This window comes from Mixophyes fleayi, chromosome 2, assembly GCF_038048845.1.
Source record: "Mixophyes fleayi isolate aMixFle1 chromosome 2, aMixFle1.hap1, whole genome shotgun sequence".
Taxonomy (NCBI): Eukaryota; Metazoa; Chordata; class Amphibia; order Anura; family Limnodynastidae; genus Mixophyes; species Mixophyes fleayi.
The window spans coordinates 24,396,962-24,685,319 of record NC_134403.1 but is presented as its reverse complement, the minus strand read 5'-3'; the positions used below and the strand labels follow the sequence as shown (position 1 = coordinate 24,685,319).

Sequence of the window (288,358 nt, the reverse complement as noted above, 5' to 3'; positions counted from 1 at the left end):
ATTTCATCACTATTCCTCTACATTTATGTTATATGTACTAGAACGCTGAGTGAACTATATTCTCTTATTCCTTGTCTGCTGCCTGTCTTGTTGGACCTTTCTTGCTTTCTGTCTGCCCTGACCTTCTGAATTGACCTTGGTATTTCTGTTTGCTGCCTGCCCTTGAGCATTGGCATCTGTACTTGTTTTCTTCTGTATATCACCTGGTGTACTATTCCCCGAGTCTCTATAGCTCATCGCTACCTGGTGCCTGAGATAAACTGTTACTACTCTGAGTTTGGGCCCTGGGGGCATCTGAGTACCTGTGAGAATATCGCCCACTACAGCAAAAGCTACTTGCTATAGGTGAAGACCTCTCTAATGTCTTGTTCTAAAAGTTTATCCAGGTTTCCAGTGGGAACTGTGACACATAATTTCTAGATTATTATTACCATTTATTTATATAGCGCCACTAATTCCGCAGCACTGTACAGAAAACCAGGGCCTGATCAACCACTAGGCTGATCAGGCTGCAGCCTGGGGCGCTGAGTCCTGGGGGGCGCAGCGCGGAACACTGACAAGCTGTTTTTTTTTTTTGGTTTTTTTTCTTCAAGTGCCGGTGATCGGCTTCTTTCTCCTCTAATGGGGCCGCCCCTGGTCTCAAAGGGTCGGTCCCGCATGTTCCTGTGCCCAATCACGCAGCTAACAGCATCCGACGCTGTTAGCTGCCCTATCAGTTTATTGCTTAGTGTGGTCACGTGAGATCTCACATCTCACGTGACCACACTAATCACACAGAGCGCGCCCGCAGCTAACAGCGTCGGATGCTGTTAGCTGCGTGTGAAGGCGACAGAAGCGCCGGCGTCTGGTCAGAGGAGAACAGAAGACAGCAAGGTAAGTGCTTGGTAAATGTCAGGGGGGTGACACATCGGATGTGGAGAGGGGGGAGATGACTGGGGGGGATCTTATAAATTGGATATGGGGGGATTAATGATGTGCTAGTATGGATTGGATAGGGGGGATTAATGGAATGAAAATGGTGAGGTAATGAACTGGCTGGAGGGGGGGGGTTTATGAATTGGATGGGGGGGATTAATGAAATGGCTAGAGGGGGGATTAATGAAGTGAAAATGGGGATTAATGAGCTGGCTAGAGGGGGGGTTTAATGAAGTGAAAATGGGGATTAAGGAACTGGCTAGAGGGGGGGCTTATGAATTGGATAGAGGGGGCATATGAATTGGATGGGGGAGTTAATGAAATGGCTAGAGGGGGGGATTAATGAAGTGAAAATGGGGATTAATGTACTGGCTAGAGGGGGGCTTATGAATTGGATAGAGGGGCATATCAATTGGATGGGGGGTGTTAATGAAATGGCTAGAGGGGGGGGATTAATGAAGTGAAAATGGGGAGGTAATGAACTGGCTAGAGGGGGGGTTAATGAATTGGATAGGGGAGATTAATGAAAAAGCAATGGGGAGGTAAGGAACTGGCTACGGGGGGGGGGGGGGTTAGTGAATTGGATAGGTGGGGTCATAAACTGTCTGGTGCGGGTTGATAATAATGACAGGGGGGATGAATTGGTGGGGAGGTGATGAAATAGCTTGTAGGGGGCAGGATTTCTGTATTGTGTGGCAGTGATGTTGATGCTGACTGTGGTTTCAGCGGTCACTAGAATACTAAATACTAGATAGACAGGGCTGGTAGATGTTACTATAGGAGTGTAAATAATTTTCATATATTTTATTGTCTGCCTGTACTAGGGGGTTGTTTTGTATCATTCAGGGTTTGTTAAAATTTTGCACTATAATACAATTTTTGCAATATTTTTTGCAATTTTTTTTAAAATACAGGACTCCCAAGTTTCCAGAAGCCAACGGACAACACTCCAAGAACAAGCAAAAGAGAACACCAGGTAGTCTACGCTGCAAGATCACGTAAGAGAGGAAGTGCATAATGAAGTGTGTTTTATATATTAATGTTTTACAATTTTATTTACAGATATATATCTATATATATATATATATATATAAAACAAATTTATTTACAAACACACACTGGGGGGGCAACTAGTGTAGTAGCCTGGGGCGGCTGTGACCCTTAATCAGGCCCTGCAGAAAACTCACTCACATCAGTCCCTGCCCCATTGGGGCTTACAGTCTAAATTACCTAATATACATACACATACAGACTAGGGTCAATTTGTTAGCAGCCAATTAACCTACCAGTATGTTTTTGGAGTGTAGGAGGAAACCGGAGCACCCAGAGGAAACCCACGCAAACACAGGTAGAACATACAAACTCAAACTATGGTATATCTATGGTAAGTATTTTATTAAGACTATTGGTCTTCTAAGGATGTACAAGTTACTTGAAATATTAACCTTTATAAAATATACACTCTAAACCTGTGTCAAAATTTAAGAATTGTGTCATGTCTGCCTTTAAAACAAAAGGTAAAATTATCCGTTATATCAGCAAATACCGGTTGCTGATTGCCTCTTGCAGTTGATACAAATTGATTATATTAAGATTTTTTCCAGTGGCAAAAGGAGATTATAAATATGCTTTAAATTTTTTATGATTTTTCTTTTCTATATAGATTTTACAAATTTACTGTAGGTCAGTTGCTATGGTAATATGTGTTTCCAGACTAGTGAGCTCTTAAAATGAATATGTCCGATTATGGTACCTATATGCAGAGCTGCTTTAGATGTGGTTTAAAACAAACGCACAATGCGCCCAGTATGCGTGCCTTAATGACTCAAGCCCCATATGTCATTTTACAGACCATAAGTAACACTATAACAATAATACAGTGAACGGGAAACAAAACAGGCATTTATTCCAAAATTGTATATATTGTTTAATGTAGACAGATAACAATGTGTTTTGTGTGGTAAGACTTGACACTACTATTTGTTCTTGCAGCATGGGTTGATAAAGTCTTATGGGAAAGAGTGTGCTAATTGAACAATTGAACTCAGGTGTCCCAGAATGTCAGGTGGCACAAAGTAAAGCTGCAAATTAGTTTATTAGTTTGCACATAAGATAAATACTGGTTGTTTTTCATGTAGCACACAAATACTTGATATCGTTAATTGAATGTAGCACACAAATATCAACTTTAAATTTCAATGTACAAATAAGCTATCAAGTATTTGTGTGCTACATGAAAAAAACAGTCAGTATTTAACTTATGTGCAAAACAGAATACTAATTTGCACCCCTTGTATTGTAACATGGTTTTGTCCAGGAGACTGAATTAAGAAGTTTCTTAAGTTAAGATGCTTAATGAATCAGGCCCATAGTCATTGATGACAAAACATTAAAAAATAACAAAATGCCCCCCCCCTAAAATTCATTTATTAGGGTGTAATCATGGCACTTATTGGCATTTACGTTCCTTAATGAATCAGGTCCACAATTTACAGATAGTAGCTTATCCAATCATAACACACCACAATTATTTTGTAGATTGCATAAAGTTACATTTATTTTAAAATGTATAAGAAACTAGCAGGATGCTGTTGTTGATGTTCATTCCTTCAACCAATTCATACGCTGGCTTCGTGCTGATTTAATTGCCTGTTGTCATCTGCTGTTGCTGTGGCTTAAAATATTTTTTTTTTAATTCAATTTAAGTTTCAATACAGTTTAAGTTTCGAATGGACAACATGCTTTTAATGAAACAATAGAGACATTGACACAGATTGTAATTAAGGCACATGATAAAGCTATACAACAGAAATATTAGTAATTGGGAAATTAAGAAATGTACCATGGGATTTTGTGTGCAAGTTTATGCAATCTAAATTATTAACTTATTTTAAATTTTTTAGCAACTAGGAAAAATGAATAATTAGATCTGCAAAACACAGATTTACGGGTCAATAAATGACAAGAACAACATTTGTGAAGCAATTTCTCTAGTTCCAATTAGTGGTATCCAGAAGTTATGATATTTCCATTAGGTCATGGTAGAGTGTGTTTTGTTTCAGATACTGGATGAAGCATAAATGGGTTTTAAAATATGTAATTCAAAATAGAAATATGTTAAGGTATATATTGTGTAGTGTGAAATCCTGTACACATTATTTAAAATTTCCAGTGCCACAAATGACTGTTACAAATAGAACTTTGGACCTTCGGAATCAGAACCTATAATATTGGACCATACTTTTTGGCAAAAAGGTTTAAGAAATCTAAAAAAATCAATCATGTTGCGGGAACAACAAGAACTACACGATCAAACATTACAGAAATCATCTTGGGTCTTAGCAATGGGAAATTTTATGTTGAATCCATTATTGTTATTTTATTACTTGCTTTATTCTGTATTATAATTATGACATAATGTGTATATCATTTGTGTTATAGTATACACAGGCAAAGAAAAATATTCAAGTCGTATGAACACACATAGCAGAGTTATGATTTTTTTTATTTGATTTATATATAATTGTTTTAGCTCATTGAGCATTGAAATATAAATGACTGTGAAACTGGCCTACTCCTACAGGTAAATGTATCAAGCTGAGAGTTTTCCAGCGGGTTTGAAAAGTGGAGATGTTGCCTATAGCAACCAATCAGATTCTAGATGTCATTTTGTAGAAGGTACTAAATAAATGATAGCTAGAATCTGATTGGTTTTTCAAACTTGCCTGAAAACTCTCAGCTTGATACATTTACCCTCTTGTGTTTGCATCTGTGCTTATAAGATGTCATTATCACCAGGGTCATGGTCATACACTATGCAGACGACACATAATTCCCAGTCCTCACCTACAGACTGACACTTGCACAGTCACAATGCCAACATAAGCGCAGTTCCATTTGGCAGGCCACTGTAACACAGGTTGGAGCCTATTGGATGATACCATCATTCGTGCGTCTACGTAGAGTGTGTCCACGTATGATGATGACATCACACACATATGATCTCACAGGATGCTGGAAGTGATCGGCTGGGCTTATCAAACCCAAGCACACTGATCTCTCTCTCATATCCCCTAGACCAGGCTTGGCTAACCTGTGGCACTCCAGGTGTTGTGAAACTACAAGTCTTAGCACACCCTTCCAGCAATAAGCCGCTATATATTGGCAAAGCATGCTGGGTGTTGTAGTTTCACAACAACCGGAGTGCCACAGGTTGGCCAAGCCTGCCCTAGACAATGAGCAACTCTCTCTTTCCCTCGATCCTTTTCAAATTGCGATGGTTTATAACAATAATTTGACTTCAGGTTACGATCATATTCCATACACTGTAATAATATTGTGCTCCTTTTTCAATTACTAATGCTTGGCCACAGAGGTATTTGATAAATCAATAATTGGCATAATATGGGAGACTGATAATGAGCACTTAAAATACTATAAAAAGAGTAAAATAATATAGACAGCACAGATTTTACAGTAACTTGATCTTCTGAAAGACTATGGAGGTCATTTTTGAAATTCAAAAATGCTAAGTGCAAAATTGTGTTGGATGACGCTATGTGCTTCAATGTGCGCTGATCCTGCTAGATTTCAAGAATTGTGCATGGGTTTGTGGAGAAAAATGGTGGCATTTATAGGGGAAGTCACAGTTTGCACCAGCCAACGGGAGGAATAGAGTGGGAAAGTGTTGCTGAGCAGTGCAAAGACGACATTTCATTTTGTGGAGTGAGATTATTGAAGTGAGTTATAGGGGTGGCGTTGGGAGGTCCCTTATATCACGGAGAACTCACAAATATTTTTACTTCTCGGAGGCAGTAGATGTTTGCATCAGCTCAGAGTTGGAAATCGTGTCTCATCCGATAATAGGGTGCACTTTCCAGGAGAACATCAGAGGAAAAACATATTCCTAGGCACACTTCGACTAATGAACAACAAAAAAAGCCTACAGCTCACAAACATGTAATAGAAGAAGACCCAACGTGCGCACCAAAGCATATTAAAACGATATGTGGAGTGCATCCTGTGTGCTTCACAAATTATTTTGAATTTGGAAATATATCCTAAAAAGGCATTTGAAATTCTTCCTTCTTCACATGCTCAGAAAAGGTCCCTTATCTTGGAAAGGAAACAGATATGACACATAGTAGGTATGTACAACAAGGTACCCTTTACCAAGGTGGTAAGTCTACTGTTGCTGCGTGCTAAGCTAGAATGCTGTGGGAGTTAACCGGGGAAGAGGTAGCTAGAATGTTTTAATGCTAATTCAGGTGGTTGTTGCATATGTGCTATGCAATTATTTACTAATGTATTCATGTGCTATAGTGTTCTGTTTACGCTACAATCTGCCAAACTAAAGAAATATTTCTTTGCAGAAAGTAAACAGTGTGAAAAGTTTCGCCTTCTAAATATCTTAGCAGAAGTATAGCAACTATCAGACTATTAGGAATTTATTCATGGAATTGTTACATAAGTCTCACTTTTAGTCCCTGTAGATGTGAAATGGGAGTAAGTTATTGTATGACAAAACATCACTAGAGGAGATATAAAAATAAAAAAATAAATAGTTTCTCAAAAAAACATAAAAACTCTAAAACACAGACTGTAGCAGAAGCATTCATAACTAACAGTTGTAAGCAAAAGTTTGGTCACCCCTTATCAATTTGTATGTTTTTATGAATTTCTAAGTGAAACGAAGTAAACCCAACTGAACGATGACAAGTTTTTATATGTAAATATATGGTAATATGCTAAAAAAAATTAAAATAAATGTTTCTCTTTACAAGATAGAACGTTTATAATGAGACATATTAGTAAACATAGTCTCTAATAATATCTGGGCTTAATTTGCAACGGAACATTGCGAAACAGCATCTGACAATTATTGACAACACAATAATTAGGTGCTGACCCCAGCTTCATATCCAATAATTAGTATTCATGAATCTCTAAATTCAAACAAAATTGATGGCAAGAGTATATTAAGAGATACAGCGTGTTAAAAATGAGATGGATTGATATATTTTTACAGAATTTGGGCAATAGATTAATGCACCGATACATAATACTGATTGTATTGGGCAGAAACCTATTGTCAGGGCACTTCTGCTTTTATATATAATAGGTGTCAGCGGCGTTGGTAGTAGATGTTAAACCACAAGAAACTTTTAGAGTTAGCCAATTTGTTGGCTTTATATCAGATCTTCTGGCAACAGATGATATATACATATATACAGTTGCTCACAGTTCATACTAACTGCAACATACATACAGTATGTGACAAAATGTAGTACATCTAATGACTGATTGTATTTTCTGTTGAATTTATGTATAACACTCTGAATATATTATGTAACCTTTCCAAGTGTATTTTGTTAACTGACCTGAGTCTGACCTAGGCAAGTGTCAATGGTCTTGTGAAATAGCCAGACCAAGGAGAAATAGGATCTTAGGGGAGTTTGAAGCCCAAAGTTGTAAACTACTTAAGCAGAAGAGCAGAGGTGAGAAATCCAGGTCCAGTGAAAATGCTAGGTCTCAGAACATCCATGGTTGACTTTGAAGCCCTGTGTCATTCTGGGCATCGATCTAACTTAGAAGATAGAAATTTAAATTCCTAAGGTGGGGGTGAAGAGCCTGTAAGAAGGGTTTAAAATCTTCAGCCTTAGACAATAATTTTGTGCATTTCATGAGGGGTCTATCAAGAATGAAATGTCCCATCCTTTTCTTTGTGTTTCCTCACACACAGCAAGACTACCTCGTAAGTAGTACTCTCATTTTATTTCCTATTTTATTTTTTTTTGAAACGTATGTGCAACCTAATGTATGTCTGTTTATTACCTTTTTGTACCTTTTTAAGATTAAATATATGTAATCTAGCCTATTTCTCCATGATTCTTTGTGAATTTACAACGCCCAGGGAGGCTCACGCTACAGGTGTATGTGATTTAAGTGTGAAATATTAATAAGTGGTTCTGGTGAACGTAAGGACACTATAATAAATCCTTTGTGGTGACAGAAAAGATGTATTCATTGTTAATTAACTAAGGTAACGCCAGTCATGGCCAGCTGTTCAGATTGCTTTATCTGGGACAAGCTAGGCATTCGTGACACAGTATGACAACCTTATGAAGTCAATGTACTTAACACTATTATAGTACATTATTATATGCAGATGGCAAGCTTACATTGTGGGCAATTTTAGAGAACAGGTTGCTCATATATATTATTTGCCTCTGATCACTAGTAAGAGAACACAAAAAGGATGCAGCTCCAGTTATCATATCTTTATAGTTCAACTGTCACCTGGAGGAGGGATATTTTAATGAATATGTTATAGATCCTACCTTTATATCACTTTTTTGTTACAGTACTACCCTATGTATGTTTCTGTATTTTTTACAGTATCTTTATCCATTTGATGGATTTTGTCAATGTGGGATCCTCTCAGCGCTGTGAGGTATACAATTTTTCTGTTTTGATTGTGTTCTCTGGGAAGTTGGTGGTCTCCTTTCCTGTATTCTTCTGGCAGCTTTGGGGTTGCATTAGCGCCCATACCTGATATACATTGCTAACTAGATTTTAACAGAAACTTACCCAGTGGGAGACGATTAGAGGTACTTAAAACCGCCTTTGGACTTGGTTCCCCAATGTATTAATAAAGACATACTTGTTGAAATTGATAGGCTGAGCATCCTCTGCCTGAGCTGTGGATCACTTGATTGTCCAGAGGAAGATCTTCGACACCTTTTGATGTTCGTTCCATTCAATTCAGAAGAAGACTTGCTACACCATTGGGGAAAAAGTGATCTTTAGTTATTTTAAGCTTGGACATTTCATTTGGTGGAACCATGAAATAAAGGAAATTACGTGGATAAAAGTGTCAAGAAGAGGTGAACTGATTTGTGGAAGGCAATATCCTATGGGTGTGAATGGATTTTCTCTTATATTAAAAAAAAAATCAGTGTATGAGAAATATTAAAACATTTTTTTCTCCTCAAATCTTATGTTTGAGGAAAAATCAGTACAACTGAAAAGTACATGCAAGAGGTTTTTATCTTGGTGTGAGTGAGTACCCTTTTGCATGAATTGAGTGTTTTTCTCACAGCATCACTGCATGAGATATGTGCTGACATAACTGTTTATTGGGAAAAGATTAACAAGGACACTAATTCATTTGTGAACATTTAGATACATTCAAGGTTTGCTTAGGAACAATAACAAGGACAATTATTTATTTTACTGTTCAGAAACATTTCGTGTTTATGGTGTAAAATGAATAATCTGGAACAGAGCTAAGTAGGTAATAGGTTGCAATATAAATTATATCACAAAATGTTTTACATTGTAAGGTCAAATCAGTTACTAAAATCAAAGTGTTGATTTTATTCGTATCCTCCATTATTTATTTGCTGTCTATATACTGTATATTATATGTATATACTTTATTGTTTGGTTTAAATATTCATGAACCATTTTATATATATATTACCATATATTGATGGGCACTTATAGTCTGACACCCTAATTGTATGAGCCATATACATTTGGAGGTCACTTATTTGATACACCTGCTCACAAATGCAAATGACTAATCAGCCAATTACATACCAGAATCTCACTGCAAAAAAAGCATGTAGGTTCAAGATTTTCAGTTGTTCATGCCGAACACCAAAATGTGGAAAAAATGTGATCTAAGTGATATTGGAATGATTGTTGAATTCATGGATCCATCCTGCCTTGTGTCAACTGGGTGCACTGGTGGGGTTTGGTTTCATGATATGGGGAACCTACCTGAGTATTGTTACTGACTGTAAAAGATCCCATCTTTACCCCATAATTGCGCACGCTATCGTCTTATTCTATTTCTGGATACTCTTGTTACATTACCATACGCATTTACACTTTCCCTCTTATGACATGCCTACCTCAGTTCTTTAAACCTAATTTACTGTATCATACAGATTTCTATATGTAATATCTCCTGTATCAAGACATTATAAATTCATAAACACAACGCAGAGATGTATGAAATAGAATCTATACTTGTACAATAATGTAATAATATAATTTCAATAAACATAATCTTACACACGGTACATATAATAGATGACATTCTGTGAGTCGGTACAATATCTTATTAATTTATTGCTAATTGTGTATATATGCCTGCGTGTATGTGTATGCATGTATCTCAGAATTGGCTGCATTATCTCCATCTTAATCCTAATTGTACCAAATGTATGTATATACATATACTCTGGTACTCATAATGCAATTTCTTCTTACAATGCAAGGTCACCAGCCAAAATGGCCGACCTCGCTCCATGTTACGAGTATATGCTAGCAGCTGGGAGGCCCTTAACTTATTACAACCAGTATTATCCAGTCCTCCACAAATATTTTTCTATTCATGAGTCTTGTTCAAAATGATACCTGAACCCTATTATAGGGTTAATGTATACTTTACTGTTTTTTGGCGTTCAAATGGGGAGAGAAATCCAGGATATGTGTCTGCTTCTAAGTCCAGTTAACATGAGACTTTAGTCTTCACAAAGGTTAATTACAGAACTTCTGTGGGAGGGGTTGATGTACTTGATTTGAAGCCATTGTTTTGAAATGTAAATGTGCCTCATAGAGACAAATGCTAGTATAGTGGGGGGTGGAAAGAATCCAGCTCTCTTGTAAACTATTTTGTGTGTAAAGGAAAATGTGATATATCATATTCTTTCTCACTGACCATGTGAATCCCTTTATGGCCACAGTCTACCCATCTTCTAATGACTACTTCCAGCACTATAACTCCTCATGTCACAAAGCATACATCATCTCAAGCTGGTTCCATGAACATGACAATGATTTCATTGTGCTCCAATGGCCTCCACAGTCACCAGATCTACATCCAATAGAGCACCTCTGGGATGTGGTGAAACGGGAGATTCACAGTATGACTGTGCAGCTGACAAATATGCAGCAACAGCGTAATATCAAGTCAACGGAGACCATAATCTCTAATTAATGTTTCCAGCAACTTTTTGAATCCATGACACAAAACATTCAGGCTGCTCAGGGAGCAAATGGGTTCTTTCCCAAAGCTAGGTGTACGTAATAAAGTGGCCACTGAGTATATGTATGGAAAGGAATGATTTAGTTGTCCTGTGTGTACATACAGATATATATATATATATATATATATATATATATATATATATATATATACACACAACACAGTCATGGGCAAAAGTTTTGAGGGGTATATACAATCATCTGAATATGTCTGGTCACTGCTAAAACTTTAGAGGTTTTGAAAAGTCAGGTATTGTCATAATGTTAGCCATACATTCCATTGCTCAGGAATGGAAGCACAGGCAGGTGTGAGTGCATCTGCACAGTAAGGCGAAGACTTTTGGAGGATGGCCTGGTGTCAAGAAGGCCAGCAAAGAAGCCACTTCTCTCCAGGAAAAACATCAGGGACAGACTGATGTTCTGCAAAAAGTACAGGGATTGGACTGCTGAGGACTGGGGTAAAGTCATTTTCTCTGATGAATCCACTTCAGATTGTTTGCGGCATCTGGAAAAACGCTTGTCCAGAGAAGGAAAGGTGAGAGCTACCATCAGTCCTGTGTCATGCCAACAGTAGAGCATCCTGAGACCATTCATGTGTGGGGTTGCGTCTCAGACAAAGGAGTGGGCCCATTCACAATTTTTCCCAAGAACACAGCCATGAATAAAGAATGATGCCAAAACATCCTCCAAAAGCAACATCTCACAACCATCCAAGAACAGTTTAGTGATAAACAATGCCTTTGCCATAAGGCAAAAGTGATAACTAAGTGGCTTGGTGATCCAAAAATCAAAATTTTGGGTCCATGGCCAGGAAACTCCCCAGACCTTAATCCCATTAATAACTTGTGGTCAATCCTCAAGAGGCAGGTGGACAAACAAAAACCCACAAATTCTGACAAACCCCAAGCATTGATTAGGAAAGAATAGGTGACCATCAGTCAGTATGTGGCCCAGAAGTTGATTGAAAGCATGCCAGGGCGAATTGCAGAGGTCTTCAAAAAGAAGGGTCAACACTGCGAATATGGACTCTTTGCATAAACTTAATGTAATTGTCAATAAAAGCCTTTGACACTTACGAAATGCTTGTAATTTTCCTTCAGTATACCACAGCAACATCTGACAAAAAAGGTTTAAAAACACTGAAGCAGCAAACTTTGTGAAAACCAATACTTGTGTCATTCTCAAAACTTTTGGTCATGGAGAGACGGAGAGAGACGGGGAGAGAGAGAGATAGAGAGATCAGGTGAATCCCTAGGTGTTCCATGGCTGCTATTGCTTGGGAAAGACTTGCCCTTAAAAGCTGCATGCAGGCAAGCTTCAGCCCAGATAAAAAACATAGCAATTGAACATGTTAGGACTGGCCAGAAGGGAAGACTATGGCATGAGTTGGTCATCTTAATAAATACTGCAATACGTGGAACTAACATTCCCTATTTTTAGTATAGAAAAGTAGTTAGAAGGGCATTAATATATATATATATATATATATATATATATATATATATATATATAGAGAGAGAGAGAGAGAGAGAGAGAGAGAGAGAGAGAGAGAGGAGGTGTGTACTGACCCTCATGTTTCTGTTTAGAAACTGGTGACGGTTCTAAACTAACTTCGTATTTTGGCTTTTCTACCAGTTTTGCCAAACAAACACGAAAGGTTTTAGTTTTGGGTCTGTATGTAATTAAAAATTGTGTAACATAGGTAAAATAATGCAATTTTGAGCTGTTTTTGCTCCAATATTATTATTTATAGCCTTAACATAATTTTGACCAAAGCATGCAGGGAGCTGGCTGGCTAAATTAGTGACAGAGCAGTGGCACAATTGTATGGCACAAATACATGGCAGTTTAATAAAATATACACTCCCTAGACACTAGGGGACACAACAGATGACATGGCAGCCATGAAAAAAAGAACTTTAAAGATCAGTACCTTCCTTAATATTCCAATGTGCGATTCAGGAAAGAAGGAACATGCATTATATTTTTTAGAAATCAACTAGGCAAACGTTGATTTCATTAAGACCTTTGAGACTATGCAACTATCAGATTTTGACATTGAGCACTTACTCTTTGATGCAGCTAAAATTATGTTTTACATGGAAAGAAAAAAATTATGGCAGCCATAAAAAGATTACTCTGACAAAGGAATTCATGGCTCCACAAAACAGCGAAATACTTTTTTTTATTATAAATCAACCCAATTAGGTCTCTATTGTTTGTGTTAGAATACTGGAAACCCGAAATAAATGGTGACCATATAAAAAACACTCTATAAGAATCATAGGAAAAATATATGAGAATACCCATACAATTTAAGAATTATCTATCTATCAGTCCTGGCTGCTAAACATCTGAGAAATAGCATCCCCTGGGAGCCGGGGCGCACAATTTGGGAACCGCCTGTCTATACTGACATATTATAGTGACATACTCACCTTATACCTCATTTGTGCAAACCACACGTGACTGTATGATCTTCATGTCCATATGATGGAAATAAAATACACTTACTTTATATGATCACCATTCATGAATTGTTGGTATTTTCAAGACCCCATCACAAGACATCTGTATAATATAACTACCATAGATAGAGACTCCCGGTATATATTTACGGAACCAAATAAAGTGTATTGATCTTCTGAATATACGTACCCGACCAAGACTCCGAAATTTTAATATTTCGCTTTTTAACCATACAGTTTTATTTGCATGACTAATAAATAGTAGATTTATAGTGTAGTGTCAATTTATTTATTTGTTCATTTCTATCCACTTTTGTTATCCACAATGAAGAGTCCCTTCAACAACACAGGATTTTCTCCATGAGTGTGCCTTCCATATAAGTAGTACTTCTCCTTCTCTCCTATTATATACAATACATTACTACTGGAAGCAGCACCTCATACTATCAGACTAACATATTAAATCATGTCTTGAGAATATACATCAATTGAAAAGATTTTTTCTTGTGCGAGAAATTATATATATTACTTATATTGATTAAACTTAATAGATGAAGTTGGACTGCATCCATAATAAACAAGTAAACGACTATGCACACTAGTAGAGATTTAGAGAAGTAATTAGAAACCCAATTGTAATATGTAATATAATTTGATGGCGCTATATATATAAATTTAGATGATGATCGATGAAAGTGGAGTGCACCCATAAAAAAAAACTTCAAAGACTAGGCATACAATAAATTTGGAATGTAACAGAGCATCCATCATAGAAACTCATGGTATAGAAAAAGCAGTGTTCATTGGATGGACAGTGGTGCAATTAACACATTAGACATTGATAAAACTAAATAGACAAAGGTGGCCTGCACCTTCATCTGTTTATTTACTATGCACTTATCGTTGGGTATAGTATACACCAGAAGCAAAGATTAGAGCTTTCAAACACCTTGTTTTACTATTAGTGCTTTTTATGGTAAGAGTAAGGTGGATCTGGCTGAATAGAAATTAATATGTACCATAATGCAGCCCTTGTAAATCAACAAGGGGAATCATCACTCGTATATATTTTCAAGTATAGGAAGTAAGTCATTTTTAAAATATGTCATGTATATCAATATGGAATGTATAAATAATACATATATGTTATATTAGTGAAGTGGAAAATATTTTATATTAGTGAAGTGTAAAAAATATGTAAGCCAGACAGTTCAGATTGGGCAATTGCTGGCCTTCCGATAGTATGTAAAACTCACATTGATACAGATTTTGCTGCCAGACATCTGTCTTGACAAGACAATGCAATAGAATTTGAAAGTCCACATTCTCAGAAATTAAAAGACAGAATTTGGCATATTGGTTACCCAATAGCAGACAGTTGGCAGCACTAGTAACATGCTGAAAACAGGCATTGCAATGAGTTACAAAAAGCCCCCCAAAAAGGGAATTTTGGTGCAAAAACATACTACAACAAAGGCTTTAAAAGATTCTTGGGGAAAAAGTGGAATAGCTAAAATCGTGAATATGTTGAAAAGTACATGAACATAGGTTAACAAACCAAGCACTCTAGAGACAGGCACTGTCCCTTTTGTGGTTTAAGTGCTTAATTTGTTTGGGCTCCCAGAAAAGCCAACATTTTGGATGTTGGTTGTTCGACTGGACATTAAATAGGGATGTTAATAAATGAATCACAGACATTTGGATAGAAGTTGACATCTTCCACAATGGTAGCCAATCATCACTTTCATCATTATCCTCATTGAAGATGTCTATATCAATTACATTTTCCTTTTGTCACACGCCGGTCCCATAGCTAGGTGCTAGCGTGTGACTTGCCCTTTAAAGAACTATGTTGGTGCTTGTCTTCTGCTTCAGAGTCTCTACCTTTTCATGGCTGTTTTATGTTATCCTAATTGGGACCTCCTTCTGAAGCTTATTGGTTCTTGACTATTTCAACTTCCTGTGATCAGGGACTCATTGCCTGATCTTCATGTTACTCACACTGCCGTGGGTTCTGGCTGCATCCCTGACTCTTTGACTTCTCCTGGATGTTATCGGTTACCGAGATTGCTTGTCATTACTGCTCTCATCGGCTCCGCTGTATACCAGTTCGTGGTCATCTACAAGCTGAAATTATCCGTTGATTTCCATCTGCACACTGAACTGTCTCGTGAGTTGCCTATTACATCTGCGCTCATATTTGGCTCAACTACCTCTCTGCTCGGCTGCCTATATTCTTTATTGAACTACAATCAAGTTATCTTGTCATCTGTGGTTCTATGTCTGGCACGGCTATATTACTACTCTGCTGATTATTAAGTTGCTGGACTGTTCTCAAGAAAATAGTGCCGAGCTAGTAGCCATTTCCGTTATTCAAGTTGTGTGCGTTATCAGCTGTATCTTGTTAGTAATGAACTCACGCCTCTTGGTGAAGTTGAATTATATGTGACTCCTAGTGTTACGCACGGTTGGACTGTTATTTCCACGCTGTACTACTAAGCAACATTCCATTGCATGTTTCCAGATTACTCAAGTTCTTGGACGGCATTAACATCTCCTGTTCCGCTGTTTGAACCATTACGTTACCTATAAACCATCTGCTAAAGTGAATCATATTCCATCTGGATCAGCCAAGTCTATCTACTATTCATATTGGACTTTTAGCTGTGTCAGTGATTCTCCTTTATTGCTGTGTGTGGTGTGAAGGTTTCAAGTGTTCTATATTACCATCTCAGCGTTGAACTGTTACTGCCTATCTTCATGCCGTTGCTAATGGTTACCATCTGAAGTACTTCCGTGATTGTATTGTATTATGAACTGCCGTGTACTCAGCCCAGCTGAATTTTATATATACATCTGTTATCTACTGTTGCTGCATCATCAAATTAATATACTAAATTGCAACACTATATCATCCTCTGTGTATTCTTCCTTTGTGCTGCTCCCAAGTTGAACTATCAACCCTAGCGGGTTCTGTCTCCACCATCCTCTGCTTTTATCATCTTGGTAGAGGTTGGGGATCCATAAAATATCCATAGCCGTGACACCTTTGTATATAGAAGATACACTAAGTAGGTACCGGTTCGGCAGCATGTGCGACACATTAGAGAGCAACAAATACATTGGAGAGGGTCTGCACTGCAGCAAATACATTAGAGGGTCAACACCCAGGTGTGATACATACATGTGTTCAACAGGTACAGAAATGAGATAATATGACTGGTGGGCAGCAGAATAGATGGGGTTATAAAGTCGACAATATAATGACATCCACAGTACTATTAGGGCAACAATTGGAATGTAGACAGCATTAGGTTGACAATTCAAATGTAGACAGTATTATGCCTAACTGTATCCCTGTCCCTATCCCTAACCCTGTCCCTAGCTCTGTCCCTAACCTGAACCCTGTCCCTATCCCTGTCCTTACTCATATCCCTATCTCTGTAATAATACTGTCGACATTTGACTTGTCTACCTAATCATATTGTCCCCTATGTGAATTGGCAAGCTAATAATACTGTTGACACCTGAATTGTCGACTGTTACACATGCTGATAGACAAAGGCCAAAATGTAAAATAGTACAAGATGTAATTGTCCTTGGGACCACCCACCCCCCCAAAACAAACTTTAGCAACAGGGGCTGCTACTTTTGTGGCTGAAATGCTTGATTTGTTTGGGCCCCCACAAAAGGGAACATTTTGGTTGTTTAAAGATGAACTGGACAGAATAGTTAGCAGTTTAATTTTTCTTTTACAAATTACTAATGGTCATTTGGCTATTAGTGGTAATCTTCCTCTATGTTGATAACAATCTCATCACCCTCATCATGATGGTCATCATCACACAATATTAATTCAGTCCCACTGGAATCTACACATTCTGTTGGTGATTGGCAACAAGAATGATATTCTTCTTATAGGATGCTGACTGTGTTACTTGTTTCCTCTTGCAAGCGCTTGCTTCACAGACAATCGTGTAAAATTATGCTTTGTCGTCTTGCTTCCCTTCTGTGTCAATGTATCACCCCCAGCACCAGCAGTTGTAGTGTGCAAGGATGTTTCTTTGGAATCATGAATTGCATTAGGGGAGTCATTTGTAATGTGAAAATTGGATGCAGGACTACATAGTAATAATGAGGAGGTTGGTGATGAATGCGCTGAAGCCAGTGAGGTTCACGACTGTCTGTCCATTCGACTGCTAGCTGATCCTGGGCTGCTTGCAACTATACACAATATGCTACTTTTGGAAACATGACTTGAATGAACTTGCTGCAAATGATGTATGAGAGGGGAGGTGCCTAGATTATCAACATTCATACCTCTACTTATTTTGAATTTACAAAGGCTACAGATGGCTTGTAAAATGTAGTCTGGGTTTAGATAAAAATATTTCCAAACAAAAGAGGACCTTTTTTCGTCTTCTGCCATGGCATGGTAATGCTCTTATCATGGGCATCTGCAGGTGGTAACACTGGTGGCTGCCTCACTTCAACACAATCATCATTATCCTCCTCATTATCTCATTCATGTACAACACATTCATTTTCAGATCCACAATTATTCCCCTCATCTTCTTGCACATTTACAACTTCAATAGTATCCTCTTCAATTTCTCTGGGTAAATCATCATAAACACAAATGCTACTACTACCCATCCTCACATTTCCAAATGGTTGAGGACTTTTCAAAGGAGAATGCTCTATTATTACAGTGTCTGAATCTGAATCCTCAGACTCACATGTAGCACTCATGAATTCCCTCCTTAGTCTCTCCTCAGGATTCTGTGAGTGCCCAAGTAGTTCTTCAACCTCAGTGTTATCCTCAGACACTGATTTGTCTGTTTTGGAGGTGTCAGTAACAGACGTACTCTGAGGGACAAGGTGGTGCATGTGATGTTGAGAAAGATGCACGACTGCATTGGGTACGGTTCTGGAATGGCTATTTTAGTACATATACCAGTACCAGCAGTAGCAGGAACCCTATTAGCAAAAAGTGGACATAGTCTGAGCCTTGTCTTGCCACTGCTGGTGGTGTATGGAATGTTAGCTATTTTTCTTTTTTTGGACAAATCACCACATTCATCAGAAAATTGTAACAGCAGTACTACTGTCAGTACTGGTACTGGGCTGCTCCTGATTTGTACAGTGATCCATGGTTGCCAAGAGGAGTAATGCTAATTAAACAGATTAGAGCTACTTGTAGATGCTGCCACCACACCAGGGGAATACCCATTGAGATGGAAGGAATGTTATCTTACAATTCTTATGACACTGCTCCACAATATACGTCTAACAAACAAACAATATTTTATGGGGGCATTGTGCTGCTCTGATTTAGAGACAAAAACACCCTGTTTACTTTTTTGACGTGTTTGGCTGCTGCTGACCCTCCTCCGCAAACACCATCTTTTAATATAGATGTCCCTGAATGACCCTTCCAAGCACAGCGGCCTAGTGGTTAGCACTTCTGCCTCACAGCGCTGGGGTCATGAGTTCGATTCCCGACCGTGGCCTTATCTGTGTGGAGTTTGTATGCTCTCCTTGTGTTTGCGGGGGTTTCCTCCGGGTGCTCCGGTTTCCTCCCACACTCCAAAAACATACTAGTAGGTTAATTGGCTGCAATCAAAATTGACCCTAGTCTCTCCCACTCTATCTGTCTGTCTCCCTCTCTGTATGAGTGTGTGTCTATAGTAGGGAATTTAGACTGTAAGCTCCAATGTGGGCAGGGACTGATGTGAATGAGTTCTCTGTACAGCGCTGCGGAATTAGTGGCGCTATATAAATTGATGATGATGATGATGATGATGAAAATGGACAAGTTTTGAAAAATAGAAAAGATTAGAATATATAGCGTTTTTTGGGGTGTGCAGCTGCTTGCTGACCCTCACACAAAAACTCCTTTTTTAAATATAGTTTTCACTGAATGACCCTTCCAAAATTTACAAATATTGAAATATAGGAAAGATTACAAAATAATAATATATATATAGCCTTTTATATGTGGTTTGCAACTGCTGTTGAATCTCACATGCAAACACCCAGTTGTTTTTAAAATTATTTCAGTTGTTACTTTCAATTTTAAAAGAAAAAAATCTGTTTGTTTTTGGATTCTGCTGCTAATAGTCTGACAGCAAAAGCACACTGATATACTCTAAAAAATAAATATACTAGTTAGATCAGAATAATATCTATATATCTCAGTCTGTTTATACTGTCTAGTACTATTATATATATGCAATGCATTAACAATTAATAGCCACTAGTCTGTGTAAAGTCTATTTAAGATTGAAATGAAAAGCAATTGATGAGCAAACTATTGTAGCTGTCTATTCTCTACAGAACTGCTTTACAATAATGACAGGATTCTATTGCATTCCTATGTCCCTGGTTCACCCTGAATGGTTATTTTTGAGCAGAGCACCGCAGCTAACCTCCTCTTTACCCACTGCTGTTCTAAAATGACAGTGACGAAAACGAGGGAGGACTATATATATATAAAAATATGGCAATCCAAAACTCGTAAGAGTTTTGCAAAAAGAAATTGCTGGAAATTACGTTTTGCGAGTTTGGCGGTAGTAACCGTGTCACGACTCGGTTTCACATGGATACCCAGCGTCCGATTTTGTCAGATTTCACATAATCCTAATCACTGATCTCAAATATATAGTAACATTCCTGACACCCCTAGTGGCTGTCACGGTTCAATGCAAAATACAGCTCAGAAGCCAGGAATGAGGTGATAACACACAATGTTTATTGCTGGAAATACAACCTGATGGTGTAATAATGAGCATACAGGTAAATGCAGACATAAATACCGGGTAGATGGCCGATGCAGGTAAGCGGTGATATAGAGAGATCCCAGGTAGCAGGTAAACCACAAGTACAGCAGCATGTAACAACAGGAAGTGACAAGAGAGTGTAACAACAATAACCAGCGATGTGTGCTGGGAGTGACAGGTATAAATAGGGAAAACACCCAGGTGCAAGGAATAATTAGTGCAGCAAGGTTAACTCCTAAAAGACATGAAGCGGCTACAGTAGCAGCACCTCTGGTGATCAGAGGTACTGCTGCAAACACACAATAATAAAGTCTAATAGTCCTGGAGGCAGGAGCTGCCAATACAAAGCAGCAAGCTGCAGGCAGATCGTGAGAGTACCCCCTCCCTTAAGGGTAGATTCCAGACACCCAATTACCAAAAATGTCTGAATTCATCGGAATCATAGTCCAGAATGTGGGGCCCAGCAGAAAAGTCCTCGTCCATGGGCGGAGAGGCAAAGGAGACCATGCCAGATGGAAGTTGAAGCACTGCAGAACCACCTTTCTTTTTACGTCAATAAATGTAACAATAAATTTGTTAACAGTGTTACCCAGCATGCTTCATATCATCACAAGACACTTTCAGGACCTAAAATAGCTGCTGCCATTAATTATGGGGTACGGTGTGCTGTAATTATTTTAAGAGCAGTATAATAAGTGTCGGATGCTGGGTTTTAAAACAGAATATATAAAGAGAGACAGAAATGTGACACCCTGTGACGTCTGCAAGTGCAATTCTTTTTGAGCATAATTTTTGCACTACATAATAGGTATTGTATATGATCGGGAATAAGTTCCCGGAGGAGTATATCCATCATCTCCTTCATTCCAGGCAGTTATGTGCTGTGACACAAAACTGTCTCTCTCTTATTGCAAAAGCTGAGAAAAATGAGCTATAAAAATACTGTTCTAGAGAAAAGACAGAATTAGGTTTGTTGAAGCATTCTTTTCACCTCGGTAATCACTCCAGTTAGTGAATCAAACTTGAAGCGTTTCTCTCATAAAATTCAAGGATTTACATCTGTCCTAAATAGCAAAATACATGCATGTATGCATTATGCATGTCAAATCTAAAATTATTTTAAGAGGGTGATTATCAAATGTGTCAAGTCCTCATATTTCTTCTGGTCCAATAGTATGTGCACAATAATTCCCAACAGTTCCAATTAGCCGGTGGGCACTGTAATCTATCATCATCATCACCATTTATTTATATAGCGCCACTAATTCCGCAGCGCTGTACAGAGAGCTCACTCACATCAGTCCCTACCCCATTGGAGCTTACAGTCTAAATTCCCTAACACACACACAGACAATCTATATGCAAAATACTTTATTCTAAGTGGGCAAACCTAATTATAATGCTGTTTAATATAGTAAATGTGTAGCATTGAGATCCATGTATCCAATTAGCCGCATTGCATGTTAACTTTTCCTATAAATGATTAAAGCTGATGGAATTATATAGCCAATAAGGAGCTCCCCTTTATAGCATGCAAATATACAGAACTCAAAGGAATTACACTGTGTACACAAATGAAGAATACAGAAAAACAGTCTAAGCTACGATTACTGAAAATCTCTGTACTAATTATATGGACTATTACAACGGCATTTACAATAAAAGCCCAAAGAACTATGTAGACAATAAAAAGTTTTGATGGCAGCACCGCCCACCTCCACAAAAATGAAAAATCAGAATTCTAGAGGAGGGGTATTTCAACTTACACGCTGACCCAACATACTCCTAATCATTTTCCCTGAGGAAGTCTCTGAGATTGAGGTGAAATGCATTGAAAAACACAGACAAAGAGGGCGATATCAGCCTGAGAGACATTGTGAGCTCACGATACCCCTTACTAGAACACACGCTACGGAACTGTTTCGACAGCAGCAAGAATTGTATGCCTGCACTGAACACACGCCAAATCTTTCAGAGCAGCACTCCCAGACACCTGCAGTCAGCGCCCCCCGTTCTAATAGGGGAGGTAGAAGGAACAATCCAGGAGGGAGATTGCGTTGCAACTCTGCTATAATCTGCATAGAGTCAGTCAACCCCAGTATCAACATGATGTATTTACACTACAAAGCGGATCATGTGGACTAATATGTATGTTGATATTACTACTTTTCCTTAAAGCATTACCACGTATTACCATTTATATGAACTTGCATTAAGAATAACTATATTGTCGAAGTCAAATAATTGGATGAAAGAAACTATATTGATTAATATTGTTTTACCGTGCGATTGCGATCAGTACGCCACGCGTTATGACACAATCGCACGATAAACAACACACGCATACACTTACACATTCACTTATACCTAGTTAATTTTTATAATAGTTCCAACCCACAGTTGTTTTTGAACAAATGTTATTGAATTTATAGTTAAATATGATAATCTTAGAAGCACTTTATTGAGATCTAAGGTTCAGGTTACAGAAAACATATCATGTTTGGTGTCATTCTAATCCCCTATTTAGCCTTAGTGATTCGGTTCCATCAGCTATGAGAGTGCACCTCCCGTATGCTAGTTATGGATTATAGGGAATTAGTGATCAGAATGGTATTGTGTGTATAATGTAAATAGACCAGTATGAACTAGCTTTCGGCGGGAAGATTAATGTGCAGCTGTTGGAGAGCTGACCCCCACCCTTGGAGGGTGTCATTTCATCTGACCTATGAGCTACACTATACTTGCCTGTCCTCGAGCCTGAACCTATGGAAACATGCCAAGTCATCTGTGTTGTATTTACTGTAACACCAAATGTATATATATTGCTCTCTGGAACCAGCATTAAGTCTCTTTGACCACAGACTTCAGGATAGAATTTCTGTAAGCTGGATCCAGCAGAGCGCGGCGTATGTATCAGCTGTACTTATTTATTTAATTGTTATTCTTTTGCTTTTGCTAATAAATGGCTTTGTGAGTTGGAACCACATAAATCGCAGCAGATTTGGATGCAGCCTGAGCCTGAGTAGTTCAGGGGGTAATGTGTGTACAAGAATTACTCTGAAAAGCTAATTAGATGATTCATGTTGGTTCCTGGTTGCTTTGGACAAGTCACTGACTCTCTGCCTAACTAAAATTAAATTGTAAGAAAGGCAGAGAAATTTAGTGGACAGAATATAGACAAAATTGCAATAATTAGCTTGGGAGACTAAAAGCAATTAGTGCTACTCAGGAGATAATAGAGGGGATAAGACTTTATTTTAAAGTAAGGCTCTGCAATAGGATTGACCCAACCTTTTTGATGTTTGTTACAGTAGCTGTCGCTAAAGCAGAGATGAAACATTGCTTATAGACTAAATTACCTATAAATGAGTATATAAGTAGCCTATCCTCAAGCACCACATATTATCAAACGTGAAATAGAAAAGGTTATGTGGTAGATAATAGTGCAATAATTCAAAGTTCCAGAGGAACTGTCCATTTCCAACCTCTGTTTTCCCAAAACATGAACTTTTATGCAATTATTACATCTCTTTCAAGATTTTTTTTCTACCCCATTAGTCAAACAATTTTCCCCATTAATTTGCTCAGTTCTGGCTTATAGTAATGCTGCTTAATAGTGTACAACATACAGCACAAAATAAAAACATGTTTTGTTACCTTTTGTTATATAACAGTTGCTTGGTAACATTCTGAAAGCATTGTTTTGAAAATTTGAAAGAGTTTCTCTCTTAAAATCAGGAAGGGCTCATCCGCGAACAGAAGTTTTTACGATACTTTTTTTGTCGTAACCTATCATTCTATTTCAGCAGTAAAAGCCTTATTTTGTTTTAAAGTATTGTTAAATATGAATTTTTGTTAAGCCCTCATGAAGCCTTTGTTCAGGCATTTTTGTAACTCTCATAGATATATTAGTTAAATTTAAGAGGTTACTCAGTTTCTGCTGAAATACGGTTTTGCAAGATGTAGGCCCACGGCCTTGAGGTTAAGCTGACATAGAGAATTCCTGTGAGAATGTAGCAAGGTTTGTGTAAAGGAAACATGCACGACAGGTGGGTTCATTATCAGCTTGTAGTGTGTAGGGAGCCCATGACTTTGGATATGGCAGACAGTAGATAAACCTCCAGCCCCACTTGCGATAAGAATAATTGGCACATTTGGCCTGAGAAGGGGGAGAAAGTTAAACACCTTAAGAATACGTGAGATAGTTAATCCTCAGCGCATCCCATAGACTAGTGTATGCTTATGATGACGTATAACTCACATATATTCGGAAGGCTATCTTGTACCTTTGAATCAATAAACAGTGAATATTTCATGCATACAGAACCTTGGTCTGTGCCTATTCTCTCCAGCTGATTGAAGCGCTTCCAGATATACTTGACACCACAAGGCAAACTCAGAACAGATTTTCAGATCTAACAACTTGGAGGTCACCACAGAGATTCGCTGTCTATCGCTACAAGACAGACAAGCTGAGGTTTCCCCGGAAATTGAACCCCCAACATCCATGGTCAGTAGATTTCTACTCGTTGGTCGTCCTATTCTGGGTCACCTCATGTCTGTCTGAGGCACCGGACACGCAAATTTGTGAGTCTCAAGTATCATCTGATTAATATAATACAGTACTAATCTAACTTGTTTACTGTATGTTACGAAACTGGTAGTTACAAGTCTGATAGTCAGGGCAGGCCTGTACACGATCTGATGCTGAGACTAACTAGGTTCACAATAAGGAGACACAGATGTACTTCTTCAATACTTCGATGAGTTGATAATAAACATATATATAAATATGCACAGAAGATATCATGCAGGTGTCAGTAAGCCGCAACGGAGCGTGCCAAGATGATAAACACAATAACAGTCTTGTAATATGCACATGCAGATATTGCAGCAGGCTGATAGCAATCTATTCACAGAACATTTGAGAGAAAACAAGTCTAGTAATATGCACATGCAGATCCTTGCAGCAGGCTGAGTCCCAGGAGAAGTGCTCCAGCACTAGGTAGAGAAATGGAACTCTTACACAAGGAAGACACAGGGCCAGGATACACACGAGTCCAAGGAGTCAGGCTAGCAACAAGTTGCACTGACAGTGAGCAGGTGTCAGTGCTGAGATTAAATAGAGCAGGTTAGAGTGACCCGCCCTGAGGGCAAGTTATGTGATCCACAGGAAAAACAGAGCAGACAGGGAAAGTAACAAAACCTGGTCAGGATTGTTACACTGTAATTGTATCGTTAATTAGATTTTTGAACGATGAGTGAATTTTGAGTGCATATGTTTGTGCCTAATGTATGATGTATAAAGGATAAAAAGTGAAATAAGACGTTGATCAAAGACCAGAGGCCGGAGGGCTGTCTTTGTTGAACAATAACTTGTTGACAGTTAGTTCTCCGATATCTATACTAATACTAATAAAGCAGATGGACATAGAATTCCTATTTTTTTGTAATAGTGACTGTTTTGGTTGTTTTGTTGATAATATACATCTTTTGGAAAGCACGTAATGGAATACAGGGAATTAAGCGAGTTACTGTTTTGAACATTAAGAGAACATTTTAGACACCATCCCCAGAGATACATCAAAGAAGGGAGATTCTGTAATCTGCCCAAAATTTAGAAGAATTCCAAAGACCTTCATCCCAGATACTGTCAAAGAAGCTATTTCGCACGGACACCCACTATAAGGAGTTCACAGAACGGGAGGTCCACTACAAGGACAACCCACAAACTAGATAAGAGTCTCTATTTGGACTCAACAGAATACTGTCAATATGGGAAATATAGATAGTAAACAGATAAATGACAGCAGCTCCCCTAAAGACATGATGCACAAAGAATTTAGGAAATTGGGGAGTAGAAGGTCCGCCTGAATTTTCCAAGAAAGCGGGGATAGCCAAAGAAGCAATTGATATATGTGGATGGAGAAACCAGATTGTTGCAGGTAGAGATGCTCAGGCTTGGTTCACCAAGAACCGAGCACACCCAAACCTCTCCGATCTGAGTACCGAGTCGAGCCGAGCCGTCTCCGTAATTCGCGCCCCCTCGTTATTGAAAACTAGGCAAAACGTCATTGTTACGTCGTTGGATCTCGGAAGTTTTGGATTCTAAAAGTACCGCCCCCGGTGATCCAGTGCCATTTCACAGAGGGACACAGAAGGGGTAGCACAGTTGTTGGCAGTCTCTAGTGCAGTTGGGCAGCGTCATAGCTAGAAAAGAAAGAGGAGGGGTAGCAGTGTTCTTCAAAGACTCCAGTGACATTCAGGAGAGCTCTATTGCTCAATTGCTAATTGCCATTGCTGAAATAGAAATAACAGGGCTGATAGTCTTGGTTTTCTAAATTTGCAGACAAATTGTACTTTGTTATATAGCTCACACACAAACAGGAGAGCTCCATTGCTAATTGTCATTGCTGAAATAGAAATAACAGGGCTGACAGTCTTGGTCTTCTAAATCTGCAGACACATTGTGCTGTGTTATATAGCTCACACACAAACAGGGGGGCTCCATTGCTAATTGTCATTGCTGAAATAGAAATAATAGGGCTGATATTCTTGGTCTAAATCTGCGGTCACATTGTACTGTGTTATATAGGTCCCACACAAAAAGGAGAGCTCCATTGCTAATTGTCATTGCTAAAAGAGAAATTCTAGAGCTGACAGTGTTGTTCTTAATCTGTAGTCATATTGTACTGTGTTATCAAAATGGATTTATAGCAGTACACAGAAGACCAGGAGAACCAAGCAGCTGCTGGCACCAGTCATGATGAGTAATCCCACTACGCCATCTGCTAAAGCCTATGTTAAAGTGCATAGTGTTTTTAAGTCAGTGAAACAAAAATGTAAAAAAACACCTTTCACCTGGGTCAAGAAAAAAAGACCTGTAATCCAGGCAAAGTTATCTACAGAAAAAAATAAAATTGCCAACATGTCATTCTACACACGCAGTGGCAAGGAAAGAATGAGGCCTTCGCCTTTCTCTATGAGTGCTAGTTCTGCAACTGTCACTGAGGCATCTTCATATAAGGTCAGTCATGACCAAGCAAGACCTTGCAATTCTGACTCCAAAAGTGGTGTCCAAATACTTTTACTTATAAATGCCGAGCTGGAAGAAAACAGTAAGGCATTAGAGGAAAAATGTATGTTCAGATTCCCAAATGACACAAATCCCTGAGGAGAGTCTATCCACAAGTGTTATGTGTAAGTCTGACCTTTCTGACAGTGTACATATAAAGAAGGCCCCTTTCAGTCAATGAAGTGTAGCCGGTGATACACAAATTGAGGATGTTACTCTGAAATTGAAACAGGATGAGGGGGATATTTGTGTAGCTGACGAGGGCGCTAAAGAAGATGTTGATGATTATGATGTTGTTTGTGTAAGTCCTGCATCAGTGAAAGCAGTTCTTGCATGTGATAAGAAGAAGGCCATTGTCATCCCTGGGCATAAGACCAAAAACTCCACCTCTTATGTGTGGAATTATTTTTACCCAAATCCTGACAACAGTTGTCTTGTCAATTGTAGCGTTTGTAAAGCCACAGTCAGTAGAGGTAGGGACCTTAACCATCTAGGAACCTCATCCATGTTATGCCATTTGAAGCGAGCTCATGGCAAGCTGTTGGGAAAATCGGAAACATATGCTAAAAAAATAACAGCAAGCAGTCCAACATCAGCTAGGTCCTCACACCTGCAATATACACCCACCACACCATCCTGATCAATATCCTCAGTAGCGATTGGCGTTAGTCCTGCATCCAAATTGCTACGGCTAGATGACTATCCTGGATTCCTCAGAAGAATTCTTGAGCGTTAGTTCCACTGCTTCTGCTACTGGGGGTTGGATCTTCATTCCAGAAGCAGACCAAGAAGAAGACTAATAGTAGTTTACAACAATTGACTGTTAAACAATCCTTTGCAAGAGGAAGCAAGTATGAAAGCTGTCACCCAGTCGCAAAGCAGATCACAGACGCCATGGCGACTATGCTTGTATTAGATCTGCGTCCAATATCCACTATCAATGCAGCTGGTTTTAGACAGTTACTTGAGGTCTTGTGTCCACATTACCAAATGCCATCACAACACCATTTTACTAGTAAATCTATTCTTCACCTCTACCAGAAGGTTCATAAAAAACCCACTGTACACTTAACCACAGATATGTGGACAAGCGGAACTGGGCAAACTAAAGATTATATGACCGTGACAGTGTCACGGTTGTCTGAATTTCTTGATCCGATTCGGGACCCTTGGGACTAGCTGGAGCAGGAGTGAAACAGAACTTAGCAGCCTGGATGAACTTCTTGCTCATGTTCTTGCTGATTGTAAAATATAGCAGGGGAATTAGCAGTCTGGAAATGTAGACAGGAACACTGCACTTGTAATGCAGTCAGGAACACTGCACTTGTAATGCAGTCAGGAACACTGCACTTAGGAGTGCAGACAGGATTACTGCACTTGTAATGCAGTCAGGAACACTGCACTTAGGAATGCAGACAGGAACACTGGAGCCAAGAACTATCCTCTGGAGAGAAGTGTGTTGTTCTGGCCATGAACAGATCACAGCAGCAGGTTTAAATAGGGTGTCCCAAACAACTATTGGCTGATCAGTTCATGTGATCACAGCTGCAGAATCTGGTTGGTCTGGAATGATCACCTGACTGCATCCAAGATGGCCGCGCCCATGCAGCAGAACAAACAGTATGTGTTTGTTTACAAACGGAGGTGTGGAGGATGGGAATGCTGCAGACGGCCAGAAGGGACCCAGGTAGCCGTGATATGACAGCGGCGGATGAGGTAAGTGCGGCTAAGATCCCGATTTGTGACAGTACCCCCTCCCTTACGAGTGGCCACTGGACACTTAGATTGGGGTTTAGTTGGAAACTTGCAGTGAAATTTTCTGATGAGAGCATGGACATCAGAAGCTTTGATCCAGGCTCTCTCTTCTGGACCATAGCCCTTCCAGTCGACTAGATATTGTAAGGTCTTATGTCGAAACCGAGAGTCCAAGATCTCTTTAATTTCATATTCATCACCATGTTCAGTCTGCACTTCAGGAGAAACCAGTTTGGGTGTATAAAACCGATTTAGCACCAGTGGTTTTAAGAGAGAAATATGGAAGGAGTTGGGTACCTTGAGGTAAGATGGTAAATGTAATTTGTAGGACACTGGATTGATGACCCGGGAGATGTTAAACGGTCCAATAAAGCGGGGAGCGAATTTCATAGATGGAACTCTGAGGCGTAGATTGCGAGTAGACAGCCATACTCTGTCTCCCGGTTTCAAGCTTGGAATGGCTCGTCGCTTTTTGTCGGCCTGAATTTTGTAGCGTTGGGACGCTTTAAGTAGAGATTCCCGTACTTGGCGCCAGTGGCCTGCAAAATTCTTTAGGAAAACTTCAGAGGCAGGTACTGAGGTTGTAGGAAGTGGAGTAAACAAGGGTACCCTGGGGTGTAGGCCATAGACCGTATGAAATGGAGTGGAAGCAGAAGATTCGTGATAATGATTATTATGAGCAAATTCTGCCCAAGGAAGCAGATCTACCCAGTCGTCTTGAGAAGAAGATATGTACAAATGGAGAAATGTTTCTAGGTCCTGATTGACTCTTTCAGTTTGCCCGTTGGACTGTGGATGATAGGCCGAAGAGAAGTTTAGTTTGATCTGTAGTGCTTGGCATAAGGATCTCTAAAATTTTGCCACAAACTGAACTCCTCTATCTGAGACGATTTCTTCAGGACACCCATGCAAACGGAAGATCTCCTTTATAAATTGCTGAGCCAGTATAGGTGCTGATGGGAGGCCACGGAGAGGAACAAAATGCGCCATTTTAGAGAATCGGTCAACGATGACCCAGATGGTATTGAAATTATTAGAATTTGGCAAATCAGAAACAAAGTCCATAGAAATATGGGTCCAGGGTTTGGTGGGAATAGGCAGAGGCAAAAGTTGACCAGCTGAAGATTGTCTTGAACTTTTATGTTGGGCACAGCTGCCACATGCGGAAACAAATTGCTGAACATCCTGATGAAGAGTAGGCCACCAGTAGCTTCTCGATATGAAAGATTGAGTTTTGCGGATGCCCGCATGACCGGCAAATCTAGAACAATGTGCCCATTGGAGCAATTTTTTACGCAGATTCTCAGAAACAAAAGTTTTTCCCTGGGGAGGTGTATTGTCGGGTCTACTGACTGCGATGCTGAGTGGGCTGATAATAGGCCGTGGATCCACAGTGATGGAATCTTCCTCTTTCACCATAGAACGTGACAGAGCATCGGCCTTGCGATTTTTGGAACCGGGACGGAAGGTGACATGGATATCAAATCGAGAAAAGAATAGTGCCCATCGGGCCTGTCGTGGATTCATGCACTGTGCAGTTTTAAGGTAGAGCAGATTCTTGTGATCCGTGTATATTGTGACAGGATAACGAGCTCCCTCAAGTAAATGCCTCCACTCTTCAAGCGCCAATTTGATGGCAAGCAGTTCTTTGTCCCCTATGGCATAATTTCGTTCAGCTGGTAAAAATTTCCTGGAGAAGAACCCGCAGGGATGCCATTGCTCATCAGCTGGTTTTTGGGAAAGAACTGCCCCTACTCCGACAGATGAGGCATCAACTTCCAAGTAGAATGGACAGGTTAAATCTGGTTGCCTGAGTATGGGAGCAGAAATAAATGCTTGTTTCAGAAGTTGAAAAGCTGTTTGGGCTTCTTCAGACCACTTGGCAGGATTAGCTCCTTTTCTGGTGAGGGCGGTGAGTGGTGCTACTACAGTAGAGTAGCCACGAATAAATTTTCGATAATAGTTCGCGAATCCCAGAAATCGCTGTACTGCCTTTAGTGTAGATGGTTGAGGCCAGTTAAGAATAACTTGCACCTTCTCTGGGTCCATACGGAGACCAGTACCTGAGATGATATACCCCAAGAATGGGATGGATTCAACTTCGAAGGTGCATTTTTCAAGCTTGCAATACAGTTTATTCCTTCTGAGACGGCTGAGGACCTCTTTAACATGTCTGCGATGGGACTGGATATCAGAGGAGAAAACGAGGATATCGTCCAAATATACCACAATAGTATGGTACAGTAAGTCCCGAAAGATTTCATTTATGAAATTCTGAAAAACTGCTGGGGCATTGCTCAGACCGAATGGCATGACTAGATATTCGTAGTGCCCATCCCTGGTGTTAAAGGCGGTTTTCCATTCGTCGCCACGCCTAATGCGAATCAAATTGTAGGCCCCGCGGAGATCCAACTTTGTGAATATTTGGGCACCTTTGACTCTGTCAAATAACTCTGTGATTAGGGGCAGAGGATACCGGTTCTTGATGGTAATGTCATTGAGACCTCTGTAATCGATGCAGGGATGTAATCCACCATCCCTTTTCTTTACAAAAAAGAACCCGGCTCCTGCTGGTGAAGAGGATGGACGAATGAAACCCCTTTTCAAGTTCTCTTTTATATATTCAGACATAGAGTTTGTCTCAGGGATAGAAAGAGGGTAGACTCTGCCACGTGGTGCGGTTTTACCTGGAACTAGATCAATGGGACAGTCCCAATCCCGATGAGGTGGTAGAGTTTCAGCAGCCTGCTTACTGAAAACGTCTGTGAACTCTTGGTAGGCAGAAGGAACTGTCAAAACTTCTTAATCAGAGGTGGAGCAATGTGGAAGAACACATTGTAAACAGGACTCGAAACAAGTTGGAGCCCACGCCAAGATTTGTGGAGTCGACCAGTCGATATGGGGGTTATGCAATTGAAGCCATGGAAACCCGAGAACCACAGGACTAGTGGCTTCTGGGATGACCAAAAAGGTAAGGGATTCAGAATGCAGAACTCCTATTTGGAGAGTCACTGGAGAAGTCTGATGCGTAATGGTACCCCCTGGAATACGGCTACCATCAACCGCAGAGAGAAAGATGGTCACTGGAATCTTCACTAGTGGAATGGCTAGTTCAGCAGCTAATTTGGCAGACATGAAATTCCCAGCTGCTCCTGAATCCAGCAGGGCTGAAATGTATTGGGAGTCTTGAGCGTGTTTCAGGGTGACTGGGATAATACAGTCCTTGCCTTGTGGGGAGCGAAGGGCCACTCCTAGGCTCACCTCCTCATAGTCAGCTAGGAGGGTATGTTTACCCGGTTTGCGAGGACAATAATGTAGCAGATGTCCGGAACTGGCACAGTATAAGCAAAGTTTCTCTCTAACTCGCCGTTGTCGCTCGGTGGGTGAAAGACGTGCTTTGCCTAGTTGCATGGGTCCTTCAGGGAAAGGAGATAATGCGCAGACCCGTTGAATAGGGAGGAACTTGAGGTGTTTCAGCCTCCTCTTTTCTAGAGCTCTCTCTCTGAACCGAATATCAACCCGATTGCAGATGGTAATCAATTGGTCTAGCATTGTAGGTAAATCCCGAGATGCTAATACATCTTTAATGTGGTCAGACAGGCCCTGCCAGAAGACCGCAACAAGAGCATCGTTATTCCAAGACAGCTCAGAGGAAAGTGTTTGAAATTGAACGGCATACTGGCCCACGGTCTGCTGCCCTTGCCGAAGCCGCAGAATATCTAAAGCGGCTGACGCTGTTCTTCCAGGCTCGTCGAATATTCTGCGGAAGGTAGACAGGAAGCTATCAATATCAGATAAAATTGGGTCAGATTTTTCCCAGAGCGGTGATGCCCATGCCAGAGCTTGCCCTGATAGTAGCGAAACAATATAAGCAGTTTTGGTACGTGCAGTAGGGAAATTCCCGGGTTGTAATTCAAAGTGTATGCTACACTGGTTGAGAAACCCGCGGCAATTCTTCGGATCGCCATTGTATTTAGCTGGCGTGGGAAGATGGAGTCCGGATGAAGTGGGTAGTGAAGCAGGTATTACTGGCTCAGGCGGAGTATGGGATGGTTGACTGCGGAATAACTGCAAGGTATCCATACGTGTAGAAACATCCTGCAGCAATCTCAAAATTTGCCCCTGGTTAGTTTCTTGTCTCTCAATGCGTCCAGCTAATATTTGGACAGAGTCCTCCCTCGGGGTATGTTCCCCTAGCGGATCCATTGGGCCAGAACAAACTGTCACGGTCGTCTGAATTTCTTGATCCGATTCGGGACCCTTGGGACTAGCTGGAGCAGGAGTGAAACAGAACTTAGCAGCCTGGATGAACTTCTTGCTCATGTTCTTGCTGATTGTAGAATATAGCAGGGGAATTAGCAGTCTGGAAATGTAGACAGGAACACTGCACTTGTAATGCAGTCAGGAACACTGCACTTGTAATGCAGTCAGGAACACTGCACTTAGGAGTGCAGACAGGATTACTGCACTTGTAATGCAGTCAGGAACACTGCACTTAGGAATGCAGACAGGAACACTGGAGCCAAGAACTATCCTCTGGAGAGAAGTGTGTTGTTCTGGCCATGAACAGATCACAGCAGCAGGTTTAAATAGGGTGTCCCAAACAACTATTGGCTGATCAGTTCATGTGATCACAGCTGCAGAATCTGGTTGGTCTGGAATGATCACCTGACTGCATCCAAGATGGCCGCGCCCATGCAGCAGAACAAACAGTATGTGTTTGTTTACAAATGGAGGTGTGGAGGATGGGAATGCTGCAGACGGCCAGAAGGGACCCAGGTAGCCGTGATATGACAGCGGCGGATGAGGTAAGTGCTAAGATCCCGATTTGTGACAGACAGTCCACATGGGTTGGTGACTCGCCTCCACCAGCAGGAACAGCAGCAGGATGTACAGAAGTACGTCACATTTTTCAGACGGAGGCTATTCTGTGTATCACCGGCTTCACTAAGAGTCATACAGCTGACAATCTGTTACAAAAACTAAGGGATGTCATTGCAACATGGCTTATCCCGCTTGGACTCTCCTCAGGATATGTCATTTCTGATAACGCCACCAATATTGTGAGAGCATTATAGCTGGGTGAAATCCATCACATTCCATGTTTTGCTCACACAATCAACTTGGTGGTGCAGATCTTTTTGAAAAATGACAGGGACGTGCAGGAGATGGTGTCTGTAACCCATAAAATATCTGGGCATTCCGGCATTCGGCAACAGCATGTAGGAGAATGCAGCAGCTACATGAGCAATTTAATTTGCCCTGCCACCAACTGAAGCAAGAGGATGGAGGAACAGCGAAAAGCCATACACGCTTACTCTACAAGCCATGTCATTGGGAAAGTAGGGGGGATGTATTTAACTGAAGCGCAGTGAAGAATACTTTTCGTGTTGTGCAAGGTGCTGAAGCCATTCGAAGTAGTCACCGGTGAAGTGAGTTCAGACACTGCTAGCTTGAGCCAAGTGATTCCCTTAATTAGACTTTTGGAAAAGAAGCTTGAGAAACTGAAGGAGATGAAACATAGCAATTACGCTAAGTATATCAGACTTGTAGTTCAAGTACTTTATTCACTTCGCCAGGATCCAAGAGTTATCAAAATCTTGAAATCGGATCACTACATTTTGGCGACTGTGCTTGATCCTCGGTTTAAGAGCTATGTCTTCTCTTTGTTTCCAACTGACCCAGATCTCAAAAGATGCAAGGAGCTCCTGGTGAGCAAGATGACAGCTCAAGTGTTACGTGACAGGACGGCGTCTCCTCCTTCAGTTTCTCATTCAACTGCTGCTAGGAAAAAACTTTTTTTTCCCAAGAGACCCAGGGATGATGCAGATGACTCAGCACAACATTTTGGCATCTGATCTGGTCTAAAAGAATTGACCAAAAAACGTGACACCTCTGCCGTAACTCCACCTGATCCTACAATCAACATCCAAGGGATGGTGGAGGATTATTTTAACGTCAGCAAAGAAATAGACACATCAGAATGTCCCTTTACATACAGGGGGGAAAGAAAATGGAACTTGGAGACCCATGTACCAACTCGCTTTGCACTGCCTAAGCTGCCCGGGAACCTTGTCAGCGATCAGCGTAGGAGGCTACTTCTTCAAAATGTGGAAAAGATGATGTTCCTAAAAATGAACTTCAATTTCCATGATAAAGGCCTTTCCCGCCAATTACATCAAAATACTGAGACTTCTGTAATGGTGGATTCCAGCGGTGATGAATTAATAATGTGTGAGGATGATGTACAAACTAATGAGGGTGAGGATGAGGCTGATGACAAAAACATCTTACCACAGTAGAGTTTATTAACATCACTATTACCTTAGGTGCCTTAAGCCCATTTTTAGCTTGTTTTGTGGGTGGCCCAAAAGTGGCACACCTTGTCGCTGAAGTGCTTCGTTTGTTAAAGTGTGCATGTTCTTTTTAAGATCCAACATAAGGGTGGGTGGGTGGGCCCAAGGACAATTCCATCTTGCACCACTTTTTTTTCAGCTACCGCTGTGTGCCAATGTCAGCTACATGTGCTATATACTGTTGTATGCTTTGCAAATATCTTAGACACCCATTGATGATGCAGATGACTCAGCACAACATTTTGACATCTGGGGGTAAATTTATCAAGCTGAGAGTTTTCCGGCGGGTTTGAAAAACCAATCAAATTCTAGCTATCATTTATTTAGTACATTCTACAAAATGACAGCTAGAATCTGATTGGTTGCTATAGGCAACATCTCCACTTTTCAAACCCGTCGGAAATGTCTCAGCTTGATACATTTACCCCCTGGTCTTGTCCACTCTAAAATAATTGACCAAAATTAGTGACACCTCTGCTGTAACTCCACCTGATCCTACTATCAACTATCAACATCCAAAGAATGGTGGAGGACTATTTTTATTGTTTTTGAACGTATAAAGACAAGTTTTATTAACAAAGAACAGCTTTGCTTGCAGAAGTAATGTAAGCATGGATGTCTAAACAGACGTGTGTATGTATTACTCAAACCTTCCACTTTGCTGCTCTTTCATCAGTATTACACAAAATGTTTGTAATCTGCACTTTACGTCAAAGGTACCTTACTATATTATAATTTTTTGGGAATTGGGGCTGATTCGAATCTCAGTGATGAACTTGCTTTTTGCTGTGAATTTCAATGGCTCTTTTTAGTGCATTGTCTCGCACCCTGGATTGGTCTTGGTCTGATAAAAGCACTCACCCCGAAGGGGGTCAGCGCTCGTCGCCATGTATTAGCTGTAGATTTATCACAGTTATTAAAGGAATGGGTGGAGCGATCAAATGAACCATAACTGATTTCATGATTCATTCTCAGTTGCACTGTACCGGCCATGTGCTCAGGGTGACAGCGATCTCCTCGTCTTCATCTTCCAAAGCTTAGTCTGCAGGAGCCAGTGACACACCATTTGTTTTCTCAGGTCTCTTAGCTGTTCTTTAAATTGGACATATTTATTATCCTCCTCAGGGCCTCCTCAGTATTAATCTTTTGAAGCGCAGTGTATCTCTCGTGTACAAGCTCTCTTAAATCCGGGATCTCATCCGGTGGGTCACCTTTTAACTTAAATACGGCCTCCTCAATTGCGTCTATATATTGGTTTAAATCTCTGTTCAATGCAGCGTATTCCAACATGACAGATTCCATGCTGCCCACATGTTCCGTGTCACAGTCTGTCTGAAGAAGATCTAATGCCACTCCAGTTGTAATATCCATTCCTGTGTCTACATAAGTTTGGCAGTTCTTCAGGAATGAGATGGAGGTATCCACAGAGGAGAAGGAGATTAAAGATGCAGCACGAGCAGACATGGTTTAATAATGTAGAGTTCATTCACAGTACTGCTAGGCTTAAGGCAGCTAAGCTATTGGTAGCTTGTTTTGTGGGGGCCCAAACAAACCAAGCACTTCAGCCACAAAAGTGGCACTGCTTGTCGCTGGTGTGCTTGCTTTGTTAAACTGTACATGTCCTTTTCAATATTTTACATAAGGGACGGTGAGAGGGCCCAAGGACAATTCCATCTTGCACCATTTTTCTTTTCTGCCACTGCTGTGTGGCAATGTTTCCTCTGTTGCTTAGCATCCAGCCAGGTCGCTGCAGTATTTGTTTAAAAGTGTATGAAAATAATATTATGACCTGTGAGGTGGTCAAAATTGACTGCAAATGACTTGACATTAGTGTTATTGAGGTTAATAAGAATGACCTCCCTCGCTCCATCCGCCTCTCTCCCACTCTGTGCTCCTTCAAACGTGCACTCAAAACTCACCTCTTTCTCAAAGCCTACCACCCATCCACTTAACCCCTATCTCCTCCGCTCATTCTCCCCTCTCTCCCATTGCCTCAACCGGCTCCTCTTGTGCCTGGTCTGTCAACCCCCCCTTAGGATGTAAGCTCGAATGAGCAGGGCCCTCTTCCCTCCGGTCTCCTTACCCGTTCTTCTGCTCCGTGTCTATTGCATCTGCCTGCCTGGAGTTTCTGAAGTACTGGTACTTTTTGTTTATTGTTCTGTACTGTTATACCCTGTATAGTCTACTGTTTGTACTATGTGCGGCGCTGCGGAAACCTTGTGGCGCCTAACTAATAAATGATAATAATAATAATAATAATGTAGAAAAAAAAGAGCAAAATTATGTGGTTTTAGAAAAAAATGGGGATTTTAGAAAAAAATAGGGATCCAAAACCAAAACACGCAAAGGCGATTTTGCCAAAACCAAAACACGATGTTAATCCAGATCCAAAACCATAACCAAAACCAGAACACGGGGGTCAATGAAAATCTCTAGTTGCAAGTGGTAATGTGACAAGAACAAAAAAGGTATTGAGACCAAACCCCAAGAGATTGTTTGAGGTGGTACAGGAAAGTTAAGAGATCTGGAAAGTCAAAATATATGTGGATATGCTAAATGCATCAGAAGCTGAATGATCAATGATGAATCAACTGTACAAAAACTGATCCAAATGATACGTGTGAGATGTAGAGAATTTGTGTAAAAGACTTTAGTGTGAAAGAAATCTTGGAGAAGGACTCTGTTTTTATTATGTTGATTAGTGTTTAGTTTAATACTGGGACTTGTAGTTCCTCAGCAGTAGGCTGGAAGAAAACAGTTAATTTTTCTTCCTCTATAATTAAGTTTTTGTTCTCCGTCTTACTGCATGTGAGGGAGATCCGTGATAAGTTCACGCTGTTTGTTCTCTGTCTCAGCGCTCTGTAAGGGAGAGGTGTGATTTAGTTTAGACCACACTGTTTGTCTGTCTTGTCCATTTTACAAGAGGCATGTTTCGAGGTCGAAAAAGTTGTACATTTGTAAATGTAATGCTTGCATTGCTTGATTGTAAACTTTTGAAGAGATGCAAAACAAGTTTTAAAATCTTTGATTGAAAACCAGGAAGACACATCATAGTCATTCAAGGGGGCTGTACTAGGTGGTGATGAGAAAGGAGTGGCTTTGAACACACGACCAGGTCACGTCACTTTGACATTCCCTTTTAGTGAGATTAGGGACTGCCCCTTTGAGGAAATCATATTTTCATAACATGGAACACATTGTGTCACAGTTAATCTACGCAGAGATACACGTAAAAAAGTGTCTAATTAGCAGCTGTTCACTGCACAAAAATGTTCACTAGTTACCTGATAATGGTGTACTGATACTGACAAGCATGTTACATGCAGCAACACACACTGTTTGGGAAATATGAATTAATGACAGTTACTGTAATCCCTAATGAATAAATGTTAATCACTATGCAAAACTTTTTTTTCTTCGCAGAAGGTCTCCAGCTACAGAGAAAGACCCTTTAGGTAATCCAGTTTGAATTTATCCAACTCCCAATGAATAGAAATTTGCAATATGTTTTGGTCCACAGCCACAACAAACATAAGCAGACACTAATGCAGGATTTAAATAACGTAAACTTTGCTGAGTAATGACTACTGTGTTTTGGAAAGAGATATTAGACTTCAAGGGCTATTCGCATAGCAAATGCATGAATAGGTGTTTTTTCTGTATGTCGTAGAAGGGGGTGGGGTACGGAAGATCGGTGGTAACTACACCGACAACACTTATCACAACATCTGGAGTCCGGCTGGCTGCTTCCACGACGAGGATCCATCACGGCTCTTCACTTTAGAGACTTCAATCAATCCCGAAGACAGAAGACGCCGGCTGCACTGGATGACGACACTGACCTTGTTGACGCTGTTCACGCTGCTCTTAAGTGGTTAATGTAACTATAGGGCCATGTACAATGTGAAGTATATTGTACATGGCATCGATATGCTGACTACCACCGGTAGAAGGTATGTTTTTGAAAAGAAAAGGAGAAATAGACTAACATAGTTGAATATGAAATGGTGTTTTGTTTTGTTTTTTATTTCCAACCAAATTTTATATTAGATGGTTTGAAAGAAAGTAATGCAATGCTGTAATGAAATGTAATGAAATGTAATGAAAGTAATCAAACTGTGGTAGACAACAAAAAGTTTTTATTTTTATCCTCATAATAGTTTTGAGTCAATTGGTGTTGTAAACACATTCACTGCCCTTATTTACTGTACTGTAATCGTCACATAATGTAAATACTTCTTTGTATCTTGTATTAAAGTAATTTTATCGTTTTCAAATAAGCATTGCCCAATCAATTGTATGTGTTTCCAAATCACAAAGTTATTTATTTTAGCAGATGTAAATAGTCAACAATTCAATACATTATTATATTGTAATAAAGTACAGTACAGCCAATACCAAAAGTTACATACATACATACATACCACGCTCTTATCGCATTGCGCTCGCTGCGCAACCACGGGACCCAGTGGACAGTATATCTGCTTAGAATACTGTGTCAGAAGTGACTGAGGCTGGTGGGGGATGCAGCTATTATATATACAGTCAGTGTTTCATTGTGAACAATAGAGATGACGTAGCTTGCTTCTATAGGTCCAGACGTTGGGTGGGTTCAGGGTAAACAGATCATAGGCTGATTCAATCTAAGGAATCCAAAGGAGGGGGTCGTCTCTCCAGGGGGTCTGCTCCTTTCATAGCCAGCATCATACAAAGGTTTATTCTCTAATATCAATAACTAAAGTATGCAATGTGCGATCTCTTCGCCGACTGCCCAGGACAGCTGCTGATGAATAGGGCTTTAATATGACACCAGGCGTGGTACCTTTCCTATAACCTGAACCTTGAATATCACTGAAGTGTACATATAATCACTATATATATATAAACCGGATTTCAGCTCGCAGCTCCCTGAAAGGCGGCATTAAAGGTACCGTAATAACGGTAATTACGCGCACTATTACAGTAATGACGGTACGCACGCCGCGTTACTTTTCTGAGTAACGCGGACAATTGAATATGCCCCAAAGAGCTATTATCCATTCTCCTGCATTAACACTTCTGGATGATATCAAGCCATTTACACTCTCCTCTGAGCAGAACCAAATGTCTAACCAATTTTAAGATGAAGTAACTTCAGCGCCAGCACTGTCTTTGCTAGATTATGACAAGCCTTTCACATAATATTGTCAAGAAGTCAGTGCAAGTGGTACTGACACAGATACATGGTCACAAACAAAAGCGGAGGAGATAAGGCAGAAAATTGAATAAAAGATGGGAAATGTTAAATATGATTTTTTTTGTTGAGACCTCAGGAATCCTTTGTTCAGCCATTTTTGTAACTCGCATAGATATATTAGTTAAATTTAAGAGGTTATTCATTTTCTGATAAAATGCAGTTTTGCAAGATGTAAGTCCACGGCCTTGAGGTTAAGATGACATAGAGAATTCCTGTGAGAATGTAGCAAGGTTTGTGTAAAGGAAACATGCACAACAGGTGGGTTCATTATCAGCTTGTAGTGTGTAGGGAGCTCATGACTTTGGATATGGCTGACAGGAGATAAACCTCCAGCCCCACTTGGGATAAGAATAATTGGCACATCTGGCCTGAGAAGGGGGAGAAAGTTAAACACCTTAAGAATACGTGAGATAGTTAATCCGCAGTGTATCCCATAGACCAGGGGTCAGGGAACTTTTTTACCTTTTACCTCCAAATATATTTAGATACGCCAATGTCACCCCCTTGATTTTAAAGGAAGGAAATCATATATTATTAATTATTGGAATTCAAAATTTCTTTGAAAGCTTCAACTTCAAAGCTTCATGCTTTGGAGAACTGATGTTGCTTCATTTTTGATACGAGAGCATCAATATTGGGGCATTTTGATGTGAGAGCAATTTGGATACAGTCTTCAGCGTCCAATCGATTTCTCTGCTTTGTTTTTATGTTCATTAGAGTGGAAACTCCTTGTTCGCAAAGGTAGGTTGTTGCAAAAGGCAGCAACTTTTTGACTGCCTCCTCATGTGCAATTTTGATGCCTTTGCAGCTGTTGACATCCAAAAATATGACAGATCTGCTCAGGGCCCTCTTAAGAACATCTTGGGCCCTCGGGCACAGCAGTGCACCAGGGCCCCTATATATACAAAAAAAAAATGATTATATATATGGTCCCTGCAGCCCAGAGGGGCCCATCGGAGGCAGCAAAAAAAAACAAAAACCTGAAAAAAAGAAGACAATACTTACCTTGTGGTCAGCTGGCGATCCGGCTCCCTCCATGGTCTCCTCCTCCGTCGCACTCCGCAATGGATGTCGGGCGGGCGTGATGACGTCATGCCCGACATGCACTGCCAGCGCGACGGAGGAGAAGACCATGGAGGGAGCCGGATCGCCAGCTGACCGCAAGTTATTTTCTTATCTATTTTTCAGGTTTTTGGTTTTTTTGCTGCCTCCGACGGGCCCCCCTGGGCTGCAGGGCCCCCGGGCACCTGCCCATTGTGCCCAATGGGAAAGACGGCCCTGGATCTGCTTTATTTTCAAATGCATTACGTGCTTCATTATTGCATCGAAGCTCAAGAAGTGCCTCTGCCAACCCTTGAGGCTCTTCTGGTACAACAGCAATTTCACATTTAAAGGGGTCTACAATCCAACTGACAGCATGTGAATCAGCGGCATTACCCCCAGGAATTTCATTTTTTAACCCCATTTGGGATAATTTACCCCTGTTCCCTGACCACTGCCATAGACTATTGTATGCTCATGATGACGTATAACTCACATATATTCTGAAGGCTATAAAATCTTGTATCTTTGTATCAATAACAGAGAATATTTCATGCATACAGAACCTTGGTCTGTGCCTATTTTCTCCAGCTGATTGAAGCGCTTCCAGATATACTTGACACCACAAGGCAAACTCAGAACAGATTTTCAGATCCAAAAGTATTATTGCTATAGTATTATAATTAGGCTAGAATTTGACCAATGTTTGCAGTAAATACATCATCTTTAGAAATACGTAAAATAAAAATAAAACAATTTGAAATGTCCATTATTTGTAAGGTCCATTATGACATAAGGACGTATGTCCAAACAAATCGAATGAAATTCCTCCATGACTATCTTATGAAAACTTTCTGTATAGTTACTTTTATGCTGCAGAGGATAACAATTGAATTGTGTCTTGAATTCCGGTAACATATAGTTATGAGTTGTTAGATTAATCCCAGTCAATGCCCAAGATTGTCATCTATTATTATAATATGTTTTTTTTCAGGGAATGTCCAGTGGAGACATTGCTCACATCCCACAAAGGTTTCAGAATTTCAAGACACTCCAAATTTCCAACATATTACAAGATAGGGGTAGCACTCATATTCCTGCTTTTATGAGTCTTTTTAGCAAAACAACATTTAAGACACAATTTTCTGATAGACTGATTAAGTTCCACAGGTAATTCAAAGAGATTCGGTTTTGATGTAGGCTCAAAGGAATAATCCTTTTTTGAGTAACAATAATGGAGTAGTAATAAGTTTCTTAGAGCATAAATTACAAATTTAGTTAATATTTAATTCTACTTTCCTTTTAAAATTTCACTTTTCACCTCTTCTGTCTTTCTGTGTATGTTTCTTTCTCTTTTTGATGTTTGTATGTTTAGGTCTTTGAATAGTATCCTCTTGTGAGTTGAGTCAACCACAATAATTTGTAGTATTTGTTCCTAAATGAAGAAGAAAGAAGAAAGAAGAAGAAGAAGGAAGTTGTTGACTAGATTTTGTAATAAACGTAACACACCTCAAAGACGGCATAAATTTCATAGGCTTGTCAGAGCTGGTTTGTCAGTGGGTATCGTGTAACACAATGTTTTGGGGGTGTTCTTCCCACTTACTTCAGCAATATTTTTTATCATTAGATAAATATTTGGGAACTGGAGGATCCCACTGAACATTTTCATAGCACCATCGCTTCAGTAAAAGATGGAGACCCAAGTATAAGACTTTGTGTTACTAGATTTAGGTCTAGCTTCCATACTAAAAATAGATTTGTTAAAAACTATCTCTGTACTGATAGGTGTTTCTTCTTTTACAATAAAAAAATACATTGTTCTTTTATAAGTATGATTTCATCTTCTAGTATCCTTCAAAATAGCTGTCACGGTTGGCTATAGGAAATTGATCTCTAGGCTCTGCTGAACATGGCTTAGCCCACCCCAGGCGCGGAGTCTAACAGGCAGGTGGTTTTCACCAGGAACCCCCGCAAGGAGGTATGAACTTAGCGGCACCAAACCTGCAGGTCGCGGTCCTGTGAGGCGGGTGCACAGCAGAACGGTGAGGAGGATCCAGGTAACACAGGAGACTCTGGAGCAACTGGAATACACTAGAATAGTGCTGAATACACAGGGAAGCAAAGGTAGCTGGAGAGAACATGCAAAGAGTCACCAAAGCAGTTGCGGTTCACAGTGGTAGCGTTCAGAGAACTGGAGCTGTCACGATGAAGTACATAAAATACAGTATAGTGGTACTGGAGCAGCAAAAGTTCAATACAGCAGGATACTGAGAACAAACTGAAATGGTGAAGGTAACTCGTAGCAACCACTGATGAGACACAGTAGTAGTAGCGGCTCTGAGTGATCGCGGTGAGAGAACTGAGGCTGTCGCGATGTACTACAGATGAGATGGTGGTAGTAGTACTGGGTCAGCAAAAGTTCAACACAGCCAGAGACTGAGAGCAGACTGAGGTAGCGGAGGTTACTCGTGGTAACAGCTGATGAGTCACAGTAATGGTAGGGGCTCTGAGTGGTAGCGAAGAGAGAACCGGAGCTGTCACGATGAAGTACACGGAAGATGGTAATAGTAGTACTGGAGCAGCGATGGTTCAACGACAGCCACAAACTGAGAGCAGGCTGGAATAGCGGAGATCCACACGGAAGACAGGAACCAGAAACACAGGCTGCAGGAAGTGAGCTTGAAGATCAGGCATCAGACAGGTAAATCCAGGAGGTTTAAATAGTGCTCCAGAAATGCTCAGCCAATGACAAGAGGAGGGAGGTCCAGAAGTGCAATAGCCTAGCACCTGTGCCGAACTGAGTATAGCTGAATGAATGCATGAATGAATGAATGAATGAAGTTGTCTGACGCTGAAACATGGCAGTTTCCAGATAAATGAAATTTAGGTAACGAGATAGGTACTACTTGCGGGACCGAAGCGTTACAATAGTATTCTTATCCTTAATAGAGTGTCTTGATCTATTTTTGTTAGTTCTAATATTTCTCAGATATATATTGAATCTTTTCTCTATCTCACTCTATTTAAATCAATCCTTGCATTACAATCGGTATATAACAGTGAATTCACATTCTTAGAACATTCATCCCACAACCGATTATAACACCTATATTGTCCACTTTCATCATCTCTTTTGTCGCTGGAAAAGTCTTTCATTTTAATCTCTATGAGCCTGATTCATTAAGGATCTTAACTTAAGAGACTTCTTATTTAAGTCTCCTGGACAAAACCATGTTACAATGCAAGGGGTGCATACTACTCATTTGCACCCCTTGCATTGTAACATGGTTTTGTGCAGGAGACTTAAATAAGAAGTTACTTAAGTTAAGATCCTTAATGAATTAGGGCCTAGAGGGTAAATATAGCTTCAAACTAGTCTGCTCTTTCATTCACCCACATGTTTTGTTCTTTGCATAGGGGTAAATCTTTGAAGGGTTCTAATCCCTTCAATTCCTCAATTTCCTCATTTATTCATATTTGCTTTTCTCAGTAATTTCATGACGATTGATGAACAAGGGTTATTGAATTCAATGTTTGATTCCATTGGTCTATTCTTTCTTCACTGTGTACAAAATAGTTTTAAATAACTGCAAGATGTTACCCAATGTAAATGTATTTTTGAAGGGAAATAATTTCTTACCAGTTAGACAGATCTTCCAACTTATTGAAAGAATTATATTTTCTTTTGAGTGATGCTTCGTAATCCAAATACCCTGTAAAAAATGTTTTTGAACAGTAATGAAAAAAGCAGCTACTGTAAGGCAAGACAACTTAAAATAGAAAAAAAAAAACAACCAATTCACCTTTGGTGCTAGTTATTATAGTATAACTATAATATAGTTTTTCCCGGTATATAGTTACACAGGAAAATGAGCAACTGCAATTATCCAAAAGCAGCTCATACAAGGGATAGCTTGCATTACCCTCAACCAAGAAACATAAAAAGAGACTATAGAACTTGATCCGAAGTGTTACGTCTCACTGGTTACTGCTACCAGCCGGTATTGGCACTGGCCTTCCCAGGGCACGGAGTCTAACGAACCCCCCGTTCTTCTCCAAGAACCGCCGCAAGGCGGGATGGTGTTAGCTGCCGGAAGCCTGCAGGTCGCGGCCCTTAGGTTAGCTCACCGGTGTGGTAGAGAGGTAGCTGGAGGATGAATGGTTCCGAGAACACAGTAAAAGGCAACGTCAAGCAAGGTAATAGTGGATTATCTGTATAGAGGTGGAAGCCGGACGTACCTTGCTGTCCAGTACGGAAGGACGAGGAAGCAAACACAAGAGGAGTCAGGAATGGCAGCCGGGTCAGTGCACAGAAGATCAGCCAGTACGTGTTGCCAGGGATTCAGCAGGTGCAGGGTTAATCAGACAAGCCGGGTTGGTACACACAAGAACAGCAGGATTCCACAAGGAGAGGTTCACAGAGAAAACACAGGATCAGAAGCAGCCAGACACTAAGCACACTTGTTGCTCTGACACAGGAGAGTGTCCAGCGGCGGGCCGGGCCAGGGGGCAGGGGGGCATTAGACCCCCGTGCCGCTCAGTCTAACCCCTGTTAGGGCCGACCGCCACCCCCCCCCCGGTTGCAATATTACCCATATATAACCAGGCGGCCGCATCACTTTCCAGGCGATGCGGCCGCGTCAGTGCACAGGCGGCCGCATCACATGACACGCGATGCGGCCGCCTGTGCACCCCCCGGGCTGCATGTTGCCAGCCCGCCTTCTGAGAGTGTCAGACTGAAGCCTAAGTAGCGGGGAGGTTTGAATTCCCCGCCTCTCAGGTCACATGATGCGTCAGCGCTACTCGAAAGTATAGCGCCGGGCGATCGCCGTGACAAGAGGAAACCCTGACACTAAGATATGAATGACATGAAAGTATGACAGAATACACCTACTGAATAATGACCAGTAATTAAAATATATGTTTTGAAAGATAGTTTATGGTAGGTCTTTACCGCAAGGATATTATTCCAGTCCTTCAGTGTTTGTGTCCTCGTAGCACAGTCCAGTCCTCGAGACATAAAGTGGAATTTGGGTCATCATATACCATACTCCATCCACTATAAAGTATGAATTGTACATTTGGAAATGCTACTTTCTGCACATATTGCTCGCTGACTGATTGCATCTTGTCTGCTAACTGGAACAAGTCATGTTGGTCTCTGTTGGCCATTAACTGTTTATAACCACAGAACCACCATTGGCTGGATGTTCATTGAGTGGTGACCCAGTTTCAATACACCCATGATCGTTTAGTACATATAAACCCCATCAGTTTGCTGTTCCCGATACATTCATTATGCTGCTACCGCTAATATGTGATGGTCAAAGTGACTTAAATCTTTCATCTTGCCCATTATTGATTCTCTGTTCATATAGCACTGGCAAATAAGATGCTGCAACTGATCGAGCTATCAATGACTTGGTACCCAGTGTATATGTGTGAAAGGAGGCATGAGGGTAGGTGCTAAAGAGTTTTTGAGGAGCTACAAAAAGGTGGCCAGAATCGTAGCAATAGTCTAAAGTCACATGATTGGACTGCTGAGATGTAGGGTGTCGGTAGAACCAGATGCCACCTACTCCCAGAAGAGAAAGTCATCATCCATAATTCTGGGCCTGTGCTGAGATGCATCTGCATGTTCAAGAGATTAACAATTTGAGTGTGTAAGGTTCCACCACCACTAATAAAAATTCTGCATTTATTTTTTTTAAGTCTGCCGTAATTATACATTAAACATTGTCCGGCACCTTTGCAGTCTGTCCTTCAAGTATATTTGCCTGCCGTCTGATATCTCCCAACAACTTGGTACATCAAAAATGAAATATTTTCTGTTTCCACAATGCTGAAACCTATCTGTACACAATTGATGGTGATTTCCCACAGAAACAGTGTTCTTATTTTTACAGCAGTACAACCAGGATTTAAGGCATTTTTAAAACAATTGCGATACAATTTTACGACAATTGGAGAGACACCCCTCCAACCCCACTGTATGCATTGCAATGTTAGCTACTTTTATGCCGATCAAAACTATGCTAAGTGTTAGTTTATGGATATGTCGGAAAATCCATATAATTATTAAATCACTTTACTTAAAGTGCTCTGAAACACGAACAGCCAATAGCGCTGTAAATCTGCCTGTGCATATCAACGCGAAGAAGAGCTTTAGAATGGTTCTTAATTTTGTAAACCTGAACTTACGAGTAAATATTTAATACGAAACAACAGACTGTATCATCATGCTCAAGCACTACAAGCAACAGACACTTTTAATGAGTTTCTGTAGGTATAGGGAAAACATAGACAGACCCTTCAGATTTAGCTTGGGGATTAGACATTGTCTCTCACATTGCTATCCTTCTATAATTTAATCGCTGCGTCTCAGTGCTCTCTCGAAACAGCTTTAATAAAATAAACCAACGGTCATCAGATTTAAACGGTTTCACCGAAGCTCAGCTAGGTATTTGCTTTCCATGTGTTTCTGATTTAATATATTAAAATACATTTCCCAGACATGAAAATGGGAATTGGCTAAAACTATTAAAGTTAACAGCGCAACTTTGAAAGCAGTGCTCTGTAGTGTGTCCGATGGTGAAGGAGCCTGGAAGAAAACCCTTAATAGTTTTAGATTGAATATGTAATAACATTTCCCAATTAAATGTTGCCCCCCTGCTTATAAAGTAACAGCAGACACAGTGGGAGGAGGGGAGGGGATGAAAGGCAGCACAACTAGCTCCAGAAGCTTGCCAGTGATTGGCTCCCTGCAGCCATGCTTTAACATGCAGTGCATTCTGGGAACAAGTAGCATAAATACCAAAGTTGAGCTGCTATCATGCTCATATCTGGTGAGACCTGGAGTGTATTTTGCGATGAGATCAGAGATGAATGTAGAGGAGGGGTTAGTGAAGGCTTTGTAGGTGAGAGTGAGCAGCTTGAATAGAATTATCATCATCATCACCATTTATTTATATAGCGCCACTAATTCTGCAGCGCTTTACAGAGAACTCACTCACATCAGTCCCTGCCCCATTGAGGCTTACAGTCTAAATTCCATAACACACAGACAGAATTATGAAGGAAATGGGGACTTCGCAGAGGATGTGGTGTGACACCTTTGTTTGTCCACATTAACTTTGATAGGGATGTGAGGAGCGAAGGAAGAGGAGTCAGGGTACTTTGTGAGTTTTTAGAGATGGTTTGGAGAAGTTGTCTTTCAATTTATCTGCTTGTTGTCTGAGTAGTCTTGTGATGTTATATTCTGTCCTGTTTGTTTATTGTCTGTTTGCATTTCAGTCTTGTGATTTTGTTTTATAGTCCTATCTGTGTATTTATTGTGTGTGAGTGTGTGTGGTATAAGTGCCTTTAGTGTTAGTATATTTATTTATTTGTACTTTCTTGTTTACTGTTTGTGCCTATGTAGAGATAGAGGAGGGGCAGAGGCTCTGGAGAAGGAGAGGGAGATTGAACAGGAGGGGGTAGTCCATACTTGCCTACTTTCGGCAAGTGTAGTCCGGGAGAGGGGAGTGACTAGAGGGCGAGAGTGGGCAGAGCGCGGGCAAACGCATATTCTTGGCCCCGCCCCCACGATGGAAATGTCATTTTGTTGCAGGGGCGGGCCAAAATGACGCGTTTGGCCGCGAATTACGTCATTTTGGCCAGGCAGTTGCGGGATGTGGGAGACTTGCCTGCTCTCCCGGGAGTCCGTGAGACCGACCCGAATTTTGGGAGTCTCCCGGACATTCTGGGACAGTTGGCAAGTATGGGGTAGTCAGGATAGGAAGGCCAAGGTGGGGTAAATATTAGATTGTCTTATGATGAGAATTGTGTTTTAGTGCATAATAATCTTATTTTGGGGAGCCAGGTGGCTTGGACTCCTCGAAGACAGAGATGCCAATTATGCGGACAAATAAGAGATGCAGTCAGTTGTCTGTGGGCTACTGTATTGCACAAATTAATGTTTTTGTTCTTTTTTTGTTTTTTATACATTGCAATTTAACACTAAGGAAAGTTCTCCTCAGTCAGTCATACCGCCCAGACAGACCAAGCTGGTGAGTGTATCCAGTTTGTTATAATGTTTAGGATGTGTAGACCATTCATTTTATCAATAAACAGGGAACCAAGCAAATGGAAAGTTTTCCTATCCAAATAATAATTTGTTGTATATGGTTGCCCTCCAGAGAAAATAACATCATGTTGGCACATGTCCACTCTCTCCACCCTCCGGCCAATATGTTTTTGTTACACTAAAAATTTGCTCCTGTTTCCGTATGTTGTTGTCAATGTGTGACATACAAATATGTATTTTTGGCACATTTATCTCCTCTTATAAGGGAAAAAGTGTAGTACGTAGCAATTAATATGATTTACATTACAACTGTACTATGATATGTCAAGTCATGAACTAATACACTTGTAAATGTTCTATGGCGATAGGAAAAATAGTGTTTGCCGTTTCAATTAGGAAACCTATTATTATTTAAGATATAAAATACTTACAGTTTTCATTTCTCTACAGAAACATCACAGCACCAACATGATGTTCAGCCTGAACCGGCACCAATGACATTTCCCGGAGAGCAAGAGGAGAACGCATTTGTGACCCTAAACCTTTTTGAGTTACAATCCAATCTCTAAGCCTTCAGCAACAAACCACTTAATCCAGGATCCAGGAATAGAAATGGTATAGTCAATAGCCCATTTATAGCAACAGTCTAAGTTTATGGAGACACAAGCTAGACCCATGTCACAAACAGAGACACATTTGAAGCGTAGCTATCGCAGCACACTCATCATCATCATTATTTAGTTATATAGGGCCAGCAAATTCCGTAGCGCTTTTGCATTTGGGATTAAACAGTAATAAAACAATACTGGGTAATACATACATAGAGGTAAGTAGACCCTGCTCGCAAGCTTACAATTTACACAATCTACACTCAAACCAACGCTGCCTTAAATAGAATAGCCTCAGCAATAGGACAAACCAAATTGATACATATCCAAATGACTGGTGCAGTAGATGTATTACACACCTCGGTGAGGGAGATCAATGCAAATGTACTATACCAAGTTACCTGCTCCATGCTCCTCAGTAGACACAAGTATAGCAGATATGCCTGTTAGTTCGCCACCAAATAATCCAACAAGGCGAGGTGCTCCCACCAGGAGTGCCCTAGGAAGAGGAGAGTCTTCACAAAGACTCCAGCATACAGCAGCTAAAAAATAAAAAGTCACTAGATAAGTGTATGACAGCAGGTATAGTTCACCTAGGTTCCTAACCTACTTGTTTTAAAAGCCCAGGGAAATGTTATTGTGTGTTAGCTACTAAAGGCCTATAGGCCTATTGAAAAGCCGGAAAAGGCTCCTGGGGTTTATGGATGGAGAGTGAGGGCGGGCTCCATCCATAGGCCCATAAAACAGGTCTTCCAGGCTACCTGTGATCCTGCTGGTAATCAGGAGCTGCACCTGAGTGGTGCTAATAAAAGGCTGCAGCTCAGCTCAGTCAGTCTCTCACTGCCTGGGGACAGGGGCTGCAGAGTCTCTGTGAGAGAGAGCCTGATATCTACCTGTAAGTTACTAAAACTTCTATTTCTCTTGTCTTAGTTTATTATTCACTTAATGTTGCATTTGTAGTCATGAACTTATAAGTAAATATTTAATATGAAGCAAGAGACTGTATCATTATGCTAAAGCACTACAACTAACAGACACTTTTAATGAGTTCCTGGGATAGCAAAAATATGGAAAAGCATTTCAGATGTAGCTTGGGGATTAGACAGCGCCTCTCACATTTCTACCTCTGTATAATGTAATCACTACGTCTCAGTGATCTGAAATGCCCTCTCGTTACAGCTGTAATGAAATGAACACATTCTCATCGGATTTTAGAGGTTGCATGTCTGCTGTTAGAAAAGTGTTGTAAGCAGCAGACCGTTTGCTTTTCATGGGTTGCTGAATTAAGAAGCTCATTTTACAGGTTTCTATTATATTAATATACAAATTCCATGCATGAAAACGTAACTGTAAAAATGATCAGTCTTACTTTCAAAGCAGTGCTCTGTAGTGTGACAATGGTGAATGAGCCTGGAAGAAAATCCTCAATGATTTTAAATTGAATATGTGACATTTCCCATTATAATGTAGTCCCGGCTGCCTATGAAGTAACAGCAGTCACAGTGGGACTTGGGGAGGGGGCACATAGAGTGTTCAACATTCTCTGCTAGTGATCGGCTCCCTGCTGTCTAGATTTGCAGTATATTCTGGGAATAAGTGGCATAAATACCATTGCTGAGCCGCTAGTGTTCTCTTGTTAGGTGACGGCAGCAACGTGGGAGGATGCCGATGTAAAGAGAGCCTGCTCTGCTGGAAAAGAGACCAATCAAACCACATCTGGCTGTAATACATTATACTGCACTACCCTGGACCAGAATCAACAGGTCTATACTGCAAGAGGGAGACTTTATTATAGTGAATGCCAGGATGACCCAAAGTGTACAGCTGCATAACATCTCTTTCTGCCTGAAGAACATGATGGGGAGGAGGGGGGTGCCCTAATTTAGGTAACACACTAAGGGCATGATATAGGAATTGGGAAGGGATTCAGACTGGCCCGTTGTTGCAGATCCGCCTGAAAAAACGGCCAAGGCATGTGTAAGCAGCAGAGACTGATAATGAAGAACACAGGAAGTAGCAAACCGCTTGTAATTAGAGGTTTCTGAATTTCTCAGACACTTATGATGCTACTCATTCAGAGCAGGACGCATCTTCAGCTCTGAATGCAACGAACATACGCATACACTTGCATATGACTTTTCAATAGCAAGTTACATATATACTTGCGTTACACTCTGGACCTAAAGTGTTAACATTCATAATACCGCTTTCATACTGCAGCCCAGGCAATATTCTGGGAATATGAACCTGGGATATTGCCGGGGGACAGAGGCGGGCAGAGGCTCCTCCGGAATCAAAATCCCTGGTAGAGCGCATTCATACTGAACACTGGTCTGCCCGGGGTCTCCATGGCAACATCACAAGAGGAGCTCTGATTGGCTCCTCTTGTGATGTTTTTTTTTTTTTTTACTTTATCATTGTGGGCAGCATGGTGGCTAAGTGGGCAGCACGGTGGTCATGAGTTCAATTCCCGACCATGGCCTTATCTGTGAGGAGTTTGTATGTTCTCCCCATGTTTGCGTGGGTTTCCTCTGGGTGCTCCGGTTTCCTCCCACACTCCAAAAATATACTGGTAGGTTAATTGGCCTCTAACAAATTGCCCTAGTCTCTCTCTCTGTTTGTTTGTGTGTTCGGGAATTTAGACTGTAAGCCCCAATGGGGCAGGGACTGATGTGAGCGAGGTCTCTGTACAGCGCTGCGGAATTAGTGGCGCTTTATAAATAAATGGTGATGATGATGTCTGGTGAGACCATGGTTGAAAAAACCAGGTCACACCATTCATAGTGCAGGCTTCCCGGGGCGGACCCGGGAATTACCCCACCAGAAGACCCGGGTCTAATTCCCGGGAAATCTGAGACCATTCATAGTGCACCTCGACCCAGGTCGTCTGGGCTTGCCCTGGCAAAAACCCGGATTTTTGGTGCAGTATGAATGGGGTATAGTTGACTGAGCTGCACCAATTCATGCTCTGATTTTAACACAGTGCATCAAGGTAGGAAGATGGCCACACACCATCCTAATCAGTGAGGATATTTTCAAGAGAGTGAGGGTGTTAATTGAATAATAGCAATGCAAATAAAAGCCTGGTCCAGACGGATTCCTCTTTTTAAAGGACTTAACCTGGACTGGATATAGGGACAAGGGACCGGATTACCCCTTGCCAGAATGTGTGCGTTTCCTCCCACACTCCAAAGTTGTACATTGTAAGTTTTCTGACGACGTGTTTCTATGTGATAGGGAATATAGATTCTGAGCGCCCCTGGGCAGGGACTGATGTGAGTGATTTGTTTCAAAAGCTCCCTCAAAACTCACCTTTTCACACTTGCCTCCTCATGCTTCACCTGCCCCTTTCACTCCACCTCTATCATCTCCATTTACTACCCTAATCCTCTTAAAGCTATCCCTCACGCGTTTCGCCCTCTCTGCCTCCTATCTCCTCATCCTCTTTGTAATGTTTCCTTTGTTCTAGTTGTATCTCCTTATGTAATCGCTTTCTCTACAGTCTCTTGTATTGACTGATTACTTGTTTACTGATTCTGTTGTTTCTCTTGTTCCTTACTTATCTGTATTTTTGTGCGGTGCTGCGGATTCTGTGGCGCCATAGATATAAAGATAATGTACATGAGGAGTGAGTGAATATTCTCTGTAAAGCACTGCGTAATATGTAGATGCTATTGAAAAAAAAACCTGTTAACAAATAAGACTGGATGGCGGCATTGCAATGTCATTGTTGAGCGAGACATCAATCTATGTTTGCAAACCTGGAGTAGGCCTGCAATTGAAGTTAGGGGGGGAGGGGAATTACAAAATGATGTCACTTTTCAACAAATTATTTCTCAGCTTAAGAGTGTTGTTGCTTTCTTCAAGAAGAAAAGCTTTGTGAGAACAAGGCAGCCCGAGCACTATTACTATTACTACGGTAATAGTGTGCATTATTATCATCATCATCATCAACAACAACATTTATTTATATAGCGCCAGCGAATTCCGTAGCACTTTTTATTATTGATTTTTGCTTGCGAGCCGCGAGCAAAAATCTGCGTTAAAATTACCGTACCTACGGTAATAGTGTGCGGGCCGCGTTGTGTCAGATGAATTCACCCCTTAGTATAATGTACCTTTACTCCCTTGAGTGTTAAGGACGAGCCCCACTTAGCCTCTACATTTAAGGTGCTAAGAAAACTCACAGATCACGTTCTACTGTGATCTGTGTTTTTTTTTTATAGTGCTAAAGATAAGAAATTCGCACACACCAGCATGTATGTACACACTCACGGCTTATTAAAACCTATAGAAATGCCACGGAAAGGGGGAGACTCATTCAGCGCCCCTATCTTCCTATCCCTGAGACTTAGAAAGCTATGGTACCCTTGTTCGAAAGATAGGAGTCCCTTGTTTATTTATTGAATGATGATCATTTTTGATCAGCAGGCGATAAGTAAACATGCGAGGAGACCAGACAGACCTATAGCGGGGAGGGGGGTGGGGACCCTCAGCACTCAAGGGGTTAAAGTGGAAATATAAAAATTCATGTCACAGATAAGGGGGAAAAGTACCAGCAACTCTTTCTCTGATTGTCAAAAAAGACTATTCATCCAGAAAAACATTCATAAATAAAGCTCCAGTCCACATCACAGTCACAGCACGATAAACACATCTTGTACAGAGTAATGATTAGAATTAATTAATGTCCATGGTAAATGCAATGGCAGTGCAGACAGACATTGAGCGTCTGTTTTTTGGCCTGCAAGCGGGCTGGTGCAAAATATGCGTTGATAATGAGGATGACATCAAACTGGTGCATATGTATTTGATGCAAATCTGGGCACATCTTCAGATGCGTCTGTCTAGACATACTGCGCAAATTGCGTCTTATTGGACGCAATTTAAGTCAAATTTTTTTTTAGTAAATTGCATCCAGATCTATATTAAGCCTTCAGTGTCCTGAAATCTCACATTAGGCTCCAATAAGCTCAAAGGGCCAGACTAAGAGTTGCATGACTTGCGGCTTGCATTTTGAGTTGAATGTCATATTTGAGACTCATTGACCTTGGAGAGGTCGCAAGTCAACCACGACCATTTAAAATGCATCAGATTTTGACTTAGACATCATTAAGATGCAACATTTAAGAAGTGTATCTTTGTGCATCGCATAAGACCAGCGCAAGATTCCAAGTTGATGATGATGATGATGTCTGCGTCTTTGTGCCGAGTGTATCTATGCACTAGATTGGAAGTTGCATGTATCTTGCATAAGGTTCAGAATACAGCTGTAAAAATGTAAGTGTATAACAGTCAAATCTTTACTATCAACTCTAAGCGACATATTAAATTAGTATCCAAGTGCTGCCGGACATCACCTACACGCCTTGCAGGCTAATATGGTACAGAAATCTCCGCTCATTTTCTGTTGCATCTCTATAAAGGAAAATGAGCAGAGATTTCTGTAAAAACTCCAACATGATGTGTCTCCGTGGACTGTTCTAGAGACACATCGCTGTCGCGGTCAACGGGTATCTCTGGGATCCTTAGAGTCTGCTAGGTTCAGCCCCACCTACAGGGAGGCCAAGCCAGGGAGTTTGGCCTTAGCAGCTTCTGCCCCACAGGTTGCGGCCCTCCAAGTAGGCACCCAGCGAGGCCCTGTGGAGAGTGCAGGATGGAAGATCTGCGGCAAGTATACATGGAGGTCTGGGTAGCAGCAAGCAGGAAACTTGATATGGATGGTGGATAGACAATCTGCAGCAGGTATACACCAGGATCCAAATAGCTTGGGAGCAGAAGACTGGATCACAAGGTGCGATGTTCTGCAGCAGGTATACACCAGGGTCCAGGTAGCGGCAGCAGGAAACTCGATTAAATGGTGCGATGTTCTGTGGAAGGTGTAGATTAGGGTCCAGGTAGAAAGCAGGTAACGGTAACACGATCTGGCAGAGAAAGAGAGCAGCCAGGTATAATAAATATCCTGCCCATTAGAGGGCACTGCCCAATGGGAAGGAATGGGAACAGATAAAAGATGGATCTGCACATGTGCAGACCCAAATCAAGGATGGGAACCACAAGCGGCTGCAGCAGGAGACTGGATCAGAAGATGATCTGCAGCAGGTGTACACCAGGGTCCAGGTAGCAAGCAGGAGACTAGATCGGAAGGCGCGAAGTTCTGCAGAAGGTATACACCAGGGTCCAGGTAGCAAGCAGGTCATGGAAACAGGAGCCAGGGAAAGTTACATCTACACAGGGTAAAATAGACACAAGGGGGTATATTTACTAAACTGTGGGTTTGAAAAAGTGGAGATGTTGCATAAAGCAACCAATCAGATTCTAGCTGTCATTTTGTAGAATGTACTAAATAAATGATAACTAGAATATGATTGGTTGTCATAGGCAACATTTACACATTTTCAAACCCGCAGTTTAGTAAATATACCCCAAGATCTGGCAGAGAAAGAGAGCAGCCAGGTGTAATATAAATCCTGCCCATTAGAGGGCACTGTCCAATGGGAAGGAATGGCAACAGATAAAAGATGGCTGTGCACATGTGCAGACCCAAATCAAAGATGGTGAAAGCAAGAGGCTGCACCAGGAGAATGGGCAGGGGAAGACCCAGGCAAGTGTACCAGGACCCGGACAAATAATCGGTGGGTCCAGTGAGTGATAATTGCACCCCCTCGCGCCAAATTGAATCTTCCCCTAAGTCAGGTCCTAATGCTCTTTATTAAATTATTCTATAAAAATTAGACAAGGATTGGAAAATTGGAATTAGTTGCGCTATATAAATAAATGGTAATAATAACAAAATGTAAAAATACTATATATATAAGTACCCATCTATAGATATCATCATCAACCTTTATTTATATAGCACCAGCAAATTCCGTAGCGCTTTACAATTAGGGATATATAAATATCCAAGCATCCAACAAATTATTCAAGGTTTATCGATAGACAGACACGTCGCAATTCTTAAAATAATTATCAGAAATTTCATATGCTAATATAAGTAAATAAAGATATTTTCCATTTGATAAAATATCCAAAATGTTTCTGGTTAAATCCTCGGAACAGCGACCAATAAATACTTGATGAACAATCTACCAAATTGTGAGTGAGATAGCCAATAAAATATTGTACAAACGGAAAAAATAAAGATTTGACCAACGCATGTACCAAATGAATATATATTCCTCATTTCAACAGATATATTTTGTAACATATTTCAATACTTCGGCTTTTATTTATGTCAGTGTTCTACAAATTGGCTCCACTTGTGCATACAGAAAGAAAAAGACAGCCCTACTTAATATGGTATTAAATAAAGTGAATTTACTTCTAAATTGGGGCTTTAGGGATTTACATTTTGACCAGAAAGTAATTAAGCCTGCCCGTCTCCTTACGCCACTCCAGAATTGCGCAGGTTCCTAATAGGAACTTAAGCAGTATTGGAAGATTAAGTCTTTGAAGAGAAATACATAGAGTAGGATTTAATCCGTTTTAGGCATGAGAGTGTACAAAAATCTAGCAAACGATTTGGTAGATAAAAAAATATATGGAAGAATGGGAAGGAGGTTTTATACAACCATTTTTTGAATATGCTAAAGCTGAGTGTGAGAACGAGAGGAACGATTAGTAAAGATTTGGAGCTGCAAATTCAGATAGAGGAGAAAGTTGAAAACTATTATACGCTCTTTAAAACTGCTGTTCATAAGGAAATAGTAAAGTCGGACGAAGGGATCGCAATTATGAAAAAAGAGAGTAAATTTAGAAGGGATGTGGAGAGTAAGAAAGGAAGATGCCAGTTTGGTGTTATTTGAAAATGAATAGTCTATGATTTGGAAAAAAATAAAGACCTTATCACGTGGTAATACTCCCACTACAATAATTCAGATGATTATTCTACTTCTACCTATCCAACATGAGATAATAACCACTCCAGTAACTGCTGGTCACTTGCATGCTGTCCTTACATAGGGACGTCATTGAAAGAGGAACATCACTTAAATATAACCATCATTGGAATAAGAACATCTCTTAAATAGGAACATCATTGAAATAAGAACACTACTTATTATGTACAGACATACAAATATTATGTCACTAGACCTAACAAGCATTCTGATAACACAGGTCTGCAAAATTTAAGGTATTGAAAGCTTTTTTAATGATACTTTTATATTCTTAATTATACTCCTGTGTACATCAAGAAATAGGATCTAAAAAAATTCCCACATCACATTTACCTATAAGGGGGTTACATACATTTTTAAGATAAAATAAGAAGTTTAATTGTTCTTGACATATTTATTGTGAAATACGAAGAAGTGTAGATGATATCACTGTGTTTTTGTCTTAATTACATAATAAAATAACAAGAAAATCAAACCATTATAAAAACAAAAGCATAATTATTGGAAAAAACATTAATATCTTGTTTTTTTTATCTTCAATCTTCGTTTTGTCGCTTTTCGCTTATAAGTTTTTTCTGTGTCGTCTCTGTGTATCATCCAGCAGTAGTCAGTCATCACGCTGACGTCCCAACGACCCTGGTATCTTCTTTCTACATCTTTAACGTCTTGGTGGAACCGTTCACCCTGTTCTTCACTGTAGTCTCTGAGATTATTCGGGAAATGCTTTGGGCAAATTATTTGGGCAGCACGGTGGCTCAGTGGTTAGCACTTCAGCCTCACAGCCCCGGGGTCATGAGTTCAATTCCCAACCATGGCCTTATTTGTGTGGAGTTTCTTCTCCCCGTATTAGCGTGGGTTTCCTCCAGGTGCTCCGGTTTCCTCCCACACTCCAAAAATATACTGGTAGGTTAATTGGCTGCTATTAAAATTGACCCTAGACTCTGTGTGTGTATGTTAGGGAATTTAGACTGTAAGCTCCAATGGGGCAGGGACTGATGTGAATGAGTTCTCTGTACAGCGCTGTGTGAATGAGTTCTCTGTACGGAGCTGCGGAACTAGTGGCGCTATATAAATAAATGATGATGATGATGATGAAATGCTCAATATGGGAATTCAAAAAATTTAATTTTAAACTCATATTGCAGCCAAGGATTCTGTAACTATTAAGTATTTCCCTGACAATTTCTTTGTAGTTTGGATCCTTGACATTGTCTAAAAAAATTTAAATCAATTATTCATTATACGCCCGAAATGTTCATCTTTTAATAACTTTCTAATGTCAGGACCTGTAAAAATGCCTTCCTTCAGTTTAGCATCGGATATGTTAGGGAATTTGGTGCAAAGATATTTGAAAGTTTCTCCATCTTTAGGCTGTGCTTTTACAAGTTGTTTCATCAGTCCTAATTTTATATGTAGAGGTGGAAGTAAAACTTTATTTGGATCTACTAAACTGGATTTGATGACATTACTTTTTCCAATTTCTAAACTTTTTCGAGCTGTCCAATTGTTTTTTTGCCAATGTAAATTTTAAGCTCTGCTATCCCATTCACAGAGAAAACATGGGAATTTGGTGTAACCTTGTTGCTGGCCAAGTACCATGCATAACATTTTAAGATCTCCACATATTAACCAGTTGTGTTTTGCATATCCAATCAGTTCCAAAAAAGTTTTCAAACTTTCATATGTTTCTTTAGGATAGACTGAATGTGCTAATGGTATTGATGCGTATGTGTTGCCATTGTGCAATAAAACAGCTTTTAAACTTTGTTTTGAAGAATCTATGAATGTATATGCACTGTGTGTGTAGTGTGTACTGTGTGTGTGTGTGTGTGTGTGTGTGTGTGTGTGTGTGTGTGTGTGTGTGTGTGTGTGTGTGTATGTGGTGGTAGGCAGGGGTTAAAATGAGCCAGCACAGGGCAAAACTGTGTTGCATCTGTTGTATTTGGTTCCACCTTCGCCAGCTCACCTTGTAGTTGTAGCTGTTGTGTGTGTGTGCAATGTTCCTTTAGACAGTATGGGGTTTAGACCCTTTGTAAATTTCAGCTTCAGGCCCATGTGGACCTTAATCTGTCACTGGGCAGGGGGGAAGTTTAATGACGAGAAGTAAATTGCAACGTTCTCTACTACCGACTGAATTCATTTAAGACAATGTTTTATAATAAATGTAGGCAGAATACATTTATTATTTTAAAGAATATGAAAAAATGACTTATTCATAAATTCACGTTTTGCAGAAAAACGTGATGTGATATGCAAAATCAGGAGTCATTTTCGTGTTCAGAAGCCAAAAATCTATAAGTCTCACATACATTCGTTAAAAATGTTTTTTCATCGCAGACCTGTGTAATCATAGTTGAGAAGCATAGTCTCGCAATAAATAGGATTACACTTAAAGTGAAAGGGATCACGCATATATATTCTCAGAATCAAAGAGTTATTGCACACAATTATCCACACACCCGGAATCATATCTATGCCCAGCTATTAGATGCTCACTGTGGATTCCCCACGGAACACTTACTTCAACATACTCTGGACATGAGTAATTAAGGAAAGTAAGGCACAAAAAAAGGAGTCAATGTACTCTGGGACAAACCATGTTAAAATGCAAGGGGTGCAAATTAGTTTATTATTTTGCACATAAGGAAAATACTGGCTGTTTTTTCATGTAGCACACAAATACTTGCTAGCTTTATTTTTACACTAAAACTTAAAGTTCATCCAGGAGATGCCCTATCCCAACTATTAATCTGTCCCCACATTTTAAACTTACCTCCCTCCAATGCAACATGGTTTTACCAAGGTGCAAATTTACTTCTTTTTTATGCTTTGCTCTCCTTAATGACTCAGGCTCTCTGACATTGTTTTAACAAAACAAATTGTCACTATTCCCCATACAAACACCAAAGTCAAAAATCCCATCAATTTCGAAAAAAGACAACGTTAAACTGCACGATATGTCATTGGGACAATTAGGCCTCGTACAATTTAAAAGAAAAGAAAAGTTAAGCATAGACAGGGGAAGAAGGGAGGAAGATCCACAAAAAACAAAACAGTACATGGAATTTAGTTTCACTGATTAGTATTTTTAATCTGAGTTCATACACCCTAAGGTTACATGAAACATCTGTTTTGAAAAAAGGCATTTCATTTGCTCCCAAAAATACTCTTGACATATCTGACACTTGTATTGGTATTAAAACATTTCTGGGTCACTTATATCTGAAGTAAACTAATGTATGGATCTTGATAAAGAAAATTAAAAACCTAGGCCATATATGTTTCTTGAAAATGAATTTTGTTAACACCCTCCAGGGTTTGGGTTGAGATTGAGGCTGAAAGTCTGGGTATGCTATCTCTATCCACTCTCCCATGGCTCCCACGGGCTCGTCGACCAAAACGTGTCTCACTTCATCCGATCATTACACATTCCCTGGTGGTCTGGGACTCATCCTCTCAGAAATTTGGCCTTTCCCCCATCCCTCTCCCCTAATTCCTTTATTTAACTCCTCTGACTTCACCCCAGGCCTTAATCCTAAAGTATTCTCCTCGTGGACCTCACAAGGGGTCCGTTTCTTAAACGATCTCACCTCCACGGTAGTGTTCCCCTCGTTTACTGACATCCAATCGCGCATGGATATCCCCTATAAATTTTTCTACCAATTTCTTCAGCTTCGTCATTTTCACCACACAGCTAAAACTCGTCTCTCTTCCCGTCCCCTTACCACGTTCGAAAATCTCTGTCTCCGCCAGTCCTCTATGAAAGGCCTTATTTCAACACTATACTTTGAACTCGCCCCACCTTCTTCAGACCTTAGAGATTCGCATGAACTGGCCTGGGAACGTGACTTTGGTGAAACCCTTTTGAGCGATGAATGGTCGGAAATATATGAGAACGCTGCCTCCAGCTCAATCTGCGTTAAAATAAAGGAGAACGTCTATAAGGTATTGTACCGTTGGTACTACGTTCCCTCCCGGATTCATAAAATTCTCCCAGACTCTTCTGATCGCTGTTGGCGGGGGTGCTCCCATGAGGGTAACTTAATCCACATATGGTGGACTTGTCCCAAATTAACAAATTTCTGGGCAGAGATTAAACACCTGATCCAATCAATATTCCAGGTAACGATACCATTAGAGCCTAAATTTTTTCTCTTGCCCTTGGGGGCGCCCACAGCGACTTGACACAAGAATAAGTTGGCTTGGCATAACCTGTCGGCAGCTACCTGCCAAATTGCAGCAGACTGGAGGCAGCAATCTCCACCATCACTCCAGGCCGTTATTAACAGAGTTTGGCAGGTCCAGCGCCTGGAATACATGACCAGTATTATCAATAAGACATCAAGATCATTCACTAAGGTTTGGAACCCATGGCTCTCGTTTTGTCAGGCTTATTCCCCTTGCACTTGACTTTATATCTACATATGTCCGTCCTCTTCTTTTTAATTCCTTTCTTCCTTTCCTTTCCTGCTCCAATCTAGTCTCTCTCTTCCCCTCTCTTTGTGTCATGCCCTTCTCTCTCGTGGCATTTCGCCCTTTCCCTCACATCTTTAAAAAAAAAAATCTGGTCAATATTTATACACGTAATTTGACCCCTTTGCATTGTTTCTTTTGTTTTTTTCACGATTTTATGTTGACTGTATATCATGCTTTCAGTGAGGTGTATACGTTCACTTTCACTGTATGTTGGTTATGCTTGTTATTTGACCTTCCAAAAATAAAAGTTTAAAAAAAAAAAGAAAAAAAAAGAGAATTAATTTTGTGAAAGTGGGGCTTATTTAGCAAAATGTAAATAAATGCTCTCTTGTGACTTCAGGTGGCTACTTTTGCACAAGTGCAGCTCATGGATCTGCAGACAGCATCCAGAGGGATGTAAAAGTTTGCAATTCCAAATGGGAGGAGTTGGCGCATTGCAAATTGCTGGTTAAGTGGACAATTGAACCTTGTTCTGGACTGAATAGGAAAATATAGATTTCCTTTGGTAGGACACATTATTTACCCTAGTGCTACTGTTGATCACGCATTGACTCTCACTGCAACGGCCCTCCATCACCTACAGGGGTTACGTCCATTGACAGGTGTATATGCTTCCGTGTCCAGGTCTACTTCAGTCACAGTTACTTGTACACACCCTTACTGTACTCGGCCTACGCTGGCCTTTTCCCTTTCCAAGGCTAAGGAATGGTAAGTGTAAAATCGACATACGGACTTACGCATGCGCAGTATGGAAGAAACAAGCCCAACTCCACGAGTTTGTTTGTAAAGACACCTGTTTTATGTGTGGGTGCAATTCTCAGTAACTATTCTTATTCTATCTATAAGGACAACTACGTACAGTTTATCACAGGTCTGATTGGCCATCCTGTCGTTTGCCTGAAGGGCTGGTCCGCCTAAGAGTTCAGTGGGCGAATCAGCCTTAGGCAGCCTCCTAGCTCTGCTTTTAATTCGTCAAGACACTGCAGGCTCTGAACTCGGCCTCCAATAATGTACTTGGTCAACGTGGTGCCAATCGTTAGTCAACCATTGGGGAATTATTGGGTAACATCATTAGATTGAGCAAAATTTTCTTTTACTTGAGTAGATGTAAATGGATATGGGCTAGACTGCTTTTAATGCCAAAGCTGCAGCATTTTTAGCTGCAGTCTAGCCCTGTATTTTCTCTTACTCATTATCCTGGATGCAACTCTCAGTACTGGTTCTTATGTTGTATATACAGTCATCTGTACTGTACCACTTCTCAAGCTTTGTGTCTTGGATGTTTATTCCCAATATCTGTTCTGTAAGTGTATTATACAAAGGCCTGTCATGAAATAATCTGCCCCTCCCTAATGCTGATAACTGGCTGGACAATTGATAGAGGCATTATGAGTCAGAGAATGGACGATAGTATAATATATTAGAGCTTTATTAATATAACATTCAGAAACTCCAAACAAAATATTGTACAAACAGAAAAAAAATAAAGATTTGCCCAACCCATGTACCAAGTCAATATATACTCCTTATTTCAACATAAATATTTCTAACATATTTCAATAGTATATGGGTCTATAGTGAAAGAGAAATAGCCGCGGTTCTTTAAATGAATGAAATGTGTACAAGTGAATAAAATCCTTTGAGACGGCAGCCAAGGACAAATAAAACTAACGTGCAAGTGCAAATAAAAGAAAAATGTTGTCCGGTGCTCAGAAACAAACAATATATAAAATTCCCTGTGTCAGTATTTACATAGAGCAGAATTGTGTGCACAATAGAGCTATATTGGGGTTAAGCTCACATGCCAGTATCAAGGCATCTCCTGTAGTATAGGTCTGGACTGATGGAACCTGTATTGTATGCTGGTCATTGTGGCTGTCTTATATTCGGGATAATTGACTAACTATATGATACTGTTAACAATTGCCGTGGTATTATTTTAATAATTATAAGTTGGTCATTATGTTAAAGCTGGAGCCTATTTGGCCTAGGTGCCTAGGGGAGGTCTAAGACAAGTACAAGTGACGTGACATAGAGAATTTGCTTCATGACGGCCCAACCCCGTTGCGCAATGATAGACTTTTTATCGAATTACGTCATCAAGGCCGCTGTCTACTTCCAAAGAAAGGGATGAGGGATCCTGGAGGGCGGCCTACTAAACCACGGGAGTCTGGGAGAACTCCCTGACTTTCGGGAGTTTCCTGGATATTCCGTAGGAGAAGGCGAGTGAGATGTTGAGAGGAGTATAGACATAGCATTCATTTTCACTCACAGGAGCAGCATGATGACAGTTTGCATTCTGACGATCCCTGGACTGCCATAACCACACCACTACTTACTGCACAGACGTCGCACCTCATTCAAAAAATACTAGGGGTAATCATTTTTTTTCAAATGGGACTAAATTTCTATGGAAACTGCCGTGTAAAAAGCCCTTTATCAATCTCATTTACCAAATTGTGATACATTTATATTTGAAGTCAAGTCAGAAAATGCAGTTATCTTTTCATCCCGTGACAGATGTTAGTGTTGGAAAGGCACTTAGTAAAAACAGCTATTTATGCTAAACAGTTTGTTCTGTTCTCTGTGCACATTTTTTCTAATGCAACACATTATGATAAATGCTGCTCTTTCTCCTTTTACAAACGGTATTGTAATTGCTTACAACATTATCAACAGTGTCTGACAGTGCTGTGAGCAACTTATTCTGAAGTTAACGGTAACTTGTAGAAGAAGTCAAAACATGTTCATAAGAAATTGTCAAAATGTTGAAAATGAGAATGTTGAAATTAGGCTGTACCAGCAGCCCCCGCACCCCAATAGTCCAGTGTCTCAGTGATGTTATTAGTGCCTACTGAATTAGTAGGCTGCATTATTATGAATACTGGCTGAGCCCACAAAACAGCTTTAGGTCATGGGTAAACTTTAATACTTGCACTTCAATATCTATCCTATAGAGGCATCGCAAAGTGATAACTTGCATTCACCCCATTATTGATAACTTGTATTCAATCATCTTATTTTGCCCAGGCTATTGTGCTTCTCGCCATTTTGAGTCAGTTTTCTTCGAACTAGGATATTTCCACTCATAAATTATTTCAATCACCACCCAGATTATTACCTTCTAGCAATTTATTCACCCTTCCTTCATTTCAATTGCTATTTGTGTCAATTTCAAGGCATTCATCTTGGAGAGTGGAGATTGGAACAATTGTGAAGGTGAACCAGTGTGCGTAGTATAGGTAGGAATAACAGAACCGTCTCTCTCTTCCAAGGCACTGAGTTAGTGTCCTGGGTGAGAGACACCACTGACGCCCCCACCCAATCTTGGTGGGAGCAGTTGTTGCCTCCTGTCAGCAATAGACTGTACTGCAACTGTGAGCTGCTCTTGCCTAACTGCATATCTCCCCCCTACCAGCCCTGACATTAAATTATTAGCATTCATGTTTCATAAATAGGCCTTCTTCTACCTCAACTCTGTTCCACACTCAATTAATAAAACACAAACCTCCCCAAATATTAAAATAATAGTCCTATCACCCAACCTTAAATAGGCGCCACCATGACCCCACCATGAATCAGCCCGCACCACCACGATCATTCTACAATTAAATGAATAGCACCCACCAATAAATGAATAGGCCCTACCCCCATTACATTAATAGCCCTCACCAATATATTAATAGACCCTACCCCCATTACATTAATAGCCCTCACCAATATATTGATAGGCCCTACCCACATTACATTAATAGCCAGAGAGGATGAAGGCAGACAGGGTGGTAAGGAGAGACTGTGGAGACAGAGGGAGAAACTCACATGCTGAGGGTATTACTTACCTAAAAAGCTGGAGTACAGGCAGCTCTAAATTGGAGGAGAAGCTGGCGGGTTGTTCAGGAGGGTGGACAGCACAAAGCAGAAGGGCAGCAGTCTGGCCTCAGGAAGGAGCATCCTGTGCTGTACTGCACAGATGCTCTTTAGTCCACCCTCAGTCATGGTGTATGGTGGACAGAACGCATCTGCAGCATGGAACCCCCCCCCCCTGCAGCTCATATATCATTCCGTTGGCCCTTGCTCTGTAGCACCCAGATGTATTTCTGGGGGTGTGCTTGGTGTAATAGTGAGCGGCCATGGGGCTCCCTCACCTTGGGCAGTGGTACCAGCACTGGGGAATAGACCTGGTGTGAAGGTGCCCCTGTGTGAGTAGTATAGGTGGGAATAGTACAGGCGTGAGGGTATACCAGTGTCTCTCAGCTAGCCTCTGACCATTTTTCCAGCCAGTGAGAGACTGGGGGAACAGCCTCACAGCCTTTTATCTACACCTCACAGGTGCAACTCTTAATTAGTCAGCAACCGGCTAGCAGGTTTTAAGCTCGGAAAAAAGGTCTAAGGAATGGAGCCTGCTCTTCTTTCTCCATTAATAACCCCAGGGAACCTTACACTGACTTACTGAAGCCGGGCAATTGCTTGGAAACCTTCTTTCCAAATACACACATGCTCCTTGGGGTTTTAAAATACATATGACAGAAACCTGGAGCACATATATCTCTCACTATCAACTTCCCCAGTGCTTCTATCAAATATCCCGACCTCTTGTTTCGACCTATGGGGTGGAACACATGTAGTCCTTAAACAAAAAACAAAGGACAACACTTCGGCATTGACCAGTTGGCTTCCTGGCCTATGCTCTACCGAAAACTTACATTTTTGCAAAGCCAAGAAGCACCTAGTTATTCCTTTGGTCTCTTTATTCTCAGCAATCCATTTCAATGACACAGGATCCGTAAAAAACCTAATTTTTTCCCCCAAAAGTAATACCTTATTGTTTCCAATGCTCATTTAGATGCCAATACTTCTTTTTCAACAGTGGCATAATTTCTCTCATGCACATTCAACTGCCTACATAAATAAATAAGAGGATGCTCCTCACCATCTTTACTTTGAGACAATACAGAACCTTTTCCCACATCCGACTCATCTGTCTGCACAACAAATTCATTTTTTAAATAAGAAGTCATTAAAACTGGTTGAGTGCACAACGCTACCTTCAGTGCCTGAAAAGCCTTTTCTGCCTCAGGAGTCCACTTAACCATAACTGATTGTTTACCCTTGGTCAGTCAAAGGGACAACAATAGGGTCAAAATTGGGTATAGAACTTTTATAATGCTCTGTGATTCCAAGGAAACCTCTAATCTGCTTCTTGTTTAGGGGACATGGCCATTTTTGTATTGCTTCAATCTAATTAAGTTGGGGCTTTATCAAACCTCTGCCTATGTTTTACCCAAGATATTTCACCTCTTCCAAGCAACACTTTATGGGTTGGCTATTAATTCTGTCTCACGGATGGAGTCAAACACTGCTTGTACCCTGGGTAATTGAGATTGTCAATCGGGACTATAGATGGCTACATCATTGAGATACTGTCCATAGGGCCTTAGAATTTTGTCCATCATCATCTGAAAGATTGTGGGTTCCCCATAAAACCCAAATGACAACCTCTTTTATTGATACAGAACCTCTGGAGCAGAAAAATCTGTTTTTTCTTTTGCATTGTCTCTCAAAGGCATTTATCAGTACATATGTTTAAATCTAGAATTGGTTAAGCACCATGCTGTTCCCAGCCTCTCAATGAGCTCATCCACACAAGGTATTGGGTAGGAATCAAACTTAGATACACTATTCGGTGTATGGAAAACATTGCAGAAACGTAAGCTTCCATCAGGTTTCGTAATGAGTACAATGGGACATGACCACTCATTATGTGACTCTTTAATTATATCTAACTACAACAATTTTTTAAATTTCTTTAGTCACCGATTCCCTGTTGGGCTTCTAGTATTTTACAGGGCTTTACGTTATCCTTAACCCCTGGTTCAGTGATTATGTCAAGTTTAATGACTGTTATTTTACCCAGTATGTTCAAAAACAAAACTCTATTTCTTATGAGAAACTCTTTAGCCGCATACTGTTGAATAGTTGAGAGGGTTTTGGCTACTGTTGCTTCCAGCACCAAAGGTATAGCGTTTAACAGAGGGACCAGGGTAGCTGACCGAGCTACTCTATCCTTCCAAGGATTTATAAGATTTACATGGTAGATCTTTTCCGGCTTTCTTTTCCCCGGCTGGTACACCTTATAATTATTTTACTCTACCAAATATGTACTTTCTTGCATGGGAACCAAAATAAGCACTCTATCCCCAGGAACAAAAGTGTGTTATTGAGCAATACGATTGCACACCCTTTGTTGTGCCTGTTCCAAGTGTTTCTCACTATTGGCACCACTGCAGTTATTCTTTCCTGCATTTAAGAAACATGTTCAATAACAGTTTTATAGGTACTGGGTTAACTCTTCCATGTTTCATTTGCAATATTCAGCTATCCCTTTGGTAAATCAAATCAAAAGATGAGAACCCTGTGGTGCTCCAGTTTCCTCCCACACTCCAAAAACATATTGGTAGGTTAATTGGCTGCTAACAAATTGACCGTAGTCTGTCTGTGTCTGTGTGTGTTTTAGGGAATTTAGACTGTAAGCCCCAATGGGGCAGGGACTGATGTGAGGGAGTTCTCTGTACAGCGCTGCGGAATTAGTGGCGCTATATAAATAAATGGTAATAATAATAAATAATAATGATAATAATAATAAGAAGAAGACATGTGGAACCTCTCTAATGGCCAGCAATGAATAAGGTAACAAATAATGAGCGGCTGTCTTGAAAGTTGAAGGGCCGCACAGGTAGCCCTTGTATTATATCAGGTTGCCCATCATTGATGTAACAGCTTTGAGGCATAAACCACTAAGCATCATAGCTTTATAAATGGAAGCCTGCAGCGCATGCTTAATTGTGAATGTCATGTACAAAGTTAATTAACTGATCATATGCATTTTTTATACTATGTAATTAAATGTAATTGGCGTGGACCTGGAAATATTGTGAGTAGATAAAGACAGGACAGGAAATCTCTGATTGAGTCTCATGCTGGACATTCATCATATCCCTCGCTTCCTTGGGTGTCCAATAACAGATTATGGGACTTCCCCGAAAGTTAAAAGCCAGGTTTGCACTTTACAACTTTTTGTAAAATCAACATAACTGAAATTAACTAAAATCTTTGTTTTCTCAACTTGCTGAGTTCTCTGACAGATGCTGTGTGAGAGCATGTTTGCACATATGATCCCTCTTTAGCTCTGCCAGGTTTGCTTCCAATAATTGACTTACACTTGGCAAGAATCGCACCAAACTCACTTTTAATCTTTGTTATTAGAGTGAGACTTCTTTGTCCGTGTCTTGTGTCTTATGTTAGTGACTACTTCTGTCCAAATCCTGGTAAAGAAAGCTCAGCTGTCAAAGATCTGATAAAGATTAGTGCAACAGTTTCTTAACAGTCTCTGATTGAACTGAATCAATAAATAGTGAGTGTATAAACGAATATATACACAATTTACGAGCAGAGTATATTGTACATTAAGTAGAGTAAAACATAAAGTTGGATATGGACTGTCCTGTGTTTTATCCACCTTTTTTAAATGTATATGATTCTATGGAAGCAGCCATATTAGAAAGAGATCTGGCTCATTGTAGACAATATGGCTTTTTTATGAACTGATTAAAATCAGGATGTTGGAACAGCCATTGTTACATGTTTTACTATTGTACATTTAATGTTTCTTATTACATTAGTAACATTTAGTCTATATATGCCTTTCAAGACACTGCCTATATGAGTTCCGTTGCATACCCTAAAACAATATATCCAGAAGAGAATCTCGAAATTTATTTGATCAGGGAGGAGACCCAGAGTTCGTTTCCACCCTCTGCGGAGACACCCCAAAAATACTACATAATAGTCTACCTCGCTCCAGCTGTACTCTCCCAGGTACATGCTCACCCCAGGCTGTGAGCTGACATAGAAGCAGACCAGTTGGGTATCCTATCCCATTATTTGCTGTTCTGGATTAAGCACAAATGCCTCCAGCCACCCCCCTCCCACACACACATTTAAGGTCACATTTCCATATGGAACCCTCGGGTGCGCACATACAGGTTGGTGAACCACCCAGTTAAAATGACCCATTTGTGCAAAAATCCAGCTATTTCTCCTGGACAAGACCATAAAACATTCAAGTGGTGGACAAATGTAATGTAATATAGCAGACATTGCAACACTGCTGTCTTTCCCAGAATTTGCTGAAACACAATCACTGGACAGGCATGTTTCAGGGCTGTGGTTTGTAACTCTGGTGTTGCAATGCCTCAGGACAGCAGGTAACAGATGAGGACTTCACCAACTAAGGGTCAACCTGGGAGAACAGACAGTAGCTGAATATCTACAGTATCAATAATCATGGCCAGTAAGACCAATTGAATCTAACCGTGACAATTTAATTAATCGGTGTTCAATCCACAAATGGCAAACTCACACTTGTAACAATGAATCTGCTACTAATCAGAAAATATGGGCTTCATTTAGAGTTGAATGTTAAGATGCACCAAGAAATGACATGCAAAACTGTGTCAGCATAATTGCATTTTTAGAGCTGTATGCTTTGTGACTAACTTTAAGTTCCCTGCTAGATATGGTACACATACCGGTGCACAATATTATGCGTATGACACATATTCCCTACATACTGGACAATTTAGTAGATTTATCTTATAAATATTACACAATTGCCCTACCTATCTGAGTGTAGCACAGTATTGCTATGCCTATGATGCATTTTCCATACACATATCTGACTGTAGCACAGTATTGTTATGCTTATGATGCATTTTCCATACCTATCGCAATTTGTGTCTCTCGTTTCTCTTCGTGACCCTGTGTATGAGAAGAAGAATCAAAGTTATTAGTATTTTCTTAAAACAACATAGCTTAAACCCACCACTCTTCCAGCACTGTTTTAAAAGTGTCTGTATGTGTGAATCCATAATATCATCAATAATGTTTTGTTCTCTACATCATATGCATTTATGCTCTGTCTTGCAGCATTGCAAATTTATATGCTTATTTATAAAAGGTGCAAAATTACAAAACCACAACATGTCTGCTTCCAAGGGCCTACAGCACTCAAGGTTGTAAGTAGAAAAAGTTTTTTCTCCCATTACATTTATTATATCTCCCAACATTGGAGGATTTCAAAGCGGGACAGTCAACTACTAAAAGGGGCGAGGGGCGTGCCTGCATTATCACATGGTCATATCTATGGGACCATGGGGCGTGTCTGCGTCATCACAAGGTCACGTCTATGGCACCATGGGGCGTGTCTTTGTCATCACGGGGGTGTGGTCATCCTATTCGGGAAATTGTCAATACTTATAGTCGGGCATACCCAGCACTTCTGAAGTGCCGGATCATTTTACTATTACTGTCACAAGATAATTATTTGGGGCCTGATTCATTAAGGATCGTAAATGAATAAGTATCTTATTTCAGTCTCCTGGACAAAACCATGTTGCAATGAAAGGGGTGCAAACTAGATTTCTGTTTTGCATATAAGTTAAATACTGACTTTTTTTTCATGTAGCACACAAATACTTGATAGCTTATTTGTACACTGAAATTTAAAGTTGATATTTGTGTGTTACATGAAAAAACAGTCAGTATTTAACGTATGTGCAAAACAGAAATCTAGTTTGCACCCCTTTCATTGTAACATGGTTTTGTCCAGGAGACTGAAATAAGATACTTCTTCATTTAAGATCCTTAATGAATCAGGCCCTTGGTTATCAAAGTAAATTAAGTTTAGATATCCCATTATTCCTAATCCATGGACACAACAGGCACAGAGGGTAATATACATAATCTTCCACAGTATGCATGGTGTTGGATTAATTTAGGATTTCATGATCACTGTGATTTATGTCACTTAAACTAAGATAATATTAAAAAACATTTTATTATATTATATTATAAAATACATTTTATTATATTTTTACTATTTAAAAATTACTCTGCCACCGACTCCAACTGTCCAAAAAATGTGCACAGTAATAAACTGTGTGGTTGATTAGAGGCTTATTTTGCTTTGTTACTATTATATTTATACTATACTATATATTATATACAAACTCCACACAGATAGTGCCCTGGTCAGGAATCGAACTCAAGAGGCAGAAATGCTAACCACTGAGCCACCGTGCTGTTCCTGCCATTTGCTGCAGTCCTGTATACCTCACATAATTCCTATATTATAAAACATGGCCCAGAGTGCTATGTCTTTGCACACCACCATTGGAGCATATGTGAGCGCTTTCAACAATCCAAATGTCCTCTTTATGGGCTCTATTTATCAAAATGAGTAAAGGTGTTTTCACTAGAGATAGAGCTTCTACCTATCAAGGGGTTAACACCGGGAGGTAACCCCTGTCGGCGATAAGATTTGCAGGCTTTCTCAAGCAATAGGTTCCCCATACAAACCATGGAGAAGCCTATTTTATAAGGATTATGATGGATGGTGATAGCAAGAGATATTCAAAGAAAAAATGCTTTTATTTTAAATAAAAATGTGGGACTCTAAATAATTTAGATTTTTCTATCTATTTTTAAACATGTATTTTTATACAAGTGGGAAATAAAGTGTGAATCAGCTAGCCAGGTTACACATGCACTTATTCATGACATCAGCTATAATATATATTTTATGGACTCATCTGCTATAGTTGCACCTGACCATACCATGTTATGCTAGAAGCGGGCACATGTTGTTTGTATTACTATTTATTTATGTACGGTTGGGAGGTGATCTGTACATCAAAGTTTAAAAATAGAGGCTGCCAGTGTTTGTGTGCAGCATGCAAAACCATCAATTATGTTCCTTGAATGGCCATGAAGTCTTCGCATTTGCACCCCTTGCAAATCAACATGGGTTGGTCAGGTGCCATTGCGACACATGGCCCAAATTAGCTCCTATCTCTATATCAGTCCCAATCTGTATAATACTCTCAGCAGCTGTAAAGTACCAGCGCAAAAACACTACCAGGAAAAATATAAAAAATAATAATATAAAAAAAAAAAATGGGTGACACCCAATCAGTGCAAAAAATTACATAATTTATTATAAGTACCAATAACCATGCAACCTAAAACATGCAATGATAAAGATAAAAAATAAAATGCGTGATGAAATATAAAATAAACGTAAAATGAGTATCAGACAATTGACAATGAGTATATGAATGTAAATATATCTAATTATATAGATTAGACTCGCAAAAGTGAATCCCATGAATTTTTTTAAACATGAGTATAATGTCAAATAAAACATATCATTGTGGTAAACACAACACTGAATAATTTTTATAATGTGATACTGTTAACTACATATTTCCCCTACTGTGGCAAAGAGGCTTATTTATCACACCTCACCTATAGGGAAATAGGTAAAAACCCAGCTAGTCTGCAGGAGCAGGCTGCAGACAGGGTTAAAGTTTCCCTGGGCTCCTCATCATCATCATCACCATTTATTTATATAGCGCCACTGATTCCGCAGCGCTGTACAGAGAACTCACTCACATCAGTCCCTGCCCCATTGGAGCTTACAGTCTAAATTCCCTAACATACACACAGACACAGACAGAGAGGAGAATTTTGATAGTAGCCAATTAACCTACCAGTATGTTTTTGGAGTGTGGGAGGAAACCAGAGCACCCAGCGGAAACCCACACAAACATGGGGAGAACATACAAACTCCACACAGATAAGGCCATGGTTGGGAATTGAACTCATGACCCCAGTGCTGTGAGGCAGAAGTGCTAACCACTTAGCCATCGTGCTACCCATGTTAAAGACAGTTCTTCCACATGGGTGTAATCGCTGAAACTGTTTAAGCCATCCTGACAACTGCCAGTGAATGCCGTGCTTTATCACACTACATAAAGGTCATATTTACTGGAAATAAATTATACATACAGCATGAGCAATTATGTTAGACTAATATGTAGTGCTGACAACAACTGTTTTTTTGTTTTATATACGCGCTTATACTGCCATGCAGCTGGTATCACATATAATATGGAATCTACGGAGTGCAAGCTTATTTCTTCTCTGATGTTGTCTCAAAATATTGATTTATGTTGTCTTAGCAGCTGTCCTCCAAGCCTATTTCAGGCTTATTTGGGTGTGGTTCACAAAACAGCCTTTGCTAGATGTAAACCCCTGTACCTGGGAGGTGAGTGCATCTGATTTTAACTGCATTTTAATGGTGTATGAAGTATATAGGTCAGTGTAGGACCTGCATATAATGAGGTGCCCTTGGCGCTGGGATGCAGGTTTAAATGTTTTGATCAAAATATGAACCAATACCTCATGTTTTCATTTGACTTAATACACACAGATAGGCAATGTTAAGGATAAGCGCTGACAACAACTGTCTTTCTGTTTTATATACATATAGGGTGTTTATACTGTCATGCAGCTGGTACCATATATAATACGGATTAACCGAGTGCAGGCTTATTTCTTCTCTGGTAATATGTAGAGTTATGTCATAAGATACTTCCCTACTCACGTGCGCCTTGCCTCTATTGTTATCCATAAGTGCTCTCTGGAGGTGCTAGATTACACATAAGGAGGGAGGCTTTACGTATAGCCTGGGAATTGAAGGGTTGGTAATGTTTCCTGTTTCTAAACATTTATCTAGTGCTGTGCAGGGGACATGAGGGCTATCCTTTTATGAAATTGGAAAAAAGGTGAGGGTGAAATGCTGATCTGTGACATAATGCTGTGAGGGGTGGGGAGTGCAAAGATTGCACCAACTAATAGGAAGAGTTGGGTGGACTAGGGTTGTTCCCTTTGATGATTTGGTGGGACTGGATTATTTAAATAAGCTGGTGGGGGTACTGGCAGGGCATTTAGGGAAGTAATCTCAGTATTAAACTTTCTACCCACTGGTATTTGTTTTACATTAAAATAATGCAAGTTTACAGCCAGTGTAGTCACGTCAAGAGGAAAGTCAATTGTTAATACGGTTTTTACTCATGTTTGGGAGGTCGTTGGAAGTCGCCTAGGCTTCCCAAAAAACCAAAGAAAAACAAGCCCGCGCTCGGTATATCCCACATTATATATGGTACCAGCTGCTTGGCAATAAGCCCACGCTCGGTATATCTCATATTGTATACAAAACAAAAAGACAGTTGTCAGCGCTTATCCTTTACACTACATATCTGTGTGTGTGTCTAGCAAAATAAAAACATGAGGTATTAGTTCATATTTTGATCAAAACATTTAAGCCTGCATCCCAGCGCCAAGGGCACCTCATTATATGCAGGTCCTACACTGACCTATATGCTTCAAACACCATTAAAATGCAGTTAAAATCAGATGCACTCACCTCCCTGGTATAGGGGTTTACATCTAGCAAGGGCTGGCTTGTGAACCACACCCAAATGTGCCTTACATAGGCTTAATGGACAGCTGCTATGATAAAAAGACAATATTTTAAAACAGAACCAAAGAAAAACAAGCCCGCTCTCGGTATATCCCACATTATATATGGTACCAGCTGCTTGGCAATATAAATGCCCATATATGTATACAAATCCAAATGAATTCACTTGGTAAGAACAAGTGAATAGAGCAGACAGCATTTGGAAAAACACAATGTTACTGCAATGCTATTGAAAGCGAGTAGCACGGAGACTGGGTACAGGGTCATTTTAAAACAGTTTCTATTTTCAGATATGCGTTCATTTGTTGTACTAGTGTTAAAAATGCTATACAATGTACAACACTGACACAAATGTGTACACACACAGTTTCTATAAATGTATGACAGAAGCACTGGGTAAGTTGTTGATCATAGATACATATGTCGCAGGTTTCTGTTGTATGTGTTTTAAAACCCCAGGGAATGTCTGTGTATTTCGAGAGAAGGTTTCCAAACAATGGTCCAGCTTCAGTAAGTACAACCTGCGAGCCCGTTGCTGGCTAATTAAGAGCTGCACCTGTGAGGTGTAGATTAAAGGCTTTGAGGCTATTCTCTCAGGCTCTCACTGCATGGGGAACAGGCCAGAGGCCTGCTGAGAGACAATGCCATTGTTACCTGGTAGTTTTGCTTTTCTGTGTGTGGGGGGCATTAGGTACTTCCACCTTAGAGAGGGAATGATTGTGTTAGTTAGGATTTATGTCATGTTTATTTTACGCTGCTAAATAAAACTAGCTGCGGCTACTTGTACCAATGCACTGGACTGGTGTCTTATTACTTGGTTGCTGCATGGGAAGTATTGCCGTGCACCCCTAACCTGATCTTGCAACACATGGTCTAGATTGCGAGCAGTGCCCTTCAATTGCAGCCGTAAAAAAAATTGTGTGAAAATTTAAAGTGACAGACACCCATTTGTTTTTTTTGGGAAAAGAATGTGGGTTATCATCAGCAGCTTACAGAAGCAAGATTCTGCCCTCCCCTGCTTCAGGAGGTAACATGGAGGATGTAACTAAGACGTTGCTACAGGCTACTACAGCTCAGCAAGAAGCTACCAGGGTGCAGCAGTTAGCCATTGAAGATTCCCAGAGGCAACAGCAAGACCGCAAAACCCTAAAACAGATAGTGCAGTGTCTCGCAGCGTTGTCTGGAAATGCTTCCCAGAGGTCAAAACTAGCTCCAGCATTCTACGAGTTAATAATTTTCTGCAAAAGATGCCACAAGTGATAATGTTGAAGCCTATTAAACGACTTTTGAAAGAAACGCTGAAGAAAAAGTTGACCTAAAAGTCTACGGGTATGCCTATTGGCTCCCTTCCTGTTTGGGGAAATCGCAAAAGGCATATTTTGATTTAAGCCTTACAGATGCCAGGGACTATGATACACTAAAAGCTGAAATTCTGACTCGTTTGGGTGTCATGATGTCTGTTAAAGCACAACAAGTGCATCGCTGAGGATACCAGGTGGATAAACCTCTGTGCTCTCAAATGCATGACCTCATCCATCTCACCAAGAAGTGGCTACAACCAGAGACTTTGACCAGGCCACAAATCGTGGAAAGGGTTGCTAGGGACCAATATCTACGTTCCCTGCCTGCGTTTCTGTAAAAGTGGGTAAGCCATGGAGTCCCTAAAACAGCAAACCAGAAATGGTAGAGAGGTATGTGACGGCCGTGGAACAACGGTGATCTCCAGTGACTTCTGGTAAGACTATTCCAGAAGGAAAACATGCTGGGCAGTGGAATTAACTGAAACATCCAGAGACTGTAGGCTTGGAACCTGGAGAGTGGCCAGTTGTGCCAAGAAAGTTCCAGCTTCATATAAGACTTGCTAAAAATGTGGTCAGATGTTTTAGATGTGGTGGCTTGCTCCATGTTGCTGCTAATTGTACAGGTAAATGGGTAAAGGCTCTGCTAGATACTGGTAGCCTGGTTACTCTTATAAAAGCCAAGTTGGTGAGCCCCTTAAGGTATCAGGGGAAATATATTGGGGTAATCTGTATACATGGGGATACTCTGTATTTAATGTTACCGCTGAAGTGAACATAGAAACACAGTGTGGTCCCTTGCTAGTCACTGTGGGATTAGTTCCTTATTTGATGGTTCATGCTACACCATATGGACAAAAGTATTCAGACGCGTGACCATTACACCAACAGGGACTGTAATGACAATGTATTCAAATACATATACTTTAATATGGAGTTGGTTCCCCCTTTTGCAGTGATAACAGCTTATACTCTTCTTGGAAGGCTTTACACAAGATGTTAGGATTGTTTCTCTGTGAACTTATGCCTATTCAGTCTGTAAAGCATTTATGAGGTCAGGCACTACTATTGGACGAGAAGGCCTGGCTCCCAATCACTGTTCCAGTTCATCCCAAAGGTATTCGATGGGGTTGAGTTCAGGGCTCTGTGCAGGCTAGCCAAGTTCTTCCACACCAAACTCAACAAACCATGGCTTTGTAGTCCTTGCTTTGTGCACTGGGGCACAGTCACATTGGAATAGAAAAGGGCCTTCCCCAAACTGTTGCCACAAATTTGGAAGCATAACATTGTCCAAAATGACTTGGTATGCTGAAGCATTAAGATTTAGTTTCACTGGAGATAAGAGGCCTATCCCAAACCCTGAAAAACAGCCACATACCATTATCCCTCCTCCAACAAACTTCAGAGTTGGCATAATGCAGTCAGGCAGGTAATGTTCTCCCGGCATCAGCCAAATCCAGACTTGCCCATCTGACTGCCAAACAGAGAAGCGTGAATCATCACTCCACAGATCACGTTTCCACTGCTTCATAGTCCAGTGTCTGTGTGTTTTACACCACTCCATCCAACGCTTAGCATTGGTCTAGGTGATGTGAGGCTTGTATGCAGCTGCTCCGCCATGGAAACCCATTCCATTAAGCTCCCGTCGCATAGTTTTTTATGAATACATTAATGCCAGTGGAAGTTCGAAACTCTTCAGCTATGGAATCAGCAGAGCATTGGCGACTTTTACGCACATTCTGCCTTAGCAGCTGTTGACCCCGCTCTGTGATTTTACATGGTCTTCCACTTCGTGGCTGAGTTGCTGTTGTTCCTAAACGCTTCCACTTTCTAATAATATCACTTACAGTTGACCGTGGATTATCCAGCAGGGATGATATTTCACAAATCGTCTTATTGGAAAGGTGGCATCCTATCACAGTACCATGTTTATAGTCACTGAGCTCTTCAGAACAACCCATTTTGTATCATGATTGTTTACAAATGGAGACTGCATGGCTAGGTGCTTGGTTTTATACACCTCTGGCAACGGGTCTCATTGAAACACCTCAATTCAATAATTAACAAGTGTGGCCAAAAACTTTTGTCCATATAGTGTATTTCTTGGTTAAGTACTTTTATGTCCTACACATAAACCATTGTAAGTTCATCTATTTGCACATGATACCACTGTAAATGTGGTACTTTTTTACCAAAATGTCATACAAGAAAATGATTCCCTTGCCATATGATTAAACTGGTTTGTATGTAATACAAAAATAAAGCATATCTAAGAATTTTCTAAAACTTTAAATCACTGAAGAATTCAATTATTAATGTATATGTTTCTTTACCATTTTCAATTTCTTTATTTTCAAATGGTGACCGCAGTTTTTTTGTTTTATTTTTTTTTTAAGTATTTTGACGTACATCCATAATTTAGTTAGAGACGTTTCAATGAATCAGCCCTGTTTACTGAAACGTATGTATGTGGGATAATATCAGTTCATTATAGGTTATTCTAAAAGACCAATTCTGATTTGTTTCATCTCTCCAGCATGAATCATGTTTATGTGGTACAGAAATGAGGCGATAATAAGCTGATAATACATTATTAGTTCTGTACAAATTAAATTGTAATTATTTCTCTTAAGTGCTGCTGTCCAAATTGTAATTATCTTTCAACAAGTAAAAGATAGTCCTGTACCATTAACAAGCTTAAAGCTAATGTTGAAGGGTCATCAAAGCAAAGAACTCTCACCCAGTGTGACTCACTAAGCCATTAAAGGAGTAAATAATAAATATAAAACAGTGGGCAGCACGGTGGCATAGTGGTTAGCACTTCTCCCTTACAGCATTGGGTTCATGAGTTCAATTCCCGACCATGGTCTTATCTGTGAGTTTGTATGTTCTCCCCATGTTTCCGTGGGTTTCCTCCCACACTCCAAAAGCATACTGGTAGGTTAATTGGCAGCTAACAAAATTGACCTTAGTGTGTGTGTGTGTGTGTGTGTGTGTGTGTGTTAGGGAATTTAGACTGTAAGCCCCAATGGTGCAGGGACTGATGTGAGTGAGTTCTCTGTACAGCGCTGTGGAATTAGTGGCGCTATATAAATAAATGATGATGATGATGATGAAAACACAGGTTGGTTAGTTGGTTGAAAAATATCTTATCCTTTCATAGCACATGTCAAATTGTCTTCTAACACCAGGTGATTTAGTTAATCTGTATGCTGTCACTTTACGAAAACAAATTGTGTGTTTTCAAAAGTGTTGTACTGAAATTCCCTGCAATACATTTTCTGCCGCTGGTCCTTATAATTATACTGTGCATGTAAGAGGCATGAATAATATGCAGCGCATGTTTAAAGTGATCACAGTGTTTGTGGTCTGAGTCAGTCATTTGCAGAAAAACAGACATAAGGGAGAATAATAGAGGACTTGGGAGCATGGTGGCATAGTGGTTAGCACTTCTGCCTTACAGCACTGGGGTCATGACTTCAATTCCCGACCATAGCCTTATATGTGAAGAGTTTGTATGTTCTCCCCGTGTTTGCGTGGGTTTCCTCCGGGTGCTCTGGTTTCCTCCCACACTCCAAAAACACACTGGTAGGTTAATTGGCTGCAAACAAATTGACCCTAGTTTGTCTGTCTGTGTGTGTGTGTGTGTGTGTGTGTGTGTGTGTGTGTATGTTAGGGAATTTAGACTGTAAGCCCCAATGGGGCAGGGACTGATGTGAGTGAGGTCTCTGTACAGCTGTGTGGAATTAGTGGCGCTATATAAATAAATGGTGATTGCAAGTGATCCACTCAAATCAAACATGCCGCATTGCCTAATTTCCACTATAATAGCAAGATCACATGTGTGGGGTCCCCTTGTTATAGAGAAAATCAGCCCGGCCGAAAACTTTATAAAGCAGAGGATCGCAAAAACAGTGTGCCCCCGCTCCTAGGGGTTACTAGCTAATGCGTACTGGGGCTCATCCTGAGCCACCTACACTGTAGAGGCCCCACTACAATGGACAGTTGTCCAAAAGACCCCTATCCATTATACCAAGAGTAAAATATAATATAGACATAGTGCCTGATTCATCATAGTACGTATCTGCCGATTTTGAGCATATCCTAATCAAAATCACTTTGTGCATGCCGAAAACCAGGAGATACATCCATGAAAGCAGCCCTGTCTGCTGGGTCCACTCAGGCAAAGGATACATAATATTTCGGGGACTGAACAGGGCAGGGAAGGGGCTTTTTGCCATAGTCAATGTACAGTAAGGACGTGCCAAACTCAAGCACACGCAGCCATGTCCAAATCAAGCTCTGAGTGTCTGAAAGTTACTTGTTTTTCTGCCGGATCTCTTGCTCCAGTTACAGGGCTAGTCTATGTCCTGAGTACTAGTGATGACAGGCTCATATGCATGCTATAACATGTGTTTGCAATCAGGAGCAACTGTAAAAATTTATTTTATGCTCAGTAGACATTAACAAGATTCTAATAAATGTATTTCATGGAAAAAGATAAATTACTTTTTTAAAAACAAAAAACAAAACCTGTTTTATCATTAATGTCTGTATTAAACAGGTGACATTAATTCAATAACTTTTTTTCCTGAGTGTTCTTTTGCAAATTTTTAATCCACATAGACTTTGAACATATTGTGCAGTGTCTTGTGCAGTAAAACACCGCAGGCCTACACCCAAATTTAACGGTGCATGTATCTTGAGACCAGTGCCTTGATGAATTTGGGAGTACCCAAAGCCTAAATACGTGCATATATTACTAAAAGCGGTTTATGCTCCGAATACAGGAATACACCTTGATAATTCAGGCCCACAATTTTTTAATTGAACAACAAAAAACACTCCTCAAAATCCTTGTTCAATACTTTCTTAAACATAACATAAATTCTTCTTTGTTCCTTCCTAAATTCTTTCACCTCTTTCCTCCTTTCTTGATTCATCACAGTCCAAATGTATCTTATAATATTTTCTTCCTTCTATTTACTAGATCCTTTGGATCCTCAAGGATCTGACTATCATATGCATCACCGGTTTCCAATGTTTCACTGGAATGCTGGGACCAATGAAGAGCCAAATACCTGCATTCAAACTACAGTCATTACAGACTAACATTTATCATTTCCATACTTATTCAATATATTTATATTGCTCATCCTATTTATCAATTCAGTCTTGCAGTGTTTGCTTCTCTGGATCCACCTTCTCTCCGCTATATCAGTTGGAGTACCACAACGCTCAGTCCTAGGTCCTCAGCTCTCCTCTATTTACACCACTACTCTTGGAAAACTAATAAACTTTGAATTTCAGTATCATCTCTATGCGGATGATACCCAAATTTATGTATCCTCTCCAGATCTTTCACCATCTGTGTTGGCCCGCATTACTGAACGTCTTCTGCCATTTCATCTTTGATGTCTTCTCATAACCTCAAACTTTATATTTAAAAAACTGAGCAAATAATTTTCTTAGCAGCCAAAAAATATCTACCTACCTGACATTTCTATTACTGAACATTGAGTACAATAAATCCTGTTCATCAAGCACGTTTGCTAAGTGTTATCCTTGACTCAGAACTGTCATTTGTTCCCCCACAACCAATCTGTATCCAGATCTTGTTATGTACATATAAGAAAATATTTACAGGATATGCCATATGTCAACTTTAATTTGTGCATTTATAATCTCCCACATTGACTAGTATAAGTCCTTCTTTACCGGCCTTCTACTAACCAGACTCTCAACCCTACAATCTATTTTGAATGCAGCAGCTAGACCAGTTCCACATGAACCTGGTGCTAAAAATGATGAAGGGCCCATTGTTAGCAGTGCGTGCCGCTAGAGGGTTTGTCTCCAGTTCTGTAGGATAGTGGCCAGCACGATGAAGGGCTTAGCTAGCACCTCTTTTCAACCATCTCCATCTGCCTCCCTTCTTCCCTTATATGAAGCACAAACCACTGGTCTGATCACTTTGCGCTTGGGTCAGACTAATTCTAGATGTGAAGAAGAACCTTGTTCGGAACAATCAGTACAAAATCTTGTTATTTGAACATGATGTCCTATTGAACCTGACCTCAACTTCTCATTCCAATTTATGGAACTTGATAAGTATGGTACACTATCAGGGTATAAATTAAATAACTCTAAATCTGAATTACTTGCTCTTCACCTCCCCCCACAGACTGAAAAACTGTTGGGAGGTAAGTTTGACATCCAGTGTGCACCCTACGATATTTAGACACCCCTCTTACCAAAGACTACAATCAACTCTTTCATGCCAATTATTCTCCTCTATTCTCTGCCATTAAACGATTTAACCAACTGGGGTCTACTAACATCTCATAGTTTGGAAGGATCAATACAGGAAAAAAAAATGTTCTGCCCAGATTGTTATATTTGTTATATTTGTTTCAAACCCTACCAGTAAAAGTCTCGACCCCCTTCTTTGCTCCCTCCAGTAATTATGTGATGCATTTATCTGGAACAATAAAAAGCCCAGAAACAAAAGAGCAAGCCTTCCAATTTTTGAAAAATACTATCACGCTAATATCCTTTCCTGGCAACTTGGTCTGGTCGTTATAAAGTGGGTCCATGTGGAGGACTCCTTGTCTGAAGAGCAGTGAGTTTGCTTCTTATCCTGGCTTCCTAGGAGTCTAGGGGATAAATGTATGAAGCATTGGTTTCTGCAACTTGACGGAAATTGGTAACCTTACAGGGGAAATTTAAAGCAGTGATGGCTTTCCCCTGCAAAGTCACCGATTTCTGACGACTTGCAGAAACCGATGCTTCATTCATTTACCCCTAGGAGTCTACACTATCACATCAGGTTATTTTGACACTGTCCCACATCGCAGACTGTTAAATAAACATGAAAGCTTGGAATTGGATTCTAGGATGGTTGAATGGATAAAATATTGGTTGCAGGAAAACAAAGAATTATAGTAAATGGAGTCCATTCACAGGAGGGAAAGGTTACCAGTGGAGTACCCCAAGGATCTGTACTTGGACCAGTGCTTTGTAATATCTTATAGGTGACATTGCAAATGGTATGGAAGAGAAAGTATGCATTTTAGCAAATCACACAGAGATATTGTCAAACGCCGATCCCATAGCTAGGTGCTAGCATGTGACTTGCCCTTTAAGGAACTATGTTGGTGCTTGTCTTTTGCTTCAGAGTCTCTACCTTTCCATGGCTGTTTTATGTTATCCTGATTGGGACCTCCTTTTGAAGCTTATTGGTTCCTGAAGACTATTTCAACCTTCTGTGATCAGGGACTCATTGCCTGATCTTCATGTTACTCACACTGCCGTGGGTTCTGGCTGCATATCTGACTTCGTGACTATCTCCTGGATGTTATCTGTTGCCGAGTTCTGCTGGTCATGACCGCTCTCATCGGCTCCGCTGTTTACCACTTCGTGATCATTTACAAGCTGATATTATTCGTTGATCTCCATCTGCACACCGAACTGTCTCGTGAGTTGCCTACTACATCTGCACTCCTATTTGGCTCAACTATCTCTTGGCCCGGCTGACTGTATTCTTCATTGAGCTACAATCAAGTTCTTGTCATCTGTGGTTCTGTCTGGCACGGCTGTATTACTACTCTGCTGATTATTAGTTGCTGGACTGTTTACTGAATATATATTGCCGAGCTAGTAGCCAGTTCCGTTATTCAAGTTGTGTGCATTATCAGCTGTATCCTGTTTAATGATGAACTCTTGCCTCTTGGTGAACTGGGATTGTATGTGACTCCTAGTGTTACGCACGGTTGGACTATTATTGCCACGCTGTACTTCTAAGCAACATTCAATTGCATGTTTCCTGATTGCCCAAGTTCTTGGACTGCATTAACATCTCCTGTTCTGCTATTTGAACCATTATGTTACCTATAAACCATCTGCTAAAGTGAATCATATTTCATTTGGATCAGCCAAGTCTATTTACTACTCATATTAGACTTTCAGCTGTGTCAGTGATTCTCCTTTACTGCTAAGTGTGTTCTGAAGGTTCAAGTGTTCTATATCATTATCTCAGCGTTGAACTGTTTCTGCCAATACATGCCGTTGCTAATGGTTACCATCTGAAGTACTGCTGTAATTGTATTGTTTTATGAACTGCCGTGTACTCAGCCCAACTGAGTTGTATTTATATATATTTTACATCTGTCATCTACGGTTGCTGAATCATCTATCAATATACTAATTGCAACACTATATCATCGTCTGTGTATCCTTCCTTGTGCTTCTCTCAAGTTGAACTATCAACCCCAGCGGGTTCTGTCTCCACCATCCTCTGCTTTTACCACCTTGGTAGAGGTTGGGGATCCTCAAAATATCCATAGCCGGGACAGATATGCAACGGGGTAGACACTCAAGGAGTGGTAAAACAAATGATCGATGATCTAGGTAGCCCAGAGGAATGGTCAAGAGAGGAGAAACTACAGTTTAATGCAAAACAAAATGCAAATCATGTACTTGTGTCTCAAAAACCCAAAGGCTAAATATAGTATTAACGGCTCTATAATGGAAATTACTCAGCAGGAAAGGGATCTAGGAGTCACTGTTTCAGGTGACTTAAAGGCAGATAAGCAATGTAACAATGCAATGAGCAAGGCAAGTCAGATGCTTGGTTGTATAGGGAGAGGAATCAGTAGAAAAAAAAAGAAGTAATAATACCACCTTATAGGTCATTGGTACGGCCTCATCTAGAATACTATGTTCAGTTCTGGAGGCCATATCTCCAGAAGGATATAAATACATTAGAGACTGTACAAAGAAGGGCAACTAAAATGGTTCTTAATCTTAATACGTATAGTTTGGAGCAGAGAAGGGAAATGGGTACATGATTTTCAAATATATCAAGGGTTTTAACAAGGTGCAGGAGGGAAACATTCTACAAAGGAAGAGAAGTATTAGAACACAAGGACATGTACTGACACTGGAGGGAAGTAGGTTCAGAGGACATGTGAGGAAAAACTACTTCACAGCAAGGGTAGTGGATAAGTGGAATAGCCTCCCATCAGAGGTGGTAGAGGATAATACAGTAGAGCAGTTTAAACATGCTTGGGATAGACATAAGGATATCCTTACAAAGAACTAAGGACCAAATAGGGTTGAGGTTACTATAGGTTAGAAAATGGGCAGACTAGATGGGCCGAGTAGTTCTTATCTGCCGTCACATTCTATGGGGGGTATTCAATTGTTAGCGAGATCCCCGGAAAAACGAGCGCTCAAAATATATTAGCGTTAATACGGTAATATGCGCGTAAATACCGTTAATACGGTAGTTTATTCGCTGAATTTCATGCAAGATGAAATTTAGCGAGTAATTACCGTATTAACGCTAATATTTTTAGAGCGCTCGTTTTCCGGGGATCTCGCTAACAATTGAATACCCCCCTATTATGTTTCTATGTTAACTCACTTTCATTTTTTTAAATCTGTTCCTTATCCTCATTTCACAGTGACATTATTTTATTACATCATTCACAGAGGTGTCATCACAGGATTTTTCCAAATGCAATTGATTGCCACTCTAATGAGTAATTTAGGAGTGCAGCCTCTACGGGCCCTGGGGCCCGATGGTATCAATGCTGTATCCCTGAAGCCCCCTGTTCTGAGGCTGTGCTCTTTTGAGAGCGGAGGATTCTATTGAGTCAAAACATGCGAACAAACTTTTAGGAGGCTTTTTTTTTCTTCTCTTTTCTTTAACTTCAGCATGCTGACCCTGAGGTTCTCTATCTCTGTACTTGCTATATATTCTGTATACTTTGTTATGATCTGCTCTTAACCGTATTCTTCTGGTATAAATAAAATGATCTTAAAAATAATAGCGCACGGAGGCCCAGAATATACTTACCATACAGCACATTTAATGGGTTTTAAAAGTGTGACAAGTGAGATGTTTGAGGCTTGCTGGGTTTCTACAGCATGCTGAAGGATTGAGAGGTAGTAAGATGATCGTTAGAATGGAAAGGTCTTCTTTTGTGCTGTCTGGTTGAGTATAGTGTGTTTAAGGATGAAGATATGAAAAACCCAGTGTTAGAGGGGAGTTGAGTTGTGAGGAGACAATATGGATAAAAGGGTTTGATGCAGGTGTTACAGGTTTCTTATCAGCATCTGTTATAGAAAGTTGTAGAGAACACATATAGATAGATGTCAGTTTTCAAGACTTCTGGGGGTAAATATATGAAAGAGAGATTTCTGAAGGTAGAAGGAAATCGGCAACTTTGCAGGGAAAATTTAAAGTGGCAATGCCTTGTAAAGGCAAATATGCCTTTGAGAAATGTGATTTTGCTAAGCTGACGCCATCTTGTTGTCTTATAGCCATTTTGTTCTCTTATAGCTTAACGACAGATTAGATACAGCTAGCTTGTAGGAGTAATTTATTATTTGCAATAAACTATGCCCATGACCTTGAATATGGCAGAACAGGAGATAAACCAACTCCCCCCTGGGGAGTATTCCTGTGTGAAAATGTGAGAATGCAGCAAGATCTGTGTAGGGGAAGCATGAGTGGTTAAAACCTTTTTGGGCATAGTTTTCTGTAATATTTGATTTTGTGCTCTATAAATATGGACTTGTAACTAATAAAGCAGAGCTAATTGTACACGCAAAACATGCAGTGTATTTAATTCTCTCCAGCTGATGAGCTCATAAACTGATAAACTGATACTTACAGGTGAACAATTTGATTTAGATTCGACACCTTTACCCCCTGGTTTGTTATCATCTTATCTGACATTTTAGCACAAAATACCAACATTTATATTGTTAAAGTATACTCTTTAACAGTATATCCAGGTAAATCAACCATTACTGTTCAGAAATATCATCACATTAACAATGAAAACATATATTTACCTGTCAAAAATACAATCTAATAGAACCACTTTCACAATTACTGTCTTTCAACAACAATCTCCAGTAACTATTCTTATGCAGAATATACTAACATTTCATTTCAAAACAGTTTTCAATTACTCATTTACCACTCTGCAATGTATCGTACTTCATGCAGAACACACGTTTATCAGGAAATACCTTGCTTACACCATAATCCCAGTTATTGCTTATCAGCCAATAATGCAGCCAGGGCTGGTGTAAGGGTTCTCAGCGCCCTAGGCAAAATTTCAGAATACCACCTCCCCTCGTAAACACACCAAATACCTGCCTCACAGACCCTTACCTACTCGACTTTGTACATTTGTGTTTAAAAAAAATGAAATAAAAAATAGCCTTACCTCCTCCAGCAGTCCAGATGCCGTGAAGTTTGATGCAGAACGCTGTCCAGACTCCACTGCAGACACAGGATTTCTAGAGGGGAGGTATCCAGGTGTTAGATTTTGGAACAAAAAACTTGACACAATAAGCCTATGAATTATCCATTTGTTACAGGCAATGGACGGCCCTAACATGTCCCTTCAGCACACATATGTTCCTTCATCTCAAGACTGAACCCCCCTGCATCACTGGCAAACTATGGTGTGGAAATTGCACCCCATAGTTTGCAAGTCAAATATAGAGCAGGAGGTGCCAATCAAATAGTGGTTTTCTCCACCATAGTTTGAAAATCAAATATAGAGCAGGAGGTGCCAATCAAATAGTGGTTTTCTCCACCATAGTTTGAAAATCAAATATAGAGCAGGAGGTGCCAATCAAATAGTGGTTTTCTCCACCATAGTTTGCAAATCAAATATAGAGCATGAGGTGGAAAATAGTCATTTTTCTATGGTATAAAAATGACTATTTTCCACCTCATGCTCTATATCTGATTTTCAAACTAAGATAGAGAACATGATTATTTTATTGACACCTCCTGCTCTATTTTTGACTTGCTGCAAGTCAAATATAGAGCAGAAAGTGCCAATAAAATAATTATTTTAGCCACCATAGTTTTTAAATCAAAAATAGAGCATGAAGTGCCAAATAATAGTCATTTTCCCACCGCATAGTTTGCAAACCAAATATAGAGTATGACGTGGCAAATAGTCATTTTTATACCATAGAAAAATTACTATTTGCCACCTCATGCTCTATATTTGATTTTCAAGCTATGTGGGAGAAAAATGACTATTATTTTGCACTTCATGCACTATCTTTGATTTAAAAACTATAGTGGATAAAATAATTTAATTATTTTATCCACCATAGTTTTTAAATCAAAGATAGAGCATGAAGTGCAAAATAATAATCAACCCCCACCCCACCCCCAACATTTTTTTCCCCTCCACACTTTATGGATTGGCCTTTGGGTACCCCTTTTTTTAATTTTTTTTTTTAATAATAATACAAAAAAATTTAAAATTATATATACTCCCCGTTATTGCTCCTGAAGGCTGGTCAGCAGATGCAGGGGGGCTCTTCAGATTTCTTTAATGGCTGCCCACCACTCCTCGGCTTCGTCACAACAAAGGAGAAGGGTGGAGCAGCCGAGCAGACCGATGCATGCTGGAAGGGGAGGGGGGAGTCGGGAAAGAATTTTATTCACACTGTCTGTCACTGACAGACAGTGTGATACTTACTACACCGAGGCGCTGCCGGACAGAGACTGTCACATGATCACTGACTGATGCCAGTGATCATGTGTGAGATGCGCCGGGCGGCCCGGGCGCATCGGAATGAAGAGGACGGGGGAGGATTTTGTCCAAGTCAGCAAATTGGATAAAGTCATTTCAATTAAAGTCTAGCAAACTTGGTTGTCTTTGTCTGAAAAGATGCGTACGGTACGCTACGACGTACAAGGTCACGCTACGGCGTGAAAGGGCGTACGCATCCACTACACGTGGCAGCAACAGTAATCGGTCTTTTACCATACATTCGCACAAACACGCATACTTATAAAATAGTACACATTAATGGTAGTTGCAACACATAGTCAGTTATGTCGAAATATAGTAGTATTTATATGTTATATCAGAGTTACATGTATATTAATGAAATACACTGAACAGGTTGAAGGAATCACATCATGAGTGGTATCATAATGAACCTCGTTACATATCCTACTGTTTGGTTCACTCTGCGAGGGAATCGCAGAGTGCATACACAAGTTATGAATGATAGGGAATTATGAACTACTTAAGACTAAGGAATCTTGGCGGGAAGAGCAGAGCATACCCCCTGCAGAGATGACCCCCTCCTTTGGATTCCTTTGTATGAACTGGCCAATGATGACGACCCCTTGGACCTTCCTGAGACCTGGACCAATAGATGCAAGCTATTCCATCTTCATTGTATTACTGTATTTGATTGTGTATATAAGCAGCAGCTTGTGATCCAGAGTGCAGACATCTTGTCCCCAGACTTCAGGATTGAATGACTGCACTGGATCCAGAGCGCCTGCGATAAGTAACGGCTGTATTTACTATTACTTCGCTTGAGCATATTATTCTACTTATTGCGAATAAATCTTTGTGCTTTGGAAACACAAATTGAGGTTCGACAATCGTTATTGGTTAGCGACAATACGCACATAACAATTTGGGGGCTCGTGAGCTTTGGAGGTTTCGTTGCCGATGATACGCAAGACCAACGGATTTCGATTCCTCAACAAAGGGTGGAGACGCGTCATAAACGGGTAAGAACGCATGGTGTTCAAAACCTGAATTTTACTCTGTGTTGTGAAACCGAATGTCCGTTTTGCATTATCTAGGGCACGCTAACTAGAACCTAGGGACAAAAGAGAAAACTGTTTCTTTTTACTGTCATTGTGCGTTTTAACTGTATTGCATTGCATAGCGTATGTGTAATTCCTGCTTAGCGTATGTGAACTTCCGGTAGATTTGCCACGTGGTTAAACAATCGTTTTGATAGTTATTATACATGCATAGTATAATTACTTGTAAAAAAGCCTCTGAGACATTATTACTATTGTTGGGAACTTTTGATTTTCTGCGCAGAAAGGTGTATAGTGTGTGATGTTGTAACGTAGATACACTGTTTATTATTCATTGGTTCTCAGTTGCTGTCTGACGAGGCGGATTGCCCAACTGAAGGACGGTATACAGGGCAGGTATACCGAATGCGAAAACGTGTTTTTCGCAAAGCTCTACCAATAGATCGCAAGGTTTGCTAATAATTAGTATTGGTAGGCAGTGCGATCCGATCGCACCGTTAGTGCGAATTGGTGAAGCAGCTAGGAGGAATTATACTGGAAAGGCAGGTTGATTGTATCGACTTTGCGCTCCCAGCGATAATAAACTCAGCAGATTTTTATGGTTGAGCCAGGGTATCGAGGAGCTGATAGCCCTTGGGGCCCACAGTGATATTTCTGTATTAGGGATCCTCGCCTGGTGCGAGAAAAGCGAGTGAACGCGGCTAAAGGAAATACGTTCACCGAGCATTATAGACCTCTAGCGGTGAATATAGCAACAGAGTTGAAATTATTAGGTGGAAAGAACAGAGCATTGCGGTGTGTCTGTATTTCACATTTGGCCGGGAGGAACAGAGCATTGCGGTGTGTCTGTGTTCCGGGTAGAAGGTATATTGTTCAACATGGGTGCTAAGCATACGCTAGAGATGGTCAGTGTACTGCCTAAGGAAGGCCCTATTGGTTCAGCGAGGTTTCTCATGTGTAAGAAATATGGTGCATACGCAACTGTGTATTGTGACACGTGGGTCGGGATGACCAAAGCTTGTGATAGGCCTTTCCCAACAATAGGAAGTTTTAATGCAGAGGTACTAAATACTGTAAAAGATAAAGTATGGTTGATCAAGTCAACGAAAAAGAGAAATAGACATAATGATTGTTTAAAATTGTGGCAAATGGAAGGTAACACGTGGCAGAGCAGCGAATGCAAACCGGAAGTAGGCGTAGCGAAAAGCGCGCGCAAGGCGGATGTAACCGTTGAGAGGCGTGGCGAACTCAGCGCAAGCGCGCCCCCGCTACCTTATGTGGTGGGAGGGGTAAGTACAGCCGTTGTTAAAACTGAAAATAGAAAAATTGCTAAATCGTACCCTGTTTTAAGTCAGTTTCAATCAAGTGTATCTGAAAATGAAGATGAACCCACTGTGATTTCGGCCATTGCCCATGCCGTTAGTGTACTAGAGGCGCAGCGCAAGTATGAGAAAATGGCTGAGATAGGTGAGAGTAGCGTGATCACTAGGAGTGAAAGCATTCTAAATCTAGGGCCAGTAAATCCTGTAGTGTCCCCTGAAGTCAGTGTACCAGAGGGTGCGTTCCCGGTCCGCACAATATTGGTTCCCAATGGGAAACCGGATAAGGATGGTGTAGTTCCTTTAAGAAATGTTACAATGCATTGTCCCTGGACTAGATCAGAATTACATTCCATTATGACTGAATTCCCAGACCCTAGAAAGGAGTTAGCTAAATGTCAGAAATTTGTTAAAGACTTAGGGAATGCTCACGAACCAACCAGTAAGGATTGGCGGGTAGTGTTGAGGGCGTGTCTTCCTCCCAATACTAACATACAAAAATTTATTGAAGATTGTTTGTTGGAGGAAGATGACACCTTGACTGATGAGATTAACCAATGGAATATAGAACAAATTGTCAAACACTTAGCCATCTGTTTTCCAGTAGTAGTAAATTGGAGTAAGATTTTCACCATTAAACAAAAGGATAGTGAAACTGCCTCAGACTACTTTGCTAGAGCTATAACAGCGATCGCACGATTTACTGCGATATCCAACATAAGTGAGGATCCACATTACAGGAGAGATTGTAAAAAGGAAAGACTCAATACACATAAGGATGGGTCACATAGATATCCTCCAAGGAAGGATTCACATAGACTAGAAGACTCACATCTACCCGCGCATATTACGGCAGCAAATGCTGCGTGGGAAATCAATAGTCAGCGCTAGGGGTCAGGTCATACCTGTAGTCTACAGCCAGTGAGGTTAACTGAGAGTCAGAGTGAAGAACCAACAATGATAGTTGACATAGCTGGTAGGAAACAAACTTTTCTTGTAGATACAGGGGCGGCCCGATCTGTGATAACCTCTCCTTTCAATCTACAGGTGACCAGTAAAACTATTCCAGCTGTGGGGGTAACGGGAAAAGTGTTACATTATCCTCTAACTAAACCCGCTGAAGTTACTATTGGCCCTCTGCATACTAAGCATTCGTTTCTCTTAGCTGCAGCGGCTCCTACTAACTTGCTATGGAGAGACTTGTTATGTAAAATGGGATGTGTCATATACTGCACTTCAGATGGTGTGTTCCTAGATATACCCGAGAAGGTTGCACATGAGGTACAGAACATATTGGACACCCCTCAAAGGTTAATGTTACACTCTCCTGTTATAGAACAAAGTCCATCTCAAGTAAAGGGGATGTTGCTGGAAATACCAGGTTCCCTATGGACCAGAGATGGACAGGACACTGGACTGATGGCAAACGTAGCCCTTGTCATGGTCAATCTAATAAGTGGTAGGGTAGCTCCAAAAATCCCACAGTATCCATTAAAACCGGAGGTGGAACTAGGGGTATATCCTGTTATTGAGAGGCTGTTACAACAAGGGATTTTAATCCGTACAGCCAGTACAGCAAATAGTCCCATTTTCCCTGTGAAGAAGAGTGGGGGGAGGGGCTATAGATTAGTCCAGGACTTAAGGGGAATTAACAAAGTTGTTGAGAGCCAATTCCCCGTAGTGCCGAATCCAGCTGTCATCCTTATGCAGATTCCACCATCTGCCAGTCATTTTACTGTCATCGATCTATGTTCTGCTTTCTTTTCAGTCCCTCTTCACCCTGACTGCCAATACCTTTTTGCATTCTCCTACAGGGGAGTGCAATACACATGGACCAGACTACCCCAGGGGTTCATTGACAGCCCCAGTATTTTCTCCCAAGCCTTATATGACTGTTTGCAATCCTCTCAACCCCACAATGGGTCTGTTCTAATTCAATATGAGGACGATTTGTTGTTGTGCTCTGATTCTTTTATGTCATGTTTACATGATACTAAATTGTTGTTGCTTCACCTTTCACAAACAGGGCACAAGGTGGCAAAGGATAAATTACAGCCATGTCAGACTAAGGTCAAATACTTAGGACACTGCCTCACTAAGGGGCTAAGACACCTGACAACCGACAGAATTGAGGCCATACAACACATGACCCTGCCGCAGAGCCAGAAGCAGAATCGTACTTTCTTGGGGATGTGTGGATACTGTAGGTCCTGGATCCCAGGTTTTTCTATTCTGCCATTACCATTGCAGGAGCTAGTCTCTTCCTCAAAACCAGAACGTGTTGTACACACAGAAGAGTCAGAGCAAGCGTTCTTCAACCTTAAAGATAGTCTGACAAAAGCACCTGCATTGGGAATACCTGATTATGAAAAGCCTTTTGAGCTATTTTGTACAGAAGCTGATGGCTGTGCAGCAGGTGTCCTCACACAGAAACATGGTGACGCTAGCAGACCGGTAGCATACTACAGTGCACAATTAGACAATGTGGCAAGATCACTCCCAACATGTCTCAGAAGTATAGCAGCAACGACTCTTCTGGTGAGTAAGAGCGAGGACGTAGTATTAGGACATAATTCAACCATCTATACACCCCATGCTGTATCAGCTCTGTTAAATTCAGCCCAAACCAGACATGTTTCTTCAGCTAGATTCACAAAATGGGAACTAGCCCTGATGGCACCCTCAAACATCACCATCAAATGATGTAGCACCTTAAATCCAGCTACATACCTTCCGTATGTGTCTCTAGAGACACAAAGGGTGGGAGGTGAGGAGACCCTGGTTGATGATGAGTTAGGCAAGAATACTGACACGCATGACTGTATGGAACACCTGAATCAGACCTTTACTGCAAGGCCCGACATACGTGACACCCCCTTAGAAAATGTAGATTTTACGTTTTATACAGACGGAAGTTGCCATAGACAGACAGAGACAGGAGAGCTATGTACTGGTTACGCTGTCGTAGACGACCAGGATGTGGTAGAAGCTGAACCCCTTGGTCCACCTCACTCAGCCCAGGTGGCGGAACTAGTAGCACTAAGGAGAGCATGTGAATTGGCAGAGGGTAAATCAGCCAATATATATACTGACTCTAGGTACGCCTTCGGGGTAGTGCACGATTTTGGGGCCCTTTGGCATCTTAGAAACTTTACGACAGCAGCAGGTACACCAGTAGCGCACTCACAACACATAAAAACAAGTCTGACAGCGATACAGTTACCCAGAACAGTAGCCGTCATAAAGTGCAAAGCCCATACCTTTGAAGAAGACCCAGTGTCATTGGGCAACAACAGGGCAGACGAAGCTGCTAAATGGGCAGCAGGGCAACCTATGACTGTATCGACCGAGACTATGATGGTTTTTCAGACTTTAGACATGCAGAAATTAATTGAAATGCAAGATTTGTGTTCCCTGCAGGAAAAGGCGGTCTGGAAGGCGAAGGGATGTGGTCAAGAGTCCTCAGGACTCTGGAGGGATGGACAAGGTAAGCCTGTAGCTCCCCGAACATACTATCCAAGCCTGGCTGAAGCAGCACACGGCCTGACTCACCTGGGTAAAGAAGGTATGTGCAAACTGGTGAGAGCATACTGGTGTGCTCCCGGATTTTCCTCTCAAGCTGGTAAGAAAGCAATGTCATGTCTTACTTGTTTGAGGAAAAATGTTGGGAAAACTATTCCAACTGAGCCATCCCACATCCCTCCTACAGACGGACCTTTTCAGGTAATACAAATTGACTATATCCAATTACCACCGTGCAGGAATCTAAAGTATGTGTTAGTGTGTATTGATGTGTTTTCTGGTTGGGTAGAAGCATATCCGGCAGCCACTAATACTGCTGTGTTCACTGCAAAGAAAATTGTACAAGACTTTGTGTGTAGGTTCGGTATCCCTAGAATCATTGAAAGTGATAGGGGTACCCATTTTACTGGTGATATCTTCCAAAATATGTGTAAACTCATGGGAATCAGTAGCAGACTTCACACCCCTTACCGACCACAAGCCAGTGGTAAGGTGGAGAGAGTAAACGGTACTATCAAGAACAAACTGGGTAAGATAATGGCTGAAACTGGGTTGGCATGGCCTGAGGCTTTGCCGTTGGTCCTCAATAGCATTCGAACCACTCCTAGACCTCCTCTTAATCTGTACCCCTTTGAGATACTGTTCGGACGACAACCTCATTTGATCGTGAGTCCACAAGACGACTTAAAGTGTAATAATGAAGTGACTGTACAATATCTTATAGGAATGAGTAGACAGCTGAAACAACAACAACAAAAACTAAAAATGCTGTCACCTGGTATGCCAGAGACGAACTGTCATGATGTTGAACCTGGAGACTATGTTATAATCTGCAATTTCTTACGTTCAGGTTGTTTAACAGACCGTTGGGAAGGCCAGTACCAAGTACTGCTGACCAGTACTACATCACTGAAGGTTGCAGAGAGAGACACTTGGGTCCATTCCACCCACTGCAGGAGGGTCCATAATCCGGAGAAAGTGCAAGACAAAACTCAGACCGACGACATAGAGCTGTCACTTGTGAGCCTGTTCTGGGAGACCTAAAGCCTGCAGTTGAGACACCTGAACCAGAGACGTTGCCTCAGAACTACCTTTCCAGCGATGGAGTGGCGGTTTTTGTTTTTCTTTTGTTCCAGGATTTTCCTTGTTTTTACTTTTTCTAGGACATTCTATTTTTGTGAAGGAGGATGGAGGACGGAGGAGAGTTCTAGGAGTGATACGGATGAAATGGAGGCCGAAGAAAAGTTAATAGGATACTCTGAGCAGCCCATTATCAAACTTGGTCCAGGGGTTATGAAAAGGTCTGCTAGCTCAGCAACTCGGAGGCAGTGTGAGGGGCTATTGTCTGATGAGTATTGTATCTGCAAGTTCTGCGACTCCCTAGTTGAAGAGAGATGCATCCAACGATGCCAGTCCCCCAGTACTCTGAATATAGGCGGGCATCCTTTGGAGGATTATCACTCCCTGGTGGGTAAGGTGCTAAACCAAACCGAGTGTTGGGTGTGCTCTCACGTGCCTCAAGGGCAGCATAACATAGGACTAGTGCCATTCCCCCTAAACATATCCGAAGTACTCGAATTGAGGGGTGGGAGGCCCATAGAAGTGAGGTACAATAACACTAGGTCCCCTAGTCTGACGCTTCGACAATACTCCATAGGCAGATCTTTGCTGTGCCTAAACATATCTCATGCAAAGCGCCTGGAGAATTGGGAGGCTGACCTATCAGATCAGACAATGGCTCGCCACACTCATTTTAGAGGAAGACTCACAAGGTCACTACTAGGCAGGAATGTTGATGGAAGTCACAAGTTAGGGCGTATAACCAAACATAAGAAGGTATCCATTGGAAAAGTCTCTACAGATAAATGTGAAAATGTCATTAATGCCGACACGTGTCTAGAGCAGATGGAGACACTAGGCATGGGTAGTTTTATCAAAACTCTGTGTGATATAATTCATGGGCATACTGTTCCTTATGTTCTCCCTGAGGATGTGTATTTTGTTTGTGGAAGAAAAGCTTATTCCTGGGTGACTCCGAGTTCCAAGGGCTTGTGTTTCCTAGCTAAACTGGTTCCTGAAATCATGACTATTACTCATGAAGAAATGGTTGATATTCACAAGACTACATCACCACCATACATACACACACAGTATGAACACCGTGGCAAGAGAAATATGATTCCTGGTGAGGAACCCATAGCTACAAAATTGATTAGTGAAACTGCTGGTTTCCAAGTTATGGTTGCTCTAGATCTCACCAGGACCGCTCGGGGAACATTAAACTTTAAATATATCCAAGACCTAGCCAAATTTATAGATAATATCACCGATGTATGATGACACTTTCAGGTATACTGGAAGGGAGCTACAAGCGTACAAGAAAGAGTTGGTGCAACATAGACTGGTACTAAATTATCTCACCTCTATTACTGGTGGGTACTGTGTGACACTGGCCACCCAGTTCGGTGTCGAATGTTGCACGTACATTACTAATAATACGGATGACCCTAAAGAGGTTATAGACCGGAAGATGGATGAAATTTTGCAACTGAAATGGGAATTTCGAAAGAGCCATAATTCTTCGTTATATGAGGTCGGGGAAAAGGTGGCGGGGTGGTTCTCATGGTTGAACCCAGCAAAATGGTTCTCTGGTCTGGGGGAGTGGGTACAGGAAATGATTGCGAGTGTAGGTAAGCTCCTTCTCCTTATACTGGGTGTCATCTTAGCAATTGGTTTAGTTGTCAAATGTGTTCCTACTGTGTTGAAGTGTGGAAAATGGTCTCATAGGAGTAACACTGAGAAAGAGACTGAAAGGGTGGTACCAGATACCGAGATCATGGTCTGTGAAGAAGTATTGTATAATCCTGAACTTGAAACAGTGATTGGGTAATAGTTTATTACACTATCAAAGGGTGGAACTGTCGAAGTCAGCAAATTGGATAAAGTCATTTCAATTAAAGTCTAGCAAACTTGGTTGTCTTTGTCTGAAAAGATGAGTACGGTACGCTACAACGTACAAGGGCACGCTACGGCGTGAGAGGGCGTACGCATCCACTACACATGGCAGCAACAGTAATCGGTCTTTTACCATACATTCGCACAAACACGCATACTTATAAAATAGTACACATTAATGGTCGTTGCAACACATAGTCAGTTATGTCGAAATATAGTAGTATTTATATGTTATATCAGAGTTACATGTATATTAATGAAATACACTGAACAGGTTGAAGGAATCACATCATGAGTGGTATCATAATGAACCTCGTTACATATCCTATTGTTTGGTTCACTCTGCGAGGGAATCGCAGAGTGCATACACAAGTTATGAATGATAGGGAATTATGAACTACTTAAGACTAAGGAATCTTGGCGGGAAGAGCAGAGCATACCCCCTGCAGAGATGACCCCCTCCTTTGGATTCCTTTGTATGAACTGGCCAATGATGACGACCCCTTGGACCTTCCTGAGACCTGGACCAATAGATGCAAGCTATTCCATCTTCATTGTATTACTGTATTTGATTGTGTATATAAGCAGCAGCTTGTGATCCAGAGTGCAGACATCTTGTCCCCAGACTTCAGGATTGAATGACTGCACTGGATCCAGAGCGCCTGCGATAAGTAACGGCTGTATTTACTATTACTTCGCTTGAGCATATTATTCTACTTATTGCGAATAAATCTTTGTGCTTTGGAAACACAAATCGAGGTTCGACAATCGTTATTGGTTAGCGACAATACGCACATAACAATTTAGATTCAAAGACTCAGCCTGTGATCTTATGATCGTATAATTTCGGCAAGCATATAAACACATAACGTATATTTAGAAGTTGCTTTTTGGTTAGTTTTAAAATATATCATTGCGTGTTAAAATTTAGCCTGTATCTGCTGGCTATGGAAGTGATTGTAGAACCATTAGACAACACCCTTATTGGCTCATAAACTGTTTGAAATCTTAGGACAACACATCAGAATATAAGAGCAGCCACAATAACTTTTACTTACTTTATTGTGGGAAGAGTGGAGATTTATGCTTAAGGGGCAACATTTTATAAGGGACAGACCTGCAGCCACCTGCTCAAAAGTGCCCATTCTTACCGTGCTTGTTCAGGAGTCACCCCCAGCTTGGCATGACTTGGGGAACAGAGCACCCCGACTTTATTCCTATTATTGGTAATGGGTAGAATAATAATATGGCTTCTTTTGTTACCCTCGAATGTATAATAAAACAGCATCATGCTGACCCTTATTCATACTTGCCAACTCTCCCTGAATGTCAGGGAGACTCCCTGAAAATAGAGGTGATCTCCCTCACTCCCTGAAGAGTCTGGCATTCTCCCTGATGCTGAGCCAGTACAAGACGTGGTTGGCTTCGCCATCTGTGGCATGATGACACAGTTCACAAATTGTGTCCTATGTCCATGTATTGATGCCTATGGGGGTAGCCATTTTCATGGAGACCAAGATTTATCAAAGACTTACAGGTAAGACAACATGACTTCAGTAATGGAGACAGAAATGTAAAAGACACATCAGTCTTTAGAGATTCATTAGCTGCTTTTTCTTTAACGCATAGTTGCCAACTTCCGGGAGACTCGCGCATTTTTGGGAGACCTCCCGGGAGAGCAGGGCAACCTCCCTGTTCTCGCCCCTGCAATAGATAAATGGTGGGGGTGGGGCTTAATGATGCAAATATTGCACCATCTTAGCTCTGCCCCCTGCTGTAATTGGCCAAAATTGTTACAATCGATTAGGGGGCGGGACAAAAATGATGTGATTCATCAAGCCCGGCCCCCGCATGCCCACCTCCCCCGGGATCTCCCTGAAGCCAATGAGGAAAAGTTGGCAAGTATGCTGTAGTGTTTCTATAACTTATTGGTGTCTTTTACTGACCTATTACAGAAAGCTGTAGAGAACACATATAGACAGATGTCAACTTTCAAGACTTCTGGTTTGTTATGAGGGAGAAATGTTTAGAACATTCCACTATTGTTGCTCTGCTACTCACTGCAGCGCCCTCTACTGAGTCCTCCACAACTGACAACAATAATAACGAATTATCACATACATGGGGGTCTAGGCATTAATCATATGCGGTACCAGAAAATATGCATCGCTGAAAATCACAGTGATGCATATTTAAGCACCGCTTTAATACACCACACCGGGACTGCTCTGGGAGCCCCAGTGTAGTGACACTTGTGTTTCGATTAGTTTTTCCTATTTACCAGCAGATTAGCGCATCTGGTGGTAAAAGGAAATGCTGTGAGCATGCGCACAACACTAACCTTGCATCGGATTCTGCAAAGCCAGAGTGGCTTCAGCAGAATCCCATAGAAAATGATGTGGCATTTAAAGTACACAGGCAGGAAAGAAACTTTGTGACTACATTGTGTTGTGAGTGTGGCCAACATGGGGCAATGATACATACATTATAATAAAACATTACATTTATAATGCCCTCCCAGCCACATCACGCCATCCCCCCAGGCACATTATGACACCCCCAGCCCACTGTACTTATCTATGCTTCTGGTGCTGCTGACATCCATAACGGTGGGAACTTCCTGTAGAGTGAGCAGGGAAGCTCTTTGTCTCACAAGATTACCAAACCTTGTGAGACTTAGAGCTCCTCAGCTTGCTCTGCAGTCTGTGTCCTATCCAGGGACTGGGAGCAGCTATCCGCTCCCTCCTGCTAACCATAGGTGGATTAAGGCTCTGGGACCCAGGGTATTTAAGACAGGGAACCACTATTATGTAACATGGTTATCATTTTAGACAAATGTTAGACAAATACACAGGCAATACTGTGTGCAATACTGTTAGTTGCACGCAGCTCTGCCTTCACAAGCAGTACAGTGTGAAGTGGGACATACCTCCCAACTGTCCTTGGAGTCAGACCAAATCTCACTAAACGAGACAGTCATCAAAATTCGGGACTTCCCCACTAGATTCAGGACAGTTGGCAGACTGTCCTGCTCTCTCCTACCTGTCTTGTCACTTTCACCACCTGTGGCTGCTGGTGTCTTTAGTTCAGTTGCTGCTTGTCTGGATACTGGAATGTTGGAGGCCCTATTTGGAAAAAAATGGGTACATGTAATTTAGAAAACTCCAACCAGCCCTGGTGTTTAATCAATACAAACCATATTTTATCATTAAGCCTTCCTCTATCCCCAACATTAAAATACTAGTATTCACATTTAATATAAATAGCAGCTGCTGCTGCTGATGATAAATAAACCTATTTCCCTTCCTCCTAACAGCCCCACTTTCAATTAATAGCCCCCAAACTACCCCAGCATTAAATTAAAGGTCCAATCACCCCATCTTAAATTGATATTATTATTATTATTATTATTAATTTTTATTTATAAGGCGCCACTAGGTATCCGTAGCGCCGTACAGGGACAGACAGAAACACGATACAGGGAGAGACAGCACGAAACAGTTAACAAGAAGCACAGTAACTCGGAAGCTCAATGTACAGCTAGATGAGAGGTGAGAGCCCCCAGCGGTGTAGCTAGAGGGGCAGAAGGGCAGGAGGCCCTCACGGAGGAGACAAGGAACTGGAGAGCAGAGTTAAGGTGGTGGAGAACAGGAGGAGAGGAGGCCCTGCTCAAAGGAGCGTACAATCTAAGGGGAGGGTAGGACGGACAGAGACACAAGGGTAGGAGGAGTAAAGGGGGAGAATGCAGAGAGGGAGAGGGGGGCCCAATATTAAATTAAATTAACCCACATCACCCCACAAATAAAATAGCACCATTTAAATAATTAGCCCCCACCTAAACTCCACCATTAAATTAATATCCTACCTCCCACATTATATTAACATTCTCCTCCTTCCCTCATGCCTGAGTACATGCCCCTAATAGATATTATGCCACACAGTAGTGCCCCAAAATCATATTATGCCACACAGTAGTGCCCCAAAATCATATTATGCCACACAGTAGTGCCCCAAAATCATATTATGCCACACAGTAGTGCCCCAAAATCATATTATGCCACACAGTAGTGCTCCAAAATCATATTATGCCACAATAATGCCCCCAGTTGATATTATGCCACAAAAGTGTCCCCAAAATTAATATTATGCCACACAGTAGTGCCCCAAAATCATATTATGCCACACATTAGTGTCCCCAAATCATATTATGCCACAATAGTGCCTCCAAATCATATTATGCCACACAGAAGTGACCCAAAATCATATTATGCCACACAGTAGTGCCCCAAATTATATTATGCCACAATAGTCCCCCCAGTTGATATTATGCCACACAGTAGTGGCCCAAATCATATTATCCCAGCATTTTCTGTGTGGCATCCTCTCTCCCCCCCCCCCCATTTTTTGTGTGGCATCCTCTCCCCCCCACCTGTTTTCTGTGTGCCATCATTTCTCTCACACTCCCCCCCACCCCCCTGCCTGGTTTTCTGTGTGGCATTCTTCCTCTCCCCCTCCCCAGTTTGGTGTGCTTACCTTCTGAGCTTCTTTTCTGTCTGTCTATTTCTGTCTTCTGCCCGCTCTTTGACAGCTGCCTTACAGGAACCGTGCAGATTGGAGTGTAGTCACCTGTAGGTCACACGTAGTCATGTGACCAGGAAGTGCTCGGGATCGGCCTATCTGACCATCGGCCCTTCTGGCATTTGCCAGAAGTGCCAGATGGCCAGTCTGGCCCTGATGTTGTGTATCAGACTCCCTGCTCCAATTATATGGCGAGTTTAATGCTGGTTAAATGGTCCATAATATAATTTGAGGTGAGGTTCATACTGACAGGGTTGGCTATAAGGCAGGGCTGCGAGTACAATTGGTGTTAGGGAAGAGCTGCTGTCAAAGCGAAGTAGCTTACAGGTTCAAAGGGTCTCCACAGCACGTTCCCTCTGTCTCACAGTTTGCAAGGTGTCACTGACTATCGAATAAAAGGGGGGCATGAAATGGATGGTAATATTAATCCTAAACTGTTTTCTTTTGAATTTTACATATCAGGCAGGCAATGGTACAATAAGCAAAAAAAAAGGTATTAATAAACCAAGGAGCAAATTCTGCATGTAGAGTGATAGCACAATCATGTCGTCTGCCTGATGTTGTGCTTAGCAGCTGCTGGCCAAGTCTATCTAACTACGACATATGGGTCAGTGCTGACACCCTGGAGCTTGGTGGTGGGTTTTCAGGTTCAAAATGGGAACCTATGTTCCCATTATGTTTTCATGTGCAGGTACACCCAGATATAAAGAGCTTAGGCTAAGCGCTGCCAGCACCTGTCTTGTGTGGGATACTTAAAAGGCATTTATTTTACATGCAACAGGTGCCATACATAATATGGGATTAACCGAGCATCTTATCACTTCTCCGGTTTGTTCCACAATGCAGCCTCCTAGAGCGTACAATAGCTTTGATAATAGCAGCACTGTGTCCGCATTGTTCTGTCTTGCTCAGGCCCACTCCCCTGTAAAATCACGGCAAGAGGTATGCTGGCTCTGGTGTGTCCGCGGTTTAAGGGCTTGTTGCTTTATGTTCCGGTTCGGAAGATGGTTACGTCCAGCAACCCTGCTCCCCTGTGATATCACAGCAAGCCACCTGGTGGTGAGGAGTCTTTGAGGCTCATGATCTTGCACTATCTGTTTCGGCTCCATGGATGGTTCCATCCGGTTGGGTGAGAATTATGAATTTTCTGTCTGTTATGTCTTGCTTGCTTCTATGCTTGTCAGGGTTCTAGCTTTCCCAGGTTAGCTGATTGAGAATAAGCGCTAGCAGAGTCACCATAGATCGCTTGGGCGCGCAATGGCAGGTTTATTCTGGCAACAATTTTCTTGCAGTAAGCATCTGTCGGGGCACGATCAGCTCTCCAGTGGTCAGTTTGTGGGTTTTATCGGCTTTACTGGAGGGCTCAGTTGACTGGGTCCGGAAATAAGGCTGGTCAGGACTGGTCAGCTGGGTATTCATTTCTAAAGAGCAAGCCACAGAAGGGAGTCTCCAAAGTGCATGGCAGGGTGGGCATTTATGTCCATGATCCCTAGCATGTGTGTGTCCACTAGGCCTGGGAAGTGGCATTCTTATATAAAAAAAAGTATTTTTGAATGTACATCAGTTTGCCTGGTGTTTGCTTTGAGTATTGATAGAGGGGGAGTTTTTCTAACCAATTGTTACACCTCCTATGGCCGCATGTTACTTTGTATTTCATTCGGAGGCTATCTGGCACTTCACTGTCGATCTTTAAGTGTAATAGACAGACGGTTTTGGGGGGTTTGAAAGGATTGGATACTGGAGATAGAATGCTTCACGTGGAGTGCTCAAGTCCTCTGTAATTCACTCTCTGGGCACCTCTAATTAATGTAGGAGGTGTGAGCTGGTTTCTGCATAGGAGGAGTGCTTTTACTAGTAGTTCCCTGTAAATGTATGCGTTGCGACATGGATATAAGATTATATATATATATATATATATATATATGTATGTATGTATTACCTCCAAACGACTAATACTTATGGGGGAGCGTCCACATTGTAGCTGTCTGTCAGTTGGTCTTGGTCCTAGTAGTTTGACTATCCCTTCTACGTCCTCCCTATTTTGCAATGTTATATTTTGTCCCACCTTTCTATTTCATTGTTTGCAGTGGGCACATATGGGAGCAGCATTGTATAATAATTTAGTTTTAGGTTTGGATGGGATTTATACCTGACCCCGGTTAGAGGGTGCTGAAAGCTTCACCATGGAGTGTCTCGTTTTTCCTGTTCTTCTTTGGCTCCTTTAGGAGGGATAAGTTGGTTGTCTCTGAACGGTGCGCCTCCTTAAGCACGTTGTCCTGATGGCCGGTTCCATCTTGTGCCAGGTGTGTCACTCCAACATGGTCCAGTTGGGTAAGGGGCGATAGGTTACACTGTTGCCTTGGCACAGTTGCTTCAGTTTGCCCAGTATATGTGGTGACTAAATTTGCTGGGCTCCGACCGCAGGATGCGTTGTGGTGGCTGGTGCATCGTGATGGTTCCCCCTGACACGGTACCAGGTAATGATGGTCATTAAGGGCGCGTTAGGTGCCTTGGGCCTTGATAGCACACAATTTGGCATGCATTCCACGTCTGTGGCTGTGGAAGAGCCCCTTCCGCAGCCACAGACATGGAATGCATGTCCGTGTATTCAGAAAGTAGGCAGATGGAAGTCCAATGCATATCAGCTATATATGAGGCCCTCTCTTCTCTCTTGACCTTTGCTCTCCTTTCTCTGATCATTTTGGGTTGACACAGGACTCTGGTGCTTGCTGCTCTTGGGTGCAGGTGGGCCTAATTGACTGTTGGCACCACCAGGTATTGACAGTTTTTACCTTCGTCTGTGTCGCCCGTCTCTTCCTTTCTGTTCTCCTCTGTCGCTTGGACCTTGTTTATCATGCTATGTGTTGACTTCTGTTCATAAGGGCCAATGGAAATGTTGTGCTGCTGTGGGGTGCTTTAACTGTGTTGCTTTGGCTGCCTTATAGGGCATTGAGCTCTGCTGAAGATTTGGGTCCTGGGCCACTTGTTTGTGCATTGAGCTGCTTTGTAACGAGTGGCTAGCGATACATCTGCGTTCCCCAGTCCTGTAGTTGTATATTGGTTAGGAGTATGGAGTTCCCTTCATATTCTGGTTATTCACCTGGGTGGGTATGATTTTAGTCATGCCAAATGGGGGGAGTTAACCCTAGCAATCCAGTCCAACATGGCATGGGTGCGTGCCTCCTGACCCAATCTACTCCTATGCTGGTCCGACATAGTTCCCCGACAGGTGTGGAGGTCATTTCCCGACCATTATAACCATTCAGATCGGACACCCGAGCCTTAGTTTCCAGAACCCCCGTCCTCTATAGTCCTGATGGTGCATCTGACCGAGGACGGTTTGGGTCTCTTCATAGAGGAGATATATGCAGTTTAGGCAAAATGGTTAGCGCGTAATATGGTGGCAGGCCTAGGTTCAGGAGAGAACCTGGCATTGCAGGAGAACACTGTACAGGAGATAAGCAAGGTATGTAAAGCGCACATTGATGGTAGTGAGGCATTGGGAATCTATTCCCATCGAAGAGTTGGCTTAGGTTCGGTGCAAGTACAGCCCCTGTGGTCTGGCTTGTGATGCGCTACAATTAGCCCGGAAGGGTTCGGGTTCCAGAATGCCTGTGGATTATTGTCGCAGTTTAAGGATAAACTACAAGGGTTCGCTTAGGTAAAATGGTGGAAAAAAATACTTATGTCTTGAGGGTGGGTGACCCGTGATAGGATATCCAGATTGGTATTGATCAGTTGCCGATGCTGCGTACAGTGTTCTCCCTCCACTATATCAGTGAGCGGTTAATTAAATAAATACGTTTATTTGCTAACAAGTCCTTATGGATGTTTTTATTACATAGCACAAGTAATGTTAAGAATAAGGGTTTATAGTTATGTTATCAACCGCTAAGCATTTTAATAAAATCCACAAATTACGTGGTCCAGGGCAGTGAGATGGCAAATTCAGTCTCTGGTTGTAGCAGGTGAAGATTGTTGCTTGCAATGCTTAGTCATTTGTCTTTTTTTAATTGTTTAATTGTTTAATATTTCAATTTTCAGAAACCATAAGTGAACAACTTTGCCAGAGTTAATATGTTTCTATATGCCTATGCTTGTAAGCCAGAACCTACCCATAATATCAAAATATCTGCACTTACTATAATAGTAAGTTAAATCAGCAATTATTGTAATAATGAAGCAAAAAAAACTGTGAGGAATTCGTTTATGTACATTATTATCCAATTATGAAACTGATAAAGCTATAAGGAAGCCATCCATTTGCAGAATTATCCAATCAAGAGAACAAATTAAGTGACTAACTGCATATTTACACTGCATGATGACATTAGCATCAATGCTTTCAGAAAAAGGGAAGTTGCAGTTAACAATCCAGAACTAGAAGCTGCGTCTACAGAAGGGTAATGCAGTTGGCTGACCACGTCACGCTGTAGAAGTACAGCTTATTTGGTGTTTGTTGCAAATTTCTATATGGGTGGCTCAAAACATGTACTATTGAATATATTTATATCAGCCACATCGGTGAATCAGATCTCCAATGTACAGTATATATGTATGAAGAAAGTAAATACTCATGATTCTCTCACAAAAGTGACCAATGATTTACTTACTGCAAAATCTAAGGGTTATTTCTCCATACTCATTCTCCTGGACCTCTCTGCTTCTTTTGATACTGCTGATCACCCTCTTCTCCTACACACTTTTCACTCCATTGGCCTTCGTGGCACAGTTTTTTTCCTGGTTCACTTCCTACCTATCAAACCGCGCCTTTAGTGTTTCTACCTCTGGCATATCCACCCCTCCACTCCAACTATCTGTTTGGATCCCACAAGGCTCTGTTCTTGGCTCTTTACTTTTATCATTGTACACCTCTTCTCTTGGAGCACTAATTTGCTCATTCGGCCTCCAATACCACCTCTATGCTGATGACACCCAAATCTATATCTCTTCCCCTGACCTCTCTCTGTTTCTGTACTATCTTGTGTAACCAACTGTCTTTCTGCTATCTCCACATGGATATCCCAATGCTTCCTACAGCTCAACATGTCCAAAACTGAGCTTATTAGCTATCTTCCTGCCAGAGTCACCACCTGCCCTCAAATCTCCCTCACTGGCAATAACACCACAATTTCTTCAGTCTCCCAAGCCTGCTGCCCTAATGTCACACTTGACTCCATCATCTGCTTTATTTCTAACCAGTCCTGTCGACTACACCTTAAAAACATTGCCAGAATATGCCCTTTTCTTGATAAACATTCTACCAAAACTCTTATCGATTCTTTCATCATCTCCCGTCTTGACTATTGTAACCTCCCGCTTTCTGGCATTCCTGAAACCCATATATCCACACTTCAATCCATCCTAAATGCTGCTACAAGACTCATCTTCCTCTCTCACTGCTCCACATCTGCTGCACCACTTTGCAAATCCCTACACTGGCTCCCTGTGTCCTCCAGAATCAAATTCAAATTACTCACCCTTATCTACAAAGCCCTCAACAACACTATCCCTGTATACATCTCAAATCTAAAATCAAAATACTCTCCCTCCTGCCCTCTTAGATTTGCCTCTGACCTTTGGCTTGTCTCATCTCTGGTAGCGAGCTCTCACTTCCACCTACAAGACTTCTCCCGTCCTGCTCTTCACTTATGGAATTCCCTACCACGCTCAATCAGACTTTCCCAAAGCCTTCAAATCTTGAGAAGCTCTTTGAAAACACAGCTCTTTTTTAGAGGTGACCTTATCCTCGATAACACTATTTACACTAATGCACCCTCGCAACTGTCCCAATATCCACTCTGAGCCACACTCGCTCCTCTTGTTTCAGCTGTGCCCTCTACCGCTTAGAATGTAAGCTCTCTAATGAGCAGGGTCCTCCATACCCTTTGTTTTCATGTCTCCATTCATTTTGCCTGCCTTGTATGTCGCTGTTTTATGTATGTCCTGTTTTCCCTACTGTATTGTAATCTGCGATAATTACAATAATAATGATCGCAGCATCATGATTGCAGTTCATCCAACCTACCTAGATAACGCATGTTTCAGCTGGCTGTCACTATATTTTCGTTATGCAGCTTTTTAATGTGTGTTAATGTTATCACTTAATGAATCAACAGCACAAAAGGACACTGTACTAGTCTAAGGCTGGGTACACAGTGCAGAAAATCCGATGCAAAATTGTTAACGATTTTACCAACGATTGAAAGTCCCGATCAGCATGCCGATTCATGTGTACATACTATGCACTATTTTACACAATTTATCTTCAAATCTGTGCTCTTCATCTGTCATAACCATTGGCTGAATTGATCGTGACTGTGCACATTCCATAGAGATCTATGGACACTGCTGGTTATGAGTGCATACACACTGCAGGATTGGAACAACATCGTTCCATCGTTTATAGAGATTTTTATTCTGCTTATAAAATAAAATCAACAATACAATGTGCTTTGGTACGATAGGCCATGATCGTGGGAGCGTACACACTGATGCGGTATCAGACCTAACGGCTTTTTATTGTGGGATTGGCATGATAATCGGGTGAAAAACTTATAGTGTGTACCCAGCCTAACACCTCAGCTGTGTACATCACTATGTCACCTATTTAATTGTTTATCTATATCCCATTTATCTATTTATCAATTAACTCTATAATTATGCACAGCAAAGGAATACTACATCCAATTTTCTACATCAAATATATAACCTTCCTAGTATATACTGGCACCATATCACTGTCTTTGCTGTATACTGGTACTAGCTGAACATTGTTGCCACATGTAATACATCTACACTAAACCCTATGCAATACTACTACTTACTTGGAAATATAACAAACCTGTTTTTCATTCCAGGTGGCTACAATTATTCCACCTGTATAAACACTGGTATATCTTAATTGCTACACCTTAGACATTGGCTATATATGTCACACCTATAACCATCAGGTGCAAATCACCATGCTGATTACCGCTCCTTCATCACTGATTTCTTTGACATTTCTGACTAACTAAATGAAACAAGGGAGAGTGTGCTGTTCCAGCATCAAGGCATGGACTCCACAGAGCAAACAGTTACAGACACATAACAGCGCTAATTCAAAAATCCAAAACCATGTTTGTCTTCAAAAGCAACCTCTCTATGGCAGGAGTCATATGCATATACTGGGAATAGTATAATACAAAACAAGTGTTTTATTCAAAAAAGCCACATGTAAAAAAAAAAATATTAGAAAACCAATAGTTTTACAAACGAGACTGGTCTCATCTTAAGAAACAATTAATGTCCACTGATAATACTCCTGTGTTACCAAATGAAAAATATGATGGTTTTGGGATATCTACAATAGCGGTACAATCCTACCTTCAATAATAGCAAATCACTCCTGACACGATCCTGCAGTAGTTAGTTCTTGTTTCACACACCACTCCGCTCAGCTTGGATACATTTAACCAACCGCCGGCAGTGGGTAATTAAAATGTAGCCGCATTGAGCTTGTATCATCAGGTCTCACATTGGGCATGGGAGGAATTGGAATTGCTGCCCGGTGGCAAGCTTGGTTAATAATTTAAACCAGAGTAAATTCCACTACTCCAAATCATATAGGAAGACCACTATCGACAGCTTCTTCTCACTTCCCGCTGTCGACGCGTTTTGTTTAGCCAAACTTATCAGAGACAAGGTGTCACGACTGATAGTGGGTGTATGACTGATAGTGGGTACCTGCTGTTGTTGGCGCAACTCAGAGGAAGGCGCGGAGTCTAACGTGCCCCTGGTATTCACCAGGAACCCCCGCAAGGAAGTATGGACTCCGCTGCAGGGACACGCAGGTCGCGGTCCTTCCTAGAGTCCACAGCGAGATACAAGGGGGTGTCAGACAGGCCGGTTCAGCAACGTTCAGGTAGAGGAGGTACAAAGGGAAATCCAGAAGAATGGTGAGGCAAGCCGGGTCGGTAACTTTCAGGGAGCGCAGTACAAAGGCAGAATCCAGATAGGGGTGGTCAAACGGTCCGGGTCAAAAGGGTCACAAGCAGCACGAGGAATGTCAGGAACAATACAGCAACTGGTACACACAAACGCTGGAGACAGGAAGACCTGATACTCTGGCATTGATTAGAGGACAGGAAGAGGTTTAAATAGTGTGGGGATCCAATCAGCATCAGCGCTGCAGCGCTGTCATGCCTTCCGCCGGGAATCACATAGCGTCCCGTTGCCTAGCAACGGGGCGCGTCATACTGCTAGGAGATGGATGGCAGGGGGGATCCGGAAGTGATGCGTCTAGTTGCATAGCAACCAGACGCGCGGTCAGGCAGTCAGGCGGCCGTGCGGACGGCGCCTGACACAAGGTAAGTGTTGGTTAGACCGATCTTCAATAAATAACCCCAAGCTCTTTCTCCTCAATTGGTTAATTAATGTCTCTACCTGCAGCACATAACACCTGTATGTTGTCTTATTTAGGTCTCATACTCAGCCACAGGAAGAATCTCTCCATATTCTTATATATCTCAGAACTCCCACACAAGCAAGAAGAAAAAAACTGGACTCCGCAAGACCTATTAAGTTGTCCTGTAGTATCTGGCACCATGACATTAACAGCAGACCCTTTAAGTTCTGTAAGTTGCGAGGTGGGGCCTCCATGGCTCGGACTTGTTTTTTAAGCCCCTCCCACAGATGCACGATTGAATTGAGATCTGGGGAATTTGGAGGCCAAGTCAACACCTTGAACCCTTTGTCATGGTCCTCAAACCATTCCTGAATAATTGTTGCAATGTGGTAGGTCGCATCGTCATCAGGGAAAACTGTTATCATGAAGGGGTGTAGTTGGTCTACAACAATGTTTAGGTAGGTGGCATGTGTCAAAGAAACATCCACATAAATGCCAGGAACCAAAATTTCCCAGTAGAACATTGCCCAGAGCCTCCACCTGCTTACCTTCTTCCCATAGTGCATCCTGGAACCAACTCTTCACCCAGCCATTCATATGATGTAAAAGAAAATGTGACCCATTGTACCTGGCCACCTTCTTCCATTGCTCCATGGTCCAGTTCTAGTGCTCATGTGCCCATTATAGAGTCTTTCAGGAGGGGATAGGGGTCAAGAAGGGCACTCTGACTGGTCTGCAGCTTTGCAGTCCCATACGCAGCAGGCTACAATGCTTTGTGTGTTCTGACACCTTTCTATCATAGCCAATATTTTCAACATTTTGTGCTACAGTAGCTCTACTGCGGGATTGGACCAGACGAGCTAACCTCCCCAGGTGCATCAATAAGCCCTAGGCACCCTGTTGTTGGTTAACCTGTTGTCCTTCCTTGGACCACTTTTGGTAGGTGCTAACCACTGCATACTAGGAACACCCCACAAGACCTGCCATTTTGGAGATGCTCTAGCCCATTCGTCTAGCCGTCACAATGTGGCCCTTGTCAAAGTCGCTCAGATCCTTCCATTTGCCCATTTTTCCTGCTTCCAACACATCAACTTCAAGAACTGACTGTTCAATAGCTGCCCAATATATCCTACCCCTTGACAGGTGACATTGTAATTAGATAATCAATGTTATACACAGTACAGTCACTCACACTCACTGCCGAGTGAGTGTCAGATTCTTACATTTGCCCATTTTTGTTTTTTGCAACACATCAACTTCAGGAGCTGATTGTTCACTTGCTGGATAACATAGCCCACTCCTTGACAGGTGCCTTTGTAACAAGAAAAACAATGTTATTCACTTCACTTGTCGGTGGTTTAATTGTTGTATATATGTAACATGTGAATGGACAAAGTAATTATATAAACATATTTGATATTGTGTTTAGAATAATTAAGGTGGAAACATCAAAGGGGTCCACCAACTATTTGTATTGTGTTCCTAATATGTGAATGTGGTAGTACTCTTAGGTAACATCTAGACTGGGAGATTTCAGCACTGATATGGACAATTCAACCCCTACCTTTCCCAGTTATAATAGACAGCTCTAATATGCATCTCTATAGATGTTTTTTATACACGTTATCTATGATCTGTTATAAATATAGCACTTTGAAAATAATGGACTTAAATGTCTTCAACATGTCTTGAAATATCCCTGGGGCTATTGTAAATGCATTGCTATTTCACACATTTTGTACGGTTAAGTGTAAAATGCATCTTTAAAGGTGTATGTTGTGTACACTGCTTTGCAAATTCTTGGCTTTCCTATTGTATTTTCCTTATGGGAAGTTATATGGCTAAGCAGCCCTTTGTGGTTCTGACAGTACAATGGGACTCAAAATCTCCTATCTCAACCAAACATTTTTTAAAGTGGAAAACACTTCAAAACATTTTTTTTTGTGCATTGGTTTGCAAAACTGCTTTTTATTTTATTTGTAAATTTAAATGAACTTCGAAAATAGATGTAAGGTAATGCAAAAACATATAAGCAGTCAGCACCATGGACAGCGAAATGAACCTGCTCAAGAAACTGGTCAATCTTACGGAGTCGACTTTCTTGTGACTATTTGAAACGGATGTCCTCAAGCCATTCAGGAGACACAGCTAAATATATAATTAATTGTATTGATCTGTAGCTGGAATATTTATTGTGCTGTGCTAAAAGGTGTACTGTTGTCGATAAACTTAGTTTTCATGAAAGATTTCAGTATTTCATTGTATGTTTCACCAGTTTTCTTTTTAATATAATTTGTCCCAGTAATGTCCACTTCCATCTGTAAGGGGATATATTCAACCTTACTAGACAAGCACCTGATCTTGTGAGATCATGAGGATGGAACTGAAGAGGCTCAAAGCGTATCCAATGAATCACATAAAATTAAAGATACTATTTATTGTTAATCTTTGTTCCCTGAAGCAGTACAAATTTGCTGCAAATTCTAATAATTCCTTTCATCGTCTAGTTTGCACTATTATATATGCATAAGCCATACAGCTATAAAATTATATTAAACCATTCACAACTGTAAGTACAAGGCGTCAAACAGACTTATTTTTTAATGTGTTATTATTGCAACCCCAGTGTACAACATTAGTGATGGATTAAAGACCCGGGGCCTGATTCATTAAGGATCTTAACTTAAGAAGTTTCTTATTTCAGTCTCCTGGATAAAAACCATGTTACAATGCAAGGGGTGCGAAATAGTATTCTGTTTTGCACATAAGTTAAATACTGACTGTTTTTTCATGTAGCACACAAATACTTGATAGCTTATTTGTACACTGAAATTTAAAGTTGACATTTGTGTGCTACATGAAAAAACAGTCAGTATTTAACCTATGTGCAAAACAGAATACTATTTCGCACCCCTTGCATTGTAACATGGTTTTGTCCAGGAGACTGAAATAAGAAGTTTCTTAAGTTATGATCCTTAATGAATCAGGCCCCTGGTGCTTATTTTTACCAATAATATATTTATTTATTTTTCAAAAGGCATGGTGCACACTTAACTATGTACAGAAACCATAACCCCCCTCCCCTCTCAAACCAGCAAAAATAAAACACTTCATTAAATATTTTCTATTACACCCTAGAGGGCTGATGATTTAAGGCGTTCCTTCAGCACATGCTGTCAGGATTACATACACACGATATAATCCATTTCACGTTTTCTCCTGAGCTCCCAGGCTGACTCTCACAGACATCACAAGAGGCGGGTTTATAGTCATCCTACAAATGCTGAAGACATGCAGCTCGCTAGTGTGTTCTGCAAGTGCAGAATTCATAGTGTGGACACTTGTGATGGAAGATCGGATTGCAATGTAACCTATAGCCAGTTTCATCTTTGGCATTATAACAATAGTATTATAAAGCATCACTTGGAGAGAGAAAAAAAGCCATTCTGGTCTCATTTGACAGTAACGAAAGCTCCAATCTTGATGAAGATGTATCTGACCAGTTCTAAGACTTTTGGCTTTCACTTTCCTTCAGTCTGGTATTTTGGATCAGATATGTTGAAGAATCTGAGCAATATGTTTCCACTGCTTATGCTACAAATTGCTACAGCTTCCACAGGTAAATATATAAAACTCTGATTGCCTGTGACCCTGAACTGGAACAGAGGTTGTAACCAAAGTACTTATTTTATTTCTTCTCTCAGGTGAGGGTGTATTTATTAAATCATACCAATCATTGATGCTTTAACTTACACAGAGTCCCTGCATAGGTTGTTTTGGAAGCACTCCTTAAATATTCTGCGTTAATTTTGTTTTTGCTGATCTAAATCTAATCTATTTTAAGATCTGTATGTTTAAATGTGATGCTGTTTTTGCATGTTGCTGAGATAAAACATTGATATGTGTTTTTATGCATTTTTACGGTCGTTGAATAAAATCTTTCAACTTAAACTCTCTTATTAAAAATCAGGGCGTATTGCAATTTCTATATCGTTTGTACCAAGATATCTGCCATGATTAGATTAAGACTTAATTACAATACTATGTTGCATTTAGTTGCAAAAGTAACACTAAACCATAACAGCCAATCAGACAGTCGCTTCCATTGTCTAACAGTCAGCTAAATGCTGATTGGTTGCTATGATTCCGTGCACATTTTGATTAAACTGCAATGTTAGCAATTAAGCTCTAGTGGGTGGTTGTGGGAACAAGAATATTCAACATAATTCGTGGGGCAGGAAAGTCCCGTTTCATTAGTTGTCTGTTTACTTTTACCTCTGCTGTGTGGTGGCAACTGAGTTAAAACTTTTCAATGTACTTGAAAGCATGACTCTAACTCTATGCCACAATGAAAATTTTGTTACTTAAGTTATTGAATATTGAATATCAAGCAGGTCCACTGATGTCAGGAATAGTCCAGGTATGCTGTCCTCTCAGTTTCATACAAGAGCAGTGTTGTCAATGATCCTCTTCCCTGAACCTCTAAACAAACACGTGGGAAGTTCACGTATGAGGGGCATTGACAACTTGCTGTCTGACTGGAGTAAGGCACACCATAGCAGGGGCACTAATTGCGTAACTTATGTAGCATCCCTTTACCTAGCACTCTGAAAGGGTGGTGAAATATTGTCTCTCTTTGCTTCAATGCCTCCACCCGAGTCTTCTACACAGTATGTGGACTGTAACTGGATCCACCAGGGCTTGACTCGGGAAGCCCCTTGTATCTGACCACAATAACCCTCTGACTAATAAAGGACCACACACTGTGGTTATGAAAAATCAAATGAGTGCTTATTTTGGGGTAAGTAAATGGGTGGGGCAGATTTAATGAAGGGGAGATTCTGCACTGGGTAAGTGGAACAAAGAGAAAGATAATAATCCATGGCAATAGTACGGTGAACAGTAATGACAAAAATCAAGATGTCCGCCACACCTGCATTCACTGGCGCCCAACTCTCGACACTGCACTCACACATAGTGCAACAAGTATAAATCAACAATAACTTAAAGCAATAATTACAGTCCTAACAATATTAAATAGTTTATAATATTACTTAATTTAATGTTGGTGCACTTGTACTAGATCTCTGATTATTTAAATGTCTCTATATTGATAATAGCTCAGTTTAAGATATATATGCAGATTACTATTAAGAGATCTAACTTGTAAAATTAGAGGTATGGTGTTATTTTTTTTATGTAGCAGTTATGGTGTTACTGTGTTTGGTGTGTTACCACTTATCTCTCTTTCTCTGGTTGGAGATGAAGGTCTCAGCAGCTTTTGGATCAAAGACTACCTGCAAGTCCGATCTAGCTATCTGTCCTTCTCTGCTCACACGTGGTTCACTAATAGCTGTAGACTACCTCACAGCACATAGGATTACTTTCCTTGAAATCTCCTTCAGGCTAATAGGTAGCAGATTCTCTGCAGGGACTTGTCTACAGACTGTCCTGTTTACTACACCCAGCAGTTTTTTTGTGGTAGCTCTGGTGTCTCTGTGTCCTTGCACACTCTGTCACTCCAGCATACTCCTCTCTCACATCTCTCTCTTTCCCTGATTCTGCCACACCTGTTCTATTCCTCCAGCACCTCTCACTGTGCTTTTTTCCTCTCCTTTCCTGTCATTCCTCCCCGCCCTGTGACACTGCAAGGGCGGAATTCTGCTTCACCACTCGTTTCCCTAGCAACATGCTGTCCAGATTGCTCAGCATAGGGCACCTTTTATAGGGGAACCCACCAGATCAGGAGTAACTCTGCACTCCTAGTAAGTAATATTAAGTTTTATTGTTCAACTAAAACAATATCTCCATCCAGACATTGAAAATGTATTTTTTTGGAGGCATTCAATAAGATATGTCAGCCTTCAATTGCCAGATTCTTTATATACCCTGATACTTAAATGCTTACTTGCTCTGAATCATCTTAGATTTAATTCAGCAACAAGTGCTAAATGTGTAGCTTTATAAACCAGATTATTAGTTTTAAGAATCAATACTACACAATTTTGTCACCGATTAAGTATCGTTGGTTTTTAATAAATGTCAAATTTATGTTGTTACAATTATCATTTTTATTGTGTTTCCATAAGATATTCTTATTATATAATGTATAGGATATGGGACTAATACTTTTCTCTTGCATCGCTACATAACACAAACCTTACAACTGACCCAATTTAAGGACTTTCCAGCCTTGCACCAACTGGCAGGACTGTAGACCAGAGAGCCGCAACCAGGAGCAATATATATCTGCCACTGGTGTACAATGCATTGCAGTTTTTTTTTTAGGGGACACTGTTAGGAGGAGGTCTAGAATTTCAGAAGCACTACTTATGCCCACGGAAGATGTGGCATGTCCAAATGTAACAATGGCCATGTCCAATCTTCATTGGCATGTAAGCAATGTCCAGATTTGCAGGCTGACATTGTTAGGAGATATATATAAAATGTCAATCTAATAAGCAACCTCAGACACTTATGGCATTTACCTCAGGGTAAATGCCACAATATCATCACATTTTTGTTAAGTTCATTTCAATGCACTGACATGACTCACTGTTAAACACAATCATTACAATAGCACATGGAGGTGATGACACGCAAGGGGGTGGAAGATTAGAGATCTCGTGTCCGTGATTTTCCCAGGCAGCATTATTTGCTCACTAGAAATCATTCACTTTCAATGCTAATGTTTCTACAGTTGAGACTCCAGAGGCACAAAATTAACTGGATAGATGGGGGCAGGTTCCTATAACCATCGTTCTTTATTTGCAACAACATAATTGAAACTTGCTATGGTCTGATAACATCAACTGTGAAAAGTCAAGCATTTTGCTAATGCAAATAAGTCACGGGGACAGGGATAATGATTGCAAACGGCTTTAAAGAAAGACCAGCAGAGTTCTCTTTTAATGTACTTTGCTCGGAAGGTGGTCAGCCTTGTGAATAAAGCTGATAGGATTTAGTCAGTGTTCTATGGATGGTGGCACCGATTACGGGGCAGTTATGGTTGGACAGTACAGTGGAAAAAGGTTCTTTAGGATAAAGTGCATGTAGAGTGGTGATTTGCATCGCCATGGAAACACACACAATGTATTGGTTGGCTGATTGCAATTACTTGAGTAATCTAAATTCTAAATTAGTTTATGTTTCCAATTTTCTTTATTATATACTGCTTTTGTATGTTTCCGTAATACCATTTTATTTATTGCAATTATATTTTATTTTGTTCTTACAAGCTTGTTGGAGGAAAATATTTCTTTAGCAATTGTTTGCTGTGGAACATTATAAAACCACTTTAGTTGAACCCAATGAGTAACTGTTGTGGCATCAATGTTTACTGAGCTTTTTCTTATAGTAATGGAGGAAAAACATATTTCATTTGTAAACAACGACAAAGAAATAACTTTCCTATGGCCCTCCCGGATCAATGAAGCCTAAATATTCCCAGGATTCCACCAAAGTCCTTACATTTTACATAAGAGAACATACTTTGAATAAATAATAGTACTTTATTCCAATGTCACAATGATATTCTTAATCAAATTCTACCAAATGATTTCCTCATTGTAACCATAAAAAAGTGTATTCATGTGAAAAATATTCCCCTTAAATGATTCTCATTCCAACTCTCAACAACCAATCAATAAAAATAGTCACACAAAAAACCAAATATGTCTCTGTGATTCTTCTTATGTGATCTCATTATTTTGGACCAATCAATTCTCAAACCAGAGGCAGAAAAAAAAGAACAGAAAAACAAGTAGTAAGAGGTCTGGGACTTTACAAAGTCTCTCCCAACATGTGAATCATTGTTTGTGAATCAGCGTCCCAGTGACGTGGTTACACAATATCTAGGCAGAAGTGGTTATATCCTGATAACAAAGAAATAAATCAGTTAAACAGATATTTATATTGTTCTTCTTCTCCCAAAATAAAATAGAATGGATAGAAGTAATAGTCTAGTCATTTTCATTCACATTTTCTCTAATCTATTTATAGAGTGCATTCACAAGAGTATACTGATGTTATGCCTTTTCAATAATTCTTTTATATTCTTTAATGCCTCTTTTATATGGAATGAAAATTCCCTATCTTCATTCTGAATCCTCCTTTATTCCAAACATCTCAGACAGATAACTTGCACAGGGAGAACAAAAGGAGAAATCCCTAGTGTGTTACTTTAATAACAGCAAAATAAAATACAAGCGGATGCACTTACAAAATAATGCACTTTCCCAACATATGAAATAACAGATCCTCCAAAAAAGTGAAGCATATTTCCTACCCAGATTCTGATCGATATGAGCGTCCAAAGGTAGTCTTAACACCGTCAGCTGCTGATTCCATCCCGGGACATCTGCTTTCTTTCAGATGGTCAGATGGCTCTTAGTTTGTGCAGGAAATACTCACCATGCTTAACCCACCAATGTTTTTCGACTTAATTAGTGTTTGTAAAGGCGGTGGGGGTTGAGATCATTAGAGGGCATTTATATCTCCTCCCTTCAAAGAGCAGCCCAATAAATTACATATATGTCCTCTCCACTCCTGCCAAATGTCACTATCAAATCTAACTCTGTTTTTACTCACCAATCCCTCATCTCTTCTGTCCTAACTACTTCCCATGTCCTTGCATATCCTATTACTTCATCTCCACCGGTTTTGTCTTCTGCTACTTCTGCAGTCTCTCTCTTCACTCACTTTTTCCTTTGTTACCATAATTCACCTCATTTCTAACCTCTCACCATCTTTTCTTTCTGTCATACTCTATGTATTTCATGCTTATCTCTAACATTATCATGATTTGCTCCTCTCCCCTTCTGTCCTCTCTCTCTCTCTCTATCCCTCTATTACCTTTGTCCAACCTTCCTAAGTTCTCTCTGCTCCTCCCTCTCTCTTCATTTCGGTCTCCCTATCCCTCGTGTCTCCTCTCTCCTCTGCCCCTGATCTGAATCACTGCTTCCTCCCTCATCTTTCCCTCTCTCTTCCAATCCCCCATCACCGTCTCTCCCGTTAGTACCCTTATCTGTCTCCTTCTGTTCCTACCCCCCACCCTCTCCCTCTCCCCATCCCTGTAAACTATTCCCTCGCATCACTCTTTCCTTCTCTTGCTTCTTCCTGTCCCATCCATGTCCCCATCACCTGGTCGCCGATGGATCTCCTCCTAGTTCTGTTTCTCGTCCAATTTCAACCCTCTCTCCAGTGACACTTGCACAACTCATATCCACCTTGTAGTTCACCAACCCCAACAACCTCATTCACATCTCTCTGCTTTCCTCTTTTACTCTCTCCAGAGGACTCTGGAATGCCAGGTTAGTCTGTAACAAATTGGCCTCTATCCATGTTTTCTTTATCTCTAAATCCTTCAACCTGCTCTCTCTTTCGGGGGCTTGTCCTTCTCCCATACACCCAGATCTGGGGGCCGGCAAGGTGGGGGCATTGGTATACTTCTTTCCCCTTGCTGCTCTTTCCAGGTTCTTGCCCCTGAACCCTCCCTCTCTTTCTCCTCCACTGAGGTACACTCCATCCACCTCTTCCACTCAGCCAAGTCTGTGTTGCTGTGATCTACCATCCTCCTGGGTCAGAATCTCAAGTCCTTGATCATTTTGCCACCTGGATCCCTCACTTTCTCTCCTCTGCCCTTCCCTCCTTCATCTTGGGGGACTGTAATATCCCTATAGACAATCCCTCAGACCCTGCTGCTTCCATACCTCTCTCCCTCTCCTCCTCCTCCTTTGGTTTCTCTCTATGGATCTCCTCTCCCTACCACCACAGTGGCCACTCCTTTGATATGGTCTTTTTCCACCATGGTAGTGTCTCCGATTTCAACAATTCCTCTTTTCCTCACTCGGACCACATTCTCCTCTCTTTTATTATTTCTCCATCCCTCTCACCTTCTTCATCTGAGAAAGCTACTCTCACCTGGTGTAACCTCTGCACCAATTATCCTACTAAATTCTCCTCCTCTTTGGTTTCACTCCTCCTAACACCACTTTTTCTTGCCCCATCCTCTCTTTCCTATGTACCCACTTTGTCCCCCCTCCCATCCTCTTCTGTGGATGCTCTCCATACTCTGCCACCCCAAACTTTCTAGCCCACCCTCCTTCTCTTTATCTGATGAAGTCCACGCTTTTCTCGCCTCCTCACCCCCCTCCACCTGCCCACTTGACCCCATCCCCTCCCACTTCCTCAACTCCCTCTCTCATGAGGCCTGCTCCCACTTTGCCCACCTCCTCAACCTATCCATCTCCTCTGGAACCTTCTCCTCCTCCTTTAGACATTCTCTCATCTCTCCCACACTCAAAAAATATCCCTTGACCCTGCCATTCTCTCTAATTCCCGCTCTATCTCCCTCCTTCCTTTTGCCTCCAGACTTCTCAAACAGGTTATCTGCCACCATCTCACTTCCTTTCTCTCTTGTCACTCACTCCTTGACCCACTCCAATACAGTTTTCACTTGTTCCACTCCGCTGAAACTGCCCCCACAAAGGTCATCAATGACCTTCTCTTCGCGAAATCTAAAGGACACTTCTACTTTCATAACCTTCTATTTGGATTTTGTTTATATGATCTCTCTGCTTGATCCCTGGAATCTGTCTGCTTCCCTGGACAGCTTTGTACTTTCTGGACTGGGGAAAACTTATAATACCTGTTCCTGCCATTTTACTATATAGTCTCTTTTGGAACCTGTTATCCGTGGATTTTAGTTATCTTTGTTTATGTATTTACCTGAATAAAGACACTTTGCTTTATACTTCCGTTGCTCTTTGTGAATGCACTAGGAATCATAACACCTTGCTGCTGCCCGCCTTATTTTTCCTATCTCTGCTGTCACTCTATACCAGTTGCTATGTAGGCTCCCTGTGGCATACAAAATTACATTTAAACTCCTTACCTTTACCTTCAAAGCTCTCAAACAGTCGCTCCCCCCATATCTCCAAGATCATCTCTACCTACACTCTTTACCACCCCCCTCCGCTCTGCCAATGACACCACCTCACTACTTCACTGATTACCTCTTCCACCTGCCACCTTCAGGTCTTTGCCCGGGCTGCTTCCCAGCTGTGGAACGACCTCCCACGCCCTATCTACTCTCAAAAGCTTCATGTATGCCCTTAACACTAATTTCTTTATTCAAGCCTATCATCCTTCATCCTAATCCCTTGTCTCGGCTTTCACCCCCACCCCCCTAATCAATACCACCCTATTTGTGTCTTTGCCTTTCCTTTAGGATGTAAGTTCTCATTAGCAGGGCCTTCGTTCCTTGTGTTCTCCTTCTACTGTTTCATCACCATCTGTACTTCTTAGCCTGCTTCTCTAGCCTTGTTTTCTTAAGCACAGGACTACTTCAAGCTGGTCATTATCATCACTGTTACTCACTGACCCATAAATAATTTGATCTGCATTACCATATTATCTGCATATTATTTGTTTATTCAGTATCTCTGGTCTTTGTATTTTGTTTTCATGTATCATTTAATGTGTTATGAATTATTGCGTTCTGTATATGTCATGTACGGTTCTGCGGACCCAATTATTATAAATACTTATTTCTTACTGCCCATTATTAGCATAAAAATCAAAAGCGATAGGTATATACTTAAAACACTATATAACAGTTTCTTTTAGTCATGTATATCCGGGGAAACATTCACATAACCTAATTGTCTCTTAGCAACTTATTTGGCTCCCTTCCATGCACAATTATTGGGTAAGCCTCACATGCTAAAATAGTAACATTCCATAACAGTGGGAAAAAAATGTAAAACTATAAATTAGAAGGTTAACCACATATCCTTAGTGTCCTACAGCAACTTGCTAAGCTTTCCTTGTTTACAAATCGTCAGATGAATTGATCACAATGAGATTGTAGTGACATCTACCCTTAATAGGTAATTTCTCCAACAGTATATAAGTTCCACTTGCTTTTTACATACATATCCATTATATTAAACACTAAACAGGTTATACAAATATTTACAGGGATACAAATATTTGTACAGGAACCATTTAATTAGAAAAGTCACTATTCAAACCTTTTGTATATAAGGTATTGACAATATAAATTAATCTAATTTATGATCTTAGTAATTTCTCCTTGTGCCACCTCCCTTGGGCGCTCTCTATTCTTTTGTTTTTATTGGCTACATCACAAGGCTAGTTCTTTTTTTTACTTTTCTCTCCAACCTTCTACAGGTTCAAGTATTTCACTGATCAATATCGCACATAATGTACTCTTAAAATGGCAATTGGGTTTGGTTATCGAGGCGGCATGTTAGACTTTGACAACCTTCTAATAAAATTCGACCAGGGTTCATCACAAAATTGGGAAGAGGGTGAATGTTATTTCCTTTCAGCTGGACATGCTGAAATCTTTAAGGATCCCCAGGACCTTTCATTGCTCCCTACTGAAACCTGTACATTACTTCAGAATCTTCAGAGCGAGACATTCTCCCAAACCTTCTCCTGTAATAGGTGGCCATCAAGAGATTGCCGTGGAGAACATTTTAGATTCTAAACAGGTCCACAGGCAGATCCATCCTTAGTCAACCGGAAAGGCCTGAAGGGAGGTCATGGATTACTGCAATAAATCTTCACATTTGAAGGTTTCCTTAAAAGATTCCCTGCGAAACTGCAGTGTAGGGGTACTTTGAACCCCCTAAAGGGGAATCGTATCAGACACTCTATAGAGCCACCACAATCTGCTGACTGACAGCTGGTTCTCATCATGAACCCAAATGCAATATGTAGACCTAATCTAAACATAGTAACATAATTGATGAGGTTGAAAAAAGACACCAGTCCATCAAGTTCAACCTATTTTGGATCTCCTGCGATCCTGCACTTATATTTGAAATTGATCCAGAGTAAGCAACCGCCAATCTGTTTCAATTGTGAAAATCCCCCCAGACCCAATATTGCAGTCCTATGTTTACCCTATATCCACTACTATCCTTCATTTTACTTAACGGTCGTATCCCTGGATACACTTTTCCGCTAAAAAATTGTCTAACCCTTTCTTATACATATCTATTGAATCTGCCATCACAACCTTCCCTGGCATTAAATTCCATTTCTTGACTGCCCTTACTGTAAAGAACCCCTTCCTTTGCTGGTTGTAAAATTTCCTCTCCTCTAACTTTAGGGGGTGACTGCGTGTCCTGTGTATAGTCCTTGGGGTAAAAAGTTCCCATGAAAGTTCTCTGTATTGACCCCTAATGTATTTGTACATAGTAATCATTATTTGTACATAGTAATCATGTATCAAACTCCCATTGTCCATTAGATTGTAAGCTTGCAAGCAAGGCCTTCTTACCTTCTTGTCTATATTACTCAGTATTGTATATTATTGTGTTTGTCCCCATTTTGTGAGCTACGGAATTTGCTAGTTAATAGCCCGTCAAAATGCCGAAAAAAAATAAGTGTTTTTTGAATGTTCGTGCTATACTTTTATTATTGCACCCAATTTGACTTTAGCCTTGTGGCAGCATTGATTGAATAGTTTGTCAGATGGCTGCTCAGGCACAAAATGCTTAGCGTGGCAAAATTTACAAATATCGTTCATGGGACCACAGTTATGAACATTAATATTTGTTTAATCTAAGTTACCGACATCAAGAATGGCGTGGCATCTTGTTCGCTGACTTTGTAAGAGTTGACGTGATATTACCTATGTCCTGTTTGCTCATCGATTGTTTTCTCTGTGATGGGCAATTTGCTGAGGAGTTATATTCGCATGGTGATAATGATCACATTTGCGTTCTCTTTGGTCATCAGTTATAGTGTGTCGTTGGGCTTTATCTCCCCACTCTTGGCCATTTGCTGCTTCTTGCTGTGGAGTTACTCCCACAACAGACATTTGACTTATAGACAGCATTGCAGTTACACTTTGCTGTTTAAATGAATTAGTATATTCCTATTAACTTAACACTAAGTGCAAATAAAACAAATGGATAGAAAATCGAGTCAGTTGTGAATAGCAGAGGTCGTTATAAATGGTAACTGCCACCCAAAAAAGCTAAGTTTGCCCTACCACTGATTGGAGGTTTTGAGTGCCGTGAGTCCACTGTCAAAGGTAATCAGTTTATCCAGATCTTTGTCCATGGGTTATATTTACTAAACTGCAGGTTTGTAAAAGTGGAGATGTTGCCTATGTCAACCAGATTCTTGTTATCATTTATTTAATGCATTCTACAAAATGACAGTTAGAATCGCTTTAGTTGCTATGGGCAACATCTCCACTTTTTCAAACCCGTAGTTTAGTAAATATACCCCCAGGAGTTTATTGAAAATTTTTGTTAGGGCAGGGACATCTTTTGGAATTCCTCTGATCCTTAAGTTGTTAGGATGCCTCGTAAACTAGTTCGTTGAGCTGGGTTTGAAATTCTTTTATGTCTCTTAGTTGTTGATTTCTTGACTCCTGTATGTTGACGGATGAGTCTTCCATCATCTCTCGGCTTTACTCTAGAGAGGACATTTTCAGCCATTTGAGTTATGATGGACTGCAAGTGATCTTGCATAATTTTTCTGTCTAGGAGTTGGAATATCCTGAGTATTATTGGGGCCCTGAGGTAGTGTTTGTGAAGCTCTCAGTTATTGTGGTGAGCTAGTGTCTTTTGTTATCCCAGCTTCATTCCAGAGAGCAGTAAAATGCAATGTATACATGGAAGATACATACTTGCCTACTCTCCAAGAATGTCTGGGAGACTCCAGAATTTTTGAGTTCTCTTGCACTCCCAGGAGAGTAAGCTATCCTCTTACATTCTGCCTCTCTTTCTTGAGACATGGACATGCCCAAGATTTGCTGTAAATCATGGAATCATGGTCCTCACTGCACAATGATGCGAATCACGGCAGAGCAGCCGGGCGCGGGTGATGACGCGAAATGCGTTGTCGCTGTTAGCACACTATTCCCTTGGACCTCTCCTCCAAGGGGTTTTAGGCAAATATGGGTAAGATTGTACGTTTAGGAGCAAAACAAACTTATACACCCAATACGAAAATATTTTGTGAGGCTTACAGATTTGTGGGCGTAAACAAGGAAGATTATGGACTTGTTTTCATTTCTGTACATTTAGACAGGATTTTTTAAAAATCATTCTACTTGTTTCTATCTATTGTGAAGTTGTGAAACCGCTGACTGTGGAAGTTTCTAACACAATGTAATATTGCGTGAACAAATAGCACCAGACACTTGCTTTTATGTAATACCCCCAAGAATCATGGAAATTGGTGGGCAGACTTCTGCAATTACACTAGTTCCTGTATAGGCTCATATTGTAACATGGTGTGAACTACTTTTAAGCTCTGTCAAATACAGGAAGTGAAAGTGGGAAGTGTTGGCTAGACCAACCAGAGGTGAGCTGGGCAAGTTCTCTGTTCCAGGGGAGCCAATAACAGAAAATCTCACGCAGGGGAGGCGTTTTTGCGGTTACTGTAAGGAAAGGGATTGTGGGTAGTGAAGCTCCTAAGGGCAAAGGGATGAGCGGTAAAGTATGGGCCTGAGAGAATAGAGATGATCCGTATAGCAGAAGTTAAAAAAAAGTAGAGAAAACAAAAGAAAAGAAAATTGATTCTGCAATTAACATAAAGTAGAGCTAGAAAAAAATGAAGGGAGCCTGAAGTGAGCAAGTAACAGGATTGCACAGCAAGGAAGTGTGATAATAAATGAAGGAAACAAGCAATCTGAAGTGTGAGCCATATTATGCAATGGAGCGACAGCTGTGTGTAGAGGAATTCTACGTGTATGAATTCTATCAGGAGGCAGCTGCCTAGTACAAACTGAAAATAACTGAGAAGCTTGTATTAACAATAAGATACCCCATCTCTCCTAACACTATCACATTCCATTCACTTACATTCCCATTACATTTTTCATACGGCCACTTCTAAAATTCCATATCACTACTTATAATTTCCACTTCGACCATTATTATTATTATTATTATTCATTTCTATTTATAGGGCGCCACAAAGTATCCGTAGCACCGTCCAAGGACAAACAATAGCACAGTACAAAGTGAAACAGCACAGTACAAGTAACAGTAAGCACTATAACTCTGGGAGCTCAAAGCACAGCTAGAAAGAGAGGGTGGGGGGTAGTCAGCACAGGCTGGTAACTTGAGCCCAAGAGGGTGGGTGCGGATGACAGGTTAAAAGCCACTGAGAGGAACAGAGAGAAGCGAGAGGAGTCAGAGGGCAAAAGGACAGAGAGGATGTGAGCTGAGTAGCTGGAGAGCGAAGTTAAAAGTGATGGAAACAGGAGGTAGGAGAGCCCTGCTCAAAGGAGCTTACAATCTAAAGGGAAGGGAAGACAAACAGAGACACAAGGGTGAGCCGGAGAGACGGGTGAAACGGAGATGGAGTCGAGGAGGGGAGGAGAAGGGAAGAAGTATGACCACTGATTGTTTTATTAAATATAAATCACATGATTGCTGAGGTTGTGAACTATACAGACAAACTGCAACCTCAAATACCAGTAAATACCTTATACTGCTCCTAAACATAGCAGATAAATGGTGTGAATCAGTAGCAGCACCATTATTCCATTATTAATTTTATTATCGTTTATTTTTAGAGCACCAGTCATGATACACAGCACTGTACAGAGAGTATGTGGTTATTCACCTCAATCCCTGCCCCATTGGAGCTCACATTCTAAATTCCTCACACACATCTTGATCTTCTCATGGAGAAGAGTTTAAGTAAATGAGAGTAAATTAGTCCAAAGACCGATCCATTACTTAATCCATATGAAAGGCCTAAAGGGAGGTCATGGATTCCTGCAAGAAATCTTCATATTTGAAGACTTTCCATAAATGATTGCCTGCAAAGCTGCAGAGTAGAGGTCCATTGACCCCCCTCTCAAGGGGGGATACCATCAGGCACTCTCCAGAGCCACTGCAATCTTCCGGCTCATCATTCAGCAGTTGCATGGCCGCATTGCATCACTGTGTTCGCAGGGGGGCTCATTCCTAGGGAGCCTGCTGATTGGTCCCCTGATCTTTACAGAACAGGGAGATCCATGACTCCTTGCTGATGTTGAAGTAGCCATGGTAGTTTCTCTCTGTCCATTGCCTGAACTGACCGTTGCCACATCTACTGGAATACTCTCTGTCTGCTGTCTGTACTAACTCTAGTCATGTCTTCTGAAATGCGCTCTGTCCACTGCCTGGACTGACTCTAGTCATGTCTTCTGAAATGCGCTCTGTCCACTGTCTGTACTAACTCTAGGCATGTCTACTGAAATACGCTATGTCCACTGCCTGGACTGACTCTAGTCATGGCTACTGAAATATGTTATGTCCACTGCCTGGACTGACTCTAGTCATGGTTACTGGAACACTCTCTGTTTGGTGCCTGGACTGACTCTAGTCATGGCTACTGAAATATGTTCTGTCCACTGCCTGGACTGACTCTAGTCATGGCTACTGGAACACTCTCTGTCTGGTGCCTGGATTGACTCTAGGCACCAGTTTTGGCACATCTAGTGGAATACTCTCTGTCCACTGCCTGCACTGACTCTAGGCACATCTACTGGAATACTCTCTGTCTGCTGTCTGTACTGATCCTTGGCTTGTCTACTGCAATACTCTCTGTCCACTGCCTGGACTGAGTTTTGGCAGATCTAGTGGAATACTCTCTGTCCACTGCCTGGACTAACTCTAGTCATGGCTACTGAAATATGCTCTGTCCACTGCCTGGACTGACTCCAGTCATGGCTACTGGAACACTCTCTGTCTGGTGCCTGGACTGACTCTAGTCATGGCTCTAGTCATGGCTACTGAAATACTCTCTGTCTGGTGCCTGGACTGACTCTAGGCACCAGTTTTGGCACATCTAGTGGAATACTCTCTGTCCACTGCCTGTATTGACTCTAGGCACACCTACTAGAATACTCTCTGTCCACTGCCAGTACTGACCCTTGGCATGTCTACTGAAATGCGCTCTGTCCACTGCCTGGACTGACTCTAGTCATGTCTTCTGAAATGCGCTCTGTCCACTGCCTGGACTGACTCTATTCATGTCTACTGAAATGCGCTCTGTCCACTGCCTGGACTGACTCTAGGCATGTCTTCTGAAATGCGCTCTGTCCACTGCCTAGACTGACTCTATTCATGTCTACTGAAATGCGCTCTGTCCACTGCCTGGACTGACTCTAGGCATGTCTTCTGAAATGCGCTCTGTCCACTGCCTAGACTGACTCTAGTCATGTCTTCTGAAATGCGCTCTGTCCACTGCCTGGACTGACTCTAGTCATGTCTTCTGAAATGCGCTCTGTCCACTGCCTGGACTCACTCTAGTCATGTCTTCTGAAATGCGCTCTGTCCATTGCCTGGACTGACTCTAGGCATGTCTACTGAAATACGCTATGTCCACTGCCTGGACTGACTCTAGTCATGTCTTCTGAAATGCGCTCTGTCAACTGCCTGGACTGACTCTAGTTATGTCTTCTGAAATGCGCTCTGTCAACTGCCTGCACTGACTCTATTTATGGCTACTGGAATACTTTTTGTCCACTGCCTGCACTGACTCTAGGCATGTCTACTGAAATACTCTCTGTCCACTGCCTAGACTGACTCTAGGCACGAGTTTTGGCACATCTAGTGGAATACTCTCTGTCCACTGCCTGGACTGACTCTAGTCATGTCTATTGGAATACTCTTTGTTAGCTGCCTGGACTGACTCTAGGCACGTCTACTGGAATACTCTCTGTTCACTGCCTGTACTGACCCTTGGCATGTCTACTGGAATTCTCTCTGCTGTCTGTACATTCTAAATTCCTTGCACGCCAATCTGTTCGAAGCCATTTAGCCTGCCAGTATGCTCTAGGAGTGTGGGTGGAAATTGGAGCACACTCACACAAACACAAGGATAACATACAAACGCCACACAGAGATAGGGTCTTGGTCTTGGTAGGGTCTTGGTAGGAATCAAACTAATAACCCCAGAGCTGTGAGGCAGCAATGCTAACCACTGTGCCACCACCCTCCTCATTTATATGACTCATTACATAACAAGCATTTGTGAGGACTGGGAACCGGATATCTATATGGGGATTTGCTGATCGCACTAAGCAGCGTAACATACTGAATATTGCTCCTCTCAGTAATGGACTGGCTGTTTGATTAACTAACAGCACCGTTAGAATCAGGAGTCATTATTCAACACAGGTGACAATATCACCTTGCATTATTTAATGTGATTTTTAAGTACTTATGATAGGGGACCTGACAAAAATCACCTGGGGCATCTCTGTCGATGTTCTCCTGGCAGCAAAGGAGAAGAAAGGAATCTGACACAGCAGCTACAAATCCCCTTCAGTTGGCTGTCATTTCAGCTGTTGCAAATATAATGGGAACGTGGATTTTAGAAATAAAAATCTTACTGAAAAGGTTGAGATGTGCTTTAAAATGATGCAGTTCAAGTGTTTATAGATAAACATAGGCACCATACCGAATTTTAGTAAAGAATTAATCATATAGCTCAGCTTACAATCTCCACTGCAAGTCCCAGAGGGCAGTGAAATGCAGAATGTGCAGGTTAGTTGGAATTGTAAATGTAGGAGGAAAACAAAGTTATACCCCCTAATCAGTAGATATAATATAAATAATCCACTAATAAGCAACAGTATAGCAACAATATCTGTGTATACTGATAATAGTCTATTGCCACCTGAAACGTTATTGTGAATATATCAGTCAATTATATGAATGGGACATGCAGCCGCTAAAAAGATACGGATAAATATCCCACAGTCGGAGTACGTCTGTATGCTGACACTAATAATTCCAACACATAATCGTGCTGAGATGATTACACATATCAGGGCCACATTCTAATACACCTCCTATTCGGCACTTCCCAGCAATGTTTCTGTGTCCCTGCAGCAATGGTACAGTTCCCTGTCACCAGGAATCAGGAGATCGATTGTGGCAGCAGTATTCAATAGACTGTCTGAAACAATACTGCTGCATAATTCTCCTCTGAGATAATCTGATGCATATTGCACATGGAGATTTTAGGGGCCTGTTTATGTACATTTGGATTTTTGCCCCTTTAATTATCATCTGTCTTGCACCAATGACAGATGAATTAATGAGGCAATTTACTACTGAAGTCATGTGGGGACAGCGCAACCGACATAAGCTTTTCGCGGAGCTTGATAAACCCCGTGCCTCAGTCCCCGTTGAGTAGGATAGTGCGGTACATTGCCTAATGCAGTTAATATCTCCGATATCTCCTCTGTTAGGTTTTTTCTTAAATTAATATTTTACCTAAAAATGCCTAAACCATGCGGAAAAGCAGTTATCATTAATCAACTTATTAAACTTAATAAACCAAGCTGATCATTTAGCTTTGTATAAATCATAACATCATATAACAATGTTAAATCTCAAATTCTCCACCATAAATAACTTAATTATTAATCATCTTCATTCATCCATAACTACAGCTTAACCTTACCGATCAGGCTGCCAACTTGACAACTTGAATTAAAGAGGTCAGGGACAATTTCATTTTATATCAATTATTTCCTAATCACTTTGGGAATTAGAAATGCTCACTGACACCCAGGTTTTGGTTTTGGTTTTGATTTTGGATCTGGATTAACTTTGTGTTTTGGTTTTGGCAAAACCGCACTCGTGTGTTTTGGTTTTGGTTCTGTATTTTTTTGAAAAATTCCTAAAATATGCTAAAATCACATCATTTTGCTCATTTTTTGTTCCTACATTATTATTAATCTCAATAACACTAATTTCCAGTCATTTCCAATCAATTTTGACCACCTCACAGGTCACAATATTATTTTCATACACTTTTGGACAAAGACTGCAGCAAACACATACACACGGCAGTTCACAGGACATTTAGAAAACATTGCCACACAGCAGTGGCAGGAAAAAAAAAAAAAAAGTGGTGCAAGATGGAATTGTCCTTAGACCCTCCCACCCTTAGGTAAGATTTTAAAAAGGACATGTAGAGTTTAATAAACCAAGCACTCCAGCGACAAGGAGTGCCACTTTTGTGGCTGAAGTGCTTGGTTTGTTCAGGCCCCCACAAAACAAACTTAGCTGCCTTAAGCCCAACAGAGGCAGGGTGATAAATATGTCCAGTTTAAAGAGCAGCTAAGACACCTGAGAAAACAAATGGGTGTGTCACCGGCCTCTGCAGACGAAGATTTGGAAGATGTAGATGAGGAGATCGCCATTACCCAAACACACGGCCGGTACTGTGGAACTGAGAATGGCTCATTAAATCAGTTATGGTTCCTTTGATCGCTCCACCTGTTACTTGCATAACTGTGGTAATTCTATAGCTAATACATGGCGGCGAGCGCTGACTCCCCGGGATGCATATATTTATGAGGCGAAGACCATTCCGTGGTGCCCAGGCGGGTTAGAGATGGTGAACCCAGTGAAAAAGAAGGTATATGGTCACACGTATGAGAGAGAGGCAATTGAAAGGATGATTGAACACAAACTTCATCCTAACACAATATTAATTCAACCCTGAAGGAACCCACCATTACAGAAGTCTCTGTAACATAAATGTCAAAAACATAAAATAAAAAGTTTTTACCTTTTTAAATAAAAAAAACACATCTTTAATTAAGGTGAAACTTTCCTGTAGAAAAACATAACATTTTACCCAAATATTAATAAGCATTCCAGCATCAGCTAGCTTCCTTCTCTCACCTAGGTCCCAGCACCTGCAATCTACATTGTCATCATCCTCACCCTCATCAGTGTGTACTTCATCATCACTCAATACTAATTAATCCCGTCTGGAATCAATCATTACAGAAGTCTCTGTACTTTGATCTAAATGCCAGTAAAGGCCTTCCTCGTGTAATTTGTAGCTCATTTTACGACAGAGCTGTCACGATTTTTGGGCAATTCTTTTATACCAGACGAAATGTCAAAATGTTCTGCTGAATCATTTGCATCATCCTTGGGTCTCTTAGAAAAGCTTAGTTTTTTCCTAGCAGCAGTAGCCTGAGAAACTGAAGTAGGGGACGCCGTCATGTCAGGTACCACTTCAGCTGTTAACTTGCTCGCTAGGAGCTCATTGCATCTCTTGTGATCTAGGACAGTGGGAAATAAAGAGAAGACATAGCTCTTAAACCGAGGATCAATTGTAGTGATACGATTTGCAGAAGTTGATAACTCTTCGATCCTGGCGGAGTTATTAAAGTACTTCATCTACAAGTGCAACATACTTGGCGTCATTTCTTTGTTTCATCTCCCACTTCAATTTTTCAAGGTGCTTTTCCAAAAATCTATTTAAGGGAATCACTTTGCTCAAGCTATCAGTGTCTGAACTCAGTTCACATGTGACTACTTCGAATCGTTTCAGCACCTTACACAGAAAGTATTCTCCACTGCGCTGGACTAAAATACATTCCCCCTCCTTTCCCAATGTCATGGCTTGTGGAGTAAGCGTGGATGGCTTTTCGCTGTTCCTCCATTCTCACAAGCATATAAAGTGTGGAACTCCACTTTGTTATCACCTCTTGCTTCAGTTGGTGGCAGGGAAAAATAAATTGTTCTTGCAGCTGCTGCAATTTCCTACATGCTGTTGCAGAATGCCGAAAATGTCCTGAAATTTTTCAGGCCGCTACTCTGTGTATCAACGGCTTCACTAAGAGGCATACCAATGACACCCTGTTTGAAAAACTAAGGGATGTCATTGCAACATGGTTTATCCCGTTTGCACTCTCCTGAGGATATGTCATTTATGATAACGTAAACCAATATTGTGAGTGCATTACAGCTGGGTGAAATCCATCACATTCCCTGTTTTGTTCACACAATGAACTTGGTGGTATTGAGCTTTTTAAAAGATAACAGTGACATGCAGGAGATGCTGTCAGTGTCCTGAAATAATTTGGCTCATTTTCGGGACTCTGCAACAGCATGTAGGATATTGCAGCTGCTGCATGAAGAATCGAATTTGAGGGGGAATGTACTTTAGTCCAGCACAGTGGAGAATACTGTCCGTGTTGTGCAAGGTGCTGAAACCATCTGTGAAGTAAGTTCAGACACTGTTAGCTTGAGTCAAGTGATTCCCCTAATTAGACTTTTGGAGAAGCAGCTAGAGAAATTGAAGGAGGAGATGATACTAAGCAATTCCGCTAACTATGTAGGACTTGTAGATCTTTATGAGCTTCGCCAGGATCTGAGAGTTATCAACATCTTGAAATCAGATCACTACATTTTGACAATTGTGCATAACTCTAGGTTAAGAGCTATGTCTTCTCTTTCTTTCCAGCTGACCCAGATCTCAAGAGATGCAATGAGCACCTGGTCAGCAAGCTGACAGCTCAAGTGGTACATGACATGACGACTCATCCTCCCTCAGTTTCTTTGGCAACTGCTGCTAGGAAAAAACTTAGTTTTCTCAAGACACCTAGTGGTGATGTAGATGAGTCAGCACAACATTTTGACATTTGGTCTGGTGTAAAAGAATTGCCCAAAAATCGTGACAGCGCTATCGTTAAATGAACTACAAATTACAGGGGGAAGGCCATTACTGGCAATTACATCAAAGTACTTCTGTAGTGGTGGATTCCATGAGGGTGAGGATGATGACAGTGTAGATTGCAGGTGCTGGGATCTATCTGAGAGAAGGGAGCTAGCTGATGCTGGTATGCTTGTTAATATTTTGGGTAGAATGGCATGTTGGCAATTTTATGATTTTCGACAGTAAATTTTCACCTTTATTAGAGAGGTGTTTTCTTCTTTACAAAGTACAAGCATTTTTTTTTACATTTTTGTTTCCATGACTTAAATCCAGTAGAATGTCACTGGAGATTTTTAATTACACTGCCAGCTCTATAATGTGTTTTTCAGCACTGAAAACTGCCACCTCTCCTGTTTCTGGGTGAGATATGTTACAGTGCAATGTCACTGGAGACTGCCAAAAGCACTGCCACCCCTCCTCTTTCTCTTTCATTAATGACGCTGCCCAACTGCACTGGATAGTACCAACAACCCTGCTACCTCTTCTGTGTCTCTCTGTGAAATGGCACTGGATCTTCGTGGAGGGCGGTACTTATAGAATCCAAAACTCGCGAGATCAAACGACGCAACAATGACCTTTTGCCTCGTTTTCACTTACGAGGGTGCGCAAAAGTACCGAGCTGGCTCGGCTCTGTGCTTGGATCAGTGAAGTTCGGGTGGGCTCGGTTCTCAGAGAACCGAGCCCGAGCATCTCTATTGGGAATAGGTGGGACAGAAAGTGGTTTTGAAATTGAGCTGATTACATATGCAGCTTACCACAGCTACTTATAAGCAGAATTCCTGCCTTAATTGACCCACAGAGCTTACGCTCTACTGAGAGCAAATAGCAGCTGCAGGACCTGCTTTCCATTATACTCAAATTCTACTAGCACAAACATGTTTTCGCTCAGATTGCTGATGCCTTTCGCTGTCGGGATGGAGAGAGTGAGAGCCTGACACAGACAGACTTTAAATACACCTTGTTGGGTGCATCTTGTTTGAGATTTTTTGAGATACATATATCCTTCATATGTCATACAATGTCACTCTATGTATATATAAAAATGTGAGTTGCATTTGCAACTAATTAATTGATCAAATGTGGGGAAACGTGCTCTACATCTCTCTCTCTCTCTCTCTCTCTCTACTTCTGAATATCTTACGTTTTATAGATTGATCAAAGCAAAAATAATTGCTGATTGAATGCTGTGGGTCATTACACATTGACACTTTGAAATTAATAACAACTTATCATAATAGATAAACTTCCCAAGCAGATGAACCTACAAGATTTATTCATGTATTGCAGAATTCGAGTCTTTGTTTTTCTATGATGGATAAAGACAATCTTTAATGAACACATATTATAATGCTGTACTATCCAGCCTTGGCAGATGGGAAACTTGGATCTTAACAGTAGCATACTTATTATTAAATCAAATTATTCCTATTGAACTCCTCAGCACCTGGCCTAATACTTGAAGTCAATGAGAGGAGAGATTACAATACTAAAATGTCTATATAGGACTTATAACTAGTGGTCTAGAGGGGCTGAAAGCAGTACTCACTAGAAACAGTCATTACTGCCAGTGACAATATCTACAATGTGCTTTCAGACGACGGAGTATTAGTGTTTGTTCACTAAGGCAGATGCAGATATTCAACATGTAATAAATAACATTTTAGGAATCTTGGTTCAACAATATGCAAACATAAATCGACACAATACATAGCTCACTGAATAAATATATCCCACTTTAAATTTAGGCACTGTGCTTTAGTGAAATTAATTTAACTGGATAGATCCTTTAGGAGACAACCATCTGCTACAAGTTAATTAGACCATTACACTAAATGCTGCAGCAGCAGATAATTTAGACCAATCAATCACAATACTTTTAGTGTAATTGTACCGATTATGCTTATCAGCCAAAAATCAGTAGAGATGCAACAAGGATTAATCCAACTTGTTCAGGTTAGATGCCTTCTAGTTCACTTTATGATATACAGAACCCAAGGGGGTAAAATTATAGTCCACAGAGTTAAGCGAAGCATCAGCTGACACATGAAGCTTATTTACTTGTACAAGTTGAAATCAGTAGTCATCTTGATGCATGTGTGACTCCTGAGATCCACAAACAACAGCAATTCTGCACAATAAACAATTTCCAGTGCAAAGGACAGTGTCCACTAAGCAATCCAATTCCCTCATCAGCATCAATTTTAGGCAGTTTCAGTTAGCTTGCAGATAACTTTAAATACAGCAGATTGACTGGAACAAACTCTACCTTGAACCAGTGCTATAACACCTCTCAATAGCAATATTACAGTCCCGGTCAGAGGTTTTAATAACACAGTTTGATGTCTCACTTAAATAACTTGAATATAGCAAATCAAAAGAAATGTATCTGTCTTCATATGAGTACTGCTGGCATCTCATGGGCAGTGGCAAGTTCGGTCTTTCCCTATACTGCAAAAGTACTTTTTTCTAGTCTGGCTGCAAACATCCCTCAGGACAACAATTCAGCCATAGCATTCAGTGGCTCTTTGTGGGAAGGTCCTCTATTCGCTCAGCCAGCAGTCACACATCACTACTCAAACTAGCCAGTCTGTTTTTGGCCCCTCCCCATTTCCCCAAGAATATCCTGGAACCTTCTAGTTCATTCAATGCAGTTTGCCCATCCTAAAATAGCAGATGCAATTTGCATTTAACTTCCTAGAGGCAATCTGGAGAACAATAGTTTTATGAATGATTGGATACAGTAATATACCTGTGATTTGCAGGGTATTACAGTAGCACACACAAATTTGATAGCTTATTTATACACTGAAATTTAAAGTTGATCTAGGACATGCTCTACCCCAAATATAAATCCGCCATCACATTTTAAATTTACACCCCCTCCAATGCAACCTGATTTTGCCAAGGTGCAAAGTTACTCATTTTTTTTGCTTTACCTTCCTTAATGAATCAGGGCCAATGTGTATATATATTGCGACCCCTGTAATACAGGAAATTAGAGCACATATATACTAAAAAGGGTTCACTCATACCCAGTGGTCGAAGTGAAAATTTAGAAGTTGCGGTATGAAAAATATAATGGGAATGTAAGTGACTGGAATGTGATAGTGTTACAATGAATGCAGTAGGAGAAGTGGCAGTATGACATACCACTGTATACCTGCCACTTCCACCACATTTGCAGTGTTGACCATTCTTTTTGAAGACATCTGTAATTTGCCCTGGCATGCTGACAATCAACTTCTGGGTCACATACTGACTGATGGCCCATTAGTCGCCCATTCTTGCCTAATTATTGCTTGGAGTTTGTCAGAGTTTGTGGGTTTTTTTTTGTCCAACCGCCTTTTGAGGATTGACTATAAGGTCCCAATGGGATTAAGATCTGGGGATTTTCTTGGCCATGGACCCAAAATTTCAATGTTTTGATACCCAAGCCACTTAGTTATCACTTTTGCCATTAGGCAAGGTGCTCCATCATGCTGGAAATGGCATTGTTCATCACCAAACTGTTCTTGTATTGTTGGGAGAAGTTGCTTTTGGGGGATGTTTTGGTACCATTCTTTATTCATGGCTGTGGTCTTAGGCAAAATTGTGAGTGAGCTCACTCCCTAGGCTGAGAAACAACCCAACACATGAATGGTCTCAAGCAGGCTGGGCTGTAGGGCAAGGGGGCATCTGCCCCCCGGGCAGGTCTCATAGTTGGCTAACTTGGGCAGGGTCACTGGGCCACCTGCATTTTTTTTCCCATTTAAATAGGCTGCTGAGTCGAGTCATGCTCTCCGGTCTAAAATTTGCCAGCCCTCCCCTGGTCTCTGTTACGGTAAGCATTGCAGCATAAACTTATAGAACAGGTGACAAGGTCTTCACCTTTAGCAGCCGCCTTTCCCGTAGAGACTGGTTATGCTCACAGGTACTCAGATGCCCCCAGGTCTTAAACTCTTAAGTAGTATAAGTTTATACTCACAATGCTGCCCACAGGTACACGGAACAGAGGCAAGCCAGCGATCTTGCAGACTGGACGGAGCACCAGAGGGGATGTCAGGTACCAGCAGGGTCGGGGTCACAGGCAAAGGTTCAGTATCCAAGGACAGGCAATAGGTCAAGGTCACAGGCAAAGGTTCAATATCCAGGGACAGGCAATAGGTCATACACAGAAATCCAATCAAAAGGTACTCAGGAACAATGGCTCAGGAGCAGGCTATAGACTGAGATAGAACTATAACCGGTAAGGAGGCTAAGCCCTCCCTGCCTTATAAACAACCACTGGCCAATGGGGTAAGGGGAGCGATAGGCAACAGCCGAGACGTGACCCGGAAGTGACGTCATGGTCATCATAGCGCGGTCCGGAACGCGGAAGAGAGAGTCACGGCGGCTGGGCACCGCCGCAGCTCATATCAGTCTCAGGATGCTTTACTGTTGGCATGACACAGGACTGATGGTGGCGCTCACCTTTTCTTCTCTGGACAAATGTTTTTCCCGATGTCCCAAACAATCTGAAAGGGGATTCATCAGAGAAAATGACTTTACCCGAGTCCTCAGCAGTCCAATCCCTGAATATCAGTCTGTCACTGATGTTTTCCCTGGAGAGAAGTGGCTTCTTTGCTGGCCTTCTTGACACCAGGCCATCCACCAAAAGTCTTCGCCTCACTGTGTGTGCAGATGCGCTCACACCTGCCTGCTGCAATTCCTGAGCAAGCTCTGCACTGGTGGTGCCCCGATCCCGCAACTGAATCAACTTTAGGAGACGTGCTGGCGCTTGCTGGATGTTCTTAGGCGCCCTGAAGCCTTCTTCACAACTATTGAACCTCTCTCCTTGAAGTACTTGATGATCTGATAAATGGTTGATTTAGGTGCAATCTTACTAGCAGCAATATGCCTGCCTGTAAAGCCCTTTTTGTACAAAGCAATTGTGACTGCACGTGTTTCCTTGCAGGTAATCATGGTTAACAGAGGAAGAACAATGATTTCAATCTCAAAGCTTTTGTCCATGGCTCAATATATATAATGTAAGTGACTGAAATGTGATAGTGATACAATGTAGACAGTAGGAAAAGTGGTGGTATGACATACCACCGTATACACCCCACTTGCAACAGTTTGTATAGACGGAGGGGAGAAATTGGGGGAGTGACGCTGTTCCTAGCTAATTACTGATTAACAGGGGGGCCCTTTTTTTAATTTTTTGCATCTGTTCCATGCTGGGAGATATCCATTCTTACACTTTTAATGAAACACATTTTGTGCCTTCATATTGTACTAACGACCTCCATACTAACGACCTCCATACGACCTAACGTACTGCTTTTGGATGCATGCATTCAATGTCTGATGGAAGTTGTTGTGTCTTGCTCATTACACACAGAGAGCCTGATGCAGAGTCGAACGCAATTTGTGTCTAATTTGCAGCCCCAAATTTCCAAACACAAAATATAGCGCATTTCATATATTATATACGTGCTAGGTCCCACGCTTTTCAAGAGATATCCCGCTCTGCATCTGTAGCGTATGAGACAAGTTTACGACAGATGTACATATACCATCATACACATACACACAATCAGGTGAGCGCAATAAAACTTTGTAAAAATTTGTCAACATTTAGGCGTCATGTAACACCGCAGGTATAACCTTTCCTCGAATGAAAGCGACAATAATAAAAATATTTTGTAAATACACAGAAAAAATCCTATAATACATGCATCATCAATAAAGAAAACACCCAGCGGCTTCGGAGGTGAAACCGCAATCAGCCAATCAGAAGCAGTTTGCTGGTTCTCACGATTTTATTCGTCATCGTCAGCTTATATATACACCAGCCCCTAGAATACGGCTGCAAATGATGTATCTACACCTGTGCTCTTGTCTGCACCACAGCTCGCAATTCAACAAACACGACCTTACTGTAAGCGGCCTACATAAGAAAGCCCCTTCGCTCCCCCATCACGCCTCTTCAGGCAGGCGCAAGGGTTGACGCATGCAACTCTGTATAGGCGTACGTACTGGCAGAATTTACCATACACAAACCTGCATACATTCAATTCTGCATCAGCCCCATAGTGATAATTGCTGCCCTTCCCCAGGAGGAAGGCTGTTTGAAAGGATGCCGAGCTTGGCAACTTCTACTGGGACACACACAAACTCCTACAAACAGTATTTCTGTTCTGGGGGGTCACAGTGTTAAAACAAAACACAGCCACATTTATTGGACAAATATTAGCTTTAGGACAGATATTATTTAAAAAAGGAATAATCCTTTAATTCTCTCTTTGAATTCCTACTGAGTCCCTTGTCAGCGTACTTGCTGGGGCTGTGCACTGGACACAATTCACTTTGCACGTTGTAATTATGCACTTTGGACCTCTATTTTTAGTAGAGATGGGCGGGTCCGGTTCCCCGAGAACCGAATCCATCCGAATATCGCCTATCCGAGTACCGAGCCGAGTAGTACTCTCCCGCCCGCTCCGAATCCAAATCGAGGCCGAACGTCATTGTGATGTCGTCGGGGCTCGGTTCTCGCGATACTTCAAGATTATAAATACCTGCCTCCACAGCAATCCATCGCCATTTGACAGAGGGAGAGAGCAGGGTGTAGTCACAGGCTGAATAGAGCAGGGACAGAGAATACAATATTCTTATTCCAATTGAGCTATCAAAAATCGCTAGAGAGGAGAGGAGGATAGAGGAGTTTTGGTTTTTTTTTTCAATATTTGGCACTCCCCAGTGCTTTTGGGGTGTCCCCCCATAATTGTGCATAAATATTTCTGGCTGTGAAAATTACTGTCAGCAGTATCTACCAAATACTTTTTAGCACTCCCCAGTGCTTTTGGGGTGTCCCCCATAATTGTGCATAAATATTTCTGGCTGTGAAAATTACTATCTGTCAGCAGTAACTACCAAATACTTTTTAGCACTCCCCAGTGCTTTTGGGGTGTCCCCCATAATTGTGCATAAATATTTCTGGCTGTGAAAATTACTATCTGTCAGCAGTATCTACCAAATACTTTTTAGCACTCCCCAGTGCTTTTGGGGTGTCCCCCATAATTATGCATAAATATTTCTGGCTGTGAAAATTACTATCTGTCAGCAGTATCTACCAAATACTTTTTAGCACTCCCCAGTGCTTTTGGGGTGTCCCCCATAATTGTGCATAAATATTTCTGGATGTGAAAATTACTATCTGTCAGCAGTATCTACCAAATAATTTATAGCACTACAAGTGCTTTGCGCTCAGAATGGATTCAAAGCAGTCCACATATGAGCAGAATGAGCAACCAGGTTCTGTCACCAGTCCTGATGGTAGTGTTCCCAGTACGTCATCTGGGAAAGGCGATGTCAAACTACACCGTCTTTTGAAATCATCCAAAAAAACACAGACCAAAAAAAAAATTACGCTGTTGAAGCGAAAACAGAGTCTAACTGAGGAAAAGTTAAGTGCCGATAAAACAAAAATTGCCAACATGCCATTCTACACACGCAGTGGCAAAGAGAGAATGAGGCCTTCACCTTTCTCTATTAGTGGCAGATCCAAAAAAGTTACCGAGCCTACATTAGGTGCACAACTACTGTTACGCGTCAAAGCCGAGCTGCAAGATAACAGTAAGGCATTAGAGGATAATGTTTGCTCTGATTCACAAATGACACCAATCCCTGTGGAGAGTCCATCCAACAGTGGGATGTCTAATCGTGAGCATTCTGCTGATGTGTGCCTTAATAGCCCGAGTGTAGCCGGTGATACCCAAATTGAGGATGCCACTTTGGAATTAGAAGAGGATGAGGGGGAGATTTGTGTAGGCGTCGAGGGCGCTAATGAGGATGTTGATGAGGATGAGGTTGTTTGTGTAAGTCCTGCACCAGTGGCAGCAGTTCTGGCACGTGACAAGAAAAAGGCCATTGTCATACCTGGGCATAAAACAAAAAAATCCACTTCTTATGTGTGGAATTATTTCTACCCAAATCCAGACAACAATTGTATAGCCATTTGTAGTGTATGTCAAGCCACAGTCAGTCGAGGGAGGGACCTTAACCATCTTGGAACCTCGTCTATGTTACGCCATTTGACGAGAGTTCATGGCAAAGTGTTGTGAAAAGCTGAAAGTTCTTCCAAAAAAATTACAAGCACTCCATCATCAGCTAAGACCCTCCAGTCACCGACATCCCGACGGCTACAAAATACACCCACCACACCATCCTCATCAATATCCTCAGTAGCGCTCGGAGTTAGCCCGGCATCCCACTTATTAAGGCTTGATGACTCTTGCACTATTATTGATTCCTCTGAAGAAATCATTAGTCCCACTGCTGCTGCTGCTGTTGCTGCTGCTGGGGGTGAATCGTCAGCCCAGAGGCAGGTCAAGAAAATGAGCAGTCCTACATTTCAGCAATTAACTGTGAAACAATCATTTGCTAGGGGAAGCAAATATGACAGCAGTCACCCAGTCGCCAAGCGAATCACAGACGCCATGGCTGCCATGTTAGTGGTAGATCTGCGTCCAATATCCACAATAAACGCAGCTGGTTTTTCACAGTTAATTGAGGTTTTGTGTCCGCTTTACAGGATTCCATCGCGACACCATTTTTCCCGTAAAGCTATTCCACAACTCTACCAAAAGTGTGTACAAATGTAGAGATTGCGCTGAAAAATGCCATTCTGCCCACTGTCCACTTAACCACAGATATGTGGAAGGGGTCAAACCAAAGACTATATGACTGTGACAGCCCACTGGGTTGGTCATTCACCTTCACCAGCAGGAACAGCAGCAGCATTTACACCACTACGTAACATTTCCACACTTATGGAATTCCCTACAATGTCTGATCAGACTCTCCAGACTCCACAGTCTTCAAATCTTTAAACGCTCTCTCAAACCCATATCTTTATTAGAGCTTTCCCTACTACCACTTATACTACCCACACTAATGCACCCCCACAACTGTCCCAATCTCCACTCTGAGCCACACTCACTCCTCTAGTTTCAGCTGTGCCCTCCTCCAATTGGAATGCAAGCAGGGTCCTTCATACCCTTTGTTTTCATGTCTGCATTTATACTGTCTACCTCGTATGTTCCTGTTTTACGTATGTCCTATTTTCACTACTGTACGGCATGGCAGAGCATTGTGGTCCCGTACAAATCAATAATAATAATAATAATAATTAATTTCTGTAAAATGGTAAATGTGCAACTCTGAAAATGACCTTTTCAAGTGCATTTAATGATTTCTTTCAGATAGAAAAATGAAAGAAACTGTTCTTGATAACCCAGAATTTTGTGTATGCACTATAAATCAGATTCCATTAGAAGGGGCACAAGCCATGAAAAGAAACAGTGTTTCCCTTCAAGAACAAGATAAAAGCTCTATGGGGCATGCTAGACTAGATAGTACACTCTACAGCTTCAGAAAGAAAGAGGTCGCTTCTATCGCTAGACCTCTAAATGATCACTCAAAATAGATAAAAGAAAAGGGTCAATTCCATCTCAAGACCTCTAAATAGTACAAAAAGGTCAATTTCTACTCAAGACCTATAAATTACCCCATATAGAGATGTAAAGAATGTCTAACCCCCAACCGGTTTTTTAAAGGGACACTAACCTCAAACATTTTCTTTGCTTAACTGTGCCTAGCACAGGGAAATGGATGTGCTAGACATAGTTTTGTGCTATTCCTCTGTGCAGGCTATAAGCAAACTCAGAGGTTGTGTCTGCCACAATTATAGAGAAGAGGAAAGAAATAATAGAACTCTACTGGACAATGTGCTCTGCAAGCAGACTTAATAGCACAATTATAGCCACTATATAAAGTCCTAAAACAAGAATATGTGCATACAGTCATCTCTTACTATGTAGATTAGACAAACTGAAAAGGAAAATAAAAAAATAAGCTACCCAATACCCCTTCTTCGCGGCAGAAAATGGTTCTCCCATGCAAAACAGAAACTCACTTTCCCTCCCATTGAATTGCCTGGCTTTTTGCTTTGGAAATTGGCGCGCAAAGCCTCTGGCCATTGAGAAGCATTGGCTGCTCGCAAGGCAGCCTAGTCAATTAATTCTTCGTCTTTTATGTAAGCCATAAAAATAGCAAAATAAATATATAAAAGATCGTTGGATAGCCTGGGCTGATTAACACTACAACAGGGAGACTAAACAATTTTTTAAAAATCGTTTAATTGAATAAAAAATTGAATAAAACATCTTTACCACTTTAAACATAGTAGAAAATCTTCATTTTTGATCCATAATAGTCTAATAAACATTAAAATCCCTTTACTCTTTTCTTCATTTTTGATCCATTGTAATTCAATGACCAATGACCAATTCAATGACCAATAAAATCTTCTTTTCTTCTTTCTTCATTCTTGATCTGTCATAGTCCAGTAGGAGAAAAAAAAAGAAAAATCCAGATAAAAACTGATGCATATGCTCACTAATGCTGCCTACCTCTTAATAATCAATGCAGGACATCCCAGAGAACCCACTTTGCCAGCAGTCCATCACAAGCAGGCAGCGGGGGGAAATGTTTGGGATTGGCCGGTGGTGAAGAGAAGTCAATTCTTTCATCATTTTGTGGCTACCAAGAAATATAAATGTTTTTCGATTTTTGTCGGATCTTAGATGTAGCATGTAAGGCTAGGGAAAAAGCCATTTCAATTGAATTCAGCAATCCTTTTGTATCCGTGTTTTTATGAAAACTGTAAAGTTGTGACATAAAAGTACGTACCAAAAAAAAAAAAAGAAAAGTAATGATACCGCCGTAATGCGGTACTGGGTCACCACAAGCCAATACCTCTTTTTCTACCTGTAGAACAATTTTCAGAAATGTGCAACAATTTACATAGAGGTTAATCTTACATGCCCACTTTGCAAGAGATTTGGCTCGGATCAGGCCGGGCGCCCTACCCTTCCGGGATTCTGGGAGGACTCCACAAAATTCGGGAGTCTTCTGAACATTCTGGGAGAGTAGTCGAGTATGATGTAATCATTTGTTCGTGATAAGCAATGTGTCAGTGTGATGTTAGTTTAAAGAAGTTGTTGACCTTTCATCGTATCTTCAATCCAATTCCCCAGTCTGATACATTTTTTGTAATATATAGTATATATCTAATATATATATTTTTACCTGTACTGTAGCTGACAGCTGCTGTTGAAAGTACTGGTCTATTTTATTTAGTTTTCTGTTGCCTTAATAAACATCCATTACCACCATTCCGCTTCCTAAAGAGGCACCCACCCATTCCATGTCATAGACCTATGGATGCATTTACACACTCAACTGACAGCGCCTCTCACTTTGTAGATGCCTTTACTCCTCTCTCTGATCTTGCTATGGTTGTCGCATTTTCTTTTAAAAAAAAATATTGGCCTTAGTTTCTTTGTCATGTTTCTGCCTAATATTAACATTGACAATGAGTACCATTATTTTACCAGCCAGCTGGTAATTCTAGTACTGGCTGAACGGTTGTATCATGTTCCTATGCCCTCGAGGAGCACAATGTGAGCTTAGTATTTGGAAGTGTGCTGAAAAGGACGCAGACCCACCATGGTTTTTGGGAACTGTAGTCTAGCTGTCTACAGAACCTGATGACGCTGGCTACTCAACTTATACACCTCCCAGGCTCTAAGTTTGAATAAAAATGTCTTCTAATAGCCGTAGGGGACAACTTCGCAGAATAGTAAAACTAGAATGTAGAATCCAGCAATTTCAGAACTAACGGGAACTAACAGGGATTCTGCTTTAAAATTTAAAACGGACAACCCCTTAACAGGTAACAATATCTATGATTGTTGGTTACCCTACGCTTCGTTGGCTGCATCATGTGCAGACAGGAATTACTTTCAATGTGTTTCAAGGTACACAAAATTGTTTCCAACATTTCATTATGTGCAGTTTAGCAAAATGAAAATGTATAAGTGAAAAAAGTATTTAGGTAAATGCATATTGTGGAGTACATGCATAGTTTTCGGTCTTCAAGGCTGTTGAAAGCTATTTATTATTCAGTCTCTTTATGTCGTGATGTTCTCTCTGAGTTATTTGTGCCATTGGCTGTAAAAATAACCTGTGTTTGGTAGTTAGACAGCGCATTTAGTACAGTATGTGACTGTCTTGAGCCTTGTTCCCAACTTTCAAACTTTAAAATAAATCAGCAGGTGTTTGAGCAAGATGATAAGTACTAAAGTATGTGCATATAAATTACCTATTGTCCCTAGACATTTCTTATTGTAATAAATGCCACATGTAATACAGACAGTCCCCATGTCCACTCACTTTCCTGGCTTATTTAGGCCATAAACAAGGCTAAACCGAGCTGTATTCAAGGATACAAATGAAAAGAAATACAATGGTTGGCTCTAAAGTGCTTTGTAGAGTGATGTTTTTATTGTTTCCAACCTGTGCATTTCGCAGAACATTTATCAACCCACAACACCTAAGCGCAGATTGATTTTACTGGGGAGTTTCTAAAGACCAGACATTATAAAAGGCTTAACGGCTGATAACCTGATTTCCCTTACCCTCTCTTACACTCTTAGTTAACTATTTCCTTAAATAATTGACACCAAACAGGAGTGTGGAAAATTTAAAGTAGTTTATTTAAATTTGGTGGTGGATAAAAAGAGCAGTCAGTACGACGTCCACCAGGCAGAACCAGAATGTCCCAGCATTAACCATGGCACCTCATCCACTGGGGGACAATCAATCAAACCCTGGGTTCAAGTGGGGGACAACCAATCATACCTCGGGCACACATATCTGACTTAGCGAGACCCCGTGTCACGGGCTTTACAGAACCCGCCAATCTTCTGGGCTATACGGGATGTAACCAGAGGGTGACCCACAGGGGCAGTACTTGTACCGAGACTATAGCCGATTCACTCGAAGAGAGGCGGGTTTAGCGTGCCCAATACCGTAATGTGCGCCCCAACCACTGGCTGTCGACTGCGCTGTATTTTCTGGCAACTCTTCATCCAGGATTTCCACCAGCAGTTCCGGCATATCAATAACTGAGTACCAACACGAGAAGCATCCAGCCACGTATCCGTGCTACCAAGTACCGCCAACAAGGGAAGGCGGGTGGGCAACATCCAGACTGCAGAGACTGTTTAATTCTCTACCCATCCAATTTATAGACCCTGTCTACCCGTCCCCTATGACATCAGATGGGTGTACTCTATAGATAACTACTAACCCCAGAAAATAAATCCAGTTTAAATATACAGCCTCAGCTTTTAAATTGCCTTCAAGCTCATTTCATCCCTCAGTTCTTATTTTCCTATATAATGTAAACAGACTTAAAAAGCACATTGCTCTAACACAAAGGGTGCTGTGGGAGACAGTTTAGTAAGACCCATAGTCTCTCTTTCCTGCAGTAAACCTGGTGAACATGTCATACTGACCCCAGCAGCCAATTGTGATACATGTGAGTTTGCTTTTTCCATGTGTCCAGGAAACAACCCGATTGCTTTCTACATGAGGACAAGGGCGTAAATGTATCAAGCTGTGATTTTGCATTTCCAGCGATTTTCTTGGGTGAGCTTAAACTCACTGATGTATTAAACGGTGACTTAATGTAAAATCGCCAGAGATGTGTTTTTTTTTTTAAAATCACTGTTTTCTAAATCTCTACAAATTACGATCGCGATTTTTACCCACTCTAGCTATACGAGTCGGCAAATGTATGAAGCTGCGATTATGCAATCTCGCCTGAGTTTGAATTCAAAATCGCCAAATACAACAAACTGCTTTCTAGAGGCGGGATTAGTTACACTGCAGGGCTATACAGACACAGGACCCGCAGCTCTATAATGTAAAAATCAGATGATTTGCAAAAAAATAAAAAAATGTCTTTGTCTCCCCATCTAAAGACTATTAACCCTAGCGCTGCCAGCCTACTGCTGGTTGCGCAGAAATAGGGAAAAATATTCCGCGCAACTAGCACTAGGCAAACCAGCCGGGGTGGGTGGCACTGTAGCAGGGGGACACTCAGCAGGGGGTTCCCCTGCTATAATGACAACCAGCCTCAGGCTGTTCAGAACTGAGCAGGATTTCTTAGGGAGTGCCCCCCCCCCCTCTAGGAACACCCAGTCCAGTGCTGAAAGCACTAGGGGGTATATTTACTAAACTGCGGGTTTGAAAAAGTGGAGATGTTGCCTATAGCAATCAATCAGATTCTAGATGTCATTTTGTAGAATGCACTAAATAAATGAAAGCTAGAATCTGATTGGTTGCTATAGGCAACATCTCCACTTTTTCAAACATGCAGTTTAGTAAATATACCCCTAGGACTCTCCCTAAACCCCTAGAGCAGTGGGTCTAGGGTAATAACGGCGATGAAAAGTAAAAAAAATAAAGAAAACACCATTTTTAATTGTGGAACTACAAGTTCCAGCCAGTCTGGGCTGCCATTAACAGTGTGGGCATGCTGGTACTTGTATAACTACAAGCACCAGCATACCCATGGCAGCCAGGGCATGCTGGCACTTGGAGAACCACAAGTGCCAACATGCCCTGATACCCATGGGTTGCTGAAATCTGTAGTTTTCCCCAAAAAAATGTTACAGAAACCACCACACCCACATTCAAAACACCATTCAAAATTATTTTATTAAAATTAAAAAAATCCCTAAATACTCACAGTTGCGATATCTTCATATGTTTCCGTACCTAGGGATACGGGACAGAGTACGGATGGGGGAAAATAAAGAAGCATTTATAATGGAAAAAAAAAAAAAGGTGTACATATTTTCATTGGTACTAGAGAAGTTATTGGTGGTAAATTAGTGTGATTTAAAGAGCATGATGCCAAAGACAACCACTTATCTATAGCTACTGCAAGCTAGCGATAACCACAGGGTGAAGATGGAAGAATGTATCAACAAACCCATGAGAGTTAGGGGGAGATTCAAATCAGCATAAGACACATTGTGCCGATGGAATCACTGTTAGTTTTTCCCCGAACCCCATCGAGGTACGAGGATCAATGAGAGGAGATTCCTTACCATAATGGCCGCATATCGCGGTCAATGAAATCTCCCCTTTAGAGACACACTGATGACCATGATCTACAATCAGTTACCATTTGACTACAAATTCAAGAAGGAGATCAGCACAGGGGAGGACTCTTGGGTTTGAGGTCTTTAACCCAGCACTTAAATCGAGTGCCCATTCTACATGAATGTATAAGTTTCTCCAGAACTAATACAACAAGGAGGTTAATATAAATGGTGAAAGACAGTCATGGTTGCCAGGAGCTGACTGCTAAATACTTCTATATAACCAAATTCACCTTTCATGCCTCCACTGTGTCTCATTCCAACTATACACCACCAATGGAAGCGACTTTAATTTCGGTGGCTGATATGGCTGCTGTCTTACAGTAGCCCAGAAAAGGCGCTACTATTAGGTGAACCTACAGCACAAAGTTTAGGGGTGTCTAAAACACTGTTGGCCTGATTCATGCTCAGACATAAATCCGTTTGCGTGTCCTATCTTGCATGAAATATCTCTGTGCACTGTACGCCTATGAACGTAATTGTGCACAATTCATGTCTGAAAGCAAATGACACAGCTGTCTATGGCCTGAAAGGTGGAGCGGGGGAGGGATGGGCAGGATGAAGGCAGGCAATGTACAGTAAGGACGTGCCAACACTGATCTGACTGATTCGGTCCTGGGTTTCTCTAAAGTGTTTTTTAGCCGTATCATTTGCACCAGCAACAAAGCAGGTAATGGGCTGGGAGTTTGATAGCAAAATTGATTTTTAACAAAAAGAACTACAAAGTTCTGTGCTCAACCAAGAATATTAACTGAGTATACATAATTAAAAAGATGTGTGTCCAGAAAGATTTGCTTTCTCCTTTGAGACTAAACACTGCTGCTAGCTGTTTGTTGAAGGTTCAAAGATCTCTGGTGTTCTATTGTGTGTCTGTGATGACCACAATGGGCGTATGTGGCCTCACCCTGTTGGATAACACTGCTCATTAAGTCAGGGGTGGATACATTCGCAGTAAGGAAGGTATTGTACTTCCAGGACAATTGTCCCAGTGTACACCGCTAAACCTGCGTTCCTTCTCCAGAATTTAAGGTACAATGAAGGTGAAGTTTTGATCTGAAAGGGACTAGAGTACTTCATAAATATTGACAGGCAACCTAACTAAATTATTTTTTGGAGATGGCAGCTGCATCCCAATGTAAATTGTGTACAGTAAATTCTGTGATACAGATCTGAGATTTCATAGATCCAGTGATGCTGCATTTTCACGCACGCAATATATTATGTTACTGGTTTTGCACTCACATGGCTCTGTGGGATTACGCAAAGGATGTCATACGAGGATCAATGAGAGGAGATTCCTTACCATAATGGCCGCCAATGTGTGCAGCCGCACATTGCAGTGCTGACTGGTGGCACATCGCGGCCAATGTAATCTGCCCCTTAGAGACACACTGATGACCGTGCTCTACAATCAGTTACCATTTGACTACAAATTCAAGAAGGAGATCAGCACAGGGGAGGACTCTTGGGTTTGAGGTCATTAACCCAGCACTTAAATTGAGTTCCCATTCGACATAAAAGTTTCTCCAGAACTAATACAACGAGGAGGCTAATATATATATAGTGAAATACAGTCATGGTTGTCAGGAGCTCACTGTTAAATAGGTCTATATAGCCAAATTCACCTTTCATGCGTCCACTGTCTCTCATTCCAACTATACACCACCAATGGAAGCGACTTTAATTTCGGTGGCTGATAATGCTGCTTTCTTACAGTAGCCCAGCAAAGGCGCTACTATTAGGTGAACCTACAACACCAAAGTTTAGGGTGTGTCTAAAACACTGTTGGCCTGATTTATAAATCCGTTTGCGTGCCCTGTATTGCGTGAAATATCTCTGCGCATGCTCAGAAACGCACCGTAAGTCTATGAACGTAATTGTGCACAATTCATGTCGGAAGGCAAATGACACAGCTGTCTATGGCCTGAAAGGTGGAACGGGGGAGGGATGGGCAGGATGAAGGCAGGCAATGTACAGTAAGGACGTGCCAACACTGATGCAGCCAAATCGGGTCCTGGGTTTCTCTAAAGTACGTGTTTTTTAGCCGTATCATTTGCACCAGCTCCAAGGCAGGTAATGGGCTGGGAGTTTGATAGCAAAATTGATTTTTAACAAAAAGAACTGCAAAGTTCTGTGCTCAACCAAGAATATTAAATGAGTATACATAATTAAAAAGATGTGTGTCCAGAATGTACAAACAAAAAGACATAGGATCCTCCGGACTCACCAAAGGCACTATTCATCCTACTCCAGCTGTACTGTGTATTGCAGCTATATTCTGTATTAAAAACAGGGAATGTTATCCACATATTGCAATACATGTTACGTTGACCAACTCAAAGTCTTCCCCTACTGGCCAGATATTGTTGTTGTTTTCTAGATGTATCATTATAGTCTGTTTCCATGGATGTAATTAGGTCTTCACTCCTGTTATGGATATTGATTGCTGGTGCTTTATTTAACTTTTACCAACACGTAGTCACTTAAATCATTCCTCTGATGAATCACTTTAGGTGATGAAAGCCGTATGTATTATTACTATTTAATATCTTTTATCTATAAGAATTGCTTTCTCCGATTGAGATTAAACACTGCTGTTAGCTTTTTGTTGAGGGTTCAAAGATCTCTGGTGTTCTATTGTGTTTCTGTGATGACTACAATGGGCGTATGTGGCCTCACCCTGTTGGATAACACTGCTCATTAAGTCAGGGGCCGGATACATTCGCAGTAAGGAAGGTATTGTGGTTCCAGGACAATTGTCCCAGTGTACACAGCTAAACCTGCGTTCCTTCTCCTAGGGCTCAGGGTCTGACATTTCCATTACTGTGAGATTGGTGTTTGTGGAATGGCTTATTCCCTATTATAGAAGCATGGACAGCTTCTAAGCTTTATTTATAGGTGGTGTAATAGAAAGAACTAACATTTTAAGAGATTAGCACCAATTTCACCACTTAAGAGAACATCATTGATCTATGTTATTTCTGATACTTATATTGAATATTTTGATTGTTTAATTGCACAAAATTAAATACTTAGTGTGACGATTATGTAGAATATCTAATGACTGATTGTTATTTTCTGTTGAATTCATGTATGACAATGTATGTTGTATGTAACCTAGTAATGTAATCTCAACGTGTGCTTTGCTAGATGACATAAATTTGAACCTATGAAAGTGTCAATAATCTTTTGAAACTAACCAGGCCCGAGATAGATAAGGATCTTGGAGGAGTTTGAGGCTCTAAAGTTGTAAACCATCTAGTTACTCAAGCAGTGCAGAGGTGAGAGATTCATTGAAGTGCCCAAACATATATCTTATTGATAGGTCTAGTCAGTGTCGGACTGGCCTGCCGGGGAGCCGGGGTATCCCCCGGGAGGCCCTGTTGCCTGATAACCCCGCCCTCTTTGTTGGTGAGGCAGAGCAGAGAATTACCGAGTTGCGGTCAGTCTACATATGAAACGGAGACTGTCAAACTAATCCCTGCCTACAGCCAGCACGTGAGAACACTTCCTGCTCCTGAGACAGAGAGAGGCAGAAATGCTTCACAGTGACACAGATCTCAGATTACTCCTTCTGCTGTAGTTGCAGGCGTCCTGTAGTCATAAAGTTGCCATCCTAACTGCAGTGTGAGTCCGTGTAATCAGTAAGTAATAAATCGTGCAAACTTCTCTAGAGCTCTCCACTGTGTGACCTCGGAGGGAGGGAGATAAATTAGAATGGCTTCATTGCAATATACGTCTTCAGTGCCTCTATAAAAGGATCCTATTGCAGCTGACCAATGAATGGATTCCTAATAAACTAGTAACCAAATTCACTGTTTATATCATGTTCCATGTTTATTTGTTTTCAATCAATTGTGGGACTCTATTCCCTATAGAAGCATATCTTAATCAGAATAAAACACATTCAGACAGTTAGGTCCTTATAGGATTGCATCTGCTATATGCTTTAATATTAATGTTTTGCTTTTGTCCTTTGTAGTGGCATTGGATTATTATTGAGTGTACATTTTGTGGGTAGATCATTTTTTAGAGTCCTGTTTTTATTTGCCAGTGTCTAGAGTGTAATTAGATTTATGTAATATTTTAAATGTGCATATATTTTTATGCTAATAATTTTGTGGTCTCCATAGTGCTTCATGGATATATTAATTTTTAGTCTATACCCTTATATTGTGGTTTTCATATGATGAATGGTTGATCTCTAGTACTGTAGTATAGCATTTGTTTTCTGTGTACACTATGAGGGGAGAGAACACTAACCACAAAGAATGGACAGCACACAAATAGCTGATGATGATTGATTGTATTCAATTCATCCCTCCCCTTTCCCTGTCTCCCCTGTTTCACACAGTGCCCTCCATGCTGCATTTGCTCCCCTTCACTTACTTTCCTATTGACTTCTTTCTTCTCTTCTGTCTTTTCCTTCGCGGCTCCTCACTGCAAATGTCCTCTTTTTCTTTATGGACCATACTAAGGTGCTATACGTTGTCCTCCATGGCCTGACCCCATCCCCTTTAATGACTGACCACAACCCCTCTTACAGTTGGCCACACCCCATTGTAGTGGGCCCCTACCGCTGCATTTCCCCCGGTGGGCCCTTCATGTCCCAGTCCGACACTGGGTCTAGTACTTGTAAGAGGCTAGGTACCTCCCCCTTCCCCCACCACCACCACCACCACCACAGTATGATGGTCACTTCTCTTCCAGCAGTGTGTTCCTTTGGAAGCAGCATCTACTCCCAACTTTTTTTTGAGGGGGGGGCACCAGTAGTTTCTCTCGCCCAGGGCACTAAAATCTCTAATTACGACTCTGTGTGGCCATTCTGGGAAACCAACACCTACTGTGTAGCATTCGTGTTTGGTGACCTGTCCACCTCTCACGTCATCCAGAGTGTTCTGGAGGATATCAGATTTTGGAGACTCCTAAGGGCATGCACTGAATCTCCTGCGTAGGCTCTTGGGATTCTCAGTCAACTGATGACACAGTGGCTAATCCAATTCATGACAAGTATGAGAGAGACAAATTAGACAACCTGGAGGCAACTTAGAAGGTTCTACTTTCCAGAGCAATCTCTACAAGTGGCCATGTAGTGTACACCTACCAAAATAAAGCCTATCAATATCATTCAATTGGCAAATATGGGACAGTAGATTGAATAGTAGGCATTTATTTATTTATATAAAAGTGGACATGCTAATGAAAATTAGATGCCTAAAAGGGAATACTGTAACTTACAATAGGGTAAATTTGAACTTTATATGCCTTTGCCTCCATATCGGAGTTTGCATTGCAAGATCAATACTGCCTACATATATATGTATATACATCTATAAGTATCGTAGTCCTTATAGCACATGCTGGAAGGTATACATCTGCAGTACTGTATATTTTACATAGCACTAATATTAAAAAAAAAAAAAAATAAGCTGAAAATTATTTGCTTGGATGAAGAAATGGAATGTAAAAGCATTTTGAGAATTTCGATGGTTTAACCTTACAATTATCTATAATTTCTTAAAATATTATTTCAAGCATTAAGCGTCTGTGGAAGCACGTTCTGTGTAATTATATAGTCATATGTGGTTGACATTAACTACTTGATGTGCGGTTGCTCTTATTTTGCATTCTGAACTTGAGGCATAAGAAAGACTCCCAGTTTATGAAAACAGAAGACATGGGTTTTGATTTATGTGGCATTTCACTTACAGATCATTCTAAGGATTAGTATGTACCAAGAGGTTTTTTTTCTGAATATTCCAACTATTGGGAGGTTGAATTCTGTTTTTTTGTAAAAAGTACTTAATACATGTTTTTGTTTAAGTGATTGAAAATTCTTTATGCAAGTTATCGAGATTAAAGCGAAGATTAAAACTTTAGAGAACAAGCCCATAAGTGAAGAAGGAAGTCTAAACTGGATTCCTAGAGTTGAATCCCAGTTTCAAGGATCACTCTCTGGTTAGGTTATAAGAACGTGCTGTAGACGAGAGCTTCACCATTAACTGGTTGTCCCCAGTACTTAACCTCGAGTAGTGGTAGCTTAACTGAGCAGGGCCATCTTAAAAACAGGCAGAGCGTTGCTACTGGATGCTGGTCCTTACCTCAGAACAGTTGGATAACGGATTAGATTGGCCTAATCTGTAGGTCACAGGAATTACAGCACAAGTAAGTAGTTGCCAAAGCAGGATTTTGAAGCAGTGATGCTTAGTTCGCTCACGTAGTCCTAATAAGGACAGTTACACGCCAGTTTGTGTTACTAGCGATCTGTCCAGAAGTCACAAATGGAATGATACATTAAATGGAAAAACAGTGCTCTTTTTATACAGATTCTAATACATGTTGGCAGGGGGTAGCCTAGTTCACTGATCCTTGCTGGCACCAAAACTTTTGAGATATTACATCAGATAATTTAACATCAGGATGTGATATTTCTCTAGACTTGGAGTTAACGCAATTTAAACTTTAGCAAAATTTACATAAATTTCCTAAATTAATTGCTGGTTGCATTATTTATGTAGTTCGTCTATCTTTTTAACAAAACAGGATGATAGGTAACAACCTCCTGCTGGGCATTCAGGCTAAAGCATGTGGTTTGTTACTTCTGAGATTAAAAGACTTACTTAGAATTTCCTGCCTTCAGCAAAACAGGTTTCCTCTAACCTGGCATAATACATTAGAAATCAGAGCATTTCTAATACAGAAATATAACAGACTATAAAAAAAATCAGTACACTTGCAATGATATAAATTGGAGCCTGTGCCACTAATTGAAATAAATTTCTACAGTAAGTAATTTCTACGTGATCCAGCCACAGCACCCAAGGCTCATTGACCTGGTGAGCGAAGGCTAGCCCATCTATTCCAATCCCACATAATAGTTATTGTAGCACAAATTGCTGAAAAAGTTAATGCTATCTTTGATAGAAAGGTGTCAGAACACACAGAGCATCGCAGCTTACTGTGTATGAGGCTGCGTAGCTGCAGACCGGTCAGAGTGCCCAAGCTTGGCCTGCAAAGTCCCCAGATCTCAATCTGATTGAGCATCCATGGGATGTGCTGGAAAAACAAAGTCCGAGACATTGAGGCTCCACCTTGCAACTTACAGGACTTAAAGGATCTGCTGTTAATGTCTTGGTGCTAGATACCACAGGACACCTCCAGAGGTCCTATGAAGTCCATGCCTTGATGGGTCACAGCTGTTTTGATGGCACGAGGGGGACCTACACAATATTAGGCAAGTGGTTCTATTGTTCTACATCTTGAATTTCACAGAGTTGCACAGCTGACACAGGAATGTCTGATGGAGCGTATAGCTGGCACCAGCATCCTGCACCTGGGAAACTGTTTAACAGACAAAAAGGCAAACACCAGGCAAAAAGGTCTGTCCAGGCAGGGATCAGGAGTGCTAGGGTCACAGGCACAGGTCAAAACCAAGAAACAGACAAAAGCAGAATAAGCACAGAAACAGGAGCACTGAGAAGCAAGAGTGCGAATGCTACAGTCGGCAACTGTTCATGAAACTGACAAGTTCTTAAAGCAGCCATGACCAATCAGAGCAGGTGTCAGATTAAGCTTCAGCTGAGTGGAGATCATGTGATCACACCTGGGCTGACATACTAAGCCAGTGTTGGCTAACCTGTGACACTCCAGGTGTTGTGAAACTACAAGTTCCAGCATGCTTTGCCAATATATAGCAGCTTATTGCTGGAAGGGTATGCTGGGACTTGTAGTTTCACAGCACCTGGAGTGTCACAGGTTAGCCAACACTGTACTAAGCTGTACAACACTGCAGCAGCCACAGCAAATGTTAGCACACAATCGTCACAAAGCGTTACAAACATATAATCAGGCAGGACAGCCAGTGGCACAGTTTTCCAAATAGCTATCATGAGGAAGGACACTGTGATTTATATAATATATACATATGTTTTTACAAGCATCTGTGTTTATACATATATGTTATATATTTATGTGAGTACAGATGTATATATACAGTACAAAAGTTATGCATGGCCACTATTGAGTCACGTGCCACCTTTCCTGTTTCTAAACACCCTAAAATCTGCCATGCAACCTAAGTACTGTCAAATATCAGCAACTCACAAGCAGGGTAGAAGTAGACAGTAATTTGTTTTATTACATGAATCATAACCTTCAAAACCCTTATCAAGGGAAAAATCCGCAATTAATTTGTTGGCTGAAATCATTTCCTTTTCACACATCCATACCTCCTGACATCTCAAATTATCAAAAAGGGAAGCTTTGGTTATTAAAATAATTGCACATTTTTCTTGTGATCTAAAACAAATGCAGACACTTTAATACACTTTCTGGTACAAATGATCATAAAATGCATCTTTAACAGAGCTCAGTAGGACCAGGACAAAAATCTCAATAGTGAACTCTCATACCAGGGGCAAACACAGGATTTGTAGAGTGGGATTTCCACACCACGCCACCAGTGGGCGTGACCAGCATGCATGGGGGCGTGGCTATAATATTAGACAGTGCTTGGCTGCTCTCCAACTCTTCCTATCCCCATAATATACATGGGCAATGCTGTGTGTACTACTGTTAGGTGCACGCAGCTCTCCCTTTTCAAGAAGAGCCGTGTGAAGCAGGGGCAGTGTCCAGCCACCTCAATTATACAGTGCTCCAGGCTTGTAGGGGGTTTCCAGGCACTAGGAAACCCCCTCTCGATTTGCCTATGCATACCCCTCTTAAAAAACACAAGGGGGACTTGCAACTGTATTCCAATACTATAATCTATCACATTTTATCAACACAGCAGTACACAACACTACAAGACAGACAAATAAACTGAACAAACTGAAAATACGTCTTTGTTGTGCTTCTGTCGGTACAAATTACACTGGGTGAGGGTTTATATTTTTCATTTGTAGGAGTTTGGCTAATATTAGAATGGATTAAAATATGTAAAGTTTTGCAAATGCATAGCTGTCAGTATTCCCAATTGGAGAAACACCCCAAATTAGACCCCGTCCTTATCCACCAAAACCATGCCCAATATGGGTGAGGCCACTCCCATTTTATTTGAGGCCATTTGGTGGAAGGTTTTCCTAGAAAGTGTCATCAACTGCTCATCAGCTATTAAAGCAGCATATCCTCACATTATATACATAGCAAAGTGTGTCAAAACATTTCTATCATATTATCATACAGTATATATTTGGGGTAAGTGCCCAATATAGCACAGACACAGAAATAAGCAAATGTCTGAGCATTGCCTATTTATGGATCATTGCAATTCCCTACACCGCATACAACAGTCTCTTATTCAATTTAATATTTGGTGCCCAGAATTTGTCCAAAGTCAGGTTGAATCGGTTCTGGGATTCGATCCGGGGTCTCCAATGTCATACCTCCCATCTGTACCAATTTCGGCAGGACAGTCCCACAGGTGTGAATGTTGGGGCACGGGAGATATCTAATGGGTAGCCTAGCGTATTACAGCGCTAAGCAGCCCTCTGGGGGCGTGGCCTGGGCCCCATCGCGGTGTAGCCATATTCAGTTGCGCCATAGCCACACACCCTGTCCCGCTGCTGGGAACTTGCATGTTGGGCGGTATAATGCATCCCTATGCTTAAGTCAATACCTATACCCACTGCGGTGCTTGTCTGGCCCTAAGTTTAAAAGGAAAAAGAAATAAAGAATAATGTTCTCTATACCCTGTAAAGCGTGCAAAGGGTGCACTAACGTCTTCTGCATTTAACCTCTTCATGACTGGGCTCTTTTTTGTTTATATGACCAGACCCAATTTCAGAGTTTTCCTATAAGTCACTTTTTTTTCCCCCAGTTAGTTTTACCCAATAAGTACAACTCCTCAAAGACTAATCCGCTTGTTTTTGAAAAATCAAATATGAATATATGAATGCTTTATGTAAGGTATGACAGGTATGACTTAGTTATAGGTTCCAGAAGTAAATTGTTCTTTATAACTTTTTTAAATGTAATTTATTTATTTTTTTACTTCTTCTACTTTACTGCTTTGTGTCTAGTTGTACTTTAGTACTTTTTTATGTGCTCAGTGTTCTGAATGAATTTTATATTGTTTCTGTTCTTTATTTTGTTTTGTTTTTGAGACACAGATAGGACTTTGTATTGATACGATTTTATAAATATGTAGTGTTATTTTTATTATATATAGGCTTACTAAACTATTTAATGACTGGGGTAGGTCTACTTTATAGCTTTGTGTCCAGTTGTACTTTTGTATTTCTTTTTAATGTGCAGAGTGTTCTGAGTGAATTTTATATTATTATTTTTTTTCTTTGAGACACAGATTGGACATTCTGTTGCTAAGATTTTATAAATACGTAGTGCTATTTTTCTATTATATATAGGACTACTAAACTAGAAAATAAATAAATATAAAAGTACACTTTTTATGATTTCACCTCTTTTTATTTTCACAAGATATTTATTTTCAGAGATATAAGCTAAAATGTGTTTCTATTATTTTGTGTTTCTTGTTATTTTGATACTTACTCTGCAGTTTAATAAATGGCAGAAAATAAAGAGATGGAGAAGAAATATACAGTAGATGCAGTTTGGGGACATTCCAGACTTCTTGATATTCAACAATAGCCTGTAATTAGGCATGTAAATATAGTGTTCAGCAATTAAATGTATAATTTTAGCTGGAAGGAGATTGTGACTTGACAGTCAGGCTTTTTGCCAGAATTTTGGAGATTAGTCTCTCTATATTATCTTTTATTTTTTTTTTAAGCTGAGAGAAAATTCCCTAGAGAAATGAAACTTATAAAAAGACAAAAGACAGGGAAACGCAAAGCTTGGGAGAAGAGTCAAATCTGCAGTTACATTTTATATTATTATTATCCTAGTCTAGATCACAGGATATTACCAAATAATTCTCAGCAGCTGATCACCCCTCAAATACGTCATCCAGATTTTTCTGGGACCGGCCTTGATATTTAGAGATCAAGAAGGAGTAATAACTTAAGTATAAAGGTAAAGCAAGAAGTTTTTGGGTAACCCAACTACAAAGTACCTTCTAACTTCATTAAGGTGTATGCTGATGTAAGCCCCTAACTTGTATTAAGGTAGATATTCAAGAAAGAGAGGAGCATTTCAACACTGATGTCCATATTTGCCTTCTCCGAGGAGCTTTGTATGGCCATCTGCTGGGAACAGTGTCCGGAGGGGAAACCTGGACGAAGCTACAGCGCTCATGCATGGTTATGAGGGGAACTCTGTGCAGAGCTTCAGCGCTCATGCATGGTTATGAGGGGAAATCTGTTTCGGCGCTACTGCGCTCATGCATGGTTATGAGGGGAACTCTGTGCGGAGCTACTGTGCTCATGCATGGTTATGAGGGGAAATCTGTTTCGGAGCTACTGCGCTCATGCATGGTTATGAGGGGAACTCTGGACAGGGCTACTGCGCTCATGCATGGTTATGAGGGGAACTCTGTGCGGAGCTACTGTGCTCATGCATGGTTATGAGGGGAAATCTGTTTCGGAGCTACTGCGCTCATGCATGGTTATGAGGGAACTCTGGACAGGGCTACTGCGCTCATGCATGGTTATGAGGGGAACTCTGGACGGGGCTACTGCGCTCATGCCTGGTTATGAAGTGAACTCTGGACGGAGCTACTGTGCTCATGCATGGTTATGAGGGGAACTCTGGGGGGAGCTACTGTGCTCATGCATGGTTATGAGGGGAACTCTGGACGGAGCTACTGCGCTCATGCATGGTTATGAGGGGAACTCTGTGCGGAGCTACTGTGCTCATGCATGGTTATGAGGGGAACTCTGGACGGAGCTACTGCGCTCATGCATGCTTATGAGGGGAACTCTGGGTGGAGCTACTGTGCTCATGCATGGTTATGAGGGGAACTCTGGGGGGAGCTACTGTGCTCATGCATGGTTATGAGGGGAACTCTGGACAGAGCTACTGCGCTCATGCATGCTTATGAGGGGAACTCTGGGGGGAGCTACTGTGCTCATGAATGGTTATGAGGGGAACTCTGGACGGAGCTACTGCGCTCATGCATGGTTATGAGGGGAACTCTGTGCGGAGCTACTGCGCTTATGCATGGTTATGAGGGGAACTCTGGACGAAGCTACTGCGCTCATGCATGGTTATGAGAGGAGCTCTGGGTGGAGCTACAATGCTCATGCATGCTTATGAGATTAATCATTGCCCTCCAGCTGATGCACCGCTCCCTTCCCTTCTCCGTGTGCCAAAATCCTTCACCACCTCTGTCTTTGGCGCAGAACTGCATTGTATGCAAGACATAATTCCTACATATGGCTCTGCTGTGCTCCAAAAATGGAGTACTGCAGCGACTCTGCACTAGAACACAGAGACCTTAGTGTTTGTTGTCTTACAGCTGGAAGGTATTCTATAAAAGTGGAAGAACAGAAAGTGAACGCCAATTGTCTTTTATATATTGGTAGTGTACTAGTTACCTCCAGTTCATCATACATTTTGGTTCTAAACTGGAGGTAAAGGGGGTGGTATTTTTTCATATGATATTCTGTTACCACAGTTTTAAAGGATTGGTCCACTTTATAGCAAGGACACATGGGGCTGGACCCAAGTCAGCAGTAATGCAGTGAAGGCAGGATGAACCTTATGTCATCCTGTGCTGTCTATGTGTTGGTCTACATATGTCTGGAAGCATTAACCAGCCCTACTTATGTGGCAATAAACTCTGATGGTTTCACATATTCACAGAACTTAAGACGATGGTTGAGACAGAACGTTATGCCCATCTTCTGCCCTGTGCCAGCCTCGTTTTGAGGTTACTGGTTTGAGTGCCACTAAGTCCTATCTGATGTGTTACTGATGATGTAGGCAACACGTGGAATAACAGTCATATTGTTCATCTCTGTAAGTTCTTTTTTTATATCAGCCTTAGTTATATTCATGGTTAGATGAAAATCCAGCTAAAAACTGGAGTCAGTTGACATTAACCCATACTGGCACCTTATGGGACTTCTTGCATGCAGTTGTTTTGTGCTTTCAAGTTAAATTTGGCTGTCCCTAGTACTTTTGTCAATACATGACTAATAAATAGACAAATAAATGTATCTGCATCTAGCACATCATCAAAGCCCCCATTCACTTCTTGCAAAAGAGAAATGAGATCCAGGAAGGTGTTCTACTTTCCCAGGAGTCAAGGAGAACTCCCCGAAATTTGGGAGTCTATTGGACGCATTGGGAGACTAGGCAAGCATGTTTAACCAGTTTCATGGGGACTAAGCGGTAGTGGAGATGGAGATGTTGCCTATAGCAACCAATCAGATTCTAGCTGTCATCTTGTAGAATGTGCTAAATAAATGATAACTAGAATCTGATTGGTTGCTATAGGCAACACCTCCACATTTTCAAACCCGCAGTATAGTAAATCTAGCCCTAAGTGTATTTTTCTTATAAGGGGAGAACTAGAGAAGTGAAAGAGTGCCAACATTCTTAAATAAGAGACGCTTAATCAACATTTTCTGCACCTTAAAGGCGCTCAACTCTCAAAAAATCTTATTTGCCTAATTTTCACTAGTACAGTGGAATGTACATACTAGAGTTAGTTTTATGCTATTTCTCTATATGACCTACGAGCAAACTAAGGGAGCTGTAACTGCCTCCCCTTTGACTGCTGGCTGCCACAATTCATACCCTCTCTATCCTGCCACATCCCGCAATAACATTATGGGGTATATTTACTTAGCTGCAGGTTTAAAAAAGTGGAGATGTTGCCTATAGCAACCAATCAGATTCTAGCTGTCATTTTGTAGAATGTACTAAATAAATGATAACTAGAATATGATTGGTTGTCATAGGCAACATTTACACATTTTCAAACCCGCAGTTTAATAAATATACCCCATAACTTGTTCATAATTACATCAGGCTGCAAACTGCGTGACTAAGCCACACCTTGGAGTTTTTGTATTGTGAGAAAATTATCTTAGAAGAAAACATTTGGTAGGAGGACTTTTTAGGTAAAAGGTTTTGGGACTGAGACAAAAACAATGGTACTCTGCTTGGTGAGTTCACCTTGTCTGGTATTTAGCAAAAACTTTGTTGAAGCTAACTAAAGTATTGTAACATGCACGTTGTCCATGGTATTTACCTGTCTATTTTGCCTTTATGGCAAATACAGATGGTTATTATATTATTAACAAAAGCAAATGTTAGTTCTAAGATTGATCATTCTTCATCAGATAGATGTGGGAGATTTGGCGATTTTAAAATATTTTTTTTGTATTGAATGTGGAGCTGTTTTATTTTACATGTAAATGTTTTAGAACAAGCCTTCATTATTATGTAACTCTAAACACGAGTTTGAAGAAATAAGTGATGGAATATATTACGTATATAGAATTAGTGCAGTTATTGTAATCAGAACTACTATTTACACTAAGACATGATATATAGTTTGGCATTTCTGGTGCTAGGATATTTTCTTGGGAAGTGACAGGATATAAATAGTTATGATCTTTAGTATCTAAGGACAGAGCGTGACTAATTATTTGTTTGTTTAGGAATATCATATTATCATTAGCCCACCTGGTGATTTAGTTGAACTATCTATTGTTTGGTTATAATGTTCATACAGTTGGATCTTGGATGGTAGGCTATAAAAATGACTTAGGGGTATATTTACTAAACTGCTGGTTTGAAAAAGTGGAGATGTTGCCTATAGCAACCACTCAGATTCTAGTTATCATTTATTTAGTACATTCTACAAAATTACAGTTTGATTGGTTGCTATAGGCAACATCTCCACTTTTCAAACCCACAGATTAGTAAATATACTCCTTAGACTCTCTCAGTGGGAGCTGGCTAGGGCTTGGATGAGCGAAGAGGGTTGTGGTTTATCAGGCAGAAATAGCATTCAGATAATAGGATGTATATACTGCATACTCCAGACAACTTGTATATATTTAATCAGTGTATTAATATGTTGGGTATTGTTTTGAATAGAGCGGCATTGGTAGTGGCATACTTGCCAACTCGCCATACTTGCCAACTCTCCCGGAATGTCCGGGAGACTCCCAAAATTCGGGTCGGTCTCACGGACTCCCGGGAGAGCTGGCAAATCTCCCGCATTCCGCAATTGCGGGGCTAAAATAACGCGAGGGACGGGGACAAAATGACACGATTGGCCGCGCTGCGCCCCCTCCCACCCTTTAGACACGCCCCTCTCCCGGATACGACTTGCCATATGTTGGCAAGTATGCCTTAAATTAATCCCTATATTTTTATATGGTGCAAAGTGTCATGTGGGACTCTTAACGTTTAAAAAAGTAAATTTGGGATTAAAAAGGGCTAGCCACAATCCATCCAAACCACACCCACAATCTAACAAACCCCGCTCGTATCCATCAACCACACCCCCATGTCTAAGAGTCCACGCCTTCTTTCTGGGTCGGGGAATCAGGACTATAGGGTGGTACGCTCTTGTGGATCTTCATTTGCATTTCTCAGCTTTATAAAACAAAACAAAAGATAAAATAAAATAAAAAAGTTTCTAAATAAAATGAGTTAATGTTTGTTTGTTTTTTTAAATATGTTGTTTTGCTACTTGCTTAATACTAAACTGCACCCTTTTTAAGGGCAATAAATAAAATTATTTAAAGTTGTGTTTCTGTTATGCATTATCTTCTACTTTCCACTGTCTCTGTTCTGTCATCTATCTCTCTAAAGCACCAGTGTGCACTGTCAGTCCATAGAGGTCAATGATTTATATTCAGTTATCCATCTCCCCTTCATTCTCATGTCAAACAGCCGGAGTGGAGAAGAGGCGCAAAAAAATAAATAAAAAAAATGTCTGTGTGCATTTGACCTTAGTTATTTATGCCGTTAGCATACAATAATTATGCAAGGGATGGCACGACATATTTGCTGTCATAAGTGACAACACCATTTATTAATAAGGTCACGCCCACACAGACACACACTGCAAAGTTCATGTTAAAACCTTGAAAAAAATAATAGGACGAATTTGGCGCAACTCCAAATCTGCCTAGGCCATAGCCGGATTAAGGGAGGGGGCTCAGGGGGCAGGTGCCGAGGGCCCTCCGCCGCCCGCATGACCTCACCTCTCAGTTGCTGTCAGACAGGCGCGGGCTGGGAGATGTCAGCCCGGGGACGCACAGGCGGCCGCATCACATGACACAGGATGCGGCCGCATCATCGATGACGCTGCCGCATCGCCTGTCATGTGATGCGGCCGCCTGTGCGCTGACGCGGCCGCATCCCATGTCATCAGATGCGGCCGCCGGTGAAAATGTGGTATATTGCAGCTGGGGAGGGGGGGGGGGCGGCCGGCCTACCCCCCCGACCCTAGTAGCAGTCTGACTGAGCGGCCCGGGGGGCCGCAGCCCGTTCCTGCTGTCAGATGCGGCGGCTCTACTATTGAATGTGATCCCCCCCTCCCACTCAGTGATAGGCCAAACATTCAGCCTATCACTAAGAGCTCTTGTGTCACATGGGACGTGCACCATATGACAGGTGCCGTCCCATGTGTGAAGTCCTGCAGAGAGCGCGCGGGGCGGATGGAAGAAAGTAAGTGTTATTAGTGTGTGTTATGTTCTCTTTGTTTTATGTTATGTCAAGTCATGTCATGTCAATGCAGAGTGTATGTGATCAGCATATATGTGTGCGTGTGTTTGTCAGCATTTGAGTGCAGTGTGTGTGGGGGCCAGTGATTTAATGCAGTGTGTGTGTGGGGGACAGTGATTTAATGCAGTGTGTGTGTGAGGGACAGTGATTTAATGCTGTGTGTGTGTGGGTGGGGGGGGCAGTGAATTAATGCAGTGTGTGTGTGGGGGCCAGTGATTTAATGCAGTGTGTGTGGGGGCCTGTGATTTAATGCAGTGTGTGTGGGGGGGCCAGTGAATTAATGCAGTGTGTGGGGGCCAGTGATTTAAGGCAGTTTGTGTGTGGGGGCCAGTGATTTAATACAGTGTGTGTGTGTGTGGGGGGGGCAGTGATTTAATGCAGTGTGTTTGTGGGGGACAGTGATTTAATGCAGTGTGTGTGTGGGGGCCAGTGATTTAATGCAGTGTGTGTGGGGGCCAAGGAATTAATGCACTGTGTGTGTGTGGGCCAGTGAATTAATGCACTGTGTGTGTGGGGGGGGGGGGGGCAGTGAATGAATGTTGTGTGTGTGGGGGGACAGTGAATTAATGCACTGTGTGTGTGTGGGGGGGGGCAGTGAATGAATGTTGTGTGTGTGTGTGGGAGGGGGCAGCAAATGACTGTAGTGTGGGAGAGAGGGGGGGTTGTCTTAATATAATATAGGTAGGCTATTTAATGTAATTGTGGAGTGCACGTGGGGGCTAGTTATTGGGTGCTATTTTATTTGTGGGGTGATAGTGGGGCTATTTAATTTAATAGTGGGTCCTATGAATTTATAATGGAGTAATTGGACCTTTAATTTAATGCTGGGGTGGTGAGCTATTGAGTGTGGGCTGTTTGGGGAGAATGAGGTCTATTTATTAAATGTGATTATGAATTATTTAATGCCTGGAATTGTAGTGGGAAATGGTAATATTTGTTAAATGTAAATGCTATTTAAATTATTGTTGGGGCTGTTTGGAGGGAGGGAAATAGGGTTATATATTAAATGTGTTTGCTATCTAATGTCAGGGTTGGTTGGAGGGAAAGAGATCTATTTAGCAAATGTGAATATTATTATTTTAATGTTGGGGGCTGGAGGAAGGCCTAATTATAAAACATGAGTGCTATTAATTTAACACTGGGACTGTTTGCAGTTTTCTAAATTTTATGTACCCATTTTTTTTTTCCAAATAAGGCCTCCAATATTCCAGGATCCAGACAACCAGCAAATGAGCTAAAGTAACCAGCAGCCACAAGTGGTGACAGTGACAAGACAGGTAGGAGAGAGCAGGACAGTCTGCCAATTGTCCTGAATCTGATGGGACAGTCCCGAATTTGGGTGACTGTCTCACTTATGACAGTTGGGAGGTATGCCCCGCTTCACCGTGTACTGCTCATGAAGGCAGAGCTGTGTGCACCTAACAGTAGTGCACACAGTATTGCCTGTGTATTTGCCTAAAATGATAACCATGTGACATCATAGGGGTCCCCCTGTCTTAAGTGCCCCGGGCCCCCCAAATCCTTAATTCAGCTCTGGCCTAGGCAACACCTTAATCTGCAACCTCACATACACATTCCCCACTAATAGGTCAGTCTTCTTTTCTCCAACGGACCTCAATACAAAATTGGAACTTGTTGGGGGGAACGGTTTGCAAATAATTGTTAGACAAGTACAATATCACATAGGAGAAGATGGATGTACTATATACTGTACATAAAACAATCAGATTTATGATGTCATAGGCAAACCGAGGGGGGTTTCCTAGTGCCTGGAAACCCCCACCAAACCTGGGGCACTGTATAATTGAGGTGGCTGGACCCTGCTCCTGCTTCACACGGTTCTGCTTGAAAAGGGAGAGCTGCGTGCACCTAACAGTAGTGCACGCAGAATTGCCCATGTATATTATGGGGATAGGAACAGTTGGAGAGCAGCCAAGCACTGTCTAATATTATAGCCACGCCCCCATGCTTAGTGGTCACGCCCACTGGTGGCGTGGTGTGGAAACCCCCTCTACAAATCCTGCGTTTGTACCCTGGAGGTGCAGATGGTTTTTTGAGACTTACAAGTTTCCAGCCTCTAATGTTCATTTCTTTCTAATTGACACCCTCTAGAATTGATGAGATTTAGCTGTTATAGATGGATTCAGCCCTAGACACTAACACAGAGGTATCCGAAGGACTATTATGTTGGATGTATGAATATGCTAATATGAAGGCCAACAATAGGTCTGACAGAGCTCAGTAGCACGATTTAAAGGTCAAGACACCATTATTTTGGACAAATGCTCAAATATATGGTTCCCTCATGTCACACACTGGAGTCTTAGTCACACTTACCATGCCTGTCAGTGTTATCTCACGGCCACCCGGGCCTCTCCTGGTCACCTGCGGCTTTCCTGAGCACTGTATCACCATTTCTAAGCAAATACTTTCTGTCTGTTCTGCTGCATAGGTGTGGCCATATTGAATTCTGCTAGTCCAACCAGATTCCAGCAGCTGCGGTCACATGACATGTACAGCCAATAGGAACAGCTTATTTAAACCAGCTCCTGAGTTCAGCTCATTGCCAGAACAACTCATTTTCTTTTTCTGAGGATAGTTCCCTGGTTCCAGGCTTCAGTTGTTTCCAGCACTGTTCCTGACACACTCTGCGTTTACAAAAGTGCTCATTTCTCAGTACGAATTCTGCATCTCTCAGCAGATTCCTGAAGACAATATTTTCTCCTTCACAGATCTTCAGTCCATTCAGCCTAACACCGCTGGGTTTCCTTCAGCACTCCCATTCTGCAGTACCCTGGTGCTCAGCCAGTATCATCAGTCTTGTAGCCGGGGCTATCTCTAAATTTCTAGGGCTCGTTTCCAGTTCCGTGACCCTGTGTGTGGGTTCCAGGCCTGTATCCAGCTCGCAGTCCTGGATTCTCCACTCCTGGTTTCCGTTCTGAGTTCCTGTTTCCAGTTTAAGGGAATCGAGCCCGAACATCTCTACTAAAAATTGGCTGGTGGTTTGTTGAGAACCAAATCATTGTAATATTGTGGTTAGGGATGAATGGTTAAAGCGGGCATACACTTGGCGTATTAAAATGATAGGTTTTTATTTTCCATCTATATTTGTCTAATGGAAGTATTTATAGGTAGCGTGCCAGTTTTTTGTCTGTCACATAATGCCCTTCTCCTCTAGTTGACCCAAACTATTGATTCTATTGGCACAAAGTGACAACCATCAATCTTTGTTATATTACAATCCTATCTGGTAAGTCAATAAAAAAAAAAGTTGATCTTGTCTTTTCCTTGTCAAGAAAGACGGAGGCAAGAGGCCCATAGGGTATTAGAGGGGCAAACTCATGGCAGAGAAGGGGTTAATCGTCTGGTTTGTCCTTTTCAGAGATATAACAGCTCGGATTGATACACTTTCTTACTTGGTGCACCTGCTTCTTTTCAGTAGCAACTGATTACTACTAATATTGATTGGTGCGATGGAGCTGGGATTGCACCATACTGTTAAAGGTTACTTCAGGTAACCATTTTAAAGATATAGAAAAGAAAATATCGATGATGTGCACAGATTCTATCAAGTCTATTGCAGTCCTTATTTTGGGGTGTGTGAAGCCAATTCATTTATAAAAGTGTCTGGGCAAGAAATGAAAGCAAGTAAGACTTCAAAGAATCATGGCCCTGGTTCATTGTACTTTCCTGCACAAGGGGTGTACAGGTGGCATCGGCCATCAGATGTGGGTGCTGCGAGAGACTAGAAGAAGCTCTAGGCAGTCTGTCAGTGTTTCCAACTGGCCCTTTTCAAAAAAGCACTTATCGTCGCAATTTATCAAGAGAATATCGTTGGGAGAGCTGGGTAATACTAAGCAGTGGCGCACGCAGGGGGGATTTCTGGGTCTCCAGAAACCCCTCCCCCCTTCGCTAACTAAGTGGCCACCATAGCGGCACTGTCCTATACAGCAGCCGCGGCACTGTCATAGAAGCGTCCCCGGCGATGCTGTATTATATACAGCGCCGCCGCGGATACTTCTTTGACAGCGCCGCGGCTGCTGTATAGGACAGCGCTGCCGAAACGGAGCTGCTGCGCATGCTCTCTCGCGTGTGTGGTTTTTTTTTGGGGGTGTTTTTTTGGTCAGGGGGGAAAGCCTCCCCTGACAATCCTGCGTGCGCCCCTGCTAAGCCCGGAGAATGATGGGTTAACTTGAGGCTTTTCCAGGCCAGTTGCTGGGGCCAGCTAACCTGATTTGAGCATTCCGTTCCACTGCTAAAAAATTTTTTTTTACAAAGAATTGATAAATATAAAGAAATATTTAAAATCCATTAAAAATTGAAAAAAATTAATTATTCAATATGAAATTATTTTTTTCAATGACTTTCAGCAATTATTGCCATCCTGAGGTGGTGATAACAGAACAAGTGCGGTGCCTGTACCCCTGTCATTCTTGTTTACATTGGATGGGGAAGCTATCGCTGCAAATCTTAATTTCAGAGGTATCACTTTGGTATATAGCCCTATGAACGCTCATTGCTGGACATAAGGCTTTTCAGTTTTTGATAAATATGCCTTTAAGATACAGTCACATTTCATTTAAAATCAGTCACATTTCATAATGTTTTGAGGCACAGGCACCCTTCTGCTGAAGCACACACGGACAATTTCTTGATGAAAACAGTGCTTGTTTCATCACAGTAAGACAGCATATATTTCCATTATAGTGACACAAGGAAACCTATCACTGGCAAGACATAATCATCCTGTCTAGACACCGGCCACTGTTTGGCATCGGTCGCCATGCACAAGTGCACAAAACAGTCTTTTATTCTCTACCCTGCAAGCCATTAATAGACAATAAATAACACTCATATGGTGTATTTGTGTGCTATGGGAAAGACTGTGTGGGAATTAATCCTGTCTGCAGCCTGTACCTGAAGACCAGAGTTTCTAATTCCGCTTTTAACAAGTGGAATTTTCTTCCAAGTTGCTTTTTTTTTGCTGGTTGCGGGTTTTTGGGCTTTACGATAGATGTGTGTCTGAACCTCCATTTTACTTCCTTCCCAGCTATTTCCTCCTTTCCACGTCGTCCTCCTTCCTAAAAGGACACTTCGTGTGTCAATCACGCAAACACCCGCCCGATTCTATTGGCTGAAAGTCATGTGAGAAGAGATGGGCTGGGCTATATACTAAGGCGGATTACGATTGGCTGCTGTGTTGTCAGTCACTAGGAAGATGTTCCTTGCCTCCTTGTACCTTGCTCATAGTGGTGTGGGATGCGGATCTGCAACAACCTGTTGAAATAAGCGGTGTGTCTGTACGATCACTGCACTTATAGCAGGTAACCTGGAATGACCCCTCTCTATATACCACCCCCTCCTCCCATTCAGTAAGCTGCTCATGTCAGATGACTGTTTCTCTGAGCACTGTCATATCATGAGGCTGTGTGGTATTACTCCATGTATGTCCATGTATGTCGTGGATCTAGCCTGTTTTGTTTTCCGGGGGGATGCTGTGGTGTAATTATGTTTAATAAGGAAATGTGTGTATTTTACTTTAGTTGACACTACAACACCCCTGTCCCCTGTAAGTTGGGCTTTTTAGGCTTGTTTTTCACTAAGTGGTTGCTTGTTTTTCATTTCAGAGTTGGCAACTCTGCTGCAGACGTTTGGGATCTCTCCTGTTCCTGTGCAGGATGTATGGCAAAATAGGTCTCTTTGCTACACATGTCTCACACCTGTATGCCATACTTGCCAACTCTCCCGGAATGTCCGGGAGACTCCCGCATTTTGCGAGAGTCTCCAGGACTCCAGGGTGAGTGTGGCAATCTCCCGGAACTGCCCACTTCACTAGGAAGTGCCCCATTTCCTAGTGAAGTGGGCAGAATTAACTCCCAAACGCCGCAATTCCCGGTGAATCGCGGTGTTTGGCCCCGCCCCCCGCTGTCAAATGACGCGTTTTGCATCATGCCATCACGGGGGCGGGTCCAAAATGACGAGCATTTTGGAGCCCCGCCCCATCACGCCCACCTCCCATGACAGTCTCACGGAAACCAACTATTCAAAGTTGGTAAGTATGCTGTATGCCTCTGAACCTAGGTGCACTGCTATCCCTGTGTGTAACCTGGACTGCAGACTCTCAGCTGAATAGCTGATTCCTCTATTAGACACCTATGAAAACCCATTCCGTTTATCACAGTTTGTATTAGTGCATTATCTGTGTGACTGTTGCTCAGATTAATGGCCTTTTGGTGACTTGTACCAAAGAAAAATGCTTTTAGACACAGGAATCAGGAAAAATATGCACAATATTATGTTATGTTATTATTTCTATTTAAGTGGTGTAGTTTAAGTTGTGTATTGTATTAGCCGCTGTAATTTTATGGCCGTCGGTTAGAACAAATGTAGTCATAACATTGCAGGTTAATCATGCAATGTTCATTTCCCGGCATGTATGAAACATTCCGCTGGGTGGTTAATTGGTGACTCAGCAAAGTCTTACAGTCTATATTTAGGTTCCATTGACAAGAGAAATATGCTGGTTCACAGTTCAGCTTTTAAATGTAATTTCCTATGCATTTCTTTAGTATGCATTGGATTCCAAAGCTATTATTGGCTAATTTGACTGACCCTAAGTCCTGCACTAACTGAGCAATGGTTTTTGTTCAGATCTAAGAAAGAAATATTTAATGATATCCTCCTAGAAGTCCTTAACTCCCCTAGAAACTCTCAATGCCCAATTGTTATAATATTATATTTATTGTTTTGCTAACGGTGTGCCTGGATTTTTACCCTTTGTCTGCTGCTTTTTCTCTAGTGGGCAAGTGGGTAAGAGTAAGTTATGTACAGCTCTGGGATACAACACAATGTTGCTGTGATCTCTGAATGGGATAAAATTGTGTCTTTACAGCCGCTTTGTGTCGTATCCCAGGCAACATAAACGACTCTGATTGGTTATATGAACATAGGGGACAAACATACAGAAGGAAGAAAGATAAAGCAATATATTCAGAGCCTGTTTTAGGGTTCAGGCCACTCTACACCATACTTGTCAACTCTCCCGGAATGTCCGGGAGACTCCCGCATTTCGTGTGAGTCTCACCGACTCCCGGGAGAGTGTGGCAATCTCCCGACTCTGCCCACTTCCTAGTGAAGTGGGCAGAATTAGATCCAAAACGCCGCAATTCACCGGGAATCGCTGCGTTTTGCCCCATCCCCTGCTGAAAAATGATGCGTTTGCGTCATTACGTCATGGGGGCGGGTCCAAAATGACGCGAATTTTGGAGCCCCGTCCCCATCACACCCACCTCCCCGACAGGCTCCCGCAAGCCAACATTAGAAAGTTGGCAAGTATGCTCTTCACTAATACTCGAATAGAGCCCCCTCGCTTTCCGTGGCCAGGCTGATACACCGTAAATTAAAAATAACTCTTAATTTAATTTCTGGCTTCCGTCACCCCCAACTTATGCCTCACTTGGTTTTTTAAATGGTTCATGGAAATATCAGTCACTCATTTAGGGCCTGATTCATTAAGGATCTTAAATGAAGAGGATTCTTATTTCAGTCTCCTGGACAAAACCATGTTACATTGCAAGGGGTGCAAATGAGTGTTCTGTTTTGCACATAAGTTAACTTTTTTTTCATGTAGCACACAAATACTTGATAGCTTATTTCTACACTGAAATTTAAAGTTGATATTTGTGTGCTACATGAAAAAACAAACAAACACTTTTTTATTATTATTTTTTTGTTAGAATCTGTTCTTCACTCATTTCAGACTGTTGTCTGGACACATAGATCCATTCTTTTGAACAAGCTTCCACTTTGTACACTTTTCTTTAGGAACATGTACATAGGCTTTGCTACCAATTATTTCAAGCTGGAAGCTGTTTGGAAGACAGCAGACTGTCATACCCGCTTCTCCTTCTCCTCTATTTTCTTTCTTCTTTTTCCTTTTTTTAATTAGTAGAACCGAAAGCCCAAGAAAGGGCATATGTGTCGCAACACACTGGCTCGATAGAACTGAAAGCCCAGCTAGCCGGATCACGCATACAAATATCCCTTCAATCTGGCCTGGGAAAGCAGTAAGTTAACTCTTACTGCTCCAGGCCAGTATCCAGGGCCAGGCCGGGCTGGGAGGCTCGCCCCATTGTGGGCTACCTTGGGTTGGATCACTGGGCCACCTGCATTTTTTTTCCTTTAAAATGTTCTTAATAGGCTGTTCAGTCGAGTTCACCCCCCCCCCCCCCAAACTAAAATATTCCAGTCCTCCCCTGCCACTATCGCTGAGGAAGCTTGGGTATTGCTTGGACACTTGACATACATCCGACACAAATGCTACTGTTTTTGAGCTGGACAAATCTTGAGATGTGTCTCACTCAATGTACACATAGAAGTGTACTCTTTTTTGTGCGCCTTTTCCTATGTTTGGTGCTCAAATAAGTTAAACTCTAATTGAGCCACAGAATATGCAAGGATGAGTAGTTAGTACTACAGTAAATAATTATTTACATTTTCCTTCTTGTATGGACAATATATCTGCTGAGCCAGTGATTTGCGGCACATTTGCTCTCAAAAAAATATCATATTCATTTTTAAATCATGGAACAACACTTTCACTTTTTTTTAGACAGAGGACATGCAGTGTAAATTGGAGACCCTGTAGCTTTGCGTTGATATGGCAATGGGGAGAAACAGCAAAAATGGCCTTGGTGGGTAAAAAAAAGTAAAACCAAGAATGCGAAGACACAATACATCTAGGAAGAAGTGACAGATAAAAGAATAGACGAAGAGAGACATTCACAGCGAAATAAGATGACAAGAGAGACGGGGGCAGTGGCAGCACAAGTCAACAATAAGTCTTTTTAATTTCTTGGATATGTACTAAGCAAATTTTATTTAGTTGATTATTGTACTGGAGTTTATTAGAAGGGGGAGGTGGAGGTGGGCTGGGGAGTGGGAGGCGGAGGGGTGGGATGAAATTCATCTCTGGGAATATGTAGAGACAATTAGTTATTCACAGTAGAATACAGAGAACAATGCATCAGTCACACTGACAGTTCTCGTATCCTTAATCACTACATAACTAATTATATGAGTGACCCAATAGAATAATGCACTGCATGTTGCTTTCTTTTCTGACATATCCATGAGCCCCCTAGCGAATGCGTCTACAGTCATAAAATTAATTGCCCTTACAACCCACAAATATATTGAAGATAATTATAGCCATTTATCATTCAAAGCACACAAATACACCAAAGCATTCTTTGACACGTTTAAAAAGATTGCTACATATTCTTTGGATTAAAGAGGACTAGAGAGAAATGATACAACATATCTCTAAAGGCAGTGTTTCACCATGAAGCAATACATGTGATCCAACTGGCTAATGCATTGTAATGAAATATACTGCAAACTTTATACAAATGGACTGGGCAAACATTGTGATTGAACGGAGTGTATTGATCGCACTGTTCTTGTCTAATAATCGATGACATGTCATGGAGTAGATGGCGCTATTGCTGCATAATCCAGTAGGTCCTCCTCGTTTTGGAGGTCACGATATGGCACAATTTGCCTAGAGGAAATGTGCCATAGTTATGTGCATTATTTACATAGTGCAAAACGGCCAGTATAGTGCAAAATACTCTTCTGATGCTGCTGTACACCTCAAGTAACACAATTAGGCATAAATTTCCACCAACGGACATTGGTTTGTGGGGCAAAGTAGCAGTAGTTGGCGCCTAGATTTTCGGGCCAGAGTAAGATGATTAACATATGTAAAAGTGGTGGAGAGGGAAACATTTTAAGGGATTGTTCAGAGGGGAGCAAAGGCTCTTTCACTTTGTGAAAGGACTTTTGCAGATCTCTGAGCTAACAGGTATTGGGTGACGTCCAGTCCTGTTAATGAGACGCATTCTGTGCTGTCTAGTTGCCCTTTGCAAGAGAACCGGTTTTCTGGATGCATTGTGTCCAATGTAAAGCAAAGCTTCAAACACAACAAAGTGCCACATGTAATAAAGGCATTATTGCAAAAATAATTATTTATCAGATGTTTGGTTATTGCTGTAAAGTCATTATGTGATAAATACATGTGAGTATGTAGATATAAAATTTGCCATCTATTTTAAAACTAATTGCGGGACATTCATGACATAATTGTAGCGCAGACGGCCGAGATGGGCTGCACATGCACTACTGACTTGGTCCCGGCTGTCACAGAACTGCCTCTCTCAGCATTCCTGGGGATGGGATTTGATATTTAGAGTCACGCAGAGGAGGTGCAGAGTGGGAAAGTGAGCAAGGGATGCTGGGGAGAAGAAAGCATAGTTGCCTACTCTCCCGGAATGTCTGGGAGACACCCAAAATTTTGGGAGTTCTCCTGGACTTCTGGGAGAGTAGTGCAATCTTCCACATGGAGGCAGGGCAAATTGTGTTATTTTAGCCCCACCACGTACTGTAATAGGACAAACTTGGTAAGGTTGGGCAGAGGGGTCTAGCTTAATGACACGCGTGCCCATGCCACCATGATGCAGCAGCGAGATCTCCCCTTCTGGAGGGGAGATCTCCAAGGTTGGCAAGTATGTAAGAAAGGCAGAGCTTGAGAGAGGAGAGAGGAGCATGTGTGAGATGCGCAAAAAGACAGGAGAGAGAGAGACCAGACTCAGAATCGAAGACCAGAGTTGGTGATAGAGGCACCAGAGAGTGAGAGAAAGAGGTTAGGGGCCTGATTCATTAAGGATCTTAACTTAAGAAACTTCTTATTTCAGTCTCCTGGACAAAACCATGTTACAATGCAAGGGGTGCGAATTAGTTTTCTGTTTTGCACATAAGTTAAATACTGAGTGTATTTTCATGTAACACACAAATATCAACTTTAAATTTCAGTGTACAAATAAGCTATCAAGTATGTAAGTGGGACTGTGATATTGATTCATTCCCTCATATTGTATTTGTGCACAGCAAAGTCAGGAGCAAGTAACAAGGATCAACATCAGTATCGAGGATTTGAACATTTGTACATGTTTCTAAGTTGTATTGCATGATATAGATTCCAGCGCTCAAAGTTAGGTTGAATGTTAAGAGTTTACTATCAAAAGGGGCCATTTATGTGACCAGATTATTGTGCATGTTTTCACAAGTTTATAGATAAGTAGGGCAGAGGTATCACTTAGTATAGAAAGTGGGGAAATGCAGAAATTGTGTTTAAGCATTAAGTAATGCTCTATTAATTCTGCAGCACGGTGGCTCAGTGGTTACCACTTCTGCCTCACAGCGCTGGGCTCATGAGTTCGATTCCCGACCATGGCCTTATCTGTGTGGAGTTTGCGTGGGTTTCCTCTGGGTGCTCTGGTTTCCTTCCACATACCAAAACATACTAATAGGTTAATTGGCTGCTATCAAATTGACCCTTCTCGGTGTGTGTGTGTTAGCAAATTTAGACTGTAAGCTCTAATTGGGCAGTGACTGATATGAGTGAGTTCTCTGTACAGCGTTGCAGAATTAGTAGCGCTATATAAATAGCTGAGGATGAGGAGGTTCAAAGTGTTTTCATTGTTACATCTGCCTCTAAATTAATCTTTTCTACTTTGAAGTATAATTTTGATAACAAAACAAAAGTACAAACTCTGTTGTGGCTTCTAAAGACCACTTTGGAGTATTGAGATTTCATTTGTGTGTCTGAGGTTGTAACTAGGTTGGCGGAGGGTCCTTCAGTTCCCCCTGCAGATTCACTTAACATTACCCAATGAAGAGACTACTGAATCACTGAAGGTGGAGGCACTGCACAGAAGATATTAAGGTGAAAATTGATATTTGGTAAACGTAAAAGTACACACACTTCTTCCCACAAACTCATTGGGGAAAGGGGGTGTTACATAATGTAACATGGAAATTTTTGCATAGAATTGGTGAATAAGGATCGGATTTAGCATTTTTTCTCTTATCATACTAGAAAAATAATTTAAGAAATGAGATATGAATACAGTGCCATTATATTCTGCTCTGTGACATAACACAGGATATTCTGTATAAAAGAGGTGTGGCCAGTGGATGGGGCAGGGCTTATGGAGCCAATCGTTGCATTCCTACAGACACCTTCCTACAGTGGAGATGTTGCCTATAGCAACCAATCAGATTCCAGCTATCTTTTTGTAGAATGTACTAAAATAAATGATAGATAGAATCTGATTGGTTTTTCAAACCCGGGGAAAAACTCTCAGCTCGATACATTTACCCCAAGGGCTATAAATCCAATAATATTAATGATGGTAATCAGTATGTGGCTTGCGTTTATATAATGGTGCACTTGAGTTGATGTGATTGCTATGTAAAGTATTGTAATGAAAAATCTATTTCAAGCAGCGTGGAGAGAGAGTGTTATACTAGAGAGAGCTATTTAGAGAGTTATACATCTTACAATGAGCTTAAACACAATAGTATGTGGAATGGGAACCCAGAGCTTATGGTAATTTTACTCCGCCCTAGGTAATGATCCTGGTGTGCTAGCCTCTTCACAACTATAATATAATAATAGTGTATAGTAAAATTGATATTATAGACTTCTGAAAATGTTTTCTACACTGTATTCTCAAGAGATGTATGTCTTCTCCACAGAGATAAATACACAATGAAATATGACATTACATATCTGTTTTTTTTAATGTGAAGTATCACTGAAGCTTGAAATAAAAAGTATGTTTTAATCTAAGGCTTTGTTGACACATATTCACTGGGTAAAAGGGATAAGAAAACTAATATGCGATTTAGATGCATTTGAGTGATACGCTTTTAACAAGCTTCCTACATGATTTCCATGCATTGTGCTTTTGCCAATACAATCTATAGTACTGTTAGTCTGTATTAATGCATGAAATATATGTGTTAGGACTCTGTGTTTATTTTGAATCAGACCTGCAGTACCTCTGTGCTGTTGTTATACTCGGGCATTTTCTTTTCATCTGCAGGGGTTAATCTCACTCCCCTGTTGGCCTTTATAAGACTGCCTGCACCAGCAAACTGTGCCGATTCAATTGTCTCTGCTACTGGTCTCTCTGATACTCCTGTGATCTGGTCCTGATTGCCCCCTGGTATCTGACTTCTGTTTGTTCCGTCATTTTGCACCTTTTCTTGTGACCCAGACCCTGGCTTTGTTTGACTTTGGTTCTGTTTGCTCCCTGGTATTGTTGTGGATTTTCTAGATTCTGACTCTGGCTTGCCTGACCTTTTTACAGTCCGATTTTTCCCTGGATCATCCAGTGTCTCCTGCTACCACAGCTAAAACTTAATAACTACTGTGACAGGATGGACCGCCTATGCCACCCTGTCTGTTGCTGCTAGGAACCAGCTGGGCTTACTTTGCCACTGTTCCCTTTCTTTATCCCAAATGCGCCCTCTAATCGCAGAAGGAGGGGCTTAAGCTGCTGCCACCACTGGACTCCTTAACGTCATCAAAAACAGCGTTCCTTCTGGGTAACTGTCACTGCTGGTGTACCCCATTGCTGGTATACCTTGGCTGGTACCCCTGACCTCTTCCTATAGATCAGGGTTGCTGTGGATTTATCCCCCCTTGCCTATTACACTGGCCAGAGCTGCTGGGTAATGGGCAGAGCGGTGGTACCGAAAAGCTGGGTCCAAACCTCAGTACAGCCGGGAACGGATTAGAGTTGGGTCTAATCTGTAGGTCACAGGAATACCAGCATGGAAGAGGTTGCCAAGCAGGTCTTTGAAACAAGGACCCACCTCCTGCAAGCCTACCACCAGCGCATATGATGTTTCCGATTGACGAACAGCAGGATATATAAAGACACTTCTCTAAGGAGATGATGAAACCGCCCAGTCTGTAGGTGGAGAAACGCGTCAGGATGACGTGGACGAGTTTGGAGACACCCATTCTATCTGACTTCCGTGTATACACATGTTTTTTGCAGTCGCTTCTTTTTATGCTATTACGGAGCAGCTATATTCCACTGGGACTACCTATCTATACACAGCGATATAGGAGATTTGGATATGAGAGAGTTATAAGGCCACTACTGTTCCAGCAAGGTACCATATAGATATACCGTGGATACATGTGCGATTTTCAGCTGCACTAGATGTGCTAGGAGCATGTGAACTCCATCAGTCGGACTCCTTTATCCACAGCAGGTCCCTTATAACCATCATACACCTTACGGAAGAACTGCTCTCACACAATAACAACAAATTTTGTATATATATCATTATTTTCCCATAAGGGAACATCCATATATTGCCTTGTGTTGGTTTATACATATGGTTACATCTTTTTATGGTTGTGTATAACCACAGAGCTCTGTGCATTTATAGGGTGTTTCTATATCCAGCTCGATCCACAAATATTTTTATTTATCTCTATGAGTATTTTTTTTTAATATATGTTTTAATAAATTATATATGGTTTATACATCAGCGCTGCCATTGATCTATATATTTTTTTCCCTTTGAAGCAAGTGATGGTTATTTAGCTTCAGTAGTCCTAGCAAGGACAGTTCACACTGGTTTAAGGTACCAGTGATCAGGTCAGATGGATCAAAAATGATAAATTTAAATACAAACCAGTGCTGATTTATACAGTTTTGGACACAGCCTTGCAGGGGGTAAGCCAGCCCCCTGAAGTCTCAGTTATTTTTAGTATCAGGATGCAATATGTTTCCCCAATCATGGATTTAAATGCATTTTATACTTAACAAAATTTGCAGTAATCTGTGATATCCTAACATATCCTCACATTGATCAGAGATTTCCTATCACTTTAACTAGGATAGAAGTAACGGCTCACTGTTGTGTATTCAAGTGTTGGTCACTCACATTAAATAGTCTTACTTAGCATTTCCTGCTATCAGCAAAACAGACTCCTTCCCCATAGATGCCTAATTGGAGTTTTCCTCTAGCAAAGTTACAAAATCCCAAACAAGACATTTCCTATACCAAAATACACACAATATCAAAAATAAGTACATTTGCAATTATATGCCCTGCGCTATTTCCTTTAAATTAATTTATACCATAAGTTATTTATAAGTTATCCAGCCACAAATACGTTATTAGCTTCCTGTTTCTATTTGATGCAGTTCCTGCTTGACTAGTTCTGGAACAAATAATTTTTCTTGCAAAGAGAACATTAAGATTGCAGTACCCCTCCAGAATCTTCGCTCCACTATAAAAAGACATGCTGTTCTGCAACTGGTCTAAGACATAGGGCCCCTGCTACTGAGGATTCCAGGCCTACTGGCTACCCATGTCTCTCTTTGAGGAGGAACATACGCACAGAAGAGTTAATCACCTATGTCTCTAGTGTGCCAGCTCAGAACACTTCCTGGTGCAATGCCCTCTACGTAGACACAAATAGCCTCCCAGTTATCCCAAGGGTTCTCTGAACTCTAAAAACAAATGAACATGGGATTGCTCATGACCCGCTTCAAAGACAGCTACCCTCCAATTTGCTTCAGAGAGGGTACTGTTCCTCATGACTGTTCAGCCAGAGATGCCTCCCAGCATTGTTCAGCCAGAGATGCCTCCCAGCATTGTTCAGCCAGAGATGCCTCCCAGCATTGTTCAGCCAGAGATGCCTCCCAGCATTGTTCAGCCAGAGATGCGTCCCAGCATTGTTCAGCCAGAGATGCGTCCCAGCATTGTTCAGCCAGAGATGCGTCCCAGCATTGTTCAACCAGAGATGCGTCCCAGCATTGTTCAGCCAGAGATGCCTCCAAGCATTGTTCAACCAGAGATGCCTTACGGCTCTGTTCACCCAGAGATGCCTTGCGGCTCTGTTCAGTCAGAAGTGCCTCATAGTGCTTTTCGGTCCGAGGTGCCTCATAGTGCTTTTCTGTCCTAGGTGCCTCATAGTGCTTCTTAGCCTGAGCCCCCTAGGATAGTGCTCAGCCCAAGCCCCCTAGGATATGTACTCAGCCCCAGCCCCCTAGGATATGTACTTAGCCTGAGCCCTCTACAATATGCGCTCAGGCTGTGCCTCCTAGGAGACGTGCTCAGGCCAAGCCCCCTAGGATATGGGCTCAGCTTAAGCCCCATAGGTTACGTGCTCAGTCTGAGTACTCTAGCATATGTGCTTAGTCTGAATCTGAGCTATCTGCTACATCCAAGCTCAATCTTTCCAGACCTGCTGTCCAAGTCGGTGACTTCTCCTCTGCCATCCCAGTCGGTGACTCCTGCCCTTTCGTCCCAGTCGGTGACTCCTGCCCTGCCGTCCCAGTCCGTGACTCCTGCCCTGCCGTCCCAGTCCGTGACTCCTGCCCTGCCGTCCCAGTCCGTGACTCCTGCCCTGCCGTCCCAGTCGGTGACTCCTGCCCTGCCGTCCCAGTCCGTGACTCCTGCCCTGCTGTCCCAGTCCGTGAATCCTGCCCTGTCATGCCAGTTGGCGACTCCTGCTCTGCCGTTCTTGGTGGTGATTCCTGCTCTGCCCTCCCTGTCGATGACTTGTGCCCTGCTGTCCCAGTGGCGACTCCTGCTCTGCTGTCCCAGTTGGTGACTCCTATCCTGCCTTCCCAGTCGGTGACTCCTGCACTGTATATTGTTGATCAACCCTGCAGGGAACAGTCAATTATATTTGATGGAGACATTACTGAATTTGTGGCATTGGTGCATCAATGTGGGAGTCAATTGGCAGATCCTCCTGACACCACTCGGTAGGACCTAATTGCCTCTATAATTAGGTCTTTTAGAGGAGAGGTGGGCATGTTCCCTCATAGACTCCAAAGATCCCGTATAGCATCTTACTGCCTTTAATAATATAGTTGTTAAAAAGTTCTTCCATTCTTCCGGTCCTCGCATTTCTTGAGAAAACTGTTTGGTTTTTTTGGCCCACCTCATATCATAAATGGGCTCCTTGTGGATCTTCTAGCTTCTAACCCTGGCTTGCCTGACCCTCCTCCTCTCTGATTCTTCCCTGGATCATCTAGTGTCTTCTGCTACCACAGCTAAAACTGGTCATTCCGGCATCCTGTACATGCAGCTATCCTATTGAGTCTGTTCTCCACTTTATTGGACTCCAAAGCTAAACCTGGTATCCTGTTCCTGTTATTTCTTAGGACTTGTGGTAGCTGTTTATACCTGTGTGACCTGTGTGTAAAATAAAGACACGCTGTCCCATTTACACTACTCTCCGTGGTGTTCATACTGGAAACCTTAACAATATGGCATCCGTTCAGCACTACAATTTCAGAACACAATATTGGGAACGGCGCTATTGACTCTTATTTGTCTTATTTTGATGCAGTATTCATGCATTTATTAACGCGTGTAAGTATGTACCAAGACAAACTACTGTCAAAGCAAAATTACTACCAAATTCTACACAAGCAAGGATACTGAATATTGAATACTAAACTTAGTTGGACAGTAGTCTCTTGTTTTCTTTTTGCAATGGGCCCATGTTTTTTTTATCTGCGGCCCTGTAATTTGTGATGAAACCCCTGAGATACAACTCATAGAGCATTTGCCTTGTGAGGAAAGCATACATGGAAGGTTATTTCCCAGACTATAGGATTTCAATAATCTTAGTCTCCAAATGAAATCTTATTTTTAGACTGAGGCATAGAGTGGGGCAAAACTGTGCCAACTAGCAAAATTTGGTTTAAGGACTGGCGATGATGTTCCTGCCTCTTCTGATCATGCATGGGCCCAACCGTGGCTTCACTGCGCATGCTCTGGACCAGCGTATGCTCAGAAGAGGCCTCTGATCCTCTCTTTTTAAAAGCAGAGAGAGGGCAAGTGCGGATGTAGGTTGAACCAGCATTACTGAGTCCCCTTCTTGCCCTATAGTAGTCGAACACCTTGCATTGGCAGTAGTACCCTCACTCCACATATGTCCTCCCATCGGCTTTCTGTTCTTCCACAAACGCCGGAATCTCGCTTGAGAATCCCATGCTCTTTGGCGGAAATACCGGTGCACTTCCACAAACCGAGGCACATTACACTGCCAAAGACAATTTCATAATGAACACTAGCCATTTTACCTTTCGGAAATGATGCCCACTAGGTTTTAAGAGTATGAAAGTGGCTTGTGCTGGCACAGAACTTTCACTTAGGCAACCTATTTCATCCTTGTTTAGACTCCTCAGTGCAGGAGAGCGTGTTCTGCTCAGCATATGAAACATTGTAGAGACAACCTGAAAAAAACAACAAGACCAGTTAAGAAGATAATTGAGCAACACACTCTATGGACAATATGAAAGTAAGCTTCTCCGAAAGGAGAATAGATTTCAGGCAAGTACATACTAGACTGTTCAGTCAATACTTTACCAAGTGGGTAAATGGCATCACCCAGAAAGCTATGATTTTGTAGTGGTTTTTTTGCTTATTATCCCAGTCTAGTGTAGCTTCAAAACGTCTCCATAAATTTTCTCAATCATTTAGTGAGGGCGTCTTGACAGAGCTTTACATGCTGGCCAAATTATTCTATCCCACATTATTTGTAGATGGATAAATTGTGTCGACACAAGCCTCACAATACTTGTCAAATTTGACAGAAATCTGGTCATTTTACGATAGGGCCAAATAACATGGTTTCTTCCTTAGGACATCCTGTCTGATCGATATATGACATAATGGTCATTGGATTAACCATACACAATATGTTGTTAGCCTAATTAGGTCAATATTGTCCAAGCTGATCAAGATCATCTATGTGTGTAATACAGTTTACATCTTATAAATCTGTAACAGGAACCAACCTCATATCTGTCAGTATATTGTACTGTACTTTAATTACATTTATAAGTACATGGAAACAGAGCTACTCTCGAGAAAATCCTTACAATGTGCACAGCAAAGTACATATTTTTTATTTCTCGTGGGTGCAAAACTAAGAATTTTTTATCAACTATTTCAGGGCACTAATTTAAAATTTTCAGCATGTTCCTGAAAACATACCACATGAATAAAATTTTAAAACTAGCTACGTCATGCTTCAATTGATTTCCCACAGCAGATCACATGACACATACTCTTGGGAATGAATACTGAAAGTAAAAATGTTTAGTACTGTGGAAACCTGAAACTGTAATCTATGATTAAAGTGATCTATGATTATGTAACACAAATGTAATATAAAGACTAACATTTTGCAACTGGTAGAAGTCAGAATTCCGACAGTGAAAACACAGACGGAAATATGATCGACACGAAAATGCCTACAATCAAAATACTGACAAGAAGAAATACCTAACGTTATAAATACTGACAGGGAAGAAATCCTGACAGACTAAATACCTACATGGAAGAAGTCCTGACACGGATAAAATACAGACAGTGGAACTGCCAATAGTGAAAATTACGAGAGTCACACTGTCGGCATTGAAAGGGTGATGCGAGTGGGTCCAGATGCTATACAGCCACCAGACCTGCCACAAGTAAACGTGAATGAATAAATAAATTAATTAAACACAGAGTATGACCCCCCCCCCACACCCATATTAACCCTAATGCTACCAGACTAGGGCTGGCAAGAGGAAAGTCAGGGGGACAAACAGCGTGGGGTCCCCCCGATTCTCTTCCTACCAGCCCTGAGCTTAGCAGGTGCAGGTTGCACCATAGCAGGAGTACCCACAGCAGGGGGTCCCCTGTTGTGATGATAACCAACCCCACGCTGGTCAGAACGGACTCTGATGTTGATCCTGATGCAATCGTCAGGGATGCTTTTTCCCACACTGTCAGATGTAGTATCAGGTCTACAAATGGACCTGCCCTGCTGGCTGTTAGATTTTCATGCTGCGCCGAATAGCATCTGTAGTCAGGAACTGTTGCGTCATTCCTTGTCTTCATTTTTTATTTTGCCAAGCATGTTCCCGATGGATTGTTTTAGGGATCAAGCTGCCAGATGAAAGATTTGGATATTTTTTTGCTTTCTTTTTTTTTCCCTTTGAAATATGTTTTGGTTTTATTTATATTTTACAACACTTTGGATAGTTTTTGCTTTTTGTGTTTTTTTTTGTTTTTTTTTGGGGGGGGGGGGGATATCACTTTGGATTAAAAGCTGACAAGACTCGACCATTAATAGGAAAGAGTTGGTAACAAGGATTTTTTTAAAGTTATTTTTAATAACATTTTGTGCAATTAAAGAGGGGTTTGGTTTATTTAGGTTTTATTTTGTAGCACTACATGGCTCAGTGGGCCCTGGGCATCAGGGTATGGTGGCATTTGTGGTTCTACAAGCACCAGCATGCCCAGACTGTTAATGGCAGCTCGGGCTGGCTGGGACTTGTAGTTTCACAAGCTGAAATAGTGTTTTACACATATTTTCTTCTTTTACACACACACTTTCTTACCCCACACCCACCGTCCAGGGGTGTGGGAAGAGCTCTAGTGCTGTCATCACATGGCTGGGTATTCCTACAGGAGGTGGCCCACACATTTATTTTGCATGCTCCTCTCCTCAGGGGATACAGTCCTGTGCAGACCAGCCTGTATAGCCACCGGACCCACTCGCATTGCCGTTTTTAATGCCGGTAGTGTGACTATCTGTGTTTTCACTGTCGGCAGTCACACTGTCAGTATTTTATTATTTTAACGGGTCAGGATACAAGGCACACTAGGTCCAACAAGAACTATCACCAACATTGGTATGCTACTAGAAAGAGGTTTATAAAGAGGTTTATAAATGCAGCAGCACAAATCTGAAACTGCAGGATGATTAGCTGAATTACACACCTGAGGTTGCCAGACTGAGAGCTGAATGAAACCTGTAACTATTTGCCTAGCAACCAGCTGAATCAGTGAACTGCAGGAATGTTCCTCCACATAGTAGTAGCAGTAATTGCACAGATGATGGGTCAAACAAACGGAAAAGCTCCTATTTCTTATTTGATTCATGGTCAGGCATAAGTCCTTTTTGCGTGTCGTATATTTCATGAAATTGCTCTGCGCATTCTCAGAAACAGACCTTACGCCAATGAACAGAATTGCATGAAATTCATGTCTGAACACAAATGTCACTTACAACTGCCTACGGTCTGAAGGGCAGAAAGGGGGAGGGAAGGCTGGGCGGTGTACAGTAAGGGCATGCCGTGGGAGAGGGAAGGCTGGGCAGTGTACAGTAAGGGCATGCCATGAGTGTGCCGACGCAGCTTCGACCGATTCAAGTCCTGGGTTTTTCTAAAGTATGTTTTTTTTATCTATATCATTTTCAACAACTACAGCACAGGGCAGGTGTAAGTGCCAACTGATAGTGATGACTGACGTGGCATAGTCTTTGTATTAAAAACTATATGTAAGCATGCCCTCAGGTGGCAAAGAAAATGTGTAGCCAAGGAAGATTGACTAATTAAATACAATGTATGTACAATGCACATTAAAAGCATCATGATTTATGTAATTAACGTAAAAAATATATATTTAAAATCCATATTTTTATGAATGATTATACTGATATGAGCTGTTCATTTACTTTATAATTCAATTGTTTTTTATGTGTTCTGATGTGACCTTTTAGTGAACACAAGTTGCATGCAGGTTGAGTCCAAACACGAATCAGGCCCGTAATGTCAAGTTCTATCAAGGTGTGTCTGGGACGCACCGGCAAGGAAGCTTCATTTTGTCAAGGGGGGGCGGGGCCAAAATGCCACAATTTACTGCAAATCGCACCTTGGAGGTTCCCATCCTGCCCACTATCGGGGAGAGTGGGCAACTATGGCATTCCAGGAAAGTGGACACACATGACATTCCGGAACAATGGGCAAGTATGCTTTAGGTACGATATCGATAATGAGATCATTGGGATTTGTGTGTGTTCTTTATTTATTTTTACTAACCTGAAAGACTTTCTATGCTAGCAAAAGTTCTCCTTCATAATTATTCAAATATTCTCACAGTCTCAGACAGGTTGGCATGAGGGAGATTGACAAATAAGGTGATGTGATGTGAAACGCCAGTGGCAATCTGTATTACAGTCACAGTTGCCTCCTCTCTCGAAATGTTCAGGAGACTCCGGAATTTGGAGGAGAGTTCCCGGGCACCCAAGAGAACAGCTAATTCTGTTCTTGCCTGCAAGGTTGTTTGTTTGTTATATAACTAATAGAATTCTAATACCTTAGGTTCGTTACTGAGTTTTCGTTTGCTAAGTTAGGTTGTTATATAAAAATATAGTTTATTTTGTTTTTAAAGATAGTTTGTAGTGTTTAGGTACATAGTTAATTTTCTAGCAGTCTACAAGCAAATTCGAACCAGTTTTTGCGCAGTGTAATAATAGCGTTACGGCACACACGTGACTGCCAACCATTGGGCACCTAGCGCATTGCCAGCCCTTTGTCAGCCCTGCTTTGTGGACTGGAGTTTTCCTATCAATATAAAGCCTGAAAAAGAAGTACATGGATAGTAGGAACAGGGGGTAGACTGCATCCCAATTCCTTACCCCAAACCCTCATCTTTATACCATTGTCTGAGGGAAGCACAGCTCTTATTTTTATCCTAAAATATAGGGGAGGGGTTGCCCCTCCCTGTTAGACAAATTAATAGAAAAATCCCAGTTGCTGCCAATTGGCTCAGAAAAGACATGCCTAGCAAGCTAACAGTTCTCCGTAAGCTAGATAATTCACCTAGCCCAGTGCCTGATCTAGAAGCTACGCTTCCCATTTAAACAAACAGACTCATCTCGGATCTACGGAATGAAATCAAAACAGCATTTCAAGCTGAGCTTCCACTGCTGCGGCCAAATTTAAAGCTGAATTTACTGGCATTATTACATTGATGAAATATGACATTTTTAAGAAGCGTCCTACCTAGACATACTGTGACAGCCCGGAGAGAGGATGTGCTTCTAAATAAAACTGCTTACATTTATCCGAAAAACAATTGTACATTCACCTCATAGTCTATTCACACAGTGAGTACCCGATGCCACAAAAAAATCCTTAATGCTGGTGTCACAATAATGACTTTGAGGGTGCCGCTGACTGGTATTGACTGTACTAGACAGGAAGGCCCGGAATCTAACATACCCCCGGTATTTGCCAGGGACCCCTGCAAGGAGGTATGGGCTTGGCTGCGTGGGGTACGCAGGTCGCGACCCTTCAAGCTAGTTAACAGTGCAGCGGGAGAGAGCAGGAGTTGTCATACAGTCCGGGTCATTGCCAAGCGATAGCGCGGTACACAATGGAACTCCAGAGTGAAGGTTAAAAGGCAAACCAAAGGTCCGGGAAATAATGTAGCCAAATCACTGGACAGAGAGTGGTCAGAAACGAGCTGGGAGTCAGATACCAAAGGACACTGGAAATGTGGGAACAGGATACAAATGCTGGAGAGAGGTGAAACCAATACTCTGGCACCAGGAAGGAAAAGGAACTGGCCCTGATAGGGAGACTGCGGCGGTCAGGTGCACCTGACTGCCGATATAGCAGCACGTGCGTCCGGCGGAACCCGGAAGTATGTCCCATTGCTAGGCAATGGGACGGGATCTGCCGGGGGAGACAGGCTTCCGTTCCCGGCACCTTAGCATGGAGCGGGGACGGCGCCTGACAGCTGGATTGTGTCCACTGCGCCCACAGATCTCAGGATGTATTTATATGTAATTATATAGCTGCAATATTGCTCCTCCATAGAATAACTTACATCTGCAGCCAAGAAACCCCCTGTAGCCTCATACCATGGCAATAATCTGATGCTATTTCAGGGTTTAAACCCCAGCAATCTGAAAAATCATGAGAGCTCATGAATATTATAATAACACTCTGGAATCACAAAGTCCGGTATAAGCGGGGCTTTTAATTCTAAACACCCACATAGTAAAGACTCAAGTACAAGGCCAGGTTGTGCTGGGCTGGACCAGCTCAGTCTTCCCAAATCTTCTTTTGTCAGTTCACAAGCTTCTTCTCCATAAGGGGGAAACCCACCACCATGGATTAGTCTAGTGACTTTGCTACTGGACCCCATGGAAGGGTAATCACCTTATATATCATCTGACTTGTATTCAACTTATTACCATAGTGGGACTCTAACTCGTGATTACCTGAGATTCATCTCTGGAATACGCCTGCCCCAAGATTGGTCTCACCTAGACAATTCTGCTACTACCACCTGGGCCTAACCTTGTCTACTTTGGGTACCACTACCTTAGGCATTATCAGCCCGTGGTCAGTGCTTTCACTGAAACAGCCCCTGACGGATTCCTGCCCTCCGCTGGCTCCTCTTCCCCTACAGAATCCTTTTCATGCTCCTCACTCTGACTTACAAGGCCCTTGCCAACTCCACTGCTCCTTACATCTCCAACCTCATCTCTATTCACACTCCATCCCGCCCACTGCAATCATCCAATGATCGTCGCCTCTCTTCCCCTCTGATTACCTCTTCTTATGCACGTATCCAAGACTTCTCCCGGACCGCCCCCCTTCATTGGAATAAGCTCCCTCGCACCATCAGAACATCCTCTAATCTGTCCTCTTTCAAACAAACATTAAAAACCCACTTTTTCTTAAAAGCCTTCCAGTCACCTGCCTAACCACCCACCTGTCGGCTACCTCTCCCTCTCTTCCCTTCTTCTGTTCTCCCCCCTCCTCAACTCTGTCTCTGTTTTACCCATCTCTCCATCTCACCTTTGTGTCTCTGTCTGTCTTCCCTTTAGATTGTACACTCCTTTGAGCAGGGCTTCCACTCCTCCTGTTTCCACCACTTTTAACTTTGCTCTCCAGCTACTCAGCCCACCTCCTCTCAGACCTTCTGCCCCCCGACTCCTCTCGCTTCTCTCTGTTCCTCTCAGTGGCTCTTAACCTGTCATCCGCGCCCATCCTTTTGGGCTCAAGTTACCAGCCTGTACTGACTATGCCCCACCCTCTCTTTCTAGCTGTGCTTTGAGCTCTCAGAGTTATAGTACTTACTGTTACTTGTACTGTGCTGTGCTATTTCACCTTGTACTGTGCAATTGTTTGTCCTTGTACGGCGCTACGGATACTTTGTGGCCGCATATAAATTAAAATTAATAATAACAATAACTACCCAATGAGTGCCCTTTGGTTATGAGGCAGAACCCCAATTGAGCCTTAAGCCCTCCGCCCCCTCCTATTATATAGATAATTTATTATTTCCAATGTAAGTTTAAAGATCATTGCTAATGATGTACTAGCTCTTATCTAATACTACTGACCCAATTCTATGATTGACTGTATTCCAAAGTTGTTGTTGAGCAATGTAATGTTCATCATTGCTAATATTATAGAAGACAGCTAAACTGTTAATACACCCTCATATTATTATGCTTGAGTAAGCTAGCCATGGCAACCTCTTAGTTAGCCAACTCCTAATGATTACTGGAAAGCTGAAACCATGAACACTACGACGGTTCATTTGTAACCTGAGCAGATGTACTAGCTCTTATCATTAGTCTCTAATACCACTGACCTATTTCTATGATGTTCCAAAACTTAAAGCTAATGACATATTGTTTAGTTTTCTCCCCAGTTATACATTCAGGGCCTGGTTCATCAAAGCACACATTCTGAGCGCAAACCGCATTCAGTATTATACACACATATTTAGGCTTTGCGTGAGACCGAATTCAGCAAGACATGGATCTCAAGATACTTGTGCTTTTGAAATTGGGGGCAGGGTCTGCTGTGCTCTTCTACACCGGACATAGCTGATACGTCCAATGCCTATGTGGATTATAAATTCGCCAAAGGACGCACAGGGAAAAAAAAATCTTGCATTATTGCTCACTGATAATAATAAAGGCATTGATGTTAAAACAGTTAAGAAAAAAAAGGATTTTTTTTGTTAATTTTTTTCCCCATGAAATACATTTATTAGAATTAGAGATGGGCGGGTCCGGTTCTCCGAGAACCGAACCCACCCGAACTTTGGGTATCCGAGTACCGAGCTGAGCAGCTCGGTACTCTCCCGCCCATTCCGAATCCAAATCGAGGCCGAACGTCATTGTGACGTTGTCGGATCTCGGGACTCGGTTCTCGCGATACTTCAACTTTATTAATACACGCCTCCACAGCAATCCATCGTTATTTGACAGAGGGAGAGAGCAGGGTGTAGTCATAGGCTAATTAGAGCAGGGTCAGAGAATACAATATTGTTCTTGCAATTGCTCTAACCAAAATCGCTAGTGCAGAGAGGAGGATAGAGGTTTATTATTTTTTCTTCATATTTGGCACTCCCCAGCGCTTTTGGGGTGTCCCCCATAATTGTGCATTAATATTTCTGGCTGTCAAAAGTCATATCTGTCAGCAGTATCTACTAAATAATTTTTAGCACTCCTCAGTGCTTTTGGGGTGTCCTCCCTAATTGTGCATTAATATTTCTGGCTGTCAAAAGTCATAACTGTCAGCAGAATCTACTAAATAATTTTTAGCACTCCTCAGTGTTTTTGGGGTGTCCTCCCTAATTGTGCATTAATATTTCTGGCTGTCAAAAGTCATATCTGTCAGCAGTATCTACTAAATAATTTTTAGCACTCCTCAGTGTTTTTGGGGTGTCCTCCCTAATTGTGCATTAATATTTCTGGCTGTCAAAAGTCATATCTGTCAGCAGTATCTACTAAATAATTTTTAGCACTCCTCAGTGTTTTTGGGGTGTCCTCCCTAATTGTGCATTAATATTTCTGGCTGTCAAAAGTCATATCTGTCAGCAGTATCTACTAAATAATTTTTAGCACTCCTCAGTGTTTTTGGGGTGTCCTCCCTAATTGTGCATTAATATTTCTGGCTGTCAAAAGTCATATCTGTCAGCAGTATCTACTAAATAATTTTTAGCACTCCTCAGTGTTTTTGGGGTGTCCTCCCTAATTGTGCATTAATATTTCTGGCTGTCAAAAGTCATATCTGTCAGCAGTATCTACTAAATAATTTTTAGCACTCCTCAGTGCTTTTGGGGTGTCCTCCCTAATTGTGCATTAATATTTCTGGCTGTCAAAAGTCATAACTGTCAGCAGAATCTACTAAATAATTTTTAGCACTCCTCAGTGGTTTTGGGGTGTCCTCCCTAATTGTGCATTAATATTTCTGGCTGTCAAAAGTCATAACTGTCAGCAGAATCTACTAAATAATTTTTAGCACTCCCCAGTGGTTTGCGCTCAGAATGGATTCAAAGCAGTCCACATATGATCTAAATGAGCAACCAGGTTCTGTCACCAGTCCTGATGTTAGTGTTCCCAGTACGTCATCTGGCCAAGGCGATGTCAAACAACAGAGTGTTTTCAAATTAGTGCAAAAAACAAAAACCAAAAAAAATTTTACTGTATTGAAGCGAAAAAGAAGTGTAACTGAGCAAAAGTTAAGTGACGATAAAAAAAAAATTGCAAGCATGCCATTCTACACACGCAGTGGCAAAGAGAGAATGAGGCCTTCACCTTTGGCTATTAGTGGCAGATCCCAAAAAGTTACCCAGCCTACAATTGGTGCACAACTACTGTTACGCGTCAAAGCCGAGCTGCAAGATAACAGTGAGGCATTACAGGAGAATATTTGCTCTGATTCACAAATGACAACAATCCCTGTGGAGAGTCCATCCAACAGTGGGATGTCTAATCGTGAGCATTCTGCTGATGTGTGCCTTAATAGCCCGAGTGTAGCCGGTGATACCCAAATTGAGGATGCCACTTTGGAATTAGAAGAGGATGAGGGGGAGATTTGTGTAGGCGACGAGGGCGCTAATGATGATGTTGATGATTATGATGCAGACAGATACCAAATTGCCTTTCTCAATTTCTATTTATATTCTAGATTATATAACGGCTGAATAGTTTTCTATTTTACTCCTAGTGGAGAGAGGATCTGATGCAGACAGATACCAAACTGCCTTTGTCCATTTCAATTTATATTGTACAGTATATAATGGCTGAATTTATTAGTATTTTATACAAGTGGAGGGGGGCCTAGAGAGACAGAAACCAAACTGGCTTTCTCCATGTCAATTAATATTGTACAGTCTATAACGGCTGGATTTTTTTGTATTTTATACAAGTGGAGGGGGGCCTAGAGAGACAGAAACCAAACTGTCTTTCTCCATGTCAATTAATATTGTACAGTCTATAATGGCTGAATTTTTTAGTATTTTATACAAGTGGAGGGGGGCCTTGAGAGACAGAAACCAAACTGGCTTTTTCCATTTCTTTACATATTTAACTATAAGTGTAGGGTGTAATATACATTCAAAGACGATGGCTGCATTGCCAATATGCATAGATGGAGAGGAAGACAATCTGTTTTGTGTGTAGAATAGGCCTACCAACGAAGAATTAAACTGTTTTTTTGGATGATTTATTACCTCAACAATTAGATTACTTGTCTCTAAAACAGTTGGAGCACTAAATTGGGTTAATTTAGGCCCAAAAACATGGATTTTCCAAAAAAATAGCAAAACAAAACCAAACAAAACCAAAACCAAAACCAAAACACGCAATGGCAGTTTTGCAAAACCAAAACCAAAACCAAAACACGACGGTAATCCAGATCCAAAACCGAATCCAAAACCAAAACACGGGGGTCAGTGACCATCTCTAATTAGAATGTTGCTGTCTACTTAGCATAAACTACATTTTTACAGTTGCCCGTTATTGCAAACACATTTTATAGCAAGCATCATCACTACTGATCAGGACTTAGACTATCCTGTTAGCTGGAGCAAGAGATACGGCAGAAAAACACAGACGCAGAGAGCTGGATCCGACGTTGCAGCGTGTGCTTCAGTTTGGCATGCCCCTACTGTATATTCACTACGGCAAAATGCCCCTTTCCCACCCAGTTCTCTTGCGAACTCGCCAGCGCGCGGAACAGGACAGGGTTCACAGACGTTTTTGCTGGTTCTGAGGATGCGCAAAGTGATTTTTGCCAGATTATACGCACAAAATCAGCAGATATGTACCGTAAGGCTCTATATGTTTATGGTGTCCTGTATATGAATCTTAGCATGGGATCAGTTGTTTTGTAATCACACAAGTGTTTATTATTCCTCTAAATCTCTCTATAGGGCTAAAGATCTAGCTCCTTCCCTCTCTCCTTGATTAGACCCACCAACCCCAGTGATAAGGGGGTCCAAGTTACAAGTGCCGTTACTATTACTCAACTCAAACAAAAGGATTTCCCCCTCCTTTCTCACTTATCATATGGTGCATGCTTCTCTCTCATGAGCATTTAGTGGCAAAGGCTCAAATTCCCTTCAGCCTGCCACTCCTTCCCATTCTCTTCCTTATTCATTCTCTGTCCCCTCCTGCTTCTCTTCTGAGATTTCTTTGCCCATCACTGTTCCCTCAGGGTCTCCTTTCTAATTAAGAAAACTCCTTTTAACCAGACATGACCATGAGAAACCTTTCTTAAAACTTAAATGTCCTCAATATGAATTGCAAGCAAATAACGGCCCTTCAATTCTTTGAGAGACACAGAGCCAACTTAATATTGCATTAGGGGGCACTCTTTAAGCGTTCCCACACCTCTTTTGATGGTTTGCCCAAGCCTTTTACTCCTCTACAGATAATAAACGTCAAAGCACAGCATTTCTAATTGATAAGAGTTCCAGTCACCCTAAATCTATGGGGGGAATTCAATTCCCCCCAAAGTACCACCGCGCTGAAACTATTACCGTTATTACGGTAGTTTTAGCCTGAGCTGCGAGCAAAAGCCGGCGTTACAACTACCGTAATAACGGTAATTACGCGCATTATTACCGTAATAATGGTAATAATATCGTAATAACAGTAATAAAGCTCAGGCCGCGTTACCTTTAACAGTAACGCGGCCAATTGAATACCCCCCATATGTGCTCCCAATCCCTACCGTTCTAACTTTGGTCTACCAATGATGCATGTCCAGGTTCCTTGGACAGTCTACTGACAGTGCTCTTCTAAGGTAAGCAAACATTTTAATAAAACTGTGAACACACAATTGGCCACTTCCATTTCTGGCTTAATTTGCTTTGTAAACAATGGACCTCACAGAGTGGGAAATAATCAATGTAATTTCTCTGTATGGAGCAACTTAAAGGCTACATATTCTATTAACACCCTGTATTTAAGAGATCATAATTTAGCATTAGGAATAAACACCAGTGATTCTATTTTGATTTTGCAGAACAACCTCTCATTTAAGTTTAGAAACAGACTAGTCAGAAAGCTGATATTTAAGATAGATTCTTTCATGCGATTAGGCATGTTAATTTTGTTCCTAAGGGTAGGATTATGGATATGAAAGACAGCCCTGAAACTGATAGGTATCTTGCTATTTTATTATTGTATGGAGTTGGTAAGGCTATTAAGGAATTTAGATTATTATCCAGAGTGCTAGATAAAGGTAGCATCTAAACTTCAAACGCATAACAAAAGATCACTTGGAAATGTCTGACATTAGAACTCTGACCCTAAATAACAGAACGGCATTAGACTTAATGTTGGCCTGTGAAGCGTGCGCATGTGTCCTAATTAGAAAGGAAATACTGTGTCTATATTACTGATAACTCCCATAAAATATTTAAACATGCTGAACACATAAGAACAGAAGTAGAAAAGTTGCATTAAGATGAATTATGGAGTTTGGTTGGTTAATTAAGAGCTCTAGGGACATAATTATTTAATGGCATCTTCATATTAGTTTGTGTTTGATTTCTCATGTATATTCAAGACCAGACATGACCAATCCTACCCTCTTGTGATGTTTATCAAATGCTGTCTTACTTATATGCATAGCAAAATGACGGAATATTCTGTGCCACCTAATTTCATGCCAAGAAAGCAAACTTGTGTACTGTGATTTAAATAATAGAGTAAAAGAAAGAGACACATTTGCAGCTGGACATGAGTATTAATATTAATAACGAAGTTGAGGCAGAAGAGGCTCAAAAGATGGGAAATGTGAAAGTAGGTCTTAGTGGGCAGACCTTCACAAGTTGAAGATATTCTGTAAGAGTAATCCTGTTTCTGTAACCAATTTTGTAGGTTTCTAAGGGATTATGCTTAATTAGATACATAATGCTGTGTGTAGAGAATAGAGAGGGCCCTATTATATTCAAGATGGTTCGATTCAACTCCTGATATACAGTATTTGACTTGTGTAAATACCAATACTTGTTTAATTACAAAGCAGAAAGGAGTGTGCACTATATAGAGCATACATATGTAGTCAGCTAAATCTTGTGTACTCTGCATGTACCATATATTAAAAAGTTGGGTTTTTTTCTTGCTTCAAGCTATATGTTTAATAAAACTAGGGAGTAGAGAGTGTCTTATAATGTGTTCTCCCTGGTCTGTCTAACATAGAGCAATAAAACGATGGACTAGAATTATTTGAGTCCCGAAGCCAAGGAGGGTCAATATCTGAAACTCTCTAATCTTTATCTCCCTCAGCCAAACTAAGAAGGGTTGTTTAGAGGCAGAGACAGATTGGAGATTGGTAGGGTTATTAGTAGAGATGCTCACTGACCCCCGTGAACTGGTTTTGGATCTGGATTAGCTTTGTGTTTTGGTTTTGGTTTTGGCAAAACCGCCCTTGTGTGTTTTGGTTTTGGTTTTGGATTTTTTCTAAAAAATGCTAAAATATGCTAAAATCACATCATTTTGCTCTTTTTTTGTTCCTACATTATTGTTAACCTCAATAACACTAACTTCAAGTTATTTGCAGTCAATTTTGACCACCTCACAGATCACAATATTATTTTCATTCACTTCCGGACAAATACTGCAGCGACCTGGCTGGATTGTAAGCGACAGAGCAATGACACAAACACACGGCAGTTCCTAGCACATCTAGGACACATTGGCAGACAGCAGTGGCAGAAAAGAAAAATGGGGGGTCCGCCCTCCCTCCCACCCACTGTTATGTTGGATCTTAAAAAGGAATCTAAAAATCGCGAGATCCGAGATCCGACGACATCACAATGACGTTTTGCCTTGTTTTCAAATCAGAAAAAGCACAAAGGTACCGAGTCGGCTCGGCTTGGTACTTGAATCTGCTAAGTTCGGGTATATTCAGTTCTCGGAAAACCGAGCCTGAGCTTCTCTAGTTATTAGTGAGATATTCAAGCCCTTGGGGGTTTTATCTGACAGCGTGTAAAAAAATGTACCAGGAAGCCTGCTTGTTTACGCATATCTTAGGGTTACTGATAATACTGTACGTTTTAGTACAACTTTAGAAGAAATTCATTTGACCTTGTTATTCTCTGACATTCAATAAAGAGCAGATGTATGCTACAATAGAACATACATTGAAGGGGTATGAATAGCTTTACAAACAAAAGCATCCTGATTTAACCGTTTTATAAAAAAAAACAAAAAAAAACCCCCCTCATTATTCATCTGATTGGCAACACTGCTACAAACATAATCTTTGTTACTTTGTATCACATATATGTCGAGTAACGCAGCTCTCTCTTCTAGAAGGGTAAACTCCCAGAGCGTATCTGTTAGTGGAATTAATTAGCTTAAAAGGGATAAATTATTCCAAAACCTGTCTCTGTCATGGGGGGGCCTTTATGAAGATTACCCTTCACACTGCACTGCTAAGTTCACATTTCTTAGTTATTTTACAAGATGTGCTATTCAGTTAATGAATTGTTTGTCTCTTTATGTTTACCTGTTGCCTTATATGTATTATGGCGGCATTAAAAAAAAAAAAATCTATTTAAGTTAATGTATGTGTTTCCAGCTTTCAGAGTGCTCCTATGAGAAATCATTTGTTTCATTTTGTTCCTTAATAACATCTTCCTCTGTAGCACAACCTACAAGGAATAAGTGATCTAGTTGGCTAACACTTGTAACACAAGTGTCAGACAGCTAGCAATTAACAGGGTATAGGGATTTTCATTATATAAGTATGTTTCTGGTCCTGTGCGGAATGTACAGAAACAGTGGCTCAATGGCATGGATTTATATAAACAGTTTAAACATCATTCGGAATATAAAATGGTGAGGTCCACCAAGTAAATCTCAGTTTGGTGTCCATTTTTTACGAAGACAAATTGTAAAAAAAAAAATGTATGGGACCTACTTTCCTCACTAATATACTGGGGGTGGGGAGGTCACCCTTTCCAAATATCTCTATGCTGTAGACACCATCGGTTGGATTTACTAAAACTACTAAAAAAAGAAAAGTGGACGTGTTGCCCATAGCAACCATTCAGATTCTAGCAATCATTTCCTAGAATGTGCTAGATAAATGATAGCTAGAATCTGATTGGTTACTATTGGCAGCACCACCATTTTTTTTCTTTTACAGGTGTTTAAGCAGATGTACCTCCATATCTTGTGGCACAAAAAGGAAAAACTGAAAGGGTCACAGTTGGTAGGGAGAAGACTAAGAATAAGGGAATCATTTGGCTTCTAAAGCATTTGTATAGAAATAAGGAGGGATAAGAGCTATGGCTACCCAGAATGCCTTTTGAAACCCAGCCTATGTATACTACTACTTCGTGCAACATTATTGTTAAATGCATTTTTACTTTTTGTAAGAATTTTATTTATGTTTTAAAATACAATGCAAAAGTAATAACAAGTGCCAGAAATGAGAATAGCAAAAGTTGTACAAATAAGTAAGGCAAAGGGAAAGGTAAGTCACCAGGTGATCATACCAACATAATACAAATCAGGTAACTTCAGATGCTTGTTTGTATCTGGCAATATTAACAAAATCATACAGAAACAAGAGAAAAGAGACTGTTATAGACAATGGGCATTTAGAAATCGAGACTCTAGTATTGTCGCTGATGAGGCTGACTACACAGTCCCAAAACTGAACAATCGTAGGGCAGGACCACCAGATATGGACAAAGGATCGAATTTTGCCACAACCTTACCAGCACTGGTCAGAGATGGTACCAAAGAGTCTCTTTAACCTTGTGGGAAACAGGTACCACCTATAATAGACTTTGTAGACGTTCTCTATGACAAGAGAAGAGATTGAGGATTTAGAGACTCTCCAAGTGTCCCCCCTCCAGTCTTAAAGGCATTTTTGTAGGAGTGGAACATTTTCAAGGAGATCCAAAAAGGAAGGTACAAATAGCTATACCTGAAGAAACAATGCCCAAAAATTGCTATTTGAAAGCAATGGTTTACAGTTATTTTGCTTGTGTATTTTTTAATTGATGTGTCTTTAAATATTCTTTGTTCATAATACTAATATCAGAAATAATTCCCAGTGTAAAATCTGTGATTTCCAAATTAATTATATCTGTACAATGCTGTGTATCACGTTGACAATGTGTAAAAGAACGTTAATAATGCTAATAAATCACTTCTTCCGTGATATCCACGTGGCTAAATGGAAAATAATTTAACACCCCAGTGAAGCGTAACTGAAATAAATTGTTGTTGTTTTACATAAATTTACAATTAAGTAAAAAAAAACTCTCAAAAATGCTCAAGGTTTATAAACTACTTATTGATGCATATCTGATATTCTTAATGGTGCTTTTAGGGATATCCATAGCATTCTATCAAGTTAGAGTGAGGTTACAAGATGTTCTCTCCCAGGAAGGGTCCTGGGGGAGCAGACATACATGTATAGTACATGGTCTCATGGCTGCACACAATTATCCAGTTCTCCATGCACAGATTCTTGCCTGAAGTGCTCATAGCAATAAATATGCTCCAAGTACCTGAAGGATTCAAAAGGAATCCCAAAGGACCCCAGAAACTCTATAGACTTGTGTGGAAGTGTGGAGAAATCATTGGAACTTGGGACACTGTATGGAGGTGTGAAGAAGTCATTAGATTTGGGAAATTGTATGGAAGCGCGGAGAAGACATTGGAACTTGGGACATTGTATGGAAGTGTGGAGAAGTCATCGGAATTGGGAAATTGTATGGAAGCACAGAGAAGACATTGGAACTTGGGAAATTGTATGGAAGCGAGGAGAAGACATTGGAACTTGGGACATTGTATGGAAGTGTGTAGAAGTCATCGGAATTGGGAAATTGTATCGAAGCGCGGAGAAGACATTGGAACTTGGGACATTGTATAGAAGTGTGGAAAAGTCATTGGAATTGGGAAATTGTATGGAAGCGTGGAGAAGACATTGGAACTTGGGACATTGTATGGAAGCACAGAGAAGACATTGGAACTTGGGAAATTGTATGGAAGCGAGGAGAAGACATTGGAACTTGGGAAATTGTATGGAAGCGAGGAGAAGACATTGGAACTTGGGACATTGTATGGAAGTGTGGAGAAGTCATCAGAATTGGGAAATTGTATGGAAGCACAGAGAAGACATTGGAACTTGGGAAATTGTATGGAAGCGAGGAGAAGACATTGGAACTTGGGACATTGTATGGAAGTGTGGAGAAGTCATTGGAATTGGGAAATTGTATGGAAGCGCGGAAAAGACATTGGAACTTGGGACATTGTATGGAAGTGTGGAGAAGTGATTGGAATTGGGAAATTGTATGGAAGCGCGGAAAAGACATTGTAATTTGGGAAATTGTATGGAAGCGCGGAAAATACATTGGAACTTGGGACATTATATGGAAGTGTGAAGAAGTCATTAGATTTGGGGAATTGTATGGCAGCGTGGAGAAGACATTGGAACTTGGGACATTGTATGGAAGCACAGAGAAGACATTGGAACTTGGGAAATTGTATGGAAGCGAGGAGAAGACATTGGAACTTGGGACATTGTATGGAAGTGTGGAGAAGTCATCGGAATTGGGAAATTGTATGGAAGCACAGAGAAGACATTGGAACTTGGGAAATTGTATGGAAGCGAGGAGAAGACATTGGAACTTGGGACATTGTATGGAGGTGTGGAGAAGTCATTGGAATTTGGAAATTGTATGGGAGCGCGGAAAAGACATTGGAACTTGGGACATTGTATGGAAGTGTGGAGAAGTGATTGGAATTGGGAAATTGTATGGAAGCGCGGAGAAGACATTAGAACTTGGGACATTGTATGGAAGTGTGGAGAAGTCATTGGAATTGGGAAATTGTATGAAAGCGCGGAAAAGACATTGTAATTTGGGAAATTGTATGGAAGCGCGGAAAATACATTGGAACTTGGGACATTATATGGAAGTGTGAAGAAGTCATTAGATTTGGGGAATTGTATGGAAGCACGGAGAAGACATTGGAACTCTGCTCATTGTATGGAAGTGCATAGAAGACGTTGGAATTCAGGACATTGTATGGAACAGCAGAGAAGGCTTTGAAGCTCAGTATATGGAAGCGCCAAGCAGACACTGGAACATGGGACATTGTGTGAAAGTGCAGAGAAGTCATTGTAACTCGGGATAATCTATGTAAGTGTGCAGAATACATTGGAAATCGGGACATTGTTTTGAAGTGTGGAGAAAACTTTGGAGCTTGTGACATTCTATGGATGTACGGAGAAGACACTGGAACACAGGACATTGTATTAAAGTGTGGAGAAGACATTGGAGCACAGGACATTGTATTAAAGTGTGGAGAAGACATTGGAGCACAGGACATTGTATGAAAACGCTGAGAAGTCATTGGAACTCAGGCAAGTGGGATTGGGACTGTCAGTACAAAAAGCTTTAAAAGGATTAGTAGCAAGACAATATACTTTGCATCCTTGCCTATTCATAAAAGATCAGAAAAGGTCAGTTGGTCGTCATAAACATAGTATGCAATATACTTGTTGCGGTGAATAGAAAAAGCCTAAACAAGTTAGTAAAACAAAGTGAAAAAACTGTTTGAGTGGAAAAATAATATAACGAAAGAGCACAATACACATTTCCATCATTGACATTTTCCCCCAGTTTAATTCATTGAGGGAAAAGCGTTCATGGAATACAAAGATTGTCATTTATCATGTGACAGTGTTACTGCCCTCACACATAGCATAGAACAAGGACATCTATAATTCCACCATGGCATATTAATTAGTAACTCTGCACGGAGCTACTCTTCAATTAATACGGCACTTATACTGAGTTACCTGAACGGTCTACAGAAAATTGGAAAAAAGAATAGCTGAACATAACATATATAATATCTAATAGTCTGCATTTTGCTGAGATAACAACACATTTATTATGGTAACCTGCTTAAACATTAATGTTTGTTTGTAATTTCTTAAATAATTGCTGCATAAATATAATTTTGCAACATATGAACTGAACAAGAATACGCTTGCATATACCCACAGGGCTTTGCCAGTCAGCTACATTATTTATGGATCGTTTTGTAATTGGTCTATAATGCCATTTTATCTCTTACAACTCTTACAATTTATTGTGTATTGATATTGTGATCGTTATTTGTTGGGTATTTGACGCAGGAGTGAGTGTTTCTATTAAACGCCATCAATTTTACTTATGCTATGTAATAAAATGTCATGATTAGTGCCTACTTCATGGCCCAAGTCAATAACTTAATATATCAGTGCCAAGCATCTAAGTGAGTTTTATTATAAAGAAATATATACACTGTACAATTATAAAACAAAGTATACTGCCTACTCTCACAGAATGTCCGGGACAATCCAGAATTTCCCAGATGCCACCGATTTCCTATCGAGGGCAAGATTGGGTATTTAATGATACAACTCGCCAAAATTATGTGATTGGTGCCCACTCCCCTTACACTTGCCACTTCACCTCCCCTCAATGGGGTAAATGTATCAAGCTGAGAGTTTTTGGGTGGGTTTGAAAAACCAATCATATTCTAGCTATCATTTATTTAGTACATTCTACAAAATGATAGCTATGAATCTAAGAATCTGATTGGTTGCTATAGGTAACATCTCCACTTTTCAAACTCCCCAAAAAACTCTCAGCTTGATACATTTACCCCCAGGTATTTTAAAGTTGCTAAGTAGGTTACAAAGCATACAATTATTAAAGCAGAGGAGGAGAGGAGTCTGGGTCAATTCTCATTTTTTGGGTGGAAGGGACACCCTGCCTAAACTGCTTTGTGCTCATCAGCAAAATCTAAGAATTAACCCACCCACCCCTCCTTTTGTTTTGCCAAAGTGAACTCCGCAACTTCCCCTTGGGTGCATAATGGGGCTTTATGCGGATGGTGAACCAGGAGAGCTCCATCTGGACTTTGAATAGATAATATTATATGATAATCTAATTCTGTACATATGTTTTATACAATGATTATAATAAAATATATAATCACTATATAATCAAATACACTATTCAGTGTTACCCTGATATTCCACTGCACCTCTGTTTAAAAGTAAAACATTAATGCCCCAGTTCAATACAGACAGCTGAAACTGCTCCCACATCCTTAGGACAATGTTCTGATGGGATCTGATACTGGTCAAAAAGCTGACAGTGGGTAGCTGTGACATCACTGGTCACGCCCCTGTGTATGATTCAACCAATCCACGCAGTGCAAAGCAAGTGTGCCTAGCTGTCAGTCACTGTCTGCCTATCTAGAAAATAAAGCTCCTCCCTCCTAATATGGCACCCTGCTTCACAGGAGTGACAGAGAGCATGGTGGACATATTCAGTAAAGTATAAACACTCCGTTTATGTCATGTATATTGTTAAATGCGGTAAAGACGTTGCTATATTATATATAGTCAAATATCTGTACTTCTACTTTAAATATCAGTAAGACCCTAAGTTTTATGTGCACAAAATTGTGACTAATAATTTTATGAATGACAGCTGATTTATTGTATGGGTTGAATTACTCAAAAGATGTGTTGTTAGAATGTGATTCTCTGTAACTGTATTGGCATATAGTTTCTATGACCTTGTTAGCTTGAGACATAACTAAATGGAAGAAAAAATATTATACAAGGATTCTCGGCAGCTTTCAAAGAAACATAGTGAACCTACCTCCACATAGAGTGATTCAACATAAATACAAAAAAAGAAAAGAAGAAATACATTAACTTGTAACTGTAACATTTATAACAGGCTGTACTCTATGTTTAAAAACATAAAACACAGAAAAATAGTCCTGATAAAGTTCCATGAAGATTAACATTAGGTAACTTTTGTCCTTAAATACCCATCATCATCATCGTCATCATCATCATCATAATGGGGTCATAGATTCTATGGCACCTGATATAAATGACAAAAATGAAACAGTTAGTATAATAGCAGGTACATGGGTAAAATCAAGCAGTATAATAATGCATGGACACAGGGGCGGATTGGGAACTTAATGTGGACGTGACAAAAATTATTGAAGTGGCTTCGTGGAAGCGGGACCAAAACAACTGTTGGTTGCCCCACCATCACCCCAGAAATAAAATAGCACCCATTAAATAATTAGCCCCCACCTAAACTCCACCATTGAATTAATAGCCTACCTCCCACCCATGTACTATTAAGACCCTCCCTTCCTTCATATCACACATAATATTAGGATCCCCCCATTCCCTCACACATTATAGCAACATACCCCTCTCTCCCTTCATGCATTATAGCAGCATACCCCCCTTTCCTCACATTATAGCAGCATAGTCCCCCTTTCCTCACATTATAGCAGCCCCCTCTTTTCCCTCACACATTATTGTAGCTCCCTCCTTTACTTCATACATTATAGCAGCCCCCACCCTTCCTTTACACAATATAGCAGCCCCCTTCCATTTGTTCACAGTATAGCAGCCCCCCTCTTTTCCTTCACGTATTATAGCAGCCCCCTCTGTTCCTTCACACAGTATAGTAGTCCCCATCCGTTCCTTCATACAGTGTAGCAGCCCCCCTCCTTTCCTTCACACATAATAGCAGCCCCCCTCCATTCCTTCACACATTATAGCAGCCCCCCCACTATGTTCCATCACACAGTATAGCAGTCCCCCCTCCATTCCTTCACACATTATAGCAGTCCCCCCCACTATGTTCCTTCACACATTATAGCAGTCCCTCCTCCATTCCTTCAGAAATTATAGCAGCCAATCCTCCTTTTGTTCACACATTATAGCAGCCCCCCCTTCGTTTCGTCACACATTATAGCAGCCCCCTCTTCGTTTTGTCACACATTATAGCAGCCCCTCCTCTGTTCCTTCACACATTGTAAGAGCCACCCTCCTTTCATTCATACAGTATAGCAGCTTCCCCCCTTTCCCTCACACTTACTTTGCTACTCCAGCGCTGGAGTCTCCTCTCTCTGCATCACACCATGCACATTTGGAACGGCACCTGTCACATGGTGCACATCCAGGGCCGGATAAACCCTAGGGCTAACTGGGCTACAGCCCAGAGGCATCGGGCATCCAGGGGGCCCTTGAAAATGCTCAACAGCATTATTGATCGGTCGGGGGCGGGTGCGCCCCCGGCGCGATCAATGTTGCTGAGCACCTTCACTGCGGTCCTTCCCCAGGACGCTGTAGTCTCCTTACTGAGGAGATCTCGTGAGTCTCACTCTCATGAGATGTCCTCAGTAAAGAGCGTACAGCGTGCCAGGGAAGGACTGCAATGACAGAAGGAGGAGGTAAGTGCCTTGGGGGCGGCTCGGCTCACCAGGGGGGCAGCTCGGATCACAGGGGAGCCCTCATGGGGGAATGGAGGCCCCCCTTAGCCCAGGGGCCTCCATTCCATTAATCCGGCCCTGTGCACGTCCCATGTGACCTCTGGCTGTATGGGGACTGGAGGAGGCCCCAGATAGGATGCTGAGGCCACAGATGGATCAATAGATCTACAGCCACATTAAGGAAGGTGGCTGGTCCCGAAGGAGGGGCCAGCTACCTAGTACCAAACCGCCCCATCCCCACCTGCACTCATCCTGGGGGGAATCTGCACCCGGTACTTTAATCTGCCCCCCCCCCCCAAAAAAAAAACATTTTATGCCCTCCTGTGACCACCGGCCTGCTGGCAAAAATCATAGTAGGTTCTATGGCCAGTCCGCCCCAATTGTGTGCCATACAGAAAGATTCAGTATCAGACATGATAAAGGACATATGAGATAGACAGATGGTGGACAAACATGAGACATGAGGTAGAGAGGACTCTGCCTGTGAGAGGGGAGTGGAGGTGGAGAGACAGTGGGAACAAGTAGGACAGTAAATTTTGGGGCATGGACCCTGTGATGGGACAGTGTGGAGAGACATGGAGAGCTGTGAACAAAGTAGAGGTACAGAGAGGTTAGGCAGCGAGATAGAGATGGGGTTCAGCATGAATTGACGGCAACGGACGTGATGTTCTGCAGGACTCAGGTCTGAGAGGGATCACTGCATCACCAGAGCTGCAAAAAATATCCCTGTCTTAAAAATTGCAGCCCTGTAGACTCTAAGGGGCACTTACCGTGAAATTAAGGTCCCTCTGTGTCCTCCGCATATTTAATAAAGGTGCATCATGTATATCTGCTGCTTTGCACTCCTCTTCGTTTTTGGAAGCAGTCACCATTCAACAGTATGTTGACTGCTCCCAGCCGAAATCTAACAAATTTCGAAAAAACTGGCGTACATCATCATAATTGAAAAAATCCGAAGAGCAAAGCTGGTCAGCGCATGTGTGGAGGGATCACATGATCCCTCCCTGTCACTTACTGTTCTCTCTCTGCAACTATAGTTGCAGGGACAGAGCAAGGATCTTCGAAATGCACATGCGCAATTGAAGGGTGAAGAGGACCTGGAGGAGATCCTGAGACAGCGCTTCCGAAGAGGGGGGTAAGTATGATTTTTTTTTATTACAGAATCAGCAGTTTTTCGAAACTGCTGTTTCTGTGATCCGTTGTTCATAAATTTAAGAAATAGTTCAATCCTTATCCATGCGATAAGGATTAATAACTATTTTTCATTTTTGCCGATGATTGATAAATGTGCCCCTAAGTTTTATACTGCACATCTCCAAGGCATATAAATAAAATCTTATTATTCATCCAGAATTGCATTGCAGAGCAATTAGCATACAGTCAAATCTTTACATTCATTGAAATTTACAACTTAGATCTCCGAGCGGCAATTATCCAATTCATTTAACGTGTTCAAACTCAGAAACAACAAACTTTCTTCTTTTCTTTTTACCATATAACTTTTCTTTAACATATACTTCATGTGAACACACATAAAACTGGTTGCATTCCAATAACTAAAGAAACCATAATTCTTCTTCTTTATTATTACCTGACTCTTTGTGTTCTCTCTCCGGTATAATTTGTGCTCACACATTTCAATAAAATATTTGATCTATTTTGACCATATTTTTAAATATAGTTCTTATCTTTCTAAAGCACAAAATGTCATGTCACATTAAGCCATAGACATGAATTACACATTGTAATTACTTAAAACATTCCGGTAACTGGTGTCCCTCACTGCTCAACTTTCCATAATCACTTTTATTAAACGTGAACTCCCTGCTGTCTGGAGTAAAAAATTCTCCTCTTTGATTTTCTATTATCAAAATGAAAATCTGCGAATTTCCTTCAAATTTAACCTTTTAATAACCAGGGATATGTTGCACCCATTGTCATTTTTAACATTTTGACAGGTCACACAAATAGCTGAACCCCAAGAATATACCCAAAAACTTTAATTACCTAATTTTCTAACATATACCTTAATAATATATTCAGTATAGTTGCATAGGGTAAAACTGGTAACTATTTTCTATTTATTTTTTGTTAAAATTTTGGGGGACTTTTTTTTTTCTCTTTTAATGTAACCAGGACTTTCAGAAGTCACAAGAGAGTCCAGTTGGTCTTCTTCATATCCAGCACCAATGTCAATATAATATCCGGCCATGACGGTGCGCTGGACAGATCACAGCCCTATCTTTAATGGCCATTTAGGATTTGTAATATGAAGACATGGGATCGGTAGACTGGCCTTTGTAAATGGCCCATCGGTAAGGAAAGGGTAATGGGCCATAGAGAATTGCCCGTTCAGACGCCTAGGTCCACAAATCTGTGTTTACCATGTAAGCAACTAGGCTCATGTCTATGGGAGCTCTGTCGAGGGACAGCATAGATATGGATTTAAGATAACTTTATTTATAATTACATATTTGCTATTTTGGCTTTACCAATATTTTCTTTCGCATTAGAAATAAACGGACAGAAGGACATCATCATGTAGGGGGCAATTTGGTGGCAAATTCACTTTCTATTCCTGCCAAGGGGCCAAATCTATATACAATCCTGTCTCAATGTACACAACAACTATTGACTATACTGTAACTCACAGAACACTTTAATTGTTGTTTATGGGTTCTCATGCTGCAAGAAAAGCTTTTAGCATTCCTTTTGCTGGAACTTTGCCTTATTGGTCACCTAGTTGGTCACCTAGATACATGGACTAATGACCAAGAGCAAGCTACATATGTGATGTGATTATATCACTGAAACAACAACTTATCTTTATAATGAATCTAAAAATGGGAATTGTTGTTATTTTCTTCTGCTGCTTTCCGGTAGAAAAAAAGAATGTATTAAAGATATGCCACAAGGAAAGAGCACTCAACACAGCATTCTCTGTAATACTCTCTACTGGGCTCCCTACAGACTTCACAACAGGAGAACTTTAGGGGAAGCAACTTGACATAGAACATACACTGACAGTTCCCCTTAAAAGTCGAGTCTATATCTTATCAAAAGATGGTGTTCAACTCCCCAGTTAGACTGGCTGACAGCAGTAAGAAGAGTCTTCCTGCTCGCTACGCCAATCTGTGGTCAACCTTGCTGACTCACTCATTGACATTGAATGAAGTCCAAATGCAACTTGTTGGTTGAGAAAAAAAGGAGTGGACCAGTGAGGAAACTGATAAAAATAATAAAATAGAGAATAAAAAGAGTAAGAAACTAGAGAGTATTTCGGCACGTATTCAAATCAAAACAGATCTCGAAATGCATTTCAATTTGATTCTGGTGTAAGTACTGCTTCCTAACAGAGGGGGTGACAGCCCTCAAATAAAAATTAACAAAGAAAGGAAAGGAGAGCACAAAAAGTAGTCAAATACTTATAAGTTAAAAAAAAAAGCATATAACTCACTTTCCTAAGCGGTTTTATCTAAAACGACTAATTTTTTTCATATATAACATCTTGGATGCGTCAAAAACAATTGTAAAAGAACAGTAATTGACATCAATTGCTTATACAGGATGGCACTCTACAAACTTACGTTTAGTAAAGCTGTTAGACAATGAGGGAAATTCAATTAGCAGCAAAGTGTCTAGCAACATTCCGGAGATACTTTGCAGCGGAGATTTCTACCGTAGTATCAGATAAAGTGCGTAGCAGCGGTGTTCCTCAGAACATCGCGGATAATTGAATCTGTCCCATTTTTCTTTCAAATTTACCAGGTATGGATATAAACTAATACGGATAATAATGCAGATGGCTCACGCAAGAATGTGCACTCTTCCCCATTGAAATTCTAAAAATATAGGGGCATATTTAATAAAGCACGATAGTGCTTTTAACGGGTCATTAAGGTCCCACAGTGTCCTCCGCAAATTTATTAAGGGGGCATCGCAGCAGATATCATGGATATCTGCTGCTTTGCATTCCACTTCGTTTTTGGGAGCAGTCACCATTCAACAGAATGGTGACTGCTCCTGGCCGCAATCTAACAAGTCCCGAAAAAACATTTTTTTCGGAAACTTGTCATGTTAATGTACGCCAACTGAAGCTGGCGTACATCATCCGAATTGAAAAAATCTAATGCTGTCAGCTCTGCTCCGGAGAGCAGAGCTGGACAGCGCATGTGTGGAGGGATCACATGATCCCTCCCTGTCACTCAGCGCTCTCTCTCTGCAACTATCGTTGCAGAGACAGAGAGGGGATCTGTGTGCGCATGTCCAGTTCTTGGAACTGGACATGCGCAATTGAAGAGTGATGAAAAGACCCGAAGACAGCGCTTCCGAAGAGGGGGGTAAGTATGATTTTTTTTATCTCTGAAACAGCAGTTTTTTCGGAACTGCTGTTTCTGTGCAGGGCTGTACATAAATGTGAGAAGTAGTTCAATCCTTATCATTGCGATAAGGATGAAAACTACTTTTCACTTTATGTGAATATTGATAAATGTGCCCCATAATAAGCCTACAAGACTCATTTTTATCAGTGGAAACGTGTTTTCGTTCAAGCAAATGTGATCTTTGCATTGGATTCTACAATGTCTTAAAGCAGGTCTGTATTCCTGTTCTATCTGTTAACAAACATAAATATATATTTTATATATATACTTACTTATATACTTGAAAATATATTTTTATTCAAACCATACTTAATAACCTTTTCTCAGCACCTGCTCTGCCGCTTGTGCGGGGCTTCAATCGGACTCCTATTGCTGCCTGCACCCTCCACCTTCGTTCTCCACTTGCAACCAATAGAAGTATGGGTAATTGGAACAGTCAGCCATGCGAATCGGTTCTTGGATGGCTGTGCAGCCGAAGGTGAGTCAGGCTGTTTTTGGAACAACTGTGTTTCTCCAGCAGGGCTTCTGAGTGAAGCCCTGCACAGCTGGGAGAGCAGCAGGGCTTCACCATTTGTTCCTTTTACTGGACCTTTAACAACTTGAAAACTCTTGAGATACAATGTTGTTGCAAGCTGTCAACTGAACTGAATTCTTTCTAATGGGTAATACTTATCTATAATTGCATCTAGAAGGGGCAAGTTTACAATGCAACGTCTGAATGTTTTACTTATGGAGAAAAGAGCTGCACTTTTATCAGCATGTCCTTGTGATAACCAATGTTTCACGTTCTGCTTAGTAAGTACATTTTCTATACTAGCTGTCCTTGACGATCTGATTATATTCAGCAATGACTCATCATCCTACATGAATGTGATTTAGGATGACTCTTTGGTTGGAGGTGGGTTGTGATGGACGGGCGATGTTCTAGCACCCAGCGGTTAGTCTAATGACAGCCCCGGAATCGCGGGAAGAAAATATCTTCCCTCCAACTTATATAAGAGCTTGTCTTGTGCTTAAGTTGATCAGATGTCGGAACTTTTGAAGTGAAGTGAATGTACCTTGTTTGTAAATGAGGATACAGCAGGCATATGTATAAAGCTTGTGACTGATATTGATCAGTTAATTCACAAGGGGTGAGGTATAAACAAAGCCCTCTGTTTGCCGTACGACAATTACAGTTTAACAGAAATCTATTCGGGGTTGAAGTGCTACATTTTTAATTTTTAATCTTTTTCTTTTTTTATACTGTATTGTTCAGGCTTTTTCGCCTTCTGCTAATTAAACAGAACACATCAGATGTTGCTCTCACACTGGCATAATGTTACTTGTAAGAAGCTGTCAGTTTTCAGATGTGTTTGTGGTTTTTCTGGTTGGCTGGTTTTCCTAGCACTGAATACTTCTATTTTTTTGCCCATAGCCAATCTGTCTGTCAGTAACAATATACCACTAATTAGTGGCTGCCAATGCAATAAACGTCAATTATTTTAACTAACAAATTTCCCTATTTGTTCCACCCTCCCTTGGTTTTCTTAATCTACTTAATTGAGAAATGGACTTTAGAAGCAACATGGATGTCAGGATACTGGAGCTATTGCTGAGTCTAACGTGCCCCTGGTCTTCACCAGAGACCCTCCGCAAGGGAGTTTGGGTTTAGCTGCGAGAAACGCACAGGTCGCGGTTCCCAGGAGGGCACTCGGAAAGATAGATTGATGTAGTCGGATAGTCCAGAAAGCCGTGGTCAAACCGTGCGGACAGCGTAGTACATTGGGAGGATCCAATGGGATAGTCTGCCAAGCCAAAGTCAAATGCCAGAAGACTCTTACAGAGCCCAAGAGAGAATCCAAAAGAAATGTCAGGGAAATCCGAATCAGGAACCGTGGAGTCAAACCAGATGATGTGGAACTACATAAACGTTGGGGCTGAGGTCAGCAGGCACGGCCGGGTAGCGTCTCGTTGCCTAGCAATGGGAAGCACCTGCGCAGAGATTCTTGCAGTGTTTTTGTCACTCTCCAGTCTCCAGTGATATTGCTCAGTGCCATTGCTCATACAGAAACAGGAGGGGTAGCAGTGTTCTTGTCACTTGACAAAAATTGACTGAACATGATTAGAAGCTCACATTTAATCGTACTAACCAACTTTGTAGCCTTGCTTGCCCTCTGGGAGAACCTGGAGGGGGGTGGTGGTGAAGTGGAAAGGCGGAAAGGTTGCAGGACGGGGTAATTCACAGCATTTTGGTCCTGTTCCTGTAATACAAGAGCGCAAAAGCATTGTTTTGCCATGGGGGCGGGGCTAAAATTACGCTATTCACCAAGAATCGCGTCATGGAGGCTGCCAGCCTACCCCATAGTTGCCAACTTTGTGACACTGGCCTCTGGTCAGAGAACAGGTTACGTGACAGGGTTAGGAGGGGGCGTGGTGACGACTTTGTGTCACCATAACCACACCCCCACTATAAAATGCCTAAAGTCACTGCATTGAATAACGAGGGGTGGGGCTTAATGACGCGATTAAGCTTCGCCCCCTGATATTCAATCCTGTGAATCGGCATTTTTTAGGATCCGGGAGGGTTCCCTACCTATCCGGGAGTCTGGGAGGACTCCCTGAAATTCGGGAGCCTCCCGGAAATTCCAGGAGAGTAGGTAAGTATGTCCTAGTCACTTCACTAGGAAGTGGGCAGGATGCTGGAGAATTGTCTGCCTTCCCGGGAGTCCAGGAGACCTACCTAAAATTCAAGAGTGGGGGCAAGTCTGCATTTAATACCTCCCAGTGTAGATCAATGTATGATGCCTTTTTTTGTGTGTTTTATTTGTGTTTCTTCAATTGAGAACAAACAAGCGAGCCTGGTACAGTGCCATCCTTCTCTCCTGGCAAAACTGACACAGACTACCAATCGCAAAGCTCCCCAGATAGACAAACCGCGTCTATTTATACTGTGCAATGCAGATTATGGTTTTGCAAATCTCCATATAATACATGTAGTGAATTTGGCGGTTTGAAGCTGAAACCTGTATGTGATGTGTGGCAAATTGCCCCAAACCTCAACTGGTAAATTTACCCCTGAGATAGGCGAAAGCCCTGTATACTACTAATTATTGACTAACCCTTTCATTTGTTACAGCTTTCATCATCATCATCATCAGCTATTTATATAGCGCCACTAATTCTGCAGCGCTGTACAGAGAACTCACTTACATCAGTCCCGGCCATTTGAGCTTACAGTCTAAATTCTCTAACACACACACAGACAGACAGACCGAGATAGACTAAGGTCAATTTGATAGCAGCCAATTAACCTACTAGTATGTTATTGGAGTGTGGGAGGAAACTGGAGCACCCGGAGGAAACCCACACAAACACAGGGAGAACATACAAAGTCGGGAATCGAACTCATGACCCCAGTACTGTGAGGCAGAAGTGCTAACCACTAAGCCACAGTGCTGCCCTTGACCCTTGTTTACATTTTAAATAAGTCATGTAAATAAGGGGACATGGACAATGTCCTTATTTGTTGTGTCACATTTGTACATTTTATTGTTTTTGTATTTTAGTAGCAGTATATGTGATTCCAGTATATGAAGAGCACCTGATTAGTGCACAGGGGGTCCCATTACAAGTACTGACCAATACCTGGGAGCAAATGTATGAACCTCCGGATTCTTCATCTCCGGCGAGTTCAGCGTCTTTAGCGCTTAAATTTTAAGCGGCGCTGCCTTGTAAAGGGAAACTTCCCTTTACAAGGCAGCACCGCTTTAAATTTAAGCGCTGAAGACGCTGAACTCGCCAGAGATGAAGAATCCGGAGGTTCATACATTTACCCCCTGATCTCTTACATCCCCACATTTGGGTACCCAGCATCGGAATAGGGGGTGTGCCCATGTCACAATGGGGATCGTGGGTAGCCACACCCCAGGGGCATGTTGAACACTTTTGAAGTACTAGGCAGCCCCAATCTATTCTCCCCTCCACACACCTTAATTGCCGTACACACCGCACACGGTCACTGCTGCCTTGCATGGCATACCGCCAAAATTTCTCAGATGTAGGACAAAGCTCTCCCAAATGGGACAGCAGGACAGAGCCCTCAAATTGGGACTAGCCCAGCTAAATCGGGACTGTTGGGCAGCACAGTGGCAAAATGATTAGCACTTCTGCCTCACAGCGCTGGGGTCATGAGTTCAGTTCCCAATCATGGACAGCCTGTGTGGAATTTATGTTCTCCCGTGTTTGAGTGGGTTTCCTCTGGGTGCTCTGGTTTCCTCCCACACTCCAAAAACATACAAGTAGGTTAATTGGCTGTTATCAAAAATTGACCCTAGTGTCTCTCTCTCTCTCTGTCTGTCTGTCTGTCTGTGTGTGTGTGTGTGTCTGTGTGTGTGTGTTAGGGAATTTAGACTGTAAGCTCCAATGGGGCAGGGACTGATGTGTATGAGTTCTCTGTACAGCGCTGCGGAATCAGTGGCGCTATATAAATAAATGGTGATGATGATAGTATCTGATCTCCAATCACCTCTGACACTTAAAAGTCAATTTTTGTGGGGGTAAGCAGCCACCTGCCAACTAGGAACACTCCTGAAATTAATTTAAATGTCTTGTCCTGCAACATGAAATCTAATTATTCCATTTGGCTGCACCGAGCCTCTATTGGGATAGAGCAGCACAAAACTCAACTGTAAATAGAATACCTTTTATTTAGTTAAATGGATTTTTATTGATTTAGCAAAATACTATAAAGAAATATACATTGATGACATTTTACTGTAGCAGTCAGTTCTGATGTTCTAGTACAAGGTTTTACTGAACACGGATTATGGAGGACAACGTAGCATTGGATCAATTGAACATTAATTCTAATGTCACAGAAAATAGTTTTCTTTTTCATGTTGTGGAAAATATTTAGATAACCGGTCAGGTTTGGAGGTCATCTGTCTACTTCAATTACAAGAACTGAATGCTAGCATCAGAAAACAATATTATAATGAAACAGTTATTCAATGCTCCCAGAGCAATGGAAGATTTGATATTTTGTTATTTATGTATTATTGTTTACTTATATAATGCTAGTTATATTATGCAGCGCTGTACAGAGGATATGTAGTCATTCACATCAGTCCCTGCCCCATTGGAGCTTACAGTCTGAATTCCCAGACACACACACAACACGGTGGCTCAGTGGTTAGCACTTCTGCCTTACAGCACTGGGGTCATAAGTAGAGATGGTCACTGACCCCCGTATTTTGGTTTTGCATTCGGTTTTGGATCTGGATTACCTTCGTGTTTTGGTTTTGGTTTTGGTTTTGCAAAACCGTCCTTGCGTGTTTTGGTTTTGGTTTTGGTTTTGGTTTTGCAAAATCGTCCTTGCGTGTTTTGGTTTTGGTTTTGGTTTTCTTTGGGTTTTTTTGCTATTTTTGCAAAAAATACAAATTTTTTGGTCTAAAATAACCTAATTTAGTGCTCCACCAGTTTCTTAGATAAGTGGGGTAATTGTAAAGCTAATAAATTATGAAAAAAACAGTTTAATCCCTGGTAGGCCGCCCTTAATTCGAACACTTGTCTGCAAATTATACAGACAAACCTGGTTGTCTACCTCCTCCATCTTTGATTATTGGCAATGTAGCCATCGTCTTTGGGTGTATATTACACCCTACACTTGTAGTTGAATATTAAAAAAAGCAGCCTGCACAGTCTGTGGAACTAGAAAGTAAAATTAAATGGACCACGGAAGTTTGGTGGATATCTATGCCCTGCCCTCCACTTGTAGTTGAATATAAAAAAAGCAGCCTGCACAGACTGTGGAACTAGAAAGTAAAATTAAATGGACCACGGTAGTTTGGTGGCTATCTATGCCCACCCTCACCGCCCTCCACTTGTAGTTGAATATAAAAAAAGCAGCCTGCACAGACTGTGGAACTAGAAATTCAAATATACAAAGAAATGGACAAAGGCAGTTTGGTATCTGTCTGCATCAGATCCCCTCTCCACTAGGAGTAAAATAGAAAACTATTCAGCCGTTATATAATCTAGAATATAAATAGAAATTGAGAAAGGCAATTTGGTATCTGTCTGCATCATAATCATCAACATCCTCATTAGCGCCCTCGTCACCTCCACAAATCTCCCCCTCATCCTCTTCTATTTCCAAAGTGGCATCCTTAATTTGTGTATCAGCGGCTACACTCAGGCTGTTCAGGTACACATCAGCAGAACTGCTGAAAGGGCCCTTCTTTATGGGTACACTATCAGAATGCTCACGATTAGACATACCACTGTTGGATAGACTCTCCACAGGGATTGGTGTCATTTGTGAATCAGAGCAAACATTATCCTCTAATGCCTTACTGTTATCTTGCAGCTCGGCTTTGATGCGTAACAGTAGTTGTGCACCAATTGTAGGCTGGGTAACTTTTTGGGATCTGCCACTAATAGCCAAAGGTGAAGGCCTCATTCTCTCGTTGCCACTGCGTGTGTAGAATGGCATGGTTGCAATTTTTTTTTTTATCGGCACTTAACTTTTGCTCAGTTACACTTCTTTTTCGCTTCAATACAATAAAAAAAAATTTGTTTTTTGCACTAATTTGGAAACACTCTGTTGTTTGACATCGCCTTGGCCAGATGATGTACTGGGAACATTAACATCAGGACTGGTGACAGAACCTGGTTGCTCATTCTGATCATATGTGGACTGCTTTGAATCCATTCTGAGCGCAAAGCACTGGGGAGTGATGAAAATTATTTGGTAGATACTGCTGACAGATATGACTTTTGACAGCCAGAAATATTGATGCACAATTAGGGAGGACACCCCAAAAGCACCGAGGAGTGCTAAAAATTATTTGGTAGATACTGCTGACAGATATGACTTTTGACAGCCAGAAATATTTATGCACAATTAGGGAGGACACCCCAAAAGCACCGAGGAGTGCTAAAAATTATTTGGTAGATACTGCTGACAGATATGACTTTTGACAGCCAGAAATATTAATGCACAATTAGGGAGGACACCCCAAAAGCACTGAGGAGTGCTAACAATTAGTTGGTAGATACTGCTGACAGATATGACTTTTGACAGCCAGAAATATTTATGCACAATTATGGGGGACACCCCAAAAGCACTGAGGAGTGCTAACAATTAGTTGGTAGATACTGCTGACAGATATGACTTTTGACAGCCAGAAATATTGATGCACAATTATGGGGGACACCCCAAAAGCACTGGGGAGTGCCAAATATTAACAAAAAATAATAAACCTCTATCCTCCTCTCTTCTCTAGCGATTTTTGTGAGAGCAATTGTAAGAAGAAAATTGGATTCTCTGTCCCTGCTCTAATCAGCCTGTGACTACACCCTGCTCTCTCCCTCTGTCAAATGGCGATGGATTGCTGTGGAGGCGTGTATTTATAATGTTGAAGTATTGCGAGAACCGAGCCCCAAGATCCGACGACGTCACGATGACGTTCGGCCTCGATTTGGATTCGGAACGGGTGGGAGAGTACCGAGCTGCTCAGCTCGGTACTCGGATACCCAAAGTTCGGGTGGGTTTGGTTCTCGGGGAACCGGACCCGCCCATATCTAGTCATAAGTTCAATTCCTGACCATGACCTTATCTGTGAGGAGTTTGTATGTTCTCCCTGTGTTTGCGTGGGTTTCCTTCACCACTGCAAAACCATACTGGTAGGTTAATTGGCTGCTAACTAATTCACCTTAGTCTGTGTGTGTGTTAGGGAATTTAGACTGTAAGCCCCAATGGGGCAGGGACTGATGTGAGTGAGTTCTCTGTACAGCGCTGCGGAATTAGTGGGGCTATATAAATAAATGGTGGTGATTGATGATGACACACACACACACATGGTTAAAGAAACAAAAGAAAAGAAGAACATATTTTTATTGTTTTTTGATCTTTATGATTTGCGTGGGTCATCATTTTGGATGTGGCATAAATATACGTGGACACGGCTTGAGCAGATCTGCCCGTGGTTTGAGCAGAACTCAGGCATTGCAGATTTTGTCCCGTTTTTCACCATGAAATTTTGGGAGTGCGTATATTATAAACTCTATATGAGAGTTTTTTATAGCACTGCACCGGATCGGAGATGATCACACCACTACTGCCTCACATCCATAGCAGCTGTCCATGTCTAATTCAGCTGCGTTACCCTGACAGCTCTATGGAGGTAACGGTACAGATGCAATTGGTGAAGGTGGGTATGTAAACCTGATGCCTATTAAGTGCGCTTGTTGTTTGTACACAGGAGAGGCAGACATTTTTAAGGTGAATAGTGAATTTTGGTCATGACTGCCTCAGTGATATCACAATGACAACAGAATCATGGTCGCTAACATCGAGTGTTAGCCCTGCAGATATAGGATCATTAAATAGGGCAAATGGTGTGATATTGCACTTGCCTAAATTATAGTTGCCAATTCTCCCGGAATGTCCAGGAGACTCCCGAATTTCTGGGAGTGCTCCCGGACTCCCGTGGGAGCAGGGCAGTTCGGGTACTTAACGGGACGTAGAGGGACGGGGCTTAGTGACGCGATCCACGCATCATCGCGGCTCCGCCCCCTGCTGTATTAGGCTATATTGGTTGTGTCAGTTTAGGGGGCGGGGCCAAATGGCGTGTTCCATTTGGCCACACCTCCACCAGAAATCGTCAATGAGATCTCCCCTCCCGGAAGGGAAATCTCACAAGTCAACAAGTATGGCCTAAATGATAGCAATGTGGCAGCGCACTTGGCACTAGCCCCACCCGCTGACAGAATACCCTGCATGAAAGATATGATCACGGTACAAATTTACAAGCACAGGACCCTAGTCTCCAGTGGTCTATACGATCTTCAGTAAGGGGCTTAGTCCAGATTGACTCACTGATGTTGAGTTCCTCTCTTTTGGCAGAAGAATTGTACCCTGATTTTGAAATCTACTTCCTCTGCTATAGTTTCTTTGGCACACCTTGTACCACACTGGGTGAAGTAATGTACTGGCAATTGGCAAGGATGTCTTGAGTCTCCTTGATACTAGGCACTGTGATAAACTACTCACATGCACTCTGTTGGTGTGTTCCTCCAATGGAATATGGCCTCCCAGAAACCTGTATTGTTATTGTTAGCTTTTGTTGCATAGATTCTTCACTATCCTGACGGTCGATTCAGCTTTGGTGCAGAGATGATGTGACAGGCTCAATCTACCAATCAGAAGCAAACACCTAATTTGCTCAAGTGCAAATTTAGCTCTGTTATGCCTGCAAATATTGTCAGTAATAAAGATTCTCTGATGTAATTGCTGTGGTTCCAGAGCACAAAGGATTTATTACCAAACAATATCAAGGAAAAGTTTAGTATACATACGCGTGCACTCATTGGCATCACCTGAAACTTCAATCAGAACACTCTGGTTTCCAAAGCCAGTGGTGAACAATTTATACACTGTACAGTTGAAAAAAATAGTGACATCACAAAGATACACAGTTACAGTATTAAGGTCTTCAGTCATAAGTCAAGGAGTCTTGTCCTCCCAGGAACTCGATGTGCCATTGGTGGGTTCCTCTTGTCATTGTTCCTTGAGATTGCCAGATGTCCTTCTCCAGATTCCCGCCTCTAGACCTGTATAAACTGTTTTTTATGATCCCAGTGAGTTGACTATTTTGTGTATGAAAAAGTGATATAGTGAGTATTATACCCCATGGCCCCTTATACAGAATGCCATTCTGTATGCTAATTTCATCTGTAAATAACCAGTAGTCCCTCACTGTGAGTCATGTCTCCTCTTTCATATCTGTCCATCCAGCCAGTTCTGCGGACTTTACAGTCTCATGAATTCTCAGTCTCAGACTTCACAGTCTCAGTTCATGGAATTCTGCCTAATCTAAGGTGGTCGATGATCCGTGACATTCAGATTCTTTGCTTGATTGATCTGACCAATGTCAGTCTGCAATTGGTGCACAGCATAGACTGTGTGGTGCTCCTATCCAGGAGTCACAGACCTCTAAAAGTCAAGGCAGTAATTTGCCCAAATATGTCACAAACCCAATGAAACGCTGTAGTGACTCCACATCCATGGGCTTTGGCATCTCCAAAGTGGCTCTAATTTTTTATGGAGTTTTTCAACTTTCGAACCTTAGGAGGCTAGGATATGACCGTGAAAATGGACATATTTCAACTTAAATGGCAGTTTCTTGATACTCTCTTAGTTTTACTTGTCTACAATGCTCCATCAGTGCTAGCAACTTGGTTACAGTCATCATCTGCGTCTTTGTCTGTCTTTCTGAACCAACAACAAAAATATTATCTGTTGTCGGCACAATGCCACTGAGACCAGTCAAGAGCTTGTGGTTGCTTTTGATGGCAGACCACGGTTGTACAGGAGACTCCAAACAGAAGTTTAAGTCATGTTTTCACATTGAGTCTGATTCATCTTCAAACACATGTAACTTACACGCAGACATGTATGCCCGTATTCAAATACAAGCGGATCTCAAGAAACGTTTCCATTTGAATAAGGGTATAAGTACGCTCTGGCTCTATGTTACTTGCCGCATGTAGACAGAATGGGTGGGGAACGTGTCCCCGACTCTGAGTAGAGCGACAAGGACTTACCCGACTTGATAAGGTAGAAGGTGCCAATGACGATAGGATGGGAACAGCGAAGCTTTGAAAAGAGGACTTTGCAGAATCGCGATCAATACAGAAGCCGGCACACAGAAAGTCATGTGACTTTGTTGGACTGTACTAATATTAGGGTGTTTAATGAGTAATGCAGGGAGTTTGAAAATGTACCAAGTAGAAGGGTTGCTGTAAAATGTTTTACATTGTGCGGCTCCTTGCATTACTCCTTAAACCCCCCTACTAATAGTACAGTCCGATAAAGTCACATGACTTTCTGTGTGCCGGCTTCTGTATTGATCGTTGTTCTGCAAAGTCCTCTTTTCAAAGCTTTGCTGTTCCCAACCTATTGTCATTGGCACCTTCTATCTTATCAAGTAGGGTAAGTCCTTGTCGGTGTAGTGGTAGTCGCGTTAGTGACTACCACCGGACAGAACACAGTGCGGGATAGACAAATGCATATGTGCAATATAAAGTCCCATTAGAACGCAAGCAAAAAACATAATAATTATAAAATTAATTTACAACTTTTAATACTCATTAGTAATGAATGAATTAATAATCATTAATAAAAATATGTTTAAAAAAATATATATATATATATATATATATATATATATATATATATTTATTTTTTTGGGGGGAAATTCATAAATCAGGATTGGAACTTACATTGTATAAACACCCCGGGCCTGAGTCATTAAGGAGAGTAAAGCATCAAAAAGGAGTAACTTTGCACGTGGGCAAAACCACGTTGCATTGGAGGGGGAGGTAAATTTGAAATGTGGGTACAGATTTATAGTTGGGGTAGGGAGTGTTATAGATCCACTTTAGATTTCAGTATAAAAATAAAGCTATTGAGCATTTTTTTGCTACATGAAAAAGCAGCCAGTATTTTCCTTATGTGCAAATTAATAAATTGACTTGCACCCCTTGCATTGTAACACGGTTTGTCCGGGAGAAAATGTACTCCTTTTTTTTTGCCTTACTTTCCTTAATGAATCAGGCCCCTCATTTCTAATTTTTTTTACATTGATTAACTCCAACTTGTGTTAGGTGAGTCCCCAGATGTCCCATGGTTGCTAATGCTTGGGAAAGCCTAGGTTATATATATATATTTTTTAAATCTTTATAAACACTTTTAACAATTAACAAATTAAATTAACAAATTAAAAACATCTTAGTATACCAAATTTCAGCCCTTTCTGAGTTTTTTCCCCCGCACACACTAAGAATTTAGTAGGTCAGTGTATAACTCCGCCCAGCAGGTGGCGCTGCAGCTTGTTTTGTTTTTTTTTCACACATACACAGACTAACACACGCCACTAGGCTTATATATATTAGATATATATATATTGTGAGAAATTACAGCATTCACAGGACTCCGACACAGGTATGCTGATCCATTTAGCTGTTTATTTAGCAGTTTTCAGGATAGTAAACAGTTCCAACGCTGGTTCAGCAGTTATATCAATAGACAGTACACAAAAAACCCCACCACCTACATCTGGCTAGACATTTCTTCCCTGTCTGCAAGCCAGCCACTTACTGGCATCGGTGGTCCTACCCACACATACAGACAGTGACTTTATCCTTCACCACAAGCACTACAACAAATCACAGCAAACCAATCGCACCCATGTCAAGTAACATATATGTACAGTATATCAAGTAACTCTTATAACTCTTTCATCATCATTTTACTCTTTCATGACCAAATTGTGACACTGTACAAAGCACCTAGCTGTCAGAGTCCCTTATATCTGTATATGTGGAAACCTCAAAGAATAGCGGAAATGGGATCAAAACTAAGCAACTGTTACCTTCACATAACCTCAGTCTTTAACCTTGCATACATAACAACCAGCCCTATTTGATTGGGATGTGATTATTCCTGTGTTAGCAGAACACAGTTGGATAATACACTTACATTAATGAATGGCCAATCAAGCAATGCTGGTCATTGCATAGCAACCTATTCATTCTAAAGAGTACAGGAAGCCAGGAGAACCCCAGGGGACAGAGTACAATTCTTACCCAGTTCCTTTCCCTCATTAGAACAATACTTCCTTATGTAGGATCATTTATATCTATATTGTCCAAATGTGCGTGTTATGTGTGAAATTAGATTGTAAGCTCCATTGTGGCAGGTACTGATATAAATGAATAAACAATCCCTGTACAGTGCCATATAATATGTTTCTGCTGTGTAAATTAACAGTAAGAATAATTTCAGAAACCGTTGTATTGATGTATTGAAGATAGCAGCAATGCTCTATGTAGGAACCAGCACAGTGCGTTACCGAAACCAACAAATATATCTATGTGTTAAATAATAAAGCCACTGCATCAGCAGCTTTATAAGAGGACATTCATAATTTTATTACAAATGTGGGGTACAAGTATAGGACAACCTTTCCGGGGAACGTTAGTTATACGTTGCATGTTGCTGATATACAGGTATTATTTCTAAATTGTGACATTAGCATCAGCAACAGCTCAGATCTGATGGACATGGGGATTCAGCCTGTTATTTTCATCAGATGCATTTTACACTTTCCAGTTGCATTTTGGTTGAAAAGTGCAAATTAACCTAAATTATGTTTGTGTCTCATCATTTGATTTCTGGTGTTCTTGTATCAGCAGTTGCCTAGTGAGATGACCTTGTGAGTGGAATAAAGGCTTTGGGGGTCCAGGGCACTTAAGACAGGGGAGCCATAGGATCTAAAATTAAGGGTACAGTGACGAAAAAGAGAGAGTAAAACTGTGTGATTGTTACCCTCATATCTCTCTGATTGCCCCACCATATATCACACATCGCCCCACCATATATCACTCATTGCCCCACCATATATCACTCATTGCCCCACCATATATCACTCATCGCCCCACCATATATCACTCATCGCCCCATTACATATCACTCATCGCCCCACCAAATATCACTCATCGCCCCACGACATATCACTCATTGCCCCACTAGAAACCATTCCCATTTCCCCCTCCATATGTCTCTCATTGCCCCCTATATACCTCTTCCATTGTCCCCTCTATACCTCTCTCATTGCCCCCTCCATATGTCTCCCATTGTCTCCTTCATACTTCTCCTATTGCCCCCTCTATACTTTTCCCATTGCCCCCTCCATATGTCTTCCATTTCCTCATCTATACTTCTCCCATTGCCCCCTCTATACCTCTCCCACTGCCCCCTCTATACCTCTTCTATTGCCCCCTCTATACCTCTCTTATTGCCCCCTCTATACCTCTCCCACTGCCCCCTCTATACCTCTCCAATTGCCTCCTCCATACCTCTCTTATTGCCCCCTCTAGACCTCTCATATTGCCCCCTCCATACCTCTCTTATTGCCCCCTCCATACCTCTCCCATTGCCCCCTCTATACCTCTCCCACTGCCCCCTCTATACCTCTCCAATTGCCTCCTCCATACCTCTCCTATTGCCCCCTCTAGACCTCTCATATTGCCCCCTCCATACCTCTCTTATTGCCCCCTCCATACCTCTCTTATTGCCCCCTCCATACCTCTCCCATTGCCCCCTCTATACCTCTCCCACTGCCCCCTCTATACCTCTCCAATTGCCTCCTCCATACCTCTCTTATTGCCCCCTCTATACCTCTCCCATTGCCCCCTCCATATGTCTCCCATTGCCTCCTCTGTTACAGTCCCCTCCCTATATCTCTCTCATTAGAGCCCCCTTACTATAGCACATTACTGACCTGTAGTTGTGATCACCGGCACCATTCTGCAGTACCGCTCCAAAGGCATTAAAAAAACACATCTTTTGCACAGATTGTTTGTGCATATTTATATAAAGAAAGGTAAAGATGACCAATGATTCTAACCTACCTGTGTACTACAACTCCAAGTAATACAGCAAATCTTCTTGCTGGTTTGGCCAAGTTACAAAGTCCCCCACCAGTGACCTGGTGAGCTTGTTTCATACTTGCCTAGTTTTTGGACCTCCAGCTGGGAGTTCCCAGAGGGAATGTCCATGGTACAAGTGCAAGGGCGCCTGTCATCATGATTCATCGCGCAGCGGGGGCAGGGCACAGTGACTCGATTTGTATCGAAACGCATCATTGCGGCCCCGGTAACTTGAGAAGGTAGGGAAGCGGGTTCCTGGAGAGTGACATAATGAGAGGTATCAAAAAAATCTAATAATAATGATTCAGATGCAAACCTTTTAGGAAGGGGTTCAGGAAACAAAATCAGAAAATTTAGAACACATAAAAAATATATCCATTTTATGTTTTATGCATCCTAAATTGTCTTACTTTGTTATTCTGTGTTTCTATATCACATTTAATTATTGATTTATTTAAAAACACTACATTGCCTTTTTTGCACCTTTTTTTAAAAAAATATATATTAATGCAAAAATTCAACTTACAATGAATGAAAACCATATAAACATCTGCCATGAGCAGTTTACATATGGTGATAAAACGTAAGCAGTTATTATATGGATTTCACAAGCAATAACATATTGTTTGGTGACTAGGAAGAAAATGTGTTTTGATTTGCATATGTTTGTCAAGATCAGCTGACTGTGGTTCCGTTTCAGATCTCAATACTGCCATCTAGTGTTCGTAATGACATTGCAACCAAAATATTTATACTTTATGCCAATGATGAGTGTCTAGTTTCCAGAGGGAGTAAAGGGAATTTCTAAGAACAGGCACTGGTACATCAGTAGCTTTCTGGTTGCAAATTATAGAATATCTGCCTGCCATAAAACAGCTCACCTAATAAGATCTTAGCTTTATACCTTATATACTACAAGTTGGATGTATGATTTTTTTTTTTTCATATAGACGTCCATTACACAGGTATTCCTATTTGCAATTAAACACGTGAAAAGAGCATCAAATATGCATTTAGTTAGGAGTAAATCTAGATAGTGAATTTCTGTGGCTTGGCAAGTCCACATTGAGCTGCGGGAAGGGGGGACAAATTTGAAATGTGTGGACAGATTTATAGTGTCCTAGCTCAGCTCTAAGTTGCAGTGTTAAAATAAAGCTGCCCAGTATCTGGGTACTACATGCAAAGACAGCCAGTATTGTTGTCCCTTCATGCAAAAAATAATAAAGGGGGAAATTTGCATAACTTGCATGGCTTGTGAAGGTGCATATTTGTATCCTTAAGATTATTCTGTTCTTAATGCTAAATGAGGTACTTTTATGCATTCAGCTGGACTGTGATTTATTAATATGCGCTTTTCACATGTTGTTTGAGCAGGTCTCCTTTCATTGATTTGGACTGAGTTGCTAAATGCATGAAAACTGCTCGTTTCCCGTTCATGCACATTATAAACATTAGGTGATATCGAACAGTTATAACTTTTGATTGAATGCAGAGAGCCCTGAAGCCTCAGTGTAACATCTCTAAAATTAAACCATGTACTGCCTATGGGCAAAACACAGCAAAAACTGTGTTGTGGTAATATCTGCTTCCCCAATCTGTAAACACAGGTGCTGGGCAACTTCACAGTGCACCTCAGCTTGTTTGTATGGTGCACAGATTGTTCATCCCCCACAACACTCCGTGTGATTCCCCCCTCTCTTTTCTCTCCACTCGTCCCCTCCCCTCCCCCCCCCCCATCTGGTTCTCTCCCTCCTCCACGGCTTTCTCCCCTCTATCCCCCTCTCTGCCCCGCCCACCCCCCTATGGTTCTTTACCTTCTCTCCCCCTCTCTGCTCTCCCCACCCCCCTATGGTTCTTTACCTTCTCTCCTCCTCTCTGGATCTCTCACCCATTCTGTTTTTATCTACTCTGATCCCCTCTCTGGCTCTTTCTCCTCTCACACCACTCTGGCTCTTTCTCCTCTCACACCACTCTGGTTCTCTTTTCCCCTCTGTTTCTCTCTCCTTCCACCCAAACCAACCCCCCCACCTCAGATTTTGGTTTTCTCTGCTCTCTGTTTCTCTATCCTCTACATCTGTCCCCTACTCTCCCCTACCTGGATCTGTCTCCACTCGCCTTCTTTCTTTTTCTCTGCCCCTCTCTGCTTTTCAATAAAACAATTTTTCTCTCTCTTCTCGCGCATTGACAAAGGAAGTGAAATATAAAAGATGGTTAAAAGAAGTAAATAGAACACATTTATCTAAAAAAATGCTTAAATCTTTTAAAACCTTTATTAATTAAAAAAAATGCTTTATTCACAGATTAAATTTGCAACAACATTGACCAAATCCTCTTCACCACCTCCATTGAACCCCTCCTCATTCCTAATTTTTCCCTGTCATGCCCTAACACTACTGTCTCTCTTTACAACTCTATACTCTCTGATGCCCTTGATACTCCAGCATCAGCCACACCACTTTGTCTCTGCCAATCTAAACACCAAGCCTGCCACTCCTCTATTACTCACTACCTCGAAAGTGCTCCCGCTCTTTGGAACACCAATGGAGGAAATCCAACACTGACGTTGACTTCATTCCCTTTACATTCATCCTTTACTGCTACTATTCTGTCTTCTTTCTTGCCAAACAAAGCTTTTTCACACCCCTCATCTCCTCTGTGTCCATCAACCCCTGACACCTCTTTGCTACTGTTAATATTCTTTTGGGCCATCCCTCACCTCCAGCCCCATTGTCCATCATTGCTCTTGACTTTAACACTTTCTTTACATACAAAATTGACTCTATACATAAACAAAATCTGTTCTAGACATATTTGTCTCACGTTCTAGCCATATTCGCCCATTTTCTCTATTAGTCGTTCTGCCACCATCTGTTCCTACCCTCATGTAACTGTGTCTGAAGTGCTCACTCTTTTCGATTCCTTCTTCAACAACCTGTCCCCTCCAACCTTTTTTGCTCCCTCTCGCCTCACTTCTTTAATCTCTCTCTCCACTGCTGTTTTCCCTCTGCCTTCAAGCATGCTCTCATCTCCCCTATTTTTTAAGAAACCCTCACCTGGCCCATTTTCTCTCTCCAACTACTGCCACTTATCTCTGCTCCCCTTTGCTTCTAAAATTCTTGAATGACTTGTCTTCAATTGTCTGACATACTTTCTCTCTTCCACTCTCCTCTTGACCCTTTAAAGTCTGACTTCTGTCGCCATCACTCACCTGAAATCGCCCTCACTAAAGTGACAAATGACTTCCAGTTAAGTCTAAAGTGCCATTTTGACACTGATTATTCTCTTCTCCTCAACACCCTTCACTTCCTAGGTCTTTGTGAAACTGTCCTATCCTGGTTTGCATCTCTGGCCGCTCCTTTAGTGTCTCAGCTTCCGACTCTTTCTCATCCACTCTTCCTCTCTTTATTGGAGTCCCCTAAGTCTAAGTCCTTGGCCCTTTGCTCTTCTCTATCTGCACCACCTCTCTTGTCGAACTTATTCAATTGTTTGGCCTCCAATAGCACTTCTTTGCTGATAACATGCACATCTATCTTTCCTCCCCTGACCTCTCTCTCCCTCCTGCCTATCCCAAGTATCTAGTTGTCTCTTTGCTGTCACTACCTAGATGTCACATTGCGTCTTCAAACTCAACATCTCCAAATCTGAGCTCATCATCTGTCCTCCTACCAATGTTCCTATCCCTTCCAGTATGTCCCTCACATTTGATTACATAACTCTCTCTTGTGTAAACCAATCCTGCTGCTTAGAGTCATCCTTGAATTTGCCCTCAGCTTTACTCTTCATATCCAGTCCCTTGCCGATTCCTACCACCATCATCTCCTCTGTAACATTACTAAAAATCTGCCCCTCCTCCCTCAGGAAGCAACCAAATTCCTGGTCCATTTGCTCATCATTTCTCATCTCAACTACTGCAACCTCCTTCTCAATGGCCTTCCTTACTCCCACCTTTCTCATGTTCAATCCATCCAGAATGCTGTGGCTAGGCTCATCTTCTTCCACTGCTTCATTGTGGAAATCCCTTCCCTTGGCTCCCTATCCTTTTCAGAATTCCATTTAAGTTACTTAACCTCACTTACAAAGCCCTCACCAACACTTCTACACCATACATCTCTGGGTGGGGGTATACTTCATGATAAGGTCAGCCTCTCTGCTCTGCCTTTGACCTCCGCCTCTCTTCACCTCTCATTACCACCTCCCATGTTCGCCTCCAAGACTTCTCCCATGTGGACCCCCCCTTTAGAGCTCCCAACCCAACCTTGACTCTCCCCCAACCTACAGTCCTTCAAACGCTCACTCAAAACTCAACGTTTCATGCTTGCCTACCCTACCACCTCCTAACTATCTTGTCCATCACCTACCTTAGCCCTCCATCTCCGTTTTATCCCATTTGGTTTTACTGTCTCTTATCCCTCCCTCTAGAATGTAAGCTGTCACTGGGAGGGTCCTCTCTACCCATTGTCTCATGTCTGTCTATTGTCATGTATTTTGCTACATTCTTTGTGGGTACTCACAATGTTGCTCACACTCATCTGTGCTACTTATGCGTAACTCCGTCATGTATTTGTGATTTGCTTACTGTATTAAATATGTCCTATCTGTATTTGTATGATTTTCCAGCATTACAGAATCTGTGGTATAGCATAAATTCCGTTCAATTCTGTGCAATACGCTTGGGGAATCCTGGCAAATTTCAGTCTGGCAAAAGATTATGTAGCAGGTTTAAGAATTTGAAAGCTCTTCATTATATGCTTGCTGAAGCAGTCAGGTTGTTTCTGTTATTATCGGACAGTCGCGTGGAGGAAGAATTAAGCATTTATCCCCCTTGTTAGCTTCCCAGCCATCTCTAGCAGATTACAGAGTAGTGTTCGGCATACCAATACAAACCATACCTGGCGGAATTCCCTAGGAGAGAAAAACTCTTGGGGAGGAGCTCAAGAGGGAGACAAAAGAGAAGGGGAATTAAATGGAATATTAAGAGGAAAATTATATGGAATGGAATGGAGGGAAAATGGAAAGTAAGTTTGCAATAGACACATTAAAAGAACAACTAATATTAAAGTTTCTTTATATCAAATCAATGTTTTAATCAATATTAGATATGTGTTTAGTCAGATAGAGGACCACAACACAACAAAAGTTCATTTTTTTACATCTGAACCATGACAGTAAAATAAATTGCTCTGTGTTGACATTGCACAGTGCAGCCCTGTTTAAAAGTAAAATGTTAGTTCAACACTGCAGTACAGACAGCTGAATCCCCTCCCGTGTCTGTAGGGCAGTGCCCTGGTAGGATTCGATACAGGTCAAAAAGCTGAGTTGGGAAATCACTGGCCTTATGGATGACTTCCCCAATCCGTACGGTCAGTGTCTGCAAAGCAAGTCCGCCTGGTTGTCAGTCACTATCTGCCTGGTTAGTTAGAGAAGCTCCTCCCTCCAATAATGACAACCTGCTGCAGATGCAGAAGGAAGGAGACCTAGGTGGACATATTTGGAGGCTATATATATATATATATATATATATATATATATATATATATATATATACACAAGTTAACCCGTGCATGATACTAATGCATTCTAGTCAAATCAAGCTACTTAAGGTGTTAAAAAGGTTCTTGTCATGCATTTGGGGCTAGGCCAGGCCTCCTCAGGGGAAGAGCGTTACTTCCCGACGCAAGCGCCCTTTTTTAACGTGGTTTTGTCCACATGTCACCACCTCATCATTTTTCTCCATCACCTCATCCTTCATTTTCATCGCCACATCTATCCAGATGTCTATCCAGACACAGGGATCTCTCTCAGCGGTCCTGAGTATCACACTCCTCTCGCTCTGTCACCCCCGGCAACCACCAACCACTCCCCACTGTCACCCCCGGCAACCACCAACCACTCCCAACTGTCACTTCTACTTCAAGAAATATATATATATTTTTTTAAAATCTATATAAACACTTTTAACAATTAACAAATTAAATTAACAAATTAAAAACATCTTAGTATACCAAATTTCAGCCCTTTGAGGGTTTTTTTCCACACACACTAAGAATTTAGTAGGTCAGTGTATAACTCCGCCCAGCAGGTGGCGCTGCAGCTTGTTTTTGTTTTTTTTCACACACAGACACAGACAGACTAACACACGCCACTAGACATTTATATTATAGATTCATATACCCTCCAAATGTGTCATATGTACTATCAAGTTTGGAAATACACAATGCAGATTAATGTCAAATAGCGATGTTACTTGAGCTTTAAGGCTAAATTATGAATGGCAAACTTTCCGTTAAAAATAAGGTCTCATTTGCTACACTGTATGTTTATGAAAGACAGCAGGGAGCTACTGTGGAGGAATACAGAGGATAATTGCATAATACAAGTTAAGACTACATATAGTTTTCAAAAGCTGGAGGTTCACTTTTAGAGGACACTCTAGAAGAGTCCGGCGTCTTGTGTTGAACCTTTCCTGTGCGCTTTTTGAACTGTGTTTAGGGTCATTGTCTTGCTGGAAGACTCATGACCTTTGACTAAGATGCAGCTTTTTCACACTGGGTTCAACATTGTGCTCCAAAACGGCCTGGTAATCTACAGATTCCTATGCATACCATGAACACACCCAGTGCCAGATGCTGCACAGCAACCCCATAACATTACCTACTCTCCGACATGTTCGACTGTAGGGAAGCTGTTCTGTTCTTAGAAAGCTTCATTTTTGCTTTCTGTAAACATAGGGATGATGGGCATTATTCATCAAGGAGCATATCTGCCGATTTTGTGGGTATCGTACGCAAAATTAATCTGCACATGCCCAGACCCGGGCCAAACGCAGCAACGTTCAATTCATTGTCGAGCGCAAAGGAGAATTACAACAGCCTACAATTTCTGGGAGGGAACGGGGCGGGGATGGTGCACTCACCCGTAGTACATGTACAGTAAGGGCGTGCTATACTCAAGCGCACGCAGCCACATCCGGATCTAGCTCTGGGCTTCTCAAAGTTATTTCTTTTTCTGCTGTATCTCTTGCTCCAGCTACAAGGCTAGTTCTGATCAGTAGTGATGACAGTCTCGTATGCATGCTATAACATGTGTTTGTTTTACACACATCAGTCAGTTACTGTCAGGCGCCGTCTCCGCACTGACACTTGGTGCAGGAGACGGACACCTGCATCTTCTTGTCAGCCGCGACCCGTTGCCTAGCAGTGGGACGCAATCTCCTCTCACGAGTCAGCGGTCAGTGTGTCTGACCGCCAAATCTCCATCACCCAATCAGGATGCACCTTTTGGTATATAGAGCACCCTCTGACACATGTTGGGTGCCAGAGTATTGGTTTACTCCTGCTCCAGCGCTTCCTGAACTTATCCAGTGTTCTTCGGTTCTGACTCGGCTTCCTGTTACTATTCTCCTGTGTTTCGTTTTGGTACCTCGCTGCCCGGCTGGTTTGACTATTTGGCTTGATCTGACTTCTCCCTGGAACCTCCCTGTGTACCGCACCACTCTTTTGGATTTGACCTGGACTGCCCAACTACTCCTGTCTACTACTGTCGCTACACCGGTGACTGTCTTGGAGAATCGCGACCTGCATACCCTCTGCAGCTAAGCCCAAACTCCCTTGCGGGGGTCCCTGGTGAATACGGGGGGTATGTTAGAGCGCACATTGCGGTAGTGGGCGCGATGAACCCACCTCTCTTTGAGTGAATCGGCTATAGTCTTGGTACAGGTACCGCCCCTGTGGGTCGTCCTGTGGTTGTGTTCCGTTTTGTCCGGTGTCCCGCTAAGGTAGATATGTGCACCCCGGGTGTGATTGGTTGTCCCCCAATTGAACCCGGGGTTTGATTGGTTGTCCCCCAGTGGAAGAGGTTCCATGGTTAATGCTGGGACAGTTGCATTTGGGTTTTGCCTGGCGGACGTCGGACTGACTGCTCTCTTATCCACCACCATATTTAAATAAACTATTTAAATTTGCCACACTCAGTTCTCGTATCAGTTATTTAAGGTTATAGTTAAATAAGAGTACGAGAGTAAGGGAAGTCAGGATATCAGCCATTAAGCCTTTTATACAATAATTTTCTCTGACCCTAGGGAAATTCACTTTAAAACAGAATACTAACCTCAAACTCAGTTTGCCAGCCTGACTTTTAAACACCATTTGTTTGCATTGTATATTATATTTCTGAGAATATCAAATTCACAACGTTTAGGAAACAGTTGAAAGTTACTCCTCATGTTTGGCAAAGGGTCTCATGATCTAAAGTAACCATGACAACATTGTTAATAAGTGAAAGGTGCAAAGTTTTTCCTGCGAGCCAACACAAGACTATGTGAAGGGCACTTATAGGAATTGTTTTTAGATTTCACAATGAAAATAGAAAATTCATCCAAGCTCCCCATGAATGAAGACTATGGAAGTAACAGAGAAATTTAATGATTGTGTCAGTGGCCCGGTCTGTATAGAATCATTCCATTCCCTCATCGGCCATAGTTAATGAATGTGACCTTTCGGTTCATTCCCAACCAGAAGTCATGGGTCAGCTGTCAGGGAAAAGCTACGTCAAGACAATACATGCCGTATTCATTCATGGCCTTTCTTTCACTTTCACAGATCTAGGGGGAGGAAAACATAATATAATGGCAGAATATATCTGGGTGCTCATGTCTTCCTTTACATTTAGATTGTAAGTTCTTCAGGCAATGTTTATATTATTGTAGCATAAATGACCATTTTCACTGTTTATATAACAGGAATCACAAAAATTAACTTTCATTTATTTGATACTTTATTCATTTATCTTGTGTACATTGCATTTTCAGTTTAGTTTCTTTCTCTGCAGACTTAATGTCATCAGGTAACATTGTTATTTTTTTATATATATATATATATATATATATATTTTTGCTGCTCTAGTATAATATGCAAAACTGCCCTCTAAATATTCAATGAACATAATACGCAACATACCTCACAATACTTACCCAGGCAATATAGGCACGTTTTGTGTAAGACATCATCATCATCGTCACCATTTATTTATATAGCGCCACTAATTCCGCAGCGCTGTACAGAGAACTCATTCACATCAGTCCCTGCCCCATTGGAGCTTACAGTCTAAATTTCCTAACACACACACACAGACATAGAGAGAGACTAGGGTCAATTTGATAGCAGCCAATTAACCTACTATTATGTTTTTGGAGTGTGGAAGGAAACTGGAGCACCCGGAGGAAACCCACGCTAACACGGGGAGAACAGACAAACTCCACACAGATAAGGCCATGGTCGGGAAATGAACTCATGACTTAATAAGTCTTAATAACCACGCCCACTTTCCATGGTGATTAATGATATAAAGACGGTGCTGAAAAGCACCAAAGCTGAAACAAAAAAGCTATGCATTTAGTAAAAGTTTCAAGAAAAATAGTCACCTGAACGTGCAAAACCAGTTTTACAATTCACCCTTGTAGAGTTTACCGTAAAAGAAAACATTAAGTTAAATAAGGCATATTATACTACTTTTTAAATGAATGTGAAAAGGGTATTAAGGATTTAACATATTTAATTCCTCTGAAAACACCCAGTTCTAATCATTTTGTGTGGTCTAAATGATTAGATTGCCAGGAATCGCCCAGTATTACGCTTTCTACATTAAGCTCACACTCCGTTTCACATAAATAGCTGCATTATAAACAGATTGAATTTCACAAAGTCTTCATTAATCGCATGAAGAATTGAAGAATAAAAAAAAAAAAAAAATCAGAACGAATAGAGCCGATTGCAAGGAGTGAACTGCACTTTAAAGGAGTCAAATGTTAAATATATACAGTATAGCCTTTGTCCTCATTTCCAAATTTGCCAAGGGTATAATACGTTTTAAGTAAAATGCAATTTGAGACATTATTCACACAACATTGGCTGCCGTATACTGTAAGTCTAATAGACGTTCTTTAAAAATGCAGTTAGCCTTTAGGCTGACCAATCAGAGAGAAGCCTTTAATGGGACTCTTATCTTGCTTTCAGCTCTACTTTATAAAAGACTGAGATGAATATCTGCCTTAATATGCAAGAAATAGTCTCATTTACTGTATAAAATGGATTAAGCTTCCTTCTAATGAATTTTTTTTATCTGGGACACTGAATTTTGCGCACAATAAGATAAAATTGAAAAAAGAGAAGGTGCTTATTAGATACAACATCACAATTATATATGGATAAATTATATCATAACTGATTGCTTATTGTAATGCCCAATTAGCCGCATTCCTAAGTGATGGCAAGCAATCATTCCTTATCCAATATTTAACTTAGCCTTGGTTCCATTACTAACCCTAAAAAATATGGTTTATATGTTGCCGTAAAGGGGAGGTTGTCCTGGCTTCTGCAGGCAGTATGGTAGAAAATGGACAACATAATGCCTGGGTGAAAAATTACTGCCTTGGCAGGAGCAAGAACCAATGTTTTCCGCGGTCTGCATACAACCTGCTGGTAGCAGGCATTAGGATAGTGTCAGATAGCAGGTGATGGGTGGATCAGATTGGGTGGCAGGGGCGCACGCAGGGGGGGGTTTCTGGTTCTCCAGAAACCCCTCCCCTCCGCTGTCAAAGAAGCGTCCGCGGCAGTGCTGTATTGAATCGCCGAAATGGAGCTGCTGCACATGCGTGGGCACATGCTCCTGGGTGGATGTTTAATTTAGAAATGCAGGTAGCCCAGTGATCCAGCCTAAGGCAGCTGACTAAGGCACTGGCCCGGGGGGAAGGGGAGAGGTACAGATGCCCCCCTGCCCAGCCAGCCCCTGATTTAGGTGTTTGGACTGGGAAAATCAGTGGCACAGCTAAACAGGTCGACATTTTTAATTATTAAAATTTGGGAGGACTCACATTTATGTCCACGTTGACCAGTATGACAAAACAAAGACTCAACATATTTATTTAAGTGGTAATAGACACAATCAGCTTTGATGATGATGAACTGCTGTCCCATCTACGCATGTTTCATACATATAATTTGTTTGTTGCAGTCTCTGAGATTTGCTCCACTATCGGTGTTGTGAACCCCCTGATGCTCTGATTGGCAAAAGGTTGTTCTTTTCCTCTGAATCTTCTAATGCTTTGGTTGTTTGTGAGTGAATGTGTGTTATGTTTTGTCCTGTGAGCACTCGTCATCATCAACATTTATTTATATAGCGCCAGCAAATTCCGTAGCGCTTTACAACCGGCAACAAACAGTAATAAAACAATACTGGGTAATACATACAGACAGAGAGGTGAGAGCAAATTCCGTAGCGCTTTACAATTGGGAACAAACAGTATTAAAAGAATACTGGGTAATACACACAGACAGCGCGCTCTAATGCACATTCTGAACATTCTATTTTGCTGCAGGTTGATTGAGTCCCATGAGCATTTTAATGACTGATTGTCTACAGGTTGCTTTAAGAATGGAAATAGTTCAAAGGCATTGACACTTGGGAGCCACTAAGATAGAAATTGAATACACACAGGTGATGTGCAACTAAAATTGAAAACTGATCAGCTGGTACTTTATGCTGATGTACAGATGGAGCAAATTTGCTTCAGATAGAAAGGTCTGGCTCAATTTTGTCATGGTAATAAGCACCGGATCAAACACCAGGCACATTTAATGGCTCACAACCTAAATGTATATAGTGGTCGAAGTCAGATCATTGACACCGCGAGTTGCTTTAAAAATCCATCTATATTATATGACTAAAAGGCTCTAAAAAGAGGGGCCTATACAATTGTGCCCTCCCCACCCCTTGAAGTTATAATACATTTTTGCATTTACGTGCAAGAACCATAACTCTGCTGTGGGTAGTATAGGAGAGCATTGTTTTTGTATCCTTAAATAACTGATTTCTTAAGAAAAATAATTCCTAATCTCAACCATTGTCGATCTAGTGACCTGTGGCCAGTACAGCTATATATCACAACGTACATCAGTATGGGGCTTGCATGTAGGTAAGTCAACATAGGGTCAGATTAATAGGAGTATCCTGATTATTTTGCCCATCAACTTTTTTTCTTTTGTAAACAAATAACCATTAATAGCCGAATTATTTCCATTTATTTATTTTATACAGACAGGATAGAGCGGGGGTTGCTATCATGGAAAGCTGGTGAGGGGTGTGTCGCGCTTCAATGGGAATCATAACTATGGAGCCTGAGATGTGATGAAAGCATAAGGTGTTTATTGAGCAGATTTAAATCAGAAAATACAGAAAATAGTGCGAACCGAATATTGCTGATACTGCACAGGGATTTCTGAGTAAAGTTGAAAACTGGTAACAAAGGAATACAGTGGACGTAGGTAGAATGGCTGAGTGGAGAGAAAGTGTAGTGATGTCAGCCCCAGAGCACAAGAGAAGCAGGAGAACACAACCATGAGAAATAGCAACAAAACAACAATGACCAGCACAGGTAACAGGGAGAGGCAGGTATAAATAGGGAGCCACCAGGTGCAGGAGATAATTGGTGCAACCGGTTAACCTCTAGTAATGAGAAAGATAAAGCACAATAGCAGCACCTCTGGTGAATAGATGTACTGCAAGATAATACATTTAATGTCCAAAAGACCTGGAGGCAGGAGCTGCCAATACAAAGCAGCATGCAAATGCAGAAAGCTGCAGGCAGATCCTGACAGAGTGGAAGGGAAGGCAAAGGGCAGCACAGAAAAAGTTGTCAAAAATTAAAATCTACGTTTGTGTATCCCCCATCATGAAATTATATTTTGTGGAGAGGGGATAATTAGGTGCTTCATATCTACTCAAGCCAAGTAATAAACATATAGAACACAAAACAGTTCCACTCGTGACAGCAGGCGGAGATCTGTGATTTGTACACTCTTCACTGCCAATTCTACTGGAAGGTCTCATGAAACTGACCTATTCAAATCTTACACCTTTCATTTCTTGTTATTGGCACCATCACAACCCCAGCTGTGCTTTTCCTCTAGTCCTCTTCACCACTTCACCTCACACCAGAAATCACACACGCTTCCCAGTGGGAAATCTTGACTCCATGTTCGATCACTGTAAACGGCAATAACTATAATACTGATTCTCCCACAGATCACGGCTGCGCTGAGCAGAAAGATATTTTGCGAAGAATATGTGAATGTAACAGATGTTAACAAGAGGGAGTTTGTGTTTTTAATAAGTGAACTCATTTTCATTTCGCAGATGCCAAGTCCACGCTTCTGCCAACTAAACAGGTGGTGTTATCTGATATCTTTTCTTTATTTTAAACTTCAAAATTTGGAAACTTAAAGTGAACTTGTTATTGAAAAGTATAATGTCATCTATAATGTGAGAAATCGTAATCAGAGAGACGTTATGTTCTCCCGTTTAGTTGTGTCTGCTGATCACTCTCATTAATTAGAATAATGTGTCATTGTGTCAATGACACAGATGGATTCTGTAAATTGGGTGGAAACAGAGGGGACATTTTACTTACTAATGGCTTAAAATATTTACTTATATATGTCGCCTATCCATACACTGACTAATGTGCTAGGTCTGGTAACTCCTGAGATGAGAGCATTATGAGTTCCCTTATGTGAATGGATAGGAGTTTGCAATGAAGTCACTGGGTGCGTCTAAGCCTCTCAAAGGAGGGATACGTGACACACTGGCTAAGCCTAATTGGACTTTTAGGCTGTTAAACTCTTCTAGCAGCTAGCACCCTTTTGATTCTCAAAATATTGACATTTTAACCATTACTAAGAAGGTAAATGACACTAATTTAGACTTTTCCGGTAAGAAAATTTACATTTTTCAAATTACCGTATATACTCGTGTATAAGCCGAGTTTTTCAGCATACTTTTGTATGCTGAAAAAGGGCACTCGGCTTATACACGGGTGAACTTACCTGGTGTCCGGTCCCTCGGCTGTCAACTTCTGCATATGCTTCCAACAACAGGAAGTTCGGCATTTGGAACTTGCGTTCCAAATGCCGACCTTCCTGTTGTTGGAACGCATATGCGTTCCACTGCCGGGTAAGTGAATCAATCTCTCTCTCTCTCTCTCTCTCTCTCTCTCTCTCTCCTTTTTGTTTTGTTTTTTTTAATTTACAGTGCAATTACATAATGAACAAACAATACAGCCACCATGTTCATACATTTATATCCCTACCCCTTATATACCCCTTTATTAAGGTTAGGTTGTACCCAATGATTTTAGAATCATTTATGAATGTTCCTTGTCATCTAGCTAAAAATGATTTCATAGATTGAACCTATCATTTTTATTTAGGTTTTTAAATTGGGCGCTCTTTTCCACCCTAAGCTTATACTCGAGTCAATAAGTTTTCCTAGTTTTATGTAGTAAAATTAGCTGCCTCGGCTTATATTCGGGTCGACTTATACTCGAGTATATACGGTAATTTCCATCATCTAGGTGGTTAGCATTTCTGCCTTACAGCACTGGGGTCATGAGTTCGATTCCCGACCATGGCCTTATCTGTGAGGAGTTTGTATGTTCTCCCCGTGTTTGCGTGGGTTTCCTCCGGGTGCTCTGGTTTCCCCCCACACTCCAAAAACATACTGGTAGGTGTATTGGCTGCTAACAAATTGACCCTAGTCTGTCTGTCTGTCTGTGTGTGTGAGTAAGTTAGGGAATTTAGACTGTAAGCTCTAATGGGGCAGGGACTGATGTGAATGAGTTCTCTGTACAGCGCTGCGGAATTAGTGGCGCTATTTAAATAAATGGTAATAATAATAATAATAATAATAATCATTTTGCGCCCCTGTGAAATGTACTGCCTCCGATGGCCCCCGAGTATAATGTTATTTTTTTTTTAATAGTACAGTATTAAGGACATGTTACACCCCAGTTACTATTTGTCACATGCCACATTGCATTTTTATATAGACATACCATACACATAACATATGGGGTATGTATGAATACCGCACTCGTGTAGCCCACAAAGTTTGACATGTCTACATTAGTTTGATTTCTTTCATTGTACCATGTGGGCAGCACAGTGGCGTAGTGGTTAGCACTTCTGCCTCACAGCGCTGAGGTCATGAGTTCAATTCCCAACCATGTCCTTATCTGTGTGGAGTTTGTATGTTCTCCCCCTGTTTGCGTGGGTTTCCTCTGGGTGCCCTGGTTTCCCTCTACACTCCAAAAACATACTAGTAGGTTAATTGGCTGCTATCAAATTGACCCTAGTCTCTCTCTATGTCTGTGTGTATGTTAGGGAATTTAGACTGTAAGCTCCAATGGGGACTGATGTGAATGATTTCTCTGTACAGCACAGCGGAATTTGTGGCGCTAAATAAATAAATGATGATGATATTTGTAATACTGAGAAATTTTCCCCATCAATGTTTACTGTCTTTTAACCTAAACAGCAAAACCGTACAAAAATCATTCTTGAACTGACAGATAACACTACGATGAAGGCCAAGTGAAACATACTGTAAGATTTCGGTGGCAGCTAATATACTTCTAAACTAGCAAGTAACGTAGTTTAGCCAGGAGTTATGAGGACAAAGAAACAGTTGAACTGCGCACTAACCAAATAGAAATGCTTATGTCCTGTCAAAGCAGCGAAATTCGATTTGCAAGGTGATCCAACCTGCATTTGATACATAGAAAATATTGGAGAACCAGCGCCAATAGATAGTATGATGTAACAATTATTATATATAGTATATAACCAATCCTTAAAAATAAAAAATTACTTTAATTGTTCACTTAAATGTAGAAAGAAAATAGACATACTATGATCAAAAAATCTCTATCAAAATCATGGCCAGAAAACAAAATACAAAATACAGAACAATGCAAACGATTGCAAGTCCAATTGAGCATAGATAAATTGGAAAACACATAAAGTTCTGAAAAGTCTGGTAGATTCCAAATATATGGCTTCTCTAAATGCCACTAGTAAGTCTCTTAATAATCTGATGTTCCCCAAATATGAAGTGAAACAAGTCCTGAAATATATAGAAATAGTTGAGGATTTGGTTGCACTGTCACCCAGGGTACTTACGGTATGGCTGAGGCAGAGGTTGGGGTTCCCTGTCTGTTGGTTCTGGTATGGTAGCCAAGCCTTGGTCCTGCCCTCAGATTATTAAGAGGCTTACTAGTGGCATTTAGAGAAGCCATATATATGAAATCTCCCATTTAGGGATAAACCACATTAATAACAATAGTTTTATTATTGTAAATCTAATCAAACAACACATTAAGTTGGGTACTTTTCTCTTGCTAGCAGCTGTGAACACGTCTCTTTAATCAATAGAGAATTGTATATATATTTCAGCTCTTGCTTGAAAATGCTGTTGATTCTCCTCTCTAGGAAACCCATAACAACATGGAAAAGGTCAATAAGCAAAGTGGCAAGGTCTAAAAGCATCACATTTCGTCAGGGACAGAATGCAGGGACAACCATTGCCAAAAAGACAGAGGGAGAGGAGAGGAAACAATTAGAACTTTGTGAAAATGTGACATCTTTGTCAGGTTCTTCCAGCGTCCACCTGCTGGGATAATTGGGGCAAAGCCGAGGATCTGTTTTAGTTCTCTAGGTTAGGGCAAGGTCGCAGGTCAAGAGGCACGCCACTGAAAGGATGCCTTCTTCCTGCAGCGTGGACAATGCCACGCTCTCACTCGCTCGGAATTAGGACAATGATGAAACAGTCACTTTTCAGCCGTCACGACATGTGTGATTCATTACAACATTTGCTAACGCTTGTCTGGTTTGTTAATGACATTGAGATTTTCCTTCTCTGTTGCTATAGTAGGAGCTTGTGGTTTGCTGCCTCACCACGCCACAGTAGCTTCTCAAAGGTTATCCAGAGATTATGGGCAACTTCTCAAAGTAAAAAAGAGAAGATACAATTGAAATAGGGTTCATGGCCATGTTGTATGTTGATGTTTCTAGTTCTAGTTTCATAGTAATAACTAAAATATTGCCACCTTCAGATAACTTTAATGTATTGGCATGTGAACGCTCTCCTGCAACTCTTACAAAGTACACTAAGGGTCATTTCAGCCACAAAGTCTGGGGATCCACAATGCTTTCTTATGTGCGCAGGTCCGTCAATTGTCCACTAAGCATATTTTCGGATGGGTGCAGTAAAAACACTATTTCATAGTTATTTTCAGGCATGTAAAGAACTTCCAGAACTTTACACACTAATAAAGTAGTACATAGGTTCATAAAGTAGTTGTTTTATCCAAGGTATGCTGTAAATACACAGGGCGGGTGGCTGGTAGACTGAAAAACTTGTGCAAAAAAAACTGTGTTGTCACACACAGCTATATTTCTGTTAATTTACTGAATTGGAGATATTACTACCCAGAGATATTACTACCCAGACATATGCAGACATATGCAGTCCTCTGTGGTTCAGTACAAGGCAGGGTCCGTGATCCAGTAAGGGAAACTTGTAGGTATTGTTGGCAGCAGGAATTGTCCTTCATATTATCTGTATAGTGTTCTCTATGATTGTATTCTGTATGGTGTTCTCCGTGATTGTATTCTGTATGGTGTTCTCCATGACTTTATTCTGTATGGTGTTCTCCGTGATTGTATTCTGTTTGGTGTTCTCTATGATTGTATTCTGTATGGTGTTCTCCATGACTGTATTCTGTATGGTGTTCTCTGTGATTGTATTCTGTATGGTGTTCTCCATGATTGTATTCTGTATGGTGTTCTCTATGATTGTATTCTGCATAATGTTCTCCATGATTGTAATTATAGTGTTCTCCATGTTTGTGTCTATATAGTGCTTCCTCTGGTTGTGTTTGTAGTGTTCTTCATTACTGTATCTGTCCTTAGATTGTACGCTCCTTTGAGCAGGGTCATCTCTCCTCCTGTCTTTACCACTTTTAACTCTGCTCTCCAGCTACCTAGTCCTCCTCCTCGAGGAACCTCTTCGCCCCGTCCCCTCTCCCTCCCTCCTCTCCCCACTGGGGGTTTCCCTGTCATGCGTGCCCTCCCTCTTGGGCTCCGTCTTATGCGGACCTTCCCCTCTCCCCTCCCCCCCGCCCCTAGCTGTGCTTTGAGCTCACTGAGTTACTGTGCTTATTGTTTACTGCACTGTGCTGTCTCACCTTGTATTGTAATTTTGTTTGTCCCTGTATGGCGCTACGAACACCTAGTGGCGCCCTATAAATAAAAATGAATAATAATAATAATAATAATAATAATAATAATATAGTCCATGATTGTATCCTATATAGTATTCTCCATGATGGTATTCTGTATAGTGTCCCCTATGATTGTGTTCTGTATGGTGTTCTCCATGATAGTATTCTGTATGGTGTTCTCAATGTTTGTGTCTATATAGTGCTTCCTATGGTATTGTTTGTAGTGTTCTTCATTACTGTATCTGTATAGTCCATGATTGTATCCTGTAGAGTATTCTCCATGGTGGTATTCTGAATATTGTTTATAATAATCTCTTTGATTAAACATGCTTTGTTTACATTTTACAAATGTTATCACTAATGACTCCCAACTCATTACATCTATTGAGGCTTCTTTCCACTGAAAAAAAGTCTTCAACTCTGCTGTTACTCATTAAATTTTATGTTTAAAGACATGTCCATTTCTCGCCGAAAGTATTACCCTTGATTTATCTGGATACAAACATTAAGCAGGCATTTTTTACCGAGTGGCGTTGCTGTTATTTAATAGGTAGTGGGGGATAATATTTATTAAAATAGTCAGCTATGGTATATTTTAAACTACGAAAAGATGCCAAATCCTAGTCAATAGATAGTGTCATTCAATAGACACTTTCTAACACTTTTTAAGAATATGTTGTTAATAATTTGTCCTTTTTGTCCACAGATGAACACACAGAAGGCCCAATCCTAACAACAAATAATGGCCTTCATTCCATCCTAGAGGACACGGTTTCTCCAGCTTTTGGAGCCACAGTGATCATTATTGTGACTGTTGTCATTTCTGGCAGTGCGTATCTATGCTTTCTGAAGTACATATGTTCTGGATGTTGTAAAGCAACGCAGGTTGTTCCAGTGAGAAGACTTGACCCATCTCGGTCTGAAGAGCAAGTATAGTTACTGTCTCGTGAACCTATGTAGAAGATGGACTTACCACTGGCTGAGTCATCTCAACCCATGCCTTGAGCTTGCCATAAGAGAGCCACAGGCAGAATGTGAAGAAATGTTTGTCAGACTTGTTATACAGTACTTGGAAGCCATAATCAGTGTTTAAATGTATCATGTTTACGCTGAAGGGAGAACCCTCTCTGTTCCTCTGGACTATCGACAGGGAGAATGGTGAATTATGAGTTTACATTGACTAACATTGTAATTTCAGAGCACAAATGTAGACTGTACGAGCTAAAAGAAACAAAAAAAAAAAAAACCAGAGACTCAAAGAAAATCAGAAAATGCTAAATTACAGTAGTAATAATAATGGGGGTGATGCTTTTGACCATAGCACAATGCTTTGTTAATATTATATTTAATCCAACAATTCTACAGTCAAGATAAATATATACAAAATGTTCAAATGGATTAAAAAGAAAGGGTCAATCAATATTGTTATCCGGAAAGTTATATTAAAATGTATTCTAGTATTGAGTAATATTTTTATAGACAGAAAAATAGTTTCATGTTTTCAAGTGTAAACACCAAAACTTCTTATTGTGTCTTATGGATAAGAGTTTTTGCTTATCCTCGATCAAACAGATCAAAACACCTGGAATTATGGAGATAAAAAAAATAGCTTTAAATCCCTCCAGAAGTGTTCAGGCTTTTATGTTATCTATATTACGCTGTTTTTTTTATCACATGGTTTCAATAAAATCCCCCAATCTATGTATTGGAGACTTTCTGAACCTTTGTTTCCTTTCAAGTCCTCACTTCTTTCATCTTACAAACTTTAAAAATGTTACCAAGGTATTTCTGTTCTACTCTAAACAGTATCTAATTATTCACTGGGCCCTCTGCCAGAAGGAGTTATTTTCATCATTGTGCAACTATTGCTGAAAACAGTTAGATGTTTATACTACACTACAAGATGTACATTGCCAAATGTACAAACAGAAATAATGAACAGTTATGACTAATGAACAGATTAATGGTTATCAAAGCTGCCAATGGTATCAAAGGCTTCAGTTGCCTTCAATTAACACCCTGACGAGTGTAGGCAGTAAACAGACAGTAAAATTTGATCCGTTGTTGCAGTTGGATAATGAAAGTTTTTAAGATACCTGGTGCTGATTATTCCACAATTGGTAGAGTTCCTGGGCCTTGTCTTACATCTTTATTGCTAGCTGAGGGAGTGGTCCATGTACTAAATTATCCCAAGGTGGACATCTTTTCAAGGTAAATACGCATGAGTGCTTGAAATCATTGACCTCCATAGTGTACACCCTGACAACAGTTGATGGACTATGAAAGCATCAAACTAGCATTCATAGTCCATCAATGGTTTGGGAAAAGTGATGTGTATTGAGAGTCTACTTACTATAGGGATCAAATATCCAAAATTAAATAATCAAACCATACAGTGCATTTCTGCAAATAAAGTTTGAAAAGCTGTCAGTCACTCTTTATCTGCTGTGTAAGAGAAGCTCCTCCACCTAACATGGCAACTTGCTGTAGAGGTGGGAAAGAGGACATAATGGACACATGAAAAGCTAATTACAGTGAAAACTATATAGAGTAAAAACAATACGTGTATAAATTCTCATAGCCCAAATCAACAGCAGCTCAGATTCCCTTTAGAAATCACACACATATTTCAAAATTAAAACTGTGCACAAACAAAGAAGAGAATCCCAGCGCTGTTGGTAATCCCAAAGTGTAAAGAGAGAGAATGAAAATGATTATACTTAAAGTTTCACTGTAGTTCTTTAGCTTTTTCTATCTTCTTTTTTTCTTCTTATTTCTCAAATATGAATCAACATGTGAAATAAAAAAATCTATAAAACATTGTGTAATTCCATTAGAGACGAGTCAATCCTGTGAGATTTTTTATCCTATTCAGTGATGACAAAAACAGTCAGTGTCCAAAAGCTCCAGGGTTTAATCTAAGTGCTTTCTCTATACTTCCAATTTATTCCAAGTGTTGGTGCCTGTCATGTGCAAGCTAATGTTTAGGCATAAATCTGCAAATATATGTTTGTGTATTACTTCCTAGAAATAGTGTGACCTGGTTCTCTTAGAAGCTGTTAGATCAATGGGTTTTGTGGATGTTAAACCACACAGGGGGGTTGGTAGATAAGTATAGCACCTTATACCATTTATGGCAGGATGGCAAATGTGAATGCCTTTGAGGAGATCTCTTGCAAGACAATGAAATCTCACACATGTTTGGGAGGCCCCAGACAGGCCGACTGCAGAGACTGGGTTGTATGTTAATGACAGATTTAAGCTGAATAAGGGCACAGGAAAAGATCATATCATTTTCTCCAATATCATACATACCAGAGGCATGTGTGGTATGCAGATGAAGGGAAACTTAGGACCTGTTGTGTGAAGGTAAAATCATGTTCGTAAACCATACTGTTGAAAAGTTAGGACGGTGTAAAGAAAACTTGACTTAGAGGTATTCAAACAGCAAAGTCATAAGACCCTAATTTGCATTCTCCCCTCCTGTTGGTTCTGACCTCACAGGGAAGGGGGCTGGGGGGCCCTGTAGCTTGACTTTAAAACTGTATTGAAAATGTAACTCTGGGTTCTTTTTCTTCTGAGGGAGTTTAATTGAAGAGGTTCCATTTTTTCCTGCTCCTCCCGGCACCACAAACTTGATTCTAAGTGAGGTATCAATTCTGTGTTTTATCCTTTTTATTTTATAAGAAACAATTGCACTCTATTTGTATGTCATTTTATTATCTTTTTATCTTAAGCATTGTGGATGTATTTTCCATATTAAATTACACTTAATAAGTTCTAGTCTCTGTGTTCTTATGAATTCACGCGACAGTTTGGTCCAGACGCTACCTAATTGAAACTGTGCAAACCTTGTGGTTTATGTGAACTCTGATTAAAGTAAATTGTGTTGGATTAATGCTAGGGAGAACCGAAGGCTTCCTAAATAAGAGTGTCAGCTCTTATCCGAAACAACCTTGGTGGTGGTAATTAGTATCGCAAAGCTAGTGTGTGGCATAGATAGGGAAGGATTTAATCATTTTAGACAGACCAGGTGGTTGTCTTTGTGGTTGACCCTGTGTCACATAAGCGTCACGCAGACTCAGGTGAGTGCTGTTCGTGACAAATTGGTGGCAAGCTTGTGGGATATATTTTTAATTTTTTTTTTAAGAACTTAAGTGAATTAGGGTTGTGTGATCCCTGAGAGAGGAAATACAGACTAATTCACCAGAGACTGAACTCAATGCTTAAAACATTATAAGACATACAGCAATTGTTTCTTTCCCTCCCCTTCTCTTTTTTTTTCTTATCTTTTTTTATTTGGCATTAAGCGGAGGAGATGGCGGCTGCATATAAACGCTTGACAAAGGAGGCGCTGATTTCAGACTGTGAGGATGGAGGAATTCCCACCAGTGGCAAAAGTAAGGAGCAATTGATTGAAGCTCTTGTACAGAGGGATGAACATCAACTCACAGTTGTGTCCGAGGAAGAGCATAGCCAGGACTCAGGAGCGGACCTGACTGTGGATATTCCTCAAAACCAGGGACGGTTAATTTCGGATGATTCTAATGGTTCATGTGTGGACACTGCTATGGACGTTTATATGCAAACCGCCCTGAAATATTTGGGCCCAGCGGACATTACAACTAAAATGCAACTTATACAGCAGTTCCAGGAGAAGGAAGCTGCTGACCGTCAGGAGAGAGAGAGACACGCTGCTATGGAGGCAGCAGAGAGGCGTGCTGCTATGGAGGCAGCGGAGCGCCAAGCAGAAAGAGAATCTGCCGAGCGAGAGGCAGATAGGAGATATGAGCTGGAGCTTGCGAAGCTCAAACGCCAGCCAGAGACCAGAGATGCTGGTATTAGCAGACCCCGTCCTGAGAATTTCCCTGTATTGGAAAAAGATGGGGATTTGGATACTTTTTTGCGAGGTTTTGAAAAGACATGCAGACAGTATGGACTGGCCAAAGATCAGTGGGCACCATATTTAACCCCTGGTTTGCGAGGTAAAGCATTAGAAGCCTTTGCAGATCTTCCACCTGAGATGGACGGAAATTATGAGGCAATCAAAAGTGCCCTGTTGCAACGCTTTAACATCAAGCCAGAGGCGCATAGGCAGAAATTCAGAGATTTAAAACGCAGTGCCTCTGACACATATTCAGGACTTGTGGCCCAGCTGTGTGCTTCATTCAAACAGTGGGTTGGAGGGCTACAGATCACCACCTTTGATGCTCTGCAAGATTTGATGATCCAGGAGCAGTTTCTGACTTTGTGCCCAGCTGATGTGAAGGAATGGGTAGTGGATCGTGATCCTACATCATCTGCGGAAGCAGCTAGACTGGCTGACAAGTACACTGTCACCCGGGCACCTGCAGCTAAAAGAGGAACTTTTGTGCCAGGGCAGTCGGCCTGGAAAGGGGGCCGGCCAGGAGGATCAACGCCACCCCCCTCAACGCCATCACCCACTGTTTCTTCATCTTTTGGGAGGGTTGGGGCAAAGCCTGCTGTGGGAGACACCCGCAGGTGTTTTGTGTGCAACCAGGTGGGGCACATTAGTACCGCTTGTCCAGAGAAGAAGACCAGTTCACCCTCCGCTGGGGGGGTACCTTCCCTGCAATCTTCACCAGCTGTCCTGTGTGTTGCGGGACCAGAAGGGGGCCGGAAGGACAACATACAAACAGTCACTGTGGGTGACAAGGTAACTGTGGGGTTAAGAGACACTGGTGCGGATGTTACATTAGTTCATTCAGAACTGGTAGGGTTAGAGGACTTCATTCCAGGAAAATGTATTTCTGTGAAAGGGGTTGGTGGAATTCACCTAACTGTCCCTGTAGCCAAAGTTTACCTTGATTGGGGTGCTGGAAGAGGTATAAGGGATGTCGGGGTCTCAGATAATATGCCTATAGATGTGTTACTGGGGACAGATTTAGGAAGAATGTTGTCTCAGTATATCTGTAATGACGATGTCAATGCCACCCCTGTTACTGTGTCAGAATCAACTGAAAGTACCAAAGTTTGTTCCCAGGTAGCAGGAGGTGACAAGGAAAAGGTCTGTTCAATTGCACCTGAAATGTGTAAACCAGGATGTGACAGGGACAGGGAATGTCTTATTATATCTGATGTAGGTAATGATGCTAATGTCACTGTGTTAGAATCAGCTGAGAATACCAACGTTTGTTCCCAGGCAGCAGGGTGTGACAGGGAACGGAAATGCCATATTATACCTGAAGTGTGTAATGATTTTAATGCCGCCCATGTTACAGTACCAGAACCTGCTGAGAGTAACCATGTTTTGTCCCAGGCACCAGGAGGTGACAAGGAAAGAGAATGTATTATTGTACCTAATGCGAATAATGAGGATAATGCCAATAACAGTATTGGGTTAGAATCCAAACCTGTCTTCACACTGACATCTTGTCATGGGATAGGGACAGCGGACATTGTTATTGCAGTTATTGGCATTAATACTGGTGTAAATATTATGCTTACTAGAAATGGGACAGATGCCCATGTGATTACTTCTGTTGTGCTAGAGAAAGACAATGTTTCTACCCAGGTAATATGCCCAGAAGATGCTGTACAAGGTAACTGGGAGGGCGGGCAGGGTGAAGATGTATATTCTGTGCCTGAACCAGCTGCACACAGAGCTGGTGAGCATGGGGGGGAGACACCTAGTCCTGACCAACGGGAAATAGTGAGTGACAGCAATCCTTACCTTGCTGCTGGGACCTGTAGTTTGAATGTTCACCACTCAGATCTACATCTGAGTTCTGACCATTCACTTGAGTTTTCTATAGAGACAGGGGGGTCAGTGGCTAGCCCACTCTCACTTAGCCAGCCGTCTAACAGCTTAGAGGAGGTAGATGAGGGGCCTAAACTCCCTGTTACTCTACACCCCCAGATAGATGAGTCCAAGAGGGAGGGGAGCATCCTGTTCCGTAGCCCCCAAGATAAGAATTGCATAGTGTGTTCCCACCTAGAAGTGCAGTGTCAGGAATCCCAGGCCATTGTTCCCTTAGGCTTTAACTTAGAGGACATGAGAATTAGAGACAAAGTGCACACTGCAACAGGGTTGGTACATGAGAACATGACGCAGGCCCAGACAAGCCAGAAGCAGTGGTATGATCCCCCTGCCAGGATGATAGAGAGAAATTTTCATGATAATCTGTTGAAGGCTCCTAATGACAGTGATGCGTGTGCCCTGACAGTCTGTAGATTGCCAGATGAGGTGAAGAAGGACTTGCCATTAGATCTAGTAGCTGCAGCGCAAGGGATAGGACCCTTTAAGAATACAGAGGTTAGCCCACAGATATTGCCAGACCAGAAGTCCCAGCTGTCTGAGATATGTAACCCCTTTTTAACCCTTCTCCCCAGAGAACCTATTGAGACCCGGCTAACAGCTATTCCATTTGAACCAGGTGGGATCTGTGGGAGATGGCTTGGGCAATGACCTGTCAGTCAATCCCCATGCCATCTCTTAAAAAGGGAAGGTGTCATGTGCAAGCTAATGTTTAGGCATAAATCTGCAAATATATGTTTGTGTATTACTTCCTAGAAATAGTGTGACCTGGTTCTCTTAGAAGCTGTTAGATCAATGGGTTTTGTGGATGTTAAACCACACAGGGGGGTTGGTAGATAAGTATAGCACCTTATACCATTTATGGCAGGATGGCAAATGTGAATGCCTTTGAGGAGATCTCTTGCAAGACAATGAAATCTCACACATGTTTGGGAGGCCCCAGACAGGCCGACTGCAGAGACTGGGTTGTATGTTAATGACAGATTTAAGCTGAATAAGGGCACAGGAAAAGATCATATCATTTTCTCCAATATCATACATACCAGAGGCATGTGTGGTATGCAGATGAAGGGAAACTTAGGACCTGTTGTGTGAAGGTAAAATCATGTTCGTAAACCATACTGTTGAAAAGTTAGGACGGTGTAAAGAAAACTTGACTTAGAGGTATTCAAACAGCAAAGTCATAAGACCCTAATTTGCATTCTCCCCTCCTGTTGGTTCTGACCTCACAGGGAAGGGGGCTGGGGGGCCCTGTAGCTTGACTTTAAAACTGTATTGAAAATGTAACTCTGGGTTCTTTTTCTTCTGAGGGAGTTTAATTGAAGAGGTTCCATTTTTTCCTGCTCCTCCCGGCACCACAAACTTGATTCTAAGTGAGGTATCAATTCTGTGTTTTATCCTTTTTATTTTATAAGAAACAATTGCACTCTATTTGTATGTCATTTTATTATCTTTTTATCTTAAGCATTGTGGATGTATTTTCCATATTAAATTACACTTAATAAGTTCTAGTCTCTGTGTTCTTATGAATTCACGCGACAGTTTGGTCCAGACGCTACCTAATTGAAACTGTGCAAACCTTGTGGTTTATGTGAACTCTGATTAAAGTAAATTGTGTTGGATTAATGCTAGGGAGAACCGAAGGCTTCCTAAATAAGAGTGTCAGCTCTTATCCGAAACAACCTTGGTGGTGGTAATTAGTATCGCAAAGCTAGTGTGTGGCATAGATAGGGAAGGATTTAATCATTTTAGACAGACCAGGTGGTTGTCTTTGTGGTTGACCCTGTGTCACATAAGCGTCACGCAGACTCAGGTGAGTGCTGTTCGTGACAGTGCCTATTTCCCCAGAACTGCTGCCCCCTTGTGGTGATGCACTTACTAGCAAGATTCTTGTAGTCGTGGCTATTTAAAGATCTTATGAGTGGGTGTATCTCCAATGGTTGCTTTATCCTTCCTCACTTCATAGATGATGCATGTGGAAACATAATTAGAGAAAAATCTAGTGTAATATTCTTTTAAAAATTCTTCATTTTTTTTTAATAAGTAAACTACACACTCACACATTAAAACAAATATATCCAACATATAGGTACAAGTATTCCTAAGCCAAAATTTCACTTGATACAACAAGATGGTAACTCCTCGGGGTGTTGTGGTCACTGAACAATGACTCCAGAAGATCTCATTGCTGGTAAGAAGCCTGCCACAGAAAATTATGCCCACTCACCCAACGCGTTTCGACCGTAGTGTGTTGGTCTTTTTCAAAGTGGATGGGGTGGAGTTACACAGAGTCCATTTTTATACTCACAATAACCAATCAGGTTCATCATTCTAACTAACATCGAGATCAGCCTAGAGTAAGGTATTTACAGTAGGAATGTGCACCAGCCACTTTTGGTGTCTCGTGTTTTGTGTTTTGGATTCGGATTTGCTTGAGGTTTTGGGTTCGGATTTGTTTCGCAAAACACCTGACGAAAGGTTTTGGTTCGGATTTAAGGTTTTGGATTCGGATTTATTTTGAAAAAAACATAAAAAGTGTTAAAATCAAGTTTTTTGGTTTATTTTCACTCCTACGCTATTATTAACCTCAATAACATTCAATAATAATCATTTCCACTAATTCCTAGTCTATTCTGCAGAATCAGTGAACTTTGTAATATTGCAGTACCAATGGACTTATACTGCAGGATTGTTTTTGGATATTTTTTTTTTTATTTCTTTTTTTTATAATTATTTTTTTCAAAAATTTTCGTGCTGTGCTGTGCCCTTCTAAGGGCATTGTTATTTCCCCAGCACAGCACAGCACGAGATATAGCAGGACAGAGGACCACCTAACACAACCTCCCTCTACCCTGATCAATGCCCGAGTGAAGATGGCGGCGGCTAGCGGGGAATTTATAGGATCCGAGTATCGCGAGATCCGACAGCGGGATTATGACTCAGAGCCTCGGTTTCAGTTTTTCAATTGGCGGGAATACCCAGATCTGTCTCGGATCCGGCTCGGATCAGCAACGTTCGGGTGGGCTCGGATTTCAGATATCCGAGCCCGCTCATCTCTAATTTACAGGGTGAAATGTTTTGGAGCCAAAAAGGCACTTTTGCACGTATTTTCTACATACAGAGCTAGACGTGGAAAATAAGAAAAAACGCAGCCCTAAAATATTCCTGAACAAAGTCCAGTCATAATACAATCATTTTAACGCTGCAGAAACTAGTCATAAAATGTTCAAAATAGAACGGTATTTACTATAAAAAAAAATATAAAAATATTTTAATCAATGTAGAATTAATTGATTCTAAAGGTAGTCGATAACAGACTTAGAAGGATCATCACAACACATATGAATAAGATCATATATAGTATCTTATTCAAGGATTATAATGAATATTTAAATTAAGAACACAATGTTCCTAATTTGAATATTTTTCCAATATAAATCCTTCATTCTTTCTCATCTCTCGCTCTCCTGAAGTTTAGGAAAAGACTCGACGCGTTTCTCTGTACTATGACAGTTTCATCAGAAGAATGTTTTTCTACAAATAGATATCAAAAGTGTACAGGATATCTTTAAGTAGCAGCTTGATATTCTTTTAGCTATTAAACAGTACTAGTGTCTGACTATCTGACTGAAGACAGACGTTGCAAGTGTTCTTCCAAGGTTAGACATCAAAACGCGTTTTTTTCACCATATCTCTTAAAGACTTTAATATATGCACAATATTTTCCATCATGTGGTGGTAACAGCATTTCAAAGAAACACAAACAGTAACTCCACTCACAAATGATTAATGATTGTTTTGCCTAATTAAAATCCGTATGCTGTGTATTACATCTTACTGAAATAAATTCTGATACTTGAAATATGACTTCTGCTTGAAATCGTATGTTGTAGCCTCAAACACTCTAGCTAAATTCGAGAAAGTTAAACAGGTTGGGCCAAGTACCAGTCAGGTTGCACCTATGTTTGAGATTAAATTTACATATTTTAACTGTTTTCAATGTCAAATAGAGAACCTCAAACGGCAGTTTAAATTATTTAAAAATCTTATGTAAATACTGTTTAGAATAAAAAAAAATATTACAATGATAAATTTTAACTGGGGGAACTGCATAGTAAATGGCAAACTTCAAATGCAAACTTTGAAATTAAATGTCAAAGTAAACTTATCAGGAAATACAAGCCACAACCTGTAATTGGAGTCAGTTGGGAATTATTCAGTTGAATTTCAAACTGGTTTGACCTTCTCTATTACATAGGTTGCTAAGAAACTGTACATTTGTGCATCTAGATAGACAATGGCGCTAATGACAAGTACAGAATACAAATTTTTGCACCAGTCAATGCGTTTTAACAAACACACCAGTTGATATCTTCATGAGTTGTCTGAATATTACTACATCTAGACATATTATGGCAATAATGGCATACAGAAAATGAAAGAGTTTTGCATATTGTAGATAGGGTTTAAAATGTGCAAAAAAAACTAAGGAAAGATAAATGAAATGCTGCAGTATAACTACTACAACTATGTAGCAAAGGCAGTTCAGTGTCCACACTACAAACAATCCAAACAGTCACTAGAGATGCTAAAACCGGCTGCATTCCAATTCTTGAACCAGATTGACAAATATGTTCCAAAATGAACAAATTCAAAAAATTATTATTATTATTATTATTATTATTAATTTTTATTTATAGGGCGCCACAAAGTGTCCGTAGCGCCATACAAGGATAAACAATAGCACAGTACAAGGTGAAACAGCACAGTACAATTAACAATAAGCACCATAATTCTGGGGGCTCAAGGCACAGCTAGAGAGTGTGAGGGATAATCAGTACTAACTGGTAACCTGAGCCCAAATGGGCGCGGATGACAGGTTAAGAGCCACTGAGAGGCACAGGAGAATCAAGAGGATTCAGAGGGCAGAAGGTCCAAGAGGTGGTGGGCTGAGTAGCTGGAGAGCAAAGTTAAAAGTGGTGGAAACAGGAGGAGAGAAAGCCTTGCTCAAAGGATCGTACAATCTAAATGGAGGGGAAGACAGACAGAGAAACAAGGGTGAGATGGAGAGACGGGTGAAACAGAGACAGAGTTGAGGAGGGGGGAGAACAGAAGAAGGGAAGAGAGGGAGAGGTAGCCAACAGGTGGGTGGTTAGGCAGGTGACTGGAAGGCTTTTAAGAAAAAGTGGGTTTTTAATGTTTGTTTGAAAGAGGACAGATTAGGGGATGTTCTGATGGAGCGGGGGAGCTTGTTCCAATGAAGGGGGGCGGCTCGGCAAAAGTCTTGGATACGTGCATGAGAAGAGGTAATCAGAGGGGAAGAGAGGCGACGATCATTGGACGATTGCAGTGGGCGGGATGGAGTGTGAATAGAGATGAGGTTGGAGATGTAGGGAGCAGTGGAGTTGGCAAGGGCCTTGTAAGTCAGAGTGAGGAGCTTGAAAAGGATTCTGTAGGGGAAGAGGAGCCAGTGGAGGGCTTGGTAGAGGGGAGAGACAGAAGTGGAACGGCGAGAAAGGAAGATGAGCCTAGCAACAGAGTTGAGTACAGATCGAAGAGGAGCGAGATGAGATGGGGAGAGGCCAATAAGGAGAAGGTTGCAGTAGTCCAAGCGGGAGATAATCAGAAAACTACTCTGAAATCAAGATCAAGAAACAAATTTAAAAAGTCAACAGGTTCGACTATGTTCGAGATGTTTTGCTCTCGGATAAGTCAGCTTGAGCTTGTTTAAGTTACATTTAAGATACATTGGCCTTTTTTTATTATTGTAAATGGCAAAACTTGAATGCCAACAAGCTGCGACATTGAAACAGAGTAGTTTCATAGTTCGATTTAAAAATAAGTTAAAATATTTTTTAGTTAATTAAATATATTTAAAAAAAAAAAGTTTAATGCGAGTGGTGAAAAGCAAATGGCGAACTTCAAACATAGACTTGAATGACAAACCCTAAGGCAAACTAAGGACAGATGCTCAAATTCCAAACTCACAGTTCCAAATGGGGGTCTATTGACGACTGTACTGAGAACATGTTCTGGGCCTTCAAACCAGAATTTCGAACAGATTGCAGTTTTTTTCCCCTAATACAATCCAAGAATAAGAATTATCCGAGGGGGAATACACTCATTTTATAATAAGGCCGTAGTCTTGTGAGATTTATTGATGCTTGCTGATCTCTATGTTCCATTGACTGGGATTGGCGTAATTCTTCAGCAGGAGTGAAATATTGGCCAAATTTTAGGAGAACTGGGATTCATTTTCAAATTAATGATGAGCAGATGGTGAATCTTTGACATTCAGCTGGATCGATTCGCCCATCTCTGCAAATGTCAAGCAGAAGTCTAATTTCATGTGAGTTATTCTGCTAAATTGTAGTACCCAGCCTATGGTTTTTTTTTAGCCAAAATCTTATTTATAAGTGGAGCTAGCCTTTACCTTACTGAAGACAATCTGAAACTTCCAAATCTAAATTCTGTATTTGAAAGTATAGGATACATTCAATATTTTGCTAAACACGTGTGATGTTTATAATTATCACCTGTATGTTATAATTACAATAACAGTGTGTGTGATATGTCTGAACAGTTGCTGTCGAAATTATTATTGTGTTGTATCTGGTATAGCAGTATACACTTACCAATACATTGTATTAATTGTAACACACACTGAGCAATACACATTACTGCTGAGAGAAGATTTATGAATCCTTTACCGCCAAATTAATCCTTTATCAATTATTAATTATTATTATTATCGTTTATTTATATAGCGCCACTAATTCCGCATCGCTGTACAGAGAACTCACTCATATCAGTCCCTGCCCCATTGGGGCTTATAGTCTATATTCCCTAACACACAAATACAGACAGACAGAGACAGACAGACAGACACACAGACTAGGGTTAAGTGCTAACCACTGAGCCACCGTGCTGCCCCATATTATAAAACTTTGTTCCTGCATTAATTTGATCGAAAATGTTGTCTGATCTTTATGTTCACAATAATGGATAATCTAGATAAACAAATAACACATAAGAAATGTTCATTTTATTCAACACAATGGAGTACAAACCAAAAAGAGAGTGATGCTTTTATTCAAGTGCAAGTGTGTATATTTACCCTGGTAAAAAACCCTACAACGCACACATATATTTGAACACATTACGTTTTTTTAAACCATCAGTTGAAAACATATATATGTAGCTTTAAATACAAAAATATGCTGTATTGCAGTTTCCTATCTGGGCAGCACGGTGGCTCAGTGGTTAGCACTTCTGCCTCGCAGCACTGGGGTCATGAGTTCAATTCCCGACCATGGCCTTATCTGTGTGGAGTTTGTATGTTCTCCCCCTGTTTGTGTGGGTTTCCTCCAAGTGCTCCGGTTTCCTCCTACACTCCAAAAACATCCTAGTAGGTTAATCGGCTGCTATTAAATTGACCTTGGTCTTTCGGTCTGTGTGGATGTTAGGAATTTATTAATCATCTGGTAATGCTCACCTCACTCCTGTCACTACTTGTATGGGGCTGTGAATATAGGGTACAGAACCATGGCAGAAATAGTGGGTTGAATGCTAGACCACAGGTAAGTAACATTCTAGATTAATATTTATCTTATGGAATTCCAGATCATTCCTTTTCGCAGCAATCACATTTTCAGACAAATGCCACCTTTCAGCAAAAAAAAAAAAAAATATTTGCAGGAACTGGCATCATCCTTCATAACATGTTAAAGTCCAAATTCAGAATTCAGGGAACAGGAAACAGGTAAGCAAATTCTCCCATCATATATGCACAAGGTTCCTGGGATGAAACACGGCTACAAGAAATGTGTTCTAACAAAGATGCCTTGATAAATATATCAGTCAGAAGTAGGGATGTGCACCGGCGACTTTTGAGGTCTCGTGTTTTGTGTTTTGGATCCGGATTTTCATTATTTTTGGGGTTCGGATTTGTCTCGCAAAATACTTGACGAAAGGTCTCGGTTCGGATTTAAGGTTTTGGATTCGGATTTTTTTGGGAAAAAACATAAAAAGTTTAAAAATCAAGTTTTTGGGCTTATTTTCACTCCTATGCTATTAGTAACCTCAATAACATTCAATAACAAGCATTTCCACTAATTTACAGTGTATTCTGAACACCTCACAATATAGTTATTAGTCCAAAACGTTGCAACGAGGTATCTTTCTGGACTGCGTAGAGGAGTGGGTCACCACAATATATATTAAAAACCCTGAACTTTTATGATTCGCACCAATAAATGTACCTGGACTGCGTAGAGGAGTGGGTCACCACAATATATATTAAAAACCCTGAACTTTTATGAATCGCACCAATAAATGTACCTGGACTGCGTAGAGGAGTGGGTCACCACAATATATATTAAAAACCCTGAACTTTTATGAATCGCACCAATAAATGTACCTGGACTGCGTAGAGGAGTGGGTCACCACAATATATATTAAAAACCCTGAACTTTTATGAATCGCACCAATAAATGTACCTGGACTGCGTAGAGGAGTGGGTCACCACAATATATATTAAAAACCCTGAACTTTTATGATTCGCACCAATAAATGTATCTGGACTGCGTAGAGGAGTGGGTCACCACAATATATATTAAAAACCCTGAACTTTTATGATTCGCACCAATAAATGTATCTGGACTGCGTAGAGGAGTGGGTCACCACAATATATATAATAAGAAAACCATCAACTTGTATGATTCGCACCAATAAATGTACCTGGACTGCGTAGAGGAGTGGGTCACCACAATATATATTAAAAACCCTGAACTTTTATGATTCTCACCAATAAATGTACCTGGACTGCGTAGAGGAGTGGGTAACCACAATATATATTAAAAACCCTGAACTTTTATGATTCGCACCAATAAATGTATCTGGACTGCGTAGAGGAGTGGGTCACCACAATATATATTAAAAACCCTGAACTTTTATGATTCGCACCAATAAATGTATCTGGACTGCGTAGAGGAGTGGGTCACCACAATATATATAATAAGAAAACCATCAACTTGTATGATTCGCACCAATAAATGTACCTGGACTGCGTAGAGGAGTGGGTCACCACAATATATATTAAAAACCCTGAACTTTTATGATTCGCACCAATAAATGTACCTGGACTGCGTAGAGGAGTGGGTCACCACAATATATATTAAAAACCCTGAACTTGTATGATTCGCACCAATAAATGTACCTGGACTGCGTAGAGGAGTGGGTCACCACAATATATATTAAAAACCCTGAACTTTTATGATTCGCACCAATAAATGTATCTGGACTGCGTAGAGGAGTGGGTCACCACAATATATATAATAAGAAAACCATCAACTTGTATGATTTGCACCAATAAATGTACCTGGACTGCGTAGAGGAGTGGGCACTGGGCACCACAATAAAATATATAAAAAACCTTCAACAGGTCTGCATTACACTACACATACGGCTGCTCCTCCATCCTCTCCATCATATACATGTTGGAGTTTTAGCGTGTGACAACCTCTTGTTTTTGATAATGTCAGTGCATTTTGAATATTTTTCAATTTGCCCCACACCACTGAATCTACTTTATCTATGATACGCATCTATCTATCTTGACTGCGTAGTGTGGTGGCCCCGGTACACAATTTGGTACCGAGGCCACAATATAATTAAAAAACCCTCCACGTGTCAGAATTCCACCAAAAAAGGGTATGGACTGCGTAGTGTGGTGGCCCCGGTACACAATTTGGTACCGAGGCCACAATATAATTAAAAAATTGGGCATCAACTGTCACCGTTGTTTAATATCTGATACACCTAAATATGGACTGCACAGTGGAGTGGCCCCGGTAGTAAATTTGGTGCCGGGGCCACAATAAAATAAATACACCCTCAACTGGTCTGAATTCCACCAAACAAGTATCTGGACTGCGTAGTGGGGTGGCCCCGGTACCCAATTTGATACCGGGGCCACAATACCTCCTCCAAACATGGTACAGACAATTCGTTATTGAGATCCCATCAAGTATGTTAAAGACAGACAGGGTCGAAGTGTTATTGGTTGACTTTGTAAACCAAAAAACTGTCCCTGTTGCACATAGTCGTGCAATGAAGACTGACTTTTTCATTTAAAGGCACCATCTTTCAAGTGTAGTGTTTGTAAGTCTAAGTCATATTATACTTTTGGTAAAATTGGTTTATTTTGTTCCTCTTTATGGTAACTACTAATAGAATTAAAGTATTAAATAGAATTAAAGTATTAAATAGAGTGGTATAGAGTTGTAGTGTGGTATAGATAGAGTGGTCCCCACAATATAATAATAAAATCCTCAACTGGTCTGAATTCCACCAAACAAGTATCTGGACTGCGTAGTGGGGTGGCCCCGGTACCCATTTTGATACCGGGGCCACAATAAAATAAATACACCCTCAACTGGTCTGAATTCCACCAAACAAGTATCTGGACTGCGTATTGGGGTGGCCCCGGTACCCAATTTGATACCGGGGCCACAATAAAATAAATACACCCTCAACTGGTCTGAATTCCACCAAACAAGTATCTGGACTGCGTAGTGGGGTGGCCCCGGTACCCAATTTGATACCGGGGCCACAATAAAATAAATACACCCTCAACTGGTCTGAATTCCACCAAACAAGTATCTGGACTGCGTAGTGAGGTGGCCCCGGTACCCAATTTGATACCGGGGCCACATTACCTCCTCCAATTTCCAAGTGTAGTGTTTATAACATCTTAACACTACACTAATTCTAGCACGTCAAAACCTCTTGTTTTAAATAATGACAGGGCATTTAACTTTTGATTTAATTTATTGAATTTGTTGGCATTTTCTTTTACTTTCTGAACATGGCAAACGACTGTTGAATGGTCACATAATGCCAAAAAAAAAGTTGCAAGATGGAATTGTCCTTGGGCCCTCCCACTCACCCTTATGTTGTTGAAATAGGACATGCACACTTTAACAAACCAATCATTTCAGCGACAGGGCCTACCAAACAACTGTGGCTGAAATGATTGGTTTGTTTGGGCCCCCATACCAATAAAACAATTCCTCTCTCCCTGTACAAACTAAACAGGCTCTACTGAGGAAAGATGTCGTCCTCATCCTCAACCTCTGATTCCTCTCCCCCTACAGTGTGTACTTCCTCCTCCTCACACATTATCAATTCGTCCCCGCTGGACTCCACAACCACAGTCCCTCTGTACTGTCTGGAGGGCAGTGCTGTACTTCATTGAGGAATTGATTATTCATTTTTATAAACATCATTTTTTCAACGTTGTGAGGAAGCAACCTCCTTCGCCGCTCACTGACCAGGTTCCCCGCTGCACTAAAAACTCTTTCCGAGTACACACTGGAGGGGGGACAACTCAGTTAAAAAATAGAGCCAGTTTGTACAGGGGCTTCCAAACTGCCTTTTGGAGTTCTACCACGTCACTACCTCTAGTTAATTTAGATTGCAAGGCTTGTAAATATAAATACTTTGAAGATAAAAAAAGCAGGCTGCACAGACTGAGGAGCAAGAAAGTGAAATTAAATGGACCACGTTACTTTGGTGGCTATCTATGCCCCCCCCCCCCCCGCCCTACACTTGTAGTTGAATATAAATAAAGCAGCCTGCATAGACTGTAGAACTAGAAATTCAAATATACAAAGAAATGGACAAAGGCAGTTTGGTATCTGTCTGCATCAGATCCCCTCTCCACTAGGAGTAAAACAGAAAACTTTTCAGCCGTTATATAATCTAGAATATAAATAGAAATTGAGAAAGGCAATTTGGTATCTGTCTGCATCATAATCATCAACATCCTCCTCAGCGCCAGCTACATCAATATCCTCCTCCCAGTGTACAACATTCACACCTTCATTAGCCAAATCTGTAACTGGACTGTGGGTGATCCTTCCAGCATATGCAGAGGGCGTGCTGCAAATGCTGGATGGAGTCACCTCTTCCCGTACAGTGATGGGAAGGTCAGGGTTCACAACTAACAACACCCTTGGACTCGCCTTGGGGATTTGTGATGTCATCTGTTTAGAAGGCAGAGTTCTTTGCTGTTTTGTTGTTGTTGCTGACAGCATAACTCTCTTAAATTTTTTGTAGGGGGGGGGAGGAGGGCTTAGATCCTTGGGTGAAGCTGGACCACTAGTCATGAACACGGGCCAGGGCCTAAGCCGTTCCTTGCCACTACGTGTCGTAATTGGCATATTGCCAACTTTACGTTTCTCCTCAGATGATTTTAAGTTTCTCTTTTTGCTGTTTTTTGAGAACTTGGGCTTTTTGGATTTTACATGCCCTGTACTAGGAGATTGGGCATCGTGCTTGCCAGACGACGTTGATGGCATTTCATCGTCTATGTCATGACTAGTGGCAGCAGCTTCAGCATTAGGAGGAAGTGGGTCTTGATCTTTCCCTACTTTATCCTCCAAATTTTTGGTCTCCATTATATGTAGCACAAGATACTGCAGAATGTGTGAACTTGGTAATATTGCAGTACCAATGGACTTATACTGCTGGATTGGTTTTGCAAATTTGGTTATAATTATATATATTTTTTTTAATTTTTAATTTTTTATTTTTTTTTACTTTTTTTTTATTTTTTAAAAACTTGGGAATAATGGGGAAATAACTATGCCCTTAGAAGCACAGAGCACAGGACACAGCACCACTGGACTGAACAGGACACGGCACAGGACCCAGCAGCACTACGGAACTCAGCAGGACAGAGCACAGGACACAGCACCAATGGACTGATACTGCAGAATGTGTGAACTTTGTAATATTGCAGTACCAATGGACTTATACTGCTGGATTGGTTTTGCAAATTTGGTTATAATTATATATATTTTTTTTAATTTTTTATTTTTTATTTTTTTTTACTTTTTTTTTATTTTTTTTAAAACTTGGGAATAATGGGGAAATAACTATGCCCTTAGAAGCACAGAGCACAGGACACAGCACCACTGGACTGAACAGGACATGGCACAGGACCCAGCAGCACTACGGAACTCAGCAGGACAGAGCACAGGACACAGCACCAATGGACTGATACTGCAGAATGTGTGAACTTTGTAATATTGCAGTACCAATGGACTTATACTGCTGGATTGGTTTTGCAAATTTGGTTATAATTATATATATTTTTTTTAATTTTTTATTTTTTATTTTTTTTTACTTTTTTTTTATTTTTTAAAAACTTGGGAATAATGGGGAAATAACTATGCCCTTAGAAGCACAGAGCACAGGACACAGCACCACTGGACTGAACAGGACACGGCACAGGACCCAGCAGCACTACGGAACTCAGCAGGACAGAGCACAGGACACAGCACCACTGGACTGATACTGCAGAATGTGTGAACTTTGTAATATTGCAGTACCACTGGACTTTTACTGCTGAATGTGTGAACTTGGTAATATTGCAGTACCAATGGGCTTATACTGCAGGATTGGTTGTGCAAATTTTGTGGTAATTAAAAAAAAATTAAATTAGTTTTTGGTATTTTTTTAAATAACTTTTTTTTATTTTTTTAAACACAGGGGAATATTGGGGAAATAACTATGCCCTTAGAAGCACAGAGCACAGGACACAGCACCACTGGACTGAACAGGACACAGCACAGGACCCAGCAGAACCACTGACCTCAGAAGGACAGAGCACAGCACACAGCACCACTGGACTGATACTGCAGAACACAGCACAGCACAGCACAGCACAGAACTAAACAGCACAGCACAGAACTAAACAGCACAGCACGAGATCTACCAGGACAGAGGACCACCTAACACACCCTCCCTCTACCCTGATCAATGCCCGAGTGAAGATGGCGGCGACTAGCGGGGAATTTATAGGATCCGAGTATCGCGAGATCCGACAACGGGATTATGAGTCAGAGCCTCAGTTTCAGATTTGAATTTGGCGCCAATACCCGGATCTGTCTCGGATCCGACTCGGATCGGCAACGTTCGGGTGGGCTCGGATTTCAGAAATCTGAGTGCGCTCATCCCTAGTCAGAAGTTGTAGAACTGACGGAATTATTATGGAACTTATGTTGCACTGCTTTACAAAATATATGTATGAGCATTTAGGAAAATATAAGTGACATATCTGCAAATGGAATCTTAAATATATTCATAAACGAACACAGAAAAATTTTATGAAAATAAACGAGAATACCCAGAAGAATGCGGATTTGCTCAATACCAGCCTGAACAGTTGACTTCATATCAATCCAGACGACAGCACTGGATCTCTTTGAGAATCATCCATGTCATTCTGTTTGTGGAAAGTCACCAGTTCATCCCCAGTGGGACGTACAAACAAAGGGGCAGATTTATGACACTATTAAGCGTTTCTTTGTGGTTTTTCCACTTTCCAATTTTTTTTTACCATTTTGGCTATTTATAATACTGGGCAGTAGTTCTCTTTTCATATAATGATCTTGTTTTACATCCCTCTTTGTGTTCATCGGGAGAGCACATCAACTTCAGTAGAAAAGATATATTGTGTTCAGTTCTAATGGCGTTCAATTACAATTTCACGCAAAATTGTGCTGAACATCACTTCTCCTCAGACGGGATACTTTTATCAGAGTACGCGTTATTTCAATTGACAAAGGATTTTCTGCTTACTCAGATTTTTATTCACAATTATTTAATTTTTTCACTGTTTTATAGACAGGCTGCGAATGGTAAGTAGGAACATTTATGCTAATTAATTCATAGCTTGATAAATGTTTCCCAAAGTTCCAAATCACATGGGGGTAGACTTACTGAAGCTTCTAAAAAGGAGGTGTTGCCCATAGCAACCAATTAGATTCTAGCTATCATTTATCTACTATATTCTAGACAATGGTAGCTATGGTTGCTAATGGGCAACGCCTACACTTTTCCTTTTTGGAAGATTTCATAAATCTGCCCTGTGGTGTTCAGATTTTTGCAAGCACCTCCCCGTTCAGAAGTTGCACCCTCTTACCTTGGCAGGCAGGAGGTGCGGGCGATATTCTCAGCTTAGACTGGATGCTAGGCTATGACATCATAAGCCTGAATACTACATGACTTCATGATGCATAGGCATTAAAATCAGTACATTATCTCACATATTAAGTGTTTAATGTGCTCCTTAACCCTTGGCACCCTAGGCAATTGCCTAATTTGCCTAAAGATAATCATTGCCCTGTACACAAAGAGTAGTTTTGAAGTGCAAAAGACATTGACCTGTGGCTTAGTGGTTAGCACTTCTGCCTCACAGAGCTGGGGTCATGAGTTCGATTCCAGACCATGGCCTTATCTTTGTGGAGTTTGTATGTTCTCTCCGTGTTTGCATGGGTTTCCTCCGGGTGCTCCGATTTCCTCTCACACTCCAAAAACATACTGGTAGGTTAATTGGCTGCTATTAAATTGCACTTAGTTTCTCTTGGTCTGTCTGTGTATGTTAGGAGATTTAGATTGTAAGCTACAAAGGGGCAGGGACTGATGTGAGTGACTTCTCTGTACAGCGCTGCGGAGTAAGTAGCGCTATATAAATTGATGATGATGTTACCCCTTCCCGAATCTCGCACTACCGTTCATATACCTTATTTTTATCGCCTTCAAGATTATTTATATCTGCAAACTGTTTATTTTGGGGCATTATGTGACATTTGTGGTCCTTGGAAGACCTGTGTGGTGGCACTGCCAACGGGGATGAAACCAAGTGACCTACCTCCACTACCCTTTCACTAATCCCAGGATTTACAAGGGTGTATAAAGAAGCATAGGTTGACATTCCACTCTTTTCAACCGGCAGTTTCTGGAGCATTCAGCAACCAGCAGAACTAAGCACAGGTCTTTACGAAAGATCATGAAATGGATGTGTAGTTTTGTGCGTCATTATCACCAAAAAGTGTCAGTTATTCAATTTTTTTCAGACTGATTTTTGGAACGTTCTAGGTAACAGGTTTTTAGATAAGAAGATACATACCTGTACTATACATAGGTATAGGTCAGCACTCGCTACTAAATGAAAGAATTTAGTACATTTTACTCGATTGGGAGAGACGAGACCATTAAACGTCATTTGGCAGGATGTTAAGAACTGGTCTTAGCGAATCTGGAACCAAGGAAATGAACTGTGGACTGCACAGAAACATTTAAATTAATGATGGGAACGGACCACTTGATGTTTTGACTTATTCACAACATAAGCTGTCGCGTCACCTTAAGAACAGCAATGATCATGAATGCTTAGTAATACGCCTATAGACATAGGCACACTGGCACACATATAGAATTGTTGCACCTCGACAACTTGCACTTTGTAAATGATCCTAAGTGAATATTAGATGTGTGTTTAATAAAAACAAGCAAAAGTCATTTTTTTTTATTTGTATATTTAGATTCTCTGTGTGTATTATTAGGTTACTGCATCATTGTCAACTATATGTTGGCCACCTCCAGGAGTTCCTGGAGGGTAGGAGGGGTGTATGGGCGTATGGGGCGGGGCTTTGCAAATTGTGTCATTTTGGCCCCACCCATAGTGATGTGACACACTGGGGGCAGGACCAAAATGGTGCGGTTCACGGAGCCCCTCCGTCCATACATGCCGACTCTAATCTGCATAGTTCTAAATGACTCGCAAACTGTCCCTCAATACTGTACTGTAAGTTATTTTATTTAAACAGAAGATATTAATGTGTTTTTCTACTCATAACCCACTGGTCGCAGCTCAACTTGTGGTTTCATTTTTATTTCATTGTCTTCAGGAGATTACACAAATACAATTCAACAGAACTCAGTTGTTTCTTCAGGGTCCTATTAATCCTCCTATCATAAAAACATAACATCTGTCTTCTCGGTTACCTTCCAAACAAGGATCAGCCATCCCTGAAAATTTCTATAAAATAAATTAAAGAGCTTATTTTTAAAATCCACTTTTATGTTAAATGTGCAAAACAGACATCAGGGGGTAAATGTATCAGGCTGAGAGTTTTCCGGCGGGTTTAAAAAGTGGAGATGTTGCCTATAGCAACCAATCAGATTCTAGCTGTCATTTTGTAGAATGTACTAAATAAATGATAGCTAGAATCTGATTGGTTTTTCAAACCCCCCTGGCAAATTCTCAGCTTGATACATTTACCCCCAAAAGTCTATTTAATGCCTCCTCGTTAAATTGAAATTAAACATAGCCCAAATGGGAATGGAACACAAATAAAAGAACTTAGAATATGCAACTCATAGTAAAAATATTCTATTATTACAGCAAATACCTCTATACTCACTGCGTAATGTCATAGTCTCAAACTATCCTTTTCCCTTTCCTCTAATGACCCCCTTTTTGTTCTCTTTTGTCTTTGTACGATAATATTATAAGCTGTTAAAGTGTAGTTTATTGTTATTTTTATCTTCAAATAACAGATATCTTGACTACAAGGTCTAAGTCATGGTAATGACACCATATTGTAATGCAAATACCTTTATTCTCAATACGTAATATGATATGTTCACAATGCTTGATATATTAGAGAACTATTTGCAATGTCCCTCATCCTTTCCCTCTAATGACCCCATTTCCTCCCCTAAAATATAATTTTCTCCCACATTCCACTTTTCTTCTTCTTCCCTTGTGTCTAAGATAATAATGTATGCTATTAAAAGAATATATACATTTTGTGCTCTATGTTCCCAGTTGTTTTTATATGGTGTTGAATTAAGAATAATTTACCTCCTAACAATAGATGCGTAGTTATCACATGCCGTTAAATATAAGTACAAGATATCCCTTAGGCAACATCTTTATTTATCTGTCTTCTGGCTGTTGCTTTAGACATCTGCTTGACCTCTTGCTTGTGTCAATTGCTATCTGAAGAACATTGGTTTTTGGACAGTTTGTAGCCTCTTTTTCTATTGCCCCATTATAAATTTATCAGCTATACGGCCCTTTCCCTTATAGTCTACTCAGTTGTCTAAAAGACACTGGATTAGAGTTTTTGTTTTTTTTATTTGGAAAGTTTTTTATGCTTTTTTTTTTAGATCGTTTTATTATTTATTTATTTATTTTTTTAAAAAAAACATTTTTTGGGGGTGGGGGGGTTTGACAATTCTACATTCTACACCCTTAGTCCTTCCATGCTAACCACCCCAGACCCTGAGAACTTCCCCAGCTACACTAAAACGATGCCTAAATCTAATAATTGCTCACAATGAAACAGGCTTCAGCACTCCAGTCAGACAGAAAATTGCATTTCACTACAAAACCTTAAAAGCCAACATAGACAGGAGACACATTTCTCCTGCAACCAAATTCACACATTTGTTTTCAAACATTGTTATAGTTTTTTTTTTATCTTCCTTTGATAACCAGAGGGGTTCCTATATTTCTATAAAAATGATGTAAATTTGCTCGAGAGAAAGTAGCGAGGGATGAAAATATTAGATTTATATTCATCTCTTGGGATCTTCTGTTTAAGGCTCTCATACTGAGAAATGATTATTCACCCAACACAAGGCAAATGCAATTAAAAATAAACTATTATACCCTTGGCAGCAATACAAGACTTACTGAGATAGCAAGTTTGCTGAAGGAATTACGTACTCTAGAGGCTGAACAGAAAAAAACAAAGGGTAAAGTTATAACTTGCGTAGATACAAAATAGCTAAAAGCATGTTTTAAATTTCCTCTTGGTGCATAAGACAGAAAAATCCCTCCGTTGGTCTTTATCGTAATGTTACACACACTCCAACAAGACGAGCAGTAACTGTAAATGAAAACTATCCAAACTGCAACATGCTCCCCATTTACATCAATTGCTACCAGGCATATTTATATCCCAACCCTAAAATAATCTTCTAGCTAGCTAACCAACATTTCTATGACACAGAAGCCAATTTCAGTATTAAAAAGATTGTTTATAAAACGAATTCAAAAGTCCTGGCTGCTAGACTCACTATTAGGTTATCATTCTGCTTAATACCCAGATCTGCTATTCCGTTCAGGTGTCTTCCTCTGACCGTTGATTTGGAGGCTTCATTTTATAAGCTCCCACCTGTCCTGCACTCGTTGCCAGTGATAATGTTACACACTAGCTTTCTGGTTCTTGTTTCTGTATCCTGTATAATTCTGACCTTGCATCAAGCTGTTCTTGACGCTGCATTCAGCAGATTCCTAGATTCGGATACTTGGTTGTGCAACCTTTTCCTGCTCAGGGATTTGCTTATACCCATTCTACAAGGATCTCTATGTGACATCCAGAAAGAGTTGATTTGGTTCATTCATGGAAATGACTTGTGAAGTCACCACTCACTAGGGATGCAAGGCTGCTGGACTTAATATGTAATCCCCCCAGTTGGAAGGCTGCATTATCCTTTCCTCAATGCCTGTATTGCTATGGATGTCACAGACAATTAAACGATTTAAGCCTCCTCCACCAGTTAATCACAAGCATATTTGGGTTTCATCAGATCAAGAAAGAAGATTTTAAATGCTTAATAAAATAGAGAACAAGGTATTTGGGACATCTGGGGGTAAATGTATCATACCTTGGTTTTGTCAAGTCCCGCGAGTTCGGCGTCTTCGCAGCTTAAATTTAAAGCGGCGCTGTCTTGTAAAGGGAAACATTTTGCTATTTGAGGTAAGGAATATTTAAAATCTTTTTTAATTACGTCATCCAAAGACCACTGTTTGCAGTCAAAAGAAAACAAGTGTATTAAAGTAAAAGCGGAACTTCCGGTCCACGCATAAGCAACAGCGCGCTGCGGATGGCCGGAGGCTGCCCCACTTCCTCTCCTCACTAGACCACCAGGGACACCACCATCAAGATCTGAGATGGAGCTTAACGCTCCCTATTAACACACAGATGCCCCCAGGACTTGAGCTCCGAATAGTAAGACTTTATCGTGGAGACCAGGTAAGGTGAATACGGTATTCAAGAGGTAACCAGAGGGATTGCCAATGGGCGAGGTTGGCAGTCAACAAGAATAAATGGAGACAAGCTAAAGTCAGGGCAGGCAGCGAGCAAGAGAGGTCCAGTAAACAAAGCCAAAGGGTCCAGACGGGCAGCAGACAAGGAATATCCAGGAACAAGAAGGGTCAGGCAGCAGGTAATCCAATAACATAGAGTCAGCATCAGCAGGCAAATGAGGTGCAGGTATAACATTATAACTGGCAGGGAGGCTAAGCCCTCCCTGCTATTTAAAGTATAGAGAGCCAATCAGAAATGGTCCCTCTTCCAGACCAAAGGAAACCAGTGATCATGTGACTGCTATGCTACCACAGCGTCCCGGCTCCTAAGCAACCAACTGGAACAGAATGTAAATGAGAGCGAGACTCTCATACAGGAAGCTGCCTTCTAGCAGCCAGGATGGAAGAGGAGATTGATCAGTGAGGTGGCTTGTTACACCCACCATCAGTAACAATTCAGATTTGCAACTTGAAAGTATTATAGTCAGTCAATGTCTCCTGACACAGAAGTTGTAAATCTCACAGGTATCACAAAATGTTCTTTGGATATTTAGCTGTGGCCCTTATTTACAGTCTCTGGGATCTCTTCTTATTTATATACTACTTTTATTTTAACCATCCTACCCAACATTTCACCCTAAGTGGGTGACAAATCTTCCAAAGCTGCCACTGCCCCCAAAAATTTGGGACAGTAGGTAACTTTGCTGTATATATATCCACACACAGCGCAAAGACCATTGATGCGCTGTATTCTAAATTAACCAATCAGATACCTACTTTTACCACCGCCTGCACTAGATTGTTCAAAGCTGATATCAGATTGTTGGCTACGGCATGCAGCTCATCATTGCGTTTTCTACCATATTATTAAATAAGCCCCAAGGTGTCACAGTGTGTCATGTGGGATAGCAGATTGCCGCTCCTCTAAACTCCGTCCTTTGTATCCTCGACGCTCCTTAATTAATTCTATGTTGACATGGTCAATAGAGTCACAGAGCTTTGACAAGCTGGCGCAACTTGTATAATGTAGGGGACTTGGACGGACACCTAGTCACATTCCATTTCACATCCATGTAAAAAATTCTGCGACCTTCAAGAAAGCAGCATCCGTTTGTGGAAGGCAAGCGATCCATCAGTGTGCCTGGGCACATGCTTTATATTAGGTAGTCCAGTATTTGACATCATTGCCAGATTACTGTGTTCGCTATGTGTTTATTCCAACAGCTTTTCTGCCTCTCTTCTGTGTACAACATTGGCATGACTGACTACCACTTCCTAGTGCTTACAACATTGTCTATGATTTTGTCCTACTCCACAGAACCCAGCCATTGGAATATTCATTTGCTGCACTCTTACTACCAAATATTGTTTTTGCTCCACATTAATCACATCTGAACCACCAAGTAGCGAATAGCGCGTCTATCTTTAAGGTTAAATGGGACTGCCAGAGACACCGGACACACTAGCCTCGGGGCCGTCTTTCCGACTGAGCGCGATGGGCAGGTGCCAGAGGTCCCAGGAGAAAAGGGGGCCCAAGGCAGGACTGCTGTAAAAATCAAATCCTATATAAAAAAAACAAACCAAAAAAAATCTTATAAAAAACAATGATGACTTACGGCGCTAAAGAGTGGAAGAGAAGTCTAATCCCAATGATATGATTTCTAGTAAGGTACTACAATATAACAGAAATAAATGAATAAATAAACAAGTCTAAACACTCTATAGAAACCAGGGGGGTTTATTAAAAAACTGGGTAGAAAAAAAGGGGGGGCAGTGGATAAATCCCAAATATCCAGCAGAAAAGGTAAATATATATATATAGGGATATAGAGTAAAATGTCTCAGAAATATTCCAGGCAATGTGTAGCAAAGAAAAACAGAGAAAAAAACCTCCAGTGCAATATACAGAGGGCACTGCAAAAACAAAAATAACAATCCCAACGATGTCAATGCCGTGGGCAATGTAGATAAAATTGTATGAAAAATACCTCCAAAAGAATGTCACAAAGGTTCTTCACAAAGGTGCCAGAGTCTGTTGAGCCCTCCAGGGCTAAAAACTAAAGCTCTCTCCTTCCGAGGACGGTGCACCGTCAACTTCAGCTGCTCCCAGTAAGCTCCCCTGTCACTTCCTATACCGTGGAACGCAAGCCTGCATTTCGAATGCCGAACTTCCGGTTTCGGACAGCTGGAACGCACAGCAGCATTCTCGTATTTGCAGATGAGTAAAAGGTATATTCTCTGCTCTTCTTTTCTTTAATAAATGCATCAAAGATAGTGATAAAAACGTGTACCCAACGCGTTTCACCCCTCCATCGGGGGCTTCCTCAGGGTAAGTAATGAAAAGAAAAAATGTGAATCCATTCCAGAGTGACCTTTTGAGGTCACCTGACCATTCAGATCAGGTGGTCAGGTGGCGATCCGGCTCCCTCCCTCCCTCTTTCATTCTGTGCTCGCAGTAAATATCTGGCATGACATCACACCCGATATTCACTGCGAGCACAGCACGGAGGAGCGCAGAACAGAGACTCAGTGAGGAAAAAAGAAGAGAAGGGGATCGGACTTGGAGAACAAGGCGATGGCAAAGTAAGTTAAGAGGCCCCCTATATATATATATATATATATATATATATATATATATATATATATATATATATATGGCCCTGTTGTACTGCTTTGCCCGGGGGCCCATAATGTTGTTAAGATGGCCCTAACTAGTCTCTGTCACTTGTTGTCGTTGCGATGAAGTGTGCAAGGAAGGAGGTAAGGGTATAGTACACAAAGTGCTTATATCTGCACTCAACCTGAATTTGATGTGACAAGTAGAAGATATTGCAGCTTCCAAAACATTCTATGACAGCCTGAATCATAGATTGGCGTATAAGGCAGTTGGAGAAGCTTAACTATCCCAGCAGTCTATACAGCTTACAAATCCCTATAGGATACACATATAAATGTATACAGATCTGTTCCAGTATCCCACTCCAAAGTTCTCCTAGTAAATCTAGACAGGAACGATGATACTGAGTGGATTGCAGAATAACTCTTTCCAATAAATTATTCTTTTACACGTATACTGTACATGGATCTCGCTGCCCTCGCTAATCCTCCAAACATTCAGCTGCACCATATGGTAAAATGTGCTTTTACTTATGTTGCTGAGATGTGTAAGAGATGTGTTAATTAGGTAAAAAACATAATTGTTTATCACATCACTTAATCTTGAGAGATGATTACTTGAAAGTGAAAATATCTAATTGCTGAACAAAATATATATATATTGACGAGACTCACGAAAAATACAGATCTTACAGCCAGAAGAGTTGTTAGCTGTGTTTTACAAACAGATAATTGAATTCGAAAAGGAATTCATGCATCTTAAAGGGGATTCCATAGTTTAGGCTAAAAAATTATCATTTTAAGTTCAAACTTTCACTGTAAATAACATAGATGATGTGTAGAAAACCCTATATAGACTATTTTAGCAGGCTCCAAAAGGACACTAACTATTTGGGTTATATAAAGAGCTAATTATTACACACACAAATAATTTGATGGTCACACATGCTGCAATATTATTTATTATTTATATTGGCAGTATTTTATGCAGAAGCAATACATTAAGAATGATCTCCTTTATTGAAGTACTGCAGCCAATATCGGACAATTGGCGGGTGTTCCAAAGTTATCAGATTTGTTGTCAGAAGATGACAAGAACCATTGCTTTCATTGGCGTAAGGTCTGAGCATGCGCTGAGCTATCTCACGCAAGATACGGCACGCAAGGGACTTACATCCAAAGATTAATCGTACCCCATATGTTCATTTAGAGGTGTGCTTGACTCATGCTCCACAATAGTGTAGAGATGTGACTTTGGAGTGTTAGTAGTAAATGCTAAAGTCATATTACCCTATTTGTATACAATATAATAATGTAAAGTGACATTTACACTAGACAGATATTAGTAAATGCAAAAATTGCATCATCAATATAAAATGCAATTAAATGCAAACATTAAATATAAATGAAATTAAATGCAAACATCTGTTGTTGCCCCTTTAACAATCAAATAAGAATCTTTTTTTCCAAAAGGAACTGTCAACTAGGCAATGTGCATAGACAGCTGCAACTTTATACAATATAGTCGCAATGATAATGATTCAAGTATTATCAGCTGCAGTGGTCGATATGCAATCAGAAATCAGGAGCGGCTACATAGTGCTGATAGTCATCATCATCATTGGTTATGGTTGCACTGGCCCTCCGGCACCCGCAAGAGAGATACCTTGCCTAAAAGGCGTACCTGCTGATTGGTCCATGTAAACACGCCCTTACGGTATTCGACCTATGCTTGTCCACCCTTGCCTGTCCCCATTCTAACTCTTCAGGCACAGGGAGACGCAAATCAACCGCACGCAAAATTTAACATGCAGACATATGAGTTGTGCATAGTATGGATGAGTATCTTGCATAAAATAAAAAGACATAAGTCCACCTCTAAAATGCCGTAAGTTTACCTATATAAAAGTTTGTAAGTGTTTACGTTAATGTGAGCGCAAATAGAACTTTTAGCTACGGACCTTCTGATTTCAGCCTATTCCTCTTGACCCAAGATCTCCCCTTTGTCCTCCTCCCATTTGGATCCATGTGGATTCTCTGGGTTTTGGCCAAACGTAAGTCATAAGCGATGGAAATTAGTTTTTTTTGCAAGGGAGTAGGCTGAACGGGGTATGTAAAAATTGTTGTGTAGAGTGGAGCAAATGTTAAATTAAAAAAACCTGTTAGAAGAAAGGTGAAAATGGTCACAAATCTCTTGAAATTCAGGGATGGGACACAGGGGAGCCAAGTCTATTAGGAATTTTATGTTATTCCTGATCCATTCACTGCTGTAAAGGTTGGATTGGACCATAGTAGAGCTACATACATGGAATTAGTGATCAGGCTGTAGAGTCTAACTCAATAATCTCAAATGGAAAGTGGGAACACCTACATCTACATGCTGGGGGAAACAGAGTATCATTGAGGTTACTAGCTTTAAGGGAAAAGGGGTTGAAGCAAAGCGCAGAAGTTTACTGTTTTTTGGGGGTTTATCCTGGTGTTCCTTTGTCTTGGCATTATTATTCCATGAGTTTACAGGACCTCATTGTGCTCAAATTGCCCACTAGCTGGACCTCACCTTTTCCATGACACATGTCAATGGAAGCCCCGGTGTCTATTGTTTTGTAGTCCACCAAGGGTTGTCAGACATCTCATCAAGACTGGGCCACTGCTTGGTGGCCCTCATGGAACTGATGCTCCACGTCCTAGAAATTTTTGCATCCCAGGTTCTTGCCTGCTTAGCCCCTGTTACCCTGAGCCCAAGATACACAGAAGCCCTGTGGCCTACTTTTCAACACCACATGCTGGCAGAAATCTCATCCAGATTGTGGTGAAACATCTTCTCCAGATGTTGCCATAGACCAGTGTTGGCTAACCTGTGACATTCCAGGTGTTGTGAAACTACAAGTCCCAGCATGCTTTGCCAATACATAGCCGCTTAGTGCTGGAAGGGTATGCTGGCACTTGTAGTTTCACAACACCTGGAGTGTCACAGGTTAGCCAACACTGCCATAGACTGACAAAGCTCCAATATAACAAAGAACACTTTCTTATGAGGCAAATACAAGTTGGTAGAGACCCTGCTCAGGTACTTCTTATACACTCGTCTTATATCCCAGACAAGAGTTGGAACTGTTTATTGATTTTGGAAATTGCTTACTTCCTGATTGTACAACAATCTGGCAGACAATCTGCCTGAACTGTGAATAACAAATTATTTCAAATACCACAAACCACAATACACTAGAAATATACAGTACATAATACCGCAAAAACTATCTTTGTTCCAGTTATTACATTTAACTTTGGCTGTCATCTTCTAAACCACCACATGAGGGTAGCATCTCTTCTCTCTGGGAGTATTCACATTTACATTTACATGAACTCCATGTTTTCTTGCTAGTTTTACTGAAAGTGCCTTCTCCCCACATTCACCACTTCACGGAATACATCCCTTAATCACTATGGAAATGGACAAATTTCTAGATAAACAACAGCAACATACATGTGATGGTTATCCCACAAATGGGAAAGGAAAGTCACAAATCATGCAAGAAGCTGACAGTCCTCTCCCTACCGAAACAAATTCTACAGATATATACATTATATACAAGCAACCAAATATAGTACTCAAGCATTCAAATGTGCCAAGGAAAAAACAGAAATTATTATGACTCTGCCAAATGAAAAAATAAAAAACTGTCAGGACAGAAAAAAAGTATTGAGTCTGCTATATTGCAAATATCTGAGCAGGCTAAAACTATTGCTGATGCAGAAGAGAATTTCAACAGTTAAAGGGATACTATCCACAACACAAGTTAATCTTCATACTTCTAGGTCAACAATTAACATTCTCCATGGCAAGCCGAAAGATATGGAAAGCAGAAATAGGAGAAATTATTGAGAATTATTGGCCTTACTGAATCAATCAGTACAAAAGACCTTATGAACTGTGTTTCACTTTGGCTTTCAATAGAATTAGGCCTAAAACTCAACACAAAAACAACCATTATTGTGTTCACTTAGAACTGTCATTATGAAAATGTCACATTTTCGCAGATTAAGTGGAACTAGCGGAAGCTTAATGGAAATGCCATAACAATTGTTATCAAGGGGGCTCGATATTGTTGTTTTATGATTTCTCCTCTCTGGTGGCTATGAAAAGGAAATAATATTCCCCAGTTTTTCAAAGAACATTACACCAAAGGACAAGTTCACTTTGCAATACCCAGCCAAGCTGAGAGCCACCTAAGATATAAAAACTTCTTTTTAGGCTGTTGACTCAACCCTTAAGTCCTGATACCCCTAGTGAAAGTCTTCACCAGACTGTCCAGAAGATGGAGAAAGACAGAGATCTCCAACTTAATTCACAGTAATGCTCATTGTTACAGTTTATTCTAAGTTCCTCAATTTATGATGCTAGATGTTTTAATTAGAGATGCTCAGGCTCGGTTTCTCGAGAACCGAACACACCCGAACTTAGGGGATCCGAGTACCGCTCGGTACCGTTGCGTGCCCTCGGAATTGAAGACAAGGCAAAACGTCATCGTGACCTCATCGGATCTCGGATCTCGCAAGTTTTGAATTCCTTTTAAAGATCCAACAACACGGAGGGTGGGAGGGAAGGCGGATCCCCATTTATCTTTTCTGCCACTGCTGTGTGCCAATGTGTCCTAGATGTGCTAGGAACTGCCGTGTGTTTGTGTCATTGCTCTGTCGCTTACCATCCAGCCAGATCGCTGCAGTCTTTGTCCGAAAGTGTATGAAAATAATATTGTGACCTGTGAGGTGGTCTAAACTGACTGCAAATGACTTGAAATTAGTGTTATTGAGGTTAATAATAATGTAGGAACAAAAAAAGAGCAAAAGTATGTTATTTTAGCATATTTTAGGATTTTTTTCTAAAAAATCCAAAACCACAACCAAAACACACGAGGGCGGTTTTCCCAAAACCAAAATTAAAACCAAAACACGAAGCTAATCCAGATCCAAAACCAAAACCAGTTCACGGGGGTCAGTGAGCATCACTAGTTTTAAGTCACTCCAACGATATGACTATACTCTTACACATACAGTGAGTGGCCACCAATCATACATACTAGGGGTCTAGCTACAACGGGGCAATGAGCCATACGAACAGAGGAAACAGCAGTTACCCGATCGTCCAGAGAGTCCTGTAGACTTACCTTAATCCAGCCAGAGCTTTTACCATTCATGAACTCCACATGCCCGGATATTTTATTGATGCCTGCACAGAAGATCAACAGTAAGTCAGGAGAAAGAAGATGAAACACATGAGTCAATCTTGTAGGTGTAAGGAGCAACGCAAAGCCTCATTCTCTATCACAGAGGAGGAGGGATTTCCCATTGCATCACTAGACAGGTAAGTTTTATTAAATACCTGTGATACTGCATTATGCATCGCAGCGTTATGATGATGCGATACATAATGTTGCCTTTCGCAGTTCACTAGGTTAAAATTAGAGATACTCAGGCTCGGTTCCCCGAGAACCGAACTCACCCGAACTTAGCAGATCCGAACCAGCTCGGTACTGTAACGCTCGGAATAGAAAATGAGGCAAAACGTCATCGTTTTGTCGTTGGATCTCGCAAGCTTTGGATTCTATAAGTACCGTCCTCACTGCAATCCAGCGCCATTTCACAGAGGGACACAGAAGGGGAAGCACAGTTCTTTGCAGTCTCTAGTGCAGTTGGGCAGTGCCATAGGTAGAAAAGAAAGAGGAGGGGTAGCAGTGTTCTTCAAAGTCTACAGTGACATTCAGGAGAGCTCCATTGCTCCATTGCTAATTATCATTGATCAAATAGAAATAAAAGGTCTGGCAGGCTTGGTCTTTTAAATCTGCAGTCTTTGTTTGAAAGTGTATGAAAATAATATTGTGATCTGTAAGGTGGTCAAAATTGACTGAAAATTACTTGAAATTAGTGTTATTGAGGTTAATAATAATGTAGGGGGGAGAAAAAAGCAAAAATATATGATTTTAGCAAATAAAATATGGATTTTAGAAAAAAAAAATTGAGCTCCAGAACCAAAACACGCAAGGGCGGTTTTGCCAAAACCAAAACACGAAATTAATCCAGATCCAAAACCAAAACCAAAACCAGAACACAGTGGTCAGTGAACATCTCTAGTTAAAATAGACCCTTTAATATCTCCAAAGCTCGCTTGTTGCACCACCATAGCGAAAACAAAATATTATATCAACTTATTCAAAATAAAGCTGTCCTTATCGTCAAAAGGCTCATTCGCATAAGGGTCACTCTAAAGTGCTACAAGATATATAAGACCTGGATATAAAGGTACATAAAAGTTTCTTACACCACTAAGCAGAGGTGAGTTATAATTTTGTTTAACCAATCTTTCTTTGCATTCTTATACAATACACAACAACACTGGGCTGATGATCACCTAATACTGAGACATCTTTAGACGGTAATGGAGGTTGCAGCCAACATCACTTATGATTTTTCTAGCACATTAACTATAACTTATAGATCCATAAGCAACATCCATTAGATAAACACTACACTACACTTTTATTACACCCCTATAGAGTTTATGCTAAATTTACACCCATTTCCATTTCTTGCTATTGGCACTTCCCTTTACATCTCACCATGTTTGATGCTTTCAACACTTACAAGGAACAAATCCTTCTTAAGTATAGTGATAATAATATTGTGATTTATGCAATATCCATTTATTTTGGAAGCGAAGGTATCAAAACCCGTTATGAGGGGATATGGAATTGACTACATAATCCACCACATAACAAAAGACCTTACACAGCGTTTCCATACCTTAAACAGAGAAATGACATCAGCATGTACTGAGCAACTTATCTGGAACATTGCAGGAAAAATAGTGATATAGAGAATTAAAAGAGTTATATGATATGCAATGTACAGAAGGTGCCCATATGAATATAATGCAGTACATATTTTCTATTAAAACAGTAAGCGCTCTTTCAAGAAAATACCATCCACAATCTAAGCAAAATAATGAAAGAAAATACTCTAGCGTGTATAGACAGGCTTGAAGAATATCTGTAGCTAAATAATATAATCCTCATACCAAAAGGCTAGAGTATATATTTCAATCGTATTGCACATTTAAATAGCATACTTAATTAGTTCAACAGATCACCATTTAAAGCAGGCCTGTCCAACCTGCGGCCCTCCAGATGTTGTGAAACTACAAGTCCCAGCATGCCCTTCCAGCTATTAACAGGTTGTCTACTGGCAAAGCATGCTGGGGCTTGTAGTTTCACAATACCTGGAGGGCCGCAGGTTGGACAGGCCTGATTTAAAGTATAGCTTTATGTAAGTAAATATAGCCTTATATGTGGCCAAATCTGCATATAGAGGTATTTTTGTGTGCAAGCACAGTTCGGAAATGTGTATTATAAGATCAGGGGTCTACTTATGCAAATCACAGCAATGCACAATGAAACATCACTATTATTTATCATGCCGGGAGCCCCCCGGAGAAGCCACCCCCTCCTCATCTAACTCTTTTCACTATTTACCGACAGCCTAGTGCATATATGCCAACTTTCAAAGCTAAGTCATGTGACATGGGGTAGAAGGGGGCATGGTGATGTTGTCACGTCACAGTAGCCCCGCCCCCACTATAAAATGCTGCCGAAATTCACGGCATTGAATAGCAGGGGCGGGGCTTAATGACGCAATTAAGGCCCACCCCTGCCATTCAATGCCATGAATTTCGTCAAATCCGGGAGGTTTGCCTTATCTTAAAGGAGTCTGGGAGGAGAAGTGAAGTATGGCCTGGCGCTGCAGCTGAATGGAGGAAGCGCTATCTCCTTAGGGTGAAAATGACAGGTAACGCCATCCTGAGCTGGCCTCCCCCTGTTGCATAAAGCAAGGCTTTTTGTAGCTTAATAAATTGGATAACTTTGCAATCCCCATATTGATATATGGAGTCTTCAATAAGCATGTTAAAATTGGTATGACAGGAGAAATCTATGATTTTTCTTGCGTTGAACCCTTCATAAATTGTGAGATGTCTGTTTCCTCCGTCTTTATGGCTGATCGCACATAATTAGACCCTTCAGTCTACATATATGTCATGTGAGTGCGGCTATCTGTGACACTCATTTTCTGAAAGGAAAAAATAGTATAATTGCTAGTTCACAAGTGGACAAATCCTATGATTGCACTTCATGGTCACATCTAGTTGGATTGTTTAAATTTACACATTTTTGTTCTTTCTTTTTACACTTCAGAACCATATACAGTCAACCTACAGGTTTCTCTACAATAAGCAGCTCAAATGTTGGATATTTCTCTCTGAAAGATGAAATTCAAGGATGTCAGTTATCAGTTATACTCTTCAATGAAGCATTAGATCCTCTTTTAAAGCACTTTGCCAAAATAACACATTGGAAAGACATTTCATAAGACATTCAGATTGGCATTACGGATCTCAGTGTTTCTACATTTTACATTTATATACACATTTCAAAGAAAACCATTCCAATTGTTCTTCTTCAATTACAAGAACATAAGAATATTTAGGGCTTTAGAGTTATTTCTAGTAAAATGGAAACTGCAACTACATAAATGGCTAAAAAGGTTGGCATGGTACATTCCCTTTTCAGTGGCCTGATTGTGCTCTAAAACATCTGGGTGCCAACATTCCCAATCTAAAAACAGAACCATAGTCCGGTAATATTCCTCAGATGATTTGACAGATTACGAACACCAGAGGTGCTCCTCAATCCCAGTCCTCAAGAGCTAGCAGCAGGTCATGTTTTCAGGATTCTGTCTGTAAAAACAGGTGACATAATTACTGACCCAGACAATTAGACTAACTCATCTGTACATGATTAAAGAAATCCTGAAAACAGGAACTGTTGGTAGCTACCGAGGATACAGTTTGAGCACCTCTGACTAACACGTTCCAAAATTGAAAGCCTTCTTCTATCCTTTTTATGCAAATACCATGTAATAAAAAAATGATACATTTCTCTATTCTGTATAAATGCCACCACTTATACTAACAAAACGAGACATTAAAACCAAAATTTTTTAAAAATGTGTCTGTCCTAACAAGCGAGATAGAGCTTATTTGTTTCATTTGAAATAACCACTTGCATTTGGTTGAGATCACCTCCCCAAAGTCAAAGACTATATCTTGGCAGCAAGTTGCAGGTATACCATGGGTGACAAAGACAAATGCATATATTTTTTTGGATCAAGCTTTCAGTCCCTACATACATCTAACAGTGCTGCTACATAAGAGCCCTAACCAACTACCTAGCTACAAATGTTTGGGTCACACAGCAAAATTGTGATGGGTCATCTACGCACCATCATTAGGTCATATACACCACGATGTCTGTTCGATCCCCAGTCATTAGCCAACAGGGCAGAGAGTACTTATATTACTGGACATCTGGTACATTAGTCTGAAATATATATTTTTTCTTTATTATTTTTCAAATCATATAACTGCCGGTAAAAGTTCATTTAACATTGGTGGCTAGTGGGAGGCAGTAATTATCATCTTGTATCGCTGCGTAGCGCATAAATACAAAATGTACTGTTGCTGGTATTTACCAAGCCAAAGCTCATTGACGAGCCCTGGCGAAAACCCTCCTTCTAAACTAACCAAAATGCCATAGTGATGGGATCCGCAGAGGATTCTCCAATGGGGATTGATGGCTTTGAACCCCATTGGAAAGGTAGGTAATGCCATATTGAGATGACATTAGTTTTTAAGGCTGGCGGCTAAAACCACAGCCTTAAGTCCCCATAGAATTGTCACTACGCAGTCCACATAGAAGGGTCACATCACAGTCAACATTAAATGGTCACATCGCAGTCCCCATAGAAGCGACACATTGCAGTCCACATTAAAGGGTCACATTGCAGTCCCAATAGAAGGGTCACATTGCAGTCCCTATAGAATTGTCACTACGCAGTCCACATAGAAGGGGCACATTGCAGTCCACATTAAAGGGTCACATTGCTGTCCCCATAGAAGGGTCACATCTCAGTCCCCATAGAAGGGTCACATTGCAGTCCCCATAGAAGGGTCACATTGCAGTCCCCATAGAAGGGTCACAGCGCAGTCCACATAGAAGGGTCACATCACAGTCCCCATAGAAGGGTCACATTGCAGTCCCCATAGAAGGGTTACATTGCAGTCCACATAGAAGGGTCACATCGGAGTTCCCATAGAAGGGTCACATCGCAGTCCCCATAGAAAGGTCACATCGCAGTCCACATAGAAGGGTCAGATCGCAGTCCCCATAGAAGGGTCACATCGCAGTCCCCATAGAAGGGTCAGATCGCAGTCCGCATTGAAGGGTCACATCGCAGTCCCCATAGAATTGTCACTACGCAGTCAACATAGAAGGGGCACATTACAGTCCACATTAAAGGGTCACATCGCAGTCCATATAGAAGGGTCACATCACAGTCCACATAGAAGGGGCACATTACAGTCCACATTAAATGGTCACATCGCAGTCCATATAGAAGGGTCACATCGCAGTCCACATAGAAGGGGCACATTACTGTCCACATTAAAGGGTCACATCGCAGTCCATATAGAAGGGTCACATCACAGTCCACATAGAAGGGTCACATCACAGTCCACGTAGAAGGGGAGCATTGCAGTCCACATAGAAATCTATGGGAACTACAGAGACCAGCTTAAAATTGATAGTAGAAATCAGCAATTATTTCTGTTTCAATCTCTTTATAAATTGAAGAACCGCAATGGCTCATCGTCGCTTGATAAATAGACCCCTAAATATGTAAGTTAAGGTACATTTTTTCTGCCTTGCCCCAAAGCACTCACAAGGATTGCTATGGCCTTAACAGCCTTCCAGATGAATTAAAGATAATCTTCTACTATATACTACAAGTAGGGTGTAAAACTTAAAAAGCCAATTCCTCAAAAACTTTCAGACATGGCGTCATCATGAATTACGCCTCTTCCACCATTTCTTAAATCCTTGCTCACTCAAACCTCTTCATTATAACCATCTTCAAATTAAATTGTCCACTATATCAATAGCGAGTTCTGCAAATAGCCAACACAAAGTTATATCATAAAAATCTTAGACACACTAAATTTCACAGATAATCAATATACTGTAGTATGCTGCGGCTCTGAAACCGTAAACCCTTTCCTACCTCTCTAATTTACTCACACACAGAGCAGAAAATTAACCACCGCAGGATGGAAACAATTCTTATTTTATATAGAGACGTGACCTTTCCAGTCTTCCATAGTGCTTATCTCACTCCAAAGATTGGATGCTTAAGTCATACGGCGCTAGATATAGTTATAAATGTCAAATAAGGGAAGTTGAACTTTAATATTGGTTTTGGCATTGCCGTAGGGTACAAGAAAGATGGTAACTTTAACTCTGGCCATACATTTTAAATATGTCCTCCCTGAAGTGCAAATTTGCTCTTGCTTTTTGTCTTTGCGCCTAAATCGGGCCTTAAATATTTCAGAATATGGTTCAGAATATGGATACCTGCGAACACATAATACTTGTTTAAAGGGCTTACTCCCTGGTACATTCCTGTTGTGAGCAATTCTGAAATGGGAGGATCTCGTTTTTCAGCTAGAATTAGCGCTAACCGGGTGGAGGCTCGGAGACTAACGAGTCTACCGGTTTTCATCAGGAACCTCCACATGGGTTTTGCTGGTGAGAGCCCTCTAAACTGCCTACTGGAATAATGGAGAGCGGTGTAAGTGGAAACACAAGAATATGATGGAAGGTCTGGTGCACGAGTGGACAAATAATATAATATACTATAAGAAAGTATATGTTAGTAGAAAAAAATAATCCTAATCCATTAATATGAGTACAATTAATTACAAATCATAATTTTCTTATTATGTCAATTGTTAAAAAAACACACGTATTCACAATTATATCTTATTTTAGTTTGATTCCCGACCATGGCTTCATCTGTGTGGAGTTTGTTTGTTCTCCCCGTGTTTGTGTGGGTTTCCTCCCACTCTCCAAAAACATACTAGTAGGTTAATTGGCTGCTATCAAATTGACCTTAGTCTATGTGTGTGTTAGGGAATTTAGACTGTAAGCTCCAATGGGGCAGGGACTGATGTAAGTGAGTTCTCTGTACAGCGCTGCAGAATTAGTAGCGCTATATAAATAGCTGATGATGATGATAAATAGACTACATACCCGTAAGATTGACCAGATATTATTTTAGCTCAATAATATCTAACTCTAAATTATGATTCAGAATATTTTTTATCTGAATTAGATTGGATTTGTCTTGTTTATAGTATAATTCGTTTAAGGTTAATTATTCATACCCATTTAATGGATATGCATAAATATGACATAAGAATAAGTGACTATATAATTATTTTCTCTAGTTTAATTATGTTGCATATTTCACATGGGTTGTACTATATTTAACCTGCAATAAATCTCTTGTAGGGATTCTGGCCCCTGTGTTAGACTCTCGTCAACTTAAAGTATATAGGCATTCAAAAATCGGCACGATAGAAATATTTGATAGCTTTCCATCATATTACAGTGTCTATCACAGGCAACCGAGACAAAGCACGGAGATCGCCCTACACTCCATGCAAACAAAGACGGTAATAGAAAGGTGCCAAATCAGAATCCTAAAGCGTAGTCAAATAAAATCCGATATCTACGCTGGGAATACGGAGCCAGAAGCTGTGGTTGGGAACCTGTTGCTCTGATACTGAATCAGTGTTCAGATTCTGTTTAAATTTTGCTGCAGTTTGAATGTCCTGCCCAGGATTAAACAAAGAACTGCCGACAGCCTCTGTGACAAAATGAGTTTGATAACACCTTAACCAGCCTGTCCCTCGTTTCTCACAAAATGTGGAGCATATCATGTACATTTTATAGACCGGTTTTTGTTCCCCAGTTCAACAGAGTACAACTGCAGTGTTTAATTACATGTGGATAAGGGGACATTGTACCTTTTCACTATATGTTACTCATTGCAAATATGTATATTGCTTATTGCATATTGTTGATATTGCAGTGAAGCGGTTATTCATGGGCCTTAAAGGGAAGCCAGGTGGGTTATGGGTAAGGATCAGGTTTCAGGATACAGGTGAGGGGGCTGTAGCTACATTTATTCTCCCCCTCCTTTCTCTACAAGAGGCATGGAACAGCTGGGGACCCTGTGACAATACAAAGTAGTGTAAAGGGTTAATTTCAGGAGGGGCTGAGTGATATCTTTGTTCAGGAGGTGGGGAAGGCCAATTATTATCCATTGTCTTCCACAGGACTGCCTGGGACATTCTGTCTGGGAAACCGCAGGGAAGCCACTGTGGAATGACAGCTCATCTCCAGTCCCCCTCCAACCCCCTAGTCCAGCACTCACCAATGATTAAGAAGGAGAGACCCAGGACTTTGCCCAGGAGGGGAAACACTGTGGAAATTTGACGCTAGATATAAGGAGCCACTACAGGGGGGGAGGTGTTATTCATTCTATGATAGATGGTCGGAAGCTGCAGGGTGGATGGTTGCTAGTTGCCGTTCTCTACCAGTGGTCTACATCTGCAAATCCATGGGTCTTCTAGTCGGGACAGCCAGGTGACTGCAACTTCTTAAGCTAATGGGGTAAGGGACAGATAATGTGATAAACCCGTCTGGCATTTATTTACTGTTTGTATATAATATTTTAGTGTTGTTTTTATTACAATACATGTATTGCTTTACTTTCTAACTGCATTTGCATGAGTGACTATAGGAAGCTTAGAAGGTACTGGGTAGGCTTCCCTGGCATAGTAAGGCACCCCTGGGTGGCCAGCCAGCGTCAAGTGGGTAGAATTGGGCTAGAAAATCCACTATCCACACAGCCTCTGATAGCAGAGAGATGCCGCTGGTGCCTACAAGGCATCGGAAGTGCTGGCACCCAACAAATGAAGATTAACACTGTAATAACTGCCAGACAACTCCATTTTTTTGTAAAAAAAATCATCTGCACCCATCCACGAAAAACATACGATTGAAAAGTTACAAAAAAGTTTGAAAATCATTACTTCTCTGTACTGATCACACAGATATCACAGACATGTTTTTCTTCTTAAGTTTCTCAGGTTTGACATTCATTTAAGCTGATATCCCAACATTATCCGATGCCTTCAGATCTGCCATCAGAATCAAATGTGTCTATTTTAGCACAGGGCCCAAGTACAAACCTACTTCTACTTTTTGATGTCTGGATTTGATGAAAACAGCAGGATCTGAATAATGCTGTGCTAATGAGGGCTTTAAAATGAAAAGACCATACTCAAGTGTCAAATTAAACACAATTACTGTTTTAAAATATATCACTGTAGCCGATCATGACACAGGTGATATTAGCAGATGTCATTCTCAGTCGGAGGGTTCTTTAACCTTTTCAGTGATGCATTTGACATTGCACATAAATAAATAATGTTACATAGCTAATGTTGTGATGACTGGTAAGATAGAGGCTGTATGCAACTAGTGGGTCAGGGGTAGGGCTTATTTTTTTTATTTTGCTTTTTTAAAAGTGGCATGGTACTGAACCAATATGTAGCCTGGTATCTTACACTAGGGGACTGTTATGACAAATGTCAGTGAAAACTGGTGCACAGTTTTGCAAATGCATAATCGTTTGAGGCTAAATGGCAGTCCGACCAACATGACTTGCAAGAAAATGCACTTGTGCAACTCAAAAATAAGCAAA

At 41.1% G+C, this 288,358-nt stretch overlaps 1 long non-coding RNA gene across 1 annotated transcript; it reads left to right on the top strand.

The window, feature by feature from the left end:
* Window positions 1-115,067: 115,067 nt before the first annotated feature.
* On the top strand, window positions 115,068-245,997 carry LOC142140050 (uncharacterized). The gene is made up of 2 exons (XR_012688275.1): window positions 115,068-115,419; window positions 244,999-245,997. It is a non-coding gene; the product is annotated as an uncharacterized LOC142140050 (long non-coding RNA).
* Window positions 245,998-288,358: the final 42,361 nt, after the last annotated feature.